At 36.9% G+C, this 288358-nt stretch overlaps 1 protein-coding gene across 6 annotated transcripts; it reads left to right on the top strand.

Moving 5' to 3' along the window:
- Positions 1-95966: 95966 nt before the first annotated feature.
- Positions 95967-257465, top strand: EPHA7 (EPH receptor A7). 6 transcript variants are annotated; one of them, XM_062489888.1, is made up of 18 exons: positions 95970-96066; positions 100030-100094; positions 103884-104553; positions 149746-149901; positions 150765-151100; positions 214327-214451; positions 218090-218270; positions 223387-223389; positions 225761-225869; positions 226565-226620; positions 230461-230574; positions 234697-234882; positions 235443-235504; positions 236560-236769; positions 237818-237967; positions 242400-242593; positions 243704-243859; positions 245029-245143. In XM_062489888.1, exons 1-18 carry the CDS (start codon positions 95970-95972, stop codon positions 245141-245143), a joined length of 2985 nt encoding a protein of 994 aa, XP_062345872.1. The 6 variants fall into 6 exon arrangements, with proteins under 6 accessions (XP_062345875.1, XP_062345872.1, XP_062345870.1 ...); XM_062489886.1 differs by having other exon boundaries at positions 230449-230574; XM_062489891.1 differs by lacking the exon at positions 223387-223389 and having other exon boundaries at positions 95967-96066; positions 218090-218258; positions 230449-230574.
- Positions 257466-288358: the final 30893 nt, after the last annotated feature.

Raw genomic sequence — 288358 nt, 5'->3', positions numbered from 1 at the left:
TACAAGGATACTCTGTCCATTCAATATTTAAAAAAAATAAAAAAGAAAAAGAGGAAAATATAATAAACAAAAAAAAACCCAGGCAAATTAAACTAAAAGCCATCTTGGTTTATTATATTTTCTAAAGAAAAAAAAAAGTATGCAACAGTCATTCCTCTTTCTGAAAAAAAAAAGGAGGGGGGCAGGGTGGGAAAGAAGGGAGAAAATAAAATATTTGAAAAAAATAATAAAAATTAAGTTTGATTTATTTTTTGAGTAATATTATTCCAAGAAGTCATACATAGTTAAAAAATATTTAATATGTATGTATGTTTATATATGTTTATATATAAACTAAAAAAACACACACATATAAATGTACATACATATTTATATTGAAAATTTCTTTAAAAGTAGCAGGTGACATATCATCTTTACACTAATCTAGAATGTTATAGATATAGAGGCATATTCATATATAGGTGAATAGATATATAGACAGGAATATTTATTCACAAACATGAATGTGGAAGGCTAAACATTTACATATATGTACCAAACAGTTACTATGGCTTTTTTGACAGTCACTCTTCAGTACTTGGATTTCAGTTTAGAAATCCTATGTAAAGATGTTTCCTCTCTACAGAAAAGCTCTAGAAACAATAAATACATCTCATGTCCTGAAAAATGTCAGCATACAATCCTTTTCAATGTCAGTGTAAACTATGATGTATGCATTGGAGATTAAATATATATATGTTTTTATGTATGTTTACATTACATAGTCATTTATGTACACAATGTATACTTGAGAATTGCAACACACATAACACATGTATACTTCTTATTGCTAATCATATAATCCATCTATCCATAAGCATGAGTGTATTCCATCCCACTTGATACACAGGTCTGCCTTTTCCACCTTAAAAAGAACCCAGGGGAGGGGTATATTATTGCTACTTAAAAGACAGCTGCTTCCTAAAACAAAAGAGGTACAATTCTTTAAAATGTTCAGATCAAAGATCCTGAGAGGGCACATGAACATCTGCATTTCCTTTTAAGAGAGTCGAGGGCACTATTTCAGTACCTCTGTTTTACAGACTTCTCCAGGAGATTGATAGGCAAGAAGTTTAGTCCCCCATGAAAGTCTGACTGATTTAGATATACCTACACCTTTTCATCTCTTATCTTGTTGTTTTAATGAATTCTTCTCTGTTCTGTCACTAAAAGGTCCATTGAAAGCAGCCCTAAGTTGGTCACCACCATGCTTTCATTAAGTTAACTCTCCCTCAAACAGAAAATATGAGGTCTGGAGTAGCCTGATCCATTTACACATTATAAAGGGACCAGGGAAAGTGCAAAGATCTCATATCCTGTACTTTGTAATGGAGAAACCAAATTTCAGTATGAAGTAACAATTCATAATATTTTATATATATAGTACGCACAAACACACACAGGAAACAACCAGATGTAACAGCATTAACCTTCCAGTGCTTTCCAGTTGGACGAAATGAAGTTCATTTCATGGTCTTGATCATACAATTACATATTGCAAAGGTTTGCTTTAGAGTTAGGCTTATTAGTTTTATTAATTAACACTCAAGTGAAGAAGAGATGAAAAAACCAGAATTTTATGATCTTAATGATATTTTCATTTTTCTTTTCTCAGAGAATTTTTTTCTTTCTTGCATCAACAGAACTGTTTTCCAATTGCCAAAGTAATATTTTCAAAGGCTTTTTAAAAAATTATTGTTAATCTTGCTGCTCTCCTTCTTCCTTCTTTCAAATGAAGTATTCTTCTTAATTAAGCTATCTTTAGGCATAAGAAGCTTAGGAAATTATGTTTGTCAGGTGAGTTCTCCCAAGCTTTCAGTGCTCTGCTTTTAGGAAATGAGTGTAAGTAACAAACATACTGACAGAAATAAAGAAGTTTCAGATTCAAAAGAGGCTTGACTGGCAAGGAGTAGACATAAGAATTTAAATCTCTAGTTCTGAAAAGAATCATTAGTGAGCAGTAGCAAAATAAATGCTACAATTGCCTATATACTTTTGAGAAAGGAAATTAGTATGTGGAAGAAAAATTCCTTCTTCCCACAGGTAAGTGATTAAGGGTAATCTAAAACATTGTTATGTCTGATTTCTACTTAAGTTACCATGAGGACATTTAATGGCCTCACGAGAACAAGAGGTTGGGCACTGCACTTCAGTCTCCATAACAAGAGTTATTTATACTGATCAGAGTGTTTCCTTTTGTCTCTGCTTAGCTGGTCAGGAACAACATGGACCTACTGGACTGGGTGTAAATAAGGGCCACAAAGATTGTCAGAAGGCTGGACCATCCCTCCCGTGGGAAAAGGCTGGGAGAGTTGGAGTTGTTCAAGCTGAAAAAGAGACGGCTCTGGGGAGACCTTATATTGTTAGTTATTTAATTACTGGAAGACCAGGGAGGTCTTCCAACAATTAAAGAATTTCCCAATTTCTTTCTATAAGAAAGAAAGTTATGGGCAGAGTGTTAAGCAGGGTCTGTTCCAACAGGACCAGAGGTAATGCATGTTTAACCTGAGAGTAGATTTAGATCAAATAGAGGGGAAAAAAATTACAGTGAGGATGGTGAAACACAAGCGGTTACACAGAAAGGTGGTGGATACCCCACCCCTGAAAACTTTGAAGACAAGGTTGGACCCAGCTCTGAGCAACCTGACCTGATAGAATATATGCTGGTCATTGCAGGGAGATTAGACTAAATGTTCTTTAAGGTTCCTTCCAATACAAACTATGGCTGCATGAGATTCTATGGCTGCATGAGACCAAGTCTTTACCAACAATATGGCATTGAGAGTTTTCCTTGCACTCATCTTCTCCATGTATTTTGCTGTAGCATGTAATCACTGTAATTCATGCCAGAATAATTGTTTGTGTGGTAACCTTATGATCTGGATCAAGACATAACTCTAGTTTGAAAATTGTTATAAAATATGCCAAAAATTATCTGAACATGGATTGTTTCCCTGAATTTGTTCATAGCCCACATGCACGAGTGGAGATGGTGCCGTAGCATCAGCAAAGCATCAAGGACACCTGAAGGTGCTTGTCATGGTTTAAATTCAGCCAGCAACTAAGCACCCCACAGCCACTCACTTACTGACCAACAGTGGGATGAAGGAGGAAACTGGAGGAGTACAAGTGAGAAAACTTGTGTGTTGAGACAAAGAGAGTTTAACGGGTAAAGTAAAAGCTGCATATACAAACAAATCAAATCAAGGGAATAATTCACTGCTTCTCAAGGGTGGGCCATCTCCAGGAAAGCAAGGCTCCTTCACATGTAATAGTTACTTGTGAAGACAAATGCTACAAGTAATCATTTCAAACTTCCTGCCCATTCCTGCTCTTCCCTCAGTTTTGTACGTTGAGCATGATGCCAGATGCTACAGAATATCCCTTTGGTCAATTGGTGTCAGCTACTCTGGCTGTGTCCCCTCTTGGGAGAGACAACTGTTAATGATTAATGACCCAAACAAATGGCCATTTGTGAAAGCAGCAGTGCATTGCTGAGGATATGCAGGGTCACAGCCCAGGGACAGAGGGGATGAGCACAAACCACCCACCACGGGAGCTAGAAGAAGGATTTTGGGCCATATCTGGAAGAGGCCTATTAGAAGAAGATCCTGAGAGGTGGGATAGTGCTGTTGTATCATGACAATGTCCTCCCTTACACAAGTGCCTCAGCTGTGAAGACTCCCCTTGGGCGAAGTACCAGGACATGCACACAAAGGCCTGGAAATCTTCCTCCCTCCTGATGGGGCATACCTGGCTCAGCTACACTGGCATGAGAATGAGCTGTATTGTCCTAGAAGGTGTCATCAAACTTTATGATGTCATAAACCATCAAAGACACCTGAAACAGCCCCAGACTCGTTTCTGGGGCTTTCCACAAGAGGACTGGGCATGGCACCCAGTGTTGCAGCTGACAGTGTAAAACTCCCCCTCACAGGGAAGGTACCTGGGTGTTTCTATGCAAACCTAAGCTATATTAACCCACTGAACTTTATAGTTTGGGCCCCCATCAGATCAAGACTGGGACCATCATTTTAACAAACACACATCAAAATTGAAAAAAACAAGTCTCACTGCTTATTCCATGAGTGGTGATACCTTTCCTCTCCACTATCCCTCTACTCTTAACCTTTTTTTCCTCTTTCTTTCCCTTATGAATTTTCTGAAGTGTTATTTTTATTCTTTTAATTGTTATATTTCTATAGATAATAACAAAAATGGCTACTTCTCCTTTACATCACAACTAAATTGTTGTAAAATAAGCCCTACAGGTAATTTTATTTATTTATTTATTTATTTATTTAGAATATATAAACATTTATTGCAATAATGAGTGATGTAGGGACCCCAGGCAGATGCAAAAGAGTGCTCTTTATTGCCAAAAAACAGGCCTTTTAAAGCAGTTAGTTGGTTATCAGTTTACATTGTTTTAAGGTACAACAATAATTCAGTGGTGTTTCACTCTAATCTGCCCCAAGGGAATGTCCAACCATTGGTCAGAAACAAGTGTTCATGTAATTCTCAGTATCAGAAGTGAGAGAGTCTGAGTACTACAAAACTTAGAGAAATGCTGGTATCAGACTTTTTGTTATCCTCTTGAGGTTTAAGGGTGAGAGAATAAAAATTGCTAGTTATTGCACTAGTGATGAAAACTACTTGTGAAAATTAAAAGTAACGAGGAAAAGAAATGTTGACATTTAAATGCTACAATGGCATTTTCTATTTTATCCAATTCCCTTAATTACATACTTGAGATATATACTAACATAATATATTTAATATTTCCAATCCTGAGATGAAATAGCATTCCTCATCCTATGAAGATTCATTGTACAAAAGAACAGCAGGGTGTTTTGGGACATGTGTCTTTTCCAATACTGCTTTATAGTATAGTCACAAATGTTCTCTGTCACACTTCACTCTGAAACAACAGGTAAAAAGTTCTCATTTGAGAATAAACAGGAATGTTTATCCAGCAAGCTTCTACCAACCAAATGCTGTTAACAGGTTCTTCACATTCAAGCTTCCTTTCTTGAGCTTTAGCTACCCAGAGAATTTTATAAATCTGATAATTACAGTAAGGACCCTTACAGATGTATTCTTACCTACAGAGTGCTGTGCAACTTATTTCCACTTGTATTTGCCAAAGTTGTTCTTAATGTCCTGGTCTTTGAGGCATCTTGTGCTTTTATAACACCTCTGAAAGTTCTATTTACTGTATTGAAAGTATTCTGAGTATTTTGATTTTACTTTGACAACTATGGTTTTTTTTATATTTCTTACTCATTTAATTATGTTTACAAGACCCAAGGCTGATACAAATTTCTGTTGGCGATTGTTCAGAGCAGAGCCACAGTCACAGAGGATGTGCAGTGGATGGACTTGGACAAGTTTCAGTTTCTGCTTTCTTATGAGGGCTGAGGCTGAACCAACATATACTGGTGCTTGATCATCAGCCACAGCTATTTTTTTTTATAAACAGGGACTTATTTTTTTCATAAGGGGAATTTAATTTTCAGTCTACCATAGGACACTTTTAAAAAATTCTAAGTATATCTACAAAACAAAATTGATTTGAGACATGACTAATGAAATCCAACACATGCCTTGGTTTAATTTTGGCAATCATCTTATAGTCACAGTGTTTAACGCATTCTTATTACCCCTGATACACATTTTAATGAAACAGGAGGGGTGATAACAGGGTAATTGCAGGTTTTTTCCTGAAATTATCAGTTTTCATATATAATTCTTGCTTATCTTGCAAGGTTGCTGTTTACATGCCACATCTTGGACCACTGCTCACTTCTCAACAGTAGGTACAAGCATGCTATCTATGTCCACAATTTTATTTTCCCCTGAAGTTAACCATATCTTTTTGTGGGTACTGTAAATAGAGGCAAGGGAGGAAAAATCCGCCTACAAGACTTTATCAGAGGAAGACTAGAGAAGTACCTCAGCACACTGAAATGCAGTCACTCCTGCCTTAAAGCTCCCACTGAGATCTGAAATCAGTCAATGCTGCCAGAAATTGATATGGAGGGAAGCAGCAGTTCCCCCTGAGAGAGTGAACGGTGCAGCTCCCCCTCCCCTGAGCTCAGCAGCAGCAGGCAGGAATTGCCTCTTGCAATAATGAGCTGTTTCTCTGAATCTGAATTCGGCAGGATCCTGCGACTACTGCCTTGCACTAAAGATGGGAGTCTGGCGAGAGGGAGCCAGACCACCTCATCATGAATCTGTGGGGTGGGGGAGCAGGGGCAGGGCTGGGCAGGTGTGGTTACAGAGCCTGCAGCAGCCTGAAGACCACTGTCATTAACCGAAAGAAAGGCATAGAACCCACGGTCACAGGCACCACCAAAATCAGAAAGGAGGTGAAAGAAAGATTAAGTGGGAGAAAATAGTTTTAAGAATTACTATAATAAAGATGAAGAACAAATTCGGAAAATGTCTGGATCACACCACCTTACTGCAACAGAAAATGTTTGTCAACAGTTTGTCAACAGCATTACTCTGGGAGGGCATCACTGATGTGTTGTAGGAGATCACAGATCACTAACAGTTTCTGAAAATTTTCATTTGATTCCCCTTTCATGACTGTCATTGTCCCTTATCAACATTTAATTGACCCTATAACCATACCATAACCAGATAATCTTCGTTAGAAACAAAGTGAAAATATAAAGAAAATACCAAAGAAGGACCTCCAGGTGCTCAAAGAACCATTTGACAGATGCATGTAATTGCCGTCTTATTGTTTTAACTTTTTTACCAAAAAATAATATGTTGGGTTACAGCTTTAAAAATATCAAAAGATGATTACAATATTGCAGAGCGTCAAAATGGTATTTTCAGATCTGCATAAGAGATTTGCATGCTAAGACTATAATCACCAGCAATCCCTTTTTGTACAAGTGGGTGTTCATATTTCCTACATGACTCTCAAACCCTATCTCAAATATTTAAAGTGCTACTTTATTTTGAATATGAAGCACTTGGTTAAAGCATATCTATAAATAAGATTCCCCCCCCAAGTCATTCATTCTTAGTTGAGCTTCACATCAACCTGCCCATTCCATTTTGTTAGTCTTCATTAAAAACAACTAATTTATAGGCATGATAAAGACAATTCAACTGGGGTGGGGGGGTGGGGGGGGAGGGTGTGGAGGGGGAGGGGAAGGCCTACAAAACAAGGCAGATTTAAAAAAAATATACTGGTTTAGCATTTCATTATGAAATGTGCTGTTAAGTAGGCCGCAAAGCATTAATAGTCTCTGAGGTTTTGTTTCCTTCCTGTCTGGCTTTAAAAGATTTAATGAGCCTAGAATAACATGTTTTAAAATGATCTACCTCTCCCAGCTAAACATTTTCAAGAAAACATGTTGGAAATGCAGAATACTGTGAGCCATTTTCTCCAAAATTCAGTATTACACATTGAAATATGTGACGCAGTAATTGCTTCAAGGATGACAACAGAAGAATAGATACAAAAGTTGTTAAATTAGATTACCAGTAACCACAAAATACTTTTTTAATTTACAATTTCATCATACTCCTCATGCCCTCAAAGGACAGATCTGTCCCTCTCTCCTGGCATTTGTCTGTTGTCACAAATCTAGAACACAGGACCTCCTTCTCTATTTTCTTCCTTTCCTTTCCTTTCCTTTCCTTTCCTTTCCTTTCCTTTCCTTTCCTTTCCTTTCCTTTCCTTTCCTTTCCTTTCCTTTCCTTTCCTTTCCTTTCCTTTCCTTTCCTTTCCTTTCCTTTCCTTTCCTTTCCTTTCCTTTCCTTTCCTTTCCTTTCCCTTTCCCTTTCCCTTTCCCTTTCCCTTTCCCTTTCCCTTTCCCTTTCCCTTTTTCCAAATTTATCCTTTGTCCAAATTTAGGAAAGTAAATGCAATACACCAATAGTCTTATAAGTCAGATTTTCAGATTGGGTAAAATAGAGAGCTACCCCTACATTAATAAAACACTACTCCTGAAATAGCTTCAAGCTTAACTGTGCAAAAGATTTACTGTGTATTTTAGGAAGAGCCATTTTCCTGTGTCATGCTTTGCCATAGATTCATAAAGACTTCCTTGTATTCACTAACCTGTGATTTCAAACCACTGTCATCTAAAAATGTGACCCACCTGGAATTATTTAACTGTCAAAAAACTACAAAAAAACTATGTCTGGACTGCCTAGGACAGTGTTCTACAATGACACCCTCATTTAAATAAATTGTCAATTCTGGTAATGATAGCTGGAGTCTGTGAATAGCTACAATCAGCTAAATACTTAACAGTCCCTGCAGGACAGTTAGTTTTTTTCTTACCATTGTCTAAATATTGACAAGATGATCTTGAAGCTTAGTATATCCCATAGTATTAATGAGGAATAATGATAAACCTATTTGGAATAAGAGATATTTCACTTAAATCTCATACACTTAGTGGCCTGACCAAGCTAGGCTGATTTTCTGTAGCTGAGAGAAGGAAGTGGAAGGAATTACCTTACATCATAGCTAACAATCACAAGCTTTTTGTTGTATTAAGTAAAATGAAATATTCAGTCTTTCCTCACTGTCAGTCCTTCTCCCCTTTCCTGAACCACAGCATTTTCTGCCTTTCCTAGAGCTGCCCTTTGTCTTTTCTCCTTGCTCTTTAACATGAAAATTCTCAGCTAGAATCAACAGTAGATGTGAACAATTAAGCACACTGCAAGGAACAGGAACAGCATTTGAACTAGTGCTTCTCCTGTGTAAATCCTTTTGACTCACAAAAAAAAAAAAAAAAAAAAAAAAAAAAAAAAAGCTTTTCTGGATTGCCAGCTTGGTGTCTATAGAGCCTCACTGCAAAAAGCACAGAAGATTTTCCCAATCAATTGAACAAAAATTGACAAATTCCATGAGCAAATGTGTATTATGCCTTTTCAATGCATGTGCTTTGATTTAGATTTTTAGATTATGCATTCCATAATCTAGCATGAACACTCATTGCATTTTAAAGAACAGAAAATGGTGAGAAAGAAACATAGTGCCAAAAAAACTCTAATGGTAAAGTCATTGAAGCTATGGTGGTCAGCTGCCAGTAGACAGAGGAGAAAGGACAATCACAGGACAACTTGATTTGAGGGAAGAGCATAGTGAGGTGAGTAGTTCTGTATTTGAGTTTTCTAATCCTGAAGTCTCTGTATGTCTTACTCCATCCTCTTTCCACATCCACATTGATTAATTCTTCTTTTATATGTATTGGATGTAATTCAAAACTGAAAGAACTCTAAAGAAATGCTATCTGATCCTGTGGAATAAAGCATATTCGGAGATAGGGGAAAAAAAAAAAATATATATATATATATAAATAACAGAACTGTTGTAGCTTCCACATGGCTGTCTGACAAAATAAATCCTAAGGATACACTAAGCCTGGACAGGGCCTGTGCAGTCTCCAGAACCATTTTGGAACCTCTGTAACAATTGTGACAGAGAGCTATTTCCTCTTTTTACTGTTTTACGTGCTTTATACACCATCTTTTGCTCTGCTTTCCCCCTCCTTCTTCAAAATAATTTCCCTTATTAAAAATTTGAAAGTAATTTTCATAAATATGTCTATCATTTTAAATAACAATCTCAATGATTAATGTGAATTGTTGGACAAATTAGTTTTCAGTTATGCTCTTGACTTTGTTTTTCAGAGAAATATAAGACAGCTGAAGTCTTTAATGGTCTTTATTTTAATTTATATTGGTTATGATGTTTTATAGTTATCTTAACAGTCAGTAAATTGCTCTTACAACAAAATATAGAACATAGAGTTATATGACAAAGAGGAGGATATATTTACGCATAGAAAAATAAATAATGTGTCATCAATGTTTTATGAATAGCTTGCAGTATATTTAGACCATATATTTAGAGAAGTGATGTGTAACAATTTCTTCACACATAACCTCTTTATACTTTCTTAATTACAGTTTATAGAAAATACCTTCTTACTTCTTGGGCTGAAATGAGACTGAAAATAAGAGTAATGAAAAAAATCAATCTTCACTAAAAGGATAAAATTGCCATCATTGTGTAGGAGTCAAATGTATGTTTTCATGTGCTCAGTTTAGTCAGACTATATAATGACTGGTATCGCTATGAAAAAAAATAGTCATGGTTTCTGGAATATTTGTCTGTATACTTCTGCAAGACATTTACATGAGTTCTACAAAGAATTCTTAGTAAAATACCCGCACACGGTATGTATAAAATCAACAAATATTATCTGAGGACTGTAAAACAGTCTACTCTGGTATACTAAAAGAGTTGCACTCCATTCGCTCACAAAAAAAAAAAAACCTAAGTTGAAAAGTAATAAGGATATAATTTGATCACAGTGAATCAGTAGCTGAATGGCAAGAAAACACTAGATATCAAAAGTTCTAGAGATCAAATCTTCATACTGTAATGAAAAAAAAAAATTATACGAGTTCACTAGGGAACATCAGATAGCTATATGAAATTTTGTGTGTAGAGCATACAACAGGTGAATGCTAAGTAATCAAACATGCCGAAAAATTCTAACTATACAAATTTCTTTCCATAAAGTGTAAAGTATAGAAATAGGTCTTCTTTTTCATGAGATTTAAGAATTCATAGAATCCCAGGAGGTTTTGAATTTGAAGGGACCCTAAAGATCACTGAGTTCCAACTCCCCTTCCTTGGGCAGGGATGCCTTCCACTAGACCATGTTGCTCAAAAGTTCCATCCAATCTGGCCTAGAACAGCCCCAGGGATGGGGCATCCAAAACCTCTCTAGGCAGCCTGTTCCAATATCTTACCCCTCTCAGTGAAGAATATCTTCCTAACACCAAATAAAACATTGTCTCAGTTTAAAGCCATTCCCTTGTTCTATCACTACATGTTGTCTTACACAGCCCATCTCCAGCTTTCTTGTAGCTTTAGGTAGATGCCCTAAGGTGTCCCCAGAGCCTTCTCTTCTCCAGCCTGAAGAAACCCAGTCCCTCACACTGTCTTCATAGGAGAGGTGTTCAACCTTTAGAAGACAACTCTGAGCACCTTGATGTGTGCCTGTAATGTGATAAATTTGCTTGATGACTGTGGTGCATTGCCTTTCAGACAGAAATAGTCTTATATCACCAGCTATGGTCCTGTGTAGCAACAGAAATTAAATATTGCTGTCACTTGGGTTACAAATGACAAGGAAAAATACACTGTATGCCACTTCAGACATATATTTATAACCAAGTAGGCATCCTCTTTTTCACAACACTTCTATAGATACATGATTACTTCCTATCTAGGCTTTGCTTTAATACATAACCAGATACCAAAAATGTTCCTTAGGAGTTAGAATAATGTAGAAAAACTAACAACTTCAGTCAAATGTGAATTAAATGAGGACAGTTATAGCGCTGACAAAAATTTGTGTGTTAGTAGCTTTTCACTTTAAAACATATCTCTGCTCCTGTACTGGCTGTATGATCACACTTCACTGGAAACATGGCAGTGAGAGGGAGAGCAGAAGGAGATGTTTGTTCTGAAAAGAAAGAGTAAGCTAGAAAGGGCTTATACTAAACTGAGAAACACTCAGAAAAATTTAGAGGTTTGATCAGAAAAGCAAATTAGGTGGACAGAATGTTTCCCCACTCTGTCTCAAACTCTGTTCCTGAGAATGAGTCCCAAAAGATCACCAAAATACAATGCCCTTATGATGTGCAAAGGAGATAATTCTCTGCCTAGTGTTTCCTCAGCCTGCAACAGCAAGCAATGGAGATGCAGATGGGGCAGACTGATTTATCCTTATTTCTTGCACTCGAAAAAATAGTTTCCTGCTTCCATAATTATTTAAAATAAGCATATTTGTTATAATAAGGAAGGAAAAAATTAGAAAGTCTTCTTATAGAAGACAAAGTGACAAAAAGCAATAGTAGTCAAGGAAACTTTTTTAACTCCTGTTACTTTTAAAGTCAGATTGAGATTAAAAGTAATACCTAAGACAGAAATATAACGGACTCCTACAAAGTTCTTTGGCAATGACCACAGGAGCAGTCCCACTCACACCTTCGTGCCTGGCTGGTTTCCCATAGTAGCATCTTCCTGAGCTGAGCAGGGTAAGCAGCAGCTGCCACAGTCCTTCCCTGCACCCCATGCTCCCCAAGATTTTCCCACAGAGTACTGCTGATTTCCTAATGCATAGTGTGGCCTTTGAACAGACAAAACTGAAAAATTCTGTATCTAGATTTCAAATCAGGTATGCATATAAAAATCTCTTCATGCTCCTGTAATATTCAAGTTTTCTGCATCTGCATTTCTGAGAAGAAATTACCCTGGAAACAACCTATCCACTTATTTCTGGTATTTTGACAAGATTTTTCTCACATGCATTCAGGATGATGGGTCTAATCCCTCCATCTAGCATCAGTAGAAAAAAAAGTGTTTATTCTGGAAGTACAAAAGCCAAGATGGCAATCATTCTGCCCAAGTCCTAAAGAAAAGGCACATTTATTTCCTCAATTAAAAGAAAATTGCCTTTTTCCACTATCCTGAAGGCTACAACTGACTGTCATGTGTGCTACTTTCTTTGTGATTTAGCCCTGGAAAACTCAGCCTCAGCAACTGCCAGGGCAAGATCAGCACCACTTGGGAAGTAGTGGGAATGCTGCCCTACCTGAGAAGCAGCACTAGATCCCAATCTTCTCCAGCCTCTCAGGTGCAGAATGAAAGCAAGCCATGCTCTGCAGTGTCCTCCCATACCCGGGCTCTGTGAGCCAACTCCCATCCTGATGCTTTGTTTAGCCAAATGTGAACAGACTTTGAGGAGCCTCTCTCCCCTTCCTGCTTCTCCCTGCCATTGAAAAATTCTGTTTGGTAAGTACTGCTGGGAAGCTTGAGCCAGGCCTTGCTTCATACCATGTGCAACCCAAAGGCATTTTTCCACAGAAATCATAAATATTTATGGTGTTTGTTTCCTCCCATATATTCTAGATTGTGGAAAATAGTTGTCCACGGTAGAGATTTGCAAAATGTATTCTCAGTTAATCCGAGCCACTTCCACCTGAAGGAAGTGCTACACAATGTAGCTTCAAATCTGAGCCTCACTTTTCAGCTAATAATAAAAATACCCCAAAATATAAAAAAAAACCCAAACCAAGCATAAGAAGGGAAACAGGTAAGCAGTCCGTATTGTACTTACCCCAGTTTTAATTGAAACTCTGGACAAGGTACTATTATTGCTAAAAATAATACCCTGCTTAGTTTTATGTGTTTTTTTTGTTTGAGTCCTGACCTTGACATCAAACACAGGGCTTTTTGGGGTCTTGAGGAATTTTTTTCTATTAATCAAATCACATTGAAACTGTCAATTTATAATTTCTACTACTAGCTTTTTACTCTTGACAAAGGTTATTCTTATTGTTGGTTCCTTGTAGAAAGTGCTATTATTTCATATGATTAGTATTAGGATTTTAAAATGTCCTGAATCGCAGTTTTCTGGAACTATAACCATTGATGGAAAATCAGAATAAAATGTCAGAGTTTTAACAACGTTTTCCTTTACAAGTCTCCCTCTCTCAGCATTAAAATATTTATCAGATTCTGAATATTTCCTGCAGCTTGGAGAAAATTCAGTTTTCTGAACATGGAAATAAAAAATTTGTTGATAAAAGAGAGACAGTAATTTAGCAAACTGTATCACAAATCATTTTAAGTAATAGTAAGAAATCACATGGAACATTAGAAATTAGAAGAGTTTCATAACATTAATGGCCATTTTATGAGTAAATTGTTCCTCTGTAGATTTGTTTACTGACCAGGAAAAAAAATTGACAAAAATGATCTTTTCATGTCCTTTTAAAATGACAAAAATAAGATAATCTCCAGGTGAACTTTTTTTTTTGATAAATCACTTTTAAGCTTAGTGGCTACCCTGTGTTGTATTCTGACATCTTGACAATAAAAAAAGTGCTTATAATGCTCCTACAGGGTTTGTTCTAAAGCCTTTCCCTACTGTTAAGCAGTAAATCAGTGACTGACAGGATTCTTAACCCACCACCTCCTGCCAGGGTGACATTAAATTTACACCATATACTGAAATCTCTTTCCAGCTACCTAATAAGGACAAGAGAAAAGTCACTCCTAGTATCCCAGTTCCAAACCCTTGTGCAATTTCCTCACCAAACTGTACTAGTGGATTTATAGAAGGCACCTCACCTCAAAGTGTTGTGACAATCTGTTAAAATTACTCTGCCTTATTCAAAGATGGAAAAGGGCTTAAAATTCTTGACATATCATTTACTGTACAGCATATTATTCACTTTACCACATCTGTAAAGGAATGCATCTGTACCCTTATATCACGGTGTCAATGCTTCTATCTCCCTAGCAATATAGAAAATTATGAGGGTTGCACTGTTTTGGGATTGATGTGGCTCCCTGTGCAGTGGGAGGGTTACTCCTAACTTTGTGGGAGTACTTTTATTCTGAACATGGCCGGTTTATCTCTCCAGCCAGCTGGCCTCCATCACTGCTGAGGCATAAATAAGAGACTGTGGTCCTCTTGCTGTAATGATAAGCTTTTTGTCAGCCTCTGGGAACCACTGGTAAACACATTACTCCCTGGAGAGTCTGCAGCTGGGAGGGAAAGGGAAACAAGGGAAGGGCAATCCTGAGAGTAGCTCAGTTGGCTGGAGCACAGTGTTAATAGTGCCAAGATTGTGGGTTCAAACCCTGTACTGTCCATTTCAAGAGGTGGAATAAATGTTCCTTGTGAGTCCCTTCCAAATCAGAATATTCTGTATTATTTTCTACATTGTCAGCATGCCACAATCATCCCATGAGAGGGAGGCAAGGAGGGCTTCCATCAGGACTCCCAGGACAGATGATCATTTGCTTCATAGTATCACAGGATCATAGAACAGTTCTTATGGGAAAGGACCTTCAGAGATTGTCTAGTCCAAACCTCTCAAAGCAGGAGGAACCAGACCAAGTTACCCAAGACTGTGTACATCCCTCTGCAAGGGTATTTATAAGCACTGCTAAGATCACCCTGAGCCTCCTTGCCTACAGGTTAAGAGCTGTCAGTCCTTCCTTGTATAACTCCTAGTAACCCTAACTGGACTTGCTCCAACCTGCCTGTGTCTCTTGTGCTGTGGAACCCAACAACAGACTGAGCACTCCAGCTGGGCCTCACTGGCAAAAAGTTAGGGGGAAAGGCTCATGTCCCTTGACCCACTCTTTCTCATGCATCCTGGGATGCTGTTGGCCTGCTCAGCTGCAATCATGTTTTTACAGCTCATGTTGAACTTCCTGGCCACCAGAAACCAGGTCATATTCTGCAAAGTTGTTTTGTAGCCAGTCAACTCCCAACACAGAGTTGCTGCATGGGGTTGTTGTCCCACAGTGGCAGGACTTTACACTTCCCTTGGTTAAACTTCATGAGGTTCTTGTCAGTCTTGTCGTAAAGCAGAACCTTGTTTATGGATCTGCAGAAAATTGTGGGTCTAGGCTAAGTACCCCTCACAGGTTTTGCAGGAAAACATAAAAGAATATTATTAAGAGTGAAGCAGTCTCTCCTCTGCCTCCTTACATTACAGAACCTTCTTTGATCTAGATGGCAGCAATGGTATCAGTTCTGTCAGTGACTGGGTTTTGTCAGCCCAGCACAACTTTTCAACATACTTTTAAGAACAAAGGCATAAACAGCATACTTTTTATTGCTTTTATTTAATGACACAGAATATAGATTCTTAAACCTCAACAGCCTCCAATTGGTTCTATCATAGTTCTGCTTTGATAAATTTATCCTCACCCAAGTATCAAAGGTCAAAAGTCTAGATCCTCATTAATAACTCAAAAAATTTTTATGGCATCATAAAAGAGAAGAGAAGAAGAATGAAGTGAATGTCTACTGTTGTAGCAGCTGTACAAATCCAGAAACTGAGTTAAGAAAATTCATCACTTTAATTGCACAACTAAACACTATAAGAAATAATTTCCTTTATGAACTGCATCCAGTTTAGAATCAGATTTTCTTAGTGTCAGTCAGGGCAGGCATAAAGACCTTGGCCTTAAATCTAGTGATCTTAATTTGTTCCAAGAGAATCCAACAACAGTAATGTTAAAGTGAGTATTGGGCTTTGATTCCTGTTTTTTTCGTGCCATGCTCAACAGATTCATATACAAGGACTATTTTTCTTATAATTCTCACTTGTGTCTGGGTTACAGATTGTCTGAGACAAAGATGGGAGAAGAAATCTCATATCTGTTGTGTTTTTTAGCAATTCTGTCCAAAGCCTGTCTAATCCTTATGTTTCCCACTAAGAAAACAAAAAGAAAAAAAAGGAGAAAACTCACATCCAAACTCATTTAAAAAATAGCTGTTGAATATCTATGCTGGTTAATTACATTGGTTATAGATCCGACTGGAATTCCAAACCTTTCAGGGCTACTTGATGTTTTTCGGGTTTTTTTTACCTTCTGGAAATGTTCTGATAGACACAGTCAATAATTACAACATTGAGCTATACTTTGCATTTGTACATTAAAACTGTGTGTGTACAACATGTTTATGTGTGCACATGCACATGAAGTTATTGCATGGACTGTCACTTGGGAATTCAGCCAGCTCTTAAATAAGATTATATTTACTTCATTCAAGCTTAAGAAGAATTTTGCACATACATTTTACACAGAAATATAATAGCTACACGTGCATGTAAACACACACACACACACACACACACACACACACACACACACACCCTAAACCTACCTAAACCTATTCTTATGCTATATGTGGTATGCTATATTATTTTTAATTTTGTATATATTCAAAATTTATAGATATAAAGAGAGAGAGAGAAGGAAAGAGAGAAGCAGAGAACTGAGTAAGTGAGAGAACGGAGAGAATCCTTCATGGGTCCCAAGCTTCCCAACCTTCTAAGTCTTTACAGGGTAAGTTTGGTTTAGATGAGCAATATGCTGAACTATTTTCCCACCAGGACAAAAGCAGGCCTTTGATGGATGTCTAAATCCTATTCTGCAGCAGCAGCAGCAGCATCTGTGACACAAGATCTCTAGAGGAAGTGACTTTTGGAACTCACTCATACTTCTGTCCCTCTGTTCTTGCAATCTGACACTATAATGCATTTTATCTTCAGCTGCAGTTCCCTCATGATTTTCTTCCATTTTTTCCTTCATCTTCCAGCTTTCCATCTTCCTTTGTCCTTCTGCAGTATCCTTTCCCCCATAAATGTACAAAACAGTTTTTTTGTTGTTGTTCTTTTTTTTCCATTGGTTCTGTACTCAAGAGCTTCAAAGGAAACTGAGCACAGCTATCAGTTATGCTCGTTTCCCTATTTGAAAACAGAGGGCAGAGAAAACATGAGTGGAGGTCTCCCTTGGGACAGAACTATGCACCTGGATGATGAGACTTAATGAGAATATATGAATGTAGCAAAGCATAAAATGTCGTATCATTGAGTGAAAAACAGGAGGTCATGGGTTTGAAAAGTAGAGCATAGCATAATCTCACAAGTATTTCAGGTGATTGTTTCCTATTTTTTTTCATCCTACTCAGATTTGTTTTTCTATAAACATGCAATCAAATCAAAGCAAGTTAAAATATTTCCTGATCTTTTTTGCCTTTTAAAATGTATAGTTTTCAACTTTGAAGATTTGAGGTTTTGGGGGTTTATTTATTTTCTCTAAGAGCTGTATCTCAGGGGGTCACAACCTTGAATATCTATATTAATTTTCTTTTTCTTGTGGAATTCATGCTTCCACAACCCTGATAGTAATTTAACATATTTTTATGTAGTTCTAGTGGGGTTTGTTCTCTAGAGTTCAAATCTTAGCCAACAGCTTGCTGTGATCCTAATGAAAATCTGTATCTGTCACTCTGCAAAAATTGCCTAAAATGATACTTCAAAAACTAATACTTCAGCTTGCAGAAAATATGCAAATAGAGTTCCTAAATGTAATATGCCATAATTTTAATTAAATCAGCTGCTCAGCACTTACATTTATGGAAATAAATACATATTAAAGATGTGCACTGGCTTGCTAGGCTAATTTGTGATGTTCTTTCTGCTGTACTCAGTCACTGAAAAGTCATGTCTCAAGTCTATGAGGTGGATCTGAACTTAATGAAGTTAAGTGACAGTGTTTTTGCATTCTAGGTAGTACAAACTTCATGGGAAAGTTTATTACTGTATGTGTCTGGAGATTATAGAAATAAACTGAAAAGGTAAATACTAGGTTAAAATAAATGTCCTCCTGACCATTGATTATGTAAGTAATAGCACTATATAATATTTATTTTTGTTCATTAGTATCCATCAGAAGTGAACTTATTCATGACACATATTAAAGAAAAAAATAGATTCTTTTAAATGTAAATTGCATTAAAAATATAAACAGCAGTATATCTTCATTAGTCAATCTGAAATTGGACAATGCCATTAATCTGGTTATTTTTCCTAAAATTCAGCTTTAACTTAATTAATTCAATTCAGAACCTATGTAAATATGAAACAAATATAAATGAATATTCCTATCTGTGTTTAAAATATTAAAAGATATATAAACAAAGCTAATATATGAAAGTCAAGGTACACAAACTGGAAACACTAGAGCTGACTGGAAAAAAAATGTTGGGTGTATATTTTCTTGTGTCTTTGTGACCTACAATATAACACATAATCCAGTTCTGTCACTGCCAAGCTATCTGGTAGGAATGCTGCTGAATTACTGTAAATAGCTTGTCATTCCCAATAGAGACAGGTGCAGAATTCAGTCTAAAATGCAGGCTTGTCCTTCTTATCCTACAAGAATTGAGTATCATATATGGCTATGCTTACTGAACAATAATAGTCTTTTCTTTCTCTGAAGCACCATGAAAATTATATTTGTAGTGAATTTCTGAAATAACAAAGAAAGGGTGCATTCTGTTCATCAGAGTCGTAGAGATAATTTAAATACCAAATGTTTTGTTACAAAAATATCTCATATTGCTCTTGTTATTATTATTTGTTTAAATTTTTTTAGCTTTTAGAATATTTATTCATAGTCTGACATATCTTTATGCTAAGAACTCTGTAAATACAAGTTGTAAACAGTCCTTGCTCAAAAATATTATTTCCATGGAAGTGAGACTAAGGAGAAAAAGAAACAGAATTGTGATTGAACATCCAGATCAGGGGCCTCGGTGATTTAGAAGCCAAGCATTTGACAAGCTTCTTGTAAGTGTCACAGCAAAGAAGGTATTTGGTGGGGTTTTGTAGAAATCTAATTTCTACAGCATGGCAGATGTATATGGGAATATTTCCTTAAATGTGCAGGACAGCCTGGGAGGAACTATACATATGTTTGTTCCAAAATGTCTTTAAGTAAACAATATGAAGTTGCAGCAATGGCCATATGTGGCTGTCAGTCTGAACAGTAAATGGGAGATGGAAAACATTGAGAAAGAGAAGTAGCATAAACTTGATTTCAGATGAAAGGTGGAATTATTCAATGGATTAATAATTATTAATTATGTAGTCAAAGTTACAGCCTGGGAAAATGAACCTGGAACGTTATTTTCATATGGCCTCTAAGTGGGGGTAGTTTGCCTTTGGTAGGATCTAAAGGAAAGAAATTACAAAGCTGAAAAGAAAAAGGAGAAAGGAGACGAGATTTATTTCAGCTAAATTTAGACTTCTGTAGCATGAATATTTACATTGGAGCTAGTCCTCCAAGATATAGGAACTTTTGGGGAAAAAATGTAAAAAAAATTGATTGGATGACTATTTTAGCAAAATTTCCATTCTATAACAGCTCTTTTTCTACACTGTATAAGGAGAAATCCAAAAAAAGAACACAGATGCAAATGTCTATACTGCATATAGGTGATGGAAATCAGTCAAATGGCATCCAAAAGGTTTATATTACAGGTAGTAGAGATTAATGGAAAAGCTGTGTATTAAAGGTAGTGTACAAAAGGAAGGCACACTATTTGAATATACCCTACACCTGAGGATCTACAGAGGCTATCTAAGTAAGGTCTGTTGAATAACACACACAGGCATTTCCCCTGGCATAGGCATTAAGGAAGGAAGAACAAAAGCACTATCAATTTCCCTTAAAAGATTTGCTTAGATGAGTTGAACTAGATGAGGTGACTAGATAATCACCAGGCAATATTGGAGAAACGCATCAGAATTTTGCCTTAGACAGAAAGAAATTGCTCTGCTGTGAAGTGGCAGATTGATGTATTCTGGTTGAATTAGTATGGATAAGATTAACCATGTTTGGATGATGAAGAAGAAAGGACCACTGACAGATACATGGTATATACACAGAGAGGAGAATAAGGCACTAAGAGTCATTTTCTAAAGAACATGGCAACTGAGGCTTGGAAGAGGACAGAGTCACCACAGAAAAAGAGGACACTGTTTTAAGAAAACAAGCATGGCAGTGTTGAAGATGGATGAGTGTTGGTGGCAGTCAGAGCAGGGAATGATATTGCTTCTGGTATTTGCCATTTGAAATGAAAAAGGTAATAGGGCTTTCATACACAGCAGCTCACACCAGCCACATATGAACAAGTTTTTGATTGAAATAAGAATAAAATTAGCTTTGCACTAAGAAAACCCTCAAAAGAAATGGATAAGAAGACTGGTGCAAATGCAAGTGTGTTTAGACATTTTTTTTTCTCTTTACAATAATTAGATATATACAGAATTTTTGTAATATGAGACAAGAAGCAGAGGTCAAAATGCTCAAAAATGCCACAATGTGAGTTAAGGAGATGGTATGAGACTCTTTAGGCCACTTTGTGGAGGAGAGGAGAACAGAGGATTCCTCATCCTCAACATTGGAGAAACATGAGAGAGTGAAAAGAAAATAAAAAAAGAAAGGGAGCAGACTCACACTTTATCTCCTTTCTCTCAATAGAAGTTGGCAAGATCCTCTGAGGAGAGGAAAAATAGGGACAGAAGGAGATTGTGATGAATGAGAAGAAAATATTGAAGAAAATAAAAGTTATGATTTTAGATATGGAAATCAATTAGCTAGGAGAAGCTGATTTATTTTAGAAAGAAAATGTTAGTACTGACTGAAGAATGTAAAAAAGGCCCAAGGAAGCAAGCCTCCACCAAGAATTTCCTTCAGCAATTTCCATTCCATCAGCAGAGAAATGAGATTCTGATGATTTTGTTGGGTGAATAGTTCCATAAGGCATCTGGACAGGATGATGTGCCATCATAAACTTTTAGTCCATCTGGCTGCATGCTCTTCACAAATGAATACACCAAAGCCATCTAATGGTCTGTGAATATAAAAGGGATTGTTGTATGGTTCTGGGTTTTGTTATTTTATTTATTGGGGTGAGGTTTTTTTGTTTTGTTTTTTGTTTGTGTTTTGTTTTGGTTTTTTTTAATCTTCACTTTTTCATGCAGAACTTTCTCTAATTGTCAGGTTTTTAAAACCTTTTCTGTTCTTCTCACTGTACATCCTAGAACCTCCTTGAGCTGAACATAGGCCTCTTCCCCAGGAGAGATCGCCTCCCTCCATGCTGGATCCAGTTTCATTTCATTCAGAGTGTAGTAACCAGGGTGTCATTATTTAAACCCAGATATCAACTGCTTAGTTGCAGTTCACTCACTTCCCCACTATCTTTCCCTCCCTGTTGGGCTGGGGAAGAGGATAAGAAGAGCAAAACTGGTAAAACTAGCGGGTTATGATAAAGACAGTTTAAGAGGTAAAGAAAAAGCTGCATGTACAAACAAAGCCGAACAAGGAATTCATCCACCATTTCCCATGGATGAATGGGAAGACAGCTGCTCAGCTACTCCTGGGAAAACAGAGCTCCATCATGTCTAATGATTACTTGGGAAGACAAATGCTATGACTCTTAGTGTCCCCCTACTTCCTTCTTCTTCCCCTATCCTTATTTGCTGAGTGTGATGCTGTATGGTACGGATATCTTTTTGGCCAGTTAAGGTCAGCTGTCCTAGCCATGCTCCCTCCCATCTTCTTGTGGACCTTTGTGTTGGTAGAGCATGGGAAACTGAAAAGTCCTTGACTTAGGGCAAGTACTACTAAGCAACAACAAAAACATCAGTGTTATCTATATTATTCTCATACTATATCCAAAAACACAGCACTGAAGCAGCTACTCAGAAAAAAAAATAACTCTGTCTCAGGCAAAACCAACACATAGGGTAAGGAAAACAGTAGACCTTTTTGCATAGTCACAAGCTTTTAAAAAAACCCAATATGCTACAGAGATTCTGTGAGCAAACAAATCAGACAGTTATGCCATGTATTACATTGAAGAGTGGGAAAGAAAGGCAGAGTTGGTACAGATGGAAGTGACACATGGAACAATTTTGCTGAGGCAAGAGAGCTTGGGAGGAGAAGAATTCATCAAGCCCCATAACAAACAAACAAGAAGACAGGATTTCTTCTCATCAAGACATCACTCATCAACTGAAAGTCACTGAAGAGTCCAGATACAGAGCACTGCAACAGATCCTGGCAGTGAAGCCAGGTGATGATCATACAAGAGGGTATCAGCACCACAAGTATAACAGATGTCCCAAAGCTGATGTCCCTTTTCACATATGAAGTGAGAAACTTAACTTGCAAGCAGAGTAGATATAGAGGAGATATCACCTCACTGGATATCATTAACAAGAAATTTGAACTGTTGTTATTAATAGGAAAGTAGGGAACAACATTAGGAATAATTTGTAAAGGAGGTAAAGTGAGAGTGTCTCATGCAATCCACTGTAAACATGAGCAATTAAAAAAAAATAAAACATGAAGGAGAAGAGAAAGAACAAAGTGAGAGGATGGAAGGGTTGAAAACATCAGTTTTGGGTCTCCTAGACCACATATAGGGGCTGCCAAGCAGATACTGCTAAGCTGTTCACATATCACCTCTAAGGGTGGACTGAGGAACCAGTCAGATGGCTACTCATGGTTTGGATGGGTGCATTGGTCACTGGATAGAAAACTGCCAGGATGGCTGAGTCCAGAAAGTGATGGTGTATGGAGTTACATCCACTTGGTGGCAGGTCACTAGTGAAGTTTTTCAGGACTTAGTAGTAATGCCAGTCCTGTTTAATATATTTATAGATGGTCTGGACCAGCTGATTGATTGAGTGTACTCTCAGCCAATTTGCTGATGACACTGATCTGGGCAGGCATGTTGATCTGCTGGAGGACTGGAAAGCTCTACAGAGGGAGCTGGACAGGCTGGATCCATGAGCTGAGCCAATTGTATGAAGTAGAACAAAGTGAAGGACTGGATTCTGCACTTGGTTCACAAAAATCCCATGTGGTGATACAGGCTGGGGGAAGAGTGTAAAACTGCTTGATGGAAAAAGATCTGGGGGTGTTGGTCAACAGTCATCTATTGGGGCCAACTGTGGCCAAGAGTGTGCCCAGATGGCCAAGAAGCACCCTGGTTTGTATCAAAAATAATGTGGTCAGCAGGATCAGGGAAGTGGTTGTCCTTCTGTACTTGACACTGGTGAGGGTACACTTAAAATCCTGTGTTCACTTCTGGGTCTCTTATTGCAAGATAGACAGTGAGGTACTGGACAATGTCCAGAAAAGGGCAGCAAAACTTGAGGGATTTGGAACAAAAGCTTGCGAGGAGCAGCTGAAGGACATGGGTTTGTTTAGCCTGGAGAGAAGGAGCCTCAGGGGAGACCTTATCACTCTCTACAATTACCTGAGAAGACATTGTGACCAGCTGAAGCCTAATCTCTTCTCCCAGGTATCCACAGGATGAGAGGAAATGGCCTCAAATTGCACCAGGGGAGATTTAGATTAGATATTAAGAAAATATTCTCCACTGAAAGGGTTATAAGCATTGGAATAGGATGCCCACTGAAGTGGTGGCATCCCCATCCCTGAAAGTACTTTAAAAGCATGTGGTTGTAGCCCTTTGTAATACAATTAGTGGTGAAAACAACGGTCCTGAGTTGATGGCTGGACTCAATCCTAGTGGTCTTTTCCAACCTTAATGGTTGTATGAGCCTGTAGTTCTGTGATTCGTTGTTCTGGTGAGGAGACAGATCAGGACCAATTGAACAGCAGCCTGCATCAGCTTCAAAGTCAGTTTTTAAGATGGCCAATCCAATGTCTTTGTGGTAGTGGCAGAAGAAATAACAAGGCCATAAACTATGGCTAGGGACATTCCCATTGGAGAAGAGGAAGACTGCTCCAGAAAGGTTGTTCATCACTGTAACATGTTACCCAGCAAGGCATAAGGGGGGAAACCTAAGTCCTTGGATTTTTTCCAAGGACTTAACCAATATAATAATACTAATACTAATACTAATACTAATACTAATACTAATACTAATAATGATGATGATGATGATGCACATGACCCAGTGGTGACATAGTCCCACCTAAAGGAGAAACTCTGGACTTGACAACCTCCAGAGATTCTTTCCAGCCAAGACTTCTATGAAATAAATATTTCCTCAAGTGGAAGAAGTTAAGTCCCCTATACTTTAGTCTGCTGAGTCCTGGTGCATCCTCAGGACTCTGTGAGAGCTAGCTGTAGAAAATTATTTGTGATGATGGCTGCACTCTCTCTTAGGATTGTACCAGATATGACAAAAAAAAGGTGAAGAGAGGTGTAAAGTGAGTCATACAACTACAGTGGAATGTGAGGAAAGCGTGGGATGCATGGAGAGTTATGATAGATGTCCCTGGGTATGTTTGCAAAAGGGAGGGAACTATCCAATCTATTTTATTTCTTAGCCCTTTGGTTCTTAAAACCGGCCCTTATTGCTTCTTTCTTTCCAAATTGAGGTACAGAGTGCAGTTTCTTCCCTTTATGTTTGTGCAGCTCAAACTACATGGGGAATTTGATCTTCTATTTCCTCACTGGAACTTCTTGACGTAAACAATAACCATAATTGTCATTTAGCATAATGATCACAGCCAGCAGTTTCTAGATAATTAACAACACTCTGTTTCTTAGTTTTTAATATTAAAGACAAGCGCAGATAATACATAAAGCTCCTTTTTCTCCAAGGAAAAACTCCTTGATGGGGAAATAGACAACAGCGTGAGGTTTCATTCAGTTTCCTCACTGAGGATGAAAGGATGAAAAGAAGAAACCATACTGATCATATAACTACTGCACAGTGAAAAATAGTGCATTTATTCTTACAAAGGTAGACTTTTTAGGGGACTAGTTTTCACCACGTGCTTGGTACAAGGGGATACAAATAAAATGAAGTTTGTATCACTACTGATTTGTGGAAAGGCCACAGAACCAACTTATGCATGAACAAACAACTCAAAGGTGAGAGGGATTGTTGTGTTGTTTATTATTTCAGCTTCTCTGGAAGCAGAACGCACTACTGCACAGGAACCAGATTCTAAGTTTCTATTTTGCACCTGTCCCACCACATGCTGGCTCTGCAAAACCTCACAAATGTTTGCTCTGATTTTATAGGCAGCTTTTTAAGATCAATAGAACTGTTTGAGTTACAATAATTTATATGAATAGGTGTTTTCAAGGTCAGTTCCAATTCACAAGGGGCAGCATCCCAAAACAGCCTACACCTTCTCTGTAAAATAAAAAAAGATTCAGGTTAGATTTAGATGGTAGAATCAATAGGACTAGATCTACATTAGCAAACTGAACAGAGCCTAGGGCTTTCTTTGACACTGAAGCCAACTGGCACCTCCTTACTATTAAGCTCTCTTGCCATCAAAAACAAGCTAACAGCATTCAAACTGCCTGTTGGGAATGATTCCCACTCTGTGCTAATTTCCAATGCATGCCTGAGAATTATTTTCAAGCACACTGGTTGGAACAGAGTGATACTGTGCCAGAGAGTGTAGTGTCATTTTAAGAATATGAATTATAATTTTTCAGTGTCTCTACCTGTGTTCTAACATGAATCTACTGGCATAAATAAAAGTCTCACAGGCATTTAATAACTAGGTAAAAGTAGATTTGAGTTATCAATCTTCAGTCTTATCTCACAAATTCTCCTGTTCCCACCCATCCCCGTCTTCCAAAACATCCCATAACTGTTAGCATCTAATGTTGCCATATGTTCATGTTTGACATTTAAGTTGCTAAATCTCTGGAATTCCACACTGTATGCATATAAAATACAGTCCACCTCTCCTGCCTCCATCCACCAGAAATCAGGAATTAGGGATTTCTTTATGAAAGGCATCTGTACATATATTAGCAAGATAGAGTTTTCTAAAAATCTATATTTTTCTAATATATCACCAAAGGATGTAGTTGTGCTACAACCCTTTTGTCTTTAAGAGTTTGGGAAATGAACTGGATTCAGTTCTTACTTCAGATGGAGGGAATTCAAATCTACTGCATCCACCTCCCAGAAACGTTTCCTAACTGCTGAGATACAGTATTCTGGAAGAGAAAAATACTTCCTATGTTTCCTGATGGACTTGTGCTACTTTGCAGCAAGAAATGCAAGATTTAATAGACAAGAACCATGTCACAAGAGAAAACTAACAGGTTAATTAGGACTGGAATTGCTGAGATCTCTCTCTGTTCCAGATACAGTTTAGATGATGCATCTGATGCAAAATGCATTTCATTGCAGGGCTCAGATACTCTGAATTTTGTAAGAGGAAATGGATGAGAAACCCATTTTAAAATAAGCATTACTTCAGTTACATTCTGAGAGAAATCAGAAGTGCTGGTTTGATCAGCTCTGGTCTGATCATCCCTCTATGCAGTGACAATTTCACAAGTGTGGCAAAGGCCAGTCTTATTTTCTTTTCCTTTTGAGAGAGCTGTAAAAAGACAGCTGAAGCAAAAGTTGCTAAACAATGCTAATGTGGAAGATCCTGCATCAGTCAATCAGGCTTTGTGTCATTGGTTGATGATATTTTGTTGGGGGGGCAAGTTAGTTTAAAAAAAACAATAATAAAAAAATAAACTGAATTTTGTGAAAGCATGTAACAGAGGGCCGGGAAAAGTCTTTAGCTCTGATGTTAGCTAACTTGAAATGCCCCATGCCCATACTTTTAAATTTTCCTATCTTTTAGAGTACTGCAGCTGCTTCCAAACTCCCTACTAAAAGCAGCTAGTGGGCTGTCCTAACTCCTGTACTGTGTCCAAGCACTGCCTGGAGAAGTGATACATGATGTGGGCCCAAGGGTTGCTGGGGACAATTCTGGCTATCTACCTCTGTAAGTGATCAAAATTGAGTGGCAGAGATGGCTTCCTGGCACAAAGTAATAAATGTCTCTGCCATTAGCAAGTGTGCAGACATAGCTATTGATCCAGTTGGTCCTTTCTTCCCTTTTCCTAGGGAAATCTGAGCCAACACTGTTGAGATTTGACCTCGGCCCTTCAGTGGGTTTCAAATGAGTGGAAATCCAATCCCACAGGCAGATGAATCAAATTCACATAACAGAGTCTCCTACAAAGTTGCAAAGGTCCCCCAATGAGTTCTTCCTCATCCAGGAAGAGCAGACACCAATTCCAGCCATTCAAAGGGCATTGTGATTATTATTTCTTAAATTCTGCCTGAGGAAAAGCTCATTGCCTTGCCTGACTGCTCATCCAGATTATGAAGTCCTGATTGATGAAACAGGGAATACTGAAATATTTGATACACAGATTACCAGCCTAGTGAGCCTGTTATGCAGTATCCAGAAATCCTGAGGAAAGCAATCCCAAAGAGCCCCTTGCAGCCATTCTGTGAGTTGTATAGGGAATTTTTCTAAACCTTCCATGCCACTTAATTTAATGTCTGATACCATATCTTATCACCCCAGTCCCCTCAAGAGCCATCAAAATTTTACTTGTCTCCCCAATTTCTATTCTGTTCTATGCAATTTCTACAACTTTCTTTTTGCTAGTGAACTATAAGTAAGACACACTTTTCAGGACACAGCCAGGATAAAATCTGTGGCCATCAAGATTGTATGCATGGCTGTCCCTTTACTGCATCTCAGGTGATCCTCTCTGCTACAATACCCATTCTGTGGTCAGCTTGCCTATGAGGCTTGTGTAGAAAAGGAGCTGTAACCTCACCATCTGAGACATCCCTGCCCAGTACAGCATTTTCTTCTTTACCCTGGCCTCCAAATAAGTTAAGAAAACTTTCCCAGAATTGCACCCTTATGAACATTTCATCTGAATAACCAAGGGCATATGACAGCCAAAACTCCTCATGAACACACACCACACAAAAGTCCCAATCAATGTGATTTTACTTAAACCAAGAAATAATGCATAGGTAAAATACTAATTTACATATACATTTTTCACCAAGTCTTTCCTTATATTCTGGGCTACTTTGTTTAGTGTAGATAGTTGGGTAGTTATAACTTATAATTTGCACTTTTACATATGTTGACTCATCTTCACAACATGTCATTGACATTGCTATGCAGCCTTACAATAAAAATATGTTTTATTTGGCTTGTCTTGCAGTCAAGTCAGACTGTTCTGAAAGCACAGTATGGTCCTATCATCTTCACTTCTGTCAAAACTTGCCATTATTTCACTTAGCTACATTCTTCTATGCCCATCTTATCCCAAGAAAATTTCTTTTCTGCCAACAATTTTTTTCAAAATGGCCGTTTTCCTTAATGCAAATTTGGCTCACACAGTTGGATGATGGCTATGATTAACCACTCCTTCATTATCCTTTATCTGTGATGCAGGTGTCACAATACTGACAGTTTCAGCAGCTTCAACATAAAATAATATTTTGTGATATGAGTACTCCTCCCAAAAATTAGGAACTTTATGTACATGAACCAAACTGGCAAATACAGATACCCCTCATTTCAGTTCTTTTCTCATGCTAGAATGTATTTCTTCATGTGGACAAATATCTTCCATCAGGACCAAAAAACATGAATGAGAACTCCTAAATAAAAAGACTGACAGGAATTCCCTTTGTGGATAACTCTTGTTATGTTTCTGTTCTAAAGACTGCCTATTTGTTTTCACAGATTAAAACACAGGGTTGATAATTAAATAGAAAATAAAGTGGAAAACAAATGTTACTTGTCCACAGACTCAGGTTTTTAAGAGAACTGAAACACTGTAACAAATCCATCTTGTGTAATAATTTCAGTATGGACTATTTACTCTGTAGTTCTAGTAGCCTGGTGGCTAGTTAGCTAGCATGCTAACAGCAAGCCACAAGAGTGCCCCAATATCCTCTGTGCTATTTCTCAGAAATTCTTAAATTAAGGGAAGGATTGTGGATATTGGTGAAATCATGTAAGATAAACCATTAACTGGAAAAAGTCAGCTGCATACTGTCTGTTGGCTTCATGCTTCTTTATTAATACCTTAAGGAACTCAGAAGAAAGCAAACTGTGAATACTGAGCCCTAATCCTAGTGCTGAAGATATATTCACATGCTCTTACAAAGCCTGAAAAACTGCTGGAAATGACAATCTCAACTTTTCTTTTTATTTTTGTCAGGTTTTTGCACCGAACTGCCCACTATGAATAGGGTTTCCTGAGCACCAAAGTAATTGGGTATCAAATGAACAACCTTAATTGTTGCTAATAACTGTAGGGATGGCTTTTGGCCCTTCCAGCAATTTGTAATGAAGGAAGAAGAAACCTAAAACTCAAAACATCTTTTCAGCAATTTCTCAGTCAGACAAAATGGCTAAGAATGTCTATCAATCCCTTTCTCCATTATTCATTAATGTCTATTTAGAGCTCAGCATTTCTACCTAAGCATTTTCCTTTGTCCTCACTGCTGATCAAAATTTGGAAGTTTTCAGTGGAAATAGCCTTTAGGAAAAAAAAATAGAAAAGGAAAGCTTAGCAAAGTCTCCCAGTCAGAAATTCCTTTTAATGTGTGTGTGACTGTGTTTAGGTGTGAATGAGAGACAGAAGACTAAGAGGGGCTAGTGACAGTCAGTAAGAGGGACTTATGGCCGATGGGCAGATAGCAGAGCAAGAGGATGTGCACTCACCAGCATCCAACAACCCAGAGGAAAAAGAGCCCTTTGTCATTGGTAGATGTGACACTTGACTTGCTGTATGGCTAAACACAGCATGATGGCCACAGAACTGGGTGCAGTCAGCACTTAATACCCTGCAGCTGTGGAAACAGTGAATTGATACGCTTGGCTCTTTTGGGATTGAGTAACATTGCTGTAACTGTTGTACTTCCAGTGGAGCTCAGCAATAACAAAGCAGGGGTGTTCAAGACCCTGTCATCCACCAGAATGAAGATCTTTTCCCTTCCCTTCCCTTCCCTTCCCTTCCCTTCCCTTCCCTTCCCTTCCCTTCCCTTCCCTTCCCTTCCCTTCCCTTCCCTTCCCTTCCCTTCCCTTCCCTTCCCTTCCCTTCCCTTCCCTTCCCTTCCCTTCCCTTCCCTTCCCTTCCCTTCCCTTCCCTTCCCTTCCCTTCCCTTCCCTTCCCTTCCCTTCCCTTCCCTTCCCTCATCATCACAGTAACTTTTTTTGGAGTGCAATTGCACACTTATCACGCTCCATACACCATCATTGACAAAATTAGGAAGTATGAATCAAAGAAATAGTAGATCCAAATCTCTGCATGTCTGCATGTTTCTTACTATGTCTGATCATACTGAATTTTTTAGTGAAAATAAGATTTTAAGAAAATTTCTGGCTCTTGTTCAGCTATGAATCTGCATAACATGTTTTTATCATATTATTTGAATTAGTTTCAGATTTATTGAAAGTTTCATTTTCATAAAATCAGCCTTTAGTTGCAATGTAGGGGTTTTTTACATCAAGTAAGCTTAACATTTTATTTCTCAATAAAAAGATCAAAAATGTTCTGCTCCAGAAATATTGAAACATATGTTGTCTAAACATTTCTAAAACCCTGAAATTAAGTCCTCCTCTAAAGGATTTTTAAGAGTTTCAGCAAATATAAAGAAATCAGGATTAGGAAACGTCAGTTAGGTCCAACCAATTTTCAGGGTTGGTTTCCATATTGTTTTACAAGTTCAACTTACTGTTGTCCTGTAATAAATCAGTTATTTTGCAACAGTGCAAAGAAAATGTAAAGTAGCTGTAAAAGGCTGACATTTTCAGAAAATGTAAAGTGGCTGTAAAAGGCTGACATTTTCATGCCTTTTATGCTCACTTTCTACTGTCTTTAAGTAAGTCTAAGACCCTTGGTGTTCCACCTTTATCCAACTTTCTGCTTTCTGTTATTTATTAGCCAGTTTTGTGACTTTTAACCTAAACTGTCCTTCCAGAAAACCTAATTCCCATTTCAAAGGCTTTATGAACAGTTTTCAGGAAGCAGAAATATTGTTCAATTTAAGGCAATTGGTGCAAGATTTTGAGATGTAATATATGTTGGAAGGGAAAATTATGTCATATACTGAAAAATTTGTGTCATTTTTATTTCAATCTATTTTCTGTAAAACAAGTTGTTTTGAGTGAGGGTTACCTGAATTATACTGAGTACACTTAATACAAAGGACTAGAACAGTACTGGGAGCTGCTCATTAGCAAAATTGTAATAATGCATAGCTCTGCACCATTTCAACAGATTTTTCTAAGATCTTTTTTTATAGATTCCTTAGCTAAACACTCATGATACAGGATACTATACTTTTCAGGATATTAAGGTGATTTTAAGATAGCGATTTCACATTAATTATAGGGAGTAGGATTTTACACACAGACATTTATCCCTTGCCAGTTGGTCATCATCAAAAACCTTAAGCCACCCAGGCCTCCTTTTTTTGCACTGTTTCATCAAGTCCCCCTGTATTAGGGAGAGGGATCAGTCTTTTTCCTGGGACAAAACTACCAGCATATTCAAGATTTTGGATGTATGCTCAGTCTACACCACCTTTGAGAAAAGGCTATCCCTTAACACAGGTCAAAGATCATTATTCCTGGTTGTATAGGTGGGAATAATTGACTATGTCTAAAATCTTGTTTCCCTGTGGCAAAGGCCAAATATGATCAAATCAGGCAAACAAACCCAACACAGGATTATTCCTGGATTTCTGATCGCACAAGGGCTGCTAGAGTATAACAGTCCTGCATTTTTAGTTTCTTAGGTGCTGAACAGGGTCTTTGCACCATAAACTGTGGAAGTTTGACAGGCCAGAGTGTAGACAAAGTATGAAGGGGGAGCAAAGTTTGCAATTTTTATTAGGTTTCCAGAAATATATATTCAGGGAAAAAGTGTATTTCATACATGTTTCTGAAGCACCTAATTTAACTTCACCACTGTGCAAAAGATAAAGCAGGCAAAAAGTAATCTGAAAACCAAATAACTCTTCAAGTCAAAAGGAGGAGAGAGAGGCAGTGTGTGTGAGCCTGCACACTGCGCCTGTGTGAGATGTGCTTAAAATATCGGCCTTTTGATTTTGGAAAATGAGTTTGGAAGAATACTTGATGATTACTGATTTTTGGTATGATTTTAAGATCGATGAAAGTATATTTGTCACATGCTTCTAATGCGTATATCACAGAATAACTTTGCAGTCTTTGACATAACAGGCAATCAAATTTATATTCTAAGCCTGATAAACACTTCTGCCCTCTCTCTTCCAAATACCATCCTTTCTTTTCAACTTTATTTTCAATTTAACAACTTGAAATAGTTGGTGGAATGCATCAGTGAAAGAAAAACAGTGTCATCAAAGCTTGGTGTTCATATTTTTGATCATTTTCATAGATGATATTCCAAATTAATAAATTAAAAAGTCCTAAAAAAAATAGGGAGATTTGTTTCACATTGACAATAAATGTGATATTTTGCAATAATACAAATACTAGGAAAAGAACACATAGTTGTGTGCAAGTTTGGGCTCTGAATCACACTAAAGTGATGGGGTTTAGGTGCGTAAATCAGTGTGATCCTTTTTTCCACTTTGGATCTATATTTCCATTGGATTTTAAAAATACCACACATTTTAAAAAGGGGCATAACTCTGTCAAAATCCCCTTTAATAGGGGATGACTGAGAAAATTCTTATATTAATACATTCTTTAAAGTGTTGGCATCGTTAGTGTGTGAAACTTGGAGATATACTACAGAGAATCTGAAGAACTCTGAAATTGTGATGCATGTCTGAGCCATGATTATTAGGATTACTCACTCAATTCCTGATCTACTGTTCCCAGAATATTTTTTTCCTAAAAGCTGGAGAGCACCTATTTAGATACTTTATGAAATTACAGTAAGAGGCATGGATGGTAGGTACATTTTTCCAATGTCTGTGTTGAACTAACAGAACAAACTAGAAGGGAAAGTCACGACTTCGCTGTTCTCTGATGCTTCTGAATGGATCTCTTACTGAGATGAGCTACTCATTTCACTTGGAGCAAATAGATAATATTAATGGCCTCTTAATATGCAGGTGAATAGAACATGTGCAAACTGGGAACCCTAAGGGACAATGAATACATCAAAGCAGCCCACAAAAAAATAGCTAAGAAAAAAAGTTTATTTCCCAGAGGGTTAAATTCATTATTAAAATGTGTGAAAAATCTGGAAACTGAAGCAGAAAGTGAAGGATATGTTTTATAACAGCAAATAAAATGCAGATGTAGCTATACATTGGAAGTAGAAAAAAAAACGTTCTAAACTCAATTCAAACCAACACAAAAAATATAACACCAACTTCGATGGCCTTATGTTGGATACATAATGCATAGGTACAATGAGGATAGAAAGAGATCTAAAACCAAAACAATTTTGTTTCCTTTGAAAAGAATTATCTTTTCCAGAGTTGTAATGGTTGTAAACCCTATCTAGTTTATAAAGGAACTTTTTGGTCCATCAAGCCGTGATTTCTTAATTAAATTCTACTGGATGTAGTTATAATTTTTTAATTTATCATAGCATATCCCAAAATGCACTGATATGATCTGAAATAATACCTTGGAAAATGATACTCTCTTACATATTGCCAGTTTTCAATAACTGTAAAGATGGAATTGAAAGAATTGTAAATTGAACCATTGTGCAAAGGGGAACTTGTATCAGTGCCTAAATTTGTAGGTGAATACTTTCTGGGTATCACAGTCCATTACAAGTTTAAAAGACTGAAAACCTTGAGAGAGATCACTGTGTGTATGATATTAAAATCTTCTTCTAAATATTCTCTATTAATAGTTTTTATATCCTTTTTTGCTTTATTTACTTGGGATGAAAAAAAAAAATCTGCAGCCTCTCCGGTCAACCCTAGAAAATACTCAACTATATTTGATAACTGAAGTACTACCCATTAAACTGTTATGAACTAGTGGCCAGGACAGATGAAACTTAAGACAAATGTCTGGACTTTCTGGGTTTTAAGGCTTTCTAGGATAAAATTTTCAAAATTCTTTTAACTGAGGTACTAAATATTTAAACCATCCAAACTGAGACGGACACACCCAGAACATACTACATCATTATCATGGCTTCAGAGGAAGATAGGTCTGCAGGTACCCATTACCAGGTTTTCAAGCTCTCCAAGGAAGTTAGAGGATCTGTGCAAAATATCTAAGAACAGAGTTCTGTAAATTTGAGATGTCTTGTTGCTCTGAAAGCTATTGGACAATCCATACCCGAAGGCAAACTTGTAGGAACTCAAAATGTTTAGGTCTTGGCACAAGTGATTTGTTATTTGTTTTCTTGACTCCTGTATTCTTAATCAGCACTCTGCCCTCAGAAACCTGTTACTGGATTTCACCAAGGGCTTAATTATAAGTGTAACTTCTCACTTCTGTCTTCAGGCTCTTTTCTTTCAGATTTAGCACACTCTTGCACATAAAAACATGTAAATAACCCTGCGGGTGAACTGTTAGTTTATTCCTAAAAACTATGCAATTACATTAGCTTTCCAAGAAACACAAATTAATAAAATGACTTAGTAGCTATCTCAACTTCCAGTCCCTATTCATTATTTAAGCTATCAATAAATGAAAAAGCATGATTTCTTTTGCCTTACCTGGTGTGAATGGAAAGCAGCCAGTTTGTTTATTTTCAGACACTCATATTGAAAGCTATTAGAATGTAAGGAATTACACTTTTAGATATAATTTATGTCACTACTTTTAAAGGTATTTGTTTTCAATAAGATTTAGTATTTTATTTATTTGCTATTGTTTTTATCTAAATAATAATAATAATAATAATAATAATAATAATAATAATAATAATAAATGTTATTTATAGAGCTTGGTGGCAGAAAACATTTAAAGCATTTACTCATGTTCTGGTCAGATGAAATTCTGCTGTTGCCCTGAACAAAACCCTCAGACCTATTTGTAAGAAAGCAACTATGTAAATATTTCATTGCAAATTGACTTTCCTGTAATTGTGCCTGCTGAAGCTCCCCCTTCTGGAGCCAAGTGTCCATGCGGGAATTCCAGCTTCAATCAAAAAACACTCAAAGCACAGTCTGAAAGCACAACCCAGGTTGACCTTACAGGCTTAAATGCCGCAGGTGAGGAGCATGGCCATTTGGTTTTGATCATCTTGATTTAAAAGTCAGTTTCCCTGGTTCTGTTACATGGCTGCTTTACAAGTTTAACACACTTACTGGCCTTGGCAGTATCAAAATATGATTATTTGTAGCAGAAGGTATAAATTCAAAGCTATGCCCTGTGTGCAGTGCAGGGGCCACAGCTCCCACTGACGTCAGTAGGGAGCTGGAGTAGTGATCCCAGACAGACTTTTATTTAATTGTCCAAGTGTTTGCTTGTCACATTTGCTACTCTCTGAAAAAAAGAAAAGAAAAAAAAAAAAAAAAAGGAAAAAATTGAGCCTGCTTTGCCCACTGCTGTTTTAAAACTGCTTCTTTTTTTGTCTCTAACCTTTTTTTACATTTTTATTTGCTGTTTTTCACACTCCAAATCCTTAGTTTTCAACCCAAAGAGGTTTAAATCCCGTTTTTGGCCCTCTTTCAATGAACAGTGTCTAAATAGTAAATGCCAACAGCAACATGCCATCACTGTCTTTAAAGCTGATATTCCAATCAGCTAAATAGAAACAAGGAACTTCACATCTCATTAATTACTTCAGGATGCATGAAAGTCAGGCAAATATTTCTGCATTCACCAATATTTAAAAATGCCACTTTGTTACCTAGTCTGTGAAAACACACATTTTCAAGATCTTTTATCTTTTCCTAAACTGAAGGAGGAGGAGTTAAACATGTTCAGCCTTTCCACACACAATTCCCTGTTGTTCCATGACTTCAGGTGATTCCTGCCACTGGCCCAGCCATATCCTGGCAATGGTCAAGACACAATTCTGAATGGGCTGAGGTGCTTAATGAGAAAAAGTCAACGATGATCTGGCAGTTGGGACAGTTAATATAAGTAGCTGGGAGGAAAGATATATCCTAGGATACAAAAAAAAAGAGAGATTAGAGTCCACTGAGAAAGGTGAGATATCTGTATGTGTATCAGACCAGTGGCACAGGGCACTAGAAGAAATTGAAAAACTGACAGGAGCTCTTTCATAACAAGAGAGAAGCAGTAGAAATTTTGATTTTATGCTTTTCATGTTACCTTCTCATTGGAAAAATAGAGGCACATGCACTGCATGGAATTAAATTAAAATCTGTACCAAAATGTCCGGGTTATCCTGCTTGAAGAGCAGGTACAAACTCACTTTGAAATAAAAAAATGTATTAAATGAGACTGTGCAGGTTTCATCCTCAGCCTAATGCGTATCAATGGTTTCCTTAATATTTGATCATATTTTCAGTGCATAAGACAACAAATAGGGAATTGGTAATCAGCTGTGGAAATAAAGAATAAAACGAAAATTTTAGTAACAGAACAGTTAATAATATAAATAAATCAGATAATAGAAAAGAATTGAAGCTATAGGTGATCCTGATCTGAGCATGTGCCAAAAGCATTAGTCTGTGGCAAAAAAGGCAGACATCATTTGAGAATATGATAAGCAAGTAGAAGTACAAAACAGTCCTGTTTGGAGTTGGCAAGGCTCCAGATGGAATGCTGAGCAGAGTATTTGCTATTTATGTCAAGCAAAATATTGGACAGAGGAGACAAACAAAAACAATCATAAATCTAAAAATCAGGACTACTTTGAAAGGAAATACTGAATGACCTGGCTTATCTTAAGCCAAGGGGAAGGCTTATGAAGTGAATGAAGAAGGGAGGAGGGAAGCACATATGCATATTTATATAGACATATTTATTTATATATGAGAATACTTGCGTATATATATGTGCAGATACAGGACACTGCAAAGAGAAAGGAAAAATATGTCTTCTGCTTTCACAGCCCAAAGGACCAAAAGAGATGTAGCAGGAAAAAAATCAAGTAATAAGTAAAGTAAAAAATTCTCATGCTGTTAATAAAAAAAAAAAATAGACTGTCTGGCGATATTATTAAGTCTCCATTAGTGGCAATTTAAAAAAAAAAATGTAGGACAAATGTATGCCAGATTGACATAAGCTTAATCATTTAAGTCTTGGGGAGGAAATTAAAGAGAATTTCTTAAGGCTCCCACTTCTATTGAGCATAGAAACCTCTTTACGCCTGGAGTTAGATGTGCCCTCTATTTTTCTATTGCTACCAGATGTGTGGCTGTTCCTATAAATTTTTTTTTCTGTAGCAATATTAATCACTTATTAGGATTAAATTTTCATTTTAGAAATGAAAAATTAATGATTTTTATCTGAAAATTAACAAAACAAACCAAATAAAATACAGACTTTTAGTGTCCTGTACATCTTTCTATCAACAATATTCTAAAAAAATTATTTGGAATAGAAAAATTAATAAGGTCAGAAATAAAAGAAACTCTGTGAAAAAAATAGAACTAGGTTTATCAAATCTAAGGTTAAGTTTTGAGCCTTTTGAGCCTAAAATAGACTTCAATACAAATTATAAATGTAAGTAAGTTAACAAATTTTTAATATGTTGTACACATTATAACAGAGGGAGTGAGAACAAGGTGCAAGCCTATTACATTTTTACAAGTATGATTATGTAGGTTTAGAGCTTAGATACTTCAAGTTGGAAAGTTGCTGAATTCTGGTTTTCATCTGATGCTTCTGCAGCCTATAAAATCTGGCAATTCTTTTCTTTTTCCTCAAAACTTGAATTTTTCCACGTTTTGCTCCACCCCAAACATATTTTTTTCTCCTTCCTTCTTCTTACTTTTAGCTATAAATTTAAGGTTTCTGAGACTCTAGTCCCATCTCAAGTTCAGCTGACATTTGATCTGATAAGATTGTCAATTGACAGTTACACTTTTCACTAAAAAGTTGCTGGAAGGAGACAAGAGGGTATGCACAACAGAACTACTGAAGTGTCCTTTCATTGCAAAGGCCAGCTAAAAACATACCTGGTATCTCAAGACTTCAGTTGAAAAGCTTTTTATGTTACACCTATATTATTTTGTGATATAAAATAGTTAATAGCATGAAATTCAGTCAAAATTAGAATGCAATTACCTGTATTTATTTAAAGGATGAGTATAGAATACATCAGCTTTTGTATACATCAAATTCAATGAACCTTTTCAGTAAAAGATGTTTGTGCATACCACATTGTTTTTCATGCAATTCTTTGCACTGATTAAGAAGATAATACTCTTCCCTCTGTAGTCTGGTGTCTCAGTCATCCGATGAGGCTTAGCACAGGTTTGCATTTTTTTTCATGGATGGATTCATCTGAGTTAGTAGAAATCAGGCATTTTCTTTTACATGTCTTCTCCAGAGGAGAGCAAAAGGAAGGCTGTTGGGTGCACACATGTAACTTTTGTTTCTCTAATTAGGAACCTTTCACATCACCTAAATGCTACGTTTGTGGATCTTTTGAATTCCCAGTGGCTGTGTAGATCTTAAGGAGATGATCTCACTCCAGAACAAAAGCATTTTGCCATTTATTTGGGAGAAATGTCTTCCAAATACTGAGATGAATTTGTAAAATTTACAACATGTAAATTACAGTGGAAACATTGTCACTATTTTCTTTTTATTTTCATTTTTATGAAATATTTTTCTTTAGTCATGGAAATGCTGGCGACAAAAACTTCAAAAATACAGAAATGGATAATAGAAACCAGAAGCTGATCTCCTGCCTTCACTCCTATTTATCAAATACTCCTCCTTCCCATTTCAAACCAAAAGCCAGAGCTGTCATCTCTCATGCATTAAAATAAATAAAATAACACGGAAGAAGAGACATTTTTAAATAGCATTTTGAAATGCAATTTTCAAGTGAAAGCAAGTAGAGTACAAAAAATCCCTTTGGTGTTATAAAGCAAAAAGCTTTCTAATTTCATAAGTCGTGTTAAAATGAATCCACCTTTTACTTATTTTTTTCTGTGATTGTAATCAGGAGATCTTGGTATGCCAGTATAACTTATGAGCCTTAGGGAACCAAACAGAGGTTTAAACGAATGAATTTTTCCATGCATAGTCACCTAAGAGCCAAAATTAAAATATCAAATATAGTAATTCAGTTGAAAATATGTTAATGAAATGTCCAAGGTCTATTTCCTGTCCTTAAACAAGAGTGCCATGGAACAGAGCACATCCCCACAGCCAAGCTGTCCTATCAGCCAGTCTCTATGACCTGTTTGGAAAGATCCATGGACCATGCTGTTTCCTGGACAGTGGTCAAGCATTGCCAGTGTTTGTTGGTGTGTAGCAGAAAGTGATCCAAGGATCATGGTATGTATTTAAGCAGAACTGATGTTCCCAGGATAGCACTGAAGTGCCTGGCTCTCTTAATTTAATGACACAGTCATAGCACAGGCAAAGCATTTGATGTTAGGTTACCTTACCTCAAAAAGTAAACTTATGAAGTAATATAAATATTAAGTTCACACATCAGAGTTCTGCTCTGTAAATACAATTTACTGTTATAGAAGTATTACCTGAATTTAGGTATTTCTCCATCTTGAGAAAGTTTCTCTGAACTTGACTTGTAATTTGGACATAATGAAATAGATGGAAATCTTTTCACTGGAATTTTTTCTCTGGATGTTTCTTATGTGACATACAAATTCTATTCCCAAAAATCAAAAGAGGTAGCAATGGTGGGGGGTTGTTTGTTTTTTTTCATAGTAGGAATGTTTTGTATTACTTCTGATAAAAGAAATTAAACAAAAAACACAACAGTGCAACTTTATGTAAACTTCTTTAAATATGTAGTAAACATGGCTCACAATAATTGCTATCAAGTTTGATTTTTATTTCAGTGTTTGTTCAATTGTAGAATTCATTAAAAAATCCCCAAAATCAGATTGTGAAGAATATTTTCTAGCATCTTTTAAGACAACTTAATTCTTTGAGCAAATTTCTCAGGAAGAAGAATGTGCCACTGACTGAGCAGAGGGATTGTTCAACCTCAATTACCCACTGCTATTTTCACTAAGGTGATCTTACTGGAGTGTTTATTTGATGACCAATATCCCTGTGAGGATGGTTACAGAAGCAGTGGCCTTTAAACTTGAGTTTGGTTGATGAGCCTGTAAAAACAACTTGATCTCCTCCACGGCATTTGCCCCATTAATCTTTTCTTTGTGATTCTTCTGTCTTGGCATGTCCTTTTCTTGTACATATTGTTCAGTTTGTATTTTTTTCTTTGACTAATTTTATACATGGTGGTTGGCAAGGGAGACAAGGCAGAGACGACATAAAGCATGGGAGGATGGAGAAACAGCAGTGCTGTGTTGGGTTACTGCTTTGAGTTGAATTGACTTTTATCAGTCACAGTTTTCAGTATATTGGTCCACTAAATACTTTCTATGACATTATTGAATTTGATTCAAGAGAAGCAAAACCTGAAGAATAACACTGAAAACAGAACCACCATGGAAAATTATAATTTTGTGGGAACCAGTAAGTGAGCTCTACATGGGAGATGATAGCTTGAACAAGAAACCTTTGGACTGGGGGAACATGAAACAAAATATCAGACTTAGAAATGTTAACACAAAATGTGTGTCAGTGCCAAATTTGCTAGTAAATATCTAACAGTAGAGCTATTCTGACAAGCACACCCAGCCAACATAGACCAGAACTTTGCTTCACTTCACAGTCACTTTGCTTATTATATTATCTTATGAATGTATGAACTGTACAGTTTTGTGAAGTGTGCAATTTTTTCCCACATATTTTAATTGTGGTAGTTCAGCTGTCAAAACTTACAAGCATGGATCATGGTTAAGAGAGACAACCCAACAGTCCTGCTGCTGTAGGTATCAGCTGCAGAGTGGTAGTGTTGACATCAATGAAAACAGGAAACTGCTAAAGCAGAAGAACATAGATTTAGAATTTAAACCCATATGATTAAATCCATGCAATCTTGAATAGAAGATGAGACAGAAGAAGCCAAAAATTTTAGCTAAATTATTTGGAACAAAAATGGGAAGTGTTTTCTTAACATTATCATTACTTGAGTTCAACCTGCCCCCCACCCCAAAAAACCCCAAAAAACCTGGCAGTGTGTAGGATGTTTGGAGAATGTAATGCATAATGAAGAAAATAGTCCACAGAAACAAACAATAAAGAAAAGCTTATAGATGTTCAGCCAAAAGACAAATGAGTTAAAAATATGGAAACGACATCCACTTTATGAAAAGACTGAGCAAGAATGTTGAAAACCAGCAGGGAGGACAAGGAGAAAGAAGGACTGTGAGTTGCAAGAGGCATTTCAGACAGCAGCATCAGTGCATGAAAATGACAGGAACTGGTTTGGAAGTAGTCCAGAAGAATTGAAAAAAAAAAAATTAAGACAGCAGCTATAATCAGAATGTTAAGTGAGCTTACAACCAAAATACAGGGCATTCCTAGGGCATCCTAAAAGGGGAAAGCTCAGGGGAAAACTATTTGAATTCCAAAGGCCAAGAAACAGAAAGAAGGTCCAAATGAGCAGGATGTGCTGTAAGACTGAACTCTGCAAGGACAGAACTAGAGAAAAATTAAATATACCTTTCTGACTTAGTGTAAGCACAGAAGATTATGAACTGACTTACATTAATAATTGCTCTGTAACATGAATGATTCATAAAGTTAAAGAGTCCTTTCTCAGCATACTGGGGAAAAAAAGAAGTTCTGGCATTACAGTGCAATATGAGGGGTACCAAGCTGTTTCCAGGATAGAGACTAGAGTAACTGTTGGGTGATTGTAAGTTGACCTCCTCTGAGACAGCACTAGTTTAAAGCACGCAATTGTTGCTTATTAATAAATGTATGTTCTTTTCTTTGCATCTAGATAAGCCTACTCTTTTTCTATTTGAATATCAGCATTGTTTCTAGACAAAATATGCTAAGTCTATTAATAAAAATAGCATGCTGTCTTTAAGGGAGGAGAACCGTTTTCACTATGATTTGCCTACCTTTATTTGAATTTCGCTATGTTATTTCAATAGCTTTAATGAAATTAGTCAAAAGATCTTTCTGCTGCATTGCTTGGAGGGAAATGTAGGAACAGAGAAGGAAGCAGCAAGGCCCTGAGAACAGCAGGAATAGGAACAGAGCTTACATAGCAGGTTACAAGGCCCCAGGAGTGTCTCCTCATGAATGCAGCATGGCTGGTACTAAGCAGGTTGAGAGGCTGTCAGCTTGAAGAAGGAGTGAGCCTAGGGACAGTCACTTAAGTTAAATGCAGGAGAAGCCATTAGCAACAAAGCTCTTGAGTTTCTCCTGCCAGGAGTAAAGGAAGGATGGGAACTAATCCTTTCAGAGATATCCTACAATCAGGACTTGATTTCCCATAGATCTTTTACATTTAGCAGGCACTTTTCCCTCAGCTTATCCAGAAATATCCTGTCCCTCCTTATTTCCCCTGCTCACTTACATTCTTCTCTTGACCTTCACCCCAGCACAAAATGTCTGGTTTGGAGCCATTTAAAATCACACTGCCTGAGATTTAGAGGAGAAAAAATGTATTTGTTGCAATGAGCTGTTATTTCCCACCCCTAACCCCCAAAATGAAAATACATGTGCTACATTTTGTTTCACAAATATCCTTGTGGATGTCATTAAAAGAAGATTTGAAGGGAGAGGGGGTTAACAGATACCTGGCTGAGAAATTTTTTCTGAGACACATTTTCTAATCAGTTAGCCAGTACAAAAAGTTAAAACTATTCATCTGCATGCACATTATAGAAAAACAGAGAACCCTTTTACTGTACTACACAGTGTTATGGGTCAGCTTCCAACTTCAAATACACACCTCCACATTTCTCGAAAATTTCCAACACAACCACAAAGCCATATGTTTAGAGATTCACAGAAATACTCAGCTGGAATTACAATATGATCCTTAATGCCTCAAGTACGTCAAACAGACTCTGCTCATTGTGGCTAAATGCCATCTGAAAATAATTCTGTACTGAGGTAGTATGAGGATTTCCATATATTGGCAAATGATGAATCTCACACCAAGGGTATGCTTATAGCATAACTCTACCCTGTGCCCCTGTCTTCTGATTACAAAATAATGAGTTTTCACAAGCAATTCTCTGATGCAGTGAGAGTGAAAACTCAGGGATCATTCATGTGAGTAATGGCTCACATGCATGAGGGTGAGGTTTACAAATTGGCTTATCTTCTCTCTGTTAATTTCTGCTCTGTTAGCAAGAGCTATATGTGCAAAGTATCACCAGCCCAAAATATCTTTATTGTCATCCTAAATGCATTTGCAACAGTAAATTTCCTTCAGCAAATAGTCTGAAGGTTGCATTGCATTCTAGGTACGTGCAAAAATCTCATATTAACAGAAAATAGATAGGAATCAATAATTGCTAAGCTGGTCAAATGAAAAGGATGTATAACTCAGAAAGCTGTTTCAAGAAATGTCCAGTAATCAGTGTTCTGGGAAAGAGCATGAGAATTCAGCAGGCTGAGAGTGGCCATTTCCTGATATAGCATTTTAGCTTCTACCTAGACACAATTATAGTCTATTTGGTTTGTTCAATTACAAAACCAGAAGTCCTAATTAAAAACACTAATAGGGAAATATTTTCCTTTTTACGGTTAGTTTTTGTTTGGTTTCAGTTTGTTGTCTTTTGGTTTTTGTTTTTGGTTTTGTTGTTGTTGGGTTTTTTTTGTGTTTTTGTTTTTTGGGGGTTTTTTGTTTGTTTTTTTTTTAATAAAGCATATTATCAGAATATAGAATTAACTAATTATAAAAGTTTTACATTTTCCTTCTCTCAGTAGAGGTGGAAATTTTCGTCTTTTAAAATTCTGTTTCATTTTGAAATCATTCTGACACAGACATATTGACAATGAAGTGACAGAGTGTTATTCACTGTGCTCTGCTTACTTTCACTGCAACCCAGAAAAGTTTTCCAATTCAGAGATGAATCTCAAATTAGGCAAGAGCAGAGAAAGAGGAAGAGGTGATATATCTAAGGTAAATATTAAATCTTACCAGTCAGATGAAAACACGAGAAAATTGCTAATTTTAATTTTGTTTCTGATAATTTAAGTATTTCTATTACTGTAATAAATTTGTCAGTGAAAAAAAGAGCTTAAGAGATACTTCTTAAATGTTATAATTCCCCTTCCAACATATTACACAAAAGATGTCAATCACTCCCGTAAAAACAAAAATTATTCCAAATGACCCAATCTTCTCAAATGGGCTCTGACAACACATCTTCACCACTCTTTTTAGTCTCTGGTCTCAATGAGGCACAGGCAACAATAAGTACACATTCACAGGAACGAAGCATCCACTATATTGAAAAAAACAAATATCAGAAATCTCAGATCACATGAGTAGGCACCATAACTTCAGAGAGATAATCGAATGGTTAGGAAAGGATTCCTTTGCCCAGGAAACAAGATGATCTCCAGCTCCAGATGATCCTCCTCAACCATTCTGTGTTTCTGCAGAAGGGACTGTGGGCAGCTATTATGGACTTGGGGATATTTTAGAAGTTTAACTTCTTTTCAGTGTGCCAAATTACTCATATAGTCAATTTTTTTGCCAGATACCTGGCTACACATCCTTTGTTTTCCTAGCTTGAAGAACTTTTCCACATTCTGCCACACTTGAGTATGCTGTGATGTCACAAAATGAGAACTGGACTTAACAACTAATACAGAAGTTCTAAAGGGGAATGTGAAAGCACCAGAGTCTTCAGATAACAACCATGTTTTGTGGTTTAGCACCAGACAACAGCTACCTTCCATGCAACCACCCTCTTTCCCCACCTAGTGGGGAGGAGAATCAGAATAAAAGTTAAGCTTGTGGGTTTAGATAAGAACAGTTGAAATATTGAAACCAAGTCAAATATAAACCAACAGTTATAACATCATGATGATGGTGACAATGATGATGGCCATGATGATGATGAAATGATGATGTACTAACCTAAGTCAGGAAAATGATGATGACACAATTGTTCACCCACTGACCAATGCCCAGCCCTTCCTTCCCTGAGCAGCAATTGGTCCCTCCCAGCCAACTCTACCCAGTTTATACACTGGTCTTGATACTTCTGGTCTTCATACTTCTGTGGTAGGAAACATCCCTTTGGCCACCTCAGGTCTGCTGTCCTGACCATGCTCCCTTCAGCTTCTTGTGCAGCTCCTCACTGGCAAGGCATGAGACACTGGAAAGTCATTGATTCAGAGTAAGCACTACTTAGCAACAACAAAAAAGTATCAGTGTGCTATCAACCTTATCTTCATATTAATATATTTTCATTTATTCAAAATATATAAAAATATTCATGTATATATATTCAAACATTCATATAAATATTCAATATATATATATATTCATATATTTTCATATATTTTTCATATTCCAAACATTGCACTGCACCAGCTATTAGGAAGAATTAGAATTTAGAACAATTCTATTTAAGCCAAAACCTGGACAAAGTGCTTTTAGTACTCAAATGCCAAAACAGAAGATGTGCTGGATCAGAAGGAAGATCATACAGTTCATAAACCAAAATACCCTTTTTTAACCACCCTTCTCCTAGATTTAACCTGACATATTCCCACCGAGTGCATTGCAAACTACACTAAGTGATTTCTACCAAGTAAAAAGAAAAACTCATTGGTAAAGGTTGCTGTAAGACAACCAGAATGCCCAGTAACAGTTCTTATATGAGTCAAGTGCTCTTAGTAGTCTTACACAGCTTTCATAATTTTTAGATACCAGAAAAGAAATTGTCAAGTTTAAATGTAAAGCTATATCAGTATTTTTAGCATCTCCTAACATATCTTTACTCAATTATAGTTCATCTTTTTGTGAAGGCACTATATTTCTACTTAATTATTTCAGGTTCTGGCAGACTTGCAAGCAGAGGATACTTGTTCCAAGAAAACTGTATCAGCTCTTTCAGCAGTCAATATTTCAGATGGTTCAGGTTTCACACAATTTTTCATCAACAGTTAATTATCAAAATGCTGTAAAGGAAAATAAGCATTACTTAAATGTAATGATCTATCAGTCTAGAAGGATCATCTAAACAAAAAAAAAATCTGATTTCATGTAATGTAGGCTTCACCTTTGTATCCCATTATATTTGTGAGTGAAAAATGAATGACCAGAATATACGTACTTTGAATAAAAGTCTAATTTGCTAGAAGCAAAAAGTGGTGATATTCACACTGTCATTAATGTAGAAATAACATTCACAATGAATATTGATAACATATTTTGTTTAAGCATAGTTAAATACTGAGTACAGAGAATTACCTTTTATGCAATTCCAGACTGACATTTTAGAAGTGGAAACAAAATTACTAATTAAATCACAGGATATCTTTAGGAAGAGAAATATAATTTGTAAAATAAGTGCATAAGCATATAAATAGGAAGGTATGGAGAAATCCCAGCTCATTTAAAAAAGCAGCTCCAGTTACATAATGAAGACTACAGGGCTGAGATAAATCTACCTTAAAACAAGAAACTTTGCTTCATTTCTGTGCAAGGGAATTCAGTTCTGAGACAAGATAATCTCTTTGCAGAATAGTCCTTCATTTATACATTGTTGCCCTGAGGCTTTATCTCCAATTTTCTGCCTTGAGATTCCCTATTTTGGGTTACTTCACTTGTGTATACCTACCCTCAGTCACAGCTTACAGAAATAAAATTTGAGAAACGTTACTTAAAGAAGAGACTAAATAGAGATTGATAGAGTGCAAGATTAGATTCTAACAAGCTGTAAACTCAATTATTTCACAAATGTGACATTATGGAATCCCATCAAATATTTGATTCCTCACTTTTTTACCCTGAATTTTCTATAAATCACACAGTTCCTATTATTCTAAGGGTTTAAAGCAGAGAAAAGAAAACTCACCGAGCTCTGACCTCTGCCTGATTTTTTCTTTTTGAAGTACTTTTTTAAAAATTTCTTTTCTGTGTACCAGTTAGGCAGAAAACTGTCTGAGTCCGAGGTTTATGCTGCTCTACACACAGCTGAAAGCCATTTTTGTATTGTGGGATGGAGTGACAAAGGACTATTAAATACTTACAGGCTTTTTTATCATACCACAGTCGTTACCTCACAACATGACAGTTGGCTGTAGAAATGGACATTGTAGGTTCTGCCATAATAAAAAACCACACTGGTTTCAGTAGCCTAGCTCTTTATGAGAAAGACACTATTTTTCAGTGATAGTGAATGATGTGCTAATATCTAAAATTATAAAGTAAGTTTAATTATGTACAGCACTTGACAGTTAAGATTTTGTTTATCATCAAGTTCCCAGTTTCCTTTGACTTCTCAAGCAGACAGGTTACCCATTTCCTAAGTGAAATGATTCAGCTGAATCCCTAGTCATTCTCCAGTTTTTATATCTGGCTTACTAATTTGGACACCTGGAAGTTAATTCTCTCTCCTCAGCCAAACTGAGTGACTTTTTCCTATAAAGCTTGGCTTATTTGCAGACAAGGCCCTTAAGTGGTTGTGATTTCAAGCATCCTTCTAATGTATTTCTTTTTCTGGGGGAAAAGGGCAGGGTTTGTTCTTTGTTTTTTGTTTTTTCGTTGTTTTTGTTGTTAGGATTAGTTTGTTGGTTTGGGTGTGGCTTCAGGGTTTTATTTTTTTTTTTCTTTCTCATCTTACAATTTCTCTCACTGAATTTGGGCAGTTATATTGGTTCTGTCCTCTTTTCATTGTTTTCTTCCCACTGTTATCTGCCCACATTCAGTAGAAAACATTATATCCCAGTGCATCAAAACACTGAAATTCATGAGTTTTATCAGTTCATGAAATATAGTATGCATCAGGAGCATTTAACAAACAAACTCATATCTTGTTTGACAGATATCTCATTCACAGATCTTGGCAGAATGTTTATGCACTCAAAGCCAGATGTAGGCATCATTTTTTCCTGCCATGTGGTCCACTGAGATATGAATCCTACAGTGTCTGTTCCCTTCTCAACATCTCTAGCTTCTGGAAAAGCCTAGAAATCACATTGACAGTAGCATGACCAAAAGTCCTAAGTGTTGGTAATTTCCAAAAAGGCACTTTCTGGACAGTCTCCATCTTCCAGTGCACCAGACCATCTCCCCTGCTGTTCTTTAGACTTGTCATCATTGCCTGCCCCCCCCTCCCAAAAGCTCTCTACTCTCACTGCAGCAAATTGTCTGTCTTGCCTCTGCTAGCCTTCTGCTAGAATTCACCTAGAGCAGGATGAATGTACATGTAGGTGTGAAAACTGGTGACTTTTACCTGTGAGCACAATCCATCCAGGAGCTAGTTTTGGAGCCCAGACCTCATGGTTTTATACTACAACCAGAAGACTAATCTGCCAATTTTCACCTTCACAGTAAGTGTTTATGCATTTCATAGCTGTCTATGTGACAGATGCAGTGATTTCCCTGACTCCATCTGTTTCTGCTGCTGAGTTAGACACCCACTAGTGATAAGAGGTGTCAGCTTTCTCATCAGAGAAGTTGTCTTTACTGTAGTAGTATGCAGAAGTCGACTGGTATGAAATAATCTGAAAACTTTATTACTCTGATGTACTGAGCAATTGTTCCAGACATGTAACCATCTTTCCTGAAGGCAAAATTCAAAATTCATTCCTTCCTGCAGATCAGGCAAGTGGGTAGTTATGCATTTTTTCTCCTGTAGCCTTACTATAGGAACTGGAGCTGCATGTAATGTCATGTCAAGGTAATTGAGTTATTCATTGCAGATCAGATTATATGTTGAATTTCACCATTTTTTGCAAAACAAATTATTCAAGGATACATTAGAAGAACAAATCTAATTTGGGGTACAAGTGTTCAATACATTTTATTCTTTTCCTCTTTTTGACAAGCTCACAGTCCAATAACTCCATACTACAAAGGTAAGAGTGAATCTATGACTCACATCTTAAACATCACGACTTAAAGTACATGACTATACATCCGAGTGAGGCAAAAGACTCCTGTAAAAAAAGCAGTACATAAACCACTTAAACCTGTCCAAATCTTTGGACAGTTTAAGTTTCTGCAGGTCTTCTGTATGCAAGACAATATATTATTTTATAAATCATTAACATTCACTTGGGATTAGATCCGGCAAAGCTCTGAGGACCCAAATCTTGCCTAATTGGCCCCTCTTCATCAGATGAAAAAAAATGTGTTCTAATAGGCAAGGTGTTACAACTAGTTGTGACAGAAACCATCATTTAGCTTAATAATTGTAAAAAAAAAACCCATACAGAAATGAATGGAAATTTTTCTGAAGGAGGTAGCAGTATGAGGCAAAGATAGCGAGTTTAGAAATGATTTGCATTAACAGCCCATGTTAATTGCATGCTTACAGTTTGTTCAAGAAAGTTTAATCAGAAAGGTAAACTGTAAGCAACCTAACAAGGAATTTATTGCCAAGACACTTTGAATCTGAGGTATTACAAAGTTGTCATACACACAGATAAAAGGAATATTAAAGTATATATTTGGCAAAAGTTTATTGGGTTGTCAATGACTTTAAATGGAAAGATGAGACTAAAATATCATAAAACAGTTTTAGTTTTACTTAATGTGGAATACGATTTCTGATAGATATTTATTATAAAGTCATAAATTTCTTTCTTCTGTCTCTCCTTGTTTGCTTCTCTGCAATGTCCCAAGAGCTAGGGATACTGCATTTCCTTCAAAAGTATTGTAATTGATGGAGTAAAATATAGACTTAAATATTCAGTGAAAGGACATTAAGCATCTAGGAGAAGGTCAAAATGCACAAACAGAAAATACAGGAAATGCCACTTAAAAGAAAAAAACAAACAAAACATTTTTATTCTGCAGGTGACCAAACACGAGAAAAGGATGTCCAGAGATGAAGTTACAAGGACTTTCCATCCTTGTACACATAAGCTAAAATCCTCTTACCACTCAAATAAATTTTTCACATTTCAATCCCTGTGGGTACAGACCACTGGAGACTTCCCTAAGCAATTTTATGCTTATTTGTCTGTTGCAAGATTTATGATCCATTCCTTTCTGTATCATGTCTTTTCTAAGCTTCTGATACTTCTCATAGTTCTCTGGATCATGACTAATTAAGACCATTTGGGACATGGAAAGGATTATTTTATTTTATATACCTGAGTTACTTATTTCTGAATCACAGAAAAATATTGGGGTTTACTGTTGCCTGATGATCAGTTAAAGAATTATCTCCCAGACTGTATGCTGAAGAACTATCTGGACAATCATTCCACATGCTGCAGGTGCAGATTATTCTTACTAAATCTAGTAACTTGTTCTCTTTCTTAGTAAGTTTTTCCTATCTTTGAAACATTTTTGAAGCTTGCCTTGAACATTTTGAATTATATCCCTGCTCTCCAAAGTACTTGTATATTTTTCAGCTTGTTATCGTAAAATAAATGTACTCCCAATTATTGGTAAAAAAAGAAGGGGTATCAGACTCAGAACAGATATCTACCTGACCTAATTTCTTGAATTATTTGATAGCAAACTGCACAAAATCATACTTTCTTTTCTAGCACACTGTTCACCCAATTTAAATAGTTTTATCTATACCATACTGGAGTCACTATGATTATGATTGTGGTTATGATTATGATTATGATGTCACCCAAACCTGTTTAACAACCAAGAAAAGCTACATATTTCACTTATGTCCCTTCCCCAAGGTATAGATAGAAATTGTACTGATTCAACATGATTGTTCTTAACAAATCTGTCTTGGCTGTTACTTAACTGCCTTATTCTCTTCTAAATGTTTACAAATAGATTATTTGATTTTTATTCCAAAGCCTGAAATTCAGTATATACTTTTCATCTTACCATCTGAGATTAGTTACCACATCTTTTTCCAGTTTTGTGATGGTTCATCTTTCCTTCTTTTACTGAAAATAGCTATTAACAAGTCTGAAATTATTTCAGCTAATTCCCTAAAGGCAAAGTCAATTAAATCTCTAGTTTATCTAAGATTTTAAAGATTTTACATTTTTCCTATTATAAATTGAATTTTTGACCCTTATGTGATTGGTGCCAATTTTAAGTCATATCCAACAGTTTAACTGAGGGAGAGTAAAGAGCACAAATGACAATGACATTTCTGGTATTGTCATTGTTTTTTCTTAGTAGCTTTCCAACCTGATGGCTAACTGGTCTTCTTATGCTAATGTACCTACTCAAAGCATTTTTATTTTCCTTTAGATTTCTGCTAAACTGTAACTTGCAATTTCCAAGTGAATTTTCATTTTTTGTCTAAAATTTTTCTCCTCCTAGATAAAAAAAAATCTTTGTATTCTACAGTTCTGTGTTGTTCCATTAAAATCACTCTAAAGATGCAGATTTAGACTATAGCATCATATTCCCTCATCTAATGTTAGCTATTGAGAAATTCAGGCTACTCTAAGATATTTTCATATGTTATCCCTACAATAAATGATAAGAAGTAGGTTGAAATGAGGAGGTAATCTTATGACACATCCTGTCCTAAATTTGGTCTCTGAGACACGGAGGATAAATTGTCCTTTGGAAATACTCATCACTGTTGCTAGTCACAAACTGTGCTCATCACACCCACAACATTGTTCCAAACTTCAGCAAATGTGATGGATCCAGATCCAATGTTTTATTTTTGTGCTAGCTATGTAACTCTCCTGAAATTATCCTGTACCGCCTTAGAAATATTAGTCAACTTAGGTCATAATAGCTCAGTGAAAGAAGGAAGTGAAGACTGAAGAACCTGCCTATTCTGTCATAAAACAATGCTGCTCAGCAGTTTAAGACAAGAAATATTTTTTCACTTAACTAAACATGTGAACAGAATACACAATTAGGATAAATGGTCACAAAATGGTGGTAAATAAAATGAGAAAGGCCTGAAAAAATGTTTAAAGCTGAATTACTTTGTTCTAAGTAGTGTAATCTGTGATTTCTAATACAAAACTGCTTCTGGGATTTTGTTTTCCTGTCGCTTCTTCCAGTAGGCAGTACACTGTACAATCACTTGGTATGATTGTTTAAAAGCATTTTTACTTTAATGTCTGAATTTTCTTAGTTACCTACCCTAAGTCACTAATAAAGCAGTTAGAAACTGACTCCTCTGGCAAACCTGTTTTCCCAGTATGTACAGGTTATACCACCAGTATAAATATTTGTAATGTTGGTATAATCTTTACAGAACCTTTATGCTTCATACATTGTTTTGTTTTTCAGAAACAAACCAAAACAAAAACAAAAACACAAACATAAAACTAAAAGGCTATATGTCTGTTCCCACCATTTCTTAATGCTCCCTAGTAAAGAAACATGACACAAAATTTCCTAAACAGGTAAATTAAAATATGCTTCAGAGTACAAAATCAGTGGTGCCAAAGTGTGGGACAATGCACTTGTTGTTGAGTGTTATGAAGAAACTCCTGATATGAACACCTAGCTGTCATGGTCATAGTTGTCTTAGGACCTAAGTTAATTATTAAAATATGCTACTTTTGCCTGTTTCAGATCAATACAACTGAAATTTTTATTGTCGTCAGGAAGATGGTGTGGCCAAGGAATAGGAAAATGATCTTCGTATAATCTGGCCTTCACCCTCAGTTAGTAGATGAAGAATTACTTTTATTGACAGCCTGGGGCACAATTTAGTGGGGTGGGTATCTTACATGATATAAAAACCAGTCCCAGTACTTCAATTTTCCATACAAGGTATGGATCTACTGGGGGTTCCTTTAGCTTCCCGCAGCCCTCACCCATGTGCACCCATGGGCTTCTGTTGCTGCCATTTCGTGCAGGCACCAGGCAGAAGCAGAGGCATTGATCCCATGGTCACTAGAACTCACTGTTTGTATTCACTTTTGACTGTGTATCAGGGCAAATCACTGCTGAGCACCCTGAGATGCTGCATTTAAATGCACTACGGCTCATGAGTCACAACTATCCATCTTCATGGCTGTAAAATGAGATGGTAAATTGCAAATTTCTGATATGCTCTACAAGGCTTAAGTGACATTTGTAAAGTGCTTTGAGATACTGTGGCTTATAGAAAGATTCATATGCTTGCCCTATGTGTTGTTATATCAGTGAAGTTTCTTTTATTTATGTTTGGGGATTTTTCTTACACTTCTGGCACAAAATACATAGAAAACCACATATAAAATATAATAACCTTTTAAAAATATAAATTATAGTGGGTGTTCAGAGCATCAAATGACAGAATTTAGACACTTCAGCTTGAAGCTGATAAACACATGTACAGATTTTTAGAAGGAGGTTTCATATTTCAGAAAGAAATGCTTAGATCTCAAACCCAAACAAATGGAAAACATAGTTAACTGATCTGCATGATGTAATGGTGGATCTGGAATGGTGTGTGTCTGTCCACCCACTGTTGTACAGGCACTCAAGATATTAGTCACAAAACTATTTTTACCTTCGTGAGCTTGGTCTTGTAACCACCCACATTTGTCTTTTAGGTTCTCATCTGTCAACAATGTAATTCACACCTTCACTTATAGCCCTGACCTGAAGCCAAGAATAAGAAATTAACAATATTTTTTAAAAATTCATTACTTCTCCTAAGATTTATTTTTCTATCTGTTTTTTTAGAATATTTACATGTAATTATTCCTACAACAGCATTCTTTAAAAAAACACAAGATCTCTGAGAAAAACAGTAATTACATTTAAAATATTCCTTAGGCAATAAACAGAGTTTGAGCTGCAGACCGAAAGAAAAGAGACCAATTTTTATTCCTGTTTACAGCATAGCTTCTGCTTTGCAGTGACTCTACATGGGAGCTCTTCAAGAATGAAAATAGCTCCTTCATCCTAAAGAATGTCCATCTAATTTTCCGTACATCACAACCATCAGGAACTTCTGTTCACTTGTCCAAATTAATTTGCTTTCCAACTGATCCATTTCCCAAGTCTCTAGAGAGTCAATTATGTTCTGTATGTTCAGACATCCTTTTCATAGTTGTTCATCTATCTTTCAAGTGGATCAAATCCATTAGCTCAAGGATAAGAAATTTTGTTAACATTTACACAAAGGTGTCATTAATTAGGACCAAGTTTTCTTGGGAAGAAGGCTATTAAACAACTTCTCTCTATGCTCTTGAACTTTATTCTAGTCTTTCTGTTCTCAACACTGATATTCCCAGGTTACGATATCATAAAATATAATTGATATTATCCAAACTGGCCTTAAGATAAGCATCTTCTAGGAATTAATTTTAGAACTATGACAGCAGGTAGTAACTGTAGTCTAAAAGTGCTAGTAGTCAGCAAGGCTAAATCAGGCTGTTTAAAGATGATTTTCAGACCATATATAGTATTTGCAGAAACATAAATCTATATATAGCAACCTACTGCAAAATATAAGAAACCTGTTATTTGGCTAAAAAAGCTCAGTAACTTCTGAATCACGGTTAAAAAAAAAAAAAAGGCTTGCTTTGAAAATTCAGTCATGCAGCATCTACTAGAAAATTGAGAAGTTCATGCAGCAGTCAGTTACTCCATTGATTTATTATTCTGCCACTGTCACTGTTAAAAGCTGTCTGCTTTCTAGTGTAAATGCACATGGTTTAAACTTCCAACAATTGGTTAAAAGCCCTAGTTATTCATAATTATGCTAAATGTAGCAATCAGCTATGGACAAGTCCATGTATCCCAGAGGAGTAAATTCAGGTGTTCCAACAGAGTATCTGCCATCTCCATTTCTGCTGAGTACATGGGTAGTTTGTGTAGAACTCTTACACTTATTTATTTTTCCTACTATAAAGCATTTTAAAGGACTCCAGATTCTTTTCATATTCTATGAAGATACAGAATTGTGACTGTTACAGACTCCTTCAGATGAGTATCTTATGGAAGAAATTGCCTCTTGGATTAATAGTGTGCACTGTGGGTTCACAGCCTTTAGAGCAGACTGAAGGCTCCACTGCTCAGATAAATACATGAATATCAAGCATTGTACATCTTTGGACTCTTAGCCAAGGTACACAAGTTCTGTGGTGAATCCAAGACATTATGATCACTTTCCACATTGTGCAAGATGTCCTCTTGCTGCCCTTACCTTGGGGTTGAGTGATGTTTATGAGGAACAACTCCTAACTATATTATTTGGGGAGGAAAGAGCTCAGTTGGCATCCCGCAACTGTCAGGAACATCATAGCTTTAAGAGCAGACAGCAATTTGTCAGGGAATTAATGCATTTCTGATAGTACCTGTGCAGCCATTGAGGAGCTACATTTACTAATAGCAGCACAAGTACTTTGTCAATCACTGCACACAGACTTGTCCACAAATCTTGATGGTTCCATGTCAACAACGCTCCTTCAGGAAGGACACGTAAAGATTTGCTGTCACCACAAAGACACTTTTGCATGAATTACAAGCTATATGCTTACATAGCAGTCATTCACTGTTGCCAGGTGATTTGAGAAGTCTGTCCTTTAAGTTTGACATATGAAATATGGATACAGAAAGGAATAGCCCTAGAGAGAGTGTACAAAGAACAGGAATCACATGTGGTGGAGTTCTCTGGATGTGGGCTTTTGGTGTTGGAGTCATGCATGGATATATCAAAGATAATGTAGTGCAGATGAAATGTGATCTGATGAGCTCAGTGCCTCAGTAGTCTGATATTTGGGGCATTTAAAAATAAGAAGCAAGTTTAATATCCCATTGGAGAAATGAACATTTCCACCTTTTGTAGTCAGACAACAGTCCAGTTCAAACACTGCAAAATTACAAGAGACTGAAATGATATATCACACTTTATTTTTTCAAAAGCTATACCTCACCTAGCACATAATACCATTCATGTCAAAAAACACTGCAAGTGAGTAGCTGGTAAATCCTCATAAAAATATGTCCAAATAATAATTTTAATAGACTACTTACTCTGTAAGAGAAAGCCCTAATAATATACAATTATCTACACATATATAGTTACTTATTTTTATTTCCTCTAAGCCTGTTTATTATCTCTCAGATTTCAAATACCTCACAGCTTCCTGCGGAACCTTGCAGTCTCTCTACAGCACACTGTAGCATGAATGTCTTTGGCCCTTTTTCACTTTCATTCTGCAGTTTCCAAGCTGCTGCTACTGAGATTTCAGCTGCCGAATTCTCTTCCTTCATGGTTGCTTCCATGAGGGATTCAGCCTAAGATTCAGCACACTGAACTTTGACTAAGGTAACATCTGCTCTAACTTAATCAATACACATCTTTCTGAAATCCAGGGGTCATGTAATCACTCTAATTAAGATATTAAGTCAGTTTGAACCTACTGGCAATGCCTATGTCTCCCTATTGAGATGAGAGAGGCACTGAGTGAGGAGGCTAAGACTACATGCATATTAGTATAAAAAAAAAGACACAGACTGTTTTGTGGCCTGATTTTGAGACACATCAGCAGGGCATGGTATTGAGTCCTCCATTCAATAACTGACGACCACTTGTCTGCCAAAGCAGGGAAGCTGCACCTAAACTTTCATTTGCATGATACCTGTCATGCTTAGCCTGTCTCCCAGCAGTGCACAGATATTGTCTTGGAGCTGGACACATAAGCCTGATATTAGCTCAGCTAGTTGGTGCTAATAACACCAAGGCTGTGAGTTTGATCATGGGCTGTTCATTTAAGAGTTGGACTCGATGATCCTTGTGGGTTCCTTCCAACCCAAACCCTTCTGTGATACTGCAAGTGCACGCCAGTGGTAAGACTCCCCTTCTGTCTTCTGTAGTTTCACAGTATAAGTGGTTAAGTACATGTATCTTGTTTCTGTACAGGTAAAAATAAATCAAATTAATATCCATTCTAGTCTTGAATGTATTCTATACTAAAAGACCAAATTGTGGTAAAAGAAACAATTTTTTTTAATGTGTAAAAAAAAGGAATTATTGAAACATCACTAACCAGTTCACCCACTGTGCTAAAGACACCGCTTACAGAACATTTATCCAAAAGCTACATATCTGAGTGCTGTCTATACCAGAATAGCCTCTGCTACTTTCATTGTGCCAGAAACAAAGATTGTCTCTGGTGCCACAGTAACTTTTTAACACAGACCTAGTTTAACTGAAGGCAAGAACTAAAAAAGAATTTCTATAGTCTGGACAAAACTAAGAGAGTTCTGATTACAGGTGATTAAACAGAAGTAGACTGTTTGAATATGAAAAGGAATTCTTTTTTTCAAAATTAAAGGTTAATTCCAAGGTAGATTTGCATGTGAAGGGCAATTGACATACACCGAAGTTTATTTATAGACTATAATATAATAAATGTTTTTTATTATGTGATTGGAATTCTTTCTCATACATACCTGCCATTTCAATATTCTTTCATTTCCTCTTAACATGGCTATAGATCCCTTTTCTGAATAACTATTATGAAAATTATATTGTCTGATTAACAGCTGTGTAGCTTCCCAATAACCTAAGAGCTCATTCTGTAATCACAGAAATAGTCTTTCTGAGTTCAATGGGGCTATTTGCATGAATAAAGACTTACGGCCTCAGCCTCTAAATTTGTATTTATAGTATCTTTAAGTATAATAAAATTAAATTACAAATGAGTTTCTGATTAAGTGTCCTTTCAAGTGCTATAAAAACTTATATTGAGCCAGAGCTCCCTACTGTTCCTGTGATAAATAAGTGTTCAGAAAGATAACACTGGAGGGTTTATTAGGATGCAGATCATGGGATCATCTTTATCTGAGTTTTTGACAGAAGGCAGCTTTTCAGGTTTACATATAACATGAAAAGGTATCCAGAAGCACCAAGCCTCACTCTAGTTCCTTTTCAGACATTGCAACTACAGCTTCAGAAATGAGGTCTGGAAATATTTGAGATGATCAGGTCTCCTCTGACATGAAATAGGGGACAGCCGGCCAAGTTAAAAGTCCTTCAGAAGCAACTCTTGCCAGAACACCATAGTTACAAATTGTTACAGAGAAATCTGATGAGAAAAGAAAACTCTAAGGAGATTTGGATGCTGTTGTGAAAAGATCCCAGGAGAAAAATAAGAGAGGCAGTGAAGACTATGATTCTCTGCTGGAAAGACTGATGTCAGTAGCAAACTTGTTAAAACTCAGGTACTCTGTTTTCTCTTTCTCGCCTATCAACCTTATCCCTTCAAATATCACTGTATTTCCTGCGCTGAAAAGTGTTGCCCATATATCCCTTGTCTGAGGCACTGCGTGTCTCTCATTGCTTTTGTCCCACTCCAAAAAGAATTTTCTTGTCCCTCTCACCTAGTAGAAGTACAGAGAGATGGTTTTCCCAGCTACACCCCTGATTACCACCCAGCTTTTTGCCCTGGCCCCCGGCCGAAGCAGATTTTGGGAAGGAAGCATGATTCAAGACAAGAAGGAATGATGTGTGTTTCATTCTTCTTACCCCCTGCCTTCTCCTGATGGATGAATATCTGTCCCACATGCCCTGGACAGTTCCCAGCTGAGAAAACATTGGTCAGTTTTTCAAGTGGAGCTGGAGCTTTTTACATGTGTTTGTGTGTGTGTGTGTGTGTGTGTGTGTGTGTGTGTGTGTGTGTGCGTGTTTAACACAAATCGTAGAGTTCCAGATTTTAAAACCTTAACCTACGTATCTGATTGGTTACTGTGTTCATGATCTATCATGTTTTATGTATACCAAGGATACACAATGCATGTGTAGGAATCAAGTAAAAATCAAGCTGGAATCTTCTTCCCCTTCTGTTTGGAATCGTACAGCTTTAGGAGTGTAATACTAGCCTGGAATCTAAAACTGAGATTTCTAGAGTACCTTCTCCTCCTCCCTCTTCACTGACCTCAGTGTCTGCAGAGCTGTTTCTCTCACATAGTCTCACTCCTCTCTTTGGCTGAGATTTGCTCTTCCACAGTAACCTTCCCCCCTTCTTAAATAGGTTATCCTGGCAGTGCTACCACCATCTCTGAAAGCTCAGCCTCAGCTGACAACTTGTCCATCTTGGAGACAGATGCCATTGGTTCTGTCAGACATAAGGAAAGCTTCTGTCAACTTCTCAGAGAAGCCACCCCTGTAGACCCCCATTACCAAAATGTTGCCAAGCAAGCCACTAACGCTGCTAGACAGACATATATAAACATCTTATCTCGGAAAAAATATGTATAAATAAATATTCCTTGCTTGCTGAAGAAGTCCCACTGCACCAGAAATTACTTTTGTGATAGAAGAGCCCTGAGACATGAAGGAGTTTATCCCTAAGGCTAGCAGGACCTATCACTTTGTAATTTTTTAACCTGAAAAGTTAAGAAGGGGAAATTCAAAAAATAATTTACTGTGATTAACTGGCTTGCACTCCCAAAATTCAAGCGAGGTAAAAGCTAGAGTGAAAGCTTCTCAACATTTCACCTTAAATTTTACCTTGACTCTCACCTCATTCCATCTTGGTGCTGACATGTAAGCACAAGTAGATGGAACTTGCTTGGCTGAAGCAGCTATTTCCTGCTATTATTCACCTTGCTTCTTGCTGACGTGGCCACTTCCAGCTGGGAAGACTGGACCAACTTGAAGGCTATTTCTTGAACAGTTTACCACTGCCATATCAAGGCAAAAGGCAGCCTCTAAAATGATGTCATCCAGGAGCTGCCTCACATGGAGCCAGCTATCCTATCCATGGGGAATACCCCCCTAGGAAAAGGGTAAGGCTCAGAGCACCAAGACAGCACAGTAACCTCAATTCAATCATCCTGTGAGTCAATATCCTTGGTCACCCTGAATATTATCTGGATCTTTTGCTCTTATTAGTTCATTTACACAGCAAGCCATTTTCTGCTCTGAAACCCCTTGAACATGCAGTTTCTCTGTTTTTTCCTGTTCCAGGCTTAGCAGAGACCACAAAATTTACTCTCTGTTAGCACCTCAAGATAGACAGCAACTTGGCCATAAAAAGGAACATTCAGTGTTTTATTCATCATTAAACACAGACATCTTCTAAAGTGTTTGTAGTGCATTTTTATTAAACAAAAGGCACATTATTGGCTTAGAGCCATTTCACATAAATATTTCTTGGTCAAGATCTAATAATGTAAAACACCTTGAAAAACATTAAAACAATCATATGACAAGATGTGTATGTCACATCACATAAAACTGAGAAATTTAAGGTTGATTAATTAGAAATTATTGAACAATATGAACTGAATGTTGCTGAAATCTACAAAAAAAAAAAATTAACAACATATAAACAGAAGTTCTGATATCTATTCCAGATGTATCATTTTAGTCTGGTTTCTTGCTATAGTAAGGTTTTTACTACTATGCTGTCTATCTTATAAATAACTTCTGAAGTCACTCACCAGTTTCAACCAATTTAATAAAGAATTTAACTTTTCAAAGTTCATATGATAATTAGAATCAGGATACAGAAAAGGCCCCCAAAATATTGTCTCCCTGAGGGAAAAGCAAATGCAACTTTTCCCTTTACCTCCTTTGAGAGGAATCAGACATCTGTTCATTCAGCAATTGTATATTGGCAAGAAATTATCATAAACAAGGCATAAAACTACCTAGAGCAACTATTAAAAAAAGCTAAATTATGTTGAGGGTGAGGGAAACAGTGTCTGTGGCAAGAAGAGAGGAAAGAATTATGGAAAAAATTCAAATGAAATAAGGCTAAAGTGTTTCTATTATTTGTTGAATAATCTTTTCTTTCAAAACTTTTTTTTAAATCCCATATTCATATTTCATCTCTCCCTTTTGTTTTTGTAAGTAGAAAGAGTTTGTGTTTAAAAGCTAATAAAGAACAACCATAAAATCATTAAAATCATCAAATAAGATGTACAAGATAAGGAGCTTGTGTGTGTGTGTATGCATGTGTGTGTGAGAATTTTGCTGAGTTATGGAAAGTTATTAAAACATTTAATTGCACAGTATTAGAGATGCAAACCAGGCTGAGGTTCAGGATGGCATGCCTGGAAACACTGAAGCATGACTTTCACATGTTTGAATCTGTCATAGTTTGTAAGATGAAAACAACAGGTTGACTAAGATAAAATATGAAACGTCATGAAATTTAAGAAGGAGCCAGACTTTAGTATTTTGAGGATAAGCACTGAAGGTGTTACAGGTTTGAATATACCCATGAATCACTAACAGTACTCTCTGCCTCTTCAGTGGAAGAGACATGCAATTGCTTCTTAGATTCAGCAGAAAATATTGTTTATTTACTAGTTTTTTTATGCTTTTAACGGTAGCTGACCTCCTTCATCTCCAGTCTTAGTAAAAGACCTCAACAGAAAAAGCAAAAATCCAGGCTGAAAAGCAGGGAGTCGTTGGTCACTGAATGACCTGATTTTCCTCCAGGAATAAGATCCAAGTTAAAACTACTGCTGAAAGCTGTGCTGGATAACAGTTCCAAGTAGTTACTACATGTATCTGCACACAGACAGAGAATTTAAGAGAAATAATTAACAGCACAATGGGATATGAATTTAAAAGGCATCAGCCTGACACACAAACATTCCGTATAGACTTTTAAACTGTACCTATCACATTAAATTCAGTCATGTCTGGGAATGTTTCCAGATGCTGGGACACAACTCTCTGTGTGAATAAACACTTAAATGTTCCTTGGCACTAACCTGGCTCATGCCAACTAGCACAGTCCAGACCATACCTGGAGATAGAGCTTGTACAGACCAGCTTATTCCCAATAAACATCTTACATGCTATATCCTGATGTGGAGCTAGGAGAGTTTGCCACCAGAGAGGTGAGCAGCGTCGTGCCAGCTGGCCTCAGCACCCAAATGTGTTCTCAGGCACGTATAGTCCACCAGTACAGACACAGTATTAGTGAGAACTTTGAATAATGTCATCTGTAGTAACTACACCATCTTGAACAGGGAGCAGCTGGTCTCTGACAGAGAAATCATCATGTACATCCATAAAAGGAATTAATGAAGAGCAAATATTGTTTTTGTGCTTGATTCTTGCTCTGTGACTCTTCTGTGTATGGAGGTGCTAAATAGTGACATCCCTGTACGCAGTTTAAAGCATACATTGCCATGCAATTTCTTGCACCTCAAGAGAAAAGTGGTAATCACAGATTTCTACAGTAGGATTTTAATGAAAACTAGATTTTTCATTTAAATGAATGTTTACTGTTTGCTAGTGAAAAGAACATGAAAAAACAAGGCTCATCCAGTAAATTAGTCAGGATGAATTATTCTTCCACTCTAATATTAATGACTCAACATTAGCTTGGCAGAAGATATTAAGTTGGGTCTCTCAGGGATCCATTCTGGCTTCAGTATCATTCAATATTTTCAATAATGACTTGGAGACTAAAGTTGGGAATATGTTAATTGCATTTGTAGATGAATACAGGGCTGAAAGTAATCAAAATATCGTGGCGGTGCAAGACAGATGTAAATGGCTGAGCCTGTGTCTACCTCATCAATAAACAGTATTGCAGAATTCTGGTAACCATGGCCAGGGATTATGGATATGTTTGTCCTACCAATAATACAAAATAACTGTAACAATGATAAACAGGACATAATTCCTGAAAAGGAATACAGAATCCAATGAGATTAGGCAAACTGTTCCCGATAAGAAGAAACAACTAAATGTGTATATATAAAATATAAGAATCAGTAACTTTGCAGTTAGAGGAAAAGATCTAGGTAGTTTAGGAGATGATGAATTAAATGAGTCAACAACATGACATATTTCAAATACCATAAATGCTATCTGGGTTGCATTATTAGGAGTGTCATGTTAAACAAGCTAGGCAATTATGCTGCACTGCTTAGCAGTACATCAGTGCACTTTAGAGTACTATTTTCAGTTCCAGCTACTCCTCAAAAATGTGCAGAAAAAAAGGAGAATAATTGAACCACTTTTCCTAAGCAACAATTTAATCAAATTTGCAAGAAACTCTCAAGTGGATGAGTTTTAAAAACAGAAAAATATGCAGATTTAATAAATGTTAAATAAATTAGTTCTGTAAATACTACATGACTCAACTGTCCTTACATATTAACCAGAAATAAACATAATGTTATAGGATTAAATTTAAAGATGAAAATAGGAATCTGATCATGGATATTTTGTAAAGCTTTGACTTTGGTGATGAAAACAGCTTCCAGTTGAATCAAGGAAACACCAATCAGTGAAACAAAATAGGCACATTATGTTGGGTTAATAGGAAGATTCTTCCTTTGCTACATGGTTTGGAAATCCTGGGGCCATGAGGCAGATATCTGTCTTTTGTGAAGAAGCCACAGCCATTCCTAGCAGAAAGGCTAGAGGCTGGAAACAGAACTAACCATGAATCTCATTGCAACTGGAAGTGTCTTGGGAGGAAGTGAATTAACTGGTATACTGTAAATGTGTGGAGAAAGGCTTTACATCAACAGTGTAAAATGTGTAACAGAGGCAGAGCAATCCAGAGCGTTGGATAAAAAAAAAAAGAAAAGGAAGAGGGAAGAGAAGAAGTTGTTTCAGGAAATTTAATCTACAGTACTGAAGCAAATTAATACTTCATGTAGGATCAGTAGAAAGGGTAGATGATAAATAGGGATAAGAGGCAGTTTGAGAGAAGTGCCTGAGTACACCAAGTCCTGTGACAAGTCTCACAGAGATGGGTTTTGGGAATGAGGGCTGTGGGGAAGGGAAGAGACAACGTAGCAGAGGGGGAGTACAGACAATGCCTAGTATGGAAAATACTTTTCCATAGGTAAACTGAGTGCAATGTGGTCAGCTGACAAAGATACTTTGAGTCAGGATGTGGGGAAGGATTCAAATAGCATGCTTGTGTCTTATCTTTCTGCAGGGCTATGTGGCCCACTGCAAATACACATCTCTTCATCTCACTATACAGAACAAGGAGCCCCAGAACAAATAGTCATGTGGTCTATTGCAATGCAAAATAATCAATGTAGGCTCACTTCTTTTATCTTGCATCTGGTTTGAACACTCTTCCTCTAAGACCGAAATTTTTCTCCTATTTTTTAGCTGTCTACCAATTATTAATCCATTAGTATCTATCTATTATTAATCAATTGTTTGGATCTCTCTCTAGTCAGCAAAGAAAATTGTATTCTCAGAGGCCCTTCCCTTTCTCATTCTCTTTTTTATTTTTTCCCTCCTCCTTTTATTTTTTTCTCTGGGTTTTTTGTTTGTTTTCTTTTTTTCCATTCTACCTTTCTGTATCTCTCATTTGGGATCCTTTTCTGCAGACTTTGTGTATTAGATCTATCTCTAGAAGAATGTGGTGAATGCCATAGCTGGGTGCCGTTGCTGAGTGAGAAGTGAAAAGAAATGGGTATGTGTCTGTCAGTAGCAAGGAGCTGTCAAGGGTTCACTGATAGATACCCAGTAGAAACTAATTACAACACTAGGCAAAAGTCATTATTGTTTTCTTTAAATGCTTAGTGAATACTTCCCAAAAACATGACATACGCCACTATACTCTCTCCTCTTAAACCAGAAAAGCCCATTCACTATTTTTTTCTGATAGTTTCATTACTTTTTCTCTGTTGTTTTTGGGTTTTTTTCCCTGCTGTCCTCTGCATACAACATTCTCCCTAGACTGGAAACTTGCTATCAGAGACAATTCACCAGGTGGCACATGGGAAAATTCTACACACATAATTATGTGTTTTAATTAGTACTAAAGGGAATTACATGTATAAATACCACATACTTTTGGAAGTCTGTTTCATGCAAGGCAGGAAGGTTACTCAACTTCTGTTAAAACAAATGAACTATTTCAAGAACAAAAGGAAGGGATGTTTTCCTTTAATGTTAAAAAATTTTACCTCTTGGTTATAATCCAATGTGGTAATGCAGTGATTCTATGAGGAGGAAAGGCATTCAGTTTCTTTCAAGACAGGTTTTATTTCTGCATTTCTTAGAAAATTATGAATATTTTTTTTAGATCAACTTTAAAAGCCATGGAAAAGCTCAATTTACTAAGTGAATAAACATGTACATGAAAAATCCGTGTATTCCATCAGAATTTTTATGACTCTCATTTATTCCAATCAGAAGCAATCTATAGCTTATAGTACTTAAAGGCCATGATATGTGAGAAGACAACAAAAGCAAGTTGACAGAAATATTAGAATATTCTGAATACAATAGCAGTCTTGCGTAACACAGGCTAACAAATAAGAGTAATTAGTTCTACCACATCATTTGAAATATTGTTTGCTCTATGTAGGAAAGCAAAATAATAATGGAAAGAAAAACATAACTGTAAGCAACATGAGAGATGAATTGCAAGGAGCAGTTTAGCTCTTCAGTGATATGTGATCATTTAGTTGGAGGGAAATGTTGAAATTCCCAAAGCAAAAAGAATTTTCACCCTTTTTATGGTTGCTTTTTTAAAGTTATAGATTTAATATTAATCAGAAACATAAATATGTTTAATAACAGGTAGGTTCAAATATTTAACAGAACTTTTATGAGTAATCTGGATAGAAGAAAATACTTCATGATATTAAGGAATAAAATTTAGAAATCTTCTCTGAGAGATTTATGAAAAAAAAGTCCTCTCATCACTGATTTAACCTTGAGTTCATTTAATGAGCAGCAACTGAAAGCAATTGATTTTGCAAAATATCTTTTTTCTTATTTTATGTATCCCATAATCTACAAAAGGAAATGCCAGGATAAATCACAAAAAAATCCAATCTGCCTAATTGTAGATGCATTGTTAACCTTAACCGTAGTACTCACATACACAAATATTTGCAAAATCAACACTCAATTAAGTATTCAAAGTGACAAGAACTGAAGCCATATGATTTTCAAACACTAATTACTTTTCTATTTACAACTGTGGAATCCACAAGCAATGTTTTCTCACTTAATGTGGATAGCTCATTTCACTGGAAAAAAAATTATTTGAAAATACTATTTCTTTTTAAAAGAAATATGAAGGATTTAAGCCCTGGAATTTCACTGAACTTAATAGATAAGTGACATGCGTAAATCACACATTTTACAGATGAAAGGATTTGACAGGATGTGAATTGCAACTATTAATCTTCTATATATGGATAGGATAGCAGACAGTCTTAGGCTCAGTTTTCTAAGTCCTGATTTGTTGACAGTAATGCCCCTGATAATTAGCAGCAAGTTTTTATAATATTTAAAGACTAAACTTCAAGGGTCACTGATTTTAAATCAAACCTTGGAGCAATTTGAGTTACCTTGTGTTGAGGAATCAGAAGGATGTCACCTCATAAATCCCCTTTATTCTTAAATGGTATTGACAGGGCTCTGCTGCAGCATTATATGACTTCTGATTTATTTTGTATGGGAAATTAAGCACTTGCTGTGGAAGTGTTTCAATACTGAAAATTCTCAGAGGGTGGCTTTATTGTATTAATAGAGCAGTACAAATAAAGTTTCAATCATTTATTGTTCCATATCCTGAAAAAAAAAAATACAAAACAAAACAAACAAGCCTGAAAGGGTTCTAAAAAGGTTTTTCTTATGGTAAATGTTGAAGAAAACTTATTTTAATTATTACAATCTGACAGTTAGATCTGGCATTATGAAAGCTACCCACCCTCATATCAGATCTGCACCAAGTCGGGCAACAAGAATTTTTTTTCCTTCAATATTCAGTATATATGACCTGCTTCCTCCTTCACAGTAGTTTTCCAGACACCTAGGTTAATCACCCTAGCATGAGAGAAAGACATTTCCATAATTAAATAAATCGCTATTTAGGTGTCTCTCTCTACAGTGGCTATAAAGGGAGCTTGGACTTATTGCACAAAAGGGTAAGAACTTCAAGCAAAAATAAGGACTGCCAGGCTTAGACCAAAGTTTTGTCTAACCAACACCATTGCTGTCAACAGCATAGGACAATAGAACCTACAGGTTCTATGTAGTAACTATGCTCTCTGTTGCCATCAAAAAAGCAGAGTCTTGATGAACCCTTCACTACAGGAGTGTAGGTGGTAGGGATCCTCTTGGTGTATGGAGGAAGGGTGTCAGCAAGGTTGGAGACCAACGGGAGTGCAGTCCATGGGTATATGTGAGCCCCTATTGCCTCGTGTCTGACTCTTAACTGCCCTGTGAAAACAACTCCTCAAACACCTGTAATTATTTTACTCTGTTTCCTTGCATCTGTGCTCCATCTAGACTAATTGATAGGTTCTGTGATTATCAAGTTGGTAAAATATGACTGTGGAGCAGCACACTCCACATTTGACCGTGAGTTACTGGAAAATTGTCCACATGTGGGTATGTTCATAGACATGGAGTAGTTCTTAGTGTCCCTATAACTCCTGTAGCAAGAGGCACACCCAGGTGAACATGTATACCTTGAACACCAGCTGCAATTTCTATTCCACCTGCTCAAGAACCTCTTTACGATGTTTGTTTTTCCTGTATTTCCTTTCCTTTATACCTGTGAGGTTTGAGGACCCACCATGCCCTAACATCTCATTACTTTCCTGTTGGCCCTGGTCTTTTCTGGAATGAGGAAAAAGAAGTTTCATGGGAACAGGGGACAACTGCAGACATTATAATGTTGCCGCATCTTGTCACATTTCCATACATCACAGCAGCAGGCAGTGCCCACCTGTCCTTGGATGATATTTTCAAGAAATGATGAGAGCTTTGGGGGCACTCTGCTTGGTGTTTCCTGCTGTTTCCCTGCTCTTATGTTTGTGACCCTTAAATTGTTACCCTCCTCCTTTTTCTGTTTATTATTTCTCCCATGATCCCTCTCCTTGCTCCAGAGTGGGTTTTCTCTCCCTATTTGTCTTCCCCAGATCAGGTTACAGGGAAGAACATTTTAGCCAGGCATAAATTTGTCCACAAGATAAAGAACCATGAGGAGCACCAGCAGCTAATTTATGTTAAGTCAAGAATGCAATAGTAGGATGCACATAATCTTTGTTCTGGTGCTCTTATTTTTCTTGTTTTTCCATAAGCTCTGTCTTCCATCCAGTACCTGGATTCTAGAAGCCATCAAAGTTAGGGATTCTAAGGTTTAACCTCTATGCTATCGGGATTAAAATTTCTGGTTGCCCTCTTCTGCATTTTGACCAACCTTATACTTCAGCTCTACAACTGTATCTATCAAAAAGTAATAGAATGTAACAATATTTTTTTGTGAAAAACAATTGTTCTTCCTTTCTTTGTTTTGCATTCGCTAATTGTTAATTTCATTGGGGTGCCCCTAACTTGTGCATGCTGAGACTTGGTGTGTAACAGTTCCCAATTTGCTTTCGCTATACAGTATGTGATTTTATAGAGCTCCTTTACATAATTTTCTTTACTTGCCATCTTCAGTTCCCATTATTAGTCTTCCAAATGAGGAATTCAGAAATATTTAGATTACTGAATGCGACACTGATAGTACAAATGGAACCTTCTTTTTCTCTCTCTCTTTTTTTTTTTTTTTGTTTTTCCCAAATGGGAGAAGGTTAAAAATTATTATGATATTCATTTTGGAGCATCATTATTAATTTCTTCAATACATGATATTTCCTGTTTATTTTCTTCCTTTCTCTGAAAAATTACCCCCTTCTCATTCTAGGATTTTCTTGAATCATCTCAATCACTCTTAACACCTTGATTAATGTGAAGAGAAATGACCTTTGCATATAATCACTGCCCTATCGACAGTGATAGGTTATCTCTCCTGTGCAATTAAGATAAAATTATAAACAAAGTAATTCTGTTTCACTATTGTACCGTTGTCTTTCAAGGCATTAGAAAAAATACTTTTACTTTCTCATTGCTCTTTTCCTTTCTTTGGTTCACTTCTCTGTACTCTTGTTATGTATATTGTTTGCCTCTATTTACTTATGGTGATATTTTGCTACATTGGTTCAAAATGAGTACTTGGGTAAAATGTTACTTCTTAATCCTACTGATTTACATCATTGGAGCATACACATGAGCATTTAAATAATGGTGTCATTTGGTCCCTATACTGTAAGCTCTTGGACTTGAACAAACCTTGTTTGAGTCCTGTTTTATTTTTGTTTAGTATTATATCTGTTTTCAGAATGGTAGGAAATAGCAAACATTATAATTTTTTAAAAATTAAAACATATTATAAATAGAAATTAAAATCAGTATTATCATTAGTCCTTGTCTTGAATGTTTAAGGAAAACAACCTCAACCAAAACTATGTTTTCTTTCTCTCACAAGCCTAAAATTCATGAAGCAGTATTCTGCATCTCCTGAAAGAGTTTAGGAATGGTTGCTTTCCTCTGGTGTATTGCAACCTCATACCACTTTCTTCCTCTGAGCTATGCCTAAGTGGAATAATTGAACCCATAATTTGCAGTTACACTAGTGGGAATACAATTATAAAGAGTCTCACTCCTAAAACACGTCTTTTTTTCATTTGATTTAGGCACTTAGAAGTCTAATTCCTATTGACTTTCAAATGTGATTTAGCCTCTTGTGCCAGATTTGTAAAGGTATTTAGGTTCCTAATTCCTGTAATCAATGGAAGATAGTAGCCTTTAAAAATCTGGTCCTGAGGTGCATAATTTCTATTGACTTTCCTTAGTGTCTAAGCCACTTTCAAACTTCTGAGTCACGCAGGTGTTTTTGAAAAGTCACTAAATAGTGTCTACCAGAAAACCCATCTCCAGCCAGTGGGTGAGTAGTAGTTGCAGTTACAGTGTGAATACTCTCAGCCTTTTAAGGAGGGAGCTGGCACTGCCTGCAGTTGGAGAGATGGCACAGAAGTAAGTGGTTAATTGATTGGATGTAATTAATATATAAGGCACGACTCCCAGTCTTATCTTGCTCGCACACTATAATCGCTATCGTTGCTATTGCAGCTAATGGTATTCTTGTAAGGCAGCAACTTTTACCCTTGTCTATACAGGTAACAGAAGCAGACTTTTAAGGTATCAGTCATATTTTGATCTGGTAAATTTAGCTCTTTATCAGTGCTTTATTCCATTAGTTATTAGTCTCGTAAATGCTCAGTTAAAACACAATCTTTCTGGATAGAGATACAGATCAAAATATAGAATATTAAAAGTATTTGATAATTAAATATATTCCATTTTGCACCCAGTGAAAGTACAACACATGAGATTTATGTGTGTGGCTTCTAAGAAAGGTGTAACCAGGACACTTGTTTTCCACAAACAGTTGACCATATGCTAGTTTTAGGTCATGTACTTCCACTGATGCCAAATAGATTTTCTAATTCATATCTGAAGATGTCTTTGGCTTTTTATATGCAAATAAGGATAGACATTGTCCATTTTTTAATATAAATTACGCCCAGATTAAGTCAATATGCTTTGAAGCCATATGTGTCTTTAGGCATTGATGCACTGGGTGCACTGGTGCATCCTCCTTAGCAACATGTTGGTAAGTATCTATACACAGAGATGGTGTGGATGGAAGCTTAGGCACTAAGGCTTAATAGGATTAAAATGATTCTGTGTTAAACATTTTATAATAAATGTTGCCCTGACCATGGAAAAAAAAAAGATTTGTTTCAGAAACATTTCTCTTTTCTCAAATGAACAAACTCAACCAAACAAACAAAATCCCATGCACACATGCACAAGAAAACAGCTGTGATTTTTATAATGAAATTTTGCAGGCAATTAGCCTGGAATGTAGAATAATCAGTTTAAGTAATTTAAATTGGGCAATATGTTGTAGTTTTAAAGCAACTATTGCACATTCTCAGTAGTTACTTACCATTGGGATATTTGCTCTACACTGAGTGCTGCATGTTCATAATATGAAATCTGTACTATTATTACAACACAGTATCCATGTATAAAGGAGTCATTACTTTAATGCTGCAAAGTAACAAAAGTAGTGACTGTGTTTTACATATCTAAAACATAAAGATGTTGAAAAAGTGTTCAATGAACTTGCTTTGTAACTGTAGATCCCCTGTAGTTATTTTAAAATATTTTGGATACACATTCATACTACATGTGATAGTGACCCTTGGGAAGAACAGGAAAAAATATAATTTCATGTTATAGAAAATACAGTCATTGAATAAGACTACAAACTCAATGCACTGTAGAAGATCTGTGTCTTTTTCCTTTTTTTTTTTTAATTTCCATGATAAAAGAGATAAAGAATCACCCTAAAATCACATTAACAGTTATGCCGCATTATTTAGCACAAGACAGAATAGAAAGTACACTATTTATTTATTTGGATGCTTTCTTAGTTAACAATTCTGAATGTACTGGGGCTGCCATATGTCCAGGCTTTTCCTGATATGTCCTCTTTTTCCTCCCGGAAATGGTGTCCAGGTGGAATTTGAGTATTTTGGATTTTTTTCTTTGAGAATTCCAGATGCCTGGCAGCTCAGTTGGAGGAGCAGCAGAGACATATAGGCTACATATGGGCAGGTCAATCCATCTGATTTTATGTGCACATGCGGACCATCTGTACAGCTCAGGTGCAGCAAGCCCAGTGTTTTGTGGATGTATTTCTCCTGGGATATCCTGCAGAAAAGGAAGACAAACGCACAAATTACTCAGACTGAAAGCAAACCTCCATTTTTAATAAGTAAGAGAACTTTAGAATTAGGGACTCGGTCCCAAGCAATGCTCTGGACTACTGCCATACTATGGAACTCAACACCAAATGAAGTTAAAATTGTCATCTCCTGCTCTTTTGTCTCTGCAGTCCTGTTCAGCTGCTTACAAAAAGATGAAGGAAGTAGTGCAGGGCCAAAAAAGCTGACCTTTGTAAAGTAATGGATAGCCTTTTAAAGCCATCACATCGTGAGGACACAGATCAGATAGCACCATATATCAGACACAGCTGAGAGCATACCCTTAACTGGTAATTCTGTGTTTAGCTGCTTCATGGTATTACAGCAAAGACTGATTACAATATATTACTATTCAAGACTATGTCAGTACTCAGTCACCACGGTGTGAAACAATCCTTTACAAATTATATCATATTCTGCTGCAAAGAAATCCAGATCAGGTGATATATATCTGGTGAGGAATCTATTCATGAGTGACATCCTGCCCCAAATCTAGCCAGTGTTAACATTTCTAACTATAGTGGGTTAATACCAGATATATTATTTTTTTTTCTCAGTGATTTAAGAATGCATGGGGTCTTCAGCTCCAAAATTATTAACAGATGGTGAGTTGGGATTCATTCCCAGTCCCGGGGAGCACTTTGCTATACTTTCCTTGCTCCAAAAGTGATTTAGAATGCAGTCCAGAAATATAGGTGTGCAGATTGCTTGTTATGGAGAACCCCTGATTGGTGAAGAATGCCTTGAACCATTGCTGTGCCTGACATTTTTCTATTATGTAAATCTAAACTCAGTGAAGTTATGGTTGAAAATTAAAGAGATGATTTTTATAAATGTTATATACTCTAATATTTCTAACTACTTCTGTGTCACTGCCATACCTTCTCAGTGCCATCATAGCACACTGAGAAATGTTTAAGCCCTTTGCTATTAATAGATCTTTTTCTTAAGAGTTATTTTGTTGTGTGCTATGCATAATGAGTGGGAAGTAAAACCTGGTTTGTTTGGGCTTTTTAACTCTTGTAGAATTTCTCAAGAATAATTGACGTCACCATACAAAAAAAATGTTACAATCCACTGGAATATTCTAAACTAATCTGTGTTTGAAAAAAATGTATATATAATTTTGAACCAGTACTCACACAAAATATCATTTGATAAAAAAAACATGCTTTTCAACCCTACTCTTCATTCTAATATGCTGTCGCAGAAGAAACCCCTTTCTTCTTCCTCCTCTTGAATCTTAGGTACCCTCTAATCCTATAAATCTATTTTTCATTTTATTTCTTTCTATTATCCACAAGCTCCCAATGCCATGCTGTTTCTTCCAATGACACAAACATTAACCTTACCACTGGAAAAAAATCTCTCTTCTTTCTACTTGAGAGCTAATTGATTGTTGTTTATAAAATCGTCCTTATTTTTTTTCTCTGACCTGAACTATTTTCCAACATATCCTCGTACGCACAATAAAGCTATCATTACTACAGTTTCTAATTACTCTTTTTTTGCTGCACATTATTTCATCTTAATCCATCAGCTGTGTTTGATATTACTGACCTCTCCTTAACTCTTGTCTCAGTTAGTTTCTCTGATAATTTCCTGGATCATCTCTTGCTTCTAACATCTGACCTTTCAGTGTATTCATCAAAGGAGAAACCTCAGTGTGGCGGAACTACAAACTGTTCTAGATTACCGTCTTCTTTTTCATTCTCTACAGGTAATTCTATCTTCAGATGCAAACTGATTTTATTCTTTCTCTGTTATGACAAATCATACTTCTACTTTGGCCAAATTTGTTTTCTCCTGTACAAATCAAAATACTGATTCATTCTCTCATACATTCTTGAATATATCAGCTCAGATTCCATGCAGCTAAAATAGAATCCTGTTCTTATTCCTAAATATTTCCTCCATTTTTTCCTTTCAGCTGAAAAAAGCAAAGACCTATCTGTCAATCACACCTATCACCTAGCCATCACAGAAATCAGTATGAACAATTAAAGCTAAACAGTCATTTAGACTTTCTTAATGGCTAATGAAGATTAATAGATATCTTTAGGTCTATTTAGACTTTTTCCTAGAGCTTTATTTCCAGAATGTGTCTAAGTATTGTGAAATATCTCTTGGTTGAAGCCTTTTCTATCCTTTCTATCTATTTCAGTTGGTTTCGTCACTGGACGTTTCAGTTAGCATAGCATCCTTCTCACAGGACTTAAGACAGTTAATCTTTCTCTTTCAATACATTCAAAATGGTTCTGTAAAGATCTTTTTTATAGTTTGTCACTGTGACCAATTCAATCCATCCCTCTCTATCTTTCTCCTGAATTTTCTTTCCCTCTTTCTTGCACTGAACCCTGACTCCTGCTTTCATAGTCAAGGAAGAGCCTTTCATGGCTTATCTTAGTCATTTTCATTCTGTTCAATGCAGTTATTTAACTTTTATGTCAGACCCTTATGTTCTTTTTTCTCTTTTTCTTTTCCTTTTATTTTTTTTTAACTCACATTGGAAAGGTATCCTTGAAACATCTGCAGTCCTAACTCACTGTCTTCCTTTAAACATCTCCTTTTCCCTGATGCCTTCAAAATACTTGCCAGCTCTCTGGCTGCAAGTGGTGCTGAGCCAACTGCCTGCAATGCTGACCAATGTGCTTATTGCTTCCTTATTTTTCTATTGCAAAAATCTGAGCTTTAACATTTTGCCTAATGCTAAATTCAGCTGTTCAAAGTAGTCAAAAATTCATAAAACAATATACTGTTTGAGGAAAGCGGTACAAAAATGGAAATAACCCAAAACTTATTCACATGACTAGAATCTTAATAAAGCTCAACAGCTATGTGAAGATTGGGCTAGACTGAAAAAAGAACAGTGGACCAAAATCAATATTACAGAAAAGGAGCTAAATTTTGAATGAAAGAGTCTTGGATATTATATTCCATGTGCAGCCTTACTTCTCAAAGCTTTAAAAGAAAATATTTTCCTCTCAAATGGCCTCAGCAGTGAGTCAGAAGGGGAAAAGAAAGAAAAAAAGGTGTTGTTTCTGTTATTGTTATCAACACGGTCATCAAAACACTTCCATTAAGCACTCATGATCAGCAGGATGTACCCTCGAAGGACACCTGATCACTAGTCCACAGAGTTACAAACACAGAAAAAGAGATCTTTACTCTCTTTCATTCCTTCAGCATATTTCTGTGTTTTCCTCAGATTCTTGTTGATGGCACTCCTCTTCTTGCTCTCTTCCTTTCTGTTTTTCAATCCTGAGAGCAATCACAATGGCAGCAAAAGCAGAACAGCACAGATGCTCCAGCCTAGCCTCAGCAAGAGCAGAGAAAAAGATGGACCTGGTCGGATCAGTCACACGACATCCCAGAGTATCTAGTGAGAACAGAAACTGTAGTGTTAGAACTCACTGGTTCTCCTGAAAACCTCTAGAAGATCTATTTCACCCAACTTTTACCTTCCCTTTTGTATTTTCACTTGTGTATTTTTAAAATGGGAAGATAGGACTTAGCACACTGATTATCTCAACATTCACCAGCAGAGGTAGTGCTGCGCTTTGCACCATGAGGGAATGAGGCTACAGCAAACTTGCTGAAGATACTTCAGAGAGCAACTGGTGACCTGCAAGCCAAGTCATGCCTGGGGCCTCATGTCCACCCAGCTCAAAGGTAGGCTCCTCTAGAGCGGACTGGTCTTGTTCATAGAACATAACGCTCAGTCGTATTTGATATACCTTGGAACTAAACAGTGGAAAAGGCCATTATATTCTTCTTTTTGTGTGGGGTTGGGTCACTTTTCATTATTTGAATATTTTGGTTTTGTTTCGCGTTATTTTCTGTCTCAGAGAGCCAGAAGATAAAATGACCTTATTGAGCTGATGATTTTTAAAATAAGAATCAAGACTGTTATAGGTCTTTCCTAAACATTTCCTGCTCTCTAGTGACTGGATAATGTTAGCATTCCTGATTTTCTGAGCCCATACATTCCTTTAAAGCTGTATCAGTGGGTGTTATCTGCCATTTCTTGGTTCTAGTCTATAGATTACAGGTCTTTGAGGCACAGATTTTCATTTATGATCATAATTGCCTTACCATGGAGGTCCTGCACCACAGTACTGATGGTAGTTGCAAATAACAGTTAATGTATCTGGTCTCATTTATTCTGCTAGAAGTAGGAACAAGTTTCAATTACAATCAGGGCCTGTGTGTTATGCTCTTCACTCACAGTGAGTGAATGTTTTCTTCCCTGGTGGAAAGGTCCTTCCATCTCTACCCAGCAGGCAAAAATACATATACAAAGCCAAGGCTACAAAGCAACGAGCTGAAGTAACTCTCTCAAGCTAAGCACCAGTTTAAGGAACAGGTGTTTCCAAAACTTAGGAATCTGGGAATGGAAGAAGGGGTGAGCTCATTCCTATGAAGAGAGCTTGCCCCAGAAGTCCTGAAACTCACTGTAGAAAGCTTTCTCAGGGACAGTCATCTGTCTAAGGCTGGCCTATACACTGAATAAGCCACAGAGCCATTTCTGTAGCTGTTGAGGGCTTGCTTGTAAAACCCAAAATATTTGCTGCATCTAACTATTCTGACTTCTTTTCTATAGGAGAAGTTTTAGTTTCCAGGTGACTTTGAGGCCAAGTAATAGAAATGAACATCATTATTTTATGTTACCAAAGCTAGATACATCTATTAAGCATCTCTTGAACACATTATTATCTTGTTTATTAGATATTATTTTGTTTTTTTGTATAACCTCAATTTATAGCATTGGGGCTTGGGGCATAGATAGCTTGTGCTTGTACTTCAATGAAAGTTAAATCAAATTTCAGAGACAAATGTAAATTTTGTTTTTTTATAGAACAAATATTTCCTTCAGGGTATTTGGTAGTCTTTTCATCTTAACATCTTCATTCTCCTAGAAGAATGTAAGTTCTTCATTTAGAATGGTGTTTTCTATGGCCTTTTTAAAAATTATTGCCAATTATATAAATAAATAACTATCCACTAGGTCACAGAACAAAAGTGAAAGCAAGTCTGGGATTTGCTAGAAGAGCAGATGCCCCACCAGGGATTCATATCACCAAACCTTGGCCCACATCCATTATGACATAAAATTTTATGTAATAATCTTAATTCCCTTTACCATGAGCAGAAAAAGATTCAGAGCTCAAACTAATCCTTAGAGAGGTCTTAAGACTGTTTTGCTGACCTGACATTAACTACAGACAGATTCTAGGAGACGGTTTAAATAAAATTACTATCATTTAGTGGTATAAAGCTAAGCAACATAAAACTGCCTCTTAAATTTTAGATTGTGCTTTGATGATAATCTCAGCACTACACAAAAAACGGAAAAGCTGTGGGAGATTGGAGAAAGAGCAATTAACTGCCAATATTCACAAAATTGTGTTTCTACTTCAATTCAAAAAGAAAATAAGTCAAAAATTTTGGCCTCCACAGTCCCAGAAAAAGCTTCAGGAGTAGGGTTACCAGAAGCAAGTACCCCCACTTCTACTGTAAGGGGACTTCCTTGATTTTCTCATAAAAAGAAAAGATTGTCAGGGGTTCTGAACCAGAATATGACAGTGTTTCTTATTCCCCATCTTTTTACTTTTTTAATTTTTTTTTTGATTCACCAAAAAAAATTATTAAACTTAATCCAAGATCAAATATTTTCCAGTTTCCTAAGGCTTCATATTTTGTTATAAAAATTGATCCACTAAAATACTTTCACACAACTCTGAAAATAAGTGTGCCAAATACAGCTGAAAGAGGACCAAAAATATGTTCTGTCTCAAAGCCTTTGCACTGTCCTAGTGAAAATGTGGAGATACTATCTAAGATTGTATCTCTCCCTACCTTGAGCAAAAATTATTTCCCCTTAAGTCTGATGCAAACTGTAATTTTGGTAGTTTTAATTTTTTCTTACCCTTTGAACCAAAGCTTTTAAACCACTTGATTACCTTCTCTCTTATCCATGAAAGAGCTTCAATTATTCTATACAACTTCTTCTGAGGAGAGTCCTGCTGAGTAGGACTAGGGGTGTTGGTGGATGAGAGGATGGACATGACCCAGCAATCTGCATTTTGCAGCCCAGAAAGCCAACTGTGTCCTGGGCTGCATCAAAAGCAGTGTGGGCAGCAGGGTGAGGGAGGGGATCCTGCCCCTCTGCTCTGCTCTGTGAGAATCCCCCTGCAGTGCTGTGACCAGCTCTGGGATTCACAATACAAGAAGGACATGGACCTGCTGGAGTGAGCCCAGAGGAAAGCCAGAAAGATGATCAGAGGGCTGAAGCACTTCTCTCTCCTTTAAAGAGCTGGTTTGGAGTTATTTAGCATGGAGAAAAGACTCCAGAGAAACCTTATAGCAGCCTTCCAGTGAGTAAAGGGGACCTACAAACAAGCTGGAAAGGCACTTTTTAAATAACATCTTTTAAATAGCAATGGGACTAAGAGGGAATGGCCTTAAAATGAAAGAAGTTAGATTTAGATTAGACAGCTGGAAGAAATTCTTTACTGTGAGAGTGAAGAGACACTTCCCAGGGAACTTGTGAATCCCTCATCATTGGAAGCATTCCAGGCCAGGTTGGAATGAGCTTTGAGCAAAATAGTCCAAGGGAAGTTTCCCCTGTTATTGGGAAGAGGGTTGTAACTACATGATCTTTAAGGTTCCTTCCATCACAAACTGTGATTCAGTGACTCCCTGGGCTAAAGACTTACTGCTGGCATATCTGGTGGATGCACTAAAACACTGGACAGCATAGGAGAGATGATCTGAATACAAGTGAATTTAACAATCCTTGGGAGAAGCAGACCATTCTTTGAGCCCTGCTGAGAGATCAGCAATCCCAAATTTGAAATAGCTTCTAAACTGCAGGCCTCCATCTTAATATTCTAATGATTTTACCATAATCCATCACAGCTAATTATATTAACTTTCTCAATTTCATGCCATATGCTTCATTATCTCTGCAAGAGAAGTCAAGATTTCCAAAGGACAGTCTTCTTAAATGTGAATATATTACATTTTAAAAAAATATAAGTTTTATCATTGTATCCTACTTATCTTGTGCATTTAGTGATGTAGTCACATTACCATCATCAGATAACAAGAAAATTGGCTTTTTCTTTGTCTTCCTTTTGTAAAACTCAGTTAAACAATGTTTCCCCTTTCACAGCTGAGAACCCTGACCAATGACACAGTTGAAGTTAAAATTAGTTGAAAAGGAGTGAGAGCTTTTGTCGGGATCAGGCTGGAAATGACTGCTTAGTAGAAGGCAAAAGTGCCCCTACATTTTCCACAAACACTTTACAAGGCAAGGAGGAACTTTAAAGAGGAATGACAGCAAAAACTATTGGAAGATTAATGAGGATCCCTGCAGCCTGGTCTTTTATGGATCACCAACTTTTCTTTCATCAGCTATATTTACTCAGCAAGTAAATCCACTGCTAAAAAATATGAAAAGCTCTTCCACAAGCCTGTTTAAAGGTAAGAGACTCTAAACAAAAGAGTTAACAGCATTCTAACAACAAAGAAAGCCTTGAGGGCGGGGAGAAAGAAAAAATCCTTAGGAAAACCTTCATCTTGCCTGTCAATTAGTCATTTTGCTATTCACTGCATTGCAGCTCCTGAACTATCTTTTCTCACAAATGGAAAGAATGCAACACAGAGTGGTTAATCATATTACTGCATTGATCTTTTATTAAGCAATATGTTGAACCTCTTGGATTGTTATTAAAACAAAAATGTATTTATGGCATACAGCACGTATATCTAGCCTTCTGAATCAAAGTATCTCCTGGCACTGTCACATACTAATGTGGTGAGTTGAGCTCAGAAACTTCACATTCATCAGGAGAAATAAAATTTTGTATATTATACATTTTAATGACTTGTCTCAGTCCTGATTTTAACTTGCAATAAATTACATTTGTAAGTTATTGCAAATGCAATTTGTAATCATACAAAATAGTCCATGGAAATAGCATTCTATTGACAGAATTTTCTCATGTGGTTTTGCTGTATTCTTGATGACATGGTGGTGATTCACACTCTATTAAAAATTATCATCTAAAACAGGCCGCTCTTATTTCAGGCCAAAAAGCTTTTCCTTGTGCTCTGCTCATCTGTGGTGAGGCTCTCCCACATGAGAAAAACCCTGTAGTCACTGAGGATCCAGTCTAGCAGGTAAACTAAACTGCTGCCAAAATTTCTGCAGAAAACTACTCTCTTTGTTACATTTTCACTAAGAAGCTAAGCAGCAGCAGCAGGGCATGGCTCTAAGCAGGGACCTGTGACAATCCATAGTCTATCCCACCCACACTTGTAATTGCAAGCAGAGCCTCAGAGATGGAAGTGCCTGAAGTGGCCACCACTAGCTCAGGTGGGGGACAAGGCAGCAGGACTGGTCGCAGGAGCAGTATCTCTTTTAAGAGGGAGGAGATGCAAGCAGGAGCAAAGAGCAGAACATGGCCTCTTTTATTTATTTGTGTGGTTATAGCTTTTGTTTTCTTTCTGTCACATCTAAAATCTGCATTTATATTTTGTGATGTTGTCCAACTTTTTAAATCACTTTTACAGCTATTTAGCAGGTTTTTGCAGCATATTCCTCATAATAATGCTCAATATATAATTACAGTTGGTTAGGGGGATGTTTTGAAACAAACCGTCTATTAAAAGTCATGAATAAGCAGATAAACGCTTTCTACCTAAGGAATTTCTCCAAAAATAAAAATTTGATTTAATTTTTCTGATTTCTCTTTGAAAGAAAATAAAATTCCACTACACCAATAACCTTAAAATAGAAAAATATTTGCATTTTTCTTTTGGGGTTTCCTGCAAGAAAACAATAAACACAGATTTTTCAGTACAATCTATAGTTTCATTTTTGTGCACAACTATCAGTCAGATGCCTTAGAACACACAAAATCCTGCAGACTACCAGAGTCCCTACAAATATATCACCATAAGATGCAAAAGCCATGTTTGTGCTTAGGTTCCATGACCTGTTACAGGAGACAGGCTGTAATTTTAGTAGAAAGAAACAGCGTGAGACAACCAAACTGGCAGAATCCATGCCATAACATTTCCAGTTACATCACTTGGCTGGTGAAACTCACCTAAAAGCTGTGGCGATTTCAACATGCTTATTCAAAATGTGCAACAGAGGAGACAATTAGAGAAATCTTCTGTGTTTTCCTCAAAGACACATCAGAGCTTCTCTCTTCACTAAACTGCCTTCAGCCTGCCCGGTACAGCACTGTACCCACAGAAGGCACAAGTGTGCATATGGGAGGAGAGTGGCAAGTCACACACCATCTGCTGGGTGTGCATCAAAATCAGCTGACACCACACATTCTCGTAAGTTGATATCACGCTTTCCAATCATCCCAATCATCCCCATGGGGCTGTTTCAATTCCAGTTCTCCTCCTAACCTCAGTCCTATTCATAGCAAGAAATCCTTTAACATGCATCAATGGAGGCTTTCAGTTTTAGGCAGTGAGCATGAGAAATAATACAGGTAAAGATTTAAACAAGCCCAACTCAGCAGCTACTCATACAGGCAGGTTAGGGACAGCACAGTCAGATGTGGTTCTCTGCTCTGTCACTGTGGCCTTGAATTTTTTTTCTGTACGTGTATAAGAAAGAAGGAATTTCTCCATCAATATCTTGTTTGTGCTTATGCTTCTGGCCCCAAGGACTTCCCATTGCATACACCAAGCACTGGGCCGGCCCTGACCACTCACATGCTGCCACTGTGCAATATACACCTTCAGCCAAGCTAGGCTAATCAAGAAAAGAATAATTCAAATGCAGCATATTCAAGTGAACTCTGCAGTGAACGAGTGAGCTCAAGGACCTTTCTGACAACATTTGCATGTGAGTCATTAAGCAGATGCAATGCTTAGAATGAACATTGCTCAGTACATCCTCTTCATTTTTTGTTGATTAGGCTATTGGTTAACAATAGTCTGCAAACATTTAGATATGTTTTGAGTAATGAATCACTGACTGCTTTTGTTAAAGTTTGGATAGATCAATAATTTTTAGGCCAGAAGTGATGCGCATGATCCTCACCCATGTTATGAGTTGTTTCTATTTACAGTAAGTGGTTGGTTTTTAAGTTCTACAGTAGAGATTCTAGTCCATAACAGACACAGATATAATGGAATGAAGGGAAATCCTCTTTTTGAAAACACTTATATGTGTTAAAAGATATGGCACTTTTAAAAACAATAATTATCTGCACAAATAACCTCTACATTTTTCACAAATCACATCTTTCAATCTTAAAAATCATCAGCAATCATAAGTTAGCATACACTTAACAATGCATGTCTATGAAAATGTACTGTTTGGCTACATTAATTCTCATTATATCACACCAAAATGCAGAAGAGACCCACTGCATACTGCAGAGAGGACTGTACAACATTTTAACTTTTACAGATGTTCAGTAAGTTTATTTTTAAAATAAAATACCACTATTTAAAGTCAGGAAAAGAGAATATTTTTAAAAGAAAATTTCATTAAATACTTATTTGTCTGTTCACTCAACCCGCTTCCCTTTATTATCATTTTCTTTGGTTTCACCCCTTTTCGAATTTGTTTTTATATTCTTAGAAGATAACATCATATTTTAGAAAGCTTCTACTGTCCTCGGCGTGGCCAACATTGTATAAAGACAAGCATCAAACACCCATTTGTGGTGTGATAAGCGACACCACATAAATTACTCTCCACCTGAAATATTAGATAACTTACTCCTCAATAAAATAGAAAGATTTTTTTTCCTCCGCAGTACCTTAAGCATCAACTGTCTAAATTAATCAATCTATTAGCTTAGATTTTAACTACCATAAATGCTATTTTCTAAATAGAGTAAAAGACAAGATCATGAGTTTTGTCCCTCATAAATTCTGTCTTCTACACAAACAGCAGGTTTGTCATTTTCAGCACAATAACTATGTCATCAATAAACTTGCCATTGTATATTGAATATCTTCCTTCCATGAACTTTGTTTTCTTTATTCAATCTACTTATTCAAATCTATTTTCTTTGGCTCTGGGGTACTATGTCTCCTCAGCCAGCCAATTTTGCTATCCAAGATGAAGTGAGGGATGTGGCTAGTGGAGGCACTTGCTGTCTGGATGTGCACACAGATCTCACATGCCAGTCTCCTGTTCAGCCACTGCAAGGTTCACTTGTGGTAACTGGTAGGTTCATTTGCAGATTGATTTGCCAGGTAGCAAATGATCTTTAGTGTGTGCCTATTCGACAGCTACTAGTAGGAAAACAGCTTTTCAGCAATAGTGGATAAAAGAATATCTTATTTTTCTCTTACAAAAGAGCACATCCAGGACAGACAGCCAAATACTGTGTCTTTTCAGGAACAAAGCCTATGCTCCCTTATACACCAGGAATTTTTTAGATATATGATGTGCAGGTATCAGCGTACATCTATACACAGGCCATGCAAGGCTACCAGCTCTAGTGGTAACACAATCTTTGTCAGCTTGAAAGTCTGGTCCTCTCAAACTGGATTCCCCCATTTGGAACTGGCAAAATTCACCTTGATTACATATTTCAGTTCTGTCCAAACCACCCTCTAGCTGTCTTGTCAGTTTGAATATCCTCAAAATCTCTATCTGCACTAGTAAATAAAAGAACAGTGTGGAATATTGCTAAACATCAACTATTTGTGCTGTTAGTGCAGAACGTGGCCAAATCAGCTAGTACATTCCTAAATGATTCCTGGGCATGGACAAATGAAATTCCCCATGGGAAGCCTGGAGGGGGGTACCTGATTTGGTGGCTCAAACAGTTGAGGAGTAGGATACAGAAACCCCTCTACCAGGCCACCAGTGTGAGACAACATGCACAGACATGGCTTACCAAGACAGACTTGGCCAAAGTAGATAAAAAACCCACTGCCAGATGCCAGAAAATGGGATCTCCTAGTCATCATCCCAATATCATACAATCACACAAGAGTTTGGATTGGAAGGGGCATTTAAAGGCCATCTAGTCCAACCCCTTTCTATAAGCAGAAACATCTTTAACTAAACCAGGTTGCTCAGAGCTTTATCCAACAAAGAATTGAATGTTTCTAGGAATGGGGCACTTACCACCTTTCTGGACATATGTATGTGGGTAGTCCTGTCTCCCAAGTACAGAACAGTATGAAAGAACAACTGCATCACCTCTAACACACTTTAGTACATAGAGTGTACTTAAAGATCTCAAAACATGGCTGTGGTCCTCTTCAAAATGCCCTTAAGGAATTTTCTCCATCTCCCCTAGAGGCCTCAAAATCCTGACAGGACATCTACGTTCCTGAGTCATAATACTGAAGAACTACAGCACTACTGACCTTTACACTGGTTGGATTTTCTAGCAATACTTAGTTTTGCACCCTAGAGAATCAGTTCTGCAGAAATAGTAGGCTCTGCTTCGAAGTCCTATGAGATGGCAGTGGTCAAGCATGTTCTAGACTAGCACAAATTTAGAAGAGCTTGAAAACAGGTCTTAAATCCCTGCTTAGTACTGAAATTGAAAGACATAACCTAGAAGGATTAGAAGAGTGAGTAAAGAATTTCAGCAGTCCTATTGCAGCCCTATTACAAGCTGAACTCACACTAAAATGGGTCATCCTTTCAGGGACAGAAAGGAAAAAAAGGCAAGTTTGATCCTTTATGCTACAGAATCACAGTTCTCCCGATCTATTAAATTGTGTCCTTTTTAAAAAAATATATTAAAAAAATGATCATCACAACTTCTCATTTCTGTTTCTTTTGAAGCTGACCAACTGAAAAAGGTAAAACAGATTTTCTTAAAGTTTTGTGAAGAGAGTATAATCCTATAGTGAACAGTGTGAACAGCAAATTTCATCCCAGATTTAATTTCTATAGCCCATTTATAAATCTCTGAAATACAGGTTTGTAATGGAAATACTGACAGACTCTTAACAATAGTGCTGTTATAATGAGATTTGTCATTTATGATTAATTGATGATAGTCTTAAAACATCTTTTATAAAAGCATCTTCTTTCCATCGGATTTATTCTCCATAAAGCTATATCATAAAAATCAGTTCCCCAATTTTGTCAAGTGCCAGAGACATTCTGCTTATTTACCCTTAATGATAATCTAAGCTTCTGACAAGTAATAATTTCATCTGCATCACTTCAATCAAACTGATTTTATTGAAAACCTGCAAAAGCAAGGCCTAGGAATCTGCAGTGTTTTTAATAATGTATTTCTAATTGCAATATTGTTTCAAAATCTGTGAAATACAGATAGATTTTTAAAAAATGTATGCCTAATGATAGGATTAAATTAAGAATTAAAAAAGAAACTATGGTTAGCTGGACTATTTAAAAAAAATGTCTCAGACTAAATGTTTCACTTAGTGCATTAATACCACTTTGTGAATGCAGTTCATTTACTCTAGTGTAATTGAATTTGCTTGTTAATCTGTTTCCAAAAGGTGTTCAAAAATACAGCTGTGCAAGCAAATGGAATTTTACAAAAATGAATATTTATGAAGATCCAGATTTCCTTATTCCCAAAGGAATGTTCAAATTTTACTCTAAATCTTTAAAAAGATTTTTTATCTTGCTTCTTGCGTATATTAGTGATGTGGGCTGCTTATTAATCAATCTTTAACAATGTAATTACAGCTGGTTTTAGTCTTACCAGATAACACAGATTAATAAATGACCTGCAACTAGTGAAGTGTGTAGAAAGGGTAATGAATTCCTTCCATCAGCACAGTAATTTATTAGTAATAAACAAAGAGTATGATGAATTAGAAGAATTTGTAGAGTTTCTGAATATTGCACCAAAATTTCCAGATGAAAGCATTTAATCATGCAGTTTTCGTTCATTTATTTCATTTGTAGCAATTCTGTGAGCTATACTATGTTGGGATTTGCTTTTCTGAGCTATGTTAAGACATCCTTTGAAAGCCAGGTTCCAGAGTTTTATATCAGCTCACACTGCTACACACCAATCTTACCTGTCACTGAAGCTAGCATAGCTTTGATGTGAACTAAATACATTCTTTCCATAGAGCCAAAAAAAAAAAAAAAAGGAAAAAAAGAGAAAAAAAATAGGCAAGCATAGCTGTCTTCTCACTGGTTAGAAGTATGCAGAACTATTTTGGACAACAATATGAAGTTGCAGGTAAAAAGAAGCAGTTATAGAAGCAGCCTGATTAATGTGACCTAAATCTCAGTGAAGTGGGGTTATCACACACATCTGCCTGCTAGAGAGATATAACAGCAAAAAACATAAGCAAATGTAGTTTTAAAACAATTTTGTTATTTTAGCCTCCTTATGAACTCTTCTGGCTTTTCATCATTTGGATACAGACAGACACCTTTTGAAATCAAAGCTACACCTTTCTGAGAACTGTATAATTCCCTATGAACAGCAAAACTGAAGGTGAGAAAAAAAGGTAAGGCATCGATAATACAGTGTACCCGATGGCATCACCAGTAATTGCAGCAAACAGCGGCAAAACTGTTAAGTGACTATGACAGTACCCATGACAGTGATAACCTAGTACATCCCCTGTACAGCACAGCAGCCTCCCCTTTTTTGTGTCTTTACTCCTGTTACTCTGCTTCCCCGAGCTGCCCCTCTCCCTAGTTCAGAAGGTCAGAGGAGGAGGAAATCTCTACACTTAATCAGTCTTTCCTCACTCCTCTCGTTCCTCCAGCGCAGTCTTGAAACAGAACCAAAACAGTGAGAGAGCAGCCATGTAAATCTGCCATGCCCTCAGGTGAGAGAGGATGCTTCCCGAGGACAGGTATAGCTCAGTGAGGATGTGCAGAAGAAGGAAGTTCAAACATCTCCTATCTGACAGTAGGTTAGTCTCAACTGTAAGTCAGACTTCCTCAGGAACAACCCCCAGCCTCCTAGAAAAATCAGGTGGAAAGCTAATAGGGAAAGAGGTGGAGAAAAATGTGTCCATCACAAAAATATGCAGAATTTTCATTCCTTTTAAAATTTAGTATTATCCAGATACTTGTGGGTTTTTTTTTTATAGCCAGATAAACAACTTTTGAAAGCTTTAAGTGATGTAACTCCTCATAAGTTAGGCATCTTAGCAGGTAGAAATCTTAACAGGTGCACGAAAACACTAACTCCAGGGGCTCACATCAGGTAAGGCTCAGGCTCACCCTTGGTAATTGGAAGTGTGTGTGAAAGACTGTTAAGAGAGCTCCGGGCCTTCTGTGCTTTGACAAACGTCCAGCCCTATTACATATGTGCATCTAAACACTGCACTGACTTCTGTGAGAATTGTATAGGTGGGAGAATTGCAACAGTGACTCTCAAAGTGACACAGTGACAGAAGCATACCCGGGGGAACCTGAGGGCACGTCAAAAGGGAATTCAGAGTAGAAATAAGTGAGAATGTACAAGCTACGCCTAAAAATATGCAGAGATTTCAGTAGGTTAGAATAGGCTGTAATGAATTATGTAACTGTCATGAATTCTTGCCAAAAAGCCCCAACTAGCATAATGCTGTTGCAATTATGTCAATTCACAGGAGATAAGAGACTGGCCCTCTGTAAACACTGTTTCGTGCATGAAGCTGTATTATCTCTACATTCCATTTATCTAAGACTACTGAATTTATGAGGAAATTATGTATGTAGACACATACATATGCATATTTGACAAATAAATGTACTGAAAAGTCTCAGTAGGAACAGATACGATACAGTACTTGTTTTGAAAGAAAAGTATCTTAAATAATCTCCTAGTGAATCCAAATTCAGATGAAGCTCTTGCCAGCTGCCAGCAGTTACTAACAGGTACAGTAGAGGCAGTGCAGACTTAAAGCTACGCTCTGATTTCAGCAGGAAGGAATGTGAAAAACTAGGGTATTTTGCTGAGCCTGATTAAGCACCTAAAATCGAGCTTAATTATGCTACAGCTGGTTATATGCAAGGCACATTATATGGCAGGACAAAGAGGCTGGAATAGCAGTAAAGCCTCCCTGTTTCTCTCTGAGAGAGGAAAGCCTTTGCATAGGCATGCCATAAGAAAACCTTCACAGCACTGACTTGCAAATCACAGCGAGGGGCAAAGCTAAGGCCAGGCTGGGGAAAGGAAGGAATAGTGGTTTGGGACGAGGTTCCAGACAGTAAAGGCTGAAACCAGTCCTGCAGTGCACCAGCCACATTTAGAAGTGTGCCATAATTTTACAGGATGACAGAGCATTTAGGTATACAGTGAGGGCATCTTCAGCTTACCAAATCAGAAGGACACAAAAGTGACTTAATTCTCTTTCAGCTTGCCACGTCTTTTGACTGTAAGTTTTAAAAGGCACACAGTGATAAATTTTTGGGTGGTTTTGTCTTGGTATTTTTTGTTTGTTTGTTTGTTTGTTTGTTGTATAGCAACATTCATTGACAAGCCTGTGACCATTTGAGGGAAAAACAAACTCCCACTACCCATATGGAATGATTAGGAAAATATATGTTAACAATGAAGAAGGAAATAGAAGTGTAGATCTTTTCTCCTGGAATTCAGGAGGCAGATTTCTTTCAAAATATCCTTGGCAGATGCCTTGGGTCTGGCAGACTACATTTTCTTTTTTTTTTTTTTTTTTTTTTTTTTAATCTTAATACTGGAAGTTCACTTAGGTAAGTTGATTTCTTACTGTGGGGCTTACTACAGTAATACAACAGTTACAGAAGTTTTTCTGGTAGTGTACAAATGAAATAAGTGAAAGAAATACAAAATCATATTAACTCACAGACAGCATAAATATGAATTCTTTGGTTTTAAGGTTCAATTCGCCAGATATATTAATTAATTTCCTTTCCTATAACATTATTTGAATATTTGGTTATATTTGAAAATGGACTAAAGAACAAAATCTAAAAGTGAAGGGAAATAGAATGTGTTAATTCATGTATCTCTGACAATTTTAATGTTTTGAAATGTACTATTAGAAGGGAAAAAATAAATTTTCAAATAAATTGATACAAGATAGTCTTTTTAGTCTACCCAAAGATGACTGTTAAGACCAAAATAATTACAGAGTGCAAGGTAGACACCTGTCTAAAATTGCATTCTGCCTATGAGATAGAAAACAAAGTTTATTAGAAAATAAATGGTTAATTTAATCATAAACCCAAGGAAATTGTAGGATGCTCCAAGTTATGAGTAGAAAAGATATTTGTTACCTATCAGATAAGTTGTAGACAACAATGTAGCAAAATATTATTCAGGGTAGCCAGAATTAAGAAAGGTTATGCATTGGATTAGAAAGCCTAACTCTAAGCAACTGGACAACACAATGACACATGAATTACTGTAGACAGCTGCCGTATTATTCATGAGAAAGAAGGAACACACAAAAAATTGATGTATAAGAAACCACACCCCACTGCACTTTTTATCACCACAGTTCATCTTCTCAAGAAAAATGTGCAAAAGGACAAATAAAGCATTTCTTGAAATTAAGTGCTTTTCACCTGAAAGAGCAGGAAAGATGCTTAGTATTAAGAGTGTCACTCTCATTCAGCTGGAGTATCACCTAGGTCTCATCTAGATCAATGGAACCACTTAAATGAGGAAAACATTCTCTGAACTGAGGCCTTAGATGGGAAACAACTAAGAATTTACTTGGCAAATGCATGTGAATTATATTAATTAAAATAAAAATAATAAAAAAAAACCTATTCAGTGTTGCATGGGGGGAAATTATCCATTTGTGGTGCATGTTTTCATGGGGACAGAGATAGCTAATCTGGTTGCATGAAGAACAGAAGGGGACCAGAGACAATATTGCAATATTGTGGTTTATATTTGTCGTATTTACTGATCCCGGCAGGGGTTAGCTTGCCCTTTTGGGTCTAATAGAGGAAAGCCATTATACAGCCATATAGCTTAATTTTGTAGAGGATTTGCATCATCCCTGCATTTGTATTAGAAGACTATTACTCTAGACAAACCAGAATTGACTGTATAAAGACAGTATGTTAGGTACATCTATTAACCTTTGTCACACTATGGTAAATACTGAAGAAATCACATCCTGAAACCGCAGTTGGCAAATTCAAGCCAAAAGGAAATGCATTCTGAATAAAGCATTACCTATCCATGAAACACACTATCATGTGCACTTTCATATTTAAAGGAGATAAAATATGCAGCATCTTGTGATTTAGTGTGATTTAGTGTATCTGGCAAGCATCAAGTATCTGAGGACAAAGCAAGCTCCCACAAATTAGTATGTGTACTACTTGTCAGAAATCTAGTTTACTTTCAGTGGATAATGAGACATCAGTTTTGGGAAGAGATAAATCTACAGACCAGGACAGAAGTGGCAATATATCTGTATGGAAACTTGACAGAGTATTAGAATACGTGAAAGACGACAAAGAGGGAAATCTGCAGAGGGTTGTACTCCTGAAAGATGCAATTCTTAAATTATTCTACTTCAAGGAACACCTTCTCCCATTCATTTTGGCAGCTTTCCTGTCAGTAGTGATGCTCCACATCACTACACTTCCTGGATCTTAGAGGTGAAGCACTGGAACTCCTGCCATTGCAATCTGTAGTTTCTCTTTCAGAACTAAATAAAGGTTATTGCATCTGTTCTTTTATCCTTTCCCCTCCTACCTCCTATCACAGAAGGGAGATTGAGAGAAGAGATGTTTTCATGCTCTTTCACAGAAGGAAATTGAGAGATTGAGACTGACTGTAAGAGGAGGTAATATATGGAAACAGGAAATCTACTGGGTCTGATTTTTCACCTCAGCTGGGCTGAAAGAAGAATCTAGGACTGTTACAGATGGAAGTGATTGGATGTCACTTGTGCTGAATAAGAACAGGAAGATACTAACCTCATTGGAGCATATTGCTAGAGTTATCTGTCACTTACAACTAATTAGCTAAAATACAAATTTGCTGTCTTTATGGTCAGACTCTTCTGTGCACAATTTTTAGTAGGACAAATGTCCTAGGAAAAATTGAAGCTTTAAATCTCACAAAGAATTGAAGTCAACAAGGAGTTTATATGTGCAGATACTTGTTGCTGCACCCGGACACAAAGACATTCCTTTAATTCATAGGTGAGAAAGGCTAATTATCTCCTTTCAAAATATCTCCAGATGCTATCACAGGAGATGGCACTGGTTTGTCCTGCTCAAGCTTCCCAGAGGAATGTCCACAGAACAATGTGGTATACTAACAGACTCTGAAGAATGATCTACAAAGAGACAGCATGTTCTCCAAAGGCTCTTGTTCTTTGATAAAGCAGTTTCCAAATTTAGGTTTATCAGGGGAAGCAGTCTCACAAGACCCAAATACAGCATGCTTTGGACCCTCTACAACTCTGCCGTTGTTCCTCAGGAAAGGCAAAGGTGTTTTATGCTCACTGAATGTTCAATGTGGATTTAATTTGTGCTGTTCTATAGAATGAAGTTCATTTCCATTAAATGGCAAGATGACACACCATACTACCTCTATTTCTGTACAGTGTTTCTCAAAGTGTATTGAAAATTCAAAGATTTGGAAAAACATGATCTATGTATCTATTTAGCACAGTACTTTAAACCTCCCAAGAGAAAGTTTGACAGTGAATTTTTATTACCATTCCGATATAAGTAAAGACTTTAAAGTGTGAAGCTTTGTGGTACTATTTTTGATTTGTGTAAACTAAAATAGTTTTAAAAATCCCAAAACCAAACCCACATTTTAACTAGAAAAAGAACTTTTTATATTAGCATGCATTTCAAACAAGCCAGTCTCGGTTCTCTAAATTTTTTTTTTTGAACCAATAATATTTATTTAATACATTGCCTTCTTTACTATAATAGAGCTAGTTTAACTTATAAATCCACCAGATTATCTGAAATTGACAGTGTATGGAAAATTCACCTCTGGTCCAGATTTAGAATGTAAATGCCATTACATCTGTAAAACTAAATGCAAAGTCTGATATAATGAATTATTATGCACACATGACTTACAAGTGAAACGTCACAAAACCACTGAATTTTATATTAAAATGTATTTTAAAAAATGGGCAAAAATTGCACAAAAATGTGTACTACGTATTTCACAGAAAACCTTGTGCATGGATAAAAACTGCTTAGGGATTGCTTAGATTAAGACCAAAAATTCAGGGTTTAGAAGATCTTCTTTTATTACTTAAATCTAATTTCTTCTTTTGCTACTGTAAATGTAAAGCAGAGCTTAAGGTGGTGGGGTTTTTTTGTTTTTTTTTTTTTTTCCCTCCCCTCTTTTCTCCAATACCAGGATCATTCATTTTAGGGATCATCTTTCTGTGGACAGAACCAAGATTGAAAATAATTTACAGAAACTGTGTCTCAGGCTAACTTTCAACATCCTTTTGAAGCAGTTGAAACTTCACTTCAGCCCTGCACAAAGTCAGAAAGATCGAATGGGTAAATCCTGCAAGAATAAAATATGTAAAAACAGAACTTTGTAGCAACTTTCAAGTTGTACTTATTTCCTTACATATAGTAATACATATGTAATACATATGTGCTCATTTCCTTACCTGTGTAGCCTTAAAATTTAACCTATATTTCTTGTGACACAATTTTAGATCGAGTTGTGGTGAAGATAGAGTTAGTCAATTTTAAGAAGGAGGAAATTATTTAAGTATTTCTCCAAAGTCTGGTTAGAACTTTGCAATTCAGTATCGACAAGCTCAGCCACTATGAAGTAAGTACCAGCACATGGAAGCTTGGTAATGTCAAGAAAATCATTCTAACTACAAGTAAAAATAAAAGACAGAATCTGGCCTACAGACTTTGAATTAAGAGAAAAAGGAGAAAACAGAATAAAGAGACAATATTAGGTTACATTGTTCTTTTCCCATTAACCATTTCTTTTGGTGGTGCTTGAATAGTAACACATTGAATTGAATGAAATTCCCAGTCCCTTTTTTCCCCACCTTTTTTCTTCCTTCTTCTCTCAGAGGTTTTGTTTAATACCCATTTAACTTGGGTATTTTTGTTCGGTTGTATTACACCTCTTTTCTATTTTTCTTTCCAGAAGATCTAACACAGCTGGACAAGACGCAATGAAGGATGTATCCTACAGAATACAATGAAGTATTAGAAAACACTATAAATAAACAGAGGAAATTGAAAAATCAAATTCACTAAAAAAGATTTCAAATTCTTCATCTATTTCACAGTTTTAATGTGTGAGAAGCACAAAAAAACAGCCCCAACACTAAACTAATAGACACTCACAACGTATATGGAATGCTTTGGTGTAACAGTGAGTACATCCATGACTGTTTTAATAAAGCAGTACATATAATATGTCATCTCCATCTTAATTTACAATTATCAGGAAGAAAGGGCATTTAAAATTAGTTGATCAGGAAGAAGAATATACACGTCTTTTTTTTTTTTATCTCTTATTTAATTTCTTTATACACTCACTTATGTACACACATATCCTTTGTGTGGTTAATACATTTACAAAACTTCAAGAATCTTTGTATATGATCTGATACATATACCACATACATGCAATGTTAGATTATATAAAATAGTACAGTATGATATGTATAAATGCAGGTGATGGCAAAAATAAGTATCTGGCCTAATACTATATGCAGGACAGGAATACACCTTGTTACCATTTAAGTCTTTCTCCTGTAAGTATTTCCATTTAGCAAGTTTCTATATTTTTATAAACATAATCATTCAAAACCTCAATATAATTCTTTTAGTACATTCTTTAGGGTAAAAAAAAAAGTCTTTTTGGCTTAGTGACATAGTACAATGCTAACACTTCATGCTAGGAAATTGTGGAGGACTAACTAGGTTGAAGACTTCCTACATCTTTGTTAATCACTGTTAAAACTGTATAACTTCACCCATGAAAATTTGCCAGGAAGTCACAAAATCCCTACATGTATTTAAAACAGCCTTTTAAAAAGAAGATAAGCCTACTCACTGTTCTGCACAGCTCTCCTTTCTAAGTACACATGCATGAGGATGGGAATGACAGACGACAGAGGATGAGAAAATCAAGAGTCTGTACTATGCCTACACTTATCATCGTGTCTAAAGTATCAACAGAGCATTCTGAATGAAACACAAACACTGTCATATTCTAAGCTATATTAATTATTCAGAAGTGAAAGAAATACAGTGCATTTTGGAGCCTCTCTCTACACCCTTCTCGGAAGTAACAAGGAGCCCACAGGGAAAGTGCTGAAAGCCCGGAGTATGGTAGCTGTTTATCCGTCAATGCGGAGCATTGTATTTTTATTATTAGTAGTAGTAATTCTAATTTTGTCCTATGTACCTAAAGGTTCCATAAACCTCCCCCCGCCAGTTCAAATTCCCATTTATGGCATAACAATTTCTATATCAAGATCCGCATCTGCGCAAGGCGTGTTTCAGATTCTCGCTCAATCTTGCCACCGGATTGCAATTACACCCCTCGCTCTTCGCTGGCTTCGCTTGCTTCCGAGACGACAGTCACTTATTGTGTTTACATCGCAATATCTATCCTTCGAAAGGACACGACGATGCACTTTTAGCGGAGCAGCACAAAACCCGGTCCACGCTGCTCGGCATCGGCCCCGGGGAGGTTGCGCGGGACAGAGGAGGAGGAGGAGGAGGCGGAGGAGGCAGGGGCCGAGCAGGGGTGCGCAGGGGGCGCGGAGCGGGGACCGCAGCCGGGGCCGCCCCTCCCGCCGCGGGGGCAGCGCGGCCCCGGGCCCGGCAGAGGAGCGCTCCCACCGAGACACCGTGCCCTGCGCACCACGCTCCGCTCCGCGGCCTCATCCGGGGAGCAGTAAGTTTTTGTGTCCGTCCCGCAGATGTTTCACTCATTGAAGGAAGGAGGGATGGGTTTGGAGAAAGAAAAGCGGAGGGATGGGGGCGAGACGCATTCCCGGGAAAACCTCTCCTGGTCCGCAGGGTGAGGGCTGACAAGAGGGATTTGGCAAGTTCTCTCCTCTGGGTTTCACTTTTTTTTTTTCCCCTCCTATTTAAATTGTCTCATTGTTAGAGGATTACACACGCTTCAAGTTACACCCCGGGTGGGGGGGGGGGGGGGGGGGGGGGAAGCAGCCGCTCCTTGCCCTCCCTACATAATATCTATATTGTAATTAACCTTTCTTCATATCTGGGGCAAACCGGAGACGCGGGGCGGAAAACACGAATGCAACAGAGGGAAGGGATCCCAAGTGATGTCAGCCCCGAGGAACTTGACTGCTGTGGCAGGGCTGTCTCGGGGAACCATCCCTCAGCTTCTGCCGGTTTCCCTTTCGGTGGCAGCAACCCAGGTGCGCGCTCAGCCCGGACACGGGCGGGCACCGAGCAGGGGCAGCGCCGGGACCCGCCGGCGGCGGCTGGGCTTCGGCCGGACCGTGGTCGGGACCCCTCTCTCTCGTTACTTCGGTGGCTGCGACACAGGGAGACCACAAGGAACCCTGGGGGAGGGATGCACGGGCGTCCGCTCGCAGGACGATCCCGGGGGCCGACCTCCAGGAGTGCGGGACGGCGCCGGGAGCCGCCCGGGCTCGGCGCCCCGCTCGCGGCTCAGCCCCTCCGTCCCGGCGCTGCGCCCCGCGCGCAGCCCGCGGCTCCCCGGCACCGGCAGACACCCGACACCGCCGCGCGCTCATTGGCCAGCGCCGCCGGCCCCGCCTCCCCGGCCGCGGCGACTCACGGGGCGGCTCGGCCCGCCGGCCGCCGATAGCTGCTGCTGAGTGGCCAGAAGCTGCTGTCAGTCACATTGAGGGACGGGCCGCCCGGCCCCCGAGGCCCCGCCCCCTCGCCCTCATTGATATTATCGGCGTGCGGCGCGGGCGGCCGGGCTGCAGTCGGGGCTGGCGGGCGGCCGGCCCGGTGCGGGAGCCGGGCAGCGGCGCGGAGGCGGAGGAGAAGGAGGCGAAAGAGGAAGGCAGCCTGGAGGGAGGGAGCGCCGAGCCACAGACTAGCGCTGCAAATTCTCCACCGTCCTCTAGCACCCACCAAGCGGCGGCAGTGGCAGTGTCTAGGAATAGAGAGCTAGAAATATAAAATCACCCCGCTCCTGCACCATGGCTTTCCAAAGTAGGCTCCCTTCTTGGATTATTTTGTGCTCCGTCTGGCTGTTCCGCTTTGCACACACGGGGGAGGCACAGGCTGCAAAAGAAGGTAAGGTGATGCGGAAAACAAAAGTTTGAGCTTATTTATTGCTTTTGCCCATGAAGTCTGTTTGTTGGCTTAGTAGGCGACCTTCCTGCCCCTGCCAGCTGCTTGTCAGCCCCCTCTTAGAGGAAGAAAAAAGAAATCAAAGGACCTTTTAGTTTCTTAGTTGAGGTGGGAGGGAGGAAAAAGCAGAGCGTTCACTGGGGATTGTGTGTGTATGTGTGAGGGACCGGGACAACTGCCTTTGCTCCCAGGGACGAGGTTTGCGAGGCATTCGCACGTGATGAGGAGGAATGGGGCAGGGAGAGCCCCCGGCCCGGGTATCCGTGCGGGGGAGCGTCGCTCTCCCGTGCCAGCTCAGATCCTCCCGAGGAGGCGCAGGGAGGGCGGGTTACCTCACTGCTCCCCTGGCAGGGGCCGAGGCCCGGGTGTTAGGGCTCGGGACGCTTGGTGGGAGACAAGGCACAGCGCGGGGCTGGGGCTGCGGGGCGCTCCCCGCCGGGGGCCTGCAGCGCTCCGGCCCAGAGGGGCCGGGCGCAGACGGCGGGAAGGAGCATCGGGGTGCAGTTTTGCACGTCCCAGCCGTGCAGGCTAGACACGTATTTAAGGGGTACGTCCAGCCTGGCGTCGTGTGCCTGCAACGCCTGTGCTCTCCCCCGGCATCGCTGGAGAGAGGTTTAGGGTTTTTACACCATCTGCGTATCACAGCGGAGCTTCCCCGTTCTCATCAGTCCAATGCTCGTGTCTGTGTAAGGCGCACCCAGCCCATTTGTTTCCCCCACGCACGAAGACAAACCAGGCAGTTTTGTATCAGAGACTGATGTAGGTGTTTAAAATCAATTCACAAAGCCCATCTGGGAATCTCTTTCTTTCACGCTGAGAAAATCCGAAATGATTTGAAGGGGCGCCCTGTTCGCTCTTGACAGCCGAAGGCGAAGGTCCATCTCCAGCTTCGGGGGGTGGGGGACCACCATACACACGACATGGCAGGGAAGGGGGAGTCGGGGCATTTTCGGTGCCTCTGCATATGTATGCATTTGGGGGCTTCCCCCCCGCCTTAGCTGGATGCGTCAGTATTTTTCATCAAACCTCTGGCATGCAATAAAATATGATTTGGAGCTTTAAAAAAATGTCTCAGTTAAAATGTACTCTGCCCTTAAAAGACGGAGACGATGGCGAGATTCGAGAGGTAAAGAAGAAGGAGCCTTTTCCGTAGCAGCATTTCGAAAGTTTATTTGGAGGGGCTGTAAAACACAGAAGCCCTAACGCGGGGAGCAGTAACGCGTAGCCGTGGGTGGGGAGAGGAGAAGGGCCGGGCACTCGGACGGGGAGGGTGAGGACTGCCTGCCCCGCTCTGCCCTACGGATCGGAGCTATGCTGGTGCTTCCCAGCGCTAGCCTATCCCGCTCTTTTTCTGTGTTATACGTGTGTGGGTGGTTATATATGCATCAATGCCTACGAGGGTGCGTGTATGATGCATGTATATTCGGGGAAAATCACCTAGCCAAAGGAGGGTCAGGAGGGGGCGAGCGGCAGACAGGGATTGATAGCGGCTACCTGCTGCAAGCACAGAAAACTCTCGCGGAAGAAAGAGCGAGTTAAAACAAAACAAACAAACACAAAAGTAACTTTGCAGCTTCACCGCCGGCCCCGCCGAAGGGTCGGTGGCGGCAGCAGCCCCGCATGGTTTCCTACCCCTCCCCGCTGGGTGCGGAAGAGAGATGGGAGGGGTAAAAGGCTGAAAAGTTTTCCGAGTTTCCTTTCTGTAGCTCAATACAAGACGCTGTGAGGTGCTGGAGAGGAACGGGGCAGGGGTCCGCCTTTCTCTCTAAGCGAGGAAGTGACCCCGTTACCTGCGGAGCCCTCTGCCAGGGGCCAGGACCCTCGGGTTCAGCTCAGACACGGGGAGCGGGCTATCCCTTCCCTCCGTGCCCGCGAGAGCTCGGGACTCTCTGTTCTGGGACCGCCGTCCCGGGCGCTTCCTCCCAAAACCGCGGCTGTCGGGGCTGTGGCGGGGCAGCCGCGGGACCGGCGCTCCGCTGCGGCTCGGCCGCCAAGCCCCGCTCTTCGGCGCGGGGGCGCGGCCGCCTGCGCGCAGCGCCCGGAGCGCGACTGCGGCTCCCCGCGGAGGCGAGAGGCCACTGCTTCCCGCCTGCGGGCAGCCCCGCAGAGCCCATTTCCCGCGGCCGCGGCCCCCGCGCTTCGCCCGTCGCCTCTCCGTCTCCTTTCGCTCTCGGTCGCGCTGCGCCGCGGAGCGCGGTCCGCAGCTCCCCGGCGGAGGGACCGCGCGGGAGCCCCGGTGCGCTCCGGGAGCGGGAGGCTGCGGATCCCCTGCGGCTGCCGCCGGGGCACGGCGCCGTCCCCCCGTTCCCCCGCATCACTTCCCCGCGCTGCTGAAGGAGCCGTGACGGCCACGGGTCTCCCCGCGCTGGGAGCAGGGCAGCAGCAGTTGGTTTGGAGAGCTCTTCCCCGGTAACTTTGGATGCCAGCAGGAACGCCGCCGTTTCTTTGCGAGGGGTGTTTGCAGAGCAGGGGTTTCTGTGTTGGGTTTTCTTTTTGTTTGTTTCTTTGTTGGTTTTCTTTTTGTTTGTTTTGTTTGCTTGATAACCTTTCTTTCTCTGATGTGCTCACCCGTTGCTACGTGATGGAGAATTACTGCCAAATAAAAAGTAGAATGAATTGCAGGTGTAGTGTGCTGGTGCTGAAACGGTTAAATTTTTGGTGGTACCTTTTTTTCCAGGACCATTATAAATGTTCTTGTTTAACAAGCCGCCGCATACACCACCTGCTTTTTCTATAGAAAAAAGTGCTACAAAGTGAAGCCCCTTGAATCCAACCTTAATGATATAAGCAGGTAATCTTTCCAGAGGGAGACTATCAAACTTCCTTAATGACTAGTTCCACTTCATTACTGAAATACAGGCCTGGAAGCTACCGTTTTGTGTCCAGCTAACGTTCCATGTATTACTGTATGAATTAACTTTTTAGGCATATTTTTAGTAATTCACTGAAAGTTTGTGTTAAATTCTCCTTGGAGAAAGGGCCAAAGCTAGACTTAAAACTGTTTTGATAGACCTGTCCAAAGTTGCTTCAAGTTACAGCCTTAAGTCACATATCTAAACATCTCAGACAGTACAGAAATGCTGTGCATAAAGTTATAAATAGCTTCATAGCTAAAGATGTATGGAAGGGGTTCAAATTAGGAATGCTACTAGAGATTTGGTTTATTAACCACTTTTTGAGGCAGGGTTACATTTAGCTGAAAATAATTGTGGTGCTGCTAGAACTGATGTCTTTTTGTATATAAATATCACCACAATGTGGAGATTTTAGGAAGCTATTACCATAAAGTGAATTAGTCTGATTTTGTGTATGCAAGGTGTGAGGTAATCGCAGAGTCTTTTATTTTCTGTGTTCCTGGTTGTCATCTATTTGCAGAATTATTGCTTTATCACAAAAGGGAAGTATTTTTCACTTTGACACTCAAAAAAGATAATTGATTTTTCAAAGTGACTCTCGGCAAGATATAGACCAGTCCTGTATAAATCAGTTTGGAAATATGTTGAAAAGTCTGTGTGTCTGTGCGCTTTAAGCTGATTGTAATAACCAGCATATGGAAAATGTTCTTATGAAAAAGGAGAGGAAGGGAGCATGCCTCTTAATGACTGATTAATAGCACCTCAGAACACAAAAAAACTCCTCACTTTGTTTTAAGCAATGAAATTGTAGATTTATGTGTGTCTGCTTATATGTGAATGGTACATAATAATTTGTCTATTTGCAAATAAATACCTAGTCATTGTTGCAGATAATTTGTTAATAGTGTGAAGAAGAAATATGAATCTGTAAAAAAAATGATTTTAATTCTAGCACTTCTTAAAACTAGTATTTTGTTCCATAGTTTTAAACACCCCCTTGTTATGTTTAACAAGCTGTGGAATTTCTTTTTTTTTTTCTTCCTTTTTTTAGTAATATTGCTGGACTCTAAAGCACAACAGACAGAGTTGGAATGGATTTCCTCTCCTCCCAATGGGGTAAGTACTGCAGGCAAAACTTAAGTTCCTAAAGATGACTAGTTATTTTATCGAAGCACTTGAAAGACCTGCTGTAAACTAGTTTCCCCTCATATTTCTCTCAGTAATCATACCAAGTGTGTATGGCCTCTTCATTCTTAGAATGAAACCTCAGGTTACAGTGTACCAGCTAATTAAAAGCAAGTGGTTCTTTGGAAACTTTTGGTACCTTTCTGTTCTGTAGTGCTGTATTTCTTTGTGCTGTACAAAGGATTACACTGTATATTTATAACACAGTATTTTAAATCACTTTTTTTTTTTCTTCCTTTAGAAACAGCAGATCTGCTTCTGCGTGGAAACTTTCTAAAAATATGTTTTTCATTTTCTGTAGAATGGGTGATCATAAATTTGTTTACAGTGTTTTCTTTGTAATTGAATAGCACAGATTGAAGTGCTCTAAAATAAAAACATTTATATTGTAGATGTGTTTGAAATGACATTCCAAACTTGAAACATCCCCAAGCCTTGAGGAGCTTGATATCTGGAACTAGGCACAAATTATGTGGTTAAGACCACCTCCAGTTTGCGTACAAAGGAATCTCATGGCATTCTATGAAATGTACTGTTGTAAAATACATAGTTATAAAAAATAAGATGTTTAGAAACATCAGTGTTATTGTCTTATTTATTATATATGTAAAGTTGAGAAATGCTGCTTTCAGTCTGAATTAAAAGTGGTATAAAAACTCATTTTCCTCAAGCCTCGAGGAAGAACATTTTCAGAAAGGTATAAAGGATATATTTTCCTTAGCTCAGTCCTACTTGAACTTAGTCTGACAAATCGTGGATTATATGGACAGTTCTCACTCATGGACACACTCTTGCTCAATTTATTGTGACGCTTTGCACAAAAAAGAACTTGGGGGATCAGTCACTTAATCTTCTGCTCATTTAGAAATCTGGAGCCAGAAGAGCGTGAAGTGTGAGTAGGGATATAAAGTGTAACAAGTCCTTTAAATTAGAAGAATGAAAACGTGGAAGTGTCCTTCTTTAAAAGCAAGACTGTAGTATCAATACAAGCATAAACTGGAAGCTAATTTAAGGACTTTAGAGGGAATGTAGTACGGGCTCAATGGGCATGATGGCCAGTAACCTCAGCGTTTGTGTTTTGCGCTGATGGAAGCCTTTACCAGAGGTGTTTGAAAGATTAGCTTGGTGGCACTTATATTAAGCTAACCTGTAGATAATGAAAGCCATGTCAACAGATGTTGCACATGAGCACAATGAAAGACAAAAGTAGCATCAAATTCAGCAAATAGTGAAAGGCGAGTTTCAGAGGTAGAAGTGAATTTCAATCACAGATTAAAAGCGAATCAAAACTAATGGCTGGATGTGTATGTGTGAAAGTGTTCAGGAGAAGCTGTCTGTAAATTAACATAAAAGGACCATTTTAATAATGTAATTTTGCAAATAAATGTTTTTCTAATTTTAATTACTGAATTATTTACTATGCAATAAAGACTTCATGGGAATGAACACAGAAAATTTTGAGAGGAACTACTGCATCATCACAGAACAGAATGTATCAGACAGACACTCATTAAATGCCTCATTCAACTGCAAATGCTACATTTAATGCTGTTAAGATAACTAAGAAGTTAAAGTACCATAAATTGAAACCAGTAGAACAGGGCATATTCAAAGAGATTTGCATGTATAGTACCATTTTTTACAGTAGTACAAAAATAGTGGAGTTTTCATTCTGTGAAATTGATCACTATAAGAAGATTTCAATGATTGGTGACCTCAGCTGCCATAGGTGAAAGCATCTTGAGGTACTGATATATTTTTTTTCCTTGCAGACACTTTGATTACATAATTGCATCATAAATCACATTTCCTTAAAAAACCTTCCCAAACCATCTCAAAGAAACCCCAAAGGACAGAGCATGACCTGGCAAAATTTTAGGCTTTATGCCTTTTTTGTGATCTTGATGGGATTTATGTTTAAAGGAGAATTTTTTTTTCCCCCCTATTATTGTGGTATAGCCAAAATCCTCTCTGTCCAGGGCCCCTTTTTTATTTTTCTTGGTTTTTTTCTAACTCTTATAGGGGTCAAAAAAATTTACTCATTGAGCTCTAATGTTATGAAGATAGACTTTATTTTGTTCAAGGTTAATACAGTTCCATATGCAATCACTTCAGTTAACTCCATGAGCATTTAATAATGTTCATTTAATACCATATGCATATGATATATAACACTGTATATATCTCATCTATTAACTGTAGGTCCTTGAAATGCGCTTTGATATTTACAACTTCTGTGCATTTCAGCATCTGCAGCTGTGATATATTTTGTGGTGATAACTTCCAGCATCAATTCAGTCACATCTGTTTTTTTCCTGAAACAGACAACAACGTTAAAATGCTCTCATTTGCTGTCAGAGAGGCTTGCAGAGTAATGTACACTGTGTGGCTCTGTGTGGTATGGGAAACCAATGCCTTCCACGCTTGGTTGTGGTGTGAGGAATGCCAGTGGATGGTCTATCCTGCAGAGGTGCCGACTATACGAGTCCCACAAAGCACTTAAGCATGTGCTTACCATTAAGCTCAAAAGTACAGTCACTGATCTTAAGCCTGAGCTTAAGTGCATTATTGACACAGGGCCAGAGGGCTAAGTGCCATCCAGAGAAGTCATGGTTGTCTGTATCCTGGGGTGACGATAGCTCGCCCCCCTCCTCTAATTTATTACAGCTGCAATTTCTGCAGTCATTGAAATGTTACAAGAAACGTGAAAAAAAGTGAGAGACATGAATTGTTTTGGTTACACCTGGGCAGATCTGCCTGGTTGATTCCAGTGGAAGGTTTGCTATTGCTGGAGGTGCAAATTCCCACGCTACCAAGGGCTGTTAAAGACTGTGGGATTGTTAAAGGCTTACCATCTCACTGCACAGTTGGTAACCTAAAGAGAGAGCATCAACAGAACTCAGGCTTTGAACCAGCGAGTCTTCAGTCATATGTATTGTTTTTAATTCTGTATGTAGTCTCATGGTTAATTTGAACTCCCAGCTAAATGAAGTTTGCCCCTTCTAATGTAGGTGCAGCCACTGGATGAAAGGTGAGGTGAGGAGGAGCTGTAACTTAACCTTTCAGTTTGTAAATAAAACAGAAGGCAGACTGAAAGAAAGGGAGACGACTAAAGTGTCTTCTTGCTTTCAGATTTTTAATGCTGTCCATTTTCTCTTGCCTTCTCTCTATGCCACTTCAATCATAGGGGGTGGGAATCATCAGACTCATGAGTTTCAGGACCTGGTCTCATGCTTTCTATACAACTGCAAGTTTCATTGGAGGCTTTACATGTGCAAGATTTATGTACTCTAATGCTAAGAAATTTCATTTTATAAGACTTCACTGATGTTAGGTTTCTTTTGAAGACAAGCTGCCTCCCTCCTTTTGGTCTTTGCTCACTCAAAACCACTGTGACCTTAAAGAAATGTGTGTGAGCTCAGAATGAAATCAGAACCTGGTATGCTAAACAGCCTTTTCTGAAGCTACCCCTTTGCAACTGTGCCCATGATATGAAAATGATTTTTGGAAGTTGTATGTGGGAAAGACATGAAGGGACAGAGAGAGCCTACTCCTGCATTAATATATATTTTCTTCATTTAGGTGCTCAACAATATTTTAACCAATAACTTACTGTTAAAAAAAGGGAGACATGAGTTGTGTGAAGCTTTTTGAAATACTCAGTAGTTACATCTGGTGATGTACTTCTTGTTTATTACTAACTGTTTGTTATCATTTTAGTGGGAAGAAATTAGTGGACTCGATGAAAACTACACTCCTATACGAACATACCAGGTATGCCAGGTGATGGAATCAAACCAAAACAACTGGCTTCGGACTAACTGGATTGCAAAAAGCAATGCACAAAGGATTTTTGTAGAACTGAAATTCACTCTGAGGGATTGTAACAGTCTTCCTGGAGTTCTGGGGACTTGTAAAGAAACTTTTAACTTGTATTATTATGAAACAGACTACGACACTGGCAGGAATATCCGAGAAAACCAATATGTAAAAATAGACACTATTGCAGCAGATGAAAGTTTTACCCAGGGTGATCTTGGGGAGAGGAAAATGAAACTTAACACAGAGGTGAGAGAAATTGGACCTTTGTCCAAAAAAGGATTCTATCTTGCGTTTCAGGACGTAGGGGCCTGTATTGCTTTGGTCTCTGTCAAAGTCTACTACAAGAAGTGCTGGTCCATCATTGAGAACTTAGCTATTTTTCCTGACACAGTGACTGGCTCAGAGTTTTCCTCTCTAGTTGAAGTGCGAGGAACTTGTGTCAGCAGTGCAGAGGAGGAGGCGGAGAACTCGCCGAAGATGCACTGTAGCGCGGAGGGAGAATGGTTAGTGCCTATTGGAAAATGTATCTGCAAAGCAGGATACCAGCAGAAAGGAGACACGTGTGAACGTAAGTAAATACACAACTTGATGTAAATTGTAAGTCATGTTCTACCAGATTTTTCTTTTTTTTTTTTTTTCCATTTTTCTTCGCCCCCTTTTTTTTTTTTTAAGAGAAATGCATCATCAGTCTGCTTTTAAAGTTTTCAGATCCTCAATCTGTGAAGTTCACACTGGTTAATCTAAATCAGTCAGTCTGTCTGATTATGAAAATCACTGGTTGCACAATGCACTTTCAAATTTAAAGAAAAATTGTTGAAGTCATAAGAAGTATAAAGATAGGTTCAGGACTAACATTATGAACTGATTAATGTGGTGTTTCTTGTACCTTCTGGTAAGGCTGAATAAATCATACCTATCTGAGAACATTGTATCAATAATGCCAGGTATGAGTAGGTAAGCAGTTTGTTCTTTCACATGATCACTGATAGAATTATAAGGAAACTAAAATGGATATAGTAAACAGAATGGGCTGTGGTTATTAATGGGAAGAATACACAAAAAATAAAAACGGAGCTAGAGATTTGTGTCAAGTGTGTAAAAATTCTAAATGCACTACAGATACTTCAAACAGAGTATGAAATTTTCAGAATGAAGTATGATATCCTTTTGATAATTTTTTTTTTGCACAAAACTAGCTCTAAACTTTTGGCTTACAGTTGGATCATTGTGATTATTTTAAAATACTAGCAGTTCAGAGACTACTGGGTTGAACTTCCTGATCTAATTCTGTTAACTACATTCTGAAAATTATACTTACCCTTAGCAGTGATGTCACTGGGGCATAAGACATTTCTGCTTAGCATGAGAAAGAATATTTTATTGTCTTTGTTTCCAGTAAGAGCAAGATAATCTGGAGTTTGTTTGAAAATAAGTATTTTCATGTACATTTCATGTACAAGGTCTATCATTTTTATCACAAGATAACACAAGGATTTATGTACTGCCATATTTTTATTGCAAGATAGGCAGATATTTGTTGGTGAGAAATATTGTAAGTGAAAAAGTAAAAAAAAAAAACCACACAAATCTATGAAGAGGAGAAATGTACATAATATGAAAAACAAAGCTGTCAGCACTTACTGAGTTTGAGGAGCCTCCATCTGATTAGGACTTCAAAAACTAGAGGATTTGGGACATCCTAAAACAAAGTAAATTAGTCTCTTTACTAATAGTTTGTCCTAATGAAAAAAAACCAGTTCTGCTTTTTTTTTTTATGAGAAAGAAGGTAAAGTGAGTGGAGTTGATCTGAGGCCTTTGTAGCTCCACACAAATCTTTCATTGTTCTGTTGGGAAGGGATGAAGTCTTAAATACTGCAGAGGGTGATCTCATTAGGAGTAATTGTAATGTGAAAAACTGCCCCGACAAAACTGTTCAGTAGACTGTATTAGAGGTCTGTTAAAAATATTAAGTACTGTGTCCCACAGAAGTCTGTGTTGAGGTTTTAGAATATTTTTTTCTGAGTGACTGATTTTTTTCCTTTTTTTAGTTAACTTGCTCTTGATAACAGACCTACTTATCACTGATGTAATTAATATACTAATTTTATTTGACTTTGAAAAAGGGAGAGAAAATATTTTAAAAAACCCCAGTGTATGTTAGGAAGCGGGTGGGGGAATGAACTGAGTGAGCATGACAGGGATGGATAGAGAAGAAATTTATGTTTGGTGACTGGAATTCAAGTAACCTGTTTATTAAACAGGCTTCTTAATTTCTAACTGCGCTGATGTTGACAAAAGAATTAAATGGTAACTTGTACTTGAGCCTGGTGGCGTGCTCATTTGCAAGAACACTTCCCATTTTTGGCTTGCTTCCAAAGCAATCGCTGGGAGAACACGCTACTCTGGAAGCGGTCCAGAGGATCATTTATGGTATTTTTCCTCTTTTCTTTCAGTGATCCTGTTAAGAGTTTCAAAACAAACTCCGGCCCCATATTGAGGCAAACTAATGTGTTTGAGAGGGAAAAGGTGGTAGGCAGGCACTCGTCGAATGTGCGCTGAGTCGGCAGCTCCGAGTGAGGCGGATCTGGGTGACTGTGGCACACACTTGGAATTGCTGTCTGTGTGTCCTGTCTGGGCTGGAGGATGTTACTGAGTATGATCAGCTATGTAGCGACCAGTAATGCAGCTGGCACACTGATAGTGTGTCTGGTTTTTGTGACAGATATTGAGAGAAACTTATCTGAACATTGACACTAATGCCACTGGCTATCTGTTGCTCTCAAGCTGTGTAACGGAGCAGGTGGAAGCAAGTTGGTGTGTGCTTCCTTAACCCAGAGCTTTCATAGTCTTGTCTGAGGGCTCACTTCTGCAAATACTTTGTACCTAGCATGATGTGTGACTTCTTTGGGACTACTCAGGGCAGAAAGTATTGTGCTCTGTCAGGATGGGCAGAAATCTGTGATTCTTCTCTCGCACTTGCTGGAGCTCTGCTGAATTAACACAATGGGGTGGTCTTTTAAAGATGCAGAATAATACCTTATCTGGCTGTGTTGTAGCAAAGGTAGCAAATGGCCACACTGTAGTTCCAAATAGCTCTTCAGCCTGTAGCTCAGCAGGGATTTTCATTTGTGTTACGCTGGCTTGATTGGCTGTCTGTGATTGAATAATGTGTTCATTTTGCATACACCTCTTCTCCTGTTTGTGAAATTTATTGAGTTCAGATACTTAAACAATTGAATTTTGATTTATACACAGCTCTGCACTGGATGCATTTTTTTTAATGAATGTAAGTAACTTGTAGTGCTGGGAAGGATAAGAAAGAAAACAGTCATGAGTGATGAAACTCAATCTGGAATATAAGGTCCCCTGTGTTCCCTCTCCATTGCTTGATCTTTCAAACAGAGTTAATTTTTTTTTCCTTTTGGATGTACACTGGCTACTTCTCACTATATGAACGCCAAAGAATTGTTGTGACCTCAGTGGTCTAACACATACATAGGAGAACCAAATTTCAGAGAGCTCACAAATGCAATTTAAAGCAAAATCTTAAAGCTGCGTGAAACAAATATGAGAAAACTATGTGAGCCTCTGAACTTTCAGTGCAGATTGTTTTGCTTATATACAAGGAGACTATTTCCTCAGTGTTGATTTTAGGTCTGCTGGTTTGTAGCACTAGGTTTTGGTGTGGAAATTGAGCAATTTAAAGGATTATCTTGAAGGGTGCCTAGTAGCAGTACCAGAAAGGTACTTAGACATATTTAGTTCTTTTAACACTATGTATTGCATCTGCTCTGGGAAAAAAACCCCAAACATCCAACCAACCAAAAAAAAAAACCACCAACCACTAAACCCAATGGACTTCTCAGTAACTGTTGTGGACTCCCAATAGGTCTAACTTGGACTTTGCTCACTGTGAAGTTAATTTGATATGTTATGCACGTAAAAGGAGTATACTATGATCAGTGATTGATATTTGAAGGTGAAAATAATTCTATGTGAGTTTCTAGTGTAATGTATTTTCCATCTGTTTCATGTTAGTTGGGGGTGGACAGAGAGAGAATTGAATTTATTCCGTCAGAGCAGTACAGTGATATTTCAAAAGGTGGGAAGCTTCTCTTAATATTACTGAACTGAAAAATTGCATAGATCACTGGGTACCAAGTCCAAAATTTCAAATTCCTAGGGAAAGCCAAATGGGTACATTTTACTGTTAAATGTATTATAATACTATATGCATTAACAATTGTTTTATTGGCCTCCAAATGAGGATGGAATTACAGCTATTTGCACATTTTATCTTGGTGAGGTAAAAATGGAGCTACAGGCTTTTTTTTCCCAGACTTTGCCAAGTGCTATACAGTGTGCCAAAGATCAAGCTGCATTTTTTCCCTCTCTTCTTTCTTCTTGGGACAAACTTTTTGTCTCTTTACTTTGTGAGATATTATTGATAACAGATCCAGAAACTGAATTTCCCTTACATGCAGCATATCTGTGGTAAAGTATGTGTGTTTGTGGGGTTTTTTTGTTTATTTGTTTTCTTTCTTGTGTGTTTTGTTTTTTAACGTTACTCCATTTAGTAGCTGGTCTGTTAATAGAGGACAACTTATTAAGATGGGAATGTGAATAAGTTGTTACTTAAACAAATACTTCTCTGCTTCCCAAAAGCCTAAGTTGCACATATTGTGAATTAGGTGTAGAGTTTAGCTCAGAGAGTGTGTCACAGAAGCTATGGGTGACCTGCGACTTGAGTAACCTATGCTGATGTTCCTGCAATTTCAACTTGAAAAATTTTTGCTTTGTGGAGATGGGGAAAATGGTAGAAAACATTTCAATGGCATTTATATCATCTAGACTTTAAATGTTGCCTTTTATGAAGAAGAGTTACCTTTCTTCCATTTGCTTCCAAAATTACTCTAGGGAAGAGAATGCAATTAGTTTCAGCTAATTGAACCTGAGCAGAGAATGAGGCTATCTCTGTGTCACTGAGTCTTGTCATTTTCTCAGGAGCCCATAGAAGTTCAACAGCAGAGTATCTATCTCCTTCTCTTTTTATTCTCTAACATATTAAATAACTTTTTTGTTCCTTTTTAAAAAAAGGTTAGTGGGATCTGATATCAGGCACTACATACAGCTGAATATGAACTATTTGATAAAAAAAAAAGTTTAAAAGGTAGGTATCTTTGCAAAGGATCCTAGCAAGGTTAGGGAAAATGAACTAGGTACTTTAAAGTGAAAGGAAGACCTTCTAGCTAGATGGTCAAGAAATATTGATAGTGTTTCTACCATGAAATGGAGAGCTTTGATTTCTGCTTCAAGCCCCCTTTGGAATTGATAGAAAGTTGAATGTTTTGGCTGTCATTCACCCTGTAGTCTTCTGACTTCCCTTCTTGTCGGGGAGGTGTCTTAGAAAGGTATATTTTCTTGCTCTGTCTTCCTTTCAAAACAATCTAGTGTTCATAAGGGGGATGATTTTTACAAATTTATTAGTCTCTCTAAGTGATTTGGATTTCTTTGACCTACTTTGTTAGTATTCTTCAGCTTTCTGGATGTGAAAGCACAGAGAATAGAAAGGGAAAGGAGCTATGTCCACTGTTAAAAATGACCTCTTTGAAAGTGGTTTCCAAATGAAGTAACACAAAATGGCTGGTGGTCTCAGTGGTCAGGGCTAGCCATTCCCTGAAACAAACTGATGCATCATGCTTCATAAAGTCTGTTTCAGGTCTCTTCTGTGTTGTCTTTTGATACAATTGATTTTTGTAGTGTTGCTTTGCCTGAAGTATCTAAATTAGTTTGACAAGTGTGATTATAGGCTGTCATAGTTTTGGTGATACAGCATCCTCTCCCAGATGTGACATAAAGATATGAGAGAAGTAAAATGATGAGAAGTCAAAGTGGTAAGTAATGAAGGCAGTCAAAACCATCTAGTTTTCACTGATAATGCCATCAGAGCGATCCCTAAAATGAATTAACTGGAGAGCTACTGACAGATTTAGTTCCCAATAAACTAATAGTTTTGCTCCAGAAGAGGTGAAATTGCACATGCAAATGGACAATCAGGAGCTTAGATCCTAGAAGTGGGGGTTTTGGATAATGTGGTTGAATATAGAGCTCTTTTCCTCTCCAGTCTCTCTTCTCCTCTGCCCTCCAGCCTGCCCCTCTTCCCAGCTTCTGCTGTCTCCAGGAGCTGAGTTTTGCATTTTACGTGACGTTTGATGAATACCAATTTCTTAAACTAAATTTGCTGCATGGTTATGGTTGTTGTTTGGGGTTTTTTTTGGGTCAGAGCCACTGCTGAGCACAGATTTTGAAATGAAAACAAAACCAGCAATGAAATCGAGGAGAATTTTAGTAGTATCTCCTTTAGTTGCAGGGGAAGCACTAAAACTGTCTGTTTTATGGGTCTGGGCTGCCACTACTGAATTAGCTACGGTTGCTCAACAGCTGGGCCATTAACTCCTTAGCCATAAAGTCTATCTGCTGTTTGTTCTAAGTGAAGCTTTAGTTGATATTTAGAAATGGAATCTCATCCCGTCAAGTGTGTTGCCCAAAACTGTGCATTTTGCTTCTGAAACAAACTTTCCTGCCCAGAAGTCTTTTGTGAAGAGTGCAATAGGTTGCTAATGGTTTTGCTGCAATTTTCTAAGTTTTCTGTATTTCTAACTATAAAAAAGTTTTCCTACATGAAAAAGAAGCTGCTTACTTGGAAATTATGAGAGGTTTGTGTTTTTGTTTTGATGTGGGGTTTTTGTTTTTGTCCAGGGTTTCTGTTAATCTCCCAGAATTAGGCCACTAAAAACAAATTTAAGTATTCTTTCATTTTTGAGTACAAATGGTAAAAGTCACATATAATCCTCATAAGGAATATCATAAGTGTACATGCATTCCATTAAATATGACTACTAGCTTTTTAAGAAAAAGCAAAACAAAACCCATCCAGAAAACAAGGCTTCAGGAACAGAAAAAAGAGAGTTAGTAGGCTACAGAGAAACTAAAAGTCAGGATTAATTAATGGAAGAACCAATCACAGAAAAGATAAGAACATGTTAATAACTATTTACCTAATCTACTTCATATATCTGTAAAATGTCTGTTATCTCTGTGGTCAAAGGCTGTTGAAAGTTGTTCAAGAAAGCTGCAGTTGAAAGTTTAAATTATTCTCTGAAAATAAGGAACCTTAAGCAAAGAACTGAATTTGAGGTTTTTAATTAAGTAGTGAGACAACCATACGGTGAGATCTGTGTTTCATACTGAAACTTTAAAAAAAAGGAAATTATGTGGGCAGAATGTTTGGTTGACTAGATTAGCTTCTGAATTTTGATGCATCCCAAATTTCCTCTGTTATTGTGAATATATTTGCTCCTCAACAACAGTTCCTATATATTAAGCAGTATTAAATCCTTAAGAATATCTTACTGTTTTCCCTTGGGAAACTGTGGAGACAGTTTTAGTGTAGGTTTTCAGTTAATATAATGCTTATTATTACTTGAACTATAGAGCAAAAATGAATTTTTCCTTCTTGATTTCTCAGCTGGCTTGCCCTATACTGTGCAAGCTCTGTCTACAATGCTAATTTAGTTATTAAAAACAATAAGCTGTACACAGTTTATTGTGGCTTCCCACTTTTTTAGATTGGAAACAAATAAAACATTTTCAAATTAATATCTGCAAAGTAAAAATGGATCGTTTGAAGCTTTATAATAAGTTGCATAAGTTATATACTTAATTGTGTTTAACTTAATTGTGTTGTTTTTTCCCTTCTCCTAGAGCTACCATAAATATTGCTGTTTAAAAACTTAAGGCTGGAACCCAATTGAGAGCAAAACAGTTTGTAGGAGTTTCCTTCAAGGAATTAGAAAGGTATATTCAGGGAGCTTATTAAAAGCCAAGCACTTGACAGGAAAAATGTGTAGATGATTTCTACTGTATCCTTCACAGAGTGTTGTGGTGTCAAAGAGAACCAAAAAAAAAAGGCAAGGTTCGCTATTTAAATCAACATTACCTGTCTTTAATTTCATAAAAAGAAACCCCTTGTTACAGAATGGTGTATCTGATTTCTTCCAAAACGTTGCATTATTTTGAAAACAGCAGCAGTAGCAAATGTATTCAAGACATTTTTATGAACACACTTCTCCTTACTTAGAGAAGCTTTTATCCCTGTGCACTTCCTAATCTTTGTCCTGCTTCTGTCTGTCACAGCGAGTTCTCTTGTCCCTGATATTAATGAAAACTCTGTTATATGTGAAAGTGAATAGTATCCAGTCAGTAGTTCACAGCAGAAGCTGTGGTATTCTCGTGTTTCATTTCTTGCTCTCAGACACATCAGCAATGTGTGCCTGGTGGAATTTTTTTGTATACATTTTTTCTATACTTTTCCCTTAATGACTGTTTCTGACTTCACAGTCTACCTAATAAACACAACGCACCAGCGAAAAAGAGAGTGTCTGTTAAGTATTAAACATGTTTTCCTTCCATTTTTTTTTTTATTAAGAAGATATTTTCCATTTAGGAAAATTTATATCTTGGAATATATATGCTCTTTGGAAAGTTTTGCTTAATATCAAGCTAATTTATAAGTCTAATTCAGAGTAGCAAAGGCATTCAAGTATAATGTGTGCAATAAGAATAGGGCTCAAATCTTGTATTTCCTGAGTTCAGATCCTGTCATTGCATGTACCTGTACATTCTTTTTCGGCTGGGTGGCCCCGCTGTCTTTTTTAAGGAGAATAAAGTTGTTCACATCTCTAACAAACATCAGGGTTTTTTACCCAGGGTAATTTGATACTTTAACCTCATAATTTTTATGATTTGGATTAGTTACATGTGTCTCTTGGCAAGACATGGCTTTCCTGCAATAATAGTATCAAGCATTTTTCTAATGAAAGTCTAACTCCAATTGTTAATATCATCTGATATCAGTGCATACCTCAAATGTGTGTGATTGATGGGAAGAAAAAGGTAGTACATGATTGAGAAGCATAATTGCTATTAATATTTTGCAATGTATTTAGTACACATAAATTCAAAAGTTATTTATTGTAGTTGTGAAATACACTAAGGTTTTAGAGAGGCTGGAATACGTCTGCAGCAGGCTGGCTGCTGATATTTTTTTTTCTTTAACAAAAAACTTCTGATACTATGTATTACCATAAATAAACATACTGAGAAAGTGTAAAAATGAGGTTTATTATACTTTTCACTAAACAAGTTATAAGTATTTTAAGGAAGTAATGCCTAAAGCAGGAAACTATCTGTAGAACTGCAGGCTGGGGCACTGTCCCCAGAAATTAATGGCAAGAATCCCAGTTAACTTAATGACAGCATCATGTGTCTGTGTTTTCCTACTGAGGAAAGTGCTAAAGTTTTAGCTAAGTGTAAGCATATACATAAACTTGAAACGTCTATGTTGATGACATATATTTAAATGCATGCTTTATTAGAATTTTCAGAAATTTAATATTGTACTGCTATAAATGTGTACAGAGAAATGAATATAAAGAGTACCCCAAAATTCCACTGATGGTACATCTCCCACTGGTGAGATGTATAATCTCGAGCATAATTATTTACTATAACTTATTATTCTTTCCTTGCATGTAGTGAATATGATATATCACGTCATATGTAGATGACTGGTGTTCCTTTTACAGTGGATGGAAGGCAGTGGATTAAACTCGTGTGGGAAGGGTCAAGTGGTTTTTGGAAGTCTTCTGGCAGGTGACTAATGTGGTGGTCTCATGTAGCCACATGCGTGGGACCTGCTGTACATTCCCCTTCTTTGTCTTACTGGATGTGTCCTCATAACGTGACTAAACTGCAAGTGTCCCCTGACAGTTGCTAGAGCTGTTTTTTTCTGAAATGACCATATATATGCTTTATTTGAAGTCTTATAACATAATGTGCATGTTTTCCTATGGAAGTCTAAACCCATGTGTAGTAGAGGGCAGGACGTCCTTCACCCACTTGTGATGGACCATCAAAACAAAACTCAGTAGTGACTTGATCCACTTGATCTGAAAAATTGGAATGGCATGAAGCCTTCAGCACTCCAAATCCCTCAGTTTCTCAGTTTAGGAGCTAACGTTAATTTGTGGGTAGGAAACAGTATTTGTTTAACTTCCTGAATGTACCATCTTTTAAAAAGAAAAATATTTATTTTTTGCGCTAAACTATTATGTGGGTAGATTTTTATAAGAATTGATACATTTAATGAAAGTGTGTGTGGTGTCTATTTCAATCAATCAATTTGTATCCACAGAGGGATATAGTTGGTGTTGAGGAACTCATTCAAAGTCTAAAATAAAATATTGGAATCCTTGCTTTGCTGCTGTGAAAATTCGTGAAAGAATGTTGGCAATTGAGGCTTTATAACTGAAGTTTATTGTATTCCTAGATGTTGGTCAGTTTGTGTGCCAAACAGCTCAGCTCTGTTAATGCTGGAGCAAATCACATGTTCAAAAAATTTGTCTGTGGGACATGTTCTGAGTGGGCAACTTGTGTCTGTGATCACTGGCCATATTTACATGATCCCACTCAACTCATGTTTTCCAGGCTTATGTCAATTGTTTTTCTTGCTGAGGAGAATTTGAACTTGGATGTCTTGATTCAAATAGGGCATGTCTCTTAACCAACATGCAATCACTGTTAGAATGTTTTATTAACTACTGCTGAAACTTGTTCTTCCCATAGTGTAGCAGTTAGAACCATTCATACAGAATGACAGATTCCAATCCCTTATGAGGTTATGAGCTTTCTTTTTTTTATATAAATATATTTAACTATATGAATGTATATAATATATAAAACACACAGACATGCTTATAAAAATATAAGCCATTTAATTTTAGTGTTTCCAAACGTTGACATAATGTTGTTTTGATTCATTATTTGCATTGTGTATATATGTATGTATGTATTTATCAGGTGAATGGTAGAATTGTAGAAAAAATTCTACTGATTTTTTTTTTTTTGTTTATGAGAGTGATGTGTTTGTATGTCAGAGCAAATGGAGATGTATTGATCTTTTCCCTTGTTTCTGTTAGAATGTACAGTTTTGTTTTAAGTCTTAAAACATCAAGTAAGAAAATGTAACTATAAAGAAAAAAGATTATATGGAACAGATTTTTTTTCAAAAGATAATATTTGGTGGTTTTTTTAATTGCTACATAGAGATAGTTTTCAGGTGCAACTGGAATACTTTCAAAGAGAGGGTATTATTACTTGATTTTATTGTGTTGAATCAAGCCCATGATACAGCCTCTTAGCTGAAATCAGTCATTGAATCTTGGATGTTTGATTTCTCATGTTTCAAAATGTCAACATATTTTTCTTAATCGATTTATTTGCATAGTAAAGGAATTAATTTTTGTTCAATTTATTAAAAAGGTTTGTTCCATATCAGTAGCTCTTCAGAAAAAAATAAAATTAATTGTATTATTTACTGAGTAGATTATAACTGTGATATTGCTTTGTGCTGATTGTGCAAGGACGCATTTGTCTGTTACACAGATAAATGGACAACATTCAAAGTGTGATCAGTTTTATTAGCCCTAAATAGAAAAAAAGAGTAGTGATAAAGTCCTTCCAAATGATAACTAAAGAAAACATTATTTTAACTGTTAGCAAATCCCAAGGCTCCGCACAGTCACCTAATTAGCTCACCTATGGACATCTCAGCTGGATTTCATCTGCAGTCAGATGCTGGAAAGTGTGAAAGTATCATGTGCTTAAATTCATAAGCAGGGTTGAAAATCATGTCTCCCTGTGCAGATGGAATATAATTTTCTATCTGTGGTCTCTGACTATCTCTTCTCTTTACTTAACACTTGCAATCAGTTGCATATCACTTAGTTTTCTGATTAAAAGGCACAATTTTTTGTCTTTATGATGTATATGCTTGTCTGTCTGCTTTTGTTTTTCAGTTAAAATAAGTCTCTACTTGTCCTATTATTGAAAAAGTCTTGTCAGTGGAATTGCTAGTGAACAATACTGGTAAACAAGGGAGAGAAAGAACATGTTTTTAAAACAGTTTTTCTTTTCCCTGGGCAAATGCGACATAGGAGGAGACAATGACATACCTACTTTTGATCTTTTATCTTAAAGATTTTCTGTCATATTTAGAGCTGCAGTCATTGTATTGTGTATTATTGTTGTAAAAAATCATGTATCCAAGAAGATAAGATTCAAAATTTCATGACAAGTAGAGATGAATGGTTTTTAGAAAAAAAACACAGGCTGATGGCACAAATGATGTGCAATATCCAAGTAAGGGATTTTATTTCTCTCCTCAATACAAGGACTAAATGAAAATGCAATAACTGTTCTCACAAAACAAGACCCGCTTTTATAATTCCACCATTTAAAGACATTCTGTGTGTTTAAGCAGTGACAAGTGTATTCATTATTAATTAGCATTCAGGAGGTAACTGACTGTCACTTGCCAGTCAGAGTGGAGCTTGGAAGAATGTTGACATTGATTGATGGACATGTTCTGGGACTATGCACAAACAAACTGCTGGGGTCATCTGAATACTTAGAAACATTACAGATCACCTCCCCATACACAAAAAGCTCGGCCTGTGCTTCTTCCTTAAGGGAAATTACCCTTCCAGGTATCCTAGGCTCACTTGATTTGTAAATTAAACCATCACTTTCCTTCCTTGTGGTCACCAGATAAGAAAAGTTCAGTTTAGTGTGGAGAACATGGATAACATGTCACTGTTCTGTTTTAGCTGTTTGTGATTGAGGTGCTTAATAATTCAGCAAATTTTTTTATGTTGCTTTTAGGAGTTCTGTAGTACTTACCTAATGGATATATACTAATGCAATTTTTTCTTTAGGCAGACGAGAATCCCAACCCCTAATTTATATTTCTTCGACATAGAGAGATGGAAGAGGTCTTTCAATCTTGCCATCTCTATGGTCTCTTCAGAAGTGAGTTTTACATACCTGCAGTGATACCAGTTGTGTGCATCTCCTGCAATCAGTAGTGTATTTAGATTCAGTGGAGTGAAGACACCCTTATGACTCCCTCACACCTCTTTTTAAAGGAGGATATAAGCAAGCTCTTAGTGTGTCACATACCAATGCCTCTCACCCTTGGCTGAGTATCCTGTGTGCTGTAGGAAGAGTGTCTGAACTCCTGCTTTTCATGGTGGGCATCTACCTGCTCATACAATGGTGGCAGTACTTAGCTAAAGAAACAGAGTATGGTGGTCTAAGTGCTATAGAGAATTTCAGGGAGATGACACTTTCCTGTGTAAGAGAACACTCTGGTCATCAACATATGATAAGCACCTGCTTCACAGATACTTATTTCTAATAATTTTTCAATTTTTTTTTGAATATGCTTCCAAATATACCATGGTTTACTTGGATTTATTAACTAAGACAGAGGGCTACTCATTAAGGGGATTGAAAAGGAGAGCATATGACTGGAGCCCTTTTCCTGTGATTATCCATGGGGATAAAACCCTATTACATGACCCTGTAGGTTAAAAATTGGATTGTCTTGTCTTCTTTAAAATCCCCATAACTTTCAGCTTTGAGAGACATTGCAGTTCCACCCACTCCAGATGGAAGAAGCGTGATGCTGGGAATCCCTTGCCAATCTCTGTCCCTGATAACAGTTTCTGAAGCATATTGGGGAAATCTGTTGAGAGCTGTTATAATTTCATACTTCTCTGCCAGTTTTCTCTTTCCCTGTTTCTTCCAAGTACCTGCTATTGGGGTTCCTTAGTTCTTCTTTGAGGCTGGCAGGGTATTCCTGCAATGAGGCAGGGCTCGCTGCTTTTACCCACTAGAAAAAGGGACCACAAACGTTTCTGTTGCAAAACTGCTTACTTTCCCTTGGGTAAAATCTTGCTTACTTTATTCATAAAAAAAAAATAAAATAATGAGTCCCTTGGGACTGCTTGTGAAAGTAAGAAAAACAGGAATTGGCCCCATGTCATAACCATCTGTTATTAACACAAAGAGCAAGAGCCCAGTCTTGCAGTCCTTGCTAAAAGCAGTTTGTTTAATAGGAATTACTACAAATACGAAAAATGTGTGTTTTCCTCATTACTATGACAATATTCCCTTCCAGTAGTGGAAAAAAAAAGTAATCATGAATCTTGGTGTACAATCACACAATTGCATTATGTTATATTGCAGTAGGCTGTATGCAATAAACATCTCATTCCAAGAAATATATATATTGCAGTATTTTCAAAAATCACTTCAGCTACTTTCACACATATTTTTTCATAGTACATATTTTTATTTTATGGCTGAATTATGACTATTTTTTTTCCTACTGTTTTTATGACTGAGGTAAACATTTTTTTATTATTATTTTATTTTTATAGCAACTAGTTTGAAAATGGTGCCATTTTTCCCTCTCCTCCAGCAGAAAATGTTTGTCTTTTTACTTGATGACTTCCCTGCCCCAGGCACACATGCTCTCTGATCCCCTCCCTCAATTATAACTACAGGTATTACTGGAGAACGGAAATAATTTGATCCATCTTGTCATGCCATGTCGTGGCAGAGAGGTAGTGTTGGTGGCTGTTACTTCCATTCACCTGTAGAATGAACTGCTGGGTTAGATTGTGTTTTTTCCCAAAATTTGTGACTCCCCCCGTATTCTTTATTTTTACCTTCATATTTGAGAGAATTATTCCATACTATTTAGTACAAACCCCATATCTCTGTAAAAAGGATCAGTTTGATGTCTTCCTGACCATTTGTTTTTCCATCTAGTTCATCACTAGTTCTGAGAGTTGTGCTAGTCCCTGCAAGGTAACTTGAGCCATGAGTGTTAATAGGAGCATTTAATCCGTGCTCCTTCACTTCTGGCTGTAAATCTGTTAGGCAGAACATGGGTTGCTGTAATCCTGTTGATTGCACCTCAGTGGCAGGCCAGTCCCCTGGCAGGCTGTAGTGCCTTTAAGGGTGGCTTTGAACAATCGGTCTGGCACAGAGCACATGCAGCACAGCCCAGAATCTGGGAAAATATATAAATTATGATAGGAGGCTGTGTGTTTCCATGGTGTATGCAGAAAGACAGGAATTGCTGTATTGGATCAAACAAGTGGCTTGTCAAATCCATTACTCTTTTGCCAGAAAATGTCCAGTAGCAGATGTTTGGAAAAAAAAAAATATGAAGGAACATCAGTTTTCCTTTTCTTCAACCTGAAAGCATTTTCTACAGCTCTGTTATGTCCTTTATATCCTGTATACAGCCCTTTATATCCTTTCTCCAGTCATTTTTGTCATTCGAATGTTAGAATAATTGTTTTCATTTCATGTAATAGATATGTTCCATATAAGCTCCTAGTATATTTTTGTGATTTTTCTTAAGTTTGTGCCCTCAGATTTAAATAGACTGGAAATTCTGCAGATGTTTGCATTATTAACTACTGGAGCTTAGAATTTATACTTTGAACTTGACTGAAAAGGCCCTTGAGGATCTGATGTGGAAGCATACACAGTAACAACACTAAATTGATTTCTGTGCATTTAGAGATGCAGTTTTTTAACAGAGAAAACAAAATTCATAATTTGTAAGTGATGTGTAGGACAAATACAGTGTAATTTTATTAGAGGAACATTATGACAACTTATTTTTCTGTATTTATAGACACTTTGAGCCATTGAAGGGTTAACCCCCCTCCCCCCCAGGCAAGCAGGATATCACTTTCCTAAAAATGCCATTGGGAAACCGAGATAAATGGTGAAGCATTTTCTGTGTTGACATGATGTTCGCCTGTCCGATTGCATCCTTCCCAACAGACAGCAGAGAAGCAATTACAAAAAAAGACATCTGTGCCAAGGTTTGGCTAGCCAGGGAGGGCAAGCTCTTGTGTTTAAGAGGTAGAGAATCCAATCGATGAAAATGTCTGGGCCTGTTAGCGCCAATAAAGCTGAAGGCCACTGGGAAGCTCAGAGAGGGTCTTTTGTTGCAGAGATAGAAAAGAGGCCGAAGCGGTGACACTTGGGGAGGAATAGGGTCAGCCAGTACCATCATCCATCTTCCTCAATGGCAGCTTTCTGTCAGTTTTTAACCCTGCTCAGCAGAGGATCTAAAACCCTATTGTTGGCACCAGCCAATTCTCAGCCAAGTGTAAATGAAGTTAATATTCACTGACCTTATGCATAGCCAATGAAGGCCCTTGATGTCATCCTGGAAATAATGTTATCTGACACTTCAAAAAGCAGATGTTGGCAGGTTGTTTGTGGTTTTTTGCTGAGCCAGTACGCAAAGACGCATTGTTTAGGCACCTCGCATTTGAACTGATTTCCATAATAACCACAAATAGGCCTTTTTGACCTTAAATTGACATAGTTATGGTTTTAGTTTGCATATCATTATATGCTGCTCACAAAGCCTGGCTAACCTGCACTAAGTGGTCAGGGGTAAATAACTTGGTTCCCTTGGATAAGAAATATATGGGTCAGTGAGCAAAATTTATTTATGCTGATAAAACAGTGAGTAATTAAAATAGTTTAAATAGTTCAAAGCAGATATTTTAAGAGCAAAATGAAGAATAGTATTTTGTTTTGCAACGTACCTCCATGAAAGGAAATATGTAACAGAAGTAAAAAAAAAAAAAGGATACCACTTTCAGAGGTGCAGACAGCTTTTATTCTGAAAGGCCTCTTGCAAGCTACTGTTAATGTCTTCCTTTGTCTCCAGTAATATTTTGTCATGGTAAAACATGATTATTCTAATGTTTTAGTTACGGAAAGTTAATAATTCTTACAGGTTCCACTTTGCCAGAAGTTTGTCTAAGGCAGCAGCAGACTGGTCATATCTGCCTATCTGTACAGTTATTTCATCCAGGCAAGTCCCCAAGCCTTCTGCAGACTTCTGGAAGCAGAACACATCCACACTCCTCTTGTCTAAAAGCCAGTGTCAAATATATGTTGCAACTCTAGGGGTGAAACATTATGGTTCTTTTTAAAGCACAGTGCTATTTCTCAGCAGTCTGTGGTTCTGATTGGAGGAAAGTTATAAACATGTACCACACATGGGAGGTGAAAAGTATTTGATTTGGTTTATTTTCCTTGTAAATTAGGTATAATTCTGGCTCATGTGTGCTTGTCTTATGCAAGATGAGCATAATAACATTCAGTAATGAAGTGCAGATGCAGGATGAGTAGTCATTATTAATAAAAAAGTTCAGCTGTATCAGTGCCACACAACCATATTTTTCCCCTTTGTGTACAAAATGCAGTGGCAGGTAAGAGAAATCTAAGAAATTCTCTATTAGTTCATGGTATTGGTGTTAAAAATATGTTTTAATGATGATTTAGTATAGTTAGCACCCTTCAGGCTGTGATGCATTCCTGTCCTTTTGAAACAGCACTCAAAATAGCATGATTTTTTTTTTGTCTTTTTTTTTTGTCAAATAATGAGTTAACAGTTGAACTGAGAAAGCCTGATAATCACAGTTGCTCAGGAGGCAATTATCTGAAAAGCTGGCAAAGATGAGAAATACCAGCAAAGATCTGCATCTAATTGAAATCACTCAAATCTGATCTTAAGATAAACAGTCCTAGTATTTTTGGAAACTGTGTTATTGATTGTGTTCTTCCCATCAGTTATGTTTGTTTGTACCTGTTAGAGAAGTGAACATGTTTCCTGTAGTAACAGATTTCCTTAGAAACTCGTCAGCTAGAGATTCCTTGCTGTCTTTGCTGAGTATTAACTCATATCAGATGGGTTTAAAAAAAAAAAAATTCACTAGGTTCCTGGATGAAAGTTAAAGGAATTGGTGATTGATTTTGTTTGAAGTACATCATTGTATTTCATTAGCATCTGGTTATTTGTGTGCTGTCTGTGACATATGATGGCTCAGTCATATAGCTCAGATGATTAAAAGGCTAATTTTAGTTTAGAACTGATTTTAATGGGGTATCTGATAGGCCTAATTTGTCCAAATAGATTAACTCTGATCACCTCTCCCTGCCTGCCCCAATCCTATATTCAGTTTATTCTACAGTAGTTTTGAAAATACATGAAGTTAGATGAAAATTTCTGAAATACAGAATTACAGCCAGCTACTGAACAGTGTGGAAAGAGCAATGATCCAGAGAGCACTGAAGGCAATGAGGCACCTTAGTGGGCCTTTAACAAGCCCTAAGTCTGCTAAGAAAGCAAATTAATTTGTTTAAGACTTTACAAAGACCCATTTCTTCCGTAAGTTATATTGAGTAATAACCAGATTGAGTCACATTTTCGTTTTACTACTCTGCTGTAAATCGGTTCATTTCTGGCTCAGTTTTGTTAGTCTGTCCCTTTCTCGGGCTTTATCGTAAGAAAAGTGTAGAATGCCAAAAGAAACATCAAACTGACCCAGTTCTGCCCTCTCCTCCAGCAGAAATGGATACTGAACTACAGAAGTGTATTTCCTATTTCTGGAAGGAGACTGTGAAAGAGAAATTTGCCTTTGTGAATTAACCCATGGACAGATTGATTCATTTCATCCTGTTGGTATTGAATATTGTTCTTATTTTAGTTGAAAGTTTGCAAAATGCTAGCTTTCTGTGGGCAGGCCACTGAGGAAGTGATCCAAAAATAATATAAATTGAAAGTGTTTGGTTTAATGTACTTTTCTATTTGTTTGTGGTTTTGGCTTTGTGTTTTCTTTTCTTTTTTTTTTCCTTAAACAAAACAGAACAAAACAAAATATGCTTTGGAGTAAATGTCAGCAGAAGATTCATTAGGGGATAAGGACACAGCTAGCTGAGAGGTGCAGGGGTGCGGGGAGCTGTTTGGGGTCTCTCCTGCTGAAGGAAGGCACTACCAGCAGTGGGTTTGCTGGTGACATTGGTTCTGTGTCTGGCTGTTCTGATGGAGGAAACTTTCCAGGGTCTGTGAACCCAATGTTCTTGCTTGGAACTAGGTTGTTTTTGTTCCTGATTGATCTCATCTGTAAGAGGTGAGGTCTTCAAGAGCAGATTTTTTTTTGGCTGTTTCTGTTGTTTAGGATAATACATAATTTTCACCTCTGGACTCTGGTCCTCGGCAGTCTGTATGGATCTGAGTTCATTTGGATTGCATTGTTTGCATGGCTGTGATTTTCTTTGACAGTTGCATCATCTGGGAAGAGAAAAATGGAATTACATATGAAAAATTGCTTTGCTCTCCAGAGTTTCTAGAAAACTGCTTTGAAGCTGTAGTGTGAAATCTCTAGCGTGTCTGCAGATGATTTGTACTAATAAAAAATAGCCAGCAAAACTCTGTTGGAGAAAATAATATTGGAAGAAAAAAGCAAAGAAAAAATCAATTGTATGAGGAGATAGAATATTTAGTACTGACTCATCTTCCCTAATCAGTAGAAAAATGGATTATATGACTAATAAAGAATCACCTCAAAGAGAACAGTTAAACTATGTACCATTTTGTTGAACAGATCAAAAATACTGTGAATAACCTACCAATAATTAAATACATGATTTTACAACAAACAAAATTTGCCATATGAGGGAAAAAAAAATCAAATGGTGTGAAGCACCAGCCATCAGATTGAAGCCTGGGAATATATCACTGGGGAGAGGGAAGGAGAGGGTAAGTCAGTTATGAGGAGCTGTGGACAGGTGAGGTGATGCAATCTAAAGATAAGATTTTGGGCAGGGGCTCAGCTTGAGGAGGATGATGGTATGTCTCATCTTCTACCCTATACTTCAGTGTGCCAGGCAGTGGAGGGGTCAAGAGGTGGATGAGCACAAATGAAAAGCAGGAGCTCTCATCACCATGGTAGGCATTCCATCAGATGGCTCGCATGCCACTGCACGGTGGTACCTGAGTGCTGTGCTGATAACCAGTGTGGGGCGTGCTGGGGAGCTGCCCTGGCCACTGACACAGCCCCACACAGCCACCCTTGCTCTGCTCCACCAGTTCTTTACTTAGGGCTCTGCCTTTGTTTCATAATATTAATAAGTCAAATGTGCAAGAATAAAGGTGAGGCCTGACTGAAATGACTAGGAGGTCTTTACCTTTCATAAACACTGAGGTCTATTTGTTGCCTCTCTCTCCTTTTTTTTTTTTCTTTTCTTTTCTTTTTTTCTTTTTCTTTTTTTTTTTTTTTGTGGTAGCGCATTTCAAAATGCCTTTTCCACATTCAGAAAAGATAATTTCTTAATTGATGCAATATCGATGGTAAGTGTTGTGGGAATACCTTTCATAAGTAATAAAAAAAAGAGCTCACTTGTAAGTGCAGCCATATTCTTATTTAGTAGAGGAGAATTAGGTACATTCTTCCTCTTTCTCCTCAAATGGCAGAGGGTGTGAAAAAAGTTAGATTTTTGTACTACTCATGCAAAACACCTCACTGTGTTTTATCCACATGGCAAGAGAGGCAGGAAAAATATCACTTAAAAAAAAAAAAAATTCAATTTGAATTAGTGATCTTAACCTGAAGTGACTGGGCTCTGTGCTTTTCATTAAGCAAGTTGGAATGTCTGTTATTTTCTATGCACCATCCCAAAGTGCCTGCAAAACTGGAAATTAAAGATGAGTTGAGTAAAAGAATGGTTCTGAGGCTGAGAATTTATCGTTTGGGGTTTTTAAAAATTTCTTTAGCTTTAGACAGACACACATAGATCATGTAGGTGAAATTAATTGAGTCCTTACAATATCAAGAATGTCTGAAATAAAAATTATTCTTTAATCCCTCTGAATGCATCTGTTCAGTGTTTGAATATATTTGGGTGATCTTTTCAAAATATATTCTACAACTGGAAGGACGAGGAGCCATTTTTTCCTCAAGCTAGAGTTTAGATGGTCATTCAGAAACAATAACAACAGCAAAACCATGTGATTCTTGCCACTGGAATATGAAATAGGTTACCAGTTGCTTTAGAATTATGAATTTAAAAAAATAAGAAATTAACAACTTCATATGCTCAAGCATATTTAGATTTTGAAGCCCATTTTAAAACTCTCGTTAAAAATAACTCCAGAGTTTTGTGGGTTTTATTTTTTATTTTATTTGGTCGGTTTGGGACTCTTTCTCTGTTTATATTTTTTTTTTAATACTCTTTTGTTTATGATGAACCAGTGTATCTTGAAGGACTAAACCAGGGATCTTAATTCATGTCATACACCAGTGGCAGGACTGCTTAGGAAGTGGCAGCGTAATCATAATAAATTCGAGCAGCTTTTACCTCTATCAAATCATTATGGGCAAAGTGTCTCCAAGCATGGGAGGATATTTATTTGTTGCATAGGTGTAAAGGAGGCCATAATTTAACTAGTGGAAACATTGGTACCACTGATGAGGAATGGGGAGGAGATAAACCCCTTGGGGGATTGGAAAGATCCAAAGTAAAACTGGTGTTATATTGGTATTGAATAGCAAAACTATCCTTTTTCTTGCAAACTAAGCGTATTTCCTGCAGAATTCACCAAGCAGACCATAATAAGCATGAATGGTTATCTCTCTCCCATATGATTGTAGAGGCCCTCGTAGAGTGAAATCTTTGCTACAGCCTGCATATGTGAAATACTCTCTACAGCCAGGCTGCAGAGGACTTTGAGTACACAAGACCTGGCTCTTTCACAGCCTCTCTCATGCAGTACATCAGGAAGCACAGGACTTACATTCCAGTGTCTGTGTAATTAGAGTCTCCCTATGGGTAAAATTTAGGTTAAAAGTGAGGAAATATCCTTCTACACGGAGCAGCAGAAGGTTTCTAGTCAGGGCACACCTGTTCCTCCGTGCTGAAGAGTGCAGGATAAAACAGGAATTGTTGGTGCAGAACAAGCATGTCAAGGGGAATCCAGGTTTTAAAGTGGTTTAAACTAAACAGGAACAAGTCTTACTCTGTTTGCATGGTTACAATAAGGAACAACTGGCTGTGAAGATTGCAATGATCCTCAGCTTGCAGCTCAAATGTTTAGCTATGAGTTCCAGTGTCTAGTTTCTTTAACACTGAGTGCTAAATGGGGATAAACTACTGGATATGCAATACCAGCCTGATTATTTCAGAACTGTATTCCTCTGCATTTTTCTATTTTGCATGTGTTTTTTACTTACACTGAAGTAATGTTCAGTTCTCTTGTTATACCCCCTAGAAATTTACAGCCTTGCTGTTGCCCATTTATGTTTTGACATCTACATTCCTGGAATGATCAGCTTCTGCTCTGCTGAATTAACTGCAATACACCATCATTCACTGAGTTTCTTTGCACCACTGAGAGCTAACTCTTAATCCTATGCTAAAAATAAAGTGCGGGAACTTGGTAAAGTTATGCTGGACAACAAAATAAGTTTGAATTTGCCTCATTGCATATAGTGCCTATTGCCAGCTCTTGTAGTGTTGCCACAGGCTTTATGGCTATTTGCTGCTCTACAGTTTCAGCTCCTGCAGAAATATATTTCAGTGTCTGTTCTTGAATTTTTTAAGGGTCAGCTGTCAAGCACTTCTGATTTTGACAAATGTTGTGTAGTTAAGGATATCAAAAGGAGATAATAAGTGATAAGGGGTAATAAAAAAAGAAAAATGGAAATGCTCATATTTTAAAGTCTCCAGCGCAAATAAGTAGAGGTAGCCCTTCTGTATGCATACCATTCATTAGCCAGGGAGTTTAAAGTTTTTTGTTGAGGTATGTTTTCCAGTTATGGGCTATTTAGGGATACAGGAAAGTCTAAAGTAATCTGTTTACTTCAAAGGAAGAAAGTAATGCCTTCTAGGTAGTATTATTTTAGGACTAAGAGAATGCCTTTCTATTTTTGTCACTAAGCTGTCACCTATGGTGCATCTGAGGCCTGAAGGGGATCATCTCAACAGAGTTAGAAATGGATGTTCTTTTGTTAATAAATCACAGTGTGTTATGTTTGTGCCTGTCTTTGCTACTTTCACAGAGGCATCTCATTTAAAGTCATTAAGAACTCATTGACACGTTTATTCTCACCACAGTGCACTAATAACATTCAAAGGTATTAGCATCTGACTACTGTGCATTTGCAAAAAAGTTGCAGTGCCAGGTCAGCACACATCCTACTTTTCTATGATAAATGAGAAATATTAACATATTAAGCCAGAAACAGATCTAAAATATTTCTAGTGTCAGCTTTCTGTCTTACATTTCACTTTTTTTTTCATGTTCCTGCAGTTCTGAGGTAGGTCCTAATTAGTGAATCATATAGATAATTTGACGTTATTGTTTTCAATTTGAAGCAATGATTAAACGTAGTTTGAAAAATTTTCAAAATTATGTAGCAAAAGATAATTCTCTAATATGACCAGGAGTCTCATACTCTCCGTTGCTGCCTCAGTAAGCACAGAGAATTAATAGAATCTCACAGTACACTGGTAGAAATTCAGAACAAAACAATGTGTAAGTCATGGACAAGCAAAATAATTTTCTGCCTATTTGTAAAATGATGTCTTTTAATTTGGCCACTGATACAACTAATAAGCTCTTAAAAATCATAAAGCTTTGTGTGGAAAATATAACTTTCTACAAAATATGCCAATTTATGCATGTTTTTCTGCCGCCACATCTTATTTGCATGAGAGAGGTTCATCCATGTTTCCATGAAAACAAATGGTAAACCTCCTGCTGAATTTATTTATCAAGCATTGCATAAAATGGATGCCATTTTCTGTTCAGCTATTCCCACTGGGTTTTCACTGGTGGGGGTTAGAAGATGTAATTTTGGCCTTGATGATGTGAATGGTGTGAATCTTAGTTTAGCTGGACCAGGAATTGAACCAAGATATTCTGCTTATTATTTTATGTTCATTTTAATGACAGCTGCTTGTGATGTCACAAAGCAGAGACATCATGGGTAAAACAGACATCTAAAGGAGGTACAGTTCTAAGCCTCACAGACAAAGATTTATTTTAAATTACCTGTGGTAAGAAAAAATAAGTGGTGGAAAATCAATGATGTTTAAAAATATTTCACACCTTGCTGTTAGAAAGAGTTGATGTTTTTATTGTGTAGTGGTGAGAATAAAAAGGAAGGTTAAAACTACTTTCTGTTTTTTTAGCATAGTTGTAATGACTATCTACATGCACCACTTCCTACACTAAATTTTGATCTGAACAATGCACAGGACACTGAATGATACAGGATCAAGGTTTCTCTTTCTATTTTGATTCCAAAGTGTTGTCTGCTGTCAAAGGAGAAGTGAACTTCATCAGACGTGACTTGACTCTACATCTGCACAGGAGGTTATCCCTTGTGAAAGAGTTGTGAATGAAACCTTTGTCTTCAGCTTCCTTGTAATCCTACAGTACAGTTAAGCATGTTAGCTTAGTTGGAATAATGTGCTGATTTTCTAAAGATGAAAAAAAAAAGAAAAAAAAGCCCTTCCCTCATTTTAGGTTCCCAGTTCTGTACTTTCTTAGATTTCACACCACCTGATTTGGCTTTAGCAACTCTGATTTCAGTCTGTCACCTCCCCTGGCTAAATATAAAAAAATTATATGCTCCTCTCCTTGAAGAAGAACATTTAAGAAATGCAGTCCCGGTGGGAATGCTGTTTTGTAGCAGCAGGGATTCTTTTTTCATGTCATTTTCTTAATTCAGTCTCTGTTTCAAATCTTTATCAGCACCTGTCCTTTTAATGAAACAGATTAAAACGTCTGGGAGTAAACAGAGGATTGATTTGGTGTGAAGGTACAGCTTCTGTGCTTTTGCAATACATGCAGTTATGAGCAGGAATACCACATGCTTTAATGTCCTTATGGCCTCTTAACTGCTTTGCTTCCTTGCCTTTGTGCATGCTGATTTTAGTTCTCCTTTCACTGTATTAGGCATTATTAAATGGATATTCTAGATTTTTTTTTTTTCTTTAGAAAAGGATCGTGTTGCTTGAAATGCTGGCTGGAGAGGGGTTATCTGTTACAGAACAGTGGAGATATAAAAGAAAATACTAAAGATACTTGTTAAAGATTTAGGTTAATAAAATGATAATATTCTGAAATATTACAGAATATATTGCAGCAGCTCAAATATATTGATGACTGTCTGACTGAGTTAGAGATAAAAACAGTAGACATGCATTTGCTCTGCTTGCTCACATTTAATTTCATCATAGTGAGTCACATAGGCATCAAGATTTATATGTGTCTGATAAGTAGTAAGGATAGAGAGTGCTAATGATGGTTGTAATGCTTTCTAGAATTCTGTTTCTTCTGACTTTGGTTGACATTGTGACTCTAAATACTGCAGATTCTGTAAATTAGTAAGTAGGAGGCAGAGGAGGGGACAACCCACCTCAGAACTCACGCCATATTCATCAGTATTTAGTCATCCATACTTTGATTTTTTTAATTCCTCCCTTCCCCCGTGTCTGGACAGCAGAATGCTTGGTGCTTTTCAGGGAATATTTATCAGATTAGAGTGTGCATTTATTGGAAGAAATTCAGGGAAAACAAGTCCATGCTTACTGAGGGCTGAGGGTTTGGTGAAGGCTTTTTGGTTTGGTGGGTTTTCTGTGTGTGTGTTTTTTTTTGGTTTTTTTTTTTTTTTGTTTGGTTTGTTTTGGGTTTTTTATGTGTATGTGGAGGGGGGTTGTTTGTTTTTGTTACTTTTTTGGTTTTTTTGGGGTGGGGGGATTTTGTAGGTTTTTTTTTATTTTCTAGGGAACTTATTTATCCTTCGATTGATAGAAAATCTTTTTCATCAGTGATCAGTACAGAATGGAGAGATTTGACTGAGTCTTACTGGTTCACATGGGGCAGCTGTCTCTAGCACAATCTCTTTCTGCTGATGGCCCTAGCACTGACATGACAGATGCTTGGAAAGCTGCTGTCCCTACTGCCACTGTTGTTGACACCATTGCAAATTCTTAAAGGAACGTTGCAAAGAGTCTTACTCTAGTTGAAAAAGAAGACCCATAGTTAAAAACAATGTAGTCTTTTACAGCCTGATCCCGTGGGGTCTCACTTGCCATCAAGTGCTTTTGGATAGTCTTAGCTGTAGATAGTCGGTTGAAGGTCTTCACCTCTTTAAATGGCTGTGGTGTTAATAGGAGAATTTGGAATATTGTGAGATGCTTGCACTTCTCTTACTGTCTTCATTTATATGACTTAAGTGTTTGCTGCCATTGTAGCAGTGGTCCTTAGAGGAGCTACTTTTCCGGGACATGAACAAAGAGAGGAGTGACAGTATTGCAGCTAGAAAAAAAACATGGGAAAAAGATAGCTATGGGCAATTTCCACAGCTCTTAATAAGTAGCAAGAGCAAGTATAGCAGAGAAAATCAATAAAAGCCCCTTGTCTACCTTCTTACCTCCACAGCCCTTTCCTGAAACTCACAAGAAAAAAAAGATGCAGGAATAAAGCATTTATCTTCAATGTGCCTGTCTGTTAGGTACATCCTGTGGCTGACAGCAAGGCTCTTTTTCACTTTATCATTTCATGCTTGTTTTGGTGGAGAAGAGAGTCAGTTATTCTATTTAATTCTATCAGCTGTTAGGAAGTCCTCTCTATTCTAGTGATATTTTCCTTTGAGCAGTTTAAATTCTTCTGAAATGGCACAGATTTTATTGAAGGGTGTTGTTGTTGCTGTTTAGTGTATTAATGCCTACATGTCTCAGCCAGACTCAAGAAGAGGAATCAGTTGATTCTGGGGTGCTCCTTTCCATGTACTTAATGGGTATATATCCCTTCTTTACTTCTTTTTTTTTCATTATTTAACCAGAGAAGATAGAGAAGTGGAGTTGGGTCTGGTAATAAAATTGTTAAGTGCCTACGTGGGGAATGAATCCCAAACACAAATTTTTGCTTAGGACGCTTTGTTACTGAGCATCCTTCTACATAATTTTCTCCTATGAAGAAGACTGCTTAGCCTGAAAAACTGGACAAATACTATATGTAGGTAACACAGAAGTAGGATGAAATCTCACAATGAAATAAAAGCAAGTGTGGGTTTGTTCCACTTCTACTTTATACTTCTGCTTAGAACAGAATAGAAGCCATAAACCCTGAATTTTCAGATTGTGCTATGCCTTATCATGACTAGTGAAATTTGAAACAGAACAGGGTAACCATCTTTCTGCAGCTCTTCATATGAAATCTAGTTTAATGGCTATTGCCAGAAAGGGAAGGGTACAAAATTATACATTAGGCATATAGGTATTTGAATCAAATACTTTAGAAGAAAAACCAGTATTTTGCACTTTGCTGTATTGCAACCAACTGCAAATGGCTAAAATAATGAGTAAACTTCTCATTTTAAACACTTTACATGATGTGACATAAAGACGTTGTGCATATATTGTTGACTTGGTCACTTCAGAGTAAGGACCTATGAAGACAGACCCAGTGGAAACATATTTTACGTGGTCTAATGAGGGAATAGGAATTCAAAATTGACAGACAGGTTTGGTGTACTCAGCGTCAGGAATTCAAGCCATGGAAGACAAGGCAATAAGATGTCAGCATGCCTGGAAGAATAGTATACATGTTCTCTGTTATAAAAATGACAAGCTGGAAGAGCTGAGTTACCATGATGTTGAGTTACCGTGCTCATCTTCTCCTAGAGAATGTATCTGCTGCCCAGAGAAGGTGTGGATTCCCTATCCCTGGAAGACCAAGCTGGATGGGGCCCTGAGCAACCTAGTCTAGTGGAAGGTGTCCCTGCCCATGATGGGGGGGCAGGAGTTGGGAGCTAGATGATCTTTAAGGTCCCTTCCAACTGAAACCATTCTATAATTCCATTATTCTTTCAAGAAACAGGTGCTTCAAGGGAATATTTGCCCAAGTTCATTGAAGTGTCAAATAATTTTATTTAAAGGAATTGAGAATAAAGAAAATGACTGCATCTTTAAAGTGCTTTTGATGCAAAAAGAAAATTAATGCAGATGTATGGATTGCCAAATGTTATGTTATTCTTTTATACAGAAAAATTGCCTTTTCCCACTCCACTGACATATTTAAGCATGGTTACAGCCTTAATAAAGTACACCTAAGCCCTACACCATTAAAGTAACTCTACAGAAAATTATGTACTAAAAGCAGCAGAAGTTTGCATCACCTGTTTGACCTTCATGAGAACAGCAGTGCAATCAATCTTTTAAGTTTAACAGAAGTGGTATAAAATTTGAGGAGGAGACATAAATTTTGCTGCATATGCAAAGAGCTGCATGTAAATGGACTATATACCTGTCAAATCTTTAGCTGAACAATATAGACTGAGATAATTCCACAAGTCAATCTCTTCCTCAAGTTTTGTGTTATTGGATTTGATTTACTAGTAAAACCATATAAACCCCACCTAATCTTCTTGAATTCTCTGTGAGGTTTTGCTTTGTCCCCTGTTATTTTTTGACTTTCTCATCTGAAAGAGCTGCTTTATGTGGAAACTACTCATCTAGCAGTATGACTTGGCATTTGTTGTCTGAATTTGTAAGATAGTGATTTTTTTTTTTTTTGGGGGGGGTTGTGTGATTAGTTTTTTTTTTTTTTTTTTGTCAAGCAGGTCAGTGCACACAAACTCTTTTATTTCTACATAAAATCCGAAGTCTGCCAACCTATTACATATACTACAAAGAAAAAAGGAGTATTTTATTTCTATATGCCAGTGGATGTAAATAAAAGTGCTATGTGCTTATGCAGTGTCAGGAATAATTTATATTAATTTTTAGGGCAATTACTGTACGACTGATTAGACTGTGGGCCTTACTGCCAAAGGATGTTGTAGAAACATAATCACAGCAAAGGTCAAGTATCTGTATTTTTAAACTGTACAGCAGAAACCCTTAGTTCTGCAGAGCAGTTACGACTGACAGAAAATTTTAGAGCAGCTTCACTGTAGACACAAAGCAGATGCTGTAAGTGGATTCAGATTTAAAAAAAAAAAAGAGAAAGAAAAAAGCAATCAGTACTACAACCCTAGCAATACCTATTTTCACATTAAATTCCATTTATTTTTCACAAGCTCCCATTATCAGACTTTGATGAAACAGATTTTTTTTTGACTGCTAATCCACAATACGTGCTATGTTCAGGATTGAAGGAGGATGAGTGAAAATTCAGCACAAAATGCTGTTTGAAATCTCTGGTACTACTGGAAAAATGCAAGTGCAGAGCACAGATTGGAGGATATATTGGCTTAAGTCCATCCAAAAGTTCCTGTTGGGAGTGTTACTTGTTGAAAACCAGTATTTCTGCAGTGCTGATGTACATTTGGGCTCATTCTTGCAAATATGTCCAGTAAAGTCACTATTACATCAAATGTGTTTGCACACATAGTCAAAACCTCTCACTACATTTCAAACAGATTCCAGTGAGCTTTGTACTGCTTTTATGTCTTTTTACTCCTTATTCTTAGTTCTGAGAAAAACATTTTGTTTTCACGAAGTTTCCGGTAATTTTCACATGTCTGGAAAGAGGCAACTTAAATGCAGATTAGAGTTTCAAGCACTTAAAGGCTTTATAGGATACAGAAACCAAAAGGGCGCAAAAGCACACAAAGGTGCTTTATTAATTCAGCATGAGAATTAGTGACTGGGCAAAGGGGTTGATACACTTTATAGTGCAGGAAGTAGCATGTTTATCACGGATTCCCAGATCCCTCAGAAAAGTCCATAATTAATAATTGTTGTAGCTTCATACATATATTGGCAAAAAGCCTAATAAATTGCTTCTGCATCAGGTATTTCAGTGATGTCGGAGGTTAGTTTGTTCCAAAGAAAGAATAAAGATGAGACATGGAAAAAAAATAGAGGGCTTTTAAAATTTCTCTTCATAACAAATATGTAGTTGATAAAGTCTTTAACAGTGCAACTTTCTGCAGTCACTGAGTATGTTTACTTGTTCTTTGGTTCACCCAAACTATTTGGTACTCATACCATTCATCTTTGCATGATAGACCAGTAGAGAGGGTTGTATCACTGAAATATGAATGATCATGAAGTGTGCACATATATATACATATGCTTACAAATTAAGATTCTTCAAATGTGTGTCCTGTCTGTACTGTTGCTGTAATGCAGGAAATTGCCATCTAGCATTTGTATTAATATCAAATTAGTTTTCATCACCATCCACATAAATGTCATAATAACCTAATACAGTCATAAACAACTTGACTGCATCAGTATTTTATTTTGAATTTAGAGAACAAGTTACAGTACACCAGCTTTTTACTCGAAAGCTCAAATATGCAACCTCAGCTTGATATCTCATTCCCTGTATGCATACATTACTCAGCTAAGTCACCAAGATTTTGTGTGACAAGCTATAGAAAGCTCTACAATGCTATGTGTATGGATCTAGGTGGATCCAGCTGTTATTAAAGAATTTTGGACAATCTGCTGTTCTAATTTCTCATTGCTACTCAGTCTCATAGGAGGCTAGATGAACTGCATGCATATGAAAACAGGAGATATTTTATGAGGCTATGAAACTGGGTGCCATTCGAGGATTACTGGTAATTCTTATGATTGGATACTTTATGTTGGCATGCCAGAAAAAGTAAGTGAGGGAAGGATTTATTTGAAACTGTTGCCTGGAGAGCAGTTCCACTGACCGTTTGCAAGAGGCTTGTGTTGGGTTTGTAAACATTGTTTGTCTGGTCTTATTTGAGGTGGGGTATAGTGTGCAGCATGTAGGTTGACAGATGTGATACAGGAGTCACAGAAGACCCATATTCTTTTGGACCATTAGCTTGAGGACCTGGCAGGATGGCCTTTGGCAACTGGAAACTGAGTCCTGGGTCTCCTAGACTGCAGTGAGAACGATACGTGTGGAAGCGCCAGCTGAAGTTCAGGTGTTGTAAAATCTTGGGAGAAATTACATCCCAAATGTTTAAAATGCGGCCTCTTGTCAGCTGGGCAGTAGAGAACAGGGATTAATTTGGACAACTTCTCTGAAAATATTCACACTGTATTACACTGCTCCAGTTTCTGTTGATGTTTCCCTCCCAACAGCCCTTTTTTTTCCTGCTGAAGCCCTCCGGGCAGACTCAGGATACCCAGATCCCAGTCTGACTTTGTATTTAAATCCAGTGTCAGAGTTGCCCAACCTTTTTCCTTTGTGTAGCTTTCCTGTGACTGTCTCAGAGGAGACCCATTTGAGATCAGTGGGTCTGCTGGACTGGTGTGCTTGTTGGTGATAAGGAGGTGGGTTGTGTAATGGAAATGTGTCTGGCTGAGTGATTATAAAAAGTTGGGAAGGGGAGGAACTGAGCAGCCCTCATGAGGACTGCAAGTCTGTTTTATTTTCCCTTGCTCAGCCCTATTCCTCGTTTTCTAGTGGACCTCTACAGCCACTCTACTCTCTAAATTTGTTCCATATTTGTTTTTCTTATTAAATTAACTTCAATTAAAGTTTACTTGTATCTTTTATCATTTAGGAAAAAAAAACAGTAAACACACTATTTAAATATTCAATGCAGAAAATTGCAAGACTGGGGAGGAAGGAGAGCAATACTAGGGAGCCAGTATGTTTTTTGATAGCGTATAAATGAAGATGGAAATGCGTTAGAGGCCAGGGAGATACCAGGGAATGCTTTTTATCAGTGACAGTATCTGCTGTCCCTTGGGCCATTGCCATGACTTTCACGCCTTTGTGGGATATGTTTCATTTCTTACTTGGCAGTGCATCCTTTTGAGAACGAATGAATGATTTTTGAATAGAGCTGCCTAATTAAAAGTTCTAAATTCCACCTTAAGTGGAAAACTGAGTTTTGCCATGGGCTGCAAGAGCACTTCCATAACATGGACAGTTTCTATTGGGAGCTGCAAATGTCTTAAGCAAGGAGGAACTGGGCCTCCTTGCCTGTTATTGAACTTTATAAAAATCTGCTTTTTCTCCCCACTCACATAAACCAGCTTTTTCTGTTTTCTTTTGGCTTGTGGCTATAACAGCTTGCTTCCTGCATAGTTTTTCTTTCACTATCTTGCTCTTTTTTCAAGGAATTGTCCAGTTTCTTGGGCACTGAGGAACCAACATCTATAAATTTGTTTTTCAAACAAACTACGCTGAGATGTTTGAAGCGTTACTTGCACAAAAAATTATTTGAGATACAAATTGTTCACGATTAGGATGCTGAGTCACTTCTACCTCTATTAGATATTTTATGTAGTGATTTGTCAATCAAAGCCAACAATTAAAACTTCTCTAAAAGAATTCATGTTTTCCCCTCATGATAGTGTCACTATCAAGGAGAATAGAGCAATAGGAGTGAACTGTAGATCAAAAAAGTTTGTCCTGAACAGTTTGATGTCCACACTAAAATTTTAGGAAGGTGTTATTCGTGATCGCTCTAGTCTGATCCAGTTGTAGTTGGAACACATAGGTTTCACTCTTGGAGCACATCTTCTGGCTTTTTTTCCTCTGAAAACAAACATGTTCGCTTTCTCTGAGATTATGTGATGGGAACCAAAACACAGTAAGCATGAATGACTGGGAAATCCCTTCAAAAGTGCAGTCTGCATTCAAACAAAAATGTGACTGTGGATGCATTAGTGTTATAATGTCATTCTTTCTATTCCTTTTCAGTTTTCACAAGTTGAAACCCAAGACACAAATAAAAAGTTACGATAACAAAAGCCCAAAAATACAAATTCTAAGTTTCCAAACCATTAAAAGTTTTTAATGTTTTGGTATATTGGTATCCTTGAAAATACACCTGAGAGCTGGGCAGATGCAATGGAGATTGTTCATGTGTCTATACTGCAGTCTTTGCTATAAAATACCAGTGGTTTCAGTGGATGTTTGATCTTCCTTGTTTGCCTTGTCTTTATTGCATGATTCAGGTCATCCATTGTCCAAGACACCTATTACTTCAGTGGGTTTGGTTCAAGCCCACGGGGCTATAATTACTTAGCTGACTAATGCCAGTAAGTTTTTGGGAATTTGCAGAGAACTAGGATTGCACAGTTCTAGAGAACCAGGGCCTTGCATGTACACAGAGCTGTTCTCTTAGGGGGTTTAAAGGATTAAATGTAATAGTAGTGTACACTGAAACAGAAAGTGTGATAATCTTAGTTAGCTTGCTTGCGTGGAAGAAGCCGCTTGGGGAGTGCACAGCATTTTCAGTGAAAAAATCTTTTGTCTGGTTAGATAAATATCCTCTTGTCTTCTTTAGCAAAAATGAAGTTCATGTTTTGAGATTGCATCATGCTGGTTCCATAAAGCTTCCTTGGTTATCTAGCTCCTTTGTTTTGCAGTGGTGTTTAATCACTTGCAGGATCATACACTCTTCAGCCATGCACATTATCCCTTAATTATATACGACTAAGCCCCTCTTGACTGTAAGACATGTTGTTTGTTCAAATGCACTTACAAATCCATTTTCTTATCAGTTCTTTGCTGAACATTTACACAACGGGGTACTGTTTAAATATGAAAATAAACCTTTTATAGAGGAATTGTTTGACCCACCCACCTGGCCTCCATCTGTGATTGTTCTGTCTCTGCAATCTGTTGTCTGCTTTTCCTCAGCGTGTTCTTTATCTTTTTGGATGGCTGCTATCTTGGAGCGACTTTATTGCCCCTCCCTATTTTCTCTGTGCTTAGTAGAAAGTGACATTTTCAAATCATAAGGATCAGCCAGGCAGATTTGATACGCTCTCTGCTGTAAGACACGCTTCTGTTCAGAGTATGCAATTAGTAAAGACAACTTCATTTCACAATATCACAGCTCATGCTGTACTATTTGGAATTAAAGCATTGTGTGATTCCAATGAGTTTTATCATAAAAACTGGTACAGATAAATCTGTCAGAATTAGCAATGTTTTTTCTTACCACATGCTTACTGAAGCCCAGAAGTTTCTTTATATATTGTTCCAGCTCAGTTTCATGTCAGTGAATTACTATAGTAATGCATTTCCTCTATATATTTTTTTCATTAAAGAGGAGTTGTGTGTTTGCACTCTTAATAAACTGACATTCTAATCTTTAGATAAAGAGGCTAAATCCATATTTAAAGGATTATAGTTAAATTCTTACAAAGACAGTTAAATTTCCAGTCTCTGCACTGATAATTTTTTTACTGTCTTTTTATTGTGAACCTGGAAGGGAAACCTTTCTTAAAGAAATTAGAGTCTATTTTTTGTGTCGTTTCTGGCAGCATTTCTGTTTTTTTCCCATTCCAAGCCAAATGTAACTGTGGAGAATGGTTGCTTTTTTACATTAAAGTTCCTTCAAAAGCACCACAATGGATTCAAAGGCATGAGCGTATTTTTTCTGAGTAAGTAGGACAATCAACATTAAATGTAGAAATATCTGAGACCAGGATATGCAAGCAAAGTTATTTTTAGGTTCTATAGCACTGTTGTGCTGAAGTGGAATAATTTCTCTCTTGTGGGTTCATGGAAGTTGGTCTTTTGTTTGGATGGATTTGCCTGCTGTATAATGATGGCCTTGAGGAATGTGTTACAGAAACCTGTGAAAGTTTTTTTCTGGATTGAGGCCTGGAATGATAATAGTAGGTCATTGTCCAAAGGAAACCAAAAATGTGTTATTAAGTTATTTTAATTTCATTTCAATTGGAAAGCTTATAGAGATGCCTGCTTCTATTCTATTTCACAAGAAAGCCCTCCAGGCTTATTTCTTGCCAGCCAATTATTAAGCACCATTACAGTTAAATTAAATTAAACATCCACAACAAGTTGACTGCCTCAAATCTTCAAGAAGAAACAGAACAGATCCATTTGCACCACTTGCTTTACAGAGAACTTTATCCTTGAACCATGAGATCTGAGAGAGACCTGGGACTCCCAGAAGACCTTCATTATTTCATGGGGCCCATCATGGTTTCATGAAAATATTTTGGATTATCTGAGGATTTCTTAGGAAACTGTTCCATTTCATTTGTATTTTGCAGATGTAGGTTGATGTTGGGGAACTTGTTTGTCAGCATAGGTGTGTCTACATTGTATTTTGGACATCAGCATTGAGCATTTGAGCAAAACAGACTGTCTGAGTGTTTAGGCTTTTGGAGGCAAGTGTTAGGTGAACTTCATGGCATCCTGGGAAGGAAAACTTGGCCTAGTATCCTCCAGCTGGCTTGGGCTGACACTGTCCTACCCATCCACTGTCCATGGATGGAGTCAGGCAGGCAGGTCAAGGTATGGATTCTCTTGGAAGGTTACAGAGGAGCAGATCCAGCCTGTAGACAGCCTGAGAAATACTTCCCTGCAGGCATCTGCAGTTCCTGGGGAAGCATAAGCCATATGTCCCCTGCAGCCACCGGACTTGTCCATTGAGGAACAGCTCCGAAGCATGAAAGACAAGTTGCAAACCTTAATAGTGCACACTTAGATCTCCTTGGTGGTAGATGTAGCTGACATGTTTCAACAACAGACCAAAACTTACCCCTCTTTCTGTTATCCCTCTGATGGTAATTTAGAAGCAACTCTGTCAGAAAAGCTATCATTGTGTCTTCCCTTCACCAGTTCATGTTTCTTCTCCTAGAAGTTTCTCACTGCTGCTCCCAAGAAGGGAGAATAGAGGTAGCTAGGGAGTGAGAGGGTTTTTTAGATATTTCTGTAAGGTTTGGTGAAAAAACACAATGATTCTTCTCTGATTAGAAGATTCTGACAGCCGTACTGGCAAGACTATGGGTGTTCATTTGGCAAGGGAAATGAGAGCCTTTGGGGGGCTTACTAGGCATTAGAGATGCTCATGTCTGGGGACGTGTTCACTGCTCTGTGTAAAAGGTTGTCATATTGTAGTTGTGTTCGAGTGGTGCTGTGTAATAAGGTTGCTATTTAGAGTGTGACCGTCACTCTTTGTTTGTTTGATTTGAGGTAATGGGGCTAAAAGATACTAAAATAATGGAGTTTCTTAACAAAAATCAATAAGGGAGTGAAAAAACCCCTAGTCCTACCTAGTACTCATTACTTTTGGATTCCACTGTACATTTTTTGCGATTAATATCCTAGAATCATATAATTATTTAGGTTGGAAAGGACCCTTGAGATCATCACCGATACCCCAGCACAGCCAAATCTACCACTTAACCATGTCCCTAAGTGCCACATCTACACATCTTTTAAATACCTCTGGGGACAATGACTCAACCCCTTCCCTGGGTGGCCTATTCCAAAGCTTGCAGCCCTTTCAGTGAAGAATTTTATTCTTATAGGCAAATTAAAGCTCCTCTAGCACACCGTGAGGCCATTTCCTCTTGTCTTGTTGATTCTTATTTAGGAGAAGAGGCTGACCTCCATCTCCTTATAACCTCCTTTTAGGCAGTTGTAGAGAGCAGTAAGTTCTTCCCTGAATCTCCTTTTCTCCAGGATAAACAACTGCAGTTCCCTCAGCTGCATCTTATAAGACTTGTGCTCCAGACCCTTCGCCAGTTCTGTTTTCAAATTATTTAAAAATTATGTTCCAAATGATTTGTTAGTGATCAGATTTTAATGTATTTTTATTTAGAAAACAAGCAAACACAAAATATGACCCCTCCTCTTGCCAAATTCCATTATTTTCATTACTGTTTTTATATTTCATTCTTTTTGCAAAACATGCATACTGTTTCGTTCTCTTTGCAAAACAACAGGAAACTGTACTTAAGGCACACTGGCAACACCAAAGCCCAAGTGTGCATTAGACACCTTGAAATGTTAATTTTGTGTATGGCCAGACAAGGTATGGCTGTACAGAACCTGTGTGAAATCAGAGTTTAGTCACAGAAACGCCACTGTCAAAAGTCCCTGATGAATTCAGTGAGTTGTTTATTATTTAAGTGGCAATACTGTGTAAGCTTCATTGTTTCAGGTATGTCCCTAGAATAGGGAAGCAAAAAAGTTAAAGAAAAATCTAATGAAAACAATCTATTGTATTCATGTAATCACCACTGGGATGGGGTGGTTTTTTTGTTCGTTTGCGTTATTTGAGTTGAATTTTATATGCGGAAAAATAAAAAGAAAAAAAAAACACCAAAAACCCAACAAAAAATCATTACAGCATTGTGACAAATTTAGCATGAATTTTTCGTATATCTGTATAGAAAAAACACCACTTACATTCAGGTTTGCACAGCCAATTTCTTTTTGTTGAAGCAATTCTCTGTTGTCTGCTGATGCATCCAGGGATGTGTTATTCTGCTCAGTTAGATAATCACACAAATTTCCTAGCAGACCATAATAACTTTCACAACTTAAGTTGATTTGTAGTTTTAGATTTGCTGAATTCTTAGTCAGTGTAGTTTTAACAAATTCTTTTTGTAGTAAAAATTTCAAAAAGTTTATCACTGAATTTTAATAAAAGAAGAAGAAATAATAAACAGAACCTAAAGACACAGAAGCTAGGAGCAAATCAAGTGCATTTCTTCAAAAATTTTGTGACTGGTTGAGAACCTTCTGAGGAAGACAGATAAAATATCTACTGCTGACAGTACTTCAAGCATGTATTCTTTTGTTTGTTTGTTTGTTTGTTTTTTTGGTGATGAACCTATACCATGTCCTGCAAAGTGTGGAACATTTGCTCCCAAACTGGCTAATGAGTTGAGCTGTCACTCAACTCTGAGCAGAAACTACTCAAGCACCTTGCAAACCTTATCTTGAGGAAAGGGCATGGTTGAACGTAAGGGGAGGAATAGGAAAAGAATGAACAGGAAAGCCAGAATATATCTTCGCCTTTAATTTTCTTACTCACTTTTCAGTTTTGAACTCTGTAACAGAGTTACATACCTCTGCATTTTTAGTGTCTTTGTATCTCTCACATGCTAAATTCCCTCAATTTTCATGGTGGCTTTGTATTTGTCATTTCCAGGAAGGTTAATGAGCGGCACATGCCTTATCCTTGTAAACTGCAAATTTAGAGAAACATTATGTCATAGCCTCAATGTACAACTTTTAACTCACCCAGTTAATTAATTCTCCTCAGAATATTCTAGCGTGTCTTTAATTGTCATTTGGATGTACTGGTTCGGAATGATTAGATTCAAAGCAATTTTGCTGTTTCAGTATAGTGACATTGGGTATTTTGTGATTTGTAGGATATGTTCTTCAGTCTGATTACCTTGTCCTTGTCTAGAAATTAGCCAGGAAAATAGCATAGCACTACTTGGTGCCTATGTTTCTTTGCAGCTAGGTAAGTTAAAAAGACACATATGCTGACGTGCTTACTTTTGGGGCTTTGTTTTGTTTGGTTTTGGGTTTTTTTTTAAAGCAGATTTGGAGAGAGGTGAAGCTTTAGCTTCATGCAGTGGAAAAATCGGAGCAAGTTACTGCTACTTAGCCAGCATTCTTCTGTTTGTGTGACCAGCAGTATGTGAAGTATCTCTCAAAAGCCATTAGCAGGATTTTGGAAAACAAGGGCATAGTAGGCTTGGAAAATTAATATGAGGTCTGAGAGATTCCTGACAGGCAACAACAAACATTCAGTGAATGATGGTATGCAGCCATGGGACAGCCCTATTTAGGTATGTCATTCACACTATAGCTTAGGCACCATTAAAAGTCCTGAGTTTACTCTGACTGAAATATACAACATAGTTCCTTAGTTGAAACATGAATAATCTTTAGATGTTATTGCAGTTTAAAAATCAAGCTAAAATAAACTTCTTTTTCAGTTAGACATTTAATATTGCATAGTAGTTAGACAAAATACTACAGCCTAAGCTCCTTATAAAACAATATATATTAGGTGCCAGAGAAGGCATAACAGATGCCATCTCTCACTATAAAAGTAATTTACAGTTTCAAACATAGCCATGACTGGAACATACTCTAATGATTGAAAAAGGGGATCAGAGGTTATAAAGTCTCTTTTTGTTACTAGATTTCTTATGTCTAATATTTCACATTGAAAGCTGCAATTGGGAATTGTTTTATAATGGTCTGCTTTCAGTTTATCTAAACTTTTCAGAGACTTCAGCTAAAAAGTGCCTTTGGCCAATGTGATCTACTGGCCAAGTATCTAATAAGAGAAAAAAGCCCCCCAAATGTTTTAAAAATTTTATTTTTTGACACTGTGAAAGGTTAAACCTTTTGCATTTCTAATGTCTCCCATGCCAAATTGTCATGTGTTTGTAGCAGGTTAATACAGAAGAGGGTTGACAAATCTTGCTATAATCACTACCCCATGTTGCTTTTATCCTTGTCTGCTGCTCATTTTCGTTGTGAAAAACCCTAATATATCAGTGACAGGAGGTCTGGATTTGTGGCTGACTGTTATAATTACTCCCACTGAGGCACTGTCAATAGGATTAAAATAAAGATTCTGGACCTGTCCATCCTAGATGAGGTCAGCAACACTAGCAGTGGGAGTACTGTTTCTGCAAGCTGTGCTTTTAGTCCTGAGTTATGGAACCATAGACATTAATATGAAGCAAATATTTGAAAGCTCCAGTGGAGAATGACCAGCTCTTTTTTTTATTATTTTTTTAAATTTTTTTTGCATTAGCTAAAATATCCAACTGCAATAAATAATCTAACAGCATTCATCTATGTCCTGGCCATACATATATATATATATATATATATATATATATATATATATATATTAATTTTCAAATGTATCTGAGCCCCAGAGAGTTTCAATTACAGAACAATCCATTTTGCATTTTATAATTAATAAAATCTTTGCAGCTGCATAACTTCATCCAGGAAACATCTGCACTCACTCTGTGTATACATCATTTCTGTGAAAAGAGGGTTAGCTGAATTCTCTTTAATTTTCTCAGGCTTGGGGAAGGTAGAAAGGTAGGGAGTTGATTAAGATAATGGAAAACAAATTACAAGAATTGTGAGTTATGTCCCCAATAAAAAACAAATTCTACTCACTGTTGGTAGGAAAAAATGCAACATGTAGGATCACTTTTAATATAGTCAAATTATTCAAGCAAAGAGAAGAAGGAGCCCAGGGGAAACCTGATCCCTTCCAAGATGGGCAGTCAATTTGCCATGGTTCTCAATGGGACCAGCCTGGTACCCCAACTTCATAGGTAATACTGATGTTGTTGAAAATCTGTGGTTACTCCTTTATCATCCTTTGACACCAGCTCTGGAAAAATGTTCTTTTTTAAACATTAGCTTCATCTTAGCATGCATAAAACTGTCATACCACTAAAGCAAACTCGAGGAATGGTGCAGAAATCAGAGTAAATAGACAAGCTCTTTTGCTCTGCTAGCACAGTGTGTCATCTTTCTTCTTATCCTCTTTCACCAGACTACTTTTTATAATGGGATCAAGCAGTAATTAGTGCATTCACCTCTTTAATTATTTACATATAAACTCAAAGGTTATTGTCAAAAACCACGTTCAATCAAGTATCTAACATACCGAAACAATTGTGTGGCCTTTAAGTCTTAATCAGATATGCCACCTGGAAGCCTTGCACTTTGAAAAATGGTGATTTTCTTTTTTTTTTTTTTAAATTGTTTATTGTAGTAGCAAGTAATTTTCTTGATTAATATATCAGTGCCCTATAACTATTTATTCTTTCTCATTTGCTTATATAAACATCAATTGTTACATACATCACTCATAGTCCTCACCTATTTCCATCATTGCTCCCAGTTTAAGTTCCCTTGATATCCTAGACACAAAATGAATCTCATAGTGTTTATAGTGAAAAGGCTACTGTACTGGTTTGAAAAGCAAAACCAGTGAGACTTCAAGTCACTAATACAATTTTTAATAGGGAAGAGAAAAAGGAAGAACAAAATACATGCAATAATAAAAATAAAACCACTGACAGAGTCAGAATACAACCTGATACCCTGTCAGTCAGGGTGCTGGTGCAGTTTTCCTCCAAAGGGTCCAGCGATGATACGGATAAAAACCTGGTTCTTCCTCTGGAATCCAGTGGGAAAAGGCTGCTTTTGGCATTCTAAACCTCAGTTTTTATCTAGGTAGGAAAGACTTGGCTCGTCCTCCTGGCTGGAGCATCTCCCAATGGGATGATGTAATCTTATCAGTTATACAGTAGGACTGAATGGCCCATTAACAGAAGATACTTCCCACAGAGATAGGGATGATCACCCTTATCAGATTGTAATAGACTATGTATATCTTGTATTGTAAACCAGGACAGCTACATAAAAATGAATAGTACTTAACACATCCTTGTTTTCCTTTCTCCTGCCACACAAGTGCGACCATAGACTGCTGTTGCCCTCTACATCTGCCTTCATTCCCTTCTCCGGAGGTCCTCGGACTTTTTATTTTATAAACATGAAAAGAAACTTGTACCTTGTTTGATCTCTAGGAGGCCACTAAGCATGTGATGAGCTCACAGCAGAGAAGCTGCTATTTTTCTCCATTAGGTGCAGTCAGATCTTATGCCACAGATATGGCATCATAGTTCTCTTAGTGTGTGTTAGCACTTCAGTTATTTACTTTTGGCTTTGCAAAATTCCATTATTTACAGTATTTGTGTAGCCCCTTAAGGGATACCAAACATACTGGCTGAAGATGTTTGCGACTGCAGTGGCGTATGCTAAACATGTTTCCAGGTGGGCGCCATGTGCCCCACCCTACTGTCAGGATGTATCCTTGTCACTGCTGAGAGCTACTGGATGTTCCTGAAAAAAGAACTTTAATCCAAGCCTGGGAAGATTGCTGGTATGATTTTCTGGAGGGTCTTTCATTGTATACAGCCAGAATAGTGAACTGCTTTATCTAAAGGCTTTCTCAGGCTCAAACCCCAACTCCAGGGAAGCTCTCTCATTTGTGAGATTCTGTTCACATTGTCTTTGTAGTTCACACTGGAACTCTGCCAGCTTCCCAACCAAAAAAAAAAAAAAATATCTCTGATGGAGAAGGTGAGAAGATTTGCTCTGAGAAGCAGTCATGGCTATTGCAGACAAGTGAACAAGTCCAAGGATCTGTCCAGCCCTGGGAGAATCAGTGATGGACAGTCCCTAGTGGTTTTGAGGCTAAGATACTAAATGAAGAATTGTGCCTTGGCTGAAGCAAGATTTTCTTCTGTATTTGTTGTTGATTTTGTAGTATATGGAGAAAGAATTAAAGCCTAATTGCGTTGTTTTAAGCTGGTTGAGGTCAGGCAGGTTGGTGCTATTCTGTGTCTTTGTGCTGTCAATAACATGTAAGGCTTTGGAGCAGCTGTTTGAACAAAATGGAGCTTCATCTGGGAAGAGCTGTTCTCTTAAATTAACAGCCATAAATGACACAACAGAGTGAATGGAAGAGAACTGTATTTTGTGCTGCCTTTCTTGCTTTTCTCCACACCCCTGTGCTGCCTTTTGTTATACTCCAGAAGCCCTTCAGTTGTAAAACTACTTCTGGATCATAACTTGTTTGAGGAACATCAAATGAGTTTACATTTTAATCAGATCAGCAACGATGAGGATTAGAGCTACAACATCAGAGTGTTCTCTCACCAGTTATATCCCCCTGCCTATCTTCTGTCATTTCTTGAGTTCTGTGCCTTGACTTGTAATTTAGACTTCCTTTATAGGGAAGACGAGTGGTTAATGAGTGCTTTCCTGTACTAATGAAATGAAATATTAAAATAGATGTGATCAAATGTCATTTGAGTTGCCTTAAGCTTTGCTATGAGATACTTTTGGGAAAGAGTAGCTGTATTTATCACCTTAGTTTTACATGTACAGAGCCCTGAGTGTTGTTTGGCTAATGTGTTTGGTTTTGTTTTTTAACAATTAACATTTTTTTAATGTTCCTTATGGAGATAGCAGCATGGGGATTTAATACCACCTGTCCCTGGAATCTTAAAACATTACATGAGAAACTAAATTGAGTCAAAATATGTAGAATTAAAATAATGTAGAAACAACAATCTATCTAAATTACTCATAAAATGAAAAAAAAAAAAAAAAAAACAACAAACCACCATGGCAATTTGGCAAGGGAAGACAAAAGGGAGGGGAAAAAAAATCAAAACAGTATTTTTGAATTATTCTTTCCCATCTGTTGTCAGTGTAGCTAACTGGCAAGTTCTCACACCTTCATAAGTGGTCTGTGCAACACTGTGTTGGTAGAGTTTTCAGTTGTAATTTTCTTTACAAGGACAATGGTATGTGTTAAGAACAGATAAGGACCCATAGGTCCCCAGTTTTTAAGCACTAGAAGTATTCTACTGCTAGCCTGAAAAAAAACAATTTTTGTGAGAACTTTAATTTTATGAAGAAAAATGGGACAATAATTTAGTTGTATTCCTCCAATTAATACCTTTAATTATAGTGTTTATTTCAGCCCTGCATACCCTCCTTTCAGAAGAACTACAAAGTTTTTAACAACCTATTTAAAAATACTGTTTTCATACTGTTACAAAATTCAGTTCTGGAATATTCTGCCTTTTATATCTCTGGGATTTATAAGTTAAAGGGATGGTTATTAAATATTGTTGCAAGCCTCTTGGTGGACAAAAAGCTAATGGAATGATAGCATGACTTGAATGCCTAAACCTGCTGCCTGTGTTATGCTGGGTGGGAGAATAATTGGCTTTCAGTCATGTAAACTAGTAACAGACACTTGGATCCTTTGAACTCTAATAAGAAATGCACACTTACTTTAAATAGTGAGTGACTAAGCATATAAATTTCTTGATGAAGTCATCAGAAAAAAAAAACTGAAAAGGAGTTTTCTGTTTGCATATTGTTATTTCTGTCTGAAATCTTCATTTTACTCTGTGCATCTTTGCTTGTGATGCTCCCTGCTGAGAAGGACAGACTGGAAACACAGTAGGGATCTTAGCCTTTTAAGTTGCTCTTTGCTTTGCAGAGGACTACATTTTGGAAGTTCCGGTGTATTTGTCCAGTGTTTTGTTTGGTATATGAGGAATATGACAATTTAAGAAAGGCAGGAAACTATTATTTGGTAAATTTAGCTACATTTATAGTGCAAATACTAAAAAAGTAGAAGTTTAAATGTATGTCTTAAGGTACATGTATACAAATCAGCTTTTGTGCGCTTTGGGCAGAAAATTCTGAAACAATGGATGAAGGTATAAAGGGATAATTTTGAGATCAATTTGCCACAACTATGAATTCACAGATCTTATTTATCTAAAGTGCTTCTCCAAAATTATTTTTGTTGTCTTTTCTAAATAGCAGATATTAGAGCTACTGTGGCATAATCAAGTTATAGCACATTTTACAAACAGGACTAGATTTTCTGCTAATGCAAACTTGTGCCCCTTTGTAAAAATCAAAGGCTACAAGTTTTGCCTGCTAATTGGCTCTGGCAAATAATTTATGTTCCATCCACTGGGTATTTTTTGCAGCACAACAAGCTCTAAATGTTATGACAATTCCAAGCATATTTCTCTTAAAAACTTTGTATATTGATAGAGTAATAGACAGCCCGAATATCCTACTGGTGTAATCCACTGTTGATTTACACAATTAATCAGCTTTAATTTACTGTTGTCTTAAGTATTGCTGCATTATTTTTTTTTCTCCATGTCGTAAAATTAATCAGACTAATATCACTCATGTTGCTTTAGCAACACTTTGGGTCCAGTCCAAAGGCTATTAAAGTCAAAGGTACTCCTCATTGACTTAGTGAGCTTTGGATAAAGTTCATTGTTTTCATGCTCTTTCCATCACTGCAGTACCAGACAACTGAAATAACTGTTCCAAATATCAGCGTCTTTTGATACTTTGCATTTCTGTTCTGAGAAAATATCCAAGCAAATATGAATATAACCAAAGTAAATTTTCTCCCTCTGAATACAGAATGACTATTTAACTAGCTTTAATATTTTGATACCCAGTACAAAGTTTCACCTTCTATCCTTTTCCTTTGCATACAGGTGATGGCTTAAGATGGCTAAAGCTAGACTGTCTGTTATTGTGGGAAGGAAAAAAGGAAAAAAAAAAGAGTTAAATAGTCTGGTTGACAATACATCTGCTTTATTAGAAGGTTCTGGAGAGCTTTTTATGTTTTGTTTTGCACGTTGACAGTGTTTGTAGGTTTGTCTGTAACAGTGCTGAAACTGAGTCTCAATCTGTTTTCAGTTTTAGTGTTGTCTGATCCCCTCTTCCTTATTCCCTACAGTTCTCATAGTTTATACATTCTTAAGCTGGCTGTCTAGGTTGCAGTGATCTGCTTGCAAGTCTAATGGTAGATGCGTTTTATGTGTGTTTTTGCCTTGGGAATTGGGGCAGTAGCTGCAAGAAGTATTTCTAAGACATCAGTGTTATAACACAACACATTTTTTTTAATTTCATGGGTTCACAATGGGCAAACCAAAGTAAGAAATTCTCTTGTATACATAATTCCTGTTGTCTGCATTTTTTTTAAAAGTTTTAATAAGTTAATTTTGACTTACTTGTCTCTGTCTGTGAAACTGGGAAATCCAATTGAGCAGTTTAAGCTGTCTGCTCTCCTTTCTTTATGTTCTTACCAGTGTCATCTTTTAAACAAATGTTCATGCCTTGTCCTTTCGTCAAGATCAGGGCTTGCTGGTGGGTTACATCTCCTTTGGGTTTCTGAGATTAGGGAAGAATAAATTTTGCTCCAAAACTATTAGTTAAGATACCATAAACACTTCAGTGGCCTTAGAACAGATCTCAAGACTGTTTTCCTTTTGTTTAGGCCCATTGCAGGCATGCAGACATTTTACACCATTATTGTACTCTTCTTTGGTAAAAAACAGATGCTTCTTGTATTTATGTGACCCTCTGTTTTAAAAGATTGTACTGCCAGCTGCTGAGGCACATATAGTATGTACTTGAACTCATAAAAATGCCAAAAATTATTAACAGCATTTTCTGAAGAAATGATGAGCCTATCTTGCTTGAGCCAACATAACAGAATGGGCAGTTTAGATGTTTACAGAAATGTGTACCTCTTTTGAGAGGAACAAAAAAAGATCAGGATGGAAGTCCATGCAAATGTAAATCTTTATTTGTTTTGTTCTGCTTTAGCTTGTGGCCGCGGGTTCTACAAATCCTCCTCACAAGATCTGCAGTGCTCTCGCTGCCCTACTCACAGCTTCTCTGACAAGGAGGGATCTTCCAGATGCGACTGTGAAGATAGCTATTATAGAGCACCTTCTGATCCACCATATGTCGCATGCACAAGTGAGTGAGTCATGAGTTTAATAGTAAAGGACATTGCTTCACCAACCAGGTGCAGCCACTTGCAGAGAGTAGTTTTGTCTAGCTTTTCCTGTGTTTGAAAAGTACATTTGCAATGGTAAAAGAAATTGAAAGGCAGAGGGAAAAAGGGTTGACAGTGAATACAGAATCAGCATAAATACAATTTTCAAGTTTGCTTGATACAGTGTTGGGAAACGTTGCATAAGGGCATAATTCAGTGTAATAGATCTATACAGGCCCATTTCTCCCTAAATTGTTATAGACAATGTGCATTATGTGATATAATACCAAAATTAGTAATGTGAAAAATGAAAAATAACCTCTGTGGAGCTGCATTTTGATTGAACTGTACTTGGACCTGACTTAACTTTCTAACTGCAAATAGATTGGCCTACACAGATTGGTGATTCAAATAGTGGAAGTCTACTAAATCCAAAACATTACTAAATATCTCTGTAAATCATATCAGAACTGATAACAAAAGACTAGATACAGCTTGTGCGACATGTTTAGAAGAGATGAACAAATCCCATATTTGGAATACCCATAAAACAGAGCCTTTAAGGTATATTAAGCATTCCTTTTAATTACAGAGAAGACAAACAGCTAAAATCAGTTGCCGTAAATATACAGACAATTGTTATTCTGATGTCTTAATGGAAAATAAATAAAACTCTTACCAAATGAGTTCAAGAAAGCTTTTATGCAACCTGTACTAAAAATAATGAAATGTTTATGTGAAGAAAAATGCTTCAACTGCTTTCTGTCTCAGTAATTAAAATGCTACCTGTGTGTCCCACTGTGGTTTTGTGTAATTACCCTAGACTTCTTTGTGTGTTATGTAGGACCTCCATCTGCACCACAGAACCTAATTTTCAATATCAACCAGACTACTGTGAGCTTGGAGTGGAGTCCTCCTGCTGACAACGGGGGAAGGAGTGATGTGACCTACCGCATTTTGTGCAAAAGGTGCAGCTGGGAGCAGGGCGAGTGCGTTCCCTGTGGGAGTAACATTGGATATATGCCCCAGCAAACTGGATTAGTAGATAACTATGTCACTGTCATGGACCTGCTAGCTCATGCTAACTACACGTTTGAAGTTGAAGCTGTGAATGGGGTTTCTGACTTGAGTCGTTCCCAGAGGCTTTTTGCAGCTGTCAGTATTACCACTGGCCAAGCAGGTAAGTTTTCATCACTTACGAATCTCAATGCTGTGACTCTGAGAGAAATTTGGAGTATGCAAACTATAGATGCAGTAAATCAGGAGCATGTTTGGTGTGTTCTGGCTCATTAATCTTTTCACCTTGCCAGCTATTTAATTTGAAAAACTTACACTATTTCAGAATAACCTGTCCTGTTTCTTGGCCTCAGGATTGTTTTCAGAAAGCATTCACAAAATACTTAAAGAAGACACACAGCTTTGTTATTAAATAGAATTTCTTAACTTAGGAACTTTTTTGGTTGTTGTTGTTCTTACTTCATTATAGTTAATTCCTAGTTTTTGAAGATAAAAAAACAGATGTGACAGTTCTGTGCGGACTAGCCTTTTGAATTTTTAAGCATGTATGGGAGTCCTAGGTCACTGGAAGATGATTTGGATTTCTGATGGTGTTCTCAGTGTTAATGTTTTCCCTCAGGACAATATTTCTGATTTATATTTCCAGATATTTGATTATGAGATGCAATGAGAATGTGATGATTATTCTTTGTTTCTTCTATTTATCATAATCTGACAGGTGAAATGTCAGGGGAAATAAAATCAAACCAGCATATCACCCTAGGGAAAAAAAACGGGCTTTAGCTGTCTGCAGCTGAGTGGAGAAAAAACAAGAAAAAAAAAAAAAAAGAATTCTGAATTTCTGAACTGGCGAGTTACTTGCTGTTAAAATTACAGGCAATAGTGTGCTGTGGTCTTAAAGAGAGGATAATAAAGCTAGCTAACCTTTTGAGATTTGAACAATCTTAAACCAAATATTTTTTGCAAGTTCTTGCTAAAAGAAAATATAAACTGACTAACTGATATGATGCTTCCTAAGAATAGCTGAGTAATATTTTAAAGGATACTTCATACTTATATCTTGGAGGAAATTTCAATGACTATGAATCATGCTATTTTTTTATTTTTAGTGCAGTAGAAGTGATCCCCTAAAGTATTGTTTTGAACTAAGAATAAACTCACCAAACAGGATAAACAAACAAACAAACAAGCAGGAAAGACTGTAGTTATTTTGTACTTTAAAAATAGCCATCTCAAAAATGAAAAAAAAAAAAGACAAGAAATATAGTTCAAAACCTTCCTTCCTTCCTTCCCCCCTTCCCCCCCCCCAAATTTAGGACAGTTGATAATGGTTGTTAAAGTTAGGCTGGAGTATTTATGAGATATTTAATCTTCCTATAGTGCTTTCATGGATTCCAAATGCACATTTTATATTATTTTGGAGCCATCTCTGTGGCTGAAAGGGTTGGTCTCTATGTTCATTCAGTTCTTGAAGTTTACGATGAGATTTTCAGCACAGAAAACTTACCCTGAAACTATTTTTGCACCAGAGATGATATTACTTTAGCACGGTGATTTTTCATCTTCAAAATAATTCTCCAAACACACACAGGTGGACAGTGTTGTGCTCTCTGTATATGACTGTACAGAAATATGACATGAAGAAGAGGATTTGGACTTTTTCCTATTCAGCTGAATCAAATTGGCTTTACTTTATGTGCTTTGATGGTTCAGTGGCACACAGAGTAAAGGAAGAAACAGTGCAATTAATGGCTAGCATCACATCTCAGAAAGATGAAAAAGCCTTAATCAGAAGTTTGTTGTATTTTCTCCAAGATGACTCATTATAGTTCATTATTTTGTGTTGTCATAGTCATGGATTTACAGGGCTTTTGTTAGGCCAGAAGATATAATAGTTATCCTGTGCTAGCTTATAAGTAACACAAAGTATGTGATTTTATGAAATGATTCTCACACCAAGCCCAGAGATGTCACTAAAAGTATAGCTTGCATACATGTTAGAGACAACATCTAAACTTTACCAGAGATTTAAAGTAATCAAAGATATTCGACCTCCTAGACAAGCTTTGTAAGACCATGAAGAAGGAGCTCTGACTCTGTTCCTTCCTTACTCTCCAGTTTGCTGTGGGATTGTGCACAGACCAGCATCTTCCAGGATTTGACACTGTTTAGAGAAAGGGTAAAACTAAAGCTTTGCCTGTTTAGCACTTCTGGATATAAAGATTTATAGGCTTCCAATTTGGTAGCTAGAAGAAATATACATGGGGGGACAAATTTTGGAAAAAAAATGGCTTTAAACTCTTTTCATTGCAGTGTTCTCTGTAAAATGAAGGCAACCTTCTCTTTTCCTTACCAAGCTCCTCAAGATTTTCTGTTTAGAAGTGCCACATAAATTCAGGTTTTTGTGGTTTTTTTTCACAGAATTACAAAATTTGCATTAAAGAAAGTGCAGACGTTCTGAAGAAATGCATTTAGCAAAAGGAAATACCTCTGCTACTGGTTTTTTTTTTTTTTTTTTTTTTTTTTTTTGCAACAGCATGTTTTGGATCCTAATACTTATTTCTTTGGTTTCTCAAGGAGAAAAATATTTTAGGTGGAACAGATTGATGACTATAATTGAACAGAAAGAGACTGGTTTCTCAAAGGAGTCTGTTATGCTTCTGTGTTTCTCTTTTATTTTACCATGGAGAGGAAGAAAATGTTGGATTTATTTATAGCCAAGTAAACTAGGATTCATGCAGCTCTCATTTGTTCCTGTGTGACTGTTCTATACTTCTGGCAAAACGGACTTTTTCTATGCCCATACTGCTTTTTATGTGTGTAAATGTGTCTAACTAAACCTTCTTCACATGTTATTATGCTAACACAATAGGTGGCTATATATAATTACTGGGTTCACCAGTTGCACAGAGGATTGCAATGAGATTTTCCATTTGTAGTTTTGGTTTAATTGAATTGCTCCTTTGTGGCCACAGTCACAAAATTCAAATCATTGTGTAATGATAACAGGAAATTATTGATAAAAGAATGGGGTTATAGAATGTATTCAGTGTTTCTTCACCCACGTGTAACAAGCTTCTGATGATACAAAGAGAGCATGACACATAAAAGAACCAGGTGGTGGATAAAACCTATTTATATTTGTGGAAATAACACAATAAAATGACTTCAGGTGGGTAGGTATCATTTCACATCGCTTATACATATACATCTGTGACACATTGCTATTCATTCCTTGTTTTAAAAAGACTTTGTGACTAGGCTATCAGTTGTCATATGCCATATTTTTATGCTTCAGCCAAGAACCATGAGGCTTTTGGTTTTGCTCTTTTTTTTCTTTTTTTTTGACAAGATTAAGTACACTAATTCCCCCAGGAGTAAACCATCTTGTTTCATATCTTGCCTATCCAGCATCATATAAAGAATACAGGATGCCATCCCAGTACTGCAAGCTGATCTATGAGAACCCCTGCATCCTTCTAGAATTCAGACTTGAATGTGACTAAGCTCGAGTTACAATAAATAAATGCACCAAAGAGCTGCACCTGGCAAACAGCTGAAAAGCACTGCCATTGTGAGCTTACTGAATGGGCTTTAACCTAAGATAAAATTTACCACTTCCCTGATAAGATATTCCCCTTTTAGTTGTACTGGTAGTTCCTTTTGATCCATCAAATTCCTTCCCAAATTTCACATTTTTTCCATACAACACCCAGAAGGTGAATGGAAATTGGGTAGGTTTCACTGCAGATGAATACTTGTATTTTGTCACTTGTGCATTTTCATTTTACAGAATATGATTCAATAGGAATTTTTTAATTTTTCTGTTGAAATTTTTGCAAAGCTAGTGTGTTTTTAAAACTATCTTCCTGCAAGATTTTCTCTAGAATTTATCTAAATGAACAATGGACCCATCTCTGGTAAATGGTTATGTATACCCAATCAAGGCCTTGATAAAGCTTAGGATATTTTGAATGAATACCAAAATTTATCAGGGTCTGAGAAAATATAAGTGTGTGTCCTGAGCCAGCTTAAATTGTCTTTATAGTCATTGAAAAGAAAAAAATCATATCCAAAGGGTCACTCATCATGCCTTATTACTGTAACTAAGACAAACAAACGTTAAAATGTAATGCCAAAAACTGTTCCTAAATGTACTCATTTCTCTTATGCAGGGAGAACACTTGCTAATGCTTGCTGCTGCTTCACAGCAAGAGGAAGGTGCCCCATAGCAGTGTTAGGTGATGCTGTGCCTTCAGATGCACTTACTGCTGACAAATTTCAAGTGGTTAAAAAACCCTAATTCAGTTCCATAATCAAAACTTACTCTTGAAAAACGTTCTTTTTTTAGTAACAATTTCCTTTGTATATGTTGATTTGCTGCTATTCCTTTTTACATTTTAGAGTTCAATTTAAGACCTTTTGCTAAAAAAAAAAAAAAGAAATAAAAAAAGCAGATCCCAGATTTCAGTTTATAGAAAAAAAAAAGGTAGCCAATTTTTCAAATTGGCATTATCCCAGCAACTTGAAGTGAAAAAAACATTACATGCTATAAAATCATGACTATTAGCAGCATCACTGTTGATTTATATGACAAGAAGAAATGGCTGAATGCATAAATGCAAATCTGTGGGATGGGCTCTGGCTTTCTTAAGTAATTCTGAAGTCTTTCTAAATGAGAGAGACACTTCACATTCTGTCATGTTACATTCTCCTTTCATTCTTGCTGCTTATAATTTTTTTTTATTTCTTTGTTTCTTTATGCTTTTTCCCCAGCTCTCAATTATCCCTACTCATTTTCCGAGTCTCTTCTTTCATAGCCTCTGCACTACTCACCATCTATTTTTTTCCTCTTCCCTGCCAGTCTCGCTTAAGCCTGACTTTCCTTCAGCAGTGAACTGTCCCCCAGCAGTGGCAGCAATCAAGGAGATTGATGCCTGCGGCTTCCCCAGTCCCTGTGACCTCGGCGTTCTAGTCCCGTTCTCTCTTCTCTCCTTTCCCCAGGCCGTTTTGGTTTCTTCACATACTGCCACCAAGTTGTTTTAATCTACCTCCATCCACGTCTTCCATCCGATGTTCACTTCTGGTGCTACATGGCAGCTTATTATAAAGAGCTTCAGTGTTCAACTTAACATTTCTTCAGTGTTTTCCCATTTCAGTAGACTTCCTTTAGTTATGGGTTTCCTTGGTTATTTCCTGCTGATGACTTTACTTTTCAAGCTATGCTGCATCTCCTAATGTCCAACTGTAGATCAGATTTTGCACATTGATATGGCTACATCATCAATATTTATTTTTTTTAAAAGGAATGCCTCATGTAAAAATAATTCAGATTATAAAAATAATGTTTTCTTTTTACCAAATGTGTTCCACCTGTTGAGCTGGGGGAATTATTTTACAAAAAGTCACTTTTCAAATGTAGTATTCTCTAAATGCTTTCATTAAACAGAGGTTTTTAGAAACATATGTGATGATGACTGCATTTTGGGTTACCTTTTTGCTTATTTTTTAATGGGAGTTATATGGATGTCTGTGCTTACTCTTAATATGTAAGATATATTTTAATATTTTAAAAATTTTTCCTAGACCATCTGTGTAAGTGTTCTGCACTCCATGGTAATCAGCTAAAAAGGGGAAAATTTGAGTAGAAATTAGTTGCATATGATAGTTATTATTCTTCTACTTTTTTAGATGCCTTTTCAGTACATTAAAAGAATGGATTGGGTTATTTCTGTGGAGCTAAGACTGCTTATTGATCTGCAATCACATTACCCTGAACTAATATCACAGATTTTTTTTACAGGAGGCGATAACTGAGTTTATACCTGAATTAAACTGATGGATTAAAACTTGATAAGAATTCCAGTCTGTGTATAGCAAATACCATCAGATAAAGGAAAGCAGTTTGTTCATTCACTGATTTTATCGGGTCATATTTAATATTGTGACATCCACAAGGTTATAGAGATACTACAGAATTGCAAGGTTGGGGCATTGTTATTAGGTTATTAAATGTTAGATTTTTCTTCAGGAGTTTCACACAGAAGGAAATATCTATATAGGATATGACATGTTATGGTACATAAATTTGGGAGTTTTGATGATATTTTATATACATACACAGAACACGTATATTTGCAAAAAATTTTGAATGACAAGCAGTATGTTTTATATAAAAATATACCACAGACTATCCAATTCATATTAATTCTTTTTTTTCCTACTGTTTAGTTCTGATTTGTTCCAATATGTTTCACTGAAAGATAAGAGAGAAAAAACAAGCAAGCAGGTGCTAACTGTGTTGCTTAGGGTCTTATCCTGCACCGCTGAAGTAAATGGAAGCTTTGTCATTGACTTCAATAGGAGCAGGATTTGAACCTTATGCTTTATCAGAACACACAGGAGCAAAAGCAATGGGCGCTCTGTCATCCTGAAAGGAAACTTTAACTTCATATCACATTTTGAGTCTATGTCAGGTTTTTCACATCAGTTTGTGACTGAATGTAATTTGGATTTTTTGTATAGTATACTAAGCAATGTAGGTTTTGTATAGTGTACTAAAGTAGTATACAACTATGTAGTTGGTTTTTGTTGTCTTTTTTTTTTTTTTTTTTCTTAAAAGGATATCAGAATTCTTACCTGTCCAGCTCTATCATAAAAGCTTTTTTTTGGAAGAGGTGTAATAAGTTTTGCTAAGAAACTAATTTTTTTCTATAAAGACTGTGCAAATTTTACAATAGTTAGAAGTGAAAAGAACGGGAAGCTTCACTCTAGTGTAACTACATAAAGTAAAGCTTCAGCTTCACAGAAACAGAACTCCAAATAAGAAATGGTCTGATTAAGCTATGTATGTTGAATATTTGGTGGCAACCTGCTCAGAGAGGCATGACAGCCGCAGGGCTATTGACTTTCCTGTGCACTGAGCTATTGAAAAAGCAGGTTATGTCACCATGGTGTAATGTACGCTACTCAAGAATAATTTCACCAACTGCACAATAAAAACTATGTACTTGGGCAAGAAAATGAGCAACATGAAGTACAGTCTAGGCATGGAAAGGAGGGATTACTTTACTGCTGTCTCACTAAGACTAGGAGCCCCTTTTTTCTTTTAAAAACATAGACCAGCTATCTCCTCAATATTTATGAGTTAAACCAATTGTATTCATAAAAACAGTGACAGAAAATTAATTCTGATCTGAAAAAGCAAGTATATGTGTTAACATCACATGGTCTATGACCAATCCCTGAAAGGTCTCTTAAATTAAAGAGCTCTACTTGTGACACCTGCTGGGTGAATTTTTAAACACTCATAAATATGCCTGGCTTCTTCTTTCACTTCATCCATAGTTAGATTTTTTTTTCTCAGGGCCACAAGTTCTTTTCAACAGAATAGAAACTCTTTGCACTTTATTATACTTTTTGGGAACTTTAATACATGGTTCTGTGATGACCCAGCTAGCGTCAAAGACTTTCAAGATAGCTGTACTACAAAGACACGAGCTTGCTTGATATATTTATGCTTGGTGATACACATTCTAGAGCAGCTGATTAACTTAAGTGCAAAGAATATACAACTCCACAGACCACTGATTTTCACAGCAGAACCACATCTCCAGATCTTCTTTTTACTGCGTCTTGTGAACTGTAGTATGGTAACTGGATGCAGTACATAAATAAGTGCAGGACATCATCAGTAGGAATTGTGAACTCAGTGTTGTTTGTTGATTCAGACCTTTTGAAGAATTCAAGTGCCATTGTCATTAGAACAAACAAAACCTTTTAAGTGCTCAGATACTTTTTCAATGAACATCACTGTTGGAAGGAACTGTTGCAAGTGTGTAAGTGCTACTGAATGTGAAATCCTAATTAAGGCTGAATGTAGTGAATTGAAAAATTCTTAGACTGTAACATCTCTATATAGTGAAGCATTTGATGACAGCATGGCATGGAGCCAATCTATTGTAATGAGTCCTGTGGAAATCTTTAGGAGAGAGAAGGTAGCTTGTAGAGCGAGATCTAAAGAAGTTTCTTCATTAAACTTAAATGATGCCATATAGAATTGTCCAGCAATTTAAGACAGTGTATTTCCAGTTTCCTTTTTTAATATGTATTTTCTTTAGAAATAGAGTCAGAGATTATGCTGCTTCTCTTTTGGAGCACATCATATTTTATTCAGTTACTGATTTTATATTTGTTGTGTGTGCCAATAAACCTCCTTTTTTAGAAGGAAAAACAAATTTGGCTAAATGGGGCCTCAGTGGAAAAATACAAGTCTTCCTCTTCTGGCTCATGGCCTTCTGGCAGTTTAGAGAGTGTTAATGGCTCAAGAATAAATGATTCACCTTTGGAAGGAAAGGGTGAAGATAGACAAATTCTGTAAAGAGCTGGGTATGATCTTTCTGATGCTAGTGGGGTAATAAGAAAGGGACACATTTCCCTTAATAGAGCATTGCTGACTTACCCACTATGACAACCCATGGGTGTCAGCAGATTTTTCAGGTGGTGGAATAGACTCAATAATTAATAGCCTGGACAATTTTTGGCAACTTTGACATGTTGTTGCCCTATGTGGTTTCTTGTACTTTGTATGTGATAGAACCAGTCCTGACTCCATAGGGCATATTTGTAACTGAACAGTTTTATCTACTACTCTTTAATGTGTGCATTGTTTTGTACAGTTAAGCATTTCTGTAGTCTTTCCCTGTAACAGTCAAAATACCTAATTGGTTCTATTTCTAGAGACAACTCTCGTGACAATTTACTGAGGAAGCTGCGGTTGAAGGCTGCAAATTGACAACAATAAAATTGTTATCCCAAGTTTGATAGTTAATGTTAAGATAGGAGATACTGATTATCTTTTTCTTTGCTTCGTTAGTGATGAATGGAAGCAAATTTGATGCAGACAGCAGTCTGGTGGAATGATGCAGAGCTATCTATGAAAACATCTGTACTAATCCACCAATGCAGTAAATTATAGCTACAAGCAAACGGCATTGATCCAAGAGGATCATTAACAGCTTTAACCAACTGATCCAAGTAATAGGGTAAATGAGAGTACATTATCAAGATCTGATTTTTACAGCTGTCAACTACAATTGCTAAAACATTGTTCCCACTTCCTCTCAACTTCAACCATTTTATGACTTAAATTTAGTGTATCCTATTGTGGTCAGCCAACAAGGATCAATTAAGTGGTAAAATACGCAGGAAAAAATTGCCCAGTGATCATGCACTCCATTTACCAGGAGGTCAGTCACAAAGGGAGAGATAATTGCTGCAAGCTAGCAAAATTAATCGGGGATGAGCCAGAAAGGATGATGTATGTTCTGTGACAAAGTACGTGACAGAGATGTACGTATAAACCTGTAGCTACTTGCCTTGAGGACACAAGGACAAGAGAAGGAGACATGTGAAAAACAATTAGCATGGCTTCAGAGTGAGCAATTCTTAATTATCCATAACATGTCGACATCAGATAATTAGTGTCCCAATTTTTAACAATATTTGGTCATTAACTACAGTAGAATAAGAAAGATCAAGAACAGCCATTTGGCTGAGCTAAGTGTTACATAATGGTGTCTACATCTGAACATAATACAACTAAATCACGCTCATGGTAATGACACAGAAATCTTCTTACTGTGGGACCAATATAAATGTCCTGAATTCAAGTTTATAACAAGCTGCTTTTTATGTTTCCATAAGGTAGTTTGTTTGTGTTGGCAGCCTGCAAAATAAGTAAGACTTTAGTGATAGCTGTAGTTTTAAACTCCCTAACTTGCTGCTTTTATTTGTACATTTAAATTTTTCACAGCAAGTGTCATAAGTCCCATGACTCAGACCATTTTAATATTCATGCTACTTAAGAAAAGGTAATTTCTAGCTCAGTTTTCTAAACATCCAAGACTCTGTGAGCATGCCAAATACACATATCTTTGGAAAATTTTCCTTCAGCTCCATTATCCTCTGTCATTGGTTTTTGACCACTTTTAACTGTGTTTGACAGAGAGGTAGAAATCATAAGAGCTTACCCGTAGTCAATGGGTGAATAGAGATGTCATTCCTTAGTGAAAAAGGTAAATCGTGTGTCAGACACGAGAGAATCCACATGTGCAGAAACACAGAAAACCTTAAGAAAAAATATTCACAGATCTGCTTAAATTTTTCCCATGTTAATGCAAGAAATCTTAGAAGTGCAGAATGGGATGTTTTCATATCTTCCGTTCTGTTTCTGCTATATAAGAAAAAGAGAGGGAGAGGCAGATACACACATGTGTCCATGCACACACACATGTACATGTAGCTCAGTCTCCTTTTAATCACTATTTCTTCTATCCTGTTAGTGTATTTTTCAGAATTTTTTCAGACATATCTCACTTCCTCTTAAATAGGTTTAAGATTAGGGATGAGGTCCTGTCACTGTGATTCTTAGCTTTACTTGGTGTGACCCCTCCTAAACTCTTACCTGCGTTTCAACAGCTTGTACAAAATTATCCATTGAATCTGGTGCTTTCTCTCACATGTGTGCATTTGCAGCAGCAGACCCTTCAGTTTCTGTATCTGCCATCTTATGTCTGCTGGTGGATCTATTTGGCATCTCTCCTTTTGACCTTTTCTGTCTGTCACCTGAACGTTTCTTTTTTATTTTTCAGAATCCCATTTCCTAATTCATCATAGAGAGCTCATATTTTTCCATAATACCCAAGCTCCTATCAGACAGTAGTGGCTGAGTCAGCAGAGCAGATTCAAAGCTAGCATATACCCTGATGCTTATGTGGGGAAATGCCATTTATTTCACCAAAGTGTCTATTTAAGTTCATACAGCCTCTAATCATGGCTGTGAAATGAGGAATTGGATGCTAATATTTCAGAGCCAATACAGTAATGATGTGTCTCTGTGGACCTCCTGTGGAATCATTCCAGATATTCCCTTGTGTAGCTGAGATCAACATTTCACCCTTAGTTCTAATTTTATGTATTGCAGCTAAACTGATGAGAAAAGTGTCAGTGCACTTTATATTGCATAGAGATAATCACGTGAAGTATTTTGCGGTAAATGTTCTGCTCTTTGATGTTGGCATTAAACATTAGCATTTAAATCTTTGGTGGGTATTTACATTGTTGTAGTCAGGGGAGATTGATAGGTTTCTTTAGGGAGTGATTTGGAACAGGAGCCAAGTTTAGGAATTGTGCATCGACTCATCCTTAATTACAGAGGAAGCATTAGATTACCTTCCCCGATTTAGCCACCTAAATTACCTGGCAAAAGTTGATGACTTGAATGCCCTCTTCCTCCCACCCCCTGATACACAAATGCTAATTTCTGCCACAATATTAATGTTAAATATTTGCATGATTTTATTTATTTTCAAAATAATACTAAGCAAATAAGCAAATTTTAAAATAGTTTATTGTCTGTGGGATTTTAAAATTCTAGAAAATGATTTGCATGTCTTATTAGTAATTCATGTTATTGAGGCTCTTTGAAGCTGTTTACCAAGGACTGAATTAACCAAGGTGCTTAGTGAGGATATTCATATACAGGTGTGTCCTAAAAATAAGGATATTTCACTTGATTACAGTTTGTAGCTTTAATGTTAAAAATGTTTTAAAAATATAAAATACTTGTTCTGTGATTTATATTTATTGTAATGCTAGTTAAGAGTTCCCATTAGGAGGGCAGCAGGTGCCTTACAGCTTATTTTGTCTGCAATAATGCAGTGATGGCCACCCATCAGTGTTACAACCTTCTGTGTAAAAAATGAATTTGATGAGCCATACAGTGACACCGAACAATTCAAATAACCTTCAATGAACAATAAGTAGAGAAAGTGAAGTCCTTTACCAAATTCTTGGAAGATGTTTCTCAACATTCTCCCTAGCAGGTACCCCAGGCTCTCAGAATATTGTCACATTCACAGTGCTTTGGAGGGTAAATTCTAAATGCCAAAGAGACTACCTTTTAGACTTAGGCTGAGATGTTAATGGTGATGTCTCAGGAAGACATGTCCCATCCCATTTAGCAATCTATAGATATAAATTGATAGCTCAAACTCTACTGGGATACCAGCAGACAGTCAGTGGGACTCTTAAAGAATTTAATGGGTGTTGCCTGTTTTCCAAAGCTAAGCCTGCTCAAAAGAGATCAGGATTCATCTTCTGTTCCTGGTATGTCAGGGCTCATGGTCAGAACAGTGTTCCCATGCTGAGATTGCCAGAATTATGCCCAGCTAGCTAAGCATGCTAATAAAGTAGCAGTGTGGATGAGCATGTATTCATACTCCATTCTCAACTCTAGTGCCATTTACTTTACTAGATTAAGTTTACCGAGTCTCCTGAGGTGAATTTATAGATCAGGAGGTCTATAAAATTTGACTTCTTGCAAAATATTGTAATGAGCCAATCTCAAAGTGATAAACCTATTCATAAAATCAGCACAGCTCCTTTTCTGGGGGAAATACCACAGCTGCCAGCTGCAGTGAAGCTGGTAAACTGGTACCATGCCTTTCTTGGTCACATGGCTGTATAAATTTCTGTGGATGCAGAATACTCCTGGGAACAATCATAGCTTGTTTCATAAATTCTGTTTTGAAAAAGGGTTATGCTTTCCATTGGACCCACAGATAGTGCTTTGGTTTGTAGTTAGAATTTTTAAAGTTTGCATTATGTTTCAATACTGATTTTAATTTTCCTTTCGTCTACTCACTATGAAGCCTAGGAAAGGTAAAACTATTCAGAGCATGGATAAAATATTTTGAAGCTCTTGATAAAACACACGGAACTGTTGTTTCAAAATGTGGGAAGACCTCAAGTATATTTTTTGGTAGAAAAAAATAAAACTTTCTAAGAAAATGTTCTCTTATCTATTTATGCTCTGATTCAAAGTCAGTGGTAAGTTTCTCTTTAACTCTCATAGGTATCTAAGCCATTTAAAATGACTAATAAGGAAAATAAGGTGGCACAAAATTGCTTTCCATTGAACTAGCTCTGAATAATCAGTATTATTCAGTATCACAACCTAGAGAGCTATCACACATCTAAAAAAAAAAAAAAAAACATAAAGAGAAGGTAGTAATTATTGAATTTTTTTCAAATATTTTGATCCTTCCTCATACATTTTAATAATCTCAGATGTTACATCTAATATAAGGTTGTTTAGAAATTTTCTGTTAAAATCTGGGATCTGGGAAATGCTTACCCATGTAAATGCTCCTTTTTTCTTCAAATATGGAATAAATACTTAGGAATTTGCATAAACTAGCTGTAAAAAATGACTTGATCCTGTGGTTTTTTTTTTTTTTTTTTCCTGTGTTCAGGAGTGCCGGTAGTGTGATGTTTTGAACTTAATCAGTGCATCTCAGGGGGAGCTTTGGTGTAAAAGAAGTGGATTTTGACCCATGTAGCTGTAGAAAGTAAAAGTCAGTGATCTCCATTAGACTGTATATCCCGCTGGGTAGTATCAGTTGCCCTTTTGTTATTGTAAGCTCTTTCTCTTACTTTTACTGCTTAAATAAATATATTGAAGCCAAAGAGTTAATGACAAATTCAGGAAGTCTTGACTTAACGGTGATGAAGTGAGATGCGTTTTGTGCCATTCAATGTACACAATTTATAGCCCCGTTTGATTACCGCGGCATGTCCTCCGCCTGTAAGGATTGCACCCGGGGGACCAGTCAACTTATTAATTCATCACTTGCTGCCTTTCATGGTGCAGTAGCCCTTTATGGTGTACAAGCAGAGAGATCCTGGAATCTGAAGGCTGCCGGCTGGCTGGTTCCACTCTAGCTGCCCCTTTGTGTGCAGGCACAATGCTGGTAACTTTTCCCTGGGCTCCTCTTTCCCGGAGGCCGGGTTACCCTGCTCTTGTCTTACAATAAGAGCATGGTTACAGGGACTTCCAGGGAGGAATGGCCTTCCACAAGTTAACCTGTAGCTTTTTAAAGTGCCTTTTGATTTATCTGTCACCTGATCCACCAGCAATGAATAATTTTCATGGAAGGTGCACTTTAATTACCTTCCCATTTGACTAGCATTATCATGCCCTATCTAGGTAATTAATCTCACAAAGTATCCAATTTCAGTCTTTACTGCTGGCAGGCAGGCCTTCTGAATTATATGTGCTTGAATGGGCATTGGGTCTGTTGTTAAACCAAATAGGCCATGAAACAAATTTTGGGTCCTTTCTTTCTTTCTGTCTTTTTTTTTCTTTTCCCTAGCTTAATGGGTTCGTACAGATGTTGTGGTCTAGTTGCCTTTGTTGACATAGTTGAGATTTGCATAATGTAAAGCAGGAAAGGGCAGTGGTAGAATATGGTGGCTGATAAAAAAAAAAAAATAAAAGCACAGGTCATAGAAGTCAAACAGTCTCTGAAGAAATAGTTACCAAGTTGTGAAACTCGGTACCAAAAACAATAATTTTTTTGCTCTTGAATAATGTATAACTCTCACAGTATGAACTCTGTATGCCAAAGAGTTACTTTGTAGAACTGGTGCGTTCACAGGATGAGTTAGAAGTCCCCCTCCCAATATCAGATTAAGGATTTCAAATTGTGTTCAGATTTGTGTTTCATTGCTCTGTGGGTGAAAGATAGACCTTGAAAAATGTACTATTGAAACACAAGATTAAATAGCATGGCCGTGAATTTTTAGGTGAAGTTATTCTTTTTTCTTATGTCTGTCTCATTAAAAAATGGTGGAGAGCTAAGGTATTTGCAAAACTGAAGAAAAATTACCTCAGTGGTTAAAAATAATAGTTGCATGGTGCAGATCTTTCATTTAGTTGCCTACAGTTTAAATACACTGAGTATTTTGGAAATTCCTTTCTAATTTCTCTGAAAGTGTTTTTTTTCTTCTCTGTTTCCTTTCAGTTTCTTTCCCATTCCCTAATGAAAAAACAAACAAACAAGCAAAAAAAAACTTTATTTTTTTCAAAGGTTTTGACAGAAAAAAACTTCAGATGCAGCTGACAATTCTTTGAGAATTTTCACAAGTCCATTTCCTGGAAATAAATTTGGTCACTTTATCACTGAAGCTGACAGTGTGTTAGTTAAATTTCACGCTTTAAGTACAGAACAGAATTGATGCATTAGAGAAAAAAAATAAAGAATTTTGAAAAGATGAGGATTTGTAACGGAAATTATGAAATCTTAAAATTATAGGCTTCTTCTTTGTTATAATTTTTAAGATAACCAAAGGAATCTGTTTGATGCTTATAACTAAAAGCCCTTGAAAGAAGCAGGCAGTTTTGCAAAGGCGCAATTGAACTTGTAGTAGAGTTTTTTTCATAACAGGACTTCTTAAATATCATCATTTTATTATGTAACAGATTATTTTCTTATTTAATGGAGGTACATTTTTTTTTTTTAAATCAAGAGTTCTCCATACACGAGAAAATTTTGTATGATTGTGGTTTGTGCTTAGAATTATTTTAAGGAAAAAAAGTCTGAAAATATTTAAGTGGATGCAAAGTGGAGACAACTGTGTTTAACCATGTAACTCTCGCTTCTACCACTTTGAACTTCAGAAGATTGGAACAATAAACAGCATGGAGATTGATACTGGAATGCATAATCTTTCACCTTTAGGTCACCAATTCAAATTCAGTAAACCAGTGACCAAAAATTGTTACCATATGAAAATTGTTTGTGAACTGTGCGGAATTTAAATGATCTCAGTTCATTTTCTTCTTCATAAACTTCATCATAAGCAAGGCTTTTGGCAGTCGCTCAAAAGAGACGGTAAGATTAAAGGAGCGTGACCCAGTAAACTTTTCACTCCTGGTCGTGATCCCTTCAGGTGAACATAGTGGCTGGAGAGTTTTAGGTTGCTGATGTGAATTGTACTTATTCTTTGGATAAAGACAAACCTTTAGTAGTTTTTTGTTTGTTTTTGTGGTTTTTTTTAATAGCATATTTTAATTAATTTGTGTATTCAGAGGCAGATACTGGCCAAGTATTTTAGACTACCAGTCTCATGGGTGCTCCTGTAGCTTGAATTACACTGAAACCAAAACCATTCATTGAATATAAAGAAAAAAACAATTGACTGCCTTTTCTTTTTAAGCAGCTTTACCAAATGGTAAACAGAACTCTTCAGTGTGCCAGGAAAGAACATATTTTGGTAGTTACCAAATGGCTCCTGCCATATATTCAGACATATATTGTGAGTATAGTAGCTCTTTTCAGTCACAAGAATATAAAAAGTCTTGGAAAAAAAAACCTTTAAAGGACTTGAATAAAGTATGGTCATTTGCAGAGCATGAACGATCTTTTCCAGCTGCCAAGCTGCTGAGCTTTAGCTTTGCTGCTGACTTCCAAGAGATATATAATATTTGGTCTGAAAGTATATGTGTTCCCAAGTTTCACAGCGGCGTTGAGACAAGATACAGGCTGCTTAATTAAGCTCTCTCAAAGTATGTTGCTTTAGCAGCTTTCTACAGAATGGTGATAGAGCAAAAACCATGCACAAACTAGCCATTTTGAAAGGTCATTTAAGGTAGTGTACTGTCATTTAAGCTCTTGTCTGTTAAGAAGAGAATGGTCTACTGATTCAGGCAGTGGACTGCGGCTCTTGAGATCCATGATAAATTACATAGTCATTCCCATAGGCATCTTGTGTTACTTTGGATAAATTACTTAATCTCTCCATGACACCGTTCTTCACAAGAAGAATAAGGATAATAGAACTTCTTTGCATCAAAGAAGCATTGTGAGGAAAAATCCATTAATGAGCGTGAGGCACTCAGATACTATTTTGCTAGTGGCTTTATAAATACGAAGATAGGTTAAAGTTATCCATCTTCCATGATTTGGTTTTTTGTGGGTTATATCCTTTTCTTGTTAAAATGTAAAATAGAATGAAGCCCTTGTTTTCATGTTAATCTAGAGGTATTGGTATTTTTTGTTCAGTAATGGCCAAATTATTTTTGGCTGGGATTCTTCTAAATCTCCCTTAACAGATTTTTTCTTCCCTCTATATCTAAATCCTTCTACATTTTAAAGAGAGATTTTAAACATGACTAGTCCAGTGTGTCACCAGCTTTTTGAGAAAGCTTGCATCTCCTGCAGCTCTGCTGGATGGACTGGGTAGCTGCCAGTGTTTCATATGAAAGAAACAAATCTCACCAGGAGTCTTGAAGCTTTCAGGCAGACAGAGCAGGTAGCAAAGTAAACCCTTGAGGATATTTTAATGTTGTGTTTGCTTATTAAAAAATAAGTCCTGAGACTCTGAGTTTTCTGAAATAGTTTGCTCTTTCTGGAACTTTGCTTTTAATAACTGGTAATTGCAACTTTTCTTGGCAACTTGACCCTTTCTGCAGTGTTCTAGGAAAGTCTTCCATTGGATAGAACTAGGTGTTTAATACAGCAGTTTTAAAACTGTAACACTGATGCATTCCTTCATTCCCTAATTGTATCTGGGAAGATCTGGACCTTGTTGCAGTTAATAAGCTGTTCCCCTAGTACTCTAAAATAACAAGATTGGTCATATTAAACTGCATCTTCATGGCTAATGTTTTTTCTTGCCCCACTGCTCCAAATGACGGGAATAATTTTATGGAATCAGCACCATGGCTCATGTATCTTTCATGTGGAAAGATCTTGGGTTTGTTTTATATGGAAGTGCTATAAAGCGCAGGTGTCACCTTTCTGCCACTTTGCGACATTGTTAAAGCTTCAGGGGCATAAGCTTCTGTTGCCACAGCTGCAGGACAGGGTATTTTAAACCTTATTGTCTCTAAGATCACACAAAAGTAGGTGTAAAGACAGCAGAGGATACTAAACTTTGAGGATCAATTTTTGTTATTTTGGGGATTTTTTTGAAATATAGATAAAGGGATGTATAGTAAGCAAATACAAACCACTAATAATAGGATGTAATCACCAAGTAAATTTTAGGTACAAACACAGAGGACAATTTTCCACAACTTCAGCTGAGGGTGAGCAAAGGCAGAACCATCAAGTCTTGGTTCCTCCTTCAGCACACTTTCAAAGCCACCATTCTTCCTCACACATTTGCTGTGTGAAGCTGTGATTGTTTTGCCACCTTCTTGCTCCATATTTCATTCTGTTGACTCAGCCAGACGGGAAGAGAGAAACTCAAATGCTCAGCTGAAGCTTTGGGACTTCTAGCTTTTTGGGTCCTGTGATGAAAGGACTCCCACTCAGTGATATGGTCCTCTCTTCTGGCCATGCACAAACATTTTGCTTTTATTAATGATCAGCTAAATTATGATTCTCACTGGGGGAACAGGGATCTTCCGAAAGCTGTTTCTATATTAATCTTGATTTTGGAAACCTTGGCTAAAAGACTGAAGGGGAAGTAAAGTGCATACTGCTGAAGGAAAAAAAAAATCAATTTATAAGCTGTTTTTGAAGCATTCTCTAGATTCTTGTTGAGGTAATTTTTTGCATTTGAACAATGGGCTAATAACATTTATGATATAGCCAGCTTTGTAGTGGTACAACCCCAAATCTATTACAGATAGATAAATCTCTTCAACACCTTGTCTACATTTCAGCATATTGTAGACAACTTAGCAGTGTCCTGTCACCATGGGAATAAGGTGTCCTTGCACATATCTGTTTTAACCTGAAGTTTCATGTGTTTTTCTCCTCCTCTTTTCGTTCCCTTCTTTCTTATGTCAGTGACAACATTATTTCGTGAAATAACAGTGCATTACCAGTGTTTCTGGAATTTTACAATTACCGAAGTCATGAATATCAGTCAGAAGATGAAACATCACAGTCCACTTATGGGCTGAATTCCAAAGGTTTTCAGAATTACTGTTAAGAGCAGTTGTAATTGAGGGTTTTAGCTGACATCTCTGTCGATTAATATGGTTCATGCTCTTGTAAAAAAAAAATGGATTTATATGAAATAAAGAGTTCTCCTCATGGTTTTTGAGACACAGAGAGTAGAACTTAGCAGTCCACTAAATACCACATCTTCTAAAAATTTCACTACAGTAGTGAGAAAAGTCATTATTCTTTTAAAAGAAGACAGGAACTGTGGCCTCTTTATCTTTTCCTGAGCAGCACAAAAATGTATTCAGTTTAATGGAATGCTATAATGCACTCCTAAACTGTCAGATTTCTAAATACGAGCCATACATCATGACAGTGCAGAACAATGTATTTTGTACCAAAGCAGTTCTATTAGAGAAGGTGAAAACATGTTAATCCTACCTTGATCATCAGGAGCCCATAGGAATTTACATTATTCTGTTAACCTTGAAATGAGTAGGTGATATAATTTTTTAAAGAAAAATCTGTTCAACTACAAACAATATTTTTCTTTGACAGTATTATTAATGACTACATAGACATCAGTAATTATTATTTGCACATACACAAAATATTAAAAATCTCAGAGAAGCTTGCGTTATCCATTATTTTTCTTTTTTGCCCAAGGGAATTCTCTAAGGGCTTTTTGTTTGTTTGTTTTGGTTGCTTGTAGCTTGCATCCATTTTGAGTTAGAATAGTAATTTTTTAATTGTATTCCATAGCTGTCGGTTTCTGTGCCTACAGATTTCACTGAAATGCAAGCCAGTGTTGGAAAATATGGGCACAGAACTGTTACACACATTTATGGATTATTGCACTGAATTGTCTCAAGTGTAATTTCATATTAGGAACAGCTGAAATTGCAGTTCTAAAATACATTTTAACCTTTTGGGAAATTAACCTTTTAGTTGATTAACACTAGTTGTATTTTTAAATCCACTATGGGGGAGGAGTATGAAGGGAAAAAAGAAAGTAGTAATGTAAGATGATTACAAGTGTTACAGTGGGTAAAATTATTAATTTTGTTTGTTGGAGCTTATGCATTAAAATGCAGCCAGACAGATCTAATACTGCAAAATGTAAGAGTAGTTAGATTTTGGTAAGTAGTTATGAATTAAAAGAAATGTATTCACTTATCCTCATCACGTGAGATATCTTGGGCAATTTGATTTGGGGAATTTTTTTGTTTGTTTTTGTCATGAGCATACATGTAACAGAAGAACTGAAGATATATATGGCTGTGGCATAGATTTAATATAGTGTAATATCTGCAGAGATTAACTGTGGTGAAAAATGAAGCAGATGAGGCTTAGACTCCAATAAGAGTTGAAAGCAAATTCTTCATTTTTGTGACATTAGGTTCTGTATTGCTGTTATTGCTTTCTTGTTTTCAACTGATGTTAAAGAAAAAAAAAAAAAGCCTCAAAAGAGTTTGAAAGCAGAAGCTTGGCAATGGCTGTATGATTAATGACAGTGAACTGCAGATCAGTTTTTAAAATAATCATAAAACCATCTATAATTTAGATTTAGTTTAAAGAATAGATTTCTTTTTCTTTTTAACAAGCATGAAGTAATTTGTATTTTGGGGTTTGTCAGATTACTTCCTTCTGAAAAGTCCAAGAGTGACAACTTGTAAAACATAACATATTCTTCAGTGTGAGTTAATCATGGACTTCATCTTTTTATTGCATCTGCACTGTGGTAATCTCTGTGAGCATGGAGAAATGGGTAGTTTAACACTACATTAAGAAGTGATAATTAGCTCAGTTTCACAGTTGAAAAAGAAACAAAGTGCTTGACGGGGCCTGTGTAATGAGTGCTGGGTCCTGCATAAGAACTCATGACTGGCTGGGAAGGAGGCAAGAGAACAGTTTCCTCTTGCTCTCAGAACTTGTTCCAAAGATCTCATGTAAAGGAAATGATGGAGTGGTGTGGTTTTGAGTAGAGAGGAGAACCAGAATATTTTATCAGTAGCCCCTTATTAGGAGGGGATCAAGAAGAGTAAGAAAATTCACCCTCTGCTTCTAGAAAATCAGGCAACTCAGAAGGTTTCAGGAGAAACATGCTGGAAGAAAAGCTGTTGGACCTGCTTAGCTGAAAACATTGCTCCTTTCATCTGCCTTTAATTTGGCACTGGAGTGCATATGGGTTTGAGAGCCAGAAAACCTGTCCTGAGGTGAGTGTGCCAGTGTTCATGATTTTTTTTTTTTAGAGAAAAGAATAGGCTAAGCCTTCTGTTAAAATAGGGTGCTGTGACTCAGAAATGCTATTCCAGCACTATACCATAACCAGTGAAATAGGAGAGTCAGATCCCTTCTTTAACTGTTGAGTTTACTGTGCTCCTTCCATGTCTTTAGGAATATCCTTACTTCTAGTCCACAGAGCCATGTTTATGTATAGTGCTTAATTTTCTTCTTCTCTTGCCTTTATTTCACCTGGAAGAGATTTAACAGGAGTCACAGAGAGACTCCACAGTACCTCAGATTTTACTAGCATTCAGAAATACATTGGGATTGAATGTTGGGGAGCAATCAGGAATGACATTCCATCTTAACAAAATGAATAGTAGAGCAGTGAAATCGAATGGTTGGCTTTGTACCATGAAATATTTAGGCTAGAAATTTTAACTTTTCTAGCCATCAGACCAGTGAGATTCTGAACCTGCCTTTTGATGGAAGAAGTGAGAGACATAATCTGATTTTAAGATGGAGTGTGGACGTTCTTTTGGAAGGAATGACATGACACAGTTGCCTTAGATGGCAGATGACTGGACACAGTGATCCCCAAGTACCCTTCCACTCCTACCTTCTTAATTAGGAAAATATATTTTTTTAATTTCTTTGGTTTCTCAGGAACATTTCACCTGTAATTTGATGGTGGTATTTTTTTTATTGTTTAAGAGAGACTGGACATAGAAAAGAAAAAAATTTTTAGATTGCCCAAGACTGGTAATTGATAGGTGAACTGGAGATGATGAAATCACTGTGTGTAGGGCAGAGAAACAAGGAGGACACTTCACATTGAAATGGCTGGAAGGGATGTATAAACAATTATGGCACTTTGTAATATCTGTTTTAGTATTGATGTCAAGACTGGTAAAGCACAGAGTAAGTGTTGTTTCATTGGATAGCATAAATTTAGAAAGCGAGCAAAGACTCATCCCAAGTTTGTTTACTTTTAAATGAATGTTGCATTTGTTAACATTTTAGAATATGTAAGTTCTGAATCCTAGATGCTAGAAATCCATTTGACTGTATTCTGACATCACCATTTTTTCATCAAAACACTTCTTTGCAAGGAGGACAACTTATGTCATAGGCAGTAAAACGAGTGCTTGGAAATACTGCTTTACATTGGTACTACAGTTAAATGAGATCAAATCAGATTTTTTGTTTTGATAGTATGCCATCAGTGGTTCAAACCCAGAAGGCAAATTTATGATCCTTAATGGTAAGTGGTCTTATAATGCATTTTAAACAAGTTGCAAGATTTTTCTGCCATAGATGATGGTAGTGTAGTCTTATGTAGTGTCTTAGTTCAAGGGACTCTTTGGAAGATTGCGTTTATCCTGTCTTTGTTAATGTTAAAGCTTCTGCTCTCATATCCTGTGCTGCTAATGACTCAGCACCTTCCTGGAGGTGAGACAAGAAGATGCCAGTCATAATCAAGGTGTGAAAATGAAGTTTGGAATCGTATTATAAGGTGGTGCTTTGCAATGGATCATTAATTTGCTCTATGGAAAGAAACCCCTGGAGGAGGGTCTTTAAGATTACAGATTATAAGTAATGACACAGTTGCCTGATTATGTAGAAATATGATCAAGATTTTAAAATGAGCTTTCTCTGAATGCTTCAGGTGCTGGATGCCTGCTGATTGATGCCCAAGGTCTTGATTTTCAGCAGCGATTATTGTGAGGAACTGTTTCTTTCAAAGGGTCAGGGAAGAAGTTGTGGTGATAGGACATGAGTTCATGTTGCACCAAGTTGCTCAGTTGGGCTTCAGCAGACACCTACTAACTTCTTGTCAAAATTATTTTACTGCATAACTGAAATGTCACTGGACTTGTAGGCAGTTGACATCTCTGAAAATCATGATATGAGTTACAAAAAACAAATAATTGAAAATTAGAGGCTACTTCTAGAAATTTGGGCATTGGCATGAATTTCTTACATGCATTATTATTATTATTATTATTATTATTATTATTATTATTATTATTATCATCATTACTTGAAGCTTAGATGGAAAGGAAAATGGGTTTCTTCATTGCTGATCATAGTTAATTTATCAAAAACATAGAGCTCTGAAAGGAATTGCTTTTAAAACATTGTGAATTTTGAATCCATTTTTCTTTCTTTAACAAATTGATCTGTCATTCTTGAAAGATCAGCAAAATCCCACAAAGTCGTAGTTTTTGTACAGCTTTGAACATCATGAAATTGATTCTTTAATATGTGTGTGCACATTATATAGGTGGTTTGATGACCTTCATTCACCTAGTTACCACTCTTACTTAAATTTCAAGTAACAACCTATAAATTTTTCAGTATACATTCTCCAGTGTTTAGTTTGCTGTGTGTTGTTACTTTGTTAGTTGGTTGGCAATGTTAAATTACCCAAGTATTTGAGTCATGGTCACTGTAGCTACACTTCTTTAAACTGCTTCTTTTCACCTATCATACTGAGTTATAATGGGGAGTGTTATTACTGGTAATGGATACCTGCAGTGTGAGTCCAAATGTTGAAAGAAGTGCTAAGGATGATTCAGAAGATAGTTCTTTCTTACTCTATTATACCAAACCCATTGTCCCTTGTGGGAGAAAAGAATTTTGCAGTTGGATTTGTTGCTTTTCAAATGAACTAAAACCCCTGAAGTCCTGGCAGCTGCAGCCTTGATACAATTTTCAAGAGGAGAGGCGTTAACCTCAGTGTCCTAAGCAAATTCCAGATTGAATAATTATGTCTCACATCCGTGTCACTCCCCCTGTAGCTTCAGTTGGATTAGCTATTCATTTCCTGTCCCAAATCTTTGTGTAGCATTACCATGTGCTGCATAAGAGGTTCCACATTTCACCCTAGAGCAAACTGTAATCATCTCTCTTTGTCTGTCCCCACATACAGACACAGAATAATTGTGAAACTCTTTGCAGGCTCACTGAGAAGCTAGCCAAAGGCCAACTGCATTAACTAAATGAAGATAAAATTCTAGATCCAGTACAATCTGAATTTAAAACAGGACTTGAAATGGTTTTAGTGGCATATGTAATCTGCTCCTATCAGTGGAGACAGTACAGGCATCTATTCTCATCACTTCAGACATATCTGAATCATTTAACACAGTTGATCATGAGATAGTACTTTCTTGCTTGAGAGAGGTAGCAGGATCCAAAGCAATACAGTAAAATGGTTGGCATTATTCCCAGACAAACACATCCAACCAGCAGTCAGGGCAGACTGTCTTTCTGTTCTTCATTCCGGTGGCTTTCAAGAATCAGTTTCATTGCTAACTCTTTCTGGCATCTATATTCAGCTACTGTGTGAACAGGTCAGATGGTATGCTTGAGAAATATGCAGATCACATACATTTCCTTTTGTCCTTTGAGGCCTGTAACCATTCCAGTTTCACTGTAGTGGCAACTGATTGCAAAAACCAGCACAGAAATAAAAAATAGTTGCTTGAAACTGAACCTAAACGAGTCAGACAGAATAAAGTCACAAGTCAGTGAGTTTCCAGGCCTGGTGTAGGAGCTTCTGATGAAAGTTATATATTGCTTTTTCATCAATGCATTCCATAATTTAGGAGTACTTCTGTACTCTGTGTTGACACTAAAGCTGCTACTGAGTGGCATTTGGTAAATAAAACTCCATCTTCCCTCTTTGCTTAAGAGACTTGACCTCATCTGGCTGGATGCTGCACCTGTATGTAGTTATTCTTGCATTTCTTCTTCTCCCTTGGATGATAGGAGTGCAATAAACCTGAGCATAAAGCTCTTGCTGGCTAGGGAAAGTTATCTAGTACAAAAGGTTGCAGCAGCTCAGACCACCAGGAACCCATGAGACTGCCTTACATTGGCTTTTCAGAGAATTAGGCTTAACTGCAGTCTCCACTCTTATCTTCAAGACTCTCTGGCCTGGGCCCAGATATCTAAAAGGCTATCTGAAGTCTCAGTGCTTGATAGTTTCACTGCTGGAAGTTCTTCAGTAGATTTATTCACAGAAAATAGAAGGCTTATCTGTAGGAGAGAGCATACAGCAGTACAGTTTGCATCAAAGTCTCTGAGTTAATTCCCAAGGAATCTGATGCCTATCAAAATATTGCTTTATTTCTCTGTGTGATGCAAATTTCTTGGACTTGCTTCTATCTTGATAGTTGCACAGAAACAGCCATAAGCAGAACAAAAAAGCACTTTGAAGCTTAGGTGTTCAGTTACTCGTTCCCCACTTCCTTGAGAAAGGATGAGGAATGTATATGATATTTATATGCTTCTTTGTAAATATCCCTGGCTTCTTATAAACTAGTAGAGCTCAAAGAACTTCAGTGAGTACAGGCCAAATTACAACAAATTACTATATAGATGGGAAATCATTATTATGAGAATTTGATATATGATAGGCTTTAGTTCTGAAGAGGCTACTAGTCTATTTTTTTCTAAGTCACATAGATAATAGTGCAATATCTACACCAAAATAAATACTAAAATTATGAAATAAATGTTATAAATTTTTCTTCAGTATTATTTCTTTCTGTTAACCAGCAGGCAGAGATGCTGGCTCCTAAACAAAAGAAAACCCAATTTATTTGTGTACAGTGCTGGATATTGATCTTGGTTTTAAAATTCTTCATCATTTTTTGGTTTGCTTTGTTTTACAAAAACATGTTTCTTCATTATTCTTTGACTGATGCTAGTAGTACTTCTTTTGGAGAAACTGGAACTACAGAAGGTAATAAAGTGGTTTATGTATATGTGCCTCTGCACATAACTTCATAATACTTGGTTTACTTCTGGCACTCATGTCTCTTACAATTAGTTGTATTATATTACTGAGATTTTTTGTAATGTTTCTTCAGTCAAAAATATAAAAGAAAGACAGTTATTTTTTTTCACAATTTGATTGTATTAACTTGTTAGATACAGCAGCAGTGAGTACTAGATTGCAAAGTGTAATCTTTAGTAAGAACTGTTAGGTGATTAATTTAGTTGATAGATACATTTTCCACTGACTCATTGTATTCTGCAGATAGAGAACTCATTGCTAAGTGAAACAGAAAAAATAAAATATACAAACCTGCATCTTTCTGCAGAATCGGGATACGTATCTCATTACTGCTTTAACCTGTGTTTTTTAATTTCACCAGCTGAATAAATATTCTGGCTTTCCTATGTACTAGGGTGCAATAGTAAGAATCAACTCAGACCAAAATCATGAGAAAGCTATATCAAAAAACTTAGAAGTCTCTGATGTGGTTTCTAAGCTGTTAATTGCTTGCCACATTTACTTAAAACACATTCCTGGGTGACATTTTTTTTAATTAGTAGAAATTATTAGATGTAGCAGAATGTTTTTTCTTTCATTTCTGTAAGGAATATATGTAACAGAGAAGGTGTAATATCAAAAATAAAATTTTAACTTTTTTGAGCAGAAATGTTTTTTGCTATCAAGCAGTACTTTGCAGCTAAATGGGTCTGATGTCTCTTTAGAATGAAAATGCTTGCATTACTCCATTCACTTCAATGAAATTATTCTTAGGATTTCCACAAAAATTATTAAGAGAAGCATCATACCTTTTCATCCTTATTGAGTTTCCGCTAGGATTTCTTTGAATTTGAAACCACAGTTGATTAGTTGATTATTTTGCTGTTTTCTGACTTCTTATATTACTACAACTGTTTAAAAGCCTTGACGGGGGGGGCGGTTGGGGAGTTGTTCTGGTCTTGCCTTTAAGATGACACTGTACAAACTAGCTGGTGGACTGAATCATCTGGTCTTTCCAGTTACATAGACTCGTATCCATTATTTTCAAACTGTGCTTCCTGAAGGTGTATGATTACCTCAGGACGCTGGCATGTGCAGATGAGGGCTCTCAGAAGGAGCAGTGTACAGTCCCTAGCAGGTATAACAGAAAGCACATACTTGAACTTCTTGTGGCAAGGGTTATTCTCCTCCTCTGGCTCAGCCATTGTGCTATCCATGTTTCACAATAGCCACTCAAGCTTTCAGGGTGACAGAACTGGACTGCCCCACACCTTCTCTAGGGTTCCCAGTGGAGGAGGGGAAAGTGTTAAGCACTGGCTCTATGTAGTTCAAACCTTGTTCCTATTGCAGACTTGGTGCATTATATTGCTTATTGCACTGTGGCAGGTGCTATTCCTGGTGCCTTCTCATTACCACATGAACTTTCTAACATGATTTTGACAGTTCAAGCAAGAGCTGCATTCACAGTGTTTCTCTGCCATTTCTTGAGGACTTTCATTCCTTTGCTTAAGAAGATCTGATTCTTCAAAGGCAAGAAGAGTTTAACAGATCTGGAGCTAGATCTCTGCCTGATACAAAGGGATATGCACGGCTATGACTTGAGAGCGTGCTGTACAGGTGGAAGTCAGTGCAGACTGGTAGTACATCCTGGATTCCCATAGCATGTTGTCTGCACTGATCCTACAGGTATTCCTCCTCACAACAAGGGGAAAAAAAAAAAAAAAAAGAGCATCTTTTGTTTTCATGAAAGACTCTGAAAAACTACAGCTATCATCCCGATGTACTGAAGTGACAATTGCCACTCTGGGTTTGCAAAGCAGTGCTTTGGGAGCAGGCTGACAAAGACACCAGCCTTGCCTGCCTTCAGGCTGGGGCAGAGGGACCAGGAGCTATTTATAGCTGCTGCTGCACATTGGTCAGGTCACACAGTCGCAGAGGCATTTGCAAGGGTTCTGCAAAAGGCACTGTGAAAGTTTATCAGCTCTGGATTTACATTTTATTTATCTGTGCTTTTCGCACCAAGTTCCTTCCTTTGGATTTTGTGGGTTTAAGACAGACTATAAATAGATGGTTGTTGCTTCTAAATATATTCATCAGAGGAAATAGAAAAGTGAAGGGCCACCTGGAGTTAAGATTTTAATATTTCAGTTGTTACAAACCAGCTCCAAAAACAATATTTTTTTCCCCAGCAAATTTGGTGTGAAAATGTTTAGTTGAGCAGATGGAGCCACAGCTGGTAGTGTACATGTTTATCGGGATAGTTGGCATTTAGCTGCGTCCAAAACTGATGTCAGGCTTGAAGATGCTAAAAAGCGGGAATGACTGGAAGTGAAAGAGGGTGCTTCATCAGATCATCTAGAGAAAATTTCCTTAATTTTTATTCCTTTGGCCTTCTAAGAAAAAAATTAATCCAGCAGGAAGTTAAAGGTTTAAAAATAAATCTAAAAAAATGTCAAAGCAGGTAAACATTTGCTTTTACTATGCTTTAGTGAATAGCCTGAGGAGTGCAGAACATAACCCAGAACGTATTGATGTTTAAGGCCTAGTTAGCAAATAACATGCATCTGCTGATGTTTAATTACCATGTATGCTTTGCTGGCAGATTTCAGAATCTGTATAGTTCATATTTACCAATGTAGTCTCTTGTTTCATGCATGAGAATATTCATCTGGAGGTTTGAGAGAGGAGAGGACATACAAATGGCAGCGAGGAACCAAGATGGAACAGATATGTGTAGACAGTAATGATTTTACAGTTGTGTCTAATGCACACAATGAGATTTGATGTCCTGTTGTGCCAGGCACTGTGCAAACAGTGGGAGAGAGTCCCACTGCCAGCGAGTCTTACAGGAAGAATATGGATTCAGAGATGAAAATCTTCATTTCAAACAAGCATTTCAGATTAAATATCTTGAGAACAGGGTTAATATGAATGATATGAATGCACACTTTTTCTATGGTCCTGGCCATGCAGCAGTCTTAAGACAGTGTGGGATATTATTCTTTTTAGCTTCATAGTATGCCATACATTTTTACCAGGGATTAATTTGAGTTCAGCGTTATTTCTAGAACTAGATTTTTAAAAGCATAAAGAGTTTTAGGTTTTTGTTTTTCTTCACCATATTATTATTTTTCCCAGAATAGTTGTTCTTCCTGTGCAAATTTTTTTCCCAAATGTTGTAGATGCACCTTGGGCTGTAAAGAAAAGTGGAACATGTTTCTTTCTTTTCCATAATACACAACATTTGATACCACTGGCATGGCAGAAATCTGTTCCAGTGGCATTCCCATACAAATGGTGTAACATACAGGGAAGTGAGATTTATTCATGCACATTACAATCCTGTAGGCAGCAAAGAATCTTTCCCTCATTTTTGGCATGTGATATTCTGAAACAGACTCTTTTGTTTGTTGTCATTGCACAGGTAGCAGAGAAAAGTATCTCTCCAGGCATATAAAATGGCTGCATTATAAATGACAGGCTAAGGGGAACCTAACTGCTTTGCTAGATGACCAGTGATGCCTGTCACCTCTTTGCCAGTGGGTTGTGAATGTACAGTGTACTGAGATGTAATGGTGCCTTCAATAACAGAATAACAGCATGTGGCATTGTGCAAACTCTGAGCAATTCTGCTTACCTTAGGGCATCCTTGGAGTTTGCTATAATACAGAAAGCACCCGCCCCCCCCCCCCCCCCCCCCCCAGCTGTCATCTCCTGGGGACCGTTCCAATTTCCATCATAATCCAGCCTGGGAAACCTGAAAAAGTGCCAGAAAGGCATCCTAATCCTGCATTTCACTGAACTAGGCTTTCTGAAAATATAGGCTTGTACAGAATTCAAATGCCATGTTTCTTCATTTTAGAAAAGTGGCTTAAGAAAATTATTATGTAGCAACTTTTAAAGATGTTTCAGTCATAGACTGTACCTGTAAATAAAAATTATGCAAACATTTCAATTGTCAACATCCCTTTTTGTATCATGGCCATGTCCATATTTTAAAGCACATATGCATTTATTCACTCCAGTGCACTCCCCGATGGCTGGGCAATGGCATAATTATGCAAACTTAATGATGGTGAAACAATGGCATGAGAGATAAAGAGCCATGATGTTTTATAAGGGAGTGGGTTTGTAACACATATTTACCTCATGCCAATTCCACAGGACAGAAGACACAGTTTCTGTAGTAGGTGTGAGGGACATAAGGAGCCACTTACAAATGGGATTAACTCCTAACTGTGTCCAGATTCTTTTGGGGACCTATGAGACAGTAGAGTTTATTCTTACCTCACCTTTTATATTTTAGTTCTGTCTCAAGGCTTTACTAATTGTGCTGGACCATACTGCCTCCAGAGCACTAAGTTTTATTACCACTACTATAGAACTTTTGGTCAAAAAATATTTTTACACTGGCATTTATGCAGTTTAATATATTATAGCTAAACCTGATAACCTGAAAGAATATGCCACATTTTTTCTTTTCATTATTTTTCAATTTGAGCTCTATATTGATTTTTCAAGAACATATAGCCATATTATCACCTAATTATGAAAATTATATTCCATGACGTCTAATTAGAATGAAAATTTCGAGGATATGTTGTTACTTTGTGCAATGAACTTTGACAAAAGTGCTTTGTACACTAATGGCTGCACTCCCTTTAAAAAAGCTTATATAACTGTTCTTCCCCAGGGTACAGCGAAGAAATATAAAGCACATCCTTTGGAGCTTCTTTTTCAGTGGAGAAAATTGTAACATACATACAGACATACATGCATCTTCTCTAAAATTAATTCGTAATTTTACTAAAATGTCACTATTAAAACTACACTTGATCTTAATTTCTAGTGAAAGCCAGCATTGTATAAATTAGTAGTTTTTAAGGGCAGTTGTGAAAAGAAGGGAATTTTCTGATCTCAGCTGCATTTCTTTATTTTCATGGCTTACATAAAACTAAAATTTAGCAGGTGGACATTGTGCTAAATCCAAGTACAGTTTTTACCAACAACTGGTGATGAATATTAAAGTATAAATAGGTAAGAAACTATATATAGTGGCTTCACACCATGTCTTTCTTCATACAGGTTTTTTATAAAGTGTGCCAGAGTGCCAGAAGGATTTAGGCTTTTTAGAAAGGTATTGAAATCCAAAGTGTATTCCAAAATAGTTAATAACAGAGACAATAGGAATTATCTAAATTAGGAAAATGGTGATTTTTAAGCTGTGTTCTATAAAGAGTCAGAAATACTGGATGATTGTTCAGCTACTATAAACAGAGAAAGAGTAAGTCCTTGCATAAGCTCTTTGTTACAATTCGGACCTGAAGATTGAAATTTAATATAGCAATCCATAAAGAATTAGTATGGATATGTTCTGAGCAAGAAAGTGCTTTACATGAAAAATATTATTGGAAGGGGTATTGCAGCCCTAGCAAAGACAGCAGTTTATTTTAATTTTCCAAACATATCCTGATACATTTGACTTACCTTTGGTATGGGGACATTAATGCTACAACAATAGGCTCTACCTAGAAAAATGCAATGGAAGTCAGTGGATAAAGTAAAATAGTCTGTTGCACAAGAGTCTTGATGTATATTTGAACATGTTGCAACCGAAACAGAAATTTCACATATTTCTCCTGTTGCTTGACCCCTGAAACATGATTGTCTCCTTATTGTTTGCTTTCTTCAAGGCAACAAGAGTTTGAATGCTCTTCTTTTGAAAGCAGGAGATAGAGTTGCTGTGTACTTCTGCTTTCACATTTTGACTCGCTTATAAAATCAAGGTTGTGTGTTTCCTTGTGTTTCAGGAAGCCAGACTCATGGATAGTTTTAGTAACCTTGTAATAATAATAGTAATATAGTAAAAAAAAAATCATGCAAATTGTAAATTTGATCTTTCGTATTCCCACTTTGTGGATTAGAGGGGTTTTTCTCATTCCTCATCTTTCTTTCTGTTTGACATATCAAATCAACTTAACTCCTTTTATATACATTGAAGAAGAAATAGGCATAGATAACTTAAAAATTGCTGTGCTTATTTTTCTTGTATGTGTCAGCATACTCAGTTGTAAAGTATAACTGTTTACAAAAAATAAAAGCTTGATAGTTTGAGTAAGTTGGGATAAAAGTGAAGGAAGCTTCATCTTCTCCCTGATTAACATAATTTACTTTTTTTTTTTGATAACCAAAGACTTTTTTATAATACTAAACAGCCTTTTCACAACCTACCAATCCTGTCTTGATGGATTCATTCATTTACAAATTCTAGAAACAGCTGCTCCTATGTGCTGCTGCTGCTGCAATTAGAAAATCAGTCTGCAAAGGTAAAATGAACTTAAAAAATCTCCTGTTTTCAGATTTGTTTTTATTCTCTACTAGTCATAGTAGAATCTATAGCTAACACATTTTTCCAAAGCATAATAATAATAATAATAATAATAATAATAATAATAATAATAATAATAATATTAGTAAAAATACTTAAATAAGAATGATGCCTTGTATAACAAAACAAGTATTTTTCATGGTTGTCATCTCTCAGAGAAGGAAGATTGCTGGTGGGTGTAGAAAAGCAAGGATAATCTCTCTCCCTCACACACTGTTTCTAAATACGAAAGTAGCAATGGTCTTATCTTTCAGAAATGCTCTTATTAAATACAAGCAGCAGGGTCAGTCAATGAGTTTTTTGTTTAATGCAGTAGTTACACTGTTTTCACAGAGATATGCCTTGTAGGGTTCATGTCCTAAGTATAGGAAAATCCCTGGGAAAGTGTGGTGTACTGATTATTTTCCAATCTTCATATCTATCACAAATAAGGGTAAGAATTATTATCCAATATTGCACTGGAAATTTCTGATGGAGAGATATCAATTGTTGCTGAAGATATGAAAGGAAATAATTGGCAGAGTGCAGTAAAGAATCCAAACATCCCAACTGATGGGATGTTAATCAGACTGATTACTTGATGTGAAGTTTTGTTTTTTTGGGGTTTTTTGGTAATTTATAATTTAATTATTATTTAATTATTTTTTAATATAATGGTCTAGTTAAGCTAAACACATAGACTGCATTCACCTAAAGTATTAGAAATTTAAGGCAATGTGATTGCTGTATGGTTCATACTTTGGATAGACACCTGGAAATGCCATACATTATTTTTCAGCAAAATTCCCTTCATCTCTATTCCTATTTGCCCTTCTAATTCTTTTCCTCTCTCTTTTTATTGCCTGTTCTAAATAGTCTATATATTTTATCCTTCTAAAAGTGCATTGAGAGGCATGTGGCTGCCAAGACCAGGTCAAAACCAGAGGGAAAAAATTAAATGTAAAGCCAAAGCAGCATTATCCCCTGAATCACTGCATTGACATTGGCAGATGTTAGTTCTTCTCATAGGGCAGATCCTCCAAGGGGAACTCTCAGGGCTTGAACAGACTTCAGGATCATCCTGGCACTTCTGCTCTGCAACTGGTAGGCTCTGAAGAAGAAGGGAATTGTTATTTGCCTGGAAATATTCCACCTCTCTGCACCATTTGAAAAGCCTGGGCAGTAAGAGCAGTAAGAAGACCAAAGGAGTGAGACCTAATTCACTTCTTTGTGATGTACTACTCTAAACTTGTTTGCAGCAGAACTGTATCTATCAGTGTGCTGTCCAGAAAGCAGCCTTTTAAGAGCACTTCTTTTTGGGTTTTATCACATACCACAGGGGTTTGTGTCTGGTAAGGCAGAGATCGAAGTTTGCATTATACTGCTTCCTTCATTTCCTTCCCCTCTATTGTCACTTCTACCTTCTACCCCCTCACCACAGCACTTCTGGCATCAGGCTTCCTAGGCAACAGTTCTCTCCCACTCAAATCTCTCTCCTACCTAAAAGATTGTTTAATGACTCCTCCCAAACACTTTAGCAGATTTAAATGTATGCATTTTGCCTCCACTAAGTGAGAAGAATTTAAAGTACCTTGCTTGTTTAGCGAGAGAAAGGCAGATAGGAAATGCTCCTTAAGTTAAAAACACATGCATCTCATTCTAGAACAATCTCCCAGACAGAAAAGAAACAACCCCACAGTATTTTTGATCTTCATATCATGACCACATAATATTGTCTGTAATGTAGTTAACATAGAATTAAATTTTTGACAGATATCTCTTTCCAGTCTTAGAAATGTGATGATTTGTCAGGGTTTATATACTGGTTCCAAGAAATTTCAGGAATTAAACAACATATTACCAAATAGAGGAAGTATCTAGAAAGTGTGTCAGCCAAGCAGATATATCTCCAGATTATTTTAGCCTGTTCCATTAGAGATGGAGAACTTCCCAAGTCAGAATATGTAAATCAAGCTGTCACTCAATGGAAGTGGTATTTCTTAAAATGCTTATCCATTGTGTTCCGAAATGTCAATATTCCCTGGATTTTAGAGGACTAAAACCAAACAAACTAAGTAGAAGAGTAAAATAAATCTATTTTTAGTCATATTTTCAGCATTTCAAAGGTAATAGCTTATGATTAAGAACTAAACAAAGATTGATAATCATGTTATTGGTCAGGCTATGTGAACTTGATAGCAAGGAAGGAAAATTCATGCTTTCTATCAAAAAGAAAGTTAAATACTCACTCCATTGAAACCATATGGTTGCAAGAGAAGTTTCTGGAGCTTCTTTCTGGACACTGATCTAAAATGATGGTTTCTCAAAAAGTAAAATAGAGGGTGGAGAAACTCAAAGTCCCAGGCTGTTAAAGTCTTCTAGCAGCAGCAATCAGGAGACAGCACAGTTTTGGTTGTATTGAAGCAGTATCTGGTTCAGCACCTTTTGAGCAGGTATCACAGAACCATTTAAGTTGGAAAAGACCTCCAGGTTCCTCAAGTCCAACCTTTTTGACTCATCTCCACCTTGTCAACTAAACCATAGCAATAATTGACATGTCCAGTTGTTTCTTGAATGCCTCCAAGGGTAGTGGCTCTACCTGGGCAACCTGTTTCAGTGCTTAACAACTCTTTCCATGAGGAAATTCTTCCTGATGTCCAACCTGAACCTCCCTTGGGCGCAGCTTGATGCTGTGTCCTCTCATCCTGTCACTAGCTCTCCCCTGAGCCTGCATTCCTCCAGGCTAGGCAAGCTCCCTCAGCCATTCCTCACATGACCTGCTCCCTAGACCCTTTGCCTTCTTCAGTGTCCTTCTGTTCACTTTCTCACAGATTTAAGTTCTGGATAACACTATCAGTTTACATTTGCTATGACATAATGGAAAATACAAGTTTAAGGAATACCTCTGTGAAAGAATTCTGTTTCACCTAATCCCAGACTAAAATAAACTCAATGTATCTATGTTCTTACAGGGAGGATCTTAAATGTTCCTTGTTTTATATGGGTTTTTTCTTCTTTCTGGCATCAGAGTAGTATATTTAATAGCCTTCTAATATTTGTCTTCATTTAAAATTTATTTATTCCACAGATAATTTTTATTTGCCATCACAGCAAAATAACTTAATTCCAAATAATATTCTGAGAACATTATGCTCAAATATCGGAGGGTTCCAGTCATAGTAACAACATAAGTTTTCTGATACACAAACATTCATTCTTCCTATACAAATACAGCAGTTTAAGGGATGGAACAACATGATTGCCTCTTAAAATGTTTGCATTGTATGCACCTTTTTGAACTAATAGTTAAAAAAAAACTAGAAATTTTTAACAATTTTGGGTTTAGTATAGTGTCTGGGCCTGCATAATGAGAAGGGATGCTGAGTGTAGAAAAGCTTGGTGGAGGAAGACAAAGAACATGCAGTTTCAGCTGCAAAGGAGTTGCACGTTTCAAAGAGTGCCACAAGGAGCTGACATATGAATGTGACTTTCCCTGTTCAATAATACGAAGTTTTAAAATGTGTCTGTGTTTTTTGTCCCAGTTACACTTTTTCTCAAATGCAGAAATTTTGTCTAGGATATTGCAGCTATGACCAATCTCTGTTTCCTGAAACTAAAGAGGGAATGATAATCAAGAGAACTTTAACAATTTTTTTATTTCATCCTTCATAATATTTTGGGGACATTGAGGAGGAGGGATGAAAAACAGTTAATTGGAAGTGAATAATAAAATATGTGTAAGTGTTTAGCTAGTTCAGCTTATGATTCATATCTTCTGTGTGCAAACAACTGAAGACTCATCTTGTGAGAGGCAACCTGGTATTTTAATAGTTGAGCTTTTTCCTTTGAAAAGCACAGAAGAAAGAATTTTAACAACTTAATTCCTTCTTGAATATTTTTTATTCCCTTCAAGAAGAAGGATGAATTTAAAGATTGGTCTGAATCTTTCAATAAATTCAGTCAAGCATTTCTCAGGGGTATTAGCCCTGTAATCTCTAGACAGGGTCTTCTTCTATGGCACATATAATGAATTAATGAAATGGTAGCCTGCTGCTTCAGGAATGTTCCAGTGTCTGTACTTAGTCCCTTCTGAGTCTGAACGTCAGTTACGACTTTTGATCAGGTTATTCAGAACAAAAAACCCGTAAGATGATGACTGCAGAAGGGCAATTTCACATTTTAAAAATTTGCAATGTTGACTTAATAAAGCTATCTGGGTACAATATTTTAACTGTTGAATTAATCTTGAAATATTACTGGCAGTAACAATCATAGGGGCCTTGTTAGGGTCTCAGCACTTTTTTGCATATCTTGTTGGGGGCTTCCTGTTACGCTGCTGGAATCTATTGGTGTGTCACAGCAGAGGAGTCTGTCCCTACAGGTTCGATTAGAGCTTAAAAAAAAAAAAACCTAAAACCCTCAAACATATCAGTCATATTGTTTCAAAATGTGGAATATGTAAAATTTTCTTAAGAAAGGATGTTCTTTAGCGTTTCATCTTTGTATACTTTCAAGCCTAATCAAGAAGAAGGGACATTTAATCTGTTAAATAGCAGCTAACAAGCTGTGAGTAATGTCCAGGTGTTAGAAGAACTAATTAGTTGTTGGTAGAATTGCCTTGTTAAGGTTTAGGGCTTGATGTGTTCAGTGATCTCAAACCTAGAGGGAGGTTTAAAAAGCTTGGGAAGAAGGATGCCTACTGATAGTGGACACAAAGAATGCAGACAAGGACAAAACACTGTCCTTTGGACTACTGTCTCAAAAGAAGAGAAAGACTGAGTATGTGGACTAATTAGCATGATAAACGAGAGAATAGTTAATGGTAGAAGAGAGAGTACTTATTAATAAGAAAACTATGTAACTTGTAGCCAGTGAACACTAATTCCTTTGTATGCTGAAGTTATGAGTAGTAAACAGTTTTGATAGTTTGCTTGATTTGGGGAATACCACCAAGCAGCTTGTACAACTCTGAAATAAATAGTCAATGTCTCTCTTGAGTGTCTGATTTTTGTCTTGTTGCACACTGGGTAATGAATCTGATTTTTATGGACAGCAGTATCCTCTGTGAGTTTGTCATGAGAACTTAGACAATACATTCCACATTTTCTTAAAGTGCTGTGCTTGATGCAGTTTCACATCAAAAAATCTGCGTAGTAAAGGAAGAGATAAAGAGGAGCATTTGACCACACATTTCTGGAGTGTAAACTCAGGAATCCCAAAACTGCTTAAGTTACAGCACTAACCCATAAGATTTTCATGGTGTGGTTTTGTTCCTACAACTAATATTTTGTGATGAGCATTTATGTACCTTTATATATCTCTTTGTGGCTATTACAAAAGAAGCTTTCTTAGTGTAAATTCAACTGAATGGAATGCAAACAGGTTTGATTTAAATTGAAACAGCTCTTTATAAGTGTAGTTAATGTAGCACCAGTTTTAGGTTTGTTTGGGGTTTTTTTGTTTGGTTGGTTGGTTGGTTGGTTTTGGTTTGGTTTGGTTTTTTCCTGGTGGTGGAGATTTTATGTCTTTAAATATACTGAGACACCTTGAGAGTGTGTAGAGATTAAGTTTTCCAAATAATTTAAAAGCCTAGTGGAAAACAAGAACAGTCCACTAACAATATATATAATTGGAAGCATCTTGGAGCTCAGACAGATACTAGGACCTGAAATGGATTAATGTATGTCTTCTCTGTGATCCTTGATAATATGCAGAAGTCTTGAAGAACTGACTGCTTTTGTCTACAGAATAGATCTTGCCAAAAGAAGACTAGTGTGTGCAGGCTATATAGAAAATTACATATAGTATCTCATTTTTAGGTAGGTAAATGTGAAACTTTCAAATGAAAAGTTAATAACTATGTTTGTAGGATTTCTGCTGTGGCCTAATCCTTTCTTCCTCAGGATTTGTATGTAAACATTCAAAGCTCATGCCTTCAAGGCTTCACTCTTTTACTGTCCAAAGCCAGAGGCTTGAAAGGGAGAGCTAAGGAAGGACAAGCTGTAATAAAATTCACCTTGAAGTTAATGTGCAACAGGTGTATTCATTTCCAGATGGATTCTCTCTACACGGTTCCCTCTTTGGCGTCTGTGAGATTGGAGAGACACAGGCAAACTGCAAGAAGTGGACTCTGAAAGGAAGAATGCAGCAGAATCTAGTAGTGCTTGGCAGAGAACTTTCCTCCTAGTGCACTGGCATCCATGTGTAAACCCAGAGTATTTAGCATTTCTCTGAGCAAAGTTTGCCTAATGTTTATTGCACATAGTTACATGGAATTTTTGATCCTTTGCCTGCAATGTTTCAAATATAAAGGGCAAATACATCTACTTTGTGTTCTTCTTAAATATAGTTAGAGTACGGGAATGTAGTAATTTAGGTTTAAAGCAGTATATAGATGGGTTAATTTAATTTGGACTTGATCCCACAAAACAATCATTTTTAACACAATAAGTAACCAAAAGTCAGAATATTCCTAAATATCATTGACTTCACTTGACTGAAAGTTTAAGCACAGGTTTTCAGAATTTATGGAGCTGAAATGATTTACTAGTAGATTAAAAATATGTTTACCTCTCCTAACATTTTTTTTTTGCATCAGATTAAACTATTTGAGAATCAGAAAATGAAATTATTTGTTTAGAATGGCATAACTTCTAAATATAGGATTTATTTTCTCTCAGTACTATCTTTCAGGAAGAAAATGACAAGGAAAAAAATCAAAAGCAAAAAACCCTTTCTTTGGCTTTGTGACTCATTTCAGGTAAATGATTGATTCAGGGTAGCTGAGAATCTAATCTGGTATGACCCAGTTGTATCAGGGTGAATTTGGCTTTAAAGTGTAGCCCATTCCTGGAAGCATGAGTAAAAAAGCATTGATTCAACAAACAATCTATCTAGTTTATATTAGAATCAGCCTTTCAGCAAAGGAACAAGGCTCATGTAGAAAAAGAGTGGTTTGATGTTTATTTATTTGTTTGTTTGTTTTTGTTTGGCTGTGTTTTTTTCCCACACTAATCTGTGAGACACAGTGAGTGTAAATCATCTTTCTCTTTGTGTATTCAGTCTCAATTCATTTGTTGAAATACAGAGCTAAAGCTGCTTTTTGGAGCAGCCCATACTTTAGCATATTGAAGACTTTCAGAAATTAAAGATTTTTAAAATGTAATCTCTTCCAGGGGGGAGTGAGGGGAAGCATCTTGCCAGAAGCTCATCTTATTAAAAAATGACTGAATTATTTATAAAGTAGCATTCAGACTGATTTAATTGTTGAGGCTGGAGCAAATCATACCCTAAATTTATTGCAGATTGAGCTATGCTAATCTGCAAGCCAGGATTTCACAGCTACAAGTGTGTTGATTCCACCTCTCTTCTTTCATCTCTTTTTTCACATTTTCCACCTGCCCTTTTCACTTCCTCATTCCCGCCATATGTGTTTGGGTTTTTTTCCCTCTTCAGCTAAAAATTAGACTAATTCTGATTTAGTTTGAAGAAGTAATGGAAGTCACATTTTTCTTTCCAAAGCTTCCTGCTAATGAAGGGCAGTGCTCGGATAGCTCTGTCTTTGCATTTATTCAAAGCTTTCCCATTTGCCAGTGCAGTGTCTGTGAGTTCAGTTCAGTGAGCCATTGAGAAACAGTTTGTGGTTTCCAGGAGTAATAAAGGTTTGGTGTGGGTAGGTCCTGAGATGGGGCTTTGAGTTATCATATGGCATATCACTCATTAGTGATTAAGTCTCAAAGGCTTCAAAACAGTGACCAGTTCATAGAAGATAAAGAATATACTGTATGCTTGCATCCCATCAACTTTCTTTGTGCTTCAATACTGGTTTTTTGTCTCTTTAAAAAAATATCTTTGGAAAGCTTCACTTGCACGTTGTCTATTTATGCTGTCAGAAATGAGATCCTACTTCTCTCCCCAAATCCTTTTCAATTTTCATAAGGGAATATGCTGAAATTTAAGAACTGCAAATAGGTTTTCAACATTTTCATATGAATACAAAGAATTTTTATCCTCTTATAATAATAAAAAAAAAAAGTTTTATCCTTCCCATCTGTCAAAGTGCATAAACCTGCTTTCCATAAAGCATATCCCTGATGGTAGGCACCATAAAACTATTAAGAAACTGTGTATCTCTTAATAGCAATAATTTTACAGTGTTTGGTAGAGCTGACTAGCATGACATTTCATTTGCACTTACAACCCAGACGTGCCTAGAAAAAATAATAAAGTTTAAACATCTAATGTTACTTACTGCAGGTGTTTTAATTTTGATACGTTGGAGCACACAAATTTCCTTCTCAGGGTCTAGCTTGCAATTTTGAAAGCTCAGAGAAATCCTGATAATACATCATACTTGAAGTGTTTGAGTGAAGTGAGAATGCAATATTGGATTTGTATTGTGAAAAGCTCTTCAGGTATTTCCCCCTCTTCTGTGCTTTACCCTAGATGTCATCCTGAGATAAGAAGTAGGGCTAACATTTAATCCCCTCTGTGTTGCCATGCAAACAGCTGTATTTTCCTTTATGGGTACATATCTCCAACAAGAGCATTAGCAGAAGAACGTGTGGCCCACTTGGCAGCCCAGGATCTGGGCTCCTGTTCCTGCCCCTGTTTACATGTGGATGCAATCAGATCATCGAACTGCAGCATGCTCCAAAAGGACCCTTAAGCATTCTGCTTCTACGTCGTGCTCCTCTTTCTCACCCATCTGTGCTACAGAATCAAAACCAAATATTTACACAGAAGTTTTGCAGGTGTAAAATTCAAAATCTTTCACCCCAGCCTGGAAGGAGAGAGCGAGCTGTTGATGCACTGAGAGATATCTGAGCCACGGCACTCCTGAGGAGGGCTGCTGGGGAGCCTCCAGATTTCTCTTTGTTTAAAACTATGTCACCATTTGAAACCTAGCTAATGTGGAGAGAATTCATAAGCTGACTGCATGCAGCGCTTCTCTTGTTAAGGGTTAATTATTATGCGTCTTTCCTTGCACCATATGGTGGACTTTTCTTTGCTCTGAAATGCTTCTCCTTTCAACAGCTCTGCAGATTAAAAAGTAAAGCTCATTAGCTAACAAACACTATCCCTTTTACTTCAGATTTACATGGTTTTATGTAATTTTACATACTCTTGACTCATTGTCAAGTATAACTAGGTAGGGTTTATGAAAATTGCCGTCTTTTTAATATTTCTCTTTAAATAAGTTATGCTAATTATTTTTTTTTTCTGTATTCTCTGTACTAATAAGAAAACTTTTCTTTCTGTATCTCAATACTGTGTTTAAAATTAGGTATGACTATGGACATGTATACTCCTCAAATGGCAAATTTAACCTATTTGTTGCTGTAGGATCAATGCCAAACATCTCCTAATAAAACTGGTTGTACGAAGTCAAGGCTTCCTTAAAAGTTTTTATTTTTTTGTGGTAATCCTAGCCCAAATGTGGTTACAGATAGAACCAAGTGCTTAATTTTTGGCTGAAATTTTTCAGACTGGTGGGTTTTGTGGTTTTTCTGCTTAGGAGTTTGCGGAAGAAGGGAAGAATACCAAACTTTAGAAATAAAGTACTTATCTTTCATGCTAAGTGAAAAGAGAAAGGGTGGAATGTGTGAGACTTTATAACTTATTTATATGGGCATATTTATTTGAGCCACAATTGCAGCAAAATAACTGAGTTGAAATTCTGGCAAGGAAATAGCAACTATTGATTATTATTTTGCCTTTTTAATATTTTTTATGTAATTCCTTTTTGATCTGGTATAATTGCCTGTCTTTGAACAGTACACATTTTGAATGCACCTTTTGTGGACTTATGTCTTATTGAGTGTTATGGAGATGCTCATAAACATTCATCTTGATGAATTCTGGCAAATATGGGATAATGGAAAGTTTTAAATTTTGCACATATGTTGCCATTCTCTTTATGTTTTTATATAATATTAAACACACTTTAGGAGCCACTGGAAACAATCATTGCTGCAATATTAAAATATTTATTCTTTCAATATTGCCATTACCATGCCCTACTGGTATTACTCCTGTCTGGATATACCACTGGCATTATTAATTATTAATGGTAGAATAAGAAAGGGAATTCTACCTGTACAGTATAAATATTCAGAGGAATGGAATATGCATTCTCATTGCATATTTGTACACAGTTTGGGAAAACAGGCCTTTACTGAAACTAGCTTTAAATAATTATTTATCCCATTTGTTGCTCCATTTTTATATTTTTCCAGATATTTTAAAGATTTTTCTGCTGATGACCCATCTTTTTTCTGATTTATTGCTCAAAGACTACTTCAAAATCTGATAAGAACTGTTACACAGAACATTATTTGTGATGTCACAAATCAACTCTATGGTTTTCTGCAGGACTGAGCCTTGCTAACCAAGATAGAAATAAAGGTACCATATCTTGTTTCATGCAGGTATTTCTGAAAAAGGATGTGGATGGCAGTGAGTTATGTACAAGGCAGGGAAAAATAGACCTAATTTAGTTACTTTTCTGCTATGAATGTGTCTTATTAATTCAATGGAATCACTGTACTTTTTGCTTTATTTTTGAAGTATACTTAAAATTATCTCTCATCAGCAGAGCTGTATAAACTGCGCTACCAAACTACCTGAAAGACGGTGTTATTATCAGGGTTGGTTTGTTGCCTTTTTTTTTTTTTTTTATTTTGTTTAGAGGTTTTTGTTTGTTTGTTTGTTTGTTTGTTTTGGTGGTTTTTTGTTGTTTGATTTTGGGGTTTTGCCTACTGTTTTCCATTTCTTTTGGAATAGCATTAAAAGGTTCCCATCAGACTTCAGGCTGACTACATTAGTCATTAGATCCACGTATAAAAATGCCTTCTCTAACCAAAACAGCTTTTTACTCTTAAGTAACAATGGCATGCTATGCCAAGGACAAGGTGAAATGCCAATGTCCTGTTTGCCTCCTTCAAATGGTCTGCATGGTGGAATAGACAAAAGTCCTTACTCTGAAGGACAGCTTTATGATTGTAATTTCAGGAACTTCCTGAGTAATTAAGACATGCTCATTTATTATGCCAATTTACAATGGTTCTGTCTAGATAACAATACAGATTCCTCAAATTTCTTTCCACCATTTTAAATGAAAATCTTTATCTGCTGGTTTGACACACATTTCCCATGTCTTATTTCCTAAATCTCTGTCATGGACGTTTTTTTTTTTTTTTATTAAACATGACAGAGAAAACATTGCATAGCTTTTGAATTTTAGATTAGGAAATTAAGTCAAAAGTTAGTGGGAGTTTGCATTAAGTCAGAAGTTAATCAGACTCTGCAAATTTTGGGACTTGGAAAAGTTTGGGTTCCAGAGTATTTAAAATATCACTTCTCTTAAAGACTGATGAAGTACACATTTAAACATACTTCAGGTAAAAAAACTCACAGTAAAACCCCAAAAAATATATTAGTGCTTTTTTAAAATGAATAATACTGCTAGTAATTTTTAGAAATTGTTCTAATATTAAAAGAATATAGATAATTACTAGGGGAAATTCTTTGACAATGAGAACTTTGCTGAATTCAGATATTACAGAATATTTAATCTTATTTGTGCTTTTGGTTGCTTTTGTGTTTAGTGTTATTTTAGTGGGGGAGCTAAATCCAAATAAGTAAATGAAACATTCTTTATCTAATTAGATCTAATTATTAATAGATATTTTTCTGAAGTATTCGTAACTGGATAATTCATTCCTGTATTCTAAAGATTTATTATCCACTACATATTTTGTGTATGTATTGTATATTAAAAGTTATATATATTGAGACAATATATATTAGAATAGGAAATCGTTGTACAGTTATATTTTAGAGTGCTCATTTCTTTAGTCTTAGTATTATGAACCATGCGACTTACATTTGTGCAGAATTTTCCTATCAATGAATACTCTAATATTTCAATGTGTACATGTGCAACAGATATGTGTCTTATTAACCAAACTCTAAGTTATTTCTAGGTAGGTATAAGCTATATTACTCTATTAGTAACATAAATACACACAAGGAAAGAACCAAAACCCAAAGAAGCCAAACAAAAAAGTCCTGTTGTATTGAAGAAAAACCTTATGTGTAGTATCAGAACACATGAACTTAAATTTGGTCAGAATTGTTGGGTTGAATAATAGTGAGTTTAATATTGTTCCCTATGCACAAAACAAAACAATTTGTTACATTTTTGCATTACAATTTATGTAATGCATAAATAGAAATTAAATTATAACGTTCTCTGACACTCTACTGATTTGTTTCAGCTAAAAACCTAACCTTATATCCCCATGGAAATATCTATATTTTAAAAATAAAAAAAAAATATTAAGAAAAGCACAAAAAGTATCCCTTAAGCCATCATTCTTAAAATAAAATTATGGCACCTGCTTTTTCTCCTACCTCCGAAAGCCTCTTCTCGGGTGGCCACATCTTAAGAGCAAAATTCATTTTTGGTGACTAAAAAGGGTTGTAATGACCATAGTTAAGGGAAGGTATTTCATACACATCTGTGATACAGAAGTATCAGGGCATCTTGCCCACCCGTTGGCTCATTCCTGAGTTACTCCAGCTCCTTACACTCAGTTCTTTTCCAGAGTAGCTCTCACAGGCTGTACATTTTCTTTGCAATGCAGGACTTCTAGTGACTTTTCTATGCATTGACTTTTAATCTGTAAAAAGAAAGAGCAAGAACACATGGCTGTAATTAATAAGTGAAAGCTGAGTGTTTAATATTCAGCATTGTGTAATCAATCTAAAGTTGTACAAGCAGCAAATGTTTGAATTGCATTTCTAAGACACCTGCCTCTGAGTGGCAGGAGCATTTTCTCATTGAGCTGTGGCCAAGTCCTAGATATGCACAGGGAAAATGTATTTGAAAGAGAGATACATTGAGCTCATGGTTTTCCTGCATTTTGTTAGCATAGATCACAAGATTGATATTTACACTTGAACGGACACAGCTTTTAAAACAGAAATTTCACTGTGAACTGAGTGCCCTGAATTCTTCTCTCACCTTGCTTTAGAAAGAGATGCCACCATTTCCACAATTAAGAATAATGGAGGAAGAAAATTTTAAAAAAGTAATGAGGTAAGGTAGTAAACACTGTTAATTTCGGTTGGGACATCTGTTTGTTAGGCTGTTGTTTAGTGTTTCGTCATGCTGTGTTTCATCCCTCGTGCTGGCTTTGCTGACCTTTTGGGCAAGCTTTGGCCAACTTGGATTGTATTTGCACAGGAGGTCATATTTTAATTAAAAAAAAAAAAAAAAAAAAAAAAAAAAAAAAAAAAAAACCACAACTCTTTTTCCAGACTCCCCTGGGACAATATATCTGTGTAAGTTCAGCGACATACACTTTCTAGATAAGGACACAGGCCTAATTTTAATCCTTATCAAGTTTAGCACCTACCCAGAAGACTGTATTTTAGTGATAAAATTGGGGGGGTTTTTTTAAGACTCTCATGAATCCAACAGGAAGACATAGGGATGTTAAATCAGAAGGTGACTTTGCTCTGAGTCTTCGAGATTTTATTTTTAACTTTGGTGTGCTGTTTAGTGCCTAAAGCTGCATGATGGTGTGCCTGGGTTTTCTGGTCTGAAATCATTATTAGAGCATGAGACATTCAGACACTTTCCAATCACTGCACCATATGCTGATGCTTAAGGTACTTCAGTTCCCCAACTTAATTTTAGATGAGAATTTCTAACACCTAAGGCAGCTGTATCTCTGTTGGTAATGAAATTCCTTGTTTTCTGTACTTTTTAATCAACATGCTTTAAAAGTGGTATTTCCCTGATGTTTTAGTAAAAGCTCATAAACAATACATGTTTAAAGTGAAATGAGAAAACCTATTAAAAATAAATAAATACTTGCCATGGTAGCACCTGGTTGCTATAAAACCTGTCTTGCAAAACTCAGGATTGCTTTTGCATGAGCATGCTAATTTTTGTTTTGTTTTGTTGGGCTTTTTTTGTCAGGGAAACATAATGTAGTGATTTATTTTATTATCAGCATCACTTTGGTGGATTTTGTTTCTTTGTTTGTTTTATGATATTTATTATTGGTTGGTTTGGGCATGATAATTATCCCAGAAAATTCAGTTTGCTGTTTCTCACAAATAAGAGAACATTAAGATGAAAAATTGCAGTGTTTTCTCAAGAACATCTCTGTGTAATCAGAAATCTGTATCTAGCACAAGAAAGAACGATATGCTTTCAGGATACAGAGATTCATTAATTGTCAAAAATCAATGTCCTGGCAATATAAAAGTCCAACAACATTTATAAATAAGCAGACAATACCTCAGTAAAGATGTGATAATTAGAGGGTCATCAGTTTAACACTTTTTTTGTTTATTTTATGTCATTAATGCACAAGTCATTTGTAGTATTGATTTTTTCTGGTGAGCAGACTCAACTTGTGAGCAGTGAGAACAAAGCAGGTGTATTAGCTTCTATTCACATTTGATGCTCCAATGAGTCAGGTAGACCAGAAAATGCATAAACCAACCAAACAAAAAAAGTGCCAGGTGATACATCTTGTCTGAAAGACCATAGTGCAGCCTTCATTGTGCAGACTTTGAGTTAAAAGAGCAGTATCCTGATGTACATAGGTGAGGTTGTTGTTTACCTTGAAGCTGTTAAAAACTGCAAGTAGAAAAATAAACTCAGAAAGTTAAAAAGAAAGATGGAAGCACTAAGTTAGTACATAAAAGTATATGTCTAAGAGAGAAGTTGTTTTATAAAGTGCATTAAATAAACCATTTTTAAGACAGCAATTTCAAAAGAGCTACCTTGAAAAAGCAAATCTTTGCAGAATTTGAAAAAAAGATGCATTAATTTTATTTAGAAGAAAATTCCGTTTGAATACCGTAACAAAAGTGTCAGCAAGAAAATAGACAAAAATTAATTTCATTAAGATTGCTTGTTTATTCTGCTCACATAATTTTTTTTTTTAATCATATCTGTGATCTAGCACAAGGCTGGGTGATTCCAGTGATGCAAATATGTAATTTATTTTTCCAGCCCTTAGCAGCATTTTACTCTTGGGGCCTCTTTCTCAAGTGGTACACACTGCATCACATCCCTTCCAGTCCTCTGGGGGATGCAAGCTAGTAGTCTGGATGCTTTCTACTGACTAGATTTAGATCATTGTTCCAAAACAAAGAGGGATGGAAAGGGGTACTATATCTTGTTTATTATTTTGAACAGAATTTACCATTTTCAATTAAAAAGATGGAAGATAATTGTAGGATGTACAAAAGAGCCCAATTTTGACAGTATCTGTCCAAACATAACTGTCTCTTAAACAAACCACTCAGTGCTGGTACATCCCTGATTTACATATGTAACTTTTAATCCTCCTCTTCATCTGCCATGGGCAAACACCACAGCAAACATCACAGTCTGCTGTAGTGAAATTTTCCGTTTTAAGTAAAAGTTTAAGTTATGTAAGTTTCAATTAAATTACAGTTAAGCAAAGTATTTCTGTAGTAATATTAGAGGAGACCTAGAAGTATAACTTCCTGAAGTTGCTTTAAACTATATGCAAATTTGGGTCACTTCTCTTACCTATCCTTTTGATGACTGGATATAGCCTTCCTTAAAATAACTCTATTTTTCTGTATTTAAGAAACTTGTCTTTTCATTTCTCTTTGGTTCTTCTACAATAGAGACACTTAAAATCATCATTAGGCGCTACCATTTTGTTATTTAACATCACAACTTCATTTGAAAACTTTGAGTGCATTTAAATACACGAAACAACATAAATCATAGTTGAGTCAAGAACTAGAAGGACTTTGGTTTTGCATTTCAATGCAAACAAAATGAGAATGTGGAAGGAAGACAGGAATTCTATAGAGAAGAAGGTTCAAATCAGTCTCATCATACATTTATGAGAAGGAAATAATAGGGTAACAGAAGTGTAGAAGGAAGGTTGACCTTTCTTCTCTTGTCTGCTTTATTCTGAGAGGAGAAACAGTTTTGCCCATATCTATTCAGAAAAGCCTGTGGCTCTGTCCAGGAAAAGCTCATACAGGCTAGGGGACATTTCTGGATTGTCTTCCTACATCCTGATTCCTAGCAAAGGGACTTTGCTGTGGAGACAAAGGAAATGAGGGAGATTTACTTTCAGTCCCAGAATGACTGGGGCAAAGGGTGCTGTTTAAGCAGAACCAACATTCCAGCAAAACTGCTGCTATCTGGATAACCGGTGACAATCTGGAAATCTGTGTCTTGAGGAAGTGGCAACAGTGTCGATCTACCTTTCACTCTGCTGGTCAATAGCCTAATTGAGAGTGTAGTGTGTTCCATTTGTTGGAACCTGAGTGTTACAGTGCCATGTTATAAAGTGCTAGTGGTTAGATTCTTCTTTGTTTCACTATAAAAAATCATATCACTGGATTTAAAAAAAAAAAAAACATAAAATACTCCTGTTATCCTTTTATATTTTTTGTATTTTCTGCCTTAGAGCTTTATTCTTTTAGGTGTACCATTAAAAATTAGTCACCAGTTAATGTGCTGAAGGCTTTGGGTACCTAGATGATTCTTTGGAAAGAGCTAAAGAACACCTGCAATGTCTTAAGGTAATAGCTGTCAAACTGTCAGAGGCAAAAGTAACAAGCAAAAATATTTGCAACAAAAGAAAGGAGAAGACAGCTGTTGGAAAGGGAAGCAAACTATATTTTATAATGCTGGTTGTAAAAGCAGTTAATGCTAAACATGTGATGTTTATGCCAATAGAATGAGTCAGATGTGCTTCAAGTGAAATACTGTATTTTGAGCTGCTTAATGTCACCAGCGCCTGCAGGGACAGTTTGCTAACTCTCCATGAACACACAGCCAGCTCTTCAAAGTAATTTTCATTATGCAATAGTGGAGCTTTAAAGGCATCCTCCCTTATTGATCTTGCTTTTGCGTGATTCAACTTGTTAAGAACAAGATAAAGCTCCTCTGATAAACATTGATATTCTATAGGTAAGGAGAATTTCTTTTGTCTAACGTTTTTATTGTCATTGTTTGTATCTATTCAGACAGCTTAACCTTCTTTAAGCCTCTGGTAAGTCATTAAAATGGCTTTCTCTCACAACAGTTAAGCTTCCTTTAAATTCTAGCCAGCTGCTTGCCTTCCTGACCTCCGGGCCAGTACTTGAGACCAGTCATGGCACCTCACCTACTGTTACAGTCTGCACTGGGCCAAAAGTTTTCCAGATTTTGCTTTCTTCATGTTAATTTTAATGAAAGAGACACAAGCATCCGATTTTTCAGAAAGAATGCACAGATAAAAAAAAGCCATAGCCTTTCCCTTTCCCTTCTTGGGACTGTATTCCCTACTTCCTTCTTGAACCATATGCCCTGAGCTGTGGACTAGTATGAAACCTAAAGGAAAGGATCAAATGGGATGATTTCACAATAATCTAATCCATTTTCTTCAAAAGCCTTGCAGAGTTGGAATATCTTTCCTGCTTTGTTTTTGGTGGGTTTTTTTTGGTCTTTTTTTTTTTTTTTTTTTGAGAGCATCAGGAGGGAGTGAGCTGGTTTGAGACCTACCTTGATATTAAATATATATATATATATATATATATAAACAAAATGCAAATGTCAAAGTACATTCTAAGTATTTTTAAAATCCAATTGATGATCTCTTTTAGTCTTTTAAATTCTTTGGCAAGCTGTTTGCCACAGAGTTGAAAAGGGGAGAAGTACATACTTGACGCTAGAATAAGTCATCTGGGTAGCCTGGCTGTACAGTAGAGTTCCAGCAGAATTTGGGGTGATGCTGTGACTTTAGGCCATGCTGAGTCACTTAAGATACATGCATATGGCTGTTGTGCTGGAGGTCAGCTGGCCAGCTGTTCACACGTTAAACCTCACAAGTTAGTTAAACCTCTCTGCGTTAGTCACAATTCTTATTTATCATGTAGTTTTACGTATTTTTAACACATTTCATAGAATACAGTCTTGTGGAAATACTTGCAAAAACTCAAAAGTCTGTTTGTATCTAGGGGGTGAGAGTGGTTTCTAGGCACTCTGGAGAAAAGTTAATGACTGCAGCAGAAAGGTGGGTAGGTGGTAGACTCCGTCTGCCAAACTTGGCTGTGTGTTGCATATCGGCACAAATTTTAAACTCTGAGTAAGCCAGACTCCTTACAGGATATGCCTCATTTACCTCTTGAAGAGTGGCAGATGCTTCCACCATCCCTCAGAGGGGTGTCCAGCCTCCCTAGCTGGGTGCCTGAGCTGTACCAGAGAGGATGCTTCTCTGTAGGCCTTTTAGGGCAGCCCCTTTCCTTGATTAGATTTCTTCTTGGAAAGTTTTTAGGTATTTACTAAATATACTCAGAGGTTTAAATTAGGAAGGGTGTTTCCCAGCTGTGGATAATAAATTGAGACAAATACCAGAAATTAGCATTTCTGTATTTCTATCAGAGAAAACAAATAGTAGATGAATGATTTAAAATTTAATAATGATAAATAAATTATTAAAACCCCCAAACCTTATGAAAGAAATAAAATGAGAAAACAGTCCTACCTATGTGATGAAGGTTCCATCTTAGGACACACCTGTAGAAACAATCTAGCTTAAAGACACACCTAATACTTGCATACCAGAGATCTGAATGACCAGCAGGATCTCCTCCACTAAGTCAAAGGACCTTAATGATGCAGGACTTGTATTTTAATGTCTGGTGAAAAATTAGATGCAATCAGTCCATGCAGGTACTGCACACTGAGGTGTGAAATTTGAGTCCAGATAAGGAGAATTATATCTAATGGTGAGTTGTACACTACCTGAAGGACTGCAATAGTTCTTTTTATAAAGATAAGACAGTTGTGTGTTCCACTTTTAAAATAGTTCGCAGTTGTGTCCTTTTGAAGACAGTGATTCTATTTAATTTGCACACATACTGTATGTATAAAGAGCTGATTGGTCCCTGTAGATGCAGTTGTTACTAAAAAACGTTCCATGAGTCTCTATATTATGTGACTTTATATGTGTATGTCATAAACCTTTAGTTTGGATTAGAGAAATTACAAGGTTAAAAAAAGAAAAAGCTTTCAAGTAGAGATTTAAAATAAAACTTGGGCATATCATTGCCAGATTTTTTTTTTTTTAATAAAGAATTCAACTATTCTTGGCTAGACAGAAAAAGGGAGGATTTTTTTTTTCTTTTTTGCTGCTTTTATTAGGCCTGAGCATGTGGGCAGTACACCTTTGGTTAGTTAAGTAATCTTTAAATTAAGTAATCTTTACTATTTCCCCTTTTCTAGTAGGGCTTACATAAAAATCATCAAAAAACCATAGCTAGGTAATGAGTAGATTGACTACTTTTATCATTGAATGATTGTAAGAGGAATTTCTAAGTGGTTTAGAACAGCTATTTTTTTAAGTAAGGGTTTTTGCTTGCAGTAAAGAACATTTAGTATATTTATTATCATGGGAAATTCCAGCACCAATAATTTATTTTTTTCATTTCATAAAGTAAGCAGTGCTGAGACTATATTCATTGAGGAAACTAGCTATAAATGTTTATGATTCTGATGTATAGCTGTCTTAATATGTGTATTATAATGCATTCATGAGTATAAATACACTGGAGCTTTTTCAAATGAATAAGATATTAGACTGTTCAAAGGATGTAGTCATATTTCTGTTTCTGTTTACATATAGTGCAACCTTGCACATTCTGTTATTTAATACACTGCTGGTCTAAGTTATATTGTATTGTTTGACTGATCTAAATATGACCCATATTGTACACTGTGCTCACTCATGTCACTTCACTTGCTCTGCTAGTGATGCACCTTGGAATCACGAAATTTGTCTCTCTTGCTGTTGGTGGCAAGTGCAGCTTTTGTACTATACATACATGTAGGTAGCAATAATCTCTACTGAAGACCTGCAGGCTTTCATAGGAAAATAGTAATTGAAAAATTACCTACACCGTCTGTGTAGGAAAATAGTAATTTTCATTGAAACACAGGACTGTGCTGTTGTTAAGACTTGAGTTTAATTGTTTTTGTGACATTCTAGTTTTAGGGCCTTTCTGCTGTCTCCTTTATAATCTGGAAGGACTTGTTAGATGTGTAGACACCATTTTCCATACTTTCATTTAGCAGAACAACTTACATTGGATGCTGTCTGAACAACAGACCAACCCTACTCTTCCCCAACTATGAGTGAAGGAATGGAGAATCAGATTTAAATTTCATTATTTAAGATAAATAGAACCATAATAAACTATTCAAGATACTTATGCAATTTTGCTTATTTTTCCAATATTTTAAGTAAATGTGCAATAAAACAAAACCTGCGTTGTTTGGTTGGGTTTTTTGTTGTTGTTGTTTGTGTTTTTGGGGTTTTTTGTTTGTTTTTTGTTTTTTTTAAGTTTAGCCTTTCTGACATATTATTGCATGGTTTTATGTTACTGCAAAGAGCTCCATTTTCATCTCCTTCATCCTGGATATTGATTGAAGTTCAACATTCAGGAGTCAGTGCAGTCACTACTTATTCACACGATTAAAAATTGAAGTAGAACCCAACCCAGAAGCTGTTCTGGTTGTGTTGTTTTGTGGATTTCTTTTTCCCTTATAAAATATTAGTTCAGACTTCAATACTACATAGGAATATTTTAATCATTACATTGATTCTCTGCAGTTGTGAAGCTGGAGTTATATAAGTGTCACAGTATTTAAATAGCAGTTTATAAAATACCTCCAGGCTCACCAGTCATATAGACTTATGCTATTGTATATAGAAACCTGGATCCTAAAAGATTGGCATGAGAGGTAAGTCAGGGGAACCTCCTGGATAATTACCTTCAAGAGCTTTAAGGATAATGGAATACCTCCTTAAATGCAAAGGAAAATTTAGGAGGAAGGAAGAAATTGTAGAGTGTGTGAGAAAGATGGGGTCTATCTCACCTAAAAAGCAGGTAAATGTGTCAGTTTTATTTGCTTTACTAGGCTGTCTGTTTGTTCTAAAATCAGTGCCTAAATTCGCTGTATAATTAGTGGAGAAGGTTTTTCAAAAGTCTTCAGGTGATGTTTTCATATTTACAGGTCTCAGTTTAAGCAGGCAGGTTCTCTTTTTGGATCTTTCCAGTGCACTTACCTCTCTGTCACAGGGAGCAAACCTGTTTGGGTGAACATAAGCACTTAATTTATGTGTGCTGGAGTTGTCTAAAAGGGAGGTGCACCCCGGTGCCTCAGTTAGATTGACCGTATCTCGTCCAGAATTACTTCTAATATAACAAACAATTATAGACCAATCTCTGTGAAATTTGCAAAGCAATTGTAATTTTTTTTCCTAAAACATATATAAAACATTGTATTCAATTAATGATGTAGCTATGTTGCATAATCAGTTATGGTAATTACATTTTTAATTACTTTACCCTTAGGACCTGATTCTGATCTTGTTTCCATTGGTATAAAGCAAGGATAACTTAGATGAAATCAATGCTGCTAAACTAAAATATAATTGATAAGAGGTCAGAAATGAGCCCTAAATGATATGCTAAAAGTGGAACTAATCAGAAGGCTAAATGGGTTTATAATTTGTGCAATTGACATTTTTGTAATCTACATCTCCAAGAAGTTAACCTTTCGATACAGAACTTTGCTTTCCTTTAGAGTCTCATAGTATTCAGGCAAGTGAAGCCACTAGAAAGACGGTAGAAAAAACAAAAAAAAAACAAAAAAAAACCCCAAAAAAATCTGTAAAGCTTTTAAAACCATGTAGTAAATTCTTCCATTAAGTGATTGATGTGTTTCCAGCTTAATATATTTCTGCATCAGACAAGTCTTCAAGCAAAATTTTCTGGTGAGCAGAACCTGGAGAAGCATTAAACCATAGCGTTTTTTCAAATAACAACAGCAACAAAAAAATTCCCCCATATCCAAAGTTACTTTAAGTAGTAAGGAGTTTTAGGAGCTAATGTCTAATCAAAGGGAAGACTATTTAAAATATTTTTGAAATTATACACAGAGTTTACTCTTTGTGTAATTGATGGTGGGGATAATTTTTTTTTGAGTCATGCTTTTTATCATATGCAGTTGCGTAAACTCTTAAATATATTGCAAGTTTTAATATTTTTGGTGTAAAAAAAAAGAAAATACAAAATATCAAAGATATTTTCATACAAAATTTGTTAGCTTTATTTTTAAATAAATATGTGCATTATGTCTGAAGTATTTTTTGCTGTTGAATAGTGAGATGTTAATTTTTGTTGTACAGTCAAATCAATCAAATAGCTTTACTTTGCAAAATACATTCCCTCGAAGATAAGGGGTTTTCCTTCGGGTTTTGCACAGGAGTAATTTTCAAACAATTCATGCAAACATCCAAAGTTACTTTATTTGGGACAATCAACATTGTATTAAATAGATTTTTTTCTCAGCTGACAGAATGTAGGTGAATTTTTGTACATCAGGAGGAATTTTGAATATTGTGTTTGTCAGTGGCAGTTCTCCACAGTGGTGACCTCGCTCTGGCCAGTGAAACTGCTTCCTCTACAAGTCCTGACCTAGGGAACCGTGGGCTGTCTGCTGTGCCCAACCTTCTCCTCATGGACACGACTTTCCCTCCTGTGCATGGTCAATAACTTCAGCCTTACTGCTTCTGATATTTATCAAGGTAGCAGAGATTCCCAGATGGATATTTATCCATCTTCTTAAATTCTGGAGAGTTACTGCTCTTTGGGAGAAAAATAGCTCATAACATGAGAGAAAAATCGTTCTTGTATGGAGTTCTTCCTGTATTCCCTGCGAATACTACCCATGCTGCTTTCAGAAATATGCCCATTGTTACTAGTGCCATTATGATGCATTTCACAGGAATTTGGAAGGCTGTAACAGAAGTTGTTACACATTTGAGGAATGTTGGTAATGTTTTTTTTCTCCCCACGGAACAGTTGTATCTTTGGAAGCATCAGTTTAATCAAACCTCTGCCACATGATTATTGTTTTGTGCTGACATCTTTATAGAATATCTATATGCTTTTCCGTTAATATTTGATCAACTGTTTTAATTTTTTTTGGCATGGTACTTCGCTTCCAGATTTTGGTTGACCGTGTCTGAAACAAAATGCTTTGTTATAGGGCTAGAATTCACTCATATGTGTTTTGGACATCTTACACTAAATAAACATAATCTAACTACTCCATAGGCCTCTAAAACCAAGAGTGTAAATCACCTCATACACTTCTCTAAAAGTAAAAATGTATTTTGCTGAAGTCAAATTAGAGCAGCAAACTTAGCTATACAGTGCCAATAAGAATGTATTAAGGGGGTTTTGTTGTTATTTTTTTTCCCCATGTGTAGCAACCTTGAAGCTGATATCTATTTCTGACTGAATAGATGACAGCATGAAATTCAATTACAGCAAACAGTTGCAGTCATTACACCTGTCTTCTTCCAGAGAAAAGTATTTGTAAATTGTTTTTTATCCTTCTGTTCCCTAAAACCTATGTCTGTAATTGACACTTGCCAGCAGAGATGACTGGAGACAGAAGGAGAACATTATGTGTCTGAGTATCCCACCAGGGAATAGAGTGTCCTCATCTTTGGAGAGTTTTGTGGTGTTTTGTTTTCTTTAATGAAGAATAATATCTGTGTGCCAAGGATTTACTGCAAGGCTGGTGGCAGATGTTTCTCCAAAAAAAAGAAAAAAAATATGAAAGATGAATCAAAATAACACAGGACAAAAGAAAAAGCTAATTAACATAGAAATACTTCTTCTGCAAAGGAAAACAAATGCTTCAGGAGAACAAAAGCCCCTTTCTGTTATTTGTGAGGCTGGTTTGTTACTCTAACACATTTGTAAGAATCAGGTTTGTGCCTGACATGTCAAAACTTATTCACAAAACAAGAGTTGTGGATATCTTGGGAGACGACGTTGTCACTTGTTACGCAACTCAGCATCCGTTCATCACTGATTGATGCCCAAGTTGCCAGTTTTCAAAGAAATGAGATGCAGACATAACAGTAATATTTGTACCAAATGTCAGGCAGAAGAGACAGGGGAGTTCATAGAATGGGTCTAGATGTAGACTGTGATCAGAAAAAAAATCAAAACATGATAGACATGCTGTCAGCCTGATCTTTCTAAACTGTTTCATTTTTTTCCGGTAGATTCTTTTTCTTTCTTTTTATTGGTTTCCCTCCCCAGAATATTGCCAGAGTAGACAGCATATAGAACTGATCCAGCTGCTAAGTTTTGAGTTTGATGAAGGAATTACCAAACCATTATGTATTTTAAATGCATCAGATGTTTAAAACGTATAGACAATTAGTAAATCAGTACATATTTGGCAGTAATGCTATTTGAGCATGAGCTTTCTTAGAAATTTGCTAGTGACATTAGGGGAGATCAGAAGGTATATATTGGGGTTTTTTCCTCATAGATCCCTTCCAACTCAGCATGTTTTATTATTCTACTTTTTAATTGATAATCAACAGTATAGTGTTTGGGCATCTACTTCTTCTGTTCCTCTCTGTAGATCAGTAAGTATTTCGAGAGTTTCTAAGCCATAAAAGTAATGGCAAAGCATATGATCAAGTAACGCAGTCAAGTATTACTTGACTACTTTGCTTGTTCCCATGTACTCATGACATCCCCAAGTGGCTCAGAGCAACAGTGTGTGCCTCTGGTGATGGCTCACCCAGCACTGTAAGCACACTGTGTTATATTTATGAGCTGGAAAGTAAAGTGTGTCAGCGAGAAAGTTAAAATTGTTTCTCTGTAGGATATTGTTAGTGTAAAATATCTGATTTATTTGGGTCTTTTTTTGAATGCTGCAGCTTGTAAACACAGTGGGAAATTTCTCTGCCATTGATCCAAAGCAATGGGTACTAATGGCATAATACAGTGGTACTCAATAACCTTTTATCATGGGCTGCTTTCTGATGAGGAGGCTTAACAGAGGGGAGAGAAATACACTGTAGCAAAACAGAAAGTCTTGTGAATTTCTCTCAATACATTTAATAATTTTCGGTTTAAGATAGCTATCATGATCTTTTCTGATTATTTTTGCATGAATTATGATACATAATAACATGACAATTATTGTGCATATTGGTGTAAAGATGAAGTGAAATATAAGCATTTTTTCCAAGCATTTCAAAGACAAGCTGTGGCATTTTTATATCATGGCTTTAGTAGCATTTGAGTGAGTGCTATATTACAATGCTGTAAAAAATTTTAACAATTTGAATAATTAATATAATAAACTCATTTTTCCTCACAAAAAATATTTTATATCTTTCTAAGAAACAGAATATATAAGTAAGGGAAGTATAGTAAGGTATACAGTAAAGTGTTAAAATTTTCCCAGTACTGGCAATCCTGGTCAAGGCTCTTTTTACATCAGACAGCTCCTTAGAAGTAAGCAAGGGCATGTGTCCTGAAGCAAGGGAGGACATGTGTCCTGAGGTTTCCTGTTTCAGACCAGCACAAAATCCAGTGGGGTGCCACATGCTGACCCCCAGATCCCTGACAGCAGCAGCTGCAATTCTTCAAGGTGTATAATCTGTTTGCCTTCCATACTAATTTAGCATTTTTGGCAATTCTGATGCCTGTTTCCCTTGAGTACAAACCAGAGCATGGTTGGAGGCCAGATTATGACTTCACTTACACTCCTCTCGGGAGCAAATCAGTGCAGAAGCCGGTGTGGAAAGGTGCCCTTTGGGTAATCTGGGTGCAGGACTGTATTGGAGCATGGGGAGTTTAGTAATCTCTTCCTGAACAACCACTGCAGAGCTAACAACGGTATAATTTTCTGCTACTATGTTAATATGCATATGCGCATATATATATATATATATATATATATATATATATATATATATGCATGTATATATACCCAGGTTCATTTTACATTTGTTATTGGTAAAATGACAGATTACTGTCTCACTTAAAATAGATATAGAGTCAAAACAACTCTGTTATCCAAAGATTTCTGCTGAAAAAGACATGTTAAAAACAAATAACAGAGTAAGTTATAACCATTGGGATGTCAATATCCCTGTTCTTCTGTGTTTTGCATCTGTTGGAAATGTACCCTTCAGGCTCAATACTCAAAACACCCCTGAACTGCTGTAAAACACTTTCAGAAAAATGGTTTCTATCATGTAGAACTTATATTGGGCCCTAATATACAATTTTACAGAGATGTAAAATTGATCTCATTGCTGCTGTAGGAAAATCTGGTGGTTTTAAATGATTCTTGCATATCTACATGATATGAAAATAGAAGATGCCAAAAGCCAAAATTTGTTTGTCCTTTAGGAAGTGCTGTAAGGGCGCTGTCAAGTGCCAGTGTTGTTGTTCGACTTAAGCAAGTACAGGAAGAAGCTCAGATTGACTTCAGCATATTATTGCTGTTGTAATATAAGGAAATAAATAAATAAATAAAAGGTTAAGGAAGTCTAGCCCATTCATTCTTTACAATTTGCATGAAACTGGAGTTGCAAGTACAGATTTGGTAGCATTTGTTAGTATTAGGTTTAGTCCTGCACAAGGAGCATGTACTGTTGTTAATTTATTAATTTTTCTGCATGAAGTGTGCAGGATTGTAAATCCTTATTTCAAAGAATTTTTGAGTATTTGCTTCATATACATGAACTACTAAATACACAGGATGCTGTTCCTAGAGACATGTTTTAAAAAGTATCAAATTAAAAGTCTCCATGACTGATGCTGTTGATGAAATTCAGACACATTCAGTATTCAGGACTTTAGGAAATCACTGAGAAATGGATAGCTACATTCCTCTTGCTGACTTATCTTCTTTCAGTAAAAAATGTTTACAGCTGATTTTGTGCTAGCAATTGCTATATTATGCTTAATTCTTCTTACATGTTAGAGTCCCCCTTCACATATTTTAATTTTTCAGTTTTTATTGGGTTTTCTTTGTTGTTGTTGTTTTGACTTGTTTTTGTGGTGGTGATGTGTTCTGATACACCTCTCTTTGCCTTCTGGAAAGCACACTATAGACCAAGGAAAATGTTAGTCTTGAGAACCGGAGAATAGCTAAGGATAGAGATTAAAGGCATGAGCAGTATTATAGGATAAAATTTTCAAATTACTCTGGACTAAAAGTAGCACTTTCCAAAACAATTCCTACAGTTTTCAGTACCTTAATATTTGCACATATTAATAATGTACCATATGCTTGGCTTAGCAGAATGGATGGAACACATCAGTCTACCAGATGCAATATTCTCTCTGGTACAGAATATATCCTTGGAATATCCTGCTCTTTTTGTCACCTCAGTTTTAACTTTTTCTATAACTTGATCTGAAAATGATGACCAGCTTGAAATCTATATAACTTGAAGGCTTTATCAGTAAAACCCAGCACAGTTATATTTCTCAGTGGCTGTGATGTTGAAACCTGGCGAAAATCAATTTTTTCTTTTGCTGAATGGTATATTTGAAGCATTTAAAAAAGGTGAATGAGTGTGCTGAGGGCCTGTCATTCTCAAAGTACTTTCTTATGCTGCATGTGTAGGTACATCTGCCTGTTAGCCCTGCAAGTCTGTGTGTGTTTGATGCATTGGATGTTGTGTCAGCAGGAAGCAGAAAAAGAAGAGATGAGGTATATCAGAAAGGAAGTTGATAGCAAATGGTATTTTGAGCAGCCTATATCCCCCGTGTAATATATTATGGAAATAATGATTCTGTCAAGTGATACAGTAGGGATTATTCATGCTCAAGTCATTCAGGACTGGGCATTTAGTTCTCTCAAAATTCTCTAAGAGGGGTCCTTGCCTTAAAAAACTTTGTTACAGATGCAGTGGCAAGAAGTAAATTACTAGAAGAAAAACACCCTGAATTAGTTCATTATTATTGTTATTATCATTATTGGTTTAGCTAGAAATGGGAACGAATATGTTATTTTTAATCCTGTTTTTGCAGAATTATCTAATTTTTTTTGGTAATTTAATTCCCTAATTTAGCTTGTATTTAAGGATGAAATGTATCATTTAGCTTATTTTCAAGCTTGCTCAAATATAGTTGTTTCAAATCCATAAAAAGTTGTCAATTAATTAGCACAGATAGGCAATGAGAAGTTGGCTAAAGGCTTAAAAGGAGGTGTCAGGAAGCCATAACAAATAAAACACAAATGTAAAACCATCTGTAATAAAGCCACAGAGAGAATACAGAGGAAATTATTATACTAGAATACAGAACAGAATGCTTCTGACCTGTGCACTCTCATTAAGCAGAGATCAAAAAATGCAGCCCAGAAGGCAGGATAAAGATAGCCTACCCTCTCACATCAATGGATTGGTTTATGTGGCTGCTCTAGTTTGAAGAGATTTCTGTGCAGCGAAAACAAACTGGTGTTCCTTGCCAGAGGAGAATACTCTGGCTTCAGTCAATTTAATGGTTCCCTTCTTCCCCTGAAAAACATGGAGACCCAAAATAAGGTTAGGTAGCACACTGTATTTTAGGAATCTCATGTGGTATGGGAATTATATGCAGCATAATTTTCTTCAGGGGTGCCAACATAAGCAAGGTTGGACTGTAGGTGTGGACTTTCTCTTTTTCCTCATGTGGTTCTTCTAACAGTGAAAGGTAGCACAACTCTTTTTAGTGTTGGGTGCAAAAAACCTAAACCAAAAATAAATTACCAAAAACCCCACACACAAACGCAAAACCTTACCAAACCAATTTGAACGCTGTCTTGCAATGTTGATAAATCAGTGGGATTTTAGTTTGAATGGAAATTCTTTAAGAATGGAATATGCCTGTTTTTTATGTACTTTGTGCATGTGTTAAGCAGGAATGCCGCACAGTGTATTTCATTTCCTCAGTTAAAATCTTTCCCCTCTCTCAGTCCCTCCTCCTTCACATTCCTGTTCCTTCCCCACATACACAGAGTTAAGTAATATCAAGTTTATTTTGCTTCGCTGCTTTAAGAAAAATAAATGCTGTGGCCAACAGAATGAAAAAAACTGATAAGCAAAAACAAAAAGCGGGAAACGTGGAGAACAAATGCCAGTGACCTAGGTAATATAAAATTGCTCAATGATAAGTACCAACATTAACAATTTCAGACACCTAAAAATGTAAGATTAGCATTTTGAGAAACATTTATCTGGGTGAGATAGAAATTTATAAACGAAACATAATGACCTACCTCTCTGAAATTCATTCAGGATGCAGAGCTACTTATTTAGGCAAAGAAGACAACTAGTTAATCATGTCAAAGAAAACTAGACAATAAATTAGTTTGCTGCATTCTGGAGTCCTAGCTATGAAAAAGAATATATTTCACTAATTAAAGAGTAAAAATACTCTACAAGCTTTCAGAAAGAGAATGCAAGAAGAGTGAGATTGATCCTGGCTTTGTGCAGAAACCCAGGGTGCTTGTCTGATGTGTTTTTATCCGTTAAGTAAGAGGAAGCAGTAAGCAGCCTAGAGTAAGAGGTATTCAACTTTGATTATATTGATTATATGCAGCATAATAGTTCATAATGAAAATTATCATGGGTGGATTCAATCCCTAATTTTCATGTGTTCTTGGAGCCTCCTATTTAAAAACCTACATGAACATACATGTTATAGCTTTAAAAAAATCCTATAAACTTCAAAATTGAATGAAGTAAGAAGCTAACAATCTGATTTAATTTTTAAAGGATTATTTTCTTGGTTGGCTGTAGGTATATTATTCTTATCATTATGTTTTTATACTTAATGATATAAGAGTGTGCATTCTGGATGTTATATGTTATTTTAAAAAAACTAGAGAAAGTGAAGATAACTTTGCTGCTTGGGATGAGGATTGTGTTTTATCTAAAGACCACATAATTTTACATAGTGAAAGCTTTATACACAGTTCTGAAATAAGGTGGTGCTTTTTTGCCTAAAAGATTTACAATTTTTAGTTTCTTTTAAACAAAAGTTTCAATAAAGAATCAGTATTAGATTCTGGGTTAGAAAAATATATAAATTTATCTCTAATTTAATATCCTTTGTATTATCACTGGTATATTAGTTCTAATAAATTTATCTCAGACACCTTTCCTGTGTCTGAGTCTGCTTCAAGACCAAGTCCTTATCCATGTAAATGACACTTAGCTTTTAATTGTAGAGGGCTGAGGGTCAGGTCCTCTTTATCTTTTGCATGAGCAAAATTTATTTCCATTAAACTGAATGAGAAAAAGATCAAGTTCTGCATGGTTCCAATACCACAGTTAGTTCCAATACCATAGTCCATACCAGCACTTTTTCAAAGTGCTGTTGTATTTAGAGGATTTTTGTTCTGAATTCAGTGTGTATGTTTGAGGAAGACTGTGATGTTCGGCGACCTTTGATGCTGCACATCAGCAAAATATCTGCTGTGTTTCACATTTAAGAGAAAGCGAATTATTTTTTCAGTGTCTCATAGTTTATTACCTTCTCTCTTAAACATTTTTATGGGAGTAGATGTCTCTGTAATGCTTTTGTATTGGGTTTGGGTTTTTTTTAATTTCGAAAGGTCCTTGTTTGTGGGCAATATTTATTAGGAAAACTCAGTGTGTGTACATGTGCATGCACGAAGTGTGCATTTATTTATATCTCTGTAGAGTGAGGTGAAGGAAGACAGTGTCCCCTTTGTTCCTAAGATCTACCCCTTAAATTGTCTTGCGCTTTTAAAAATGCTAAGACCAAATATGGAAACATACCTCTGAAGAGAAAATGTCCTGGAAAGGTTTGAAATAATGAAAAAGAGTGGGCTTAGTGTCTTAACAAAGTCAGTTTCATCACCGTCATGTTGTTATTAGATAGTGTGAGAGATTATTTTTAAGTAGAACTGGAATTAGTCATATCAAATCAGCCTAAAATGTGATTTTGTTTCTAAAAGATTATTTCTCTTTTTTGCACGTTTCAGAAACATACTCAATAAATATTTAGACTCTTAATTTACTACTCATCAATCTAAAAATTTGATTTGCTATCATCATCAGAATTAATTTGCTTAATTGTTTTTCCTATCCCATCAATCTCAGTTTTGCACTAACTCGAACAATGACACCTTTTGCTGTTTGCACTTTAGTTCGATTTCTGTTCCAAGTTTATGAACAGTAATAGGGATCTGCTAGAATATTCATTAGCTTTGAATTGTGAGCTATGAAAAGGTGCTTTCTTTTACCTTAATGGAAGTGGCTCAGCATGGGGTGGATCAGTAATGACATTTGATTTTAGGCATCCAACAAATTTGCTTTTTATTTATTGACACATCTTGTCCAAACAGCTCCCTCACAAGTTAGTGGCGTAATGAAAGAAAGAGTGCTGCAGAGGAGCGTGGAGCTTTCCTGGCAGGAACCAGAACATCCCAATGGAGTCATTACTGAATATGAAATCAAGTATTATGAGAAAGTAAGTGCTAAGATTATCTGTAATGTGCAACAATGTGTTGTTTGCTTTATGCTGGCTTGCTGCATTGTGGAACAGTGTTAAAGTCATCAGCTGTCAACTACCCCATCTCTCCAAAGTCAGTGATTTTTCTTGTTTTTAATAACTAGCTAAATCCTGCAATTATTACTGCTATCATATGTCTCATATATTGTATTTTGGCATACTAAAAATGAAATATACACTTGAAATCTGCCTTTCTTTCCTTTTTAAAACAAAATAAGTTGTACTTGGGTATTTTTACCATTATATTGCTGTTTTTGCATCTATTCTACGTTGTGTTTGAAGCTTGTTTCATTTCCTTCTGTATCAATGTAATTCTAGTATTGAAATGATATATCAAGTACAAGTCGCGACTGCATTTTGTATTTCCTTATGAGCTGGGCAGCTTCTACTTGATGTCTGAAAATTTTCAAAACACTTCCTAGACTTTTAGGAAATAAATATTCCTTATTTGTCCTTTTAAAAAGGACCAGGACTGTGAAATTTATTTTTCAGTTGTTCTCTCAACACAATAATGAATTGAAGGCTGCTTTTCAATAGTAGATGAAGTGATCTCTGTTTCTGGTAGAGTGAAATTGCAATCTTACTGATGTCAGTTGGAGTTTTGCCATTCATTTCAGCATGTCTAGGACTTCATTCATGATAACTTTGAAGTACTGCACAATAAAAAAATTTTGACAACCGTAAACTGGATGAAAGCAGAGTGAAGGCAGGTTGTGTAGCTCTACGTTTGTCATGGGACCCAGACTAAGTTTGGCTCCTCCAGATTCCCTGGGAAATTGACTGCATAACGTAATATACTCCTAATTTTTATAAAACACACTGTAAAAAAAAAATTAAAAGAATAAAAGAATAAAGGGGCTCATTTGTGGTCATTCATGAAGACGTTTCTGCAGGCAAGATAACAGTACCCCTATATGAAAAAGAGCATGTCATCTTACTAGGTAACACAGAATTAGGTAAATTCAGTCCAGATTGGGTGTAATATCAAGTGTCATATTTCATTTTCAGTGCTGAATTACACAAATATACTTACCAAAAGATCTTTATATGATTTGGGAAGGGAATAGATGTTTTATTTGTTGATGCTGACTTCCACTTTAAGTTGCTTACTCTAATGATTCTTATAACAAAATCTAGCAGATAGGTACAGATAGCTAAATAATCAATAATAAATAAAAATAAATAATAAAAGAATAAATAGCTAAAGAATAAATAATTGTTTGGAAGAATTTTACTAATTTGAGCAGATAATTTTTGTTCTTCCTGCATGTGTGTGTACATACACATGCAAGTAAAGTTCAAGTATTTTTAAAACTTTACATATTTAGCAAGGGCAAAACTGTCCTCTGAACCAAAAAACAAAAAACCAAATAAACAAACAAACAAAAAAAAATTGTAAAAAAAATCCAAGTACTTTTTTAATGCACAGAGCAGTTTCTAATCTGTTCAAATAAAATAAATAATTTGAATGGGTAGTGTAAGATGGCAGAAAAATGACCAGGACACCTAGCTTTTTATATAATGATAGCTTTTATAATGTGGCTTTTACTATTTTCCCTATATACTCATTTTAAATAACCAGCAGAATTTAATTGCCAGTTTTCTGTGTTTGTAAAGAGAAAAACTGATGTTAAAGGAGTTTTTTTTGTTTTGATTTGTTTTTAAATTGAAGGACATCTTCCAGTATTATACTTAGTACAGTGAAATTAATAGAAGAGAATAAAAAGCTCATTATAAGAGTCACAGATAAACTGGACTATATGACTTTAGCAGAGCCAATTTTTCAACAAATACTTAAATGGTTGTTTTCCTTCCAAAAAAAATTAATTTCAGCTTTAAAATTCCTTCATAATCTTCTTGCTCAGAATGAGAGAGGCTGTTTAACTTTTGTTCCACTAGTTTAAAAGAAAAGAAAAATAAAAGGATTTGAACTTTCAGCTCCTTTTAAAGCCAAATTAAATCAAACATTTTTGTCGTTCTGAAATACTCCGATAAGTGTTTTTTTCACCTCTCACTTCTGGCTAGGGCTGGAATGGAAACTGCATGAAGTCTCCAAAGTAAGCCTGTCCTGTGAGATTTCTAGTGCAAGTTATTTTTGTTGTTGTTGTTGTTTGTTTTGTTTTGTTTGTTTCGTTTTTTTTTTTTCAAGGACTTTTGGCAATACAAATAAGCCTCGTTTATGCATCAAAACCCAAACTGAAATTCCACTGTGGCTTACAGTCCTGGACCTGATTGTTTATGGTTTCTTTACACTTGTTTCTCATCTCTCAACCATTCCTGTTCTTTCTCACATACCTACATATATTCTGCCATGGTCCTCACTTACAGATGATTTAAGTTCTCTTGGAGAAGATATGGCAAATTGTTGCTAGCCAAGACTGTGAGCTTTCTTAAGTAACAGACTGGGCAAGAACCAGGAGAAGCCCTTACTGAATCTGAGAAATCATGTACGTCTTTATAGCCCTGTATTTCAGCAAAACCCTTTTCTGCATTACTGACTGTGACAGGGAAGGCTCTCCATCACTTTTAGCTGGTGAAGTATTATTGAAATGAGTTACAGATTTATTCCTTCCCTCTGTATCCGTCTCATTAGCACTGCTGCGTACGGCTCATGCTTCTCTGGTCATGTGGTGCATTCAGATGGTTGGTTAATTCATCTCTTCTGCCCTTCAAATCAGGGTTGCATCTGCCACCAAAAATCAACAGGGCTTCACATATCTATGCTGAAACATAATCTGTGTCACTAAATGTGATGAATAAGTATAGCTTTTTGAATACTCTAATGATCTGTGATACAGCTTTTGTACTATTTGAAAGTGAGTTATTACTCATAGGGTTTGTAATTCTTACAGCTTCAAATTTGTGGAGTGTCATACTGAGCTTCTTTCCCCGGGTTCCTCTTTATGCCTTAGAATCTCAAACTGAGAAAAGACTAAAAGCCAGAGATAAAAATCTGAAGTGAAAACTGAGTTAAGGACCTCAGAAGTTATGCAAAATCCAGCCAATTATACATTGGCGATATTGTATTTTTTAGAGGTGATGGAAGGGTACAGTGTCAAAATAATGATGTCAGTCAGTTTTTCCATTCATTTTACGATGTCTAGGACTTCATTCATGATAATTTTGAAGTACTCTAGAAATAAAAAAGTTCTGACAGCTATAAACTGAACTAATGCAGAATGAAGGCAGGTTGTGCAGTTCTATGTTTGTCATGTTCTGACCATGAAAGAAAAATTTCCCTGTCCTTGAACTGTTTAGACCTCACAGATTCCCCTGGAAAGCTATGGTTGAATTATTGCTCATCAAAATTTCAGAAAATTTAATCAGAGCCAAAAAAGCAATCGTTTTTTGTTTGGATGTTTTCTGAGTAAAAACATGGGCATCTCATTTGAATTTTATGTTACACTTAGAGCTCTTCATTGCATTGACAATGTTTTGTAATACTCCACAGAGTATGCTTTATCTTTGTTGTTGAGGGAAAAGAGCATTCAGCAAATCGAAATAAACTACCCAGCCTGGCTGTCAGTTGCTGTTGTGCAATCATGATAAAATCTTATCTGTAAATGTCATTTAATCTTTTGTCTTATTGTTTCCAGGATCAAAGGGAGAGGACCTATTCAACGGTGAAAACCAAGTCCACTTCAGCTTCTATTAATAACCTAAAGCCAGGAACAGTGTATGTTTTCCAGATCCGTGCTTTTACTGCTGCTGGTTATGGAAATTACAGCCCCAGACTGGATGTTGCCACACTGGAAGAAGCCACAGGTAAGGAATTAGGTTTACAGGAAATTAACCCTCTCTAGAGTTAGTAAGGAAAGTAAGAAAGGAGAGAGTCATAAGCAATATAATTACAATTAGAAAGAATTTAGTTCTACACGAAGGTGGATTTTTGTCATTGTCTTTTAAAGGGTGAGCTTCCATAATTTATTTTAACGTAGAAGTGAAAATTAGTCCTATAATGGCTGGAGGAGATTTATTACATAGTAGGTTCTTCTCCATTGTTGTCCTTCTAATACAAAAAGACTTTTTTTTTTTTTTAAATTCAAATGCACACTTATTTTTCCCCACAAAAGAAGTGAATAGTGGCAAGCTGAATAACTCAGCTAGATTCTTCTGTAACTGGGGAGAGAAGGAAGGAAGGAAGGAAGGAGATTTCAACCCAACTTTTCCAGGCTGGTTTTTTCCATTTGATTTTCTGAAAAAAAAACCAAAAAAACCTAAAAACGAGCTTGGTAATTCTGTTTATGTGCATGTCTAGTGTATTTTGAATTCATTGGCAATTTAATTTAGTGAAGAAATGGGAATGTCAAAGATACTAAGCTTCCTTTCAGGCTCATACAATAATTTGTCAGCTGTGTAACAAAAAAACTTCTTCCATCATGAGACCTGGTAGCCCTGAGTCCCTTTACAGGAACTGTGTTCCTGGCAGCTCCACCACCCTGTTCAGACCCAAATTTGATTACCCTGGTTTAGAGCATTTGCTTCATGTCAACGCTGGCATTAGGTCAGCAGGATTTGGAGCTGGGAATATAGGAATACATAGCCTGTGAGTTCAAAGGGTATGGATGCCATACCCTCTATGCACCCTATGCAGCAGTCTGTCTAAGACTGTGTGCAGACACACATTATTGCATCCTTTTAATTGCAGCCAGGTGTCCCCTGAACAACTTGTAGTTATTCTTAATATGCAGTAGTTAGGTCTTGATTCCACCTTAGTTCCACACAGAATATAAAAACTATAAATCATTAATAATACCACATATCTAATAGACATAATTGAAACAGTAATTATCGTAATAGCATCCGTAAGCTGTTATTACTAATATCATTAGCTCTGTGTATAATAGCATACTTCCCATCTGTAGAAAGAGTCAGTAGCAGAATCCCTATTTTGCAGAATGGAAACCTGAGGTACAGCCAGAAGTAATTTCTTATTTTGAATAGTTTTCTGGAACACAAGTTAGAAGTCTGTCATAATAAGTTTCTGCTAATTAGATAATTTTTTGTCCATAGTGGTTTGAAATTAGTACATCAAAATATTTCCCCAACATTTCCTTAATTATCTGAGTATTTATTACATACTCAGTGTAAGCAGACTGGTAGCTGCTAAGATTAGCAAAGATGATTTTAGAGATAATAAACTGTTTTCACTGGAGTTTGGTCAACATATGGGAGATTAGGAAATCCTATAATAAATGCATCACTGACCACTGTCATGCACTCCTTTTCTGACTCAGATGATGAAAAAGTGCATATAAACCACAAAGATTCTTGGCCAGGATGCACAGCAGGTTTCTTTCGTCACAGGCCAGCTATATGCTTTGAGATACCATGAAAAATGTCTTGTGTTTCCATTAAAGAAAATTCTAGAATTAGCATATTTTCCATTATCTTAAAGCAACATTATAAAATATAATTCCCAGAAAGGATAAGCATCCAAAATTTCCCATATACGGTTTTCAGAAATAATGAAAATGTTAGTAAAAAGATAGCAAATTCCATTAGACTCTTCTAAAATTGTTTTATATGAAAACATTTATTATATTTTATTTATAGTTTTATCATAACTTGCAGGCTCATCAAATTCATCTATTGTTAGCATTTTAAAGGAAGACTTTTATTGGATTGTTTTTAGGAAATATACCTCAAGGGAATTACCATGCAGTTTAGAGGCTTTGGTTTCTCATTATTTCAGTGGATTTCTAAATGCAGCTTTTAAACATGTCGAAGTATTTTAAGAAAAAAAAAAAAATGTATGTAAGAATATATGTAATGACCACCACATTCAGTTAGTCATGTTACCTGCCTAGATTTGTCCTGGCACTTCCATTGGTTGGCACTGTTTGGTTGGTGCTGTTAATTAAATAGATTTTTGAATTGTGGGCCATTTTCTGAATTGTGATAGAAACGGTATAGCCACTTTTCAATATTTGAGGAACTATATCCATTATATTAATATTATCTGATTTGTAAAATATAAATATATTATACCTATATTGGATCATATCCTACATGTTGGGTATTTCATAGATATTTATAGAAAAAATTTAGAATTATGATGTAAATATGCTTTTTAAAAACAGACTATTTCTGTTCTACACTGTATTTGCCACAGATCAATCGATGGCTCTAGTTTTATTTTTCTGGGGGGCTGATTATTAGAAGCAGGACTAGCAGTCCCTCTGGAAAAACACACAAATGTATAAAATATCACTTAAGTGTCAATTCTATGTCTTGGTTCAGGGAAGTATTTAAAAGTCAAGGTAAGTGGTTTGCAGCCAGTGAACCTAAAGATGATTCTTGCTTTTTGTAATGGAAGCAGATTTTTCACTTACAGAAAAGGTTATGTTGGTTAGTTTGTTAGTTATGTTCACTTAGGTTGGAAAAGACCTCTGAGGTCATCAAGTCCAATCTTTGACTTCTTCACAGCTCTCACGGTTAAAGTAGAAGCACTTGACAAGACCTGGCATGAAGTCTTTGCTTTTTCTTTCTTCTATGAATCAGGGTAAATCAAACAAGATTGAAGCATTATGCATATGTCAAATTGATCTCTAAAGTCTGAAATACCTATGCTACAACTTTTTAAGGAAGGCATAGAGCACAATTCTTAAGAAAGTGGTATTTGACATACATGGATGCAGCTGTCACTGAAGCTTTCATGGTGAACTTGGCTAAGAGTTCTTTTCCAGAAATCACGCATTTGAAGCTGCTTGCGTGAGAAAAGGTTGTTGGAGCAGCAGCACAGCATTTTCAGCTGATAACCTTTTTTTAAATCCTCCAGGGTGTTTAGATATGCATTCCCCATTCCTACAACTATGTATTTAAAAACTGGTTTAAATTTAACTCCTTTAAGTTAAGCATTGTGTATTGGATGTGCACATCTCATAGCTCAGATCGGTTGTCAGCTGTAGCCGAATGCCCAAGTACCAGCTCCCTGTGTCACACAGTAGCACCCTGGGCTCGAGCACAATTTGAGCAGAGGTAAGGACGTTCCTGTCCTTTCCTGCTGCAGATTCCCTGTCATCACTGTTGTGGCATCGCCAGTAACAGGTAGCCATACATGCACCCCCTGAAAAGACCTTCTGCATCCCAAAATCCTTTCTCTAAGAACACTCTATCATCTTTGTTTCCGCCAAGCCTCAGGGATCATTTCAGAAGCTGTGTTCTGATTCACCCTTACACCAGTAGACTGAGTTCATCACACAGGAGAAGCAGCAGAGTACCCGAACAGAGGCAGATGTCTTACTCTGCTGTCACTGAATTTATACCAGACCATGCCCACAGTCAGCCCACTCCCCTCTTTTTTTAAAGATATAAAAATAAATCATGCATTGGATCCCACCTGTCTTACCAGTTGGCCAGTGTACCATGTCCCCAATATTTTCCAGAGCCCAAAAAACATCGTCTGCTTGCTTCCAGAATGTGCCAGTACCCAAAATCTGTGAGGCACTTAGAGCAACCCACTCACATATGTCAGCCTCTATGCACTTATCTTGGCTACTGGGCTAGGTGACAGGCTGGGCTGGGGATTTTTCCAAACTTTTTTGGATGGATGAAGCTTCACACCCTGGCCATTATGACAGGATGCTTGCCTCTTCTTCACTTCCAAGTGAGGTTTGCAGTGAAGTTCAAAGAGAGATGGGAGCAGTTTAAGAAAACGCTGTACTTTACAGAAATTTGTCATTCCTTGGGATTTTCTGTTTTGATGGCCTATATAAGTTTCAGGAACTGAGTTGTATGATTTATGCCCCTTTTCTCTTGCACAAGGCAGTCACCACCGATTTCTTAAAAGTTGCATGAGTGGAATAGCGGCAAGTCTACAGTAGCATCCTACTGACGTGTGTATCTCAGAAAGTTATAGTTACTTAAAAATAAGCATTTTGTTTTATATAAGGAGTTATAGGAATAGTATGATCTTCCCCATGTGCATTTGAGAGAATATAGAAAAATTGCAAGTTTCTTCAGGAAATAAAATTAGAAGAGTGTGTGTGTATGCATATGTGTGTAATTTCCCTCCAGTACAGAGTATTCTAAATCCATGTAGTATAACAAGAGCTTTGTTATTTTGGGGGGAAGCAGTTGGTACAGGTCAGTGTCAGTGACAAAATAAATCATTTGATTGGCTCACTTCTTCCAAGAAAAGTCTGGGTTATTTGTTTCTATGGGAACCTCTGAAGTCTGTAACAGGAATCCAGTTCTGTGGAGTTCATAAATCCTGGTGTAGACATTCCTTTTCAGTTACCAGTACCAGAAGTAAACCGTATTATCATACCATTAATTTAGTTACTCAGCTATCAGTTTGGTTTCCCTTTTTTCCTTCTCTTTCATCTGTTGGCTGCATTTTAGTCATGGGACAGTTTACATGGCCCCAGGCCTGCTGGAGAGAGATGGGGCTCACCTGTGTAAAATGGATAAAAGGATTCTAAACTGTGAGTTTTCAGGGCTGATTGACAGGGCTTTAAATCAGGTTTGAAAGGGAAAGGTGGTAAGACCAGGCTCACTAGACATGAGTCTAGGGGTTGCATACCAGTGTTGGGGGTGAAATCAGCCCAACTGAAGTGCATCTACATCAATGCACACCCTATGGGTAACAAACTGGAAGAGATAGAAGAAAATCTGGTAGGCACAGAAACAGGCCATCCCTGTGTGCTGAAAGGTGAGCCAGTGGAGAAGAAAACTGTCATGGCTGAATAGGGAGCTTTCACTGGAACTCAGGGGGAAAAAAAAGGTTATGACCTTTGGAAGAAAAGGTCAGGCAACTCAGGAATCATATAAGGATGTTATTAGGTCACGTAGAGAGAAAATTAGGAAGGTGAAAGATCAGCTAGAACTCAGTCTAGCCACTGTTGTGAAATATAACAAGTGTTTTTGTAAATAAATTAACAACAAAAAGAGGGTGAAGAAAAATGTCCATCCTTTTCTTGTTGTTGGAGGAGTGTAACCAAGGACGAGAAAAAGACTGAGGTCCCAGCCAGCTGGAGATTGGCCAGTGTGGCACACATTTACAAGAAGGGTTGGGGGGAGGGTCTGGAAACCTACAGGCTGAGGTCAGCCTGACCTTGGTGCCAGGGAAGGTCATGGATCAGATCATGGTGAGTGTGATCACACGGCGCATACAGGACAACAAATGGATCAGGTACAGCCACTTGGGCTTTGGGAAGGCAGATCTTGCTTGATCAACCTGATCTCTTTTTTATTATCAAGTTATCTGCCTCAGGAATGTAGTCCACCTGGACTTCAGTAAAGCCTTCAATACTGACTCCCACAGCCTCCCTCCTGGAGGGAGTGGCAGCCCACGGCTTAGACAGGTGCACTCTTTGCTGGTTAAAAACTGGCTGGATGGCCAGGCCAGAGGGTCGTAGTGAATGGTGCTATGTCCAGCTGGTGAATGGTCACTAGTGGGTCATTACTGAGTTTAGTGGGTCACTAAACTCAGTAATGAGGGTAGTCCTGTTTAATATTATAATTGATGATTTGGACTCCCTCAGTAAGGTCTCAGATGACACTAAATTGGACCAGAGTGTGGATCTGCTGGAGGATAGGAAAGTTCTTCATAGGGATCTGCACAGTCTGAATTGATGGGCCAAAGACAACTGTATGAGGTTTGTAAGGCAAAGTGTTGAGTCCTGCACTTTGGTCACAGCAACCTCATGCAATGCTGCAGGCCAGGGAAAGAGTAACTGGAAAGTGGCCCAGTGAAAAAGGACCTGGGGATGCTGATCAATACCTGGATGAACATGAACCAGTGTGTGTCCAGGTGGCCAAGAAGGCAAATGGCATCCTGTCTTGTTTCAGGAATACTGTGACCAGGAGGATTAGGATAGTGATCATCCCTCTGTATTTGGCACTGGTGAGGCCTGTATCCACTTCTGGGCCCCGCCCTTTAAAAAGGATATTGAGTTGCTGGAGCATGTCCAGAGGAGGACAACAAAGCTTGCAGCAGCACAAGTCTGATGAGGAGAAGCTGAGGGAGCTGGGGTTGTGTAGCCTGGAGAAATGGAGGCTCAGGGAGGAGCCACTCTCTAAGAGTACCTGAATGGAGCTTGTTTAAGGTGGGGGTTGCAAGTAGTGACAGGACTAGAAGGCAGAGCCTCAAGATGCACCAGGGGATATCAGGAAGAATTTTGTCACTAAACAGGTGGTTAGGCATTGGAATGGGCCACCCAGGAACGTGTTCCAAGCGCCACTGTAAGCAACATTTACTGCTGTGGTTTATTTGATATGGTGGTGTTCAGTCAAAGATTTGACTTGATGATCTTGGAGGTCTTTTACAACCTAAATGATTCTGTGTTTTTTTTGATTCTAAGATTCCAGCTGACTCCCACTTACACAGTCCCTCTTGTCTCATCCTCTATTCATCTTCTGGTTCAGATCCTCACTGTTACAAACCAGTGCATCTCCACAGAGTTCAGGAGAGCTGTGTTTATTTAATGTGTCTGGGTAACATGGCCACCCTTATTAGATGTCAGGCAAGCAATGTTTTTAACAAGCCTCAAGGTTTCTCAGGCTAAGTATTTACATCCTTAGTTTTCGTTAATGTGACATGTATATATTTGCATATATTAATAGAATTGGCATATCTGAATAAAAAGAGCAATAATGTGTGGATATTTTAGCATGTAAATTCTCTGAAGCATGGAGAATTCCATTTTGTATTAATGTGGAATCACCTTTTTGTTGCTAACAGAAACAAATGGTAAGTAATAATAGCCATTTACAATGATTAATAGCAGTAAGAGATTGAAATATGCTACCTAGGAAATCTGTGTTAATAGTGTTTCAACTTGAACATTTTTCTTAAAGACACTATTTCCTTGAGGAAACCCTCAAAGTCATATCAATGAGCTTTAGAGGGGAGGCTAGGAGCAGAGTTAGGGATTACTCTCCTACTGTCCCTCCTTACAGGCATATCTAGGACTCCTCTTTTAGGAGGGAGTCAAAACAGATGCAGCAGATCAGTAGTGGGGAGTGGAAGAGACTTATGCTAATGGTGCTGGCTTTCCGCTAATGACTGTACTACTTTGGCCAAGAAAATTACAGCTTGGCTTCTTTCTATTCAATGTAGACAATCATTAACTCATACAGAATTTAGTTGAATTTCCAATAGAGACCCTTCTTTAGACTATCTTTATCAATGTAATTGTTTTAGACAAAGGCAGTCTACAACAGTAGTCTGTCTACATTTCGTGATGATTGACTTAAATTTTTGAAGACCCTTAGTAGGGATTAATTTTTTTACTAATCTCAGCTCTATGCTCTGTTTGTAGCCACAGCTGTTTCCAGTGAACAGAATCCTGTTATTATCATAGCTGTGGTTGCTGTGGCAGGAACAATCATCCTGGTCTTCATGGTGTTTGGATTCATCATTGGACGAAGGTATTTCATCTTTGATGGACATAAGCACATCTGACACCACTCTTGTGAACTCTTGAGACATAGTCGAACCTGGGATAGTAATTTGCAAAACTGAAACAGAAATAATTCTTAGTAAGGACAGTTTTCATTTAAATCCTGTTACCAATTATTTGGTTTGTCCTCTTACTTTGGCAGGACGCTTGTATCACGATGTTCTTTTTTTCCTACGTAAATGTGCTGTAAAAGGAACCCCTAGCAGGTTCTTTACCTGTACTCCTCAAAGTCTCTCTTTCTGTTCGGTTTTCTCACATGGAGAAGTCTGACACTTTATCTGATCAGCCTTTAAATGACTTTACATTCAAGAAGAAGAGACACAGCAGTAAGTTTAAGAATAACCTCATGTAAAACAGTGTTCTACTTTCAAGTTCTTTAATCCTCTGTTTTATCTGTGGAAGCCTTTCACCAGAACTAGATTTTTTTCTCTAGGACCTGTCCCAACTGGTATTTGATACAAAAGCCTTTTGATTGCAACTGTTCATGATTTATTTAAAACTCCGCTGTCAATAGAATTCTAGGTGAAAGTTTCAAAGGGCCTACAGCAGTTAGGTGCTCAGTGCCTGAAAATCCCAGCCTGCAGAACTGATTTTGTCAGGACTTTAGATGTGAGAAGTAAATCATTATTTACTAGTAAAACCGGTGTTTTCCTTTCTTTTCAGGCATTGTGGCTATAGCAAAGCAGATCAAGAAGGGGATGAAGAACTTTACTTTCATTGTAAGTGTTTTGCTTTTTTTTCCCCCTTTCAAAAATACTCAATTGCAATAGTGTAGACAATACTAAACCAAGACTCCATGAAAGATAATGCCATAGGAAATTCAAAAATGCTGTGTAAGTAACAAGTGGGAAATTAAACACTGTAAAAATGCGACCTTCACAAAGAGAATGCAGATTAAAGTCAACATTGCTCACACAGATGGTTTTATTTCTATACATGTCTATGATATGCTGTTGTTTTCATTCTGCATTTTTTTGTTTTCTTTTGGTTGCTTTGAATACATGTTTCACGTTGTCCTAATGATCCCTCTGAGGTGCAGTATTCAAGAGACCTTTGCCTAAGTGACTTTTTGATCTTTACCTCAGGCAAACTTCAGATTAAGAAAGTGAGTCACTGCATCAGCCTAAAATGAAGCTGTTCTGCTCAAAAGCTGTGTTCTGCTACTGTGAATACAATAACACCATCAATATTTACACAATATAGTGTCCTTAAAAATAGAATATTTAATATTAAAAGAAAGTTCAGCCACTTCATTACTGTTGTGTGATCTAGGATCACTTGCCTATCTAAGAATAGGACTTAAAGCCTCTCATTAAAGTTGCATCTGCCATTTCATCTTAAACTGGAACTGAGGGAAAACTCAATAAAACACATCTTTTTTGGTTAATGACAATTGAAAATGCAAGGGGAGATGAACGTTTTCATCTGTTTTAGAATTAGTCATTAACTCAGGAAGTGTGTTAAACTAAGTTGCAAAATTATTTTGAGCAACCATAATTGAAAAAAATTACAGAATTAAGCTGCACATAAGTTCTAATCCAGAACAATGTCAGTCATTCCAGTCTTCTCCCATACCTGGTCACTCTCATATTAGTACATGCTGTTTAGTAATGCTGTGCTGTATTTAGCCTTTGTTGTCTACCAGTAATTGCAGTTGTAGATTAAATCCATCAGATTATTATGGGTTTGTTTTATGAAAGCAATAGGACTTGTTTTAGATATGTAAAAACAATGAGCTATCACCAAAAAGTAATGTCACATGGAAAATGAAATAGCCACTAGTCATAAATTCTAAGCATTTTCTCAATGCATTCCTCTTTAAAAGAATAGCTCTAGTCAAAGCTGCACTCAAAATCAGATCAAGGTTCTGTTTTACCTTTCTTCCCTGAAAAGAATCAGCTGGAAATTGATCACATTTCAAGTTCGGGTGTGTTGCTATCCAAATTGTTTAAATGCAGTGAGTGTCAAACGAAGTAGTGACATCATTGCAGATTTAGTCAATCAATTCATACACTGTGCCAGAAAGATGGAAAATAATAATGAGATAAGAACTGTGTATCATACACTTTGAAGTGCATCTGATTTTGAAGAATTTGTCAAAAATCTCATTTTACTTAAATGCTACTCTTCTGGGAGTGATGGATTTGAAATTTGCCTCTCATAATGCATTATAAGTTTTTCACATCTGCAGAGGAGCTACAACTTTTACTTTTAAAATTATAATTATGTCCTTGAAGGAAAAGATCAACTGTATGTTCTTGTATGTCAGTATATAAAAAAGGGATATGCTAACTAAATAATTTCTTACCTCCTTTATTGGTGACATTTTTTACTATTTCTCTAAAAGTGTAAATTAATTAATTAATCAGAAAGCTGCTACTTAATAATTGATAGTTGATCCAGAAATGGTGAGATTTTATAAATGTTCCTTTCCCTCATTTTACTTTCAACAAATCTGGTTATCTAGCAAGTTAGCCTGATTATTGAGCATACAGTCTTTCTTAAACCATGGCACCAGATATAAGTCATTTATTGCCAAACTAGTTTTCCTTCATCTGTTGGCTGTAGGTGTAGCATTTAATTTCATTTGATAGCCATGTACAGAGTGAGATGGAACCCAATGCTGTGATCACCAGCTTGGTCACAGTGCTGTGAACACCAGTTTGGTGGCCTTTTGCTCTGTAATAGCTGGACAGCATTCTTCTGCGCTGAGGTACCAGACTGGATTTTCAAAAATGTAACCTACAACAAGCACTTACTTAGAAGAAAAACTTACAAGCAAACACTTTTTGAAGCAGATTATAAAGCAGCACATTTAATGGACCATCATATATTTCACTTCAGTTCCCTTCATCTCTATTTGACCTCAAGTACTACACTTGAAGATACAAGTTCAATGGCGGAGTTTAGTCAAGCGATTCAGATTTATATTTGGTTCCTTCCTCCCTTTTTCATCTAACAATGTCTGCAAATGCAGGCCAGCATTATTTTACGTTGCTATGCAAGGATAGCCTTGGCCTGTCAAAATGTTTTATGACAGCTTGAACAAAGAACCATGAAAGGCCCACTTGAGATTTGCAAGGTTACTTCCAATCCAGACCCTTTATCACAAACACAAGAAGATGTCTCCTTCTCCATCTCCTTGCCTTTAAGCACTACTACTGGAGGTCAACCTACTGCTTAATTCTCATTTTGTCCCGTCTCTTTTGGTTTTAAGAAACAAGTATTTATAATTAAAAAAAAAGTCCGCATACAAATTTCCGATGCAACTAAAAGAACATCAATTTAAATACATTATGTGACAGATAAAAGCTTCTGAGCAATATTTCAAATAATTTCCCTGGCTGAAATTTATTATATTACTGAAACAATTTCTCTAGGTTTGTTTTTTTCTTTTTTTTTTTCTTATGGTTTGTGGATTTAGGTCATTAATACCATCTAAAGCATAAATACACATGATTACTAAGCTGTTTTACAATATCTTTCAAATTTAATATATTTTAAGTTAAATTAAAAGAATATAAAGCAACTGAAAACTGTTTTGTATTGACTTTCGATCTTGTTCTTGTATATGAATATATCAATTAACAGAGGAACCTTTTTGCATTTTCATATTGAGTTTTAATTCACTGATTTAATAAAAGCTCAAGCGTATAATCCTTGTGAGCAAATTTATTTCATAAAAATCGCTTGATTGATATATTTCCAGGGTTGCTCTTCTATCACCAGGAGTTTGCACTTTGACCAGAATAGCAAAAAAATAATTTACCTGTATCATCAGCAAACTAAGGGAAAAAACTGCATGCTGGCCATAGAGCACTATGCTGCCTGAGCTGCACTAAGCGTGGAGAAAGAATGAGCAAAAAACAAGTTTCTGCAAATTACTCACTTCGGTGCTTGAGAGGGGAGATAATTGTGCCACAGAGGCCACTTTCCCTTCCTGTGCTTTTCCAAGTTGGCTACAGGTGTTTCTCATGTTCATGCTATAGTGCAAGAAATACACTTAAGGATGTAATTTCTGAGTGCTGTGAATAGTGACTATTGCCACAGTCTACAAACAATATTATATTCAGTAGATTAAGCATGTTCAAGGGGGTGGAGGAGCCTTTCAAATCCCACTAGAGGAGAGAAGTAACATAAAGAAATTATGTTTACACATCCTGGGTGAAGAGGATAAGATGTCCTTACACGGAAAAGAAACTTTCACGTCCTCTGCTGGTGTTATACCCTTTCCCTGCTTTGTTTTTACTCTCACTCAACCCTTGCATTTTATTCCATTAAGCACTATTTAATATTTATTATTTCTTTCAGTTCGAGAGGAGATGCTAATGTTAGTCATTTTTTAGAGATGGGATTGTGTATACTTGTGTCAGCATGCTTGCAGATGATGCCTAAAACTAAGGTTGCCTCTCATAGTGGTTCTGGCTCAGGCAGCATGGAAACAGGTTCACTCTTCCAAGGAGCACTCTGCATAATGAAATTCCTGGGCTGACTGCACAATAAGTGCTTTTGCTTCATCACAGTCATGCTTTCTTACATCATTACAGTTAAATTTCCAGGCACCAAAACCTACATTGACCCTGAAACCTACGAGGACCCAAATAGAGCTGTCCATCAATTCGCCAAGGAGCTAGATGCCTCTTGTATTAAAATTGAGCGTGTGATTGGCGCAGGTAAGGCTGCCGTGGCTTCCTGATTCAACTGTTCCATTTAGCCGGGATCGAAACTCATACATCATAATGACAGGCAAATAATTATACCTCAGGTACAGAAGAACTTTTTGCATTTGCCAGAGTGGTTAAGAGCAATGAAGCTGCACTCGCTTCTAAAATGTAAAAACAAACAGGGGAAAAGCCCAACAACAACTAAAAAAACCCAAATAAATGAGTAAATTAAAAGTCTTGCTTGACATTGAAAGCTTATGGGTTTTTAATCAAGTATCTTCTGTTAAAATTGGAACTGGGGGGAGTAGGCAAGTTGTGCTGCCTATTATTTACTGTCAGAGCAAAGGCATTAGGCATTTGTGCAAATTCTACTCGCTTGCCTTTTGCAAGGGGGCTTTTTGACCTCTGCAGCTTTGTTCACGTGAGTAAGGAAAACTGGCTGCAGCACAAAATCTTAGATCTAGAGTAGGAAGGTCTTGTTTCTGTATAACAAAACCTTCCCTAAGGCTGTTTTTTCTTCTACCATTTTTCTTTTTGATATTTTATGAATACAAAAAGTTATTGTTTAACTTCTTATGACTGACTGTAATTGCACCAGCACTACATAGCTTTTTTTTTCCTCTTGAACTGTCTACCACCTACTTAAGCCATGGTGTTCATGCTCTTAAAAGGCAGTTTCATTTGTTTGCATTAATAAGATATGTGACATTTTTATTGCACTACTCCATGTAGTGAAATTAAGTTTCCATGAGTAAGAAAAGTATCAAATACCTTGGATTCCTGGAGGAAATGTTCTTTTGCTTTCCTGTTGTTTTATATAAGTATTAGTAGAATACATTTGAAATCACCCTGTAGTTTGGTACTATAAATTGCATGTTGCAGTATTACTTGAAAACACAAGAAAAAATATCTTTCAAATAAGTTGCTTTACCTGTAAAAAAAATCTTTACACTTAGAATTCACAATGCCCTTTTAAAGTAACCTCAGTCATGTTGAATCATGTCTTAATCAAGGGGTAGTACCATTGAAATTAACCACACTGCTGAGCAAATTATTCTTTCGATGAGTAAGAGCATAAGAATCCAGCCCTTGCTAACTAGTAATTTTTGTGATGCCAGAATGGCAGCATCTCTTCTAATAAATATGAAATATGTAAGATTAGCATAGAAAAATTGCTGAGCTTTATCTTTTGCTTTGAGTTAAAAAGCTACCAGCATAGCAACAGTTCAGAGCACAAAGATATATTCAGTTGGATTTTGCTAATGCCTTGTGAGAAAAATGCTGAAAACACTTGAGCTGCAGAGTATAGTTTAAAATGCGTTTTCACTGTTATGACAAATTCCAGAATGTTAATTTTCTTGACTGCAGATGAATTTATTCTTGATTTTAATGAGTATAATTGATAGCAAAAACAACTAACGTGTGTCAGTATTCAATCTGAAGTTAATTAGGAGTGCAGTGGTGAAAGCATATTGTGTATCATGTTTAGCTGTGGCTTTAACCTGTTGATGTAAATAGCAAACAGGAGTGAAACAAAATGCAGTCCAGGAACAACAGAAGCAAACAGACCCAAAGCCGCAGCTGAAACTCATGCATCAAAGATGAATATGGAATTTCTGCTAGTGACAGCACCAGAAATCCACATAGAAATCTCAATATGCATCAGCAGTGCTGGCCACATAACTATTGAGTAGTGCCACGTTGGTCAGACACAAGCAGGGTGCAAGTATGCTTGTGCTCAGTTTGCATGAGGGATACGTGCTTTCCTCCCCAGCACTTTCATTATCCTGCTGTGACCACCTGTCAGATACAGAATATGGTGTCCGCTATGTTAAGTTGTTCATACCACACATCCTTTGTTTTAGCCTCTGCTTTGTTGACATGCTGAGCTGGTGGCTGTGCGGCTGTGCAGTATTCCCTCTCTTGTTGTCATATTTTCTGGTTTATTTTTGGGCATCATTTCAGCTGAATATACTATTTTCTTGGGAATAAAACTAGTTCATTGCCTAGCATCCTGGCCTGAAATGCATAACATACAAGTTGAAGTTTCTGGTTTGCCCAAGTGTGTGTGATCTGCCTTTGGAAATCAATCAAAATCAGATCACAAAAAGCTGGAAAGGAGTTAAGGCTTAGTGTCTTCTGTGCCAAGTATCCTAATTACCTGGCTCTGAAATATCACAGACACACTCCTATATTCACATCTTGTTTTCGGCATGGAATGAAACAATTTTGGAAAGTACTGCTAGGGAAAATTGTTATCGTTTAGGAAGTTCTTGCGGTTAGGAGCTGTGAGTGAGGTGAGTGGTGAATTCATTGATAGTCATCCATGTTGCTAATGAAGTGCAGGAGGGAGGTTAAGGCACCAAGCTAGGGGCATGAGCAGCTAGTTGTTGTGTGTGTAACAGCTATACCTCATGACATTCTTAGCTCAGTGTCCAAGGATGGTTGAGGATAACTTGCAGGTAGGATCACTTGTGTGGTCAGTTAGGTTAGGTACAGCACAGTATTGACAGAGGTATATGGAGTTGATTTGAGCTAGCCTTTGTTCAGCTAACATAGAATGTGAGGGGCAGGAATTTGATTCTATATGCAGTCGTCTTGTATAAGGTTCATGAAAAGAGCCACACTGAGTGGAGATTTGCTGGAAGGAGTCAGTTAAAAATGGTCAAAGTTCTACCCTTTTGGATGAACTGTGAAGCCAAGACTCAGGTACTGTTTTCTTCTTTTCCAAAGCTCGAATTGGGGCTGATAGGAGAACAGGAGTGTTCAAGTACTGATGGTGTCATGAAAAAGACTTCTTGCAGCCTATCCATTAAAACACCCCAGCATCTGTCTCTTCAGGCATTCAGCCCAACTTCCGAGCATACTTCTCTCCACTGACAGCCAGACACCTTGCCAGTGTGCATGTCCACTTAAGTCCTGATCCCACAAGGTTTCTCCCAAAAGGAATCTCTAATCAAACTCTCTGTGTAGGTCTTGTGTAGGTCAATCATTTCTTTCAGCACTCATCTTAAAACATGTCTTAGATGTAGGTGTGTCTGCATACTTGTGTATACATAGCACCTTAATGTTAAGACATACCGCAGGTATGCAGGAGATAAATTTCTGACTTGATTTGATTTGGAGGAGGGACTTGGAACCACATCTCTCAAACTTCAAATGAATTTGTGAAGTACCAGATCATTAAATATTTTTTAGGATAATCTTTCTTTTTAGAGAGATGTTGTCTTTTATTCAGTAACATATGTTACTATCTCCTTCTTCTATGTGTACAAGGATATTTTTCTTCCCGTCTGCAGAATTGGAGATCTCACTTTTGCTCTCTGCTGACACAGCTGTGAGGCAAGGGACAATTCTTAAATCTTTCATAATCTCGTTAATAGTGAGGTAGATTTATTGCCATTCAGCTCCACATCTCACATGCTTCCATCCTCTTTCCTGTGTGATGGAATCCAATTACTTCTCTTCCAGGTTTGGTTGTTGGGGCTTTTTTTTTTGTATTCTTGCTGGCTGTTTGGTCTTTTTTATCACAGGCTTCTTCATGTTCCAATTATCTGTTAGTTTAGAACCTTTTACACACTTGCAGCATTTGGTTGTGTTTGTTTAATATAACAAAATTGTTATAAGTCACACCTTTAATTTCATAATCTGTAAAGTAAATTACCCTGCTTGGAGGCAATAACGTAGTGCTTCATTTAACGCCATAAGGATGCTAAATTAAAAGCAGCTCTGCAAGAGCTGCCTTTTGAAAGAAAAAAGCCCATTGCAGCTAAAGATAGCAAGGAAACCATGTAGAGCAGAAAAACATTTTTTCTTAGGGATGACATTACTGTTTCAATAATAATGTTTTCTTATGAAAGCCGCTTCATCTTTTGTTTTCTGTTTTTGAAAAAATGCAAAAAATTACTAACAAGTCTTTTAAAATATTCAAATAACAGTCCTGTCAGGTGTTTTAACTGGAGTGCTTATTCCATAAGGGTCAGCAATTCATTTAAGGCGCTTGCCAAAGTAATCCATTTCAAATATGAGCACATTAAATTTAAACACACACTTAGGTAACTATTTGAATCAAGGCCTAAAGAAAAAATACTGGTATTTAGTGTAATTCAGTGTTGATCTACTTCATTTTAGGAGAGTTTGGTGAAGTGTGCAGTGGACGTCTAAAGCTTCCTGGAAAGAGAGATGTTGCAGTAGCCATAAAAACTCTGAAAGTTGGCTACACTGAAAAGCAGAGGAGAGATTTCCTGTGTGAAGCAAGCATCATGGGACAGTTTGACCATCCCAACGTGGTTCATCTGGAAGGAGTTGTTACCAGAGGTAAGCAGCAGCTCTGTCTGTCAGTCAAATAACAGCACGATGGCAGAAATTACTCTGCCTTATTCATGGTCAAAGATTCAAATTATGAACAGACTGCACACTCCTAATGGATTTTCTCCTGATGTGTAACTAACTAAAACAATACTTACTTTATCCTACAACCTGAGGAAAAAAAAATTAGATGCACACATGATTAAAAGATGAAGTACTTTGAAACATATTATTTTTCTAGTTTCATTTAGCCTCAAAGACCATGCAGAGAGATAAGGTTTCTCATGTCCTTTCATATTATCTGAAGTGTCATTATTCCAGAGTCCTGTTCACACAGCAGGAGTTAGGAGAACACACTGACTTTTTGATTTGTATGGTTCAATTTTATGAATCATGACCACTTTTCATGCAGATATTTAAGAAATTAGAGCTCTGTAACAGTGCTGGAGGGCTCAGAAATGCTCAATGTCTGAATGATTCAGTCCTTCAAAGGAATAGTGTGCATTTTATCAAAAAAAGGCGCTCCATTTCTTTTACAGTTCTCAAATATCTGTCTTCTTTGCTTTCAGGGAAACCAGTCATGATTGTAATAGAATACATGGAGAATGGGGCCTTAGATGCATTTCTTAGGGTGAGTACCAAACTGAAAACATATATAAACATATTGAAAGTGACATATAATATATACTGAGTCTTTTAAAAATGTCTTATACCTGTGCATATATATATATATGTATATAAATATATATGTATACATGCATATATAATTAAATATGGTTAAAATATTAATTACATTTATATTAAATTTATTATATTTAATTGAATATAATTACAATGGTTTTCAGGTTGAAATTGAGTTTTGACAAATACTAGCAGGTTCTCTATTTTATTTCAGCAATACCAGATCAGAAATGAGGGGATCAGACAGAATCATGAGGGGCCATTCTAGGAACTTGTGTGATTTAGTATGGCATAGACGTGGGTTTTATTATAGCCACCAGATGAAATTAAAACCACTGATACCTGAAGCCAAATCTTCTGCCTTTTGGGAGCAGAATTTCTCTGTTTTTGCATGGTAGAAATCAAGATAAAAGAATCCCTAAATGAATTATGATTTTGTTTAAGAGATGAGCAAAATAAAAATGAATGCAAATTCAGAACAATTTAGTGGTTTTTTTAAAGTGTGTTCTGAACTCTCCAGTTCTGACTCCTTACCAGGTATGCAGGTCAGGGTGAGATGATATGTAAGCAATCTATAGAGAACAGATTTTTTTTTTTTAAATGAAGTCCAAACTAACTGTGAATGAAAGTTAGCAGTACCTAGGGTTACAAAAAGGGGATGGTTCTTATTTTCTTAATACAAATAATTGTTCTGAGATTTGAAGAGCATGGAAGCAAGCTATAAGAATGTTAGGAAATCTTCATTAGATAATCTCTCTTAGAAGTGACTTGCCACCAGTTAAAGAGAAATATGCAGTGGTTAGCAAGTTTTGTTACTATCAGTACATTAATTATTTGCACATTTCTTAACTGGATGCACTGCTTTATCTTCGAAGAAAGTGAGTTTGAAGTGAGTTTCTTTGCCACAGAAGGAGTAAATAAGCAGAAAGCTGAAGTCATAAAACTAATTCTTATTTCTCTTCTCAGCTATACTAACAAGAATTGCTGCTCCTTTCTTCCCTCCAGAAACATGATGGGCAATTTACTGTCATTCAGCTAGTGGGAATGTTGAGAGGAATTGCTGCTGGAATGAGATATTTGGCCGATATGGGATATGTACACAGGGATCTTGCAGCACGCAATATTCTTGTCAACAGCAACCTTGTTTGTAAAGTATCAGACTTTGGCCTTTCCAGAGTTATAGAAGATGATCCAGAAGCTGTCTACACTACAACTGTAAGATAAATCAGTGGGTTTTAATAGTTTTGAGATACGGTTATTTAGAAGAAGTGTATCTTCTGGAAAGTGTAGATAAGAGAAATACATTAATTGATGTGTGAGTGAGGGGGATTTTAACCAGTTAAAAGGAAGAATCTCTGCAAAAATCTGTCTCTAATTCAGAGATAATGCTTTTATAAGAACATGCATTTTTATTTGACAAAGTTCTAAAAATTTTGCACGGTATTTTCATTATTCCATTCCTCATGATTTTCTGATTGAACAAATAAGGAAGTTTTACCCACAAAAATTTTAAACATCCAATTTACTATGAGTCAAATAAAATATCTGTAGCCTATTACTACTTTTCAGGCTAGATTTTATCCCACCAAAGGGCTGACTAGCTTGAGGCTAGTCTGTGACAAAGCTCAACTCCTGTATTTTGGGTGGGACGCTTTTCTTAAAGATGCGTTCATCAGGCACACTGTGCTCTTTATTCTTTTGTAGAGCCAGCTCCACTTTCCCACCCATGGGGCCTCCCTGTACCCATTTTCCCATGCTGAGGGAAGGAGGGGTCCCTGGAATCTGCTCCAACAAGCACAGGGATCCAGGAAACCACACCGGTGTTCACGGCTCTAAGTGGGATCCTGGTTTAAAAGTGTCAGACCAAGATTTACGAGGAGCCATATGACAAGTCAGTGGGATTTATATGCACAAGTTGGGATTCCCCTCACCTAGCTTCAGCCAGCCAGGAGTTAAATGGCTAGTGTAAATCAGACATCTAAGCAGCCCTTTAAAATCAGCTGAGGGATAAACGCTTCCAGAGAAATTAATCCAGCTTAGCTTATACAAGTGTCTAAGTATCTATGTTCCAAGTCTTTTAAGACAGTAAGCTTCCTTAGACACCTTTGAAAATTCTGCAATCGGTCAACCATAGCAGATGGTGTACGTGGTGCTCTTGATGTTGATGGAAATAATTACTAATGCATTCTGTGTAAGATTTCATGAAACATCTGTGGGTGAAGAAGAGAACTTCCTTCCTTTTTTTTTTTATTTTTTTCCATAGGGTGGAAAAATTCCAGTGAGGTGGACAGCTCCAGAGGCCATTCAGTACCGCAAATTTACATCAGCCAGTGATGTGTGGAGTTACGGAATAGTTATGTGGGAAGTAATGTCTTATGGAGAACGGCCTTACTGGGACATGTCAAATCAAGATGTAGGTTTGTCTGTTCGTGAGTGTGTGTGTGTTAGTAAAACAAAAATTACATTTTGTAGACCCATACATATGTATTTCACTATAAATGCATAAAATATTGGCTTAGAAATAAGGCTTATCAAAGTACTGTGTGGTTGTCACAAATGAAAAAGTTAAAGAGCTTTCACTTTTTACCAAAATCAAAATCTATTTTTGCCACATGGATATTGTAGGTTTCTGTCCTAAGTATCAATTAATACTGTAACATCAAAAATAGTAATGTGGGCTCTTCATTTCACTATGCTTAAGCATAGAAAGAATTAATTTTTTCCAATAAAAAATAATTCTGAGGTTTCTGACCTTAGAGCAATGATTAATCATTTGAAAAAAGTTGTTAAAAGTCTGAGTGGCAGTTAATGACCTACTCTGGCTTTTTCAAGTTAATTATGCTGATTTAACAGTACCCTTGTTTGCATAAAATATGATCCGGATCAACAGGTCAGCAGTAATAGAACAGATGGGTGTTAATCTTGACATCAGACAGCAGTATCTATTAATATAGAAATCACACAAGAAAAAGCCATACAGGTGTGAAAGATGTCAGAAAGTCTCATTTAAAGTTCTTCAGGTGGGGGACTCGAGAGGGTTTTGTAATTGTTATTTTAATTTTTGATTGAATGATCAACATCAAAGTTTAAAAAAAAAAGAGTGTAGATGATGAGTCAGTTTGGCATAGTGCAAAGTTGTTAATATTTGACAGGTCTCAGTGTCAAAGATTTCATGGACTGTCAAAATATGGGCAAACAAGTCCTTGGGGCAGAGAAAGAGAAATATTTACATTCCCCAGACACCCAGTAGAGTTTCATTTCTTTTGACACCTTCCTTCTGTACTAGATTCAAACATAAAAGAAGTCTGACAGGAATATAAGATGCCTCAAAGGCAAACCTTACCTATCTTTCAGGGAACAATAATGAAAAACTTTTAAATAGAGGAGAAATTTTGATATCTTTATGCTTCTTATTAGATTTTGAAAATTATTCCTTCTGTTGAAAACTTTATATAAAGCACATGAGTGAGCCTCTTTCAGAAAATAGGTAACTGCCACTTCTTACAGTTTTATCCCTTTTTAGCATACTTCATTATAATCTTCAATAGCACATAGTTAAAAGATGCATCAATTGTTTGTTAAAATAATTCTTTTATGCTATAAAATATTCTCAAAATATTCTTGTATGTTGTGATCTTCAGGCATGTTCTCCCATACCATATACACATCCTACCAATCCCACAGATAATCTGTGATGCAAAAATTTAGACTCTCCTAATGATTTGTTATTTTTCCTCCTTCAGAGTCACCAGTTAGGGTATTTAATGGGGATGAAAAGTTCTAAATGTGTTCTTCTAATTTTGCACAGTTTATATATTTTATGTGTATCATTTTACCTCAAAGTGGATGTGGATGTAGTCATATTGCAGACCAGATCTCCTAAATAATCAGCCTCCTGACTTTGGATCTTTACATAGCATTTCTTTAATTCTGCCCTTCCTCCTTTAACCCATTGCTTTAGACTGATGGAGGATATGTATTTCCATTATGAACTCTTTTCAAGAAGACCCTCCTTTTAGCAATGACCTGGAGCTAGAGTGCACCAAAAGAACACTCGTCCTACAAACTCTCTGTAGGGACCCAGCAGGCTGAGCACAGGTGATAGACAGAGTTGTCCCAACTTCCCTGAGCAGTGGGTTCAGCTTAATCCTTGCTCATAACAGTAGCCTTCAAACTCTCATTCCTCTATTAGAACACTGATGTTCTTGCTCTCATTTTGTTTCTGACCCCAGTGCAGGTTAGTTCTTCAGAAAGAGCAAGGCTGTACTTCTGGATTTCTTACCATTATTATAATAATTGATTTGTGTTACTGTTGTATGACTATAATCACAGTTACAACATTACATTGTCCATTTACCCATATTTAATACTTCCTTGTTGACATTCAGTATATAAAATGAACAGACTGGTCCTCTTCTATCCTGCTTTTCATCCTCAGTCTGCTTATGATAAAAGCATAGTCTTAAGACTATTTTACTTAAAAGACTTTTTACTCTTTTTGCAGCAAAAGCAGAATTAACAAAAAATTGTGGGAAGTGTAAATAATATAAATCAATTCTATTAATAAGAACTCCAGCTGTTTTCTCTTTGTAGATTTGCTTATTTAAAAAAAAAAATCCTGCATCTATTTCATTTTCTTTGAGTACTGATGAACTCCACGTCCTTTCTTAGCGGGGTGGACACTTGTCATACTTTACTTATCAATATTTTAGAATATTTTTTCGGTGTTTTGGGTACTCACAGCAATTCCATCCATCTCTAGCTGACTCATTATTATGTATTTCCTGTTTTCACCCTTCTTGCTTGGAATGCACATCAGAGAAGCTGATTCTGAAGTATCACCAAAGCCTTTCAAAAATAGCATCATCATCTTGATTTCCAGTTCTCTTCAGGTTTCTCTGCATTTCGTAGTGAATGGGGAAAACTCCTGTTCTGATCCCTTCATGCATGATTTCACTCTCCCTTACATTCTTGGCTATAGTCTTATGTAGATAGTTTGCTAGTTCTAAGGATACTAGATATTTTGGTGGTTGCACTGTTGTTGCTGTCGCCTATTTTCTCATTTCTCATTGGCAATCTGTGTCTTCTGACCCCTTAAGCAACTACTTCATTTGTGGTAAATCATACATGGCATGCTCAAAGTGTTTAATACCTTTTGCCATTTAGAGGGTCAGAAATTTCTGCATTACTTTTCATAGCACAGCAATTGTCCTGTACACACTGCAGATTATTTTTCACTTTCGTTCCACTATTACTGCTAAGCATAAGGAACTGTTCTTTTCTTTTTCCTCTTACTTAGCTCTAAATGATCTTACATTTTACTTTTAATGTTTTCTTTACTATATAGATCTGTTCTTCCAATTTCCCTGTTCTTCTGCAGAAAACCTCTCTCCACACTCTTGTCTGACAGACAACTTCAACATTTGTAAAAGGTCACGGCACTCATTCTTCAAGGTGTGGATGTTTCTGCAGGAATTGAATATTTCTCATTCATTTTTAAGCTGTAGGACAGTACTGTCATTCTAAATGTTCAGAGAGAAAGCTGAGGCCCAGGGAGATGAGGCAACTTCCCTGAGGTCAGAAGGACATTCTGTGACACAAAACTGCAGTCAGTGCCCTACCACTGGGCTATGCCTTATCTTTTCACAAAATTTCTTTTATGCAAAAGGTTTTGATACAAAACCTGGCTGGATTTCAGCCAGCTTTTTGAAGGTCGTTCTGTATTGTCTGCAGTTCTGTCTGCTTTGCAGTCCAGTACTTACACATTTCCTCATACAATCTAGAGTATTTTCTTTCTGAGGTTATTTGTTTTACTAAAACCTGGATATTCACCAACTTTGTTTATTGTATCAGATCTACTTCCCAGAACTACATCCAGAGCAGCTTCTGATCTTGCTTTCTGTACAAAATGAGGGAGAAGACAGTCCTATGCACTCCCCTTCAGGAACAAGCACCCTTTCTTAGCAATTCTAATGCTGCTGTGTCAGTCAATGTCAGTTTACTTGAAATCCCCCATGAACAGTGTTTTAGCCCTTTTTCACTAGCTTTTCTTATCTGCCTTGCTTCCTGATGTGCTTTTTTATTCTGCCCTCAAGGTTTACAGCGGTTTGCTGTGATTTTACTTTATCCATTTTTATTTTTTACTTAAATCTAAATGGACTTGGCTGAGGAAGTCAACGGGTGGGTGTAATTCTTGGTTCAGACATTTACGCTGTCCTTTGATCATATCATCACCTAGTAGCATCTCTTATTAAATCTAACTTTCTGTAATATATTAAAATAGCATTTACCCAGGTCTTTCTCACACAGCACAGTTCTTTGTCATTAATATAACATGGCTAGACATAGAATACAACTTTTTTTCCCTAATAATTTCTATCTTCTAAACATTTTTCTTGCATCCTTTTATAATACCTTCAGGCTTCTTGTATTTTATATGTGCATGCACAGATATCCATCCATTTAAAAGTCAGTTGCTTCTACCACACACTCTTTCATAAAAACCTTGGGGCTAGTAATAATGCTTTCTGAAATAACTCCATTTATCAATCTATCTGTTGCCCTCTTGGTGATTTTAATTGTTGTTCCCTGCTACTCACTGGTCTAGGTAATATAGCTATGTTCTGCACATATAGAACAATATGCTTAATAAGCTTAAAGATAAAGTGGAGGAAATTATTTGAAAACCAGAAGGCTAGTGTCAAAACAACAGACTCATACTTTTGCTACACCAATGAAAAATTTTAGTATATATTTTATTTGTTTCTGAGATATTCGAACTGGGTAGCAATACATATTATTTAAATTACTGTTGGTGAAAAATTATTAACTATGTTGGCTACTAGGTTATCAAAGCAATCGAAGAAGGCTATCGTTTGCCAGCACCCATGGATTGCCCAGCAGGACTGCACCAGCTGATGCTGGATTGTTGGCAGAAGGAACGTGGTGAAAGGCCAAAGTTTGAGCAGATAGTTGGCATTCTGGACAAAATGATTAGAAATCCAAACAGCTTGAAAACCCCACTGGGAACCTGTAGCAGGTAAGAAAAGCTTTAGTGTGTGTTCTTATGGTGGTGCACGTGGCTGGGCTCTGGATGTTCTGCTTGGTGGCTGATTCCAGTTCACACTTATTTCATCTGTCTTTCAGTTTCTCTTTCTTTCTGTTCCCCGTTCTTCTCTTCCCTCATTTGCCCTTCTTTTTTACCATGCTAAACAAAAACAAAAAAGGACTTTCTTAGGAGAAAAAAAAAACAACCAAAATAAAGTAAATATTGTGGAACTAACACATTTCTCAGTAAACTACTACCTGCTCATCACTCTTTCTGCACTCTCACCACTAGTCTATGTTTTCCTTGTTTCTTAAAATCATCTAAAGTCTGGGGGGCAAGGAACACTGTCTATTGTAGTTATATATGATGCATCCCTTGCCCTAGGAACTGCTACAGTAGAAATAGTAATTAACAATACTCATGCTTGGCCAATGTACCTTGACCTGCTACACTAGATTTTTATCTTTCATTTTCTGGCTTTAACTCCTTTCAGTGATTGCATCTCATTGTATTTCATGATGTAGTTTTTAATGGCTTCTTCATAAATTTCAGGTGAATTATTTAATCATGATAATCTTTTGATCTACTAGCTTGACCACTGTACTGGGGAATCAACTGGCCTGTGTTCTGCTCCTGGTTCTTCTACTGACTGATTTGCTGTGTGACCTTAAGACTTTTTGTCTCTGCTCTTCCCTTGTCTTTGTTTTGTCTCATCCAATTGAAAAATGGGAATAGCTACTACAATGTTTTCTAAGATGCATAAAAGAATAGCGTCTTTATTTTACTCAGCAACATAGAGACAGCTGCTGTGATGCTAGGTAATAAGGTTGATTTTCTGTTGGTAACAGTAGTCCATTAGGCTGATTTTGCTCACTCTGACCTTTCATCTTTTATGTGAATAAGCTTAGGAAGTACATATTGTGATCTACAGAGCAGTCAAGAGCTATTCACAGAATAATCAAAACTGTATATAAAGGCCTATTACTTTCTACTCTCGACATTTTTAATACCCAAAAATTATTTGACTCTCACCTTGCTAAATACTCCCTGATGTTTTACTCTCTTTGGAAACAACTTACTTTCCTTTTTCCTTCTCCATAGACCAATTAGCCCTCTTCTGGACCAGAACACTCCCGATTTTACCACTTTCTGCTCCGTAGGCGAATGGTTACAAGCTATTAAGATGGAAAGATATAAGGATAATTTCACAGCAGCAGGCTACAACTCTCTTGAATCAGTTGCCAGGATGACTATTGAGTAAGTTAGTACTGGGCATGTTTAACTTGCGTTTAGGGAATTTCTAGGTGCAATACTACACAATGTTCAACTCCAAAACTTTATCCTGAGTACAAACATGGTACTCGGGGTCAAACCAGCCATTTCAGCAGCTGATGATGTTGTATTAGAGCATCTCATGAAAGGGAAAATACCCTGCTACATCTGCGTGGCATCACTTTTTTCCCTGCTTTTCAGACTAATTGAAATAACACCAAGGGACTAGAATTTGAGGGAGAATGTGACCCCTTCCAAAGTATGTATGTTTAGGAAAATAACCACTTTGCCTCCACCACCTAATTGGTACCTTTTTCCCGATGTATTCTGGGAAGATGTGGAATTTTCTTCTAATTGGCTGGGGGCTGTCTGTGTCCTGCAAGACAGGACTTGGCATCAGAATAAGTCTGTAGAAGCAAAGCAATTTTCTGAAGGCAAACATGGCCTGTATCAGTACTGTCATCTTAAAACAGGTCTTCTTGGCACCCTGCAAGCAACTTTCTTGTCCTAGTGGTTGCCAAATACATGTAATTCCTCTTAGAGAGCGGTGGGTTTCTAAACAAGTTTCAAACCAAATATTCTCAAGATTTCAACCCTATTCTTGTCTGCCTGGTGTCACTAGGGGTCTCAGCCTATAGCTTGGGAATGTCATCAGAGTCCACAAGCTTTTACCATTACTAGGGGCAAAGTTGAAACTGCTGCTCCTCATTCGTTTGCATGATGGGTATGTGCCAATATGCAAAGGCATCTAGGCATCTCTTTAGGAAACAGACTATGATCCCCAAAATCTTGTATTTATACATAACTTGTCCTGAAAACTACCCGAAGTATTTTAGAAGAGAAGTGTCTTTGTCTTTGGGTGTCCTTAAAAGCTACACTAAAAGATTATCATAATGTAAAACATGCTGACCTCCTTCTCAGATGTGGAGACCCACACAGTGTAATTATATGACACTTGTCATGTAATTGCACTCGTCACTGAGAGGTTGAACAGTGCCTATATGGACTTCCCAGTACTGAGCTGAGGTTACGGCGTAGCTTCAGTGTCAGAGCCCAGTAGCCCAAACCACTGCCTAGCTTTGACTCACAGTTGAATACCATACAATAGCAGTCTAAGTTGAAAAATTAACAATGTACGCATTTATCTTCCCCAGGGATGTGATGAGTTTAGGGATCACGTTGGTTGGTCATCAAAAGAAAATCATGAGCAGCATTCAGACTATGAGAGCACAAATGCTACATTTACACGGCACTGGCATCCAAGTGTGATAGACATTTCTCCCTTATGAGGGAGGTGACAGACTGAGAGAACAGCACTGGCCTTCAGTATATATGAAGTGCTGCTAGAAGACACTTGATTTCCTGGGTCCTTCCTGCAGTGAATAGAAGAGCTACAAGAAGCACCTACAGACTTGAACTCCTAAGTGCCACCAGAATTTATGAAAAGGGAATTAGGATCCACCAGTGGTGGCAAGGAAAACAGCAGTGACAATAAACAAAGTACTACCTGAATAAACATACAAACACCTTGAGCTCTCTAACCTCCTTTTTATCTAATAGACTTTTTAAATGTACATAAAAATTTAAAAAGAATATATTTGTCAGATAAAATCATGATATTATTGTTGAACTCAACAAAATATTTTCCTTAAATCTGTGATTTCTGAATCTTTTTTTAATCATTTGTGTTTATTCTTCATAAAGACTTTCTTTTAGTATGATGTTTATATCTTTGGACCTTTTTAGTGCTAATTCAATGACACATTACTACACTGGGTACCTCTAAAGGATTATTTGAGTTCCTAGAGATTTAAGAAGCATGACCAAGCAATGTATATCTATCCAAACTTTGGTATCCCTTTGTGCCATTTCCTTTTGTGAAATCAAAAGCGTATTGACATGGCTAGCTAATTGGCAGGGAGTCAGGAAAATGCAAGTTGCCAAGAGCTCTGATATTTTTTAATGAATTTTTTAAGGTTATACATATGCTATCTTTTAAAAGAAAATAAAAGCGAAAAAAAAGTAAAGAAAAAGAAAAGCAATAATGACCCCTAAGTAGTTCTAGGCACTTTTAGTAAATCATTTGCAAGATGATTTTAATGGACTAGAATTAAGTTGAGATATATTCTAAGATGTAGATCTACAACTGTAAACCTGCTGAGACACAGCAATGAATGGACAAGTGATTGTAGGAGTGTCTCAGAGTATGGGTTCAGTTCTCCAGTGTTACCTAAACCATTTAATCTGAGCACATCACTTTTTTTTTTTTTCAGTACTCTGCATTAGCAAATCTAAGAGAAATAGCTGGTGTATATTTTCTATGAGTTTAAGCCGTATGCAGTCCAGCTGTCAGAATAAGGACATAGCTTTTATATGAGAACTGTAGAGCATGAGACACGGGGCAGTTCAAAATTTTTAATTTTTTTACAAGCTTTTGCTGCTCTGAATGAACATGTTTGTGCGTGGTCACACAGACACAACAGTTGTTCATCAGGAACAGAGATGCAAAGGTAGTTGCTCAATGGAATATCTTTTTACACCACTTACTTATATATAAATTTTGTTTCATTAAAATATTTAATTACCGTAAGCAATAATGAACAGAGTCTTTATAGATACTGCAACAATGTACATGAACCAGAGAGAAATGCTTTTAAAAAAATCTGAAAATTGTGAACTACCCCAGCAATGAAATGCTGTACTTCCAAAGAGAATTGGGCTGCTTCTATTGATTTTGTTAGAGAAAGATCCCAGGGATCAGTCATAAATTGGTCTGGTTTGATAATGTGGGCATCCACACAAAAAAAATAAAAACAAAAGAAAAACCTTGTAAATGTTCCTTTGTAAAACTTGTAAATTTTATTTATACTGTCTTGTTTTGTACACACATTTATGTGTAGTGAGCTCTGAATACATTGAAAATGCACTATATTTTTCTATTTTACTTGCAGAGCATCACAAACATGTATATTCAGTGCTACATAATGTGTTTTCCCACATTTAGGACCAAAGATAGTTATCAAAAACTTAAATGCATCATTTGACCCCCCCTCCTTTTTTCTCCCCCTTTTTAGATCACTGTACAGTGTTATATTTGTCATTTTATTTATTTGTTTCACTAGAAAAATCAGTTTCATTATGCTAATTTTTTGTCCCCACCCACTTCTGTTGAAGAAAGTCTGTAAAAAGCTTTTAACTACCATAATCCCGATACATAGACACTTCCATTTGTAATCTTTGTAATAGACTGTAAATATATTTTTGGAACTATAATGCAATGTGCATAAGGGTTATTTTTCAGTGTCCATATATGATTGTTTATACAATTCACAGCACTTTACAGTCATGCTGAGAAGCCTAATTTATTGCCTGGATTTGGGCAGAGTAAGGAAAAAAGGTGACTATTCTTATTTCGTATTAGATTGTCATTCAGTAGTAACAGAGTTATTTTCACGTATGCAGCTCAAGCTGTTTTTTTAACTATTAAAATCAATTTTCTAAAAAATCCATAGGAGTAAGATGCAGAGTAGACTGCATGCCCAATATGCATATTGAAATTAATGCACACAAGCACTCGGCCAAGGCACTTCAAGTAGCCATTGGAACACAATTAATAAATACACAATTAATAAACATCCGTTTTGTGTTATAGCAAATGCTGAGTGCCTCACTACTAGGGTGAGCATCTGTGGGCAGCTGGGCAGGGTGCTTGTCAGTCTTACTGCTGTTTAGGCACTCAGCTAAGAATTTAGGAGTCTTAAGTTCAGACACCCGCTTCCTTATAAATCTCGGCTATTGTTTCTAAGGGCTTGGCCATCAAAGGTGCGATGCAGCAATGGTGGTATTGCTGAGAACCTACAAACCCTAAATGCAAAAAATTGAGTCCAGGCTTCACCTTTAGGACTTGTTCAGTGTTCTGAAGCACAGAGGCCTCAAAGCATGTGTGGTGACTTGGGCTCATACATGTACAGCTGAGGGCCCTAATGGTATTTCTTCCTTAATTTTCCTCGTTTTGTTTAAGCCATCTTCTTAGAATAGTAAAAATATTTTAGCATTCATCTATATGCCTTGACTGCCTTAATGTTGCCACAGATTTTTAGACATTTGAAAGTGGTAGAATAGACCCAGAAAGCACAATTGCGATCAACCGCAATCAATCAAATAACTTATCTACATGTTCAGATCATTACTGCAATTTAGAGCACATGCATGTAAATGGATTTGTAACTGGTAGAGCAGCAAAATATTGGCATTGGTTGCAGTTCTCCAGGTTTCAGAAAACACAGTCCAGGGTAAGAAAAATAAAGTGCCAGAGAAAGTTGATGTTCATGGGAGGAACTGAAGAAAAAGTTGGGTCACAGGGAGAATTAAAGGCTAAATGATTAAAAACAAAAATCAGTTCTGGCTTTATTTCAAAGAATTTGGACATTGTGCGTTGCTATTGACAGATTATCAGGCTGTCAGTGAGACTGATCTTTCTTGACTTTATTCATCTGCAAGCATCTAGAAGAGAGATGCCTAAAAAAAAAGTATGAATCTCCCTCTGGAAATGCTCATCATTAGATGTAGAGGGAAGCCAGATGATCAGCTTAAATTGGGCATCTAATATCTATATAGCTAAAGTTAGGTAAAGTGATTCCTGCCCTATCTGTCCTTGGCTGCTACAGTTTTCCTTGTAAGCCGAGTGTCATAGAAAAACAGCTCCTCCACCACTGGTATATCCCAGAATGTATTTAAACTGGGCTTTATTACAGAGAAAGGTGATTTTTTTTTATTATCATTATTCAGAGATTTGTAATAGGCCATCTGAATGCTTTTTGTATGTGGATATCAATTCTTAATTTTTGTGATTGTTCTGAGGAAGACTTGCCTAGTAAATTACAGTTATTTAATATTTTAAATAATCAGAAATATTTGCTGACATACTGCTTTAGTCCAGAGGTTATGTGATCAGATATGATAGTTGCTGTTTGCAAAACCATGTTTATCTAAAGCCTTGTCATGTAAAATCTCCAGGAGGCAAGATGCTTAAATGTATCTCAAATTGAATGTTGCCCTTAATATCTCAGTAATTGAGCTCTGTCTGTATTATTTTCAATTTAAAATGAGGGGTTTTTTATATTTGCTTAAGTTTGAATTATCTGGCATCCACTGAGGGAGTTTGAAAAAGTGATTTTAAATTAAATTTGTTTTTCTCCACTAATAGTAATATAAGATAAATAGTTTCCACTGTTTTGAATGTTACAAAAACTATTGCTTTAATGTGGGGGATGAACGGGGTTTATTTTTGTTTTGTTGTTGGTATTTTTTACATTTATTGGTTAGTAGTTGAAATAAAAAAAAATAATTTGTCCTTAACTTTCTAAGTAATTCATATATAGCAATTCTGAGAATTATTTAAATTCCATGATCTTTGGGTTACTGCTGGGAGGGTGATCGTGCCAGTACAGCCGTAATGCCAGGCCATACAGAGACACCCTGCAAGAAGGGCAGGTTTTGCCAACATTCTGTTGCCCAGTAATGGCATGAAACAGTCCACTGGTTGTGTGAAAGGAATGAAGGGCAACTCAGCCAAAAAATGGTCATTTCACCTTTTAAAAGTATGTTTGTGACATATTAGAGCTAAAACATCCTTTATTCATCGCCTCCCTGCATGTGGTTTAAAACTGATGTGCTCATGGTATGCATTTGGTTTTTGTTGGGTTTTGTTTGTTGGCTGGACTGTTTCTTTTATTTGTTTTATTTTAAACGAGTGACATTTGAGGTTCTCATGGAAGAGAACAGATCTCATACAGAATGATAAGTGCTGTTTTAGACAAGTACAATACAAATTCGTGTTCAGGAGCCATTATGGTAGCAGGTGCTGCAGGGGTATTCAGTGTTGGTGCTACGATTTGCTGAGCAACTATAAAAACAGGTTTGCTCCATCTTCAGACGGGGGGTTGTTAGGATTGCACTTCTGATCAATTAACTGGTATATGGATACAGGTGAATTTTTTCCCCACTAACTTGTACTGGACCTGCATATGGTAGATTTGAGATTTGCAAGACTACTCAAAAGTCTTAGTCTAAACAAATTCCTAGTAGAACAAAAAAATCCTGAGCTGCAGCCAATATTTTTTCTTGTATTCTCTTAAGGGTTTCAAATGTAGCCAACAATTACTCTTTTAAAAAGAGATCTTTATTGCTTGCATAGTGCAGCCCTCTATTTACTTGGAAATAGGCAGTTCTGCAGTTAAAGTTCCTGCAAAAATGAACTGGGGAGTGAATACTGGGCTCCCCATTTTTGTAACACATTCCATATAGGGATTTGAAAAATATAAAGGGTTAAATCATTGGCATAAGATCTGCAATACCCTGATGGAAGAGTAGTTATGGCAGAATGCAAGTTACTTTTGGGAGAGTTTTTCCTCTGGATTTGTTTTTTTGAGACTTTTAAGTTACAATAATTGACACATGCATTTAGAGCCAAATCTGTTGGGACAGGCTAGGGAATAAAATTAGCGTGTCTATAATATCCATTAAATTCTCAGAGCACTTTCAAGGTGGATAAAGGTTAGGTAGTTTGAGAGTGGAAGGAGTGATGCGTACATCCTGTAGGTTACATCCAGCAAGATTATGAAAGGTTAGAAATTATGGATGAAAACCCTCACTTTGGTATGTGGTGAGAAGTCAGAAGATAAGAGGAAGTGGATGGGAGGGAGTGGAAAGAGAACACTGTGAAGTCACTCACAGTGTCTAAGTTGTAGGGCTCCACAAGACATTGCTGGCAGGGGAGTTAAGGACTGTGAAGATTTTTTAAGTAGAGACACTAATATAATATACTTAATACTGTAATATGGGGTGGTTTCAGTACTCTGATTTTTCCTCAGGCCAGATTGGAATTTGTCAAAGAGACTAAATTGAGACAGATGGGAAAGCAACTGGTAATACACAACTCATTCAAGCAATCGAATCGAGACATGAAAGAAGAATTTTACAATAAAAGCCTGAAAATAACACATGAACTATGATGATATTTACTCAGATGATTTTACAGTAGTTCTCCTTAAGTCTTGTATAATGATAGCAGATTTTAGCACTTATACCATACAAATTGGGTGAAATTAATGCCTAATTAGAGTGACCAAAAAAGAACCACAAGTTAAAAAATAACTGATGTCTTGATAGACTATGAAAAAAAAGATGTGATAGAGCCAGGCAAAATTTGTATAGCCAGCCAAATGAATTTTGGACAAAACAAGACATAATGCCTGGTGCCAGAAGAGCTAAATCAGGAATAGAAAATCTATTCATCCATGGACCAAGGCTTCTGCGTTTAATTGAACCAAATAACCAATTGTAGAACTGTGCTGCTAATAATAATTAATAATTAAAAACTACAACTTAGAGGTTATCTGATGAATCATAACGTGGCTAACACTGAAAAAACACATTTTGAGCCACAGCTATGCCCGAAGACTTATGTGTGATACTGGTACTAGAATTCCTTGACTCTGTGTCTGTCAAGTCATTTATAAACTGAAGATATTATAGCCCCAAGTCCATAACTAATGCCTTCCTCTTTTGTGCCAAAACAAAACAGAAGGAATGATGAGAGTCTGTAGGATTGATTGAGTGCAATACAAATTATCTTGTTATTTTATTGCCCAGAGATGTAGTGTCTCCTTCACTGGAGATATTCAGGAACCATCTGGATGCAATCCTGTTCCATGTGCTCTAGGACAACCCCGCTTGAGCAATGAGGTTGGGCCAGATGACCCAGTGTGGTCTCTTCCAACCCTGACCCATTCTGTGATTACTTCCTTCGAATTATAAAGAAAAAGCATGAATTTACATTAAGGACCAAACTTCCTGATCCAAGGATACTGTCTCATTGAGAAGAAAAATCATCCATTATTTTTACTCTAACATTCAAACCTGGCTTGCAAGAGGCTAGACCAAACTATTAGATAGATAGATAGATAGATAGATAGATAGATAGATAGATAGATAGATAGAATCCATATTGATCCCTCTCATTTCATGTTTGTAGAAACATTACTCAGGCAATTTCTTGACTGTTCTACCTGTGTTACTATGCCAACTTCCAGTGGCTTCCTGAAGGGCTGCCTGTCCATTTATAAAACTGCGGTAAAACATTTTAATTTCCTTTTCTCAGGGACAAACAGCCTATGCCAAGAATACATGTGTAGCTTAACAGCAAGAAGGTGCAGGAATCTCAGATCTGTTCTCTCCAGCATGTTCTTTTCAGTCATAAACTAAATGTGTTATTCCCCTGATGTTTCACATAGTACACTGCATAAGAAATCTGATTTGCCTAGAAGAAACTTAGTATAGTCACCCAGATACCTCCTGAAGGCCACTCAGAAATGGCATTTTTTTTAAGTGATTGAGTGTTTAGGATTTTGTTCAGAAAGCAAAAGTGTTGCAGAGGCTCTTGCCCTCAGGCCATTTCATTCCAGGTCTCTCCTGGTTTGTTTACTGGAGTAACCCATAAGTCATACCTTATATTAATCTATACAAAATAGCAGTGTCTCCTTTGCCAGTAGACAATATTTGTACTTTCATGGGCTGCTGGAGAAAAAGACAGGGTTAGATTCAAATCCAAGAAAATATGCCTACCTGAAGAAATTGGGCCAGCAAGGCACTGAGAGGTATTCCTAATGAGGATTCTCCTCTAATATTACCAGGCCTTAACCACTTAATGCTGTGGAGGAATGATTCATTGCTGTTGTGGAGGGAAAGGGGCTGCTCTTTACTACATAGCTTTCCTATTCTTCAGTTCATCCACTGCCAACAGCAGGGATGGGGGCAAGGAAGTGAAAAAAAAAAAAAAAAAAAAAAAGCAGCTTTCAGGCATTTCTTTGTAGTGCTCTTTTAAAGAGAAATAATCGTCTCAATGCCTATATTACCTAAATTTGTGCAAGAGGTGCATCCTCTTTTATGCCTTCTACTTGCTGGCAATAGCCTCCCAATTAGGCTGTGTGCTCTTTGTTGCAAGTCTCAGCCACGAGCTGCCTCCTATCCCATGAAACTGCTTTCCTAGCAGCAGGGTGACTCCCAGACAATACCTTTCTTGCAATAGTTACTTGAGAATCCCAGCACCAAATTCCTTCCGCATTTGTCCATGTTTGTTTCCTTGCACAGAGCTGCCTTTGAGAGATATTTTCCCAGGAAATGGGGTAGGAAGCTATTTGCAGCACTATGCTCTACTTCATTTTCTCCCCAGCTGGCGTCAGTCATTAATACTTACCTAGCAGCACCTGTGTTTCCCTGCAGGGTAAGTAGATGGTTGTGGGGAAGGAATATTAACTATCCCAGCAACAACAAAAGCAATGTCTATCTACAACCAACAAACTAAGAGTCAGGGAGAAGACTCTTCTTAAGTGCAGAAGTCATTAATGTTGGTCAAAGCAAATCAAAACACACAAGAAAAACAAGTGTGCTTTCAGTGGGAGAGTTGTTGAATACAGAAGAGCAGAATGTCAGGTTTATGTGGACTGCCCAGTTAACACCAGTGCTACAAGCTGATGGAGTGTATTTAAAATAATGTCATAATCTTTCTGTTGGCTGTGCAATCTAAGGAGGAACTGAATGTCAGGGAAAAAAAACAAACACTAGGTAAAGGGATTATGTCAGGGGAGCAGGAGAAAAAATTTACCTTTTGTGATATTACACTCCTCATAATGAATGGGGAGAAAGTTTCTTCACATTTATTTGTACTGTTATAAACATTTCTTATGGATTTTATGACATTAATATAGCTGGATTGTTGAAAATCATATGAAAACTAATGCTTGACCTGTGTCATCTGCTTTTGAATTATTTGCTGAAAAAGCAAGAAGAAAATATATCTTAGAAATATTACCTTCTTTAAATATAGCAAAGCATCTTAATAATTATTGAAAAGGGAAGAAATATCTGCATAAAATAAGCCTTTAACGTAGCTAAAACCATTTTTACACTTGTGTATATGTAATAGGATTGTGCAAAGCTGAATTTATCTTGTTTTCTTTAACATCAGATGCTGTCAAGTTATTTACATTTAAGTTTATATCTATATATATGTGTATATATATATATATATATATATATGTAAGGTTGAATTTTCAGGTCTAATTTAAGACTGAGTTAAGGGTCTTGGTTAAGACCCTTAGGCTACCACAGAAACAGAAACCAGATATGTTAGCAAAGACTTCTGTATGTGCAAATGTGTCATTGAACCACTGCAGCATACTTTTGTAAAACAGGACATTATATTTGGCAGTGCTTATACCGTAAGTTCTGTTGTATTGTTGCTATTGTTTTTAATTTAAAGCCTTTTGGTGTTGGAAGTCCTTGTTAGCTAAGGTCAGTGAGCATTAGTAAGCAGATGAATATAGCGTAAATTGGTGGAAGCCATTTGCTGCAAGTAGGGAGAGAGCTCACAGAGATGACATCCAGGTGTTACTGGGCTCACTCTCTCTCCTTTTTAGCATAAATTCCAGAACAAGACAGCAGACTGACTCCCCTCATGCTTATTGATAGCTGAGTCATGACTATCCATGAATTAGGATGCTGATGGATGTACATGTAATACCTGTCTGTCATCCTTATGGATAAGGCTCACCTTATTTTTATGACTTGATGAATGGCCTGTTTTTCAAGAACTTGTGGAAATGTTACGTATCTCTTGGGTGAGAAAGGCATAGAAGGACTAAAACTGACTCTATAGTACTGGGCTGTGGGAAGGTATTGCAAAAAGGCCAACATGATATTTTCAACCTCTTTGTGGGAGAGATTTGTATATTGGTGTTCATATGTTGCCAGCCACTTTGAGCTGCAGCTGCTTGCCTGAGAAAAGGTTGGTTAGGGTAAGCCTAGTCCAAAATTACCTCTGAAGTTACTTCCTGCACTGTACAATCCCTTCCCTTCCTGATGAACCTTTCCTTTTCAGAAATCCCCTCCTTCTTCGTCTGAAAATCTTGTTTATGACACTTCTGTGGGAAAGAGGAGACTGTTGTTCTGAGTAAAATGGAGATTTTTCTTGGAAGACGAGTGGCCTTCTTTTCCCTGAAGAGCTATTATCTCAATCTGCAGGCACCACACTTCGCTGTATCATTCTGACACTGTTCAACTATTAGATAAAGTACATGTGATCTCTTTGATCCTTCTTTGCATGTATCTCCTGTAGATTAATTTAGGGATCTAATTTCAGAGGTTAGGGACTGTGAATCCCTGGCACATCCTGATTTACTGTTGAGATACATGATGGCTTAGCCACAACACTCGGAGAGCTAGCTCTCATGGGGTTTCCTTTATGTGGAAGTTGCAGTGTGGGTAGTAACTTTTGCACATTTTCTCTCGCTGTTGATTTCAGATATGGCCTTGGCATGTACCAGAGACTGGATAAATAGGTACTAAATTAACCATACAGATGTAGCAACCAAGAACTGAAGGCCTGTTCTCACTTCAGAGGTTTTATCTACTGTCTTTGACTGGCCTTCAGTTCCTCCAAACCATTTTGGGATTCCATCTCTTTCCAGGAAGATAGACTGTCTAATTCAAATCTGGAATGATATGGGACAGCATGGCAGCTAGAAATGAACCATTATGATAATGAGTAGCCGGGTCATAGTGATACAAGGAAATTATCTCATTGATTTGCCATGTGTTGCACAGGAATCCTCATCTCCCATTTGTTGATGTTTCATATTTGCTAGCTTGCACCTGGGCTTTGCTCTGGTGAAACTAGTACTTGGGTACTGAAATCTAGTGGCCGCTCAGAGTAAAGCTGAGCCACAGTCCAGGGTGGCCCTGTACCCTATCTCATTAATCTCTTGATCTGGAGGCCCTCATTCTGGTACAAACTAAAAGGTATCAGGAGAGAGACAGCCAATACAAATGTAAATTGAGGTTTTAAATGCCTATGAATCAAAGTGCCATTTTTGACTACCATTTACCTTTAGCTTTGAGTAATTCACATGTCAATCATTTTTACTAACTCAAAGGCTTACTTGTCTTCAAAATACTGACAGGACCTATCAGAGTAAAAAAGTTCTTCCTTTTAGAAAAGATTGCTCCTCAGAGTGCCTTTTTGATGAATTCTTTTCTCATGCATTCCATAGATTACTAGGGCTTCAAAGGGCAGGTGCAAAAAAACTTAATTGAAATAAGGTTTAGCTTAGTTAATACCTTCCCTTCATGTAAAATTAGTCCCTAGGACTAGAGACAGGAGAAAACTTTCTGTCCCTCCATCAGATTGCTTCCTCTAGCTCTTCTTTTTGTTTGTTAAGCCTCAGATATTATGGCTATTAATAGTATCAGATCCTCTTCTCGGTTTATCATGAAACATCTGCTCCCATTTTTTCCAGTTTAGTGACAGAGATGTATGGCATGCAATGATGTGTTAATATCACACTTCTCTTGAATGAATCTATTCCCTCTGATTCACACTGTTAAATAATCTAATCCATGTGTTGGAATGACAAATACTATAAGAATATTGGTTGGTATAGTAGGGGGACATTCCTCCCCTGGTTTATTTTTCTTTAGTGTTAGAGTTACATTGGCTCGTCTCAATGTCTATAACAAATTGCTTTCCTCCCAGGAATTTGCAAATAATTTAGTTAAGAGATTTCTAGCCATATGTAAAATAATTTCCATTTAGTCCTGGCCTACATCCATTAATGCTAAAGCTATATTGTTTAGAGATTTCATATGACTAGTCTGTCAGTAAATGTAGAGTAAAATCCACATCGTATTATTTCCCTTTCTTTTTTAAGCTCTTGGTTTGTTTTGTTAGAGCTTTTTTAGAAGCACAAGTAACAGAAACATTGTCTTCAGGTGCCTAATATCATGAAATGACAGAGATGAGTCAATTAAACTGTTTTGTAAGATTCTTCAGCCATACTAAGAGCTTCTGATAATATTGGGCTAAGGGAGAGTCTACTTCCATTAGCTTACATGCTAGAATTTATCTACCTTTGTATGCTTTTTTAATTAAGCAGAGTTAAATTGAACACACCCATTCCACCCTTGTCCTGCTTCTCTGTGTTAAACAGTTATTTACATCTTCTCCCAGTACTTACTTTTATACCCTAATCCCCATCTGAAAAACTGCACCTCATTCATTTATTTCCTTTGTTTCCAATACTGAAATTGTCAAGTATAATCCTGTGGCTCATTGAGATCCAGCGTGAAACACAACTACATTTCCTTCGTGTTAGAGGTGTTTGCTTGGGAATTTTTGAGTTTATTGATGTTTACCTAGCCAATCAATGAGAAATTTTGTCAAATAGTGGTGTATACATGGCAATGAAAATGATAGTGTAATTTGCCTCTATTACTTCCTGATATCCGGATTCTGCTGCACTGCAAATTTCATATCTGTTGTTATTATTTGTTTGACAGAATCAAAAACATGCCAGGTGCTTTGCAAAACAGAGAACAAGAAAAATCCCTTTCCAGAAGAGATGACAGCCTGAATAGAAATGGCATAATGGCAGGAGACAAAGGAAGCAGAAAGGGGAAGCAAAACAAGAGTTATAACCATAAGATCATGAGATTGGTTTGGAGGCACAGTGAACGCTATGAGGCATTTTTTTAAAGCCCATAAGGACTGTAGTTGGGATTAGAGAATGGAAATGTAGAAAAGAAGCATGGAAAGGAATGGAGAAGAAGGGAGGAACAGACTGGCAACAGGAGGAAGAGTAAACAGAGGTGTATGGGAGAGGCCAGAACACACATCTGACAAACTGAGGATTATGACTAATGACAAGAATGAAAGACCACATCTGAAGAGCATGATGATTGCAGGAGGATGGCGAAGCAGGACATGGCGATGCTGCTGGGGAGAGAAGAGCCAGCAAAGCTGCCCTGGAAGCCTGCCCTGGAAGCTCCTCACACTAACATAACCCTGCTTCCCCATCTTCTTTCTAGCTCCCCTCTTATACATAAAATATGTATATAGAAGAGCAAAGGAGAAGGAGAAGCAGCTAAATAAACTTTTACAAAGATCCTGCTGGGGAAGAAGTTAAAGCTGGGATGATACAGATTTACTCCTACTGATATTGCTCATAGTAGCAAGAGGCAGAGAGCATTCTCTTAATCATACTCCTGCAAATGAATCTATATGAGTCTTTGCCTCTGCTTACAAATAGACGTTGTTGAGAAATACTCAGCAAAATTACAACGCTCCAGCCAATCTGGGACGTTTTAAAATGTCCTTTCATTCTAGAACAGAAAGAAGCAGAAATTATACCACTCACAGTGAAATGGAAACAGGAAAGAAAAATATTTTAACAGATTTTTTTTTAATGCTGAAAATAATAATTTCAGTATTACAGAAAAATATAAGGGGGATTTTGCTCATTGTGAGAAAATAAATACATTTTATAACTTTTCATGAAATTTCTGATAAAATTGGGAATTTTTTTATTATATAGGACTGATTTTTCTGTTCTTTTTGTTTGTTTGTTTGTTTGTTGGGGTTTTTTTGTTTGTTTGTTTTTAAGAAAATCGGTATTTTTAGAAGGAAACAGGAAAATTACCATGTTCGGTCTGTCAGACATTTTAAAATACCCTGATTTCCAAGGTAAGAATTCTTCAGGAGTAAGAAAGCTGAAAAGTGGCCAGTCTAATCTCTTCCTCACTTTCTTCTCCTCTGCTTCTGTGATCAGACGTGTCTAACGATTAGTCTGCAAAAGAGCAAAGCCAATTTCTATGTCTCCCAGAGAAAAGGCATTTTGCCAACTACTTTAAGAATTTTTAACTGGATCTACTTACAGGAAGTCGGTTTTTTTTTTGCTGCAGACTGTCTCCATCTAAAACCTCCTCAAAGCTCTTCCATTTTGCCTGGAAAGGTTTATCAGAAAGCATGCTGGAAAGGCTCAGATCTTTCCATCTCCAGTGAAACTGTTTCTGAACATAGTTATAGCTTAGCAGATGTACTGGTATAACAGTTGAGAGACTACTGCTGTTAATGAAGTATTCTATTACCTTGGCATATATAGACACTTTTCACTTGGTACTTCTGGCTGCAAAGTATTGATGTTTAGGCTATTATAAGTATTTGTGCATTATATTTTTTTTTTTTGTGAGTTTTAGAGGACAGAACTGGGTAAATTTTTCTTCTCCTTCAGGGTAACACAGCTTTTCATGAGTCATTCATCTTGAATGTACACCAGAGTGATATCAAGTTGGTTGTTGTGACACCTTATCAATGTGATGCCCATTTTTAGTTTCTTCTAGCAATGGAATGATTGAAGTATTGTCTCATGGAAACAATGGCCTCATTTAAGAAAATCTTGGTGACTCTGGATAAGATTCAAATAATTTGTTTGAGTGAGGAGGAGGCAACTGAAAGTCATAGCTGAAATATTACCAAAAAATCCTTAACTGGTTGGATTTGTCCATCATTTGCTTGAAGATTTTGGTAAATCATTGCTTACTGGGTTCTCAAATGCCAGCAATGGCCAAGCACTTTCTTTTCATTTTCTTCAATTTGAACTTTGCTTAAGTTAATTAAACTTTTGTCATCTCAGGGTACCATTTTAGCAATGAGGTTTACAAGACCTTCTCTGTCAATGTAAAAACTTCGTCTACTAAAGAACATACAAGGTATAGAGAGTAAACTCAGTTCTCAACAGTGCTTGAAGAATGATTCCCGCCTCAATAATTCCTCTTCACTCTTATTGAAATATTGGATTTAAATCCTATAGCCATGGTGTCAATTTACCAAAATCTTCCCTGCCTAAATTATTCTTCAATTAAATGTAGCTCAAAGTTTTATAACAATCCACCTATCATTAAAACAATGGGATTGCAAAGTAGTGTCATAGTATCACCCCATAATACAGATTTTTTACATATAATTTTTACATATGTGGAAGAACTCCATTAATTCAGTTGCATGCAACTTCTTGCAATAAGAGACACAACATAAAGCAATATCAAAGCACAGGTAATATTTCTACTAATTTTATTTAGGTACACTCCAGATTTTGCATAATTTTGCCACTACTTCTGGCATGATAGCAGATATGGAGTTTATCCATATCTACCTTTTGGTTCTGAGAGAAGATTCAGCTGTGTGGCACCTTACCACCCTCTGCTACCAAAAAGAATAATTAAAAAAACTTCCACTGGGAAATGTGGCATACCTCTGGTAAATGTTGTTTGACCTACCTTCTGGGTTCAGACACTGTACTGGATGCATGATTTGGGAAGGGATTTAATATCAGCTACCTCAGTAGCCACAAGGTGTTATAGGAAAAAGATTTAAAAAAAAAAAAAAACAAAAAACCAAACTATTATAATGCATCCTGAGACTGAAGGACAGCATGGTTATTTTGCCTATATGTTAATTTCAAACCTTGCCTATACTTCTCCTCACAATCCTTCCCTGATATTGTCTGTCAGCTCTTTCAAGAAGACACTTTGTTGTGCATAAAGTAAGAGCAGCTGCACCGACTCGAGCCACAAGCCCACATGGCCAGCCGTGTGTCCCTGCCTGTGTGCCTTGGCAGGGATACAATCCTGTCATAAGGCCTCCACTGATCCCTACACGTTAGGGACACCTTCAGCTGTGGACTTCCAGACATCTTCAGGGCTCTATATCCAATATGTACAGTCCAAATGCTTCCCAAATCAGGGTGGTGCACTATGATGAGTAGTCTGGATTTGTCCTGTATTCTGTGAATTCACTTCCTTCTTCTGTCAATCTCTGTCTTGCACTTCTTTCTCCTGAAGTAGAATGACCAGGGCTGCATGAATTATTCAACATAAGAGTGTATGATGTATTTATACAGTGATATAGCGATACAGTGTATTTATACAGTGATATATATATATATATATATATATATGTTTTCTATTTTGTTTACAATTTCTTTCTTAATCATCCAAATATCCTGTTTCACATTTTTACTTGATGCTGGGTGCTTGACTGGATATTTTCAGAGATGTCTGATGTTAATTCCTTATTTTTTCTTCTCAAGCAATAGTTAATTTGCAGTCCCTGCCTGTGTGTGTACAGTTAGACTTATTTACCCCTTGTTCAGTTCTTTCTGTTTTATCAGATTTCATCCCTCCTTCATCGCCAAGGGCATTGAAGATTGTGAAATCATTTTGCAGTTCTTTCCAGGCAGTTCCTTACTGATTTAACTTATAAAAAACATTTTGTATCAAACTTTCTCATCTGACAGTTCTTAGATATCACATTTCCCTTTACTACTAATAAAAGTACTTTTGCTTAAATCCTTTGGGTTTTTTTCATGCTTCAGTCTAGGAATCTTTGCATACATTTAAGTACCCAACTGCTATAATTCACTTCTATGTTTTTAAGTTTGGGGGAGGGAGGACTTCAAACTATTGTCATTTATGTTTTATTAACTGGAAACCTTAAAAGTAGATTTTAGACCATCTTATTGCCTTCTGGTTCTGACAGAGTGGTTATACAACTTCCAGAGTGACAAATTGCTACAGGCTGTGTTCATAAAACTGCATCTAGGCATGCCTTTAGCCTCTTATATGTCCTGTCTCCTTGCAAAAGCTGTAAACCCAAATTAGCCACATTCCTCTACACTAAAAGAGAAAATAGGTGTGTTCAGCAACAACCTCCACCAATACTTTCCTACTGAGCAGGGTACAGTCTGAGTGAACAGAAGAAACATCCAGATGGGGTAAATTAAACCAGGGAGAGGTGTACTGATATTGGTATATTTTTCAACACTGCCTTACTCATGGGTCTGTAAGGTGCTGGGAGGTAAGACCTTCTGCATCTCTCCCACAGCAGCTGTTTATCTTATTGATCCCACTATTTCCTGCAGTGAGCTCTAGAACCAAACGACGATGCAGAGGTCACAATTCGTCTTTCTCCCCAGCCCAGTGAGTGTTGAATTTTTAGGATTAGGCAACAACTGAGTGGACTTTAGGGAACTACCCTGTCAACATGAGCACTCAAAACTGTGTTTAGCCACTTCTGGTTTAGTGCAAGCCTAAGCTGGGGTCTAAGTTACAACACCAGTGAAAGCAGCGCCAAGAATTTGAATCCCGTCTTTGCAGACCTGTTAAACTTGCTTGTGAGAAAAGACTCACTCTATATAACCCATACCTTACCTTCATTCAAATAGCAGTCTTGCAATTCTCCAAAACCTATGCTTGGGCTACACAAGTGTTGTGCCATGACCCGTGTTACCATGTGAATACTGACAGTATGTAAATGTAGACAGGTGAGTAGACCCTATGAGTCATAACATACCAAAAATCTTACATAGTGGGGAAAAGGAGTGAACAACATAAGTGAACTATGACTGACATTGTGTTTCTCAAGCTAAGTTGTGTGCTGAACATTTGACAGAAAGAACTGTGAGCATATTTATTTATTTATTTATTTATTTATTTATGTTTTAGAAACATCTCCACTTGCCAATATTAAAAAAAACCCCAAAACAAAGAAACTAACGCCCCCCCCCCCCCCCCAAGAAACGCACCAAACAAACACGCCATAGTTACGTACTGTGCTTATTTTTCTGTAGTTAGAAAAGTAATTCTATTAAAACATACAGCTATACTAATCTAGCCAGTGACAAAAGTGAACCAGCTGCCAGAGGAGGTTTGGGATAACAAATTTTCATCTTTTCCATTACATCTTAGGCTCCTGTAAATCTTTCTCTGAAACAGTAGAACTTTGAGAACTAATAAGCCAAAAATCTGCAAACTATCAAATCAATCTGCCCTGTGATTTTTTAAAAAAGAACAAGCTCTGAATGAGTGCTACCTCTGTCATTTATATCTATGTATCTATATTAATACAGGCTAGTTCACACATTTGTAATTATTTTTTTACTTTCTCAGTTTATTGGATTTATATGTTGCCAAAGCCTCTCCAGTGCTTCAGCATTTTTTCTTTTGCCGATATTTAAATTAATAGGTTCTACTTTTTAATTAATAGTTATTAATTGAGTAATAATGTCAGGTAGCAATAAATAAAAGACGATGAACAGAGGCCTGGAAATAAGGGAAAATTCATAGCAAATCCCAGGTCAGCCTGTCTTTCCTGATGTGTACTGGGCAGGCACAACACTTTTTGAATATAATGCCAAGATGGCAAAGAAAATTAATTTTTATGCATTGACACCAAATAACAGTAAAGCTCTTTCTAGGCCTCATATACTTAGAGGCATGAAGGAACTTGTAGAAGGCTCTGTATTTAAACTTGTCCAAAAAGATCTAAGTGATATAACTTTGTGCCAGTTCTGCTATTGTATGTTCACACCAGATCCTAGAAAAATTCCTCTTCCTTGTTCACAGCCCATGTCACCAGCCCTTTCTAGATCTTTTGTTTCTATGTAGTACACAACTGAAGACTTCATTGGTTGTTGGTGGCAGGCTTACTCATGAAAAATGTCTTTTTACTTGCATTTTGACTGTAAACTACGCTTATATTATTGACCTGTTTCAATCTTTTTTTCTATTCCAAAACCTAGGTTTAGGAAGTGATAAATGACTGATTGATTCTTCAGGGAAAAAAAAAAAATCTCTTCTACTTCTCTTACAGAAAAACATTTCCTGTAACATAACTTTGCTCTAAGGTTTCCAAAAGTTTGGGATCTCAATTTGAAGCCATTTATGGGACTCTTAACTTTTTCAAAGTACTGACTTCCAAACCTCTGAAATACCAGAATTCTCAATTTATTACACACTAAAGAAATATAAAAACGTATCTTTAAAAATAAAAGGAAAAACTTTAGTAAGTAAATTTTCTTTGACATTTTAGAGCCTTCATTTATTTTATGCTCTAGTTTTTTTTTTTCTTATAAATACTTACACATATGTTTGTACTTTCACAGAAAAAAGTCATAGAATGAGAATCATTTAGTTTGGTAAAGGGTTAGATTGAGCCTAGCCCTTAACCTAGTACTGCCAATTCCACCACTAGATTATGTTCTTAAGCACCACATCAACACAACTTCCAGGGATGATGAATCCACCACTTCCCTGAGGAAGCCTTTTCAAATGATTGAGAACCTTTTCCATGAAGAAATTTTTCCCAGTACCCAACCTAAACCTTCTCTGGTACCACTAGAAGCCATTTCATCTTGTCCTACCACTTGTTACCCAGGAAAGAGACCAGCCTCCTGTCACTACAACCTTTTTTCAGGTAGTTGTAGAGAGCAATGAGGTCCCCCTGAGCCTTCTTTTTCCCAGGCTAGACAAGCCCAGCTCCCTCACCTGCTCTTCATTAGAATAGTTCTCTCAACTCTGACCAGCTTAATTTCTATTCTGTGGATCCACTCCAGGTCCTCAATGTGCTGGTGCTGAGGCACCCAGAACTGGACACAGTACTCGGGGTGTCACCTCACAAATGACAGATGCAGGAGGACAATCACTGCCATAGTCCCACTGGCCACACTACTTTTGATAAAAGCCAGGATGCCATTGTCTTCTTGGTCACCTGGGTCCACATCTGGCTCATGATCAACACCTTCCTGTCCTTTTCTTCTGGGCACCTTGCCTGACACTCCGCCCCAGTCTCTAGCTCTGCATGGGTTAGTTGTGACTGAAGTGCAGGACCCAGAACTTTGCCTTGTTGAACCTCATACAGCTGGCCTTGGAAAATTGATCCACTCTGTCCAGATCCCTCTGTAGAGCCTTCTTATTCCCCAGCAGATCAACAATCTTGCCCAACTTTGTGTGATTTTCAAAGTGACTGACAGTGCACTCAATGTCCTCATTGAGATAATTGATAAAGATTAAAGAGAACTGGCCCTAACACTGAGCCCTGGGAAATGCCACTAATAACTGTCTACCAATGGAATTTAACTCCATTCACCATCACTTTCTGAGCCAGCCATCCAGTCAATTTACTCTGCAAATACCATCTACACCATGAGCAGCCAGTTGCCCCAAGAGAATCCTGTGGGAAATTGTGTAAAAGGCTTTGCTAATGTGCCAGTAGATTCCATCCACAGCCTTTCCTTAAACCACTAAACTGGTCACCCTGTCAGAGAAGGTAATCAAGCTAGACCTGGTCAAGCTAGACCTGCCTTTCCTAAACCCCTGCTGACTGGGCCTGATCCATTGGTTGTCTTGCACATGCCATGTGATCTTGCTCCAGCTGATCTGTTCCAAGACCTTCCCCAGTATTGAGGTCAGCCCTTCTTGTAGATGGGTGTCCCATTTGTTAATCTCTAGTCATTTGGGGCTTCCCTGGTGAACCAGGACTGTTGAAAAATGATGGAAACCTTAGTGAATTCTTCCAGCAGCTCCCTCCATACCCTTAGGTGGATCCCATCCAGGCCCTGTAACACTTGTGTGCACCAAGTGGTGCGGCAGGTCACTGAAAAATTTTCCCCTGTATTAAGGGGGCTTCATTCTGCTCCCCATCCCTTTCTTTCATCTCAGAGGGCTCGTAACCAATCAGCATCTTAACAATTACTATTATTATTAAAGACTGAAGCACTACCTCCAACTTTTCCTCATCCTCTGTTACTATATTCCCCTTGCACCATTAAAAGATGGAAATTCTCCGCAGCCTTCTTTTTGTTGTTGATGTGTTTATAGAAACATTTTATATTGCCTTTTTTTTTGGCAGGAGACAAATTAAGTTATAACTGGGCTTCTGCCCTTCAAATTTTCCTCTTGCATATCCTCGTGACATCCTTGTAGTCTTCTTGAATGGCCTCCCCCTTCTTCTAAATATCATAAACTCTCTTCCACTCAAAGCTTTCTGTTAAGCCAGAGTGGCCTTCTTCCTCACCTCCAAAATTTATGGCAGGCTGCCAGTACAGTCTGCTCCTGTACTTTTAAGGTTTCCCTCTTAAAGCACAGGGAATCCAGCCTTCCTGTATTCCCTTCTCCTTCAGGACTGCCTCCCAAGGGACTGAGTCAGCCAGGCTCCTAAGAAGGCCAAAGTCTGCCCTCCAGAAGGCCAGGCTCTGCTGATCCCTTGCCTTACTTCTCCAAGAATTGCAAACTCTATTATTTCATTATTTCTGCACCAAATAAGCCCTCTGACCATCACATCACCCCAAAGTCCTTCTCTGTTCACAATCAACAGGTCCAACAGGACCCCTTTTTGGTCCTTCAGAACTTGTGTCAGGAGACTATCTTCCAAACACTCCAGTAACCTCCTAGACCATCTTCTGTCCTGTGTGTCTGTATTTCCAGCAGACATGGTAAGTTGAAGTCTCTCATGACAACAAATGCCAGTGAATGTGAGACTTCTCCTAGTTGCTTGCAGACTATTTCGTACACCTCTTCATCTTAGATAGGCGTTTTCTAAGAGATTCCCATGATATATTTCCTGTTGGCTTTTCTTTTGATCCTTACTCGTAAAAACTCAACCCTGATATCACCATCATTACATTCTAGGTGATCAAAACACTCCCACCCTTGTCGACCCCTTCTGAAGAGTTTTTTGCCATCCATTGGAGTATTCCAGTTGTATGGGTCTTCCCGCCATATTTCTGCAATGGCAATTATGTCATAGTTTTCCTGCTGCACCACAACTTCCAGCTCTTGTTTGTTGCTAAGGCTGCATGCCTTGGTGTAGATGAATAGCCAGGGAAGTCTCTCAACAATAATATTACAAATGAACTTTTAACTAGTGGACAGCAATTCTAATCAAAGCTGAAGTATTGAGGAAAACAAATTGAGATGGTCAGTTTGGAGGCAGGTTTTTCTAATAAATACAAGGAGTTGGTTATATGCATCATTAAATATTTCAGCTAAGTGAAACTTAGAAAATGCATTGTTGTCAACCATAATTAATACCAATTTGGACAAGAATATTTCAAACAGTACTAGAGTAGGTCTTGGTTGCTAGAGCCAGCAGAAATTTCTTTAGGCAGTTCAAGATATACAGTTTTATATTATAAATTTCTTATTATTTATATTGTCAAGAGTTTGCCAATTAACAGTAAAAAAATATGTGGAGCATGTTCTTTCTGAAAACTTAATGCTTTAGTGTTTTCTAATGTATGTTGAAAACACAACTTATAGCTGTTGCTTCTAACTTATAGAAAAAGTAGACAAGGCTCACTGAAAAATATAAGTGCAGGCTTTTGTATATTATTCAAATTAAGTTTAAAGCTAGTTAAACATATTAATATTATTAATCTCAGCCAAATAAAATGTAGGCATTGTCACATTAGTCCATTCAGAATTATATTTTATCTATGCAGTTATGAAAACTGTACATTCATTTTGATGGTGAATAGAAAATGAAGGATTTGGATATTTGTGCAATTGTATTTTAATTATCACCAGAGCTGTGCATAATTCTTAATATACAACTAGGCAAAATTCTTGGGCAAAAGCTTAAAATCTCTGTCTCTAAGTTTACGAGAAATTGTATTTATCTACTCATGGGTGCACACAGATATTCAAGCACACATTCACAAATAGATGTAGAGAAGCCTGTCAAAAGGTCTTATCTTTGTTTCTTTTTCACAGAAACTAGAGATATGTTAAGAATAAAATAATTTAAGGAAGCCTTTGCCTTTGTGCTATATCTGAATCAAAATTTCAAAGAAACCTTCCTGTATATAAAGATGAAATTTTATGAAATCCAACAAAAACAAACACTGAGAGATGTAATTAGCGTTCTTACTTGCCTTTTTGTGTCTATCCTTGGCTTTTGTTTTGGTGATGGCTTTATTTTTCCACCTCTTCATTTTTGTGCTTTTGGAGAAGATTAACAGAACTGCTGACTAACTGCATTCCCACAAGGGATCTAAGAAATAACCTCAAAATTATACAATGTGTGCTTTAAAGTAATGAAATAGCCCCTCTGTCACCCTTGAGAATAGCAGGCACTAGTTTTGCCACTTCATTCCCTCCAGACTTCTCTCGTATGCATTTTATAGTGAAGTATTCCCCTGGAAAAAAAACAATGCACAAGTTCTGAAACTTTTTCTATTATTATTTTTATAATTACCAGATGGAATAGAAATAGTGAGGTGAATGTAACCACAATTTTAAAATATCAAGTGCCATTAGGTGACGTTGAATGTAATGAAATCTCAAGGTCAACTTAATTTCCTGCATCTCCTTATCTCTTTGACACATAGTACTGTATCTCAGTAGCTGCCACCAACAGCTACCATCAGTGTGCTTGGCTAATTGTTCATCAGTCATGTCACTTGGTGTGATCTCATCCAGTCTGACTATTGAACTTGAGTGCAACAACAAAAAAAGGAAATTGAAAACCCTTAGCAGATATGTGTTTAGTCCACATATTTTCAGAACTATTATATGCCTGCAGTTCAAGCTTTCATTATACTACGCTAATAGACATGTTTGAATTTGATGGTTGTGGGAGTTATTCATATAGGAAATAACCCCATCAAATGCTGAAAGATAAGATTTCTTAGTAGTTCAACAGCATTAAGATAGGGAGAGAGCATTTAAATAAAATTCCTACTCACATATCCTTTCTCATCATTAACCTTTTCAGCATGGGGTATACCCATCACTGCTGAATGAAACCAGAGAGCATCTCATTGCTGGGATGTGATCCAGCAAAGTGCTTAAGTATAGCTAGGACATAAGGACAAGAATATCCCATCAAAGTTACTATATGATGACCCACATGATTAAAATTGGACAGAATTGTAAGTAGGTGCTTTTCTGGATTAAGGTCTAAGGAATGAGGCATTTAAAATCACCCTTTAATGTGCTAAAAAACATTTACAAATCTTTTTAAGAGATAACATATAAAGAAAAATTACTATCTTGCCTTTGACTGCTAAAGTCAGGACAACTTCATATGTGAAAATCCTGCACATTAAGTGATCTCTTTATTCCCAAACTAAGCAGTTGTCTGAAATGGCAAGCATAAAGTGCTAATCTCTGTTAGTAATAAACAAAAGTAAATCATGGCAGAAAACTCGTGTATGTGCAGTAATCTTCAGAAGATTAGCATTTCAAGGGATCAGATTTCTTAAACTCCTCTTTCCTGATAACAACCTCTGCTGTGAGGTGACACACCAATAGGCATAAATTATCTAGAGCTGCAGATAAGCAGAGGCCATTTGGGGGTTCGAAGTGCAATATAAATAGATGCAAAGCAGTAGGGGAACTGGTGCTCATCACAAACCTCAGAAGGATTAGCAGTTCAAGCTCTGATTTCCTTGCTGTTTTTAGCTGTGATTTATCATCAGACAGTGCCTGAGCGTCTGTCTTATCTGTGATAATTTAATGGCTTAATGGCAGTCCCTTTATCTGCGGGTCATAATTAAGCTTGTTTGATCAGTTTTCTTACAAGCACCTCCTCTGTATTTTTAGCTATGCCTATTTTTTCCCTGTGTGTAGTAGCATTTTTGCTAATTAGTATTAACAATATTATTGTTAATGATTACTGGTAATGACAACAATCTCTTAAAAGGTTAGCATTTATCTGGAGGAGAAATGCAAGCCAAAAAGGATGCAAGACTTTGAATCTAAATACGTTTATAGGACATTATAACTGTAGTGTCTCATCATCTCTCTGGTTTGTCAGATTCAAATCTAACTCAAATACATAACTGAATAAAATAATTTTCAATTGAAGCATATTTCTCTTGTGCAAAATTAACATCAATTTGAAAATAAAGATGACTCCAATCCTACAGTGCATTTACTGTCCCTCCCTATCTTCCCACTAATAAGCTGTTTCTTCCACTCTCATGAGAATTTTTTCAATAAAAGATGAATTTTAAAACCGTATTATGGCTGTTTTAAAACACAGGTGTCATCAAAATGACATTTTAGCTATTAAAAACCACTATTAAAAGAAGCAAATATTTTTTTTAAAATGTAATGAATAATGAATATTTGAAAGGAAACATTTCTAAAATTTTATTTTTTAATACAATGCAGTGACAGGCAAACAAATGCATTAAATGTGGTTGTTTGGGTTTGGGTTGTTTTGGATTTTTTTAAAGAAGATCAAATTTTTTAAAAACACAGATTCAGGTTGGCCACAGTATTTCTTAACTATTGATGTAATTTTCTTAATGAAGTACCTTGGAGGCCACAGGCAGATGCGACTAGATTATGTAGTGGTATTTAAGGAAGCAGAATTACTGGCTTTAGAAAAACATCTAAGGTACCTGACCACTTGTATATAGAGGCAAGAGTTATGGTAGTAATATGTGTATAAATCTATGCATATCTGAATTTGTGTGAATTTGCACATCTATATATAGGGTTTTGTATTATGTATTTCATGTTATGTACATTTTAGTCATATGCATAAATTTATGCATTCACAGATTGATTAAAATTTGGCTTTAAAATAGGTCTTATTTGACTTTTGAAGAAAAAATTAGTAATGGGACAGAGAATATATATGCCCAACCTAAATGAATTATTTAGATACTGTAATTAATTCAGAGAGACAAGGTTCATTGAAAAGTGAGTCATTCCTCTTACCTGACTCGCTTATTTTAGAATTAGATTCATTGCTTTTCTTTCTCCAGGCTATAGATAAACTCCAGGTGATGTGGCTGAGCTTGCAGCTGGTTTAGGCTTAGCTGAGACCATACTGCATAAATGAAATAAATAGTAAATTTCAGAATGAGATTTCCAATTTAATTTCTTATGAAGTTACTTCCCTGTTCTTAGCAAATGGAAGAACTGTCACAAAAGTATTATATATGTGTGCATATAAATATATTTTCTGCCTCGTGTAAAAAAAGGCTCACCTGAGAATCCTGAATAAACCAACCTTTTCCTCTGCATATTGTCAAATAACCTATAGTAACATTGATTAAATAGGCAAAGATTTGCAGCCAATCATAAAGATAAACAAAATGAAAAAACAACACATCTGTTAGTTCTCCTCTACTAATAATATAATTTTACTGACTTTTGCTGAGTTTTGCAGGTGGATCAGGAATGGCCTGTGTTCCGTTGTTTGGGCTTGGAAATAAGGAATTTGATTTTAAGCTTGCTATCTGGCCAAGAGTATGGCAGAAGAATTTACTTGGAGTATTACAGACTGTAGTCTCAAAGGAGCTTTTTTCCACACAAAACTGTTAGTCCGGTTCTTGATGAAATCGGTGAGAAGCTTTTCACTGACTGCAGTGGGATCAGAGAGAAGGTGCCAGCCACATCGCAGCTGCAGCTGGCAGTTGCCGGGGAAGCTGGAATTTTACTGAGCTATGAAAAGAGCAAAATGTGTGAAAGATAGAAATGACAAGGTGTAAGGGAGATTGCAATGTAACACACAGAAATCCTTACCCAGTATCAGCAGCTAAGGCCAGTGACACTTGGGTGCTGAGCTGGCTCTGGGAGGCCTCGATGAGATAAACCCACGCAGTCGCCGGGACGTGGGCTTTACACGTCCGACTTCCAAAACTAACAAGACAGAAACATTCCTGGATGAATACTACTTTTGTTGTTGCCAGTGTGTGTGACAAGTTCAGGGGATTTTTTTTTTTTTCCACCGCTAGAACAAATTGTTAAGGATATATAAAAGAGGAATCTCTGCCCAGCTCACAGTGAGAACAGAGACAGCATCATGCAGTCACCGCTGTGTTATGTTGTTAATTGCTCACCAGCTAGTGCCAGATATAATATAGCCAAATAAATCTCCAAGAACAAAAACATCATGAACCTTTTGAAGTGCTGAAACCTTTGTTTTAAGTTCACCAAAGGTTTCAGTGGATCTTACTGTTGTCAGTATAGAAAACAATAAATATCCTAAATACATCTCATTGTCTTAACTTTGGCCGTTACTTGCCATTGCTTGCAGAAATAATGCTCATTCTAAAAAAGAAATCACAGATATTACAGAGCAGCTGCTCATGTGTCTGAAACCTGATATAAGTCTTCAGTTAATAATGTAACATTGTTTTCTGTATCTGTGTTCATGGTTAAGATTGGAACTGGATTAAATTTGTTGGTTTTATTTTGTGTAGTTTTGCATGAAAATTATCATGGTCTGGTAACATATTTGGTGTCACTCTTCCTCCTGCATTTTTTAGCTTTAATGATGTGATTTTATTTGCTATAGGTATATATAAAAATGAACATATTGGTATACATATACATATATACCAGTATATAAAACCATAAATTCTCGCTCATTCTTTGATGTGGAAACAATTTTCAAGGATCTATTTTCACCTACAAACAGGCATGTTATTACTGGAAAACAGTCCCAAGTGTGATTTGAATACTTCCATCACAAAGCTAAATTTTGTTTCCACTGGAATATAAATGTAGTTTTCATTGGATTGCATCCAATTATATATCTATAACAAACAATCTCTGTGATATTTAAGACATTTTTTATTGCATTATGAAAATTTTGCATAATATGGTCTTCTCATCCAAACCTCAAATTCTGCTTTCAGCTCTTCCATTGATTTACTATTTTATAATAGAGAAGCCCTTTAATCTCCCTGAACTTCATTTTATTCATTTGAAGTAGATGAGGAGACAAGTGTGATCTAATTGATGTTTACAAAGCTTTTTGAGACCTTATAATGAAAAATAAGTCAGAAGTGACAAATATTCTTAAAGGTGCACTTGCTTTCTTTGCTTCAGTTTTTGCCAAAAATCTGTGTTATTGCTAAACTTAGTATTGGCTGTCTTATTCATACTCTTTTCACAGTCAGAATTATTAAAAATGTTACAGCATTATGTATTTTCATACTCAAGTCACCATTTTCCTATCAAAAATGTAAAATATTTTGGACATTATACAGTTCTGAAAGGACTAATTTTTCATTTACTATTACCTATAATTTCACAATGCTCTTATTAAATTCCAAAATCTGCAATTCCATGTGCAATGGGAGTCTGCTGTAGACATATAAAAACCCAAGCAGTATATGGGTTAAAGTGTCCAGTGGAGAAATATACTCAAAATTTGGATGTTAGGGGACAATGCAGTAAGAATGAGCCTGATAATAACATAAACCAGTATCCTGTGATCTGTGTTCCCAAGAATAAATATTTATTTATATATATGTGTATATATATATAAACTAATATTTGTAACAACCTATGTAAAACTAAGTTTGTCTTTTCCTTAAAACAAAAGTAATAATCAGGTTTCAATGTGCAAATATGCTTATATCTATTTACGAAGAAAAATTATTCAACATAGCAAATTGGTAGTGAATTAGAAATATCAATTTGAGCTTTCCTTTGGATTTTTTTGTCTTCAGAAAAGCAGAGCAGACATTGACATATTTTCAGGTCTGGTCATTCTGTCCTGGAGGGACAGGAAGTATTGGGTCTGTTCCAGGCCTATTTTGATCTCTGGAATACAATATCCCCCACAAAAACATAATTGCATGGTTGCAGAATACCACAGCCATTGGAGCTAATACTAATATTGTAACTTAAGAACTGGCAGGTAAGTGAGATCAAGACCTGGTCTCTTCTTATATATGGTCCATAAAAGCTGCTTCCTTGGGGAAAAATATGTAAAGTTCTATAATCATTCTTCAGACCCAGTGGGGGCCCTAACAAGGTAAGGGGGCAGAAATATTAACTCATTTTATGATCAGAGCTATTTCTTGGACTCCAAGCATTAACTTGCTGTTAAGGAACACAACACATCCACATCTCTATTGCTATTTCCTTGCATTTTCTATTGTGCTGATGGGGGTAGCAGTATCACTCTCAGGGATTGAGGGAGATGACAATTTGGAGAGGGTTATTAATTGCCAGTTACTATTCATGGGCTTTCTGTTTAAATGTGCAGGAATATGAGATTTGGATGTGAAATCAAGCTCATATCTCCCAGGCAGCTGTGCTGCACTAGAAATACATAATTTAGAGCACTTCTAACTTCAAGCTCTTGCATGTCATTTTAATGGCTCATTGACAAAATGATGTGGGGGGAATAGCAAAAAAAATAACTCCTCCCTGATAATAATCAAAAAGAGAGATCATTCCTCTATTGATAACATTGTATGGGAATGCTGTTTTGGGGAAAAAAAATAAAGAAGATGGAAATTACAAGTTGTAGGCATTAAGCAAAAAATATAAGACACTATGGTTACCTTGGTAGATGTCAGCTGTATTGTGTAGCACAGAAACTAAACTGATATTTAGTTCCAGAGCAGAGTGGAAAAAGTCAGCAGCAGCTGCTCGCCTGCTTACAAATCTGGACTACCACTGGCGAAGAGAATCTCTCTATATTATTTCTGTGACAATGGAAATAATTTTCATGTCTTCCCCACTGCAATTTCAATATGTAGGAAATATTTTTCACATTGCAAATCTTCACATTTTGCTTAGAAAAGGTCCTGCCAGGGACAGCATGTGAAGCATTACAGTTTACATTTTGGAAAAGAAGCCAGGTCCTCAGGGAGAAGTGATGGAACTTCACTCTCATCAAGATTCTTCCCCAAACACAGGAGAACTGATATGCTGCTTTGAAGAACCATGGCTAAAAGTTAAAAGCAGGCCACCACAAAGGGTCAAAAAACCAATGTGCAGAGGCCAAATGCTTGCTGTTACTGAAAGTAGTTATGACTTTATCAAGGCACAAGGTATCAGCAGAGTTGGCATAAAAACAAAAGGTTTCTCATGCTGTAAAAAGATTATAAAAAGATTAGACTATACTGTGAAGCCTCCCTGTGTGTAGTACTGTGGAAAAACCCAAACAACTCCCTTATAATTCAACTTTAGTTATCTCATTGACTCTTTTCTCAGCGGTTTTCTGGCTTTTTTTTCCCTAATTTGACAGATATCTCAAGCTCAATACTATTATTTAATTAATGATAACTAAGCTTCAGGATCCCCAAGTAGACCTGTTCTTTACCTCCTTTGAATACGGTTTCTTTGCAAGAAGATAAGTCAGTTAGTGACATAGCACATTCATTTAAGCCTAAATTTACCCTTTTTTGTGGCCAAAATAGCTCACAAGGAACATCAGAATTCATATCCATATGCAATTTGTCTTGCATTCATTGACTGAAAAACATGATTACCTGTGGGCAAAAGGAGGTCATGATAACATTTTTTTTCCCAAAACCCAAAGGTCTCAGAAACTAAATATCTATTGGTTGCCCATATTTGTTCATTGCTTTCTCTACATGTATGTAAGGTTGGAGAATCATTTTCAGATTCCTAACAGAGAGGAAAAAAATCTGAAATTTTTGAAGCCTGGTGATAATAACTGGTGTGAAGAATAAATACTGAAATCTACAAGCTTCTTTATTTTCTTTTCCAAATGAAACAAGTAGTTGATTCCTACAGAATTTGGACAAAACCTCATTTTAATGACAGCACTTTCCTCTCCTCTGAAGGAAAGGAATGATTCATACTAAATGGTGTGAGTTGGCTGTGGAGTTCTCTACAATTTCTTCTCAGGCCATATACTTCAGTGACAATTTCATCCACACAGAGACCATAGCATCAAATACAGGAGAACAAACCTTCTGGTCAGATTTTGAAGTCAGTGTTGGTGCATATGCTTCTGTTAAAATGTAGAAACACTTTCACACTCTTTCTTTCCTTTCTGTGTTTTTATTACCAGATGGCATGACCAAAAATAGAATAAACTTGATCTGTACCAGAAAGTTCTATAATTTGAACAGCTTCCAAAGAGGTTAAAAGAGAATATATTTTTGGTCTACTGAGTATTGGTTGGTTGAAATTCTCCTCCATGTTCTATTGCAATTAATTAGGGATTTTAATTTAATTTGATTAAGGTCATTCTTCCTCTTGAAGGGAAGGGAAGGGAAGGGAAGGGAAGGGAAGGGAAGGGAAGGGAAGGGAAGGGAAGGGAAGGGAAGGGAAGGGAAGGGAAGGGAAGGGAAGGGAAGGGAAGGGAAGGGAAGGGAAGGGAAGGGAAGGGAAGGGAAGGGAAGGGAAGGGAAGGGAAGGGAAGGGAATGGGGATGCTTTGATCATTTAAAATATCCATCAAATACCATCAAAATAAAGAGACACAGATGACTTGTAGAATGGCCTAATTTTTGTAAATTACATGATTGGATTCATTCAGTGACACTGATCTCTTCAGATACATGTGTAGGTCTATTGATCACAAATCTGCCTCACTGTTATACTAACAGATGTACAGTTATTAATCCTGGAAAGAATCCACATCCCCTTTTCAGAAAGATCAGAGAAGCTAATTAAGGATGACATGGCATCTTGTGTGGAGGAACTGCACAGCCCTTCCTATAAATGGGCAAAAATTGTGCCAGAATGCCAGAACCTATGAAACAAATAACAGGAAAAATCATTGTGCTATACTTTTTTTTTTTTTTTTTTATTCCTCTCTGCCCTTTCAAGCCAATATATTTGCCAGATTACATGTTCAATGTAGCAAGTGCAGCTCTGCAAGCAAATGCATGACACCTGCTAACTGTTTTTCCATTCTCAAACTTCTCATTTACCAACCTTTGTTAAGTGCTCCAGCAGGTTGACGCAGCAAAATTCATGCCAAAACTTCTCTCTACAAGGGCACTAATAGCTCAGCAGTATGAGCCAGGGTTATTAAACAACATCCTGAACAGTGTCTGGGCTATTTGGAAATATAAATAAATAATGAGGAAAATACAAGAAATCTGCGCTAAGAAGAGATTTGTATTCAGATTGTTGGAGTTCAGTTACTGCCAGGAGTATATGATGTACAAAATGTAGTATATTCATTTTGCAAGATAAAATCTTAGACCTATTAGCAGACTTGCCTTGGTGAACAATAATGAACCAAATCAAAGATCATATCGATTCTTGGCTGCTTTTGAGATTCTGGCCTAGCCTGTTCAAGCAGGTCATAATTTTATTTTTTTTTTACCATGCTTAAACCTGTTGAAACGTTTTCATATATGATTCATATGCTTCTTTGGAAATGAGTCCTCCTATCAAGACAAGATTTTATCATCAAAATAAATATATTTTTACTGAATAAGCAACAAAATGCCTTAGAGAAGAAATGTAGGGGCAGCTTGTGCAATTATTTGGGCCATTCAAATGTTAATAGTATTCACATTAATTTTTTTTCCCCTTTTTCTCTGATAACTAATACTAACTTTAAAATGAAGGTAGGTGATGTCCTGGACTTTCAAAAATTAGGGATACTCCTTCCATTAGCATCCTCTTTCTCTGTAGGATATCTAAAGGATCTTGCTCCTCCTTCTTAGCAGGATAAGGATTTCAAATGATCCAACATGTATTCAGAGGTCAAAGAGTCATTATATAAATTATTCTTGTGACATAACTGCTGTAATAAAATTTTTAGAATGACAAGAGTGTGATACATTGCTTTTTCAATTACTAAGCTTATGAAATTCCTTGGACATTCATGATATTTGTATGGTAGAGGCTTTAAGATATCTGAATGTGTGGTTAAGTACATAAATAGATGAAGTTTAGCACCTACAACGTTGGTGTCCTCAACTGGGGAGGTAAAAAACACAGTAGGGTAGAAAAGATATAATCACAATATTGGAGATCAGGATTGTAAAGCGGGTTCTCAGAAAGAAGAATAGAAGAATTGCAGATATTAAAGGATAAATTAGGGTTTTGCTTCTCAATTTAACTGAAGGTCTTCATTTGCCTAAGGCTGATTATGTTAAACTTAATTCAGAATAATCTAAAATAATGGGAAAGGAGCAAGGGACTATGGCTACGGCAGAATACCAGCTTGGGTGCACTCAACCCTGAAGAGTATGGTAAGTGACTTTTCCCATAGAATCCATGTTCCTACTTCAGCTGTTTTACTTAGCTCAAAAGATTATAAATTCTCAGAGCAGTTTGTTTTGTTTTGCTGGGCAGTAGAAAGAAAATAGCAAGAAGTAAAGGCAAGGAAACATGTAAGGCAAGATTGATTTTGGAGTCTGTAATGGCAGGTTTATTGATTCTGACTCATGAAGTATGAAGTTATAGATTTGTGTGATGTTACAAAGCCAGCTAAAACAGCTACATAATGTCACACACTACCCAAGTATTGGTCAATTAAATTCTTGCTTTATATCTTTTGGCTGTTTAATGTACACTGTAGACATGATTTAACATCTGTATCAACCATTCAACCTCTTTTTAGGTTACCAATTTTTTAGTAGCAAATAGTATAGTGTACTCTAAAAAATTAGGGCATGAGAGCTATATGATTCTCCTAAAAAATAAGATTTTACATCAAGAATAAGAAGAGAGATGTTGGTGGCATTTGCATATTTTAAACATGTCTAGTTAAATGCAAATTATTCTGTATTGAATAAAATTTTTCTTTACTAAAAATAAAAAAATAAATGTACTGTTATTTATTGTGCATATTCGTGCTTTGTCTGTGAGGATAAGTTTAAACAAAACTCAAAAAGACCTTATGCAGGAAAAAAAGGTTTCATAAGGTGGTATTTAGTCTTCCAGAGGTATTCCAGTTAAGCATCATGATGATAGATTTCCAGGAAAAAAGTCTTTCAGCTTGGCTTATCTACTTACTTTGGAGCCAATGGAAAGAACAAGTGTGGTATTAAGTTAGAGTCCCAAAGTAAGCTGTTTTCTGTTTGTGAAATTTAGGTTTTACGTGTTTTTCTTTATACTGACAGTAGCTGGCCAGGTATGCAAGTATTAGCCAAGATGATCCAAAATTCTCATTCTCAATTTGACCTGGGGTGAAAAAACATCTGTAATGTTTATATCTGCACCTCTAGAAGGTGGTATGAATACAGTGATTTACTATTTTTTAAGTGTGATGGCTGTATGGAAAAATGCTTTAGAAAACAAACTACAATAAAGAATCTTCAAAAGATATATTTCTTCTACTGTTTTTGTGCAAAGCAAAGATGAACACTATTAAAAGAGTTCCACCACCATGTAAAGATGAATCTTTACAAGGCCTTTTAGAAATCTATGTGCATGACTGAGCACCGCTGCACTAGTCTTTGCCCTGTTCAGCTTGTTAACATGGATCTAGCTAATGCAGCCAGAGTAGCAACAGCCTGCACATAAGCACTTTTTACAGCTGGAAAAAAATTATTTGTTTCTTTTACTAGTAAATATTTATCTCTATTTCTATTTCTAAAAATGTATACTGCAGTATTTTTTCTTCTATCTCCATGCATGTGCATGTACACCCACAAACACATGCACACTCCTCTGAATACAAAAACCTTAAGGTAACAGTTTAGGTACAGAGAAAACCTGAAACTGAGAGAAAGCTTTTAGTGTTATTGCTATTTCTGAATTGAACTTAGAGACATGAATATATTACTGTTACTTAAAAGATGTTCCACAGCAAATCTGAACAATTAGAACTAACACTTCTATGCCAGTCTGGTGGATTGGAGATTTTCACTGATCTCTACATTATGGGAAAAATCATGGAAACCTTCCTGATGGATCAGACTGTTTGTCTCTGAGGACCTACTTAGAGCATGCCAAGACCTTGTATATCCAGGTTTCTTTCTTGCAACAGACAGAATACAGAAAGTGGATGTGGACATGGCCAGAACCTGTGCCATGAGCTCAGAAAAACTTGTGAATCTCCCAGTCCAGACACTGTCAAAAATGATCAGTTATGGGTTCTGCATCTGTCCTATTCATGCTCTAGCACAATAAAAATTATATTTTTAGGGAAATGAGGTTGCATCAGTATAATTACATTAAAACTACTACTTGACATACAGGTCACAAAAAATAGGTTTGTTTACAAATATATTCCAGAGACATTTCATTTAGCTCTGTAAACTCCATGGTGCTCAATGTGCTCTCTACATGCAAATTGTTCTCTATTCCAACAGATTTGTGTAAAGATTCATACCCATATGTATTGATTCCTTGTCTGGTGAAGTTCCCTTTCCAGGAAAGTTTTGCCTCTATAGTAAATTGAAGAAATGCTAAGATTTTGTAGAGCAATCATGTGTATATGTTGATTAATTTGGAACAACAGATTTTCTATTTGTCTTAATTTCAATATGACAGAGTAAGTGGAACACAAAAGAAGCCTAGAACCTTCAAAGATATATTTTTCAAATGAGGTCTGGACAGATACCTATTTTCTCTTCTTCAGTTTGTCTCAAGAAAACATGGATTAGAATTTATGAATTCCTATCTCTGTATCTTATATATACTTCATTCGGCTTCACTGCTCCAGAGCAAGAAGGATCTGCTTCTGCAAGTGTTCCTTTTAATTGGATCCAAAACACAGTGAGTGGTTTGTGAGTAAATTTAATACATTCAGTTCTTCAGCTAATGAATTTGAAGTTGCCCCTGCATTTCACTGCCAAATGCACAAACCGCTCACTGCAATTTAATAAAGATATTGTCATGTTATTGTCATATAACCTTTATGCAGAAGCAATGCAAAAACAATACTTACACAATGTTTCACATAATAAAATTTGCTCATACCAACTTTTGGGCTTGTGTCAAGCTGTTAGCTACTGCAACATAGACTACTATAGAAAAAAACATAACTTTTCATTACATGGGGAAAAAATGGATGATTGGATGACAAACATTTTATTAAAGGTGATTTGTGATATTTATGGTATCCCATTGGAGATGAGTTAGTTGAAGTAAAAAAACATATATCCAATTATTAATGTATTTATTTTTCAGAAAACAAAGTGTGATTTTCCACTATCTCTGTAGCCCACCTAATACGGATTTCCCTGGTTTTGCCATTAAATTATGATAATTAAAGACACAGTAACCATGAAAGCAAAATTGGAAATAGAGTCAAAAATCTAGGAACATGAAGGGAACTTAACCCTGTTTTGCTATTTCCCTCCAAAATGTCTATGAAAATGATCCTTCAATTTCAATAGAATCTGAAAACAAGAAAACCCACAAAAGCCAAAGAACGGTCAGGATCAAATTCTCCTTTTTCAACTGATTTTTATATGCTATTTCTGGTCCTGGTTCTCAATTAGTGATATATGATGAGAGCATGTTGAAGTTGAGGATGTTACTATGTCTTATTCATTTACTGATGCTGCACCTCCAAAGTGTATAGATTGCATAGTTATCTATATTGCTCTTTTCCTGCTGAACCTGATAGGTCTTGGGAGAGGCCAGGTTGCTTTATGTGAAATGGAAGAACAATCACAGCAGTGATTCTCTTCTCGTATTCCTTAGCTGAAACCACTGAGCCAAGTCACAGTGGAAGCATAGGTATGCAGTGTTGAGCCTCACCAGTAATAAGGATTAACTGCTTGGATGTAAAGGAAAATGGAGAAGGAATGGAGTCCATGAACATATATTGTCTCCAGGGGCTGGGGTGGGAGTAGGCACACTCTTCACACACAGTCATGCCTAAATTCAGATTCCATTCCTTTGCAATCTTGCATCTCTTGGATTTCATCAGTTTAGTGTTGGTTACCATGAACCACAACTGTATCTTACACTTAAAGGCAAAAAGAAAAAAAAAAATTAGAGAAAGAAAGCTTTTTCTTTCTTTCTGGTTTCTGTTGTTCTGAATTGGTTTTTTTTAAAAAAAAAACTTTAATAAGTTAAATAAATGTCATAGATCAGACCAACAGCTTGCGTAAATCAGCTCCACTCCATTGGTTTCAGTTCAACTGAGAATCTGGCCCAGTAATTTTTAAGTTAAACAACATAATCTGATTTGCATGAAATGTTACATGCAAGAATGAACTGGGAAACATTATGTGGGATCCCTTTACTCAGCTTTTTAATTACTTTTACATAATTCTACAAGGCAGAGATTATTACATTCCGAGGACAATGTTTGATCCCCTTTGGTTAATTTAAATCTCATTTAAAAGTTCCTATGGGATGGTTTTGACAGAATTTTCAGAATGTTTGACACCACAACCGTGTTTACACCAATGGCAGTAAGAGCCTTCAAAATACACAGGACAAAATTAACAAATCCTGTTTAAAAATCAAAATATTATTCAAAAGCAAGCTACACACATGCATTTACTTATTTTCCTTATGCAACTCTTATGTGGTAAATAAATGCTTTACTCCAAATTACATATAGGAAAACTCAGAGTAACAAAGTGAATTACTGCTACAGCAAAGTTATTTTCTAGTTTGAACTTGGGGGTGTTTTGGCTATTAGATGCTGTATCCCTCTTCCTGATATTTAGGGGTGTGGGTATCTTTTGTTTGATTTTTCTTACCTAGCAAAAGAAAAGGAAAAAAAAAATCCTCTGTTCTTTTGGTTTCCAACATTTCTAAATTTCTTCCTCTACACATAATTCTTTGGTTGCCTTTCTGTTTCTGTGGATTCATTTTTCTCATTTGTATCTTCTGCCTTTTCTACTCCACACAAAAATTATTTCTTATGACCTATTTTCAAAAATAAAGGAGATCTTTTCCTTCTTATTTACAGATAGGCAACAAAAAGATAAGACTTTATATTTGTGCAAAGAAAAGTAGGATAAGTAGGATTATTGTTTAAAATGTTTAAGTGTTCTTTAGATGGTGTATTTTATGGCACATGGGTTTTTTTTTTTCTTTATTTTTTTTTTAAGACTATATACTGGAGTAGGAGCATGGACACCTTAGAATGAATAATATTTGCTCTAAGATATGTGAAGATATATTCCTAACTACTCAACTTCTTTCAAACTTTCAGGCTCTCCCATCTCACACTTTACATCCACTCTAGCCTTATTTTTTTTACATAGTTCTTTGCTTCCAAATTTCTATAACCACATTACATTTTATTTTGAAATTGAGGATGGCCAGAAAAGTTCCTTATAATATATGAGATGAGTGAATAATATAAGACTTTAACATTCTGTCAGCTGCATTCTCCCAAGTAGTTTTAGATATATAATTTTAGAATTAGTCAGATTTCCATCATGCTCTGGCATGTCTTGAGAATAATTAGAGGTCAAACTTCTATAAAATATTATCTGAATAATGGAAGCATAAAAGTAGTTTGAAAGCAGCCCCAATACACAAGGTAAAGCTCAGAAGAGATTATGAAATGACAGTAAAAACGGAAAAAATGAAACCTCTGGAAATACTTTTAATACTTGTAAAAATACTATAAAAATATGAACAGTATTTTTGAGAGCAATTTGACGTTTACTAAACGTTGCCACAGCTGATAATTTTACACACAGTATTTTAAAAAAATCATAACAATATATTGAGCAATTAAGCTAGCATGGCTCGTGCCCAGGAACCCATTGCGAGATCCTTTGAGTTCATGCATGTCCTGGTGTTCAACCAAGAAAAGATTCACACAGGGCAGCCAAGAACTCTATTACCCAGCAAATTTGGAGATTGCACAGAAACCTTAGGTGGTCAGCTAAACAGAAAATGCTGTGCAGAGCAGCTCTGCCAGCAGCCAGCAGGGAATGCTGCATAGGGGATCTCTATAAATAACACCTTTTCTTTTATCACAATTCAACAATGAGGATGAGATAAACAGTCTGTATCTGTTTGAGTATCGTGTGGTAGGTATGCCATACCACCATTTAGTCGAGAAAAAGCCTCCTTGGGTGGGATTCAGTTTGACACCAAGGCACTTAAGTCTGGGTTTCTATCTTAAGGTCTCTATCACTCACTGCACATCTTGTCAGTGCACTAAGTGGAGATGAATGGTTCTGCTAAGTTTAGATTCAATTTCTAGGTATGTTTTTTAACACAGGTGTCCAGAGAGACTTTAGGAGCACTGCAATACCTAGTATCCATCCAGGTAGATGATAATCCATAGGTCTCATGTCACAGCTGCCAGCACATTTGAATGCATTAGACATGTAGTGCACTGTTACTCTCTGAAGATTGAGACATTTGCACAAACTGACACACCTAACACAGGGTCTGTGGAAGATGTGCATTCCTGCATCAATGAATGGAAGCCAGATAGAAGCAAAAACACGGATTGTCTAATGGTTCTGGTTGCTTTTCTACAGGAAAGTATCCTGGACTATTTTTGAATTTTTCAGTTTTGCATCTGTCACCATGTACAATGATATTCCCACAAACAGGGCCAGCAGTGCAGTCTGGTGGAGGCAGTGCAATGTGACTCTGTGTTTCTGTCTTTTTCCATCACAACCCCTTCCCTATTTACACATTTCCTTTTAGGGGTAAGTCGTTCTTCCCAGTCCATATAAAATACATCAGAAAATCATTCTTCTCTAGGTCACCCTTCCAGTCTCCCTCCTAGAAGAGAGAGCTGACTCATTAAAAAAATCCTTCGCCCTTTTTTATAACCCATAATTCATCTATAAGAGTAAGAATAACTAGATAACTTAAAACTGCATTGAGCTTTACAACTATCAGCTAACCAGTCTTCCTGATACCCCAGTGGAGATATAACTGAAAAGCTTACAACCTACGTACAAGGGTACTTCTTATTCTAAATATCAAGAGCACCTTCTAGTTTCTGCAAGTTAATATTTTTTTTTGGTTGATTTTATTTTTATATAATTATTCATATTTTTTAAAGGTGAAAGACAACAGAGTTTTAAGAACTTGTTTCTTTGTTAGTGGGAAGCTTAGCAGGTTGAAAAACAACTTAGATTTCATGAGAGACATTGAAAAATTGAAGAAGCAAAATTGGAAGACTGTTGTAAATGTGTTCCTTTTTGTCTTTTTTCCCCAAAGTACAAAACCAACTAACTGAAAATATATTATTAAAAAAAAAAAAAAGCTCCAATTAAAAAACAGAAGAACACATAGTAAAAAAAATGTGAGATCTGAAAAAAGGTTTTTGCTTTAGGATCATATAAAATAACTCAAGTCTCAATGTGAGATTTTTTTCCCTCAATTCTTCTTATTCAAATATGAGAGAAAGATAATTAAGGTGAAAATTGGGTGCTAAATACTTAGTGAAGTATGAAAAAATGCAATAAAACTACCTATTTAGACTTAAATGAAGCACAATTTTACCTTTCCAGCCAAGGATATGAAAAATACATAAGTGAAAGAAAAACATATTAAGAATGAAAACAATTTTTCTACCTAAAATTAGCAGCTGGAGAGTTAGAACTTGGCTTAGTATTAGCAAATTGTTTATTGGTTGTAACACTAGTGATAGTCCCAGAGCAACAACTGTAATCAGAGAACTGTTTGAAAAGCTAATTCATTCAATTTATTCATTTCTTCCTCTTCTCATGAAAATAAAAGCTTTCTCTATCACTGCTCCTAGGTCTTAACTTCCATAAAAATGTGATTGTGAGGAAAAAAATCCCAACAAATATCATAGACTTTTAGACTGGGTAAATTTCAGTAAAAAACTTACAGCTGACAAATATTTGCAAGTCTGAAGGGACTTAAGAATATTATTCCATTATAAGTTCACTAGAGAAGTACTGGGGGAAAAAATGCAATTTCATAACACAAAAAAACCAATCAGGTAGCATTGTAAGAATAAGTATTTCCACATTCTGTATCCACTCTGTGCCCTTATCACAGTTTTTACTGCTTGTATGGTCAGGGATTCATAAGCTCAGTCTTTACAAGAGCTGCAAGAGCTGGTATGTTATATTATCAGAAGACATCATCTGAAAATATCTGTCCAACAGGCAGGAAGGGAAAAGAAAGTTAGCAGCAGGAAACTGGATTAAGGCCAATGGCACAAATAATGAACAAGGATATCCCATATACAGGCATCAAGCAGCTTTTAACCTATCAAGTGAGTTGTGAAGGCAGCCTTACAAACGTGTGTGACACACTTATCATCTAAGCCCAAAATGCATAGCTGTACCATGTCTTGCAGTGAAACAAGAAACTATAGCACTTTCCCCTGCAGACTTACCCACGTTTGTCTGATTCCAGGCTGGAAAGCAGAAGCTGTAGATCTCCAGCTTCCTTAATCCCCAGCCTCTAGTAAACAAAGCCAAGGGCAGAAGGATGGCATGTGGGCTGGTGAGGGGAGCACTGTGTGCTGACCGATTTGCTTGAAATATTGGCTTCAAATCTTCTCACCTGGTTGGCAGCAGAGACCAAGTTTTATCTCCACTGAAAGTACCAGTGTGCTTTCAGATAATGCTTTTGATAAATCCTTTTCTCTCTGTATTTGCACAAACAAGATCTTTAAAGCAAGCCTGTAGTACCTTTGGAATTCACCAAAATCTATCCAAGCTCAGCAGTTTAAGGTGAGGCAGGCAGAGGGGCAGTTCAGTGTGATACCTCCCCCAAGTTACACATATATAACTATATACACCATACATACATACTTACACATATAGTATGTATGTATATATGTAACCTTCAAAGTTAGAGGGCAGCTTTTTCTTATTTTGCAGATCAATTTCTGCATTCTATGGCCAAGGCGAGTCTGTCAGATTAAAGGAGGAATAATTCACAGCCTTTTAGCTGGTCTTACAGGGGATTTCTTACTTCCATTTGAATGTCTAGTGATCGGTGAACAAGCCTCTGCAGCTCAGCAGAGAATCCTCAAGGGGCTTCTGGTGTTATTTTGATGGTATTAAGACAATGGTGCATAGCATATGTCGGGCTTTTTTATCTGAATTCTTTTTTTTTTACTTCTGAAGGTATGCTCATGCTTTCTAAATCGGAATAAGTCTTTTAACTTGGAGTAGAATGTGTCAAAAGGATTCTCTTTAATTTTTTCAGCTTTGAAACTAAGTGCATTAAATGGAATTGTAGTATTCTTCTGTGATTGAAGATTTGGGATTATGCATTTTTCTTTCAGAAAGCAAAACGCTTTTCATCAAAAGCATTTTCAGAGTAGTGAAATTGAACACAATGTGATATTAAACACAAAATTGGACTATTTGTTTGAAGTAATTCAACTATTTGCAGATTTGACTGCATAACAATGTTCAATAACAAAACCAGAGATGGTCAGCAATATCTTTTTGTAAATAAATATGTAAGACAGCATGCTATTCATGTAGGATAAAAGAATTATGGGACTTGAAATAAAAAAGGTAAATGTGTTTAATTAATTAAAATAAAGGGTTTAAAACACAAACTAAAAAATCACTTTAGTCAACATTCCTAGTAATACAGTAATGTAAATGTAAGGGAAGATACATATTCTTTCCTTACAGCTGCGGGCAACATTTTCACAAGGTAAGACATACAAAGGGCTGTAAAGTGGGAATGGTGTTTCTAGGTTCAAATTTATGATCCTGAAAATATATATTTAACTGATTGTAGGAGTGCCAAAGCATATAGACTTGTTAGCAGTTGAAATGAACATTCCTCAGGTAGCCAGTATACTTTCTATTTTAATGTGCCAGAACAGCTTTAAATCTCCCAATCAAAATCTTGAAAGCAATTTTTACTCCAGTTTAGTCCACTGTACACTTATATTAGACAACCAGCACTACAGAGAGCACAGAAGTCGCTGTCATTTCCTTTTAAAATCCAACAACAGGAGGAGAAAACCAGGGAGGTTACCCTTTTACAACAAAGTGTAGCCAAAGTGAAAACCTAGACATGACTGTGAAAACATTAAAGATACCACTCTAGCGGGTGAAGGAAGGAAAGTTAAGACTTAAAATTTAGGGAATTTAAGGAATTAATTATTTAAGAAATAATTATTTTCTTTGCATTATGACTCATTCTTTAAAGTAAATACATGTTCTTTAGAAATGGATTGGAGTCCAGGTATCCATAAACTGGGGGAATTTCCTTAAAGTTTAGAGAGATTTCAGGCACACTTTTTCTTGCTTTCTAAATCACCAATTTAACCCAGAGGAGCTCAAGCTGCTCCTGTCCAGCTGGTTATTTGGTGCTTATATTCCCCTCCTGGTTGCAGGCTGCATAGCTCGGACACCCCTTACAGTGGTGAAGCTCTAGCATCTGCATCCTTATCCCTCAGTGTGAGCATTTGAATTATCAGAATTAACTGCAGTGAGATTCTTCATCTGGCTGTAGATTTTAATTAAAATTCTAGGCTGTCTGAGTGCATTGTCTTGCTAAGATCATATTTTACATATTGGGAATTCCAAATTAGTTGTTGCTTCCCAGCCCATCTGTGAATCATAAAGTGGTTTAGGTGGGAACCAGGTGCTACTTTCAAACATATGTTACAGCTTAGATTTAAGCATATTACGAACTTTATCTTCCAAACCAAAGGTGTCCAGATTTTCATGCCACTGTCTCAGGTGAAAAGGATCAGTCTGAGACATAAATTATTTAAATTCTATCTGAATATCAGGTTAAATAAAATTAGGCAGTCTGAGTGTCAACCTGCATGATAAAGGACTTTTTCCTTACAGCTTAAAATTTCATCACACAAGAGGAATACTTTTCCTTTTGAATCACTTTCAGGATTCTATTTTCAAAACTTTGTCTCTGACAACAGCAAAAAAAACCCAAACAAGCAAACAAAAAAACACAAAAAAAACCCACAGAAAAACCCCTTTCTTATTAATGCATTCCTAAATCAGTTGCAGACTTCTCTAATCAGCTGCACATTTAAAGAAAGAGGTGGAAATTGTAAAGAGAGTTTAGATGGTAGCAAAAAAATCTGCAATCCTCCTCACCCGTGAACTTAAAACCCAGAAAAAATCGTGTACAACTCTTTCCCCCATTGTGAGTAAAAACTTAAAAATAGTAAAGAAGAATCTATATTAATTTTTTTAACCACATTTATCCCACCTGTGAGTGGGTGTTGGTTAAGTCTAGAAAG

The sequence above is a fragment of the Cinclus cinclus genome, chromosome 3, assembly GCF_963662255.1.
Source record: "Cinclus cinclus chromosome 3, bCinCin1.1, whole genome shotgun sequence".
Lineage (NCBI taxonomy): Eukaryota > Metazoa > Chordata > Aves > Passeriformes > Cinclidae > Cinclus > Cinclus cinclus.
This window is presented reverse-complemented; position numbering and strand designations above follow the sequence as displayed.

Coding starts and splice junctions, on each gene's coding strand:
- EPHA7 (XM_062489885.1), top strand. CDS start 95,970: ATGGCTTTCCAAAGTAGGCTCCCTTCTTGGATTATTTTGTGCTCCGTC. Junction 226,621..230,448: donor TGAAGAACTTTACTTTCATT/GTAAGTGTTTTG, acceptor ACATCATTACAG/TTAAATTTCCAGGCACCAAA. Junction 230,575..234,696: donor TGAGCGTGTGATTGGCGCAG/GTAAGGCTGCCG, acceptor ACTTCATTTTAG/GAGAGTTTGGTGAAGTGTGC.